This window comes from Semicossyphus pulcher, unplaced genomic scaffold (assembly GCF_022749685.1).
Source record: "Semicossyphus pulcher isolate SPU_LCO1_2020_fin unplaced genomic scaffold, fSemPul1.0.p SCAF_8, whole genome shotgun sequence".
In the NCBI taxonomy this organism is placed as follows: Eukaryota; Metazoa; Chordata; class Actinopteri; order Labriformes; family Labridae; genus Semicossyphus; species Semicossyphus pulcher.
This window is the reverse complement of record NW_027211759.1, coordinates 19,782,612-20,026,404: the sequence shown is the minus strand read 5'-3', so window position 1 is coordinate 20,026,404 and position 243,793 is coordinate 19,782,612. Positions and strand designations below refer to the sequence as shown.

Genomic DNA, 243,793 nt, shown 5'->3' with positions numbered 1-243,793 from the left:
TTGACACTTTTTTTGGACACCATTTTAAAAGATATTAGTCATAAATAAAAAGAAAAAACGTATTCAAAAAAAGATGAAACCTATAGGACGATACTCCGACTGTAAATATGAAAATAGAGCCCAGTTATATCCTGTAGTGCACAGGTTATAAAGTTATATACTGTATATTGTCTTGTATTGGTGAATCTTTGGACATGCATGGATGAAATTGAGAATAAGAATAAAGGGGAACTTTACAGTTAGTTCACATACACACTTAATTATAATGTATGTACAAGAGGGGCAAGTAAACACACATCCATATTTAGATGTATGATAATAATAATAAGGATAATAAAAAACAAAAATACATTAATGGCAGACAACAAATATTTTGAAATAAAGACACTGGAGAGAGGTTCAAGGAAGAGTAAAAAGAAAAGCTTCACTGTCAGAGGAAAAAATAAAAGCTTTTGTGTAAATGAGACGGATGAAGCAGATTGTAAATCAAAAGTGGAAATGTAAGGATGTGGGATTAGTGATATTCAGATTTTCCAGACTGAGAACCATTTCCCCGCCGATCTCTAGACATCAGCGGCCCCTGTGTCCCCCCTCTGAGGCCAGGGAGGTGAGTGGGAACAGACAGGGTAGACGTGGGGATCTAAAGGGGTTCACACACGACACAGTCCTCCCCTCAGATAGACGTCTGGGACTGTCTGGGTTCTGCACTCCCAGACAGGGAGCCCTTCCACCCGTCAGATGCTGCGCACGCCCATCCCCGTCCCCATCCCCCTACTCTTCCCCTTGACCTTGACTCTCTGTCACCGAAGCCCTCCAGACAGCCCGGGGTCAAAGGTTAACACAGCAGCCACACATCAGACACGGTTCAAGTCCCCTGTGTCCATATGAATGCTGAATGGTAAATCACCCTAAAATCAGCCTGTTGGAATGTGGCTTTGAATTCCTGTAGAGATTGACCCAAAGACCTCAGAGAGACAATGACAAATATTGTGAAGAACGTGAAAATAAATGGATGGATTTTATTGCATTTATTGCTTTTATCTGCGTTCTGCAGGTATGGGAATTTAAATATTGTGTTAATATTTAAACTTTGGTTCAAAATTCACACATATATTCAATTGTATATTTTGTTGTTGTGAAGAGAACCACCTTTCAGTCCCCGTATTTCCATGCAGCCATGCTACTTTTTTACCTTTCACCTTTGACTGCGGATTCACAGCCTCCTCAGCCAATCACAGCCGAGCTTCATCAGCGTGTCATGACAGATTTGTGAGCGAAGGGACCGGCTGCATCCTCACGTGGCTTTTTGAAAAATGCCAACCCACACAGTGTGGAGCTCTGCTGATGAGCCCCTCCACGCCTCATGTGAGCATGCGCACGGAGCTGATTGTCTCAATATGGACACTCATCTCTCTTTCTCTCACATTACATCACTTGCTTTAGTCCCTGCTGTCTCTAAATCACCTTTTGTAGCCATGCACCTCTGTTTTCTTTATACACAAATAGTGTTAGATTGTCTCATCAGTCTCCTTCTGCTCATATGTAAATATATGAATCATCTTTTTTCTGTGGAGGGCATTTCTCACATCCTTACAAGCCAATTAATGCTGCGTTCATACGATGGTCCGGATGTAGACCACGTTCTGAGGAGTGAAGAAGGACGGCACAAAACAGGACAGAACCATTAGTCACAACAGAGGGTTTATTTCATATAAAATGCTGTTTCCACGTGTACATTAGACATGGACAGTGATGTGCAGGCATTCAAGATATTCAAACATGAACAAGTCATTTAGAAGCACAGAAAGAATCAGACAAAGCTTCACAGAGAGGGGGCATTATCGATACTACAGACCAAAGACACAACTGCTGTGAATCGCTCAGATACCAAGTTTGTTTTTATGTGCAGCACCTACAGATTATCGCCTGACTCTTAACCCTTTGTTTTACAGTTTATCAGGCCATTTTAATGTATCTGTCACCCACTGTATGCGTTCGTTTTTTATGTAATTGAAGCTATGCGTTGCTGCTATTCTTGGCCAAGTTTTCCTTTGGGAAGGACATCTCTGATCTCAATAGGGAAGACCTGATTAAATAAACGTTAAATAATAATCAATTCTTAAAGGCTACTGTGTTATATTTGGGTGTGTTTTTTTTTTAAACATTTCCAATAAATGTTTTTATTTTCCACATTAGATAAGCAAAAAAGAAACAGATCATAAAGTAAGGCAATAAGCACAAAAGTTCAGCTTTAGTAAGTTATTAAAAATCAAGAAAATAATGTTTTATTCACTTTTATTTTGATTTTAAATTTGGCTTAAACCATTGCCCATTTTTTCCCACAAATTTGAGAGTTAATTGGCTCGTCCTCTATGGGTCATTTGATTTTCTGGGTTTTTAATATTAATAAACATTAAATTTAATCCTGACAGAGTTTGCACTTTACACAGCTACACCAGGTTTAAGCTAATGACGCCTAATTTAGTAAATAAAACACAGATATTTTTTTCCAAACGGATATAACTTAAACAAAAGGGGCTGTAGGCTGCGTGCAGTTCACGGTAGATTTTATTTAAGGCAGATTAATAAATTAGACACAACAAACACATCAGGACAGATACTGTACACGGGCCTGTCTATCATTAAAATCAATCATTGTCATGTTCTGTATCCGTGGATGTCTAGCAGACACAAAAAGGTGTTTTTCGCATTATCATTCATTAACAAACTAATTGTATCCCAACTTCTCCGCAGGAAAAGGCGTAAAATGAAGACTTTAAAATATCATATAACACCTTGTCCCTTTATTTTGAACTCGTGTTATTACCTAACATTTAAAATCCCAGCACACCGTCATTTATGTGCCATGTGGCCTGTAAAGAACATGTACACAGAGCTGCTACGTGTTGGCTCCCAGACGAACTACAGCACATTACACCGGCTGTCCATTAACTGTATTACAGGCCGGGCACGAGGCGCTGCAAGCTGCTGCGCTGACGCTGTTACGCACCAATCAAGGGCCGTAAACACTGATGGCGAGTCGTAATTAAAGGGTGTAAATGTGCATGTCAGCAACGAAAATGTAAGTATGGTTTTCAGGATTAAAAAAACATCATGAGTCGTAATTTCGCCATGCAGAGGAAGAGAAATCCACATTACATTCATTTTAAGCCCTAAACAAAGGGAAACTTAACCTTGACAGGATTATTTAAGGACTATATATCCGTTTTACAGAAGACCTTATTAAACTTTTATTCGTTATGGCTTTTGTGGGATTTTACGTGAAGTTTTACGCACATGAATGAGTGTAAACTGCCTTTTTTGAGATGATGGAAAGAACGAGTTTGTTCATCTGATCCAGAATCAGCTTCTACTTGGCGCTGTCCTTTCAGCACTACACCAGAGATTCCTTATTGGTCTCCACCCCTGAAAAACTATCTGCCCCCAAATGACTACATCTTCAATGAATCCATTAAAAGTAGATGTACACTTTGCAAAATGTAGAACTTGACTTTTCTGTATTTTTTCTGTAGTAATTATTTGTTTCACAATCAGTTTCAGTTAATTTAAAATCTAGATGTTTTCTTTTTACATATTTCCATTCTCTTAATTATTTGTGAAACCCAAAGTGCTGCTGGATTAAGCGTCAGCTCCTTCAGGGAGGAACCAATTGATTAAAAGAGTCCCAGACTGTATGGAGGGACAACGGCCCCCCTGTTGTTTCAAACCAGCTCCCCTAACTTCCCAAAGTGCAGGGGCCCAGAGGCAGAACTGTGTGGAGTGTGTGCGCCTCCAGTCCAGTAAGAGACTCCTCTGAAGCAGCAGTGGTGTGTGTGAGGAGGAGGAAGGACTTGTAGGACACATTAAATCAGCCTGATTAGGAGTTTAGGCGAGGGCAGGGCTCAGGTCCGGACTGAATGGCTGCCGGGCAGCTCTTGAGTGATACTATTCACATCCTGGGAGAAAGGTCAGTGTCAGAGGAGTTCACAGGCCCCATCTCCATTCTTATGCTAAGGGATCATGCACATAGGCCCATTCAGCGGCTGGGAAGGCATAAACAGCTTCCAGCGACTTTCCCTCCAAAAAGTTTGGATTCCTCGACTAGAGCCCTGAGGTCTGCCTCTCTGTTTCTCTCTCTTCTGGGGAGGAAATCCGTTTGGATGCAAGATTATTGAACTGAAAGTCTTCCAATTATGACTATTTACATTTTATAACAAAGTATAAATAAGATAATTATCAAGCTTTAGTATAAAAATAGTTTTTTCTAGATTTGTGCAGATTTCCTCTTTAAATCTGAGTTAAAACAGGATTTGAAAGTGTTTTTTCTCCTTCTCAAAATGGCTCAAAGAAGGTGTCACTGCTGTTGTTTCACCCGTTTATGATCTGTTATTCCAGTCACTAATTTTTACTAGTAACCATGTTTTATGAACCTGCTCTGAATAGACTTCCTCATGCGTTTTCCTGTCCATCTTTGAGTCCAGCGGTCACTGGGGAATAGCAGGAAATAGCCACTTAATTAGCGGCCCTTGACCTCTGCTCTCTGGCTCAGACGGCTCCTGACCTCCGCCTCCCTCCAGCCTGTTTATTGTCCTCTGGGGGACTGTCCACATCGTGACCTCCTGACCTCTGCTGACCTGCAGGGACTTCACCAACAGGTCCCTGACCAGCTGACACTCGTCAAAAAGCAATATTTTAACCTCAGCAGATGATTTGAGCAATTACCTCTGCAGAACAGGATGCTGCAGCTGACGTGTTTACAGACTGAACCTGAAACACACGTGTTCAGAGCGTTTGGGGCAAAGTCAACAGAATATGAAACATTTTTTAATGATGAAAATCACAGCAGTGTAACCAGGTTTTTACAGAATCATTTGGGCTTTGGTTCCAGCCAACTTCTACACAGGCTGATTTCACTAATTGGTTTCCATTCATCCACAGAGGGGAACTAATCACCGAGATCAGCCGCTGCAGTGTTTGGATGGATTGGAAACATGCTGACTCCTGCATGAGACAGATCTCTACTGCTACATGAGTTTGATTTCAGCAAACAACGTGTTTTTAAAAGCTATTTCAGCGATTTATTTAATAGAATTTAACATTATTACAGCTTCTTTCTCCCTTTTGATCATATTTAGTGTCTTTATGATTATTTCTTCATATGTTTGCGGTTTTGTATTAAGAGCATATATACCTTTCAGTTTGTTTTCTAGACCCAGATGCTTTTAATGTATAAATAGTTAAGTTACAAAACGTCATGCACCTGTTCTCCTACTTATGCTGTTCCACTTCCTGTCTCCTGCATGGGATAGAAAATCTCTCTTTTAATTTTAATTTCTCTCTCAAGAGGAGATGGTGATGCTTTTACAGTTTAGTTGCTTTCGAGAGCAACATTCTTATTTTAGGAAGGCATTGAGTTTAAGTTAAGATAAAAGAATACATTACCTAGATCAAACATTCAGCAGCCATGCATGGAGCATGCTTTTGCCGTTTATATTTTAAATATTAGAACATTGAAGCAAATGATATCATATGTTTTAAGAAAATAATTATATAATTAATGATAATAATAATAATACCTTTAAAAACACGTTATTATTAAAATCAAACAAACAAACAAAAAACAACAGCCCTTTAAAATACGGGGCGATCACACGTCATGTTTTTTTCTGACTTCACGCGCTTCCAAATTAAACGTTATTCATTTTCCAAAAAGGAGAAATGACTCCATTTAGGACTTAATTGTAACAAACGGACTTTTCTGATTTTTTTCTGTCACTTTAAAGCGTTTTGTTTGTTTCAACAAAGCCCACAGAGACGGAAATAATCCCCTGTTGACCCTGCGCGTGTCCATCTGTTGTTTGACTCCGGACACAGATCAGGCGGACACTGATTGAGCTCCGACTGACACCAGGACAGCTTGTAATCCCCCAAACCTGATTAATCGTCAAAACTCAGCCCTGCATGGTGGGCACGGATACATTTTGATTTACACTAAACAACCCACGTGCATTTTTTTAATCCAGATTTTTCAATGTAACTTACACTTTTTTATGGCATTAGTTCAGGCCTTTTATTTTGTCATAAAGCAAAGGGAAGAATCCGGATAATGTGATTTTTAATCGATCCGTTTACACTATCTTTGAAAATGAAATATGAGAGGAACGAACAAAAGCTGATTATATATTTTAATGGCGGGCAGGGTCATTTTGTCCGCTGAGTATGGAGGCTGATGAACTTTTTTCCCCCACCCTGATTCAACACACGTTCCTCTGTCTGCTCCTCCTAATTAAAACTTAATGCGGGGTCACTCAAACCCTTTCTCACACGATCCTAACTGACTAACACACACACGCATTAGCATGTGAAGAGAGAGGGAAAGGATCCTGCGAGCTTTGCTCTTAAATACACAAGCCTGTTTTCTATTTTAGACACTAAAATCTATTTATTCATTTTACGTATTTCATTTAAAAGATTAAAGACAAAATGCGGTTGAAAACATTTCTTAAAAAACATAAATCCTTTTGAAGGCTATGTCAGCAATAATGTGTAATGCAGTGTAACAATCTAGTCATCAGTTTCCTGCCTGATTGATTACCAAAATAAAAGACCCCTTTGCTCAAAAACGAGTACATAACACAGAGATGTGAATATTGTTTCCATTCTTTTTATTAAAAAGATGTGTCATTGACAACATTGAAACATTTGTTAACAATAAATAATACATTGGTGTTATTAAAACATGCATATAAATGCATGTGTGCAAAGTAAGTGTGTGAACATTTATATTTTCAATTTAAAAAACAGATTTGTTTAAAAATGTCATCAATGCAGTATCCTAAAATAACAGCATTTTCATGGATAACATCTTAGGTAGAACGTCTCTTTTGTTTCTGGTCCTTTAACATAATGCTTGTCTTGCAGTGCTGACTCAGGCTCTTGAGTTTAAACTCCAATGACAACATTTCCTTTGAGTTTGGTCCACAGTCTCATCGTGCCAAAGCAAGTTCCTGCAGACTGCAGATTCTGTCCCACCCTGAGGAGAAATGATGGAGGGAATCATTAGCATCACAATCAAACTTCCACTTTGCACGAACAGAAATCAGCTAATATTTCTCATTTTTTCATTATGAACACTTTCGTTTTTCATTTTTGACAAAAAATCATAAATGTAAATCATCTTTTGCCAACAATCCGTTCGTACAATGTTCATACTCAAAAGCTGTATTTGCAAAGCAGCTGAAAAGTGCTGAAAAGTTAATAAAACATTTGCAATAAAAAATATTAACACAAAAATAACAGAGCAAAGGGCCACAGGGTAAAACAACACATAAAAGGGAAATAAACTCCCTACATAAAAGTGAGTCTAGGGAGATATGATTAAAAACAGATGTATAAAAGACGACCTGAGCTGTCGGATGAGTCTGTTTTGTTGATACTGAGTTTGTTGTTGTGCCTGATTTTTTACTTTTGCACATCACAAATTGCAGCCAGTGTTTCAGAAAAACAAACTTCCTTTTCATGCCGTGTAAAAAATAGGCCCCTGTGCTCTGCGTGTTGTTCTCCTCTCCCATTTTCAGGCTGTATGCACGGAGGGATCTCAAGGCTTTTATCCCCGCGGGGAACCAGCCCCAACTCTTTCTCTGTCAATTTTCGCCCACTCCCCAATTCAGACGAGCCCTTTTCTCCCACCAAGCCCACAATGAAGGATTTGTCCTCGTTCTCTTTGTGCACCTCTGACATCTTTTTTTGACTGCTCCCTCTCTGCAGACGGCATGCAGCGTATGCAAATACACGCTCTTTTCTTCCTCAGACCCCTCCCCTGAATGAATGCAGCCATGAATGAGGACACACTTGCACACGGTTACAGAGGGGGCATGGAAACATGCATGTATTACAATCGGTGGATTTGCATGCCCTCACTGACACGCAGACGCGCAAACATTAAACACTGAGTATTTTAACATGAGTAGACAGAAATAAATGAATATTGGTTTACAGATGTCACGGATTATTTACGAAAATATATCATTCCTAAAGAAAAGCTGGTGTGCTGATGGCACATAGGAATTTCGATCGCATGCATATTGTCTCATAAAAACAACTTGAGTGAAGAAGCTCATGTGAGGCAGACTTTTAAGAAAATGTGCACAGATACGTCAATTTCCATAGAAACTTCTACTTTTGTTTGAAGAGGAATGGCTTTGTTTTTTATATAATTAGAATCAGAGGGAAGATGAAGCCAATTTTGTGTTTTTTTCCTCTGTAAATGTTGAAAAAACGCCAATAAATGCTGGTAAAATGTTCTTTTTCTCAGCTGACTTTTGGTTGAAAGACTTCAGTGTTTGTTTTAAAGCCTCAATTGTCTCGACTTTTTTTTTTAAACTTAGGGGAGGAAACAAAGACGGAGATTGTCGTGTTAACCACAGTCATGGTATGTGGTGTCGTATAAGCCAATAAGTCTAGACGCACACACACACAATAGGTGTTCATGTGTGCATGATGAGGCTGACACATGAGAACGAAGAGGTCCAACACAGAGGAAGAGGTGCAGAGACGTGATGAATTATAACAGTGTCTGATGAACATAAAGCGGCTAACATTCCCAAGCTGGCCCGTGCCATCTGTGAGTGTGTGTGAATGGGTTAGAGATAGTTTGTGTGTGTGTGTGTGTGTGTGTGTGTGGTGGGGGGTTGACGTCTGCTGGACAGCTCTGACAGTTCGGCCTTTTCAGATGTACATTACTGAGCCGACGGGCCTCTTTCCCATAGCAACCCTAACAGAGGTCAAAGGCTATGTACCCCCCATCTACCCACCCACCCACCACCTCCTCCCCCTCCTGTTGTACACCAGGGTGGCCACAGACTCTCTTCTCTCCGCAGACGGAGCGGCTGCAGCCTAGAACTTGAACTTGACTTGATTTCTGAGTGATGGAGTCGTACATCCATCTGATGCGAGGATATTTGGTGCTCTTTTTTCCTCTTTTTCATGAACATGTCTTCTTTTTCTCTCTTCACTCTCATATCGAATTCATGTACTGTAACAAAACATCTTAAAAAGGAGGTCACACCAAGGATTTCCCCTAATTCTCCTCACCCTAGCACCTCATCTCCTCCTGATATGATTACAAAGGGCCGCTGTATTAAAGGCTCAGTCACCTAATTCTCCTCTACTTTCATTGGAGCATGCAGGACCCCCACTCAGGGACGCCACGGCCAACAGACGTAATCTGCAAAGCACGGGATGTAGAAACTTCTCTCCATCTTCCTCTAAGATACTTAATGTCAGGCTTTGTGCTAGATTAGTCTCGGCCAAAGTTGCATTAAAAAAGCCGCGATGAGCCTCGCTTGACCCACATTGGACCTCGTCCAAGACTCTGGGCGGCCCACAAGCCGGGCTTTATATACCACAGAAGAGCCGTTAAAACATTCATAGTGTCCACACATAGTGAGGAGAATCCAAAGAGGTAACCCAGGAGCTATATGGTATTAACATTTTATCACGACCATGGCTGCGCTGCTTCACACGCACTGGATTGGAGGCGAGTGTCGGCTACTGTCACTTCATCATGTCACACATTATAATCTCCCAGCACTGAAAACCCCACGTAGCAAAAGCAGTACATATTAAATAATGAATAACAGGGGGAAGAAATGAAAGGTAATCATCTATATTCTGCCGTTTTCTGGAGGGGAAATTCATTTTTCTGTCCATTTTTTTTGTCATGTACAAGAAGGAATTGAAGGATGAATATTAAAGTCACTGTATCTCTGCAGCGTGAGGAGGCAGATTCAGGGACGTTCAGCTCCTAAATCCTCCTGACACGGTGTCAAAGCCGCTGACCTCGACGTTCAGCCGCTCTGGTTTCAGATAATCTTGATTGAAAATTGTCTTTGTTTCAGAGAAGATTAAAACCACACTCTTAAGTTTCAGCAAAGTATTCATATCAGATGATGTTAAAATCAAGATTAGCTCACCTTGATAGCACTTTTTTTTTTTTAAATCTACTTACGTTTTGCAATCAGTAAAGAATTACTGACTGAAATCAATACACATGTAAATATTATGTGTGCATTTGTGCAGTTGTGCATGTGTTATAACGTGTGATTGCTCCTTTTGCACGTATAACAAGGATGAAGACACTATCCAGAACGATGTGCTTCAGTCACCACCTCTCTTTGACCACGCTGTCTGTCGACTGCCGCAGCTATCACATACAGCTGCAGGCCCACCTCCTGTCTTACTATTTTCAAACACACACACACACACCCACACTCCTTGCACCTGCATATTGCTTTAGCATAGCCCTACACAAGCTAACACAAGCTAACTTTATCATCAAATGCACAGCTAACACACTGGTGGCTCAAACATGGCCGCCCACGTGCTACACCTGCCTCCTCTGTCGCCTCCTTTACATACATTTGTCTCCACTATCTTTAACCCTTTCCTGGTATGCAAAGCTTAAGCTTTAATTTTGCAACAATTTCGTCATTCCGCCCCTCATCTCCTCTGTTTTCTCGAACGTACCGTGGAGACCGGCTACAGTATCTCCAAGATTAATTCCTCGCCTTCACCTTTCCTTCTCTCTTCTGTCAAATCTGCCTGAAGCAATGCGCTGTATATCACAGATGAGCAGTGCAAATGCAATTACAAAGACAGCTCTGAGTCTTTCATACGAATACGGAGAGGGAATCATCTTTTGACGTGTGGGCTGCACACGCCTTACACATCATGTGGAGGCACACGTACAGTACGAGGGCTCATTAATAATCATTACAGCGGGTTACATCATTCTGCTTGTTAGGCACACCCATCGCCTTAGCTGAGTCATCCTCGGTGCCACTAACTGTCCTGTGAGGTTTTCATGATGTTTAGATGCTGCTTGCATTAAAGACAAATCACATCCAGTGGGTTAACTAAGCAGGAATAAAGCAGGAGGATTGGCAAACTCTATTTCTGAAAGCTAAAATTATTTCAAAATGTGAGAGGAATCATCAGTGCATCACACCTCTAATTTGCTGTGTAGGTCTGAGCGTATGCACCTATATGCATATCATGTATGAATGCATCCCTAATGCCACTGAAATCCTCATTTGGCAGAAAAAAACAGCATCTCCATGCCTCTCAGACATGCAGAGGAGGCTGAATAGACTAATGAACAGTCAGGTGGCACATCATGGCCCAGACTACTACCCCCCATCACACACACATATCAAACACGCATACACTTGCACACACATTAAAACTCAGCGGCTCACCCGACCCCAGTGATCCGCACGACAGTCTAATGTCTCAGGCATCTGCTCATGTCTAGTCTGGAGGCTCTTTCCCACCCTGCCCCCCAAGCCCGGGCCGCCGCAGCACCCGCTTCCACAATGGTGGGAAAGCAGGCCTTTACGGAGGGGTGGGGGGTGGTGGGTGGTGGACTAAACAGCTATTGAGGGGGGAGAGAGAGAGAGAGAGAGCAGGGCTGAATGATAATGTGAAAACGCACGGCACTGTTCATTAACACACAAGCAGTGCAGCTGCACATGTCGGCCCTGAACACACAAGCTCACGTGTCTCACTGCTCTGCCTCAGGTTGCTGCGAGAGAGACCAAGGGGTACAGAGGCGATGCCACGATGAGGAGCGTTCTCAGGATCTGTGTGTGTGTCGGTGTGTGTGTGTGTGTGTGTGTGTGTGAGAGAGAGAGGGAGGTTGCAGGGTTCAACGTGGCAAAGACTTGAAGCTTTAATAAATGGTGTCAGATTTTGGAAAAATTTGACATTTTCATACCAGTCATGGTTTTTGTCTGAAATTTGATGTCTTTGTGTGTCAGATAAAGTTCTTACGCATGTGTGCAGCTTTGTAGTAGCAGTTTATATTGTATATATAGAGAGAGAGTGGTAATACAGTGTAATACAATCATTGGTGCTAAATGCTTAAGAAGACACAAAGTCAAACATGTAGCCAGTCTTTGAAGTGCCATTTGAGACACCTAAAATGTTCTGATATAAAATCATATTTAAGTGTTTTCAAAAGCAAAAACTGTGAATGTTCAGTGTTGATATTATTACACATAAAGAACGCTTTTGTAAGGCAAAGTATCTGTTAATAAATTATATCCAACTTCGACTACAATGGTTCTACGTTTAAAAGAAGGAATTTGATTCCCCAAACAGGAAGCTATACCCATATCATCCTCTGCTCAGCACGATTCACCTGAGCTGTTCCGCACATTAACACAGCTAAGATACTGTAATAAATATCATCATGTGAGTTTCAAAATAAAAGCAGTTTTGCATGAATTCATCTTTGTGGTTTGTCGTGTGGAAACACAACGTGCAGCCCGGCCTGGCGTGCATCAGGGAGTAAAGCAGCACCATGACTAGAGAGGGTGGCAGGTTTCCTTCAACCAGTGCCAGCTCATTAATTTTGTTTGCTACCCAGCCCCCCTTCCTCCTCCTCCCACCACCAACCACAACCTTCCTTCCTCACCCACCTCCCCCCCTCACATCACCCCTTAACTGCTAATTAGCAGGAGCAGCAGATAGAGGAGAGAAGGGAGAGGCCATGTGTGAGTGGAGGAGGAGGAAATGGGAAACTCTTCTTCTTTCTCTCATCCTTTCTCCTGCCCCCATCCCCCAACAAACACACACACACACACACACACATCCTGCCCACCACCACCAACACTGGTACCCAACAGAAAAACCATGATGCAGCTCACCTCGTATGCCAGCCACAGCCATTTTAGGTGTCGCGGCAACATCTCTCCCAAGATGGCTCCTGTGAGCGCGCCCACACTCCGAGGATCCGGCGGGGTCTTTGTCCGCCTCCTGGCACGGGCAGGGCGTCCCCCCGTTGGCAGTACAGATGGCATTAGAGGCTCTTGGGTAGAAAGGGTGAGGATGGGGGGAGGGGAGAAGAGAGGAGGTGGCAAATCCGGACCGAGCGTTTTTCCTTTCTGTCGCCATGTTTTCTTTTAATGATGGTTCAAACCTCTTTTCAGGACTCTCCGATCATTAAGTGTCGTTAATCGGGAGCCTGTAACGAGAGCAGATGGAAGAGAGAAAACAGACGAAGAAAACCGTTTTATTATCAATTTGGTTTCACACAGGCTTTTGATTTAAGGTTTCTATTTCATCATCCTGTCTTTAAACCATCAGCATGTAACATGTGCAGTTAGTTGTGGTCGTAAAGTTATCAAAACTTTTGAATCCCCTGCAAAATGTGCTCATTCAGTCCCTGTTATTGTGTATTTTCTGCGGCAATAAAAGCCATAAAGAAGCCACTGTCTTCATAAACGTACACAATGTAAAACAATGAGGCCCTCAGAACATCCCATGAATAAACCCTCCATCGTTTTTACTCCTATTCATTAAGGAGGCACGCCATGTTGACATGCTACCTCGAACAGGCAAAGCTCGGTTAAAGACTTGGACCTCGGCCTTTTCACATGTCCAATATCTCCCTGTGAAACGCAGCAATTATCCCGGGTTGACAGCGAGCTCTACTGCAGAAGGTATTTAAACGAGTGAATGAAAACTCATCTCTCTTTGGTGCTCTTTAGGCTTTAGTGGCGTTCTCCGGGCTGAGCGTAGAGCTGAAGTACCAAGTTGAAAAGTTCAGCTCCTGTCTTACAGGACGGCGCTGGCCTTCTCTTTGAGGAGAGAAACAATGTTTCCCAAAAGGATTCAAGATTCACTACAGCTTTAAACGCAGACGCCAAGTGTTTTCATTTAACCCTGTGTGTGTGTAGGGTGCTACACCACTCAACTGCATTATTAGCAGACTGGGAGACATTAGAGGCAGGACAAAGCATCTGCCTCCCTTTTCTTTCTTCTATAAACAAAGTCTCACAGGTGAAATCTAAACTGTGTTGTATTTTTTAAAAGCGAGAAAAATAGTCCTTTGAGACGTTGAATTAAAAAGTCTGATGTGCAAAAGATAAAATAAGAGCAGAAATCCTGAAGGACCGACGCTGAACAACCACAAAGCAAAAAAAGTAAAAAGCAAAGTATAAATAATAAAATTAAAGATGGCTGAGTTCCATTTAGGTGCTACTGTTTCAGGGTCCTGGTGTATGTATTTTGCATGCTGGCTCTCTGTCACTATGTCATGGTTTACAGGGACACAAGAATAGAACAGAGACATCATTAATGTTCACTTGTGCGGTTCTACTGTGTAAGGTTAAAATGTCTGATGCAGATCCCTGAATACATTACTTGACTTATATCAGACAATAAATACACAATTCTCCTTCAGTGAAGTTAGTGAAGCCAAGGTCTCTTCAAAATTGAGATCGTTTTCTTGAACAGGTCAATTTTTCCCTGCAGGCCCCACAGAAAACTATATCCTCAAAATAAACCAGATTCAGATTAAAAACAAGAAAATATTTCTGGGCCTATTAAACTCTGCAACGTCAATGAGAAGCATGTTGACCTTAGCACTTTGTTTTTCCTCCATAAGGTATAAATATTATATGGTGTGAAGGTGATTTGTTTTACAGTTATATTCAATTAACATACAAACATTTTTCTGCACAGGAAAATATCTGCATACTATTAATGCTATTACCCAAATGCTAGTTAGGCCTGCTTATTGTGCTGTACCTATCCCACGTTATGAACTCGCCATTTGGGATTATTTGTGCGTTTTCTAAAGAATATCACAAACAGAAAAGGAAAGAAACATGGTCTTACCTTTGTTAACTGAAAGTCAAAAATCCGCCTTCACAGCCTGAGACGTCTCTTGTGAATGAACGTTATGTATGGAAGTCATTTCTACTTTCGGTTATCTAGCTTTATGACAGGGATTTAACACTCATACAGCTAGATAACCAAAGATAAAAACAGACCTCCCTCTCACACACTCGTGCTGTAGTCCGACATGATGCCGGCGTCATCTAAAGAAGGAGGTAAGGACGCGTTAGTAGGCCTGTAACATTGAAACACACACACACACACACACACACACACACAGGTCATTTTCAGTATTATTATTAATTTTTTATTTCTGATAAGAGCACGAGGGATAAAAGCAGTCGAGCACGAAGTGCGCACGAGAAGAGGGCATGGGCCAGGTGTGCTCAATTTGAACATAAAAGCTAACACTTGTATTGTGGGTTTGAGAAACTACAAATTAATGCCGTCATATATTCCTGCCGTGATATAATGTGAGTGGTTCAAGGCCTGCTCAATGTTTAGATTACAGTGAGCTAATTATTATGCTTTGAATTTCCGTTCATTTCATTTTATATCGTGTTTAAAACGCCTCCATAAAATATGGCATCACTATTGGAGGTTTCAGAGGAAAAAGTCATCGTTTTGTGGCATAATTACACACAGGCAAAATGTGTGGGGCCTAGTGCATTAGCATCTCTTGAACGATATTTCAAACAGTAAAAGAAAATATTATAACATCATTTAAAAAGCCAAAAGTGTCATGTTTATTCTTGTCGACTAGAATAAACTAGCTTCAATTGCAAATAAACTATTAGCATATGACCCAGGCCTAAATCACATTTCACGTGTTAGGATGCATTTAAAAATATCAACTTGAACACTCAAACATAAATAAATAAGACACCAACTATTTAATGCAGTTAATTTGTCCCCTTTCCTTCCTATTTTTCATTTAAGGCATATTGCTGAACTGCTATTTTACACAACTAATGTGGTCTTAATAGTTTTAATGAATGACTGGTGGTATTCAACTACGGCATAGATCTGGTATATTGTTTGAAATCTTAAATATCCCAGCTTTTAAACTTCTAGCATGTCTACAAAGAAGCAGATTTTCATAAAAGTCTTTTTTGAATGATGAAGAAACATCAGTGTAACCAAACTAGGACGGCCTAAAAGCAGGACCATGATCATGAACCTGAGGCAGGTTAGAAATAAAGAAATGGCTCTTTTCATGCAGCAGGTTCAGTGATGCTCCGAGATCAACAGATGAGTGTAAAAAAATCTACTAAATGTGATCTGAGCTGGGTTTTAAAGAGTCTTTAATTTGGCTCTTGGCTCTTTGGTCCTCCCTGGGGGGCAACGAATCCCCACTTTTAATTTGAGTTGGCCTACTTCTCCTAAAACTAGACTATTTCACATCAGAGGATTAGCCATATGCTATTAGACAAACCAGTTTATAACAAGTTTATGATAATAATAGACCAAGTAGTGCTTATATTATATTCTGGCACTTAAAAGAACAATGATTTTTGTCTGAATAGAAACCAGGACCTCCCGTTTTGCTTTTCCGTCATTTTAAAATAAATAAAAGGGCGTTTCTGATGGTAATCTGTTACCACGAGTAAAAAAACAACAACTAAAAATTAAACTAAATAACCATTTCCTATGTCCCTAAATTATCTACGTGATACACATGGACATGGCATGAGAACAGAATCAAAGCTGGTAAAATCTCACGCTGCCCTTGCTGATATTGTCTATTTCCAGAAGCGTTTCTTACCTGTTTCAGGAGCAAAGCGGACTCTGAGGAGAAATGCCCACAACTTCAGCTCGTAATCAATTTCCCACATTGATTTTTCTGCGTTAACACCGGGCCCGTGAAGAGCGTCAGCGCTGCTGCTGCCAGGTGAGTCCAGTTTCATCCCCAGTTCTCCAGCTTCTGCCTCTCCTCCAGGCTGCGCGCTTCCTCTACTCGCTCCCGCACTGACGTCATCCCAGAGCTAGGGTGGCACGCTGACCAATCAGAGCGTCCAGCGGCAACAAAGACTGTCCTAAGCAAGACGTCTCACTCCTGACATTTTCCTCTTCCTTTTTGTTGCGTTTGCTGATATGGAATTAACAGATATGTGGAGTTTTCCCAGAAAATCATGTGATAATAAGTTTCAGTTCAGATTTCCAATTTTTACATTTTACCATTTTTTATGGGCACTTAGAGAAATTGTTATGTATGTTTGCATAAAGTTCTTCTTTGGTCAGAAGTAGGCTAAAAAAAACGTCACTTCAAAGTCCATTAGGTAGCTGTGTGGGCTTTTGGTCATTACGTGTCTTCACATAAACTGTATATATCTATTGATGAAGACACTTAAGTTACATAAGTATAAGTTTATATTATATTTCCAAAGCCTTGTTATCCCTTCTGATAGACTTTCAGTCTCAGCCTATGTGAGAATCTGAGAATGTGTTAATTCTTTGTTCACAGGTTGACATCGAGTATAAGTGAGCCCTCTTGATGAATAGAACATCTCTGAGGAGTTTGTATGTGACAAGTGATGGTTAGAGAGCACAGGAGCCATAGTTAAGGGTATGAACGGTAACGGTTCCCTCCAAATCTGTACGACATGGAGATATTTTAATGTGTTTTATATGGCCGGAATCCGAGTTAACTAAGGCAAACACAAAATCTGCCGGTTAGCGAGCCTTAGTAATAGTAATAATACCTAGTCTGTCATTGTAATCAGAATATGTCATTTCAGTTGGGCAAACAGAGGCTGGAGTTAACCTATATCTTTTAAAGTGTATGGCCGGAGTGATTTTTAAAACTCCAACTGCATTCCAGTTAATTGAAGAGGCTGCAACACTTAACATTTTATACTAGCCTTATATTAATATTTCCTGAATTATTAAAAATAGGGAAGCTTATCGTGGCCAGAGTATAGCCAGATCCCCTAAGATTTTGTTTGGAATCGCAGAGCAATAAAAAACACATTTGACTTAGATTGTAACCTGCATACATATACCAATATTTCTGACTCCAGTTCTCATGGAAGAAAATTTCACACAAAGTGATTTATAATACAAAAAAAGTATAACATTACTTGTAAATGTGTGATTTTAATTTAAAAAGCCTAGTTTCGAATGTTATGATAGTCAGAGTTCCTATAATATATATAGGTAGTTTGTGTTCTGTTGCTCATTTTGTCATCATGTGGTAAATTGAGCACCAAAAACCTGCCTGTCAAAACATATAGGCCTTTTACAGAACTTGCTGTCACTGTATTCATCAAACTTCAGTGGTAATTTTTACTGCCAAACACTGTTTATGAGGTGTTATTAGTGTGTCCTGTTGAGATGTAGTGGAACAACTGTAACCAAACAGGGAAGACACTCCAAGTGACTCCATTTCATACACCCGTGCTCCCTGTTCCTCCTTTAATGAAGCCATTATTCTTAATGGGTACAATCGATAGGTTAATGATATAGTTACATTATATTTATCCCTGCATTTTAAAATATGTCCTGCTCTCTTTGCAAGTGGGTTTGCCACAGAAAGTGAGACAAAGAAGATGTATTTCACAGTAAAATCTGGCTTGTGAATAACTTTATATATTGTGTTGAACACCAGTAATTCACTGAGTGGGAAAAGTTGTATATTGCACTTATCTTTTATTAACATATTGACAGACAGATCCATGGGCAGCATGTGAAGTGAACAGTCAGCAGCAGCATAAGGCATGCACGGGGCACACAGCCATTCAAGGAGATCTTCAAAGAATCCCAAAGATGATATCAGGCTGGAAGAGGAGAGATCATTAGTGAGTTTATGTTTGATTTTAATGAATGCTAACACGTTAAGAGGACAACTGCTAAATGCTGCAGTCAGTCACTCACACGCTGCAGGAGGTGCTGTCCCGTTAGAGAGTGAGCATGTGGTGTCTGGCCGTCCTCTCCCACTGCCTTGCAGCGTAGGTAACCATAAAGATTAGCCACTTGGAGGGAAAAACTAGCTACCACAAGTGACTGTGGAATAAAAGGGACATCATGTCATTATGTGATGTACCTCTACTGATATATGGAAAGTATGCGCACAATCTCACCAGCCACTTAATCTTCAGGGCGAAAAGGGAAGTGAAGAAGAAGAATGTCCATATGAGAGGACAGATGATGAGACCCAGCCAGAATATCCTCGCCTCTGCCTCTGTCCCAATGTTATTACCGTGGGAAGTCTGCAGAAACACACACACCCAACAAATACAAACACACGCACACTGCAATAACTCATAATGCTCTTCCGGAGAGAGAGTGGCCGGCAAAATGACAGTGTCTTACTTTTTTGGCCTCAAACACCCAGAGGCTCTTTCCATCGTCGTCGATCTGATTCCACCATCGCAGCCCCACCAGCAGCCTGCCAGTCACATTCTGAATCACAGGACAAATATGAGAAATTAGACCACTTGAAGTGAAAGACACTGTAGGTGACTGTAGGAAGTGCACAAGAGGGAAAGAAAGGGACCAAGGCAAAGGGAAGTAAAGGGAATTAGTAGCTGGTCTCTCACCTTGACAGACCAGAAGTCAAAAGAGAGCAGAGTGATGATGAGGACAAAACATGATGCAAAGTTCTCACTGATCCAGTCACAGAGCAGGTAGGTGACAATGGCAACCACTCTGAAGAACAGGTGGAAAAAGGACGCCAGGGGATGTCTGAAATTAGATGATGGTGAGAATAAAATTTCAATGAAGCACATAGGGGTAATTAAAAAAAGCTAATTTGCACCTTTTAGCACAGAAAATCTTTAATATCATAAAAGAAATCCCATTATACCGATACCCTAATTGATTTTGTATCAAACGCAACATACTCTGTGCAAGACAAGTGATTTTACATGCTAGAAAACATCTTATGCAGCACCTTATGACGGAGCTTGTCCGCGCCCTCTCCTGCTCGTCAGCAGCAAAGTCCAGCTCAACATCCTCCGTGTCATCCGCCATCGCCTGACAAGAAGCAACGACAAAATCAGGATCATTAACCCCAGGATATCAATACCAGAATACAAGCAAACACAAAACATTAAGATGAAGATAAAAAGAAAACCACATTTTATGAATGTACATGTACAAAGCAAAGCGAAGTACCATTTGTGGATTGCAGAGCTGTGCAGGGCTTCAGTAAGGCAGGTGTTGCAGTGAAATAAGACCGACACCGACCCTGCCTCCTCAGTGACCACATTCGCATCCACATAAGGAAACTGGGTTTGGGATTATTTCAAGGTAAAGTAGAGCAGAGTGTTTACTGCTCACATAAAGCCTCGTGTCGCATTGCTGTTTCAGAATTCGTCTTATGGGGATCTGCATGGGTGACAGTGCGGCATAGCATTATTGTCAGGTCGACAATAATCAAAAGAGCGACCGCGGCAGGACTCGAACCTGCAATCTTCTGATCCGAAGTCAGACGCCTTATCCATTAGGCCACGCGGCCGATGATATGGCTCTTAGAGGAACGATACACAATTTCAATCTACTACTTCTGACGATGTCTTTTTGTGGGGTAGTTTGGGATCTGTGAATATGGGGGTTCTACGTCTGTCTACTTTTACAAAATGTAGCTTTTCTATTGAAGTTGGCACCCATTTATATGCAGGAGTTGTAAAAAGATGGTCATCCGGACCGCTAGGGGCCGCCAACGCGTCGTTTTTCTAGAACGCTGCTGGCCATAGAGAGCAACATACTACTATATACAAAGGGAAAACATAATACAGGAAGATGTGAATTTTGTATTATCGAAGAAGATCTTGAACATGTTCCCTTAGTTTTCTAAATATTTAGTATTGAATACAGTAGTTAGACTCCTGATCCATACTCCATACCAGTTGGTGGTGGTAATGCACCATAACGTTGTTTGCCAACCGCCATAAAACACCAAAAAGGAGAAGAAGAAGAAGACGCAGACGCAGAGGCCATCATGCTACTGTGGAGCGATTTTACACGTAGTTTATTTTATTTATTACTATAACGTTATACCTCTTATTACAGATCGGGTGACGTGCCTGTTTTTGCTTTAAGGGACAGTGTAGATCAGAAACTAAGCAAGTGCATGATCAAACAGATATTTATTTGTTTGGTTGCTTAAAAATTAGCTTCGGTTACCTTGGACATGAGCATGTGTGGTATGTTAGTAAACATGCGTTAGCAGGCTGGAGGTCTACCCGGGTATGCACATATAACAAGGTGAATACAGTTCTGCGTGTGTAACTTACCTAGCTAAACTATGCTACAGTACATTAAACCAGCTAAGGATAGTACAGCTCTTGTTTTGAGTAAACGTGTGGCTATTTAAAGTTGGATGATAAGTTTTTGAGCATGTTAACTTTATCAGAGTTAAGTTTCAAAACGTTCTCGACTTCCTTGTCCTTTATTATGTTGTGTGCCAAATCCCCCAAGACTAAGAACATTTAAACCACTTTTGTATGACGGTATTATAATTCTACACTAGCAAAATCACACATCACGAGACAACATAGAACATAGATGTGTCTAGTCCTTGCTTTCATCACATCACATGAGATATAAACTGGGGCTAAACTGCTGTAATGTTAATGATGTATCAATGTTTTCCAGCTCTAGTGTGAAGTCCTCATGAGGTGATGCTGCATGTGTTGCGCTGTCCTCTTCAGAGGACTCTGATTTCTCTACAATGGAAGAGCCTACGCTCCCTCTACTCCACCAAGCCTCACTCTGTCCAGGGCGAGGACTCCACAGAGACCCGCCTGAACCCCCTTAACATTCAGATGCTGTCAAAAAACCTCCACGAGCAGATCTTTCATGGGCTGGAACCAGAGTACAAAGAGGATAATGTGGAGCGCAGCATCAGGCATCTCCAGAAGCACCAGTTGTGGGGGAAGGAAACGTCACTGTTGCCTGATGTGGAGCTGAAGCTTCCTGAAATGTATGGCACAAATATTGATGAGCACTTTCGAATCTTGGCTGAGAAGCAGAGTCTTCCTTACCTTGAAGCTGCCACAGAGCTGCACAATGCGACACTCCCTCCCATGCCACAGGAATGGAGCTGTGAAGTTGGCTGGACTCGCTATGGGCCCAATGGGAAGAGTCAAAGGGTAGATTTCCCAAAGGAATCGGCACTGGTGTTTGATGTGGAGGTGTGCATGACTGAGGGGAAATGTCCAACGCTGGCTGTTGCTGTTTCTCCTACTAACTGGTGAGGAACAAACAGTTTATTTGATTAATTTGATGTGTTTTGTTGTTTGTTTTAATAGTCAGAAAATGTCTTTCCTTGTCACATTAATGCGTAAAAATTGCCCAAAAATATTTCTCCATTTATCCTGTAGGTACTCTTGGTGCAGTAAGCGTCTGATTGAGGAGCGGTACTCCTGGTCAAACCAGCTGACTCTAGCTGACCTCATCCCATTAGAGACACCTATCAACTCTTTCCGTCCATCAGGGGGTCAGTGGAAGAAGAGACTCATAGTTGGCCATAATGTCAGTTTTGACCGATCTTACATTAAGGAGCAATACTTACACAAGGTCAGTATTCAGAGGTCACTGTGTCTTTGTTTCTTTTTTGGTCATTTGCAAACTTAGTTTTCTAGCGCTTTGTCTTTTTAATTCATTTTGTGTGCATCTTTATGGTATGATCCCATCATCCTTGATTTAAATGTGCATAGAAACTTATACCTGCTTGTATATGACATTTTCTTTCCCCAGGGTTCTAAGGTTCGCTTCATGGACACCATGAGCCTCCACATGGCCATTTCCGGGCTGACCGGGTTCCAGCGCATACTGTGGATGGCCAATAAACTGGGGAAAGGGAGGGGTCTTCAGGAGGTCAAGCAACACATCAAGAAAACTGGAAAGAAAAAGGAGGGCCCAATGGTTGGTGTCCTTAATTCACCATGTTGGTGCTGTTGGTGCTGTTCTCATCAGCAAAACTCATTTTGCAGTGATGTTTTTGTGCATAGATTGGCTCCTGGGACTGGGTGAATATTAGCAGTATCAATAACCTGGCTGATGTCCATGCTCTGTATGTGGGAGGACCACCACTGGAGAAAGAGGCCAGGGAGACTTTTGTGAAGGGAAGCATGGTGGATGTCAGGAACAACTTTCAGGTGAGAGGTTCATGACACAATTTGCATTGTCAGTAATCAGCTTAAAAATGTGTTGATATAATGCTGCATCATCATGAAGTACCGACTAATAATTTTGCCTCTGCTGACCTCTTCAGGAGTTAATGCAGTACTGCGCCATGGATGTTCAAGCCACACATGAAGTCTTCACAGAACAGCTCCCGCTCTTCTTGGAGAGGTCAGGAAATCGCAACCTTCAAATATTCTCTCATAGCTCTTATATTTAGGAATAGTCCGGACACCATTTTTTCCCCACAATGCTGTAAATTGACACCATCTTTTTCCTCCCTGTTAGGTGCCCTCACCCCGTCACATTTGCAGGAATGCTAGAGATGGGAGTGAGTTACCTTCCTGTCAATCAAAACTGGGGGCGTTACCTGGAAGATTCTGATGACACTTATGAAGAGCTCCAGAGAGAGATGAAGAAATCTCTGATGGCTCTAGCTGACGATGCTTGCCAGCTGCTGCAGGATGACAGGTGAGAATGGCACCTATTTATAACTATGTTTCTCACTGTAACAAATTATTACATTTTGACCTCATGTGTGTGGAAAGGTAAAAAGGATTAGAGATTTTTATGGTGCTTTGCAAAAAAAAAATGTTTTTAATTTTCACTGAAGATACAAAGAAGACCCCTGGCTCTGGGACCTTGAGTGGGATGTGCAGGAGTTCAAGCAGAAGAAAATAGTAGTGAGCAAGAAGAAAAAGGCCGCTGAAAAAAGAACTGCTACTCCTCTACCAGACTGGGAAGAAGGTATGAGATCAGGTCCTGGGCCACATTTATATAACAAATGCTATAGCTCTTCAATTTTTTGTTGAAATGTTGTAACAACAATGGAAAGGGTGTTAAAACAACAGATGAGATGATTCAGCTGAGTTGTAATATCAGACCCAGGTCCACCCTTAGAAGAGGATATGGCTGGCCCCTCTCCCAGCAGGCTGGTTGTTGAGCAGCTGAAGGAAACGGTGACTCGACTTCCAAAGAGAAGGCAACATCTGCCTGGACATCCAGGGTAAGATCACGCTTAAGTCATTTAATATCTTTCACTTTCCAATTCCATATACCACTGACTGTGTGAGTAAAAGAGTCTTCTCACCTCGATGTGTCCCTCAGGTGGTACCGTAAGCTGTGTGAGAAGATTTCTGCAGATGATAGCTGGACACCTGGAGCCAGCCTCATCACCCTGCAGATGAGACTGACCCCTAAGCTCATGGGTCTGACGTGGGATGGTTTCCCCCTGCATTACACTGAGAAACATGGCTGGGGCTACCTGGTACCTGGACGCAGGGATAACCTGGTGTCTGAGGAGGAAAATACAGGTCCTGTGTGCCCACACAGGTATTAAATACATGATACAAATTAGATCTTTACAGGATATGATGTGTGTGTTAAAGCCTTGTCTTGTTCCACAGAGCCATTGAGAGTGTTCACAGAGAGTACTGTGAGCAGAACAGCAAGAAGCAGCTGGAATACCTGGACGTCAATCCTTCAGAGGAGCACATGTTTATGGACAGCACAGTGTGGTCAAAGGTGCAGACATTCATAAGCCCTATTTACACTGCGGTTCTTCCTCAGCGTCGTAACGAAGCTCCGCCTTCATGCAGCCTTTGTCATTTTACATTAGACCAAGCAATGCCTGCGTAAAGTCGCACCAGTGTGTGCCCACATGCTTCAAATACACACACGGCACTGCCGGCTCCGCTGTTTACAAAGACGCCGTTTCGCCTCCGTTACTACCTTTGATGCTGGCTCAGAGGCGGAACGACTTCGCCCTACCGTTCTGTCTCTGTGTGTTTTGCATAGAACACAAAATGTAATACTCCCGCCTTGAACTGGCAGTGTAAAAAGGGCTATAATGTAACTTTTTACAGTTTACAAGAAGCTGTCTTTTTTTGTACCCGAAAATCTACTGTTTTGAAAGTTGGGACATGTAGACTTACACTCACCGGCCACTTCATTAGGTCCACCTGAAAAATCGGATGTAATCCAATACACCAGCTCAGCCATAGGATTTGCTTTTATGTTGCCTGTAATGTACCTGTCATAGAGGTGTTAATACGATGATATTTCAGTGTCAAGGTTATAATTGGTTCGTGGGGCTGCTCTGAGCTGCATTATATTCAGAGGTGTTTTTAATACTCTGGCTCCCTCATGTATGTAAATAGAGAGGACACAAAATTAGAGACACATCTCAATATAACGTAGTTCAGGACAACACCACCTTTAACTGTAGCCTCAGAATAAACATAATTTAATTTACACACTTCCGACTCTAAACTTCATAAAAGCAGAGTCCATGGCAGTGCTGTTGTATTGAACTGCGTTAGATTGTTCAGGTGTACCTCATGAAGTGGCCGGTTAGTGTATACACTTGTGCAAACAGGAGCAGCCAGAAGCTCAATCCGAATGACTTTCATTGGTGCAGATTCCTCAAAATACATAATTTGTTTATGTTTTTTTTGTTTTAAAAAGTGTTGGAGTGCTGAAATGTGGACCTGGCCCTACTATGGATCATTAATTTGGATCATTAAATGACTGATATTGTTTCATGGCTAAGATTTGTTTTTTAATTTTATTCTAGGTGGAGGAGCTAAGTTCCAAGGAGAGTCTGATGGAGGAAAACGCAGTTATGATGAAAAATGGGGAGGGAAAGAAAAACGTGAGTGGATGAAATTATGGTTGTAATTTATGACATTGTATAATGAACACATTCGTAACTCTGTATGGTTATATTAAAGATATAATCTTGAAGATTTCAGTTTTGTTCTCTTTGGTGGCACGTAATGGCGATAAACGGTAATTGCGGGAATGTCGCAGTTGTAACTGTTGATTTTCCTCGCTGACGGTCGCTTCTCTTTTCAGACTGTTTGCCTTCATCTGAGTGCGAATTTGTTTCTTTTTCTTTGGATTTTCACTTATTTTTGAAGTTGTATCTGTAGTCATCGATCTTTTCTTTGTTTGTTCAGCCATAGTAGATTACTGTTTACTCGCAACACTTGCAGAGACCGGAAAAGCAGCCGCTTAGCTCCGCCTACCCTCTCTGACAGACCAACCACTGCTGGCTGATGGAAAACGCATCACTAACTGGGCACCGCTTGTTGTTAAAGTCGCCACAGACACCCAGTCTGTAATAATACTTTTTAATACAAATGTAAAAGCTTTCATCAGTGGGCCATAGGCCCAATCACCATTGTGTTACCTCATTCGGCGATAGATAGTGACTCAACAGACATTTATTTAAATGAAAATCTTCAAGATTATATCTTTAAATAAACCTTGCTAGGATGGATCAAACTATTTATTTATATCTATTAACCAACCAATGTTTATTATTTAAGACCAAATAAACACAAAAGTTATCTCATGACACACTATGTACAGATCAGGTCTGGTCCCTAATCTTTGCTGTATATATGTATTACAGAGACCCAACTAAATCCATCTCTCTGGTCCAAGGTGCAATTAAAGTGTTGTTTTTCTAGTGTTTTTTTGTATCACTGCTCTGATATAAAACCTAAGCTGTTCCGATCTGCTTGCATTCTGTATCAACAACAGTCCAAAGATCCACATAACGCAAGAGGGGACGATCACTATCACGATGACCACTATCATCACGGAAACGGTCCCTACGACGATGTAGACATACCAGGGTGCTGGTTCTTCAAACTGCCTCATAAGGTGAAGTTTCAGTGTTTACCAAGAGTGTCCTGAACAAGGAGAGTGTAAGGATTGTCACTTCATTAAGTTACTTTCATCCTCTCACTGTATTTGTGTGTTTCAGGATGGAAATCACAACAACGTCGGCAGTCCTTTTTCTAAAGACTTCCTGTCCAAGATGGAGGACGGTACTCTGCGGGCAGGACGGGGTGGAACCAACGCTACACGGGGTCTGGAGATCAACAAAATGATGTCCTTCTGGAGGAATGCCCATAAACGTATAAGGTACTCGTCATTCATCTTTTTTGGATGATCACAATCGACTCTGTCACTTACAAAGGAGGTGAAAACATGATTTTCCTGTCTGTGCTCATAGCTCTCAGATGGTGCTGTGGCTGCGGAAGGGAGAGCTTCCTCTTACTGTCAGCAGGTTTGTCTGTTGTATCGATCAGTCTTCTGTGTTTGTCGATGGGGTATTGCTGTATATAATAACCTTTCTGTCTCCCAAAGACACAAGGAGTTTGATGAAGAGGGTCAGTATGGCGCCATATTACCTCAGGTCGTCACGGCTGGAACGGTGACACGGAGGGCTGTGGAGCCAACTTGGCTGACTGCGAGTAATGCTCGGGTGCGAGGCAGAGCTGATTAAGATTAACTGCACTTCCAACTTACACATCCAAGTCTGGCTCAGCTGCAAGTTTGGATCAGCCTGTAGAGAAATCTTGTTTGTGTGCTTTTTGTGTCTACAGAAGGATCGGGTAGGCAGTGAGCTGAAAGCCATGGTGCAGGTTCCTCCTGGATATCACCTGGTGGGAGCAGATGTCGACTCTCAAGAGTTGTGGATCGCTGCTGTGCTGGGAGAGGCTCACTTTGCCGGCATGCACGGTGAGATTTGGCCATATTCAAACCTTGTATTAAAAAGTGGAGGATGAGAATAAAGCATTTGTGAGAAATTACAAAAATATAGTAGATTATAGTGTACAATTAAAAAAAATAAATAAAAAGAAGAAGAACCCAGACATAACCTTTCTAACAATTATACAGCATCCTTGTTTATCTTACGTGTCTGCTGCGTTCAGGTTGTACTGCGTTTGGCTGGATGACCCTTCAGGGAAAGAAGAGTCAGGGCACCGACCTGCACAGCCGCACTGCTGACACTGTGGGCATCAGCCGAGAGCACGCCAAGGTGTTCAACTATGGACGCATTTATGGTGCAGGACAACCCTTCGCTGAGCGGCTGCTGATGCAGTTCAACCACCGGCTGGATCAGAAGAAAGCTGCCAGAAAGGCCAGGCAGATGTACGCCTCAACAAAGGGCGTACGCAGGTGATTTATTACATTATATGGAAAGATTTTAGTTGTAGTTGCAAAGGTAATTCAGTCGAGCTTTATTGCTGCATCTTTTTGTGTTTATATGTTTTGTCAGATATCTTCTCACAGAAGAAGCTGAGTGGCTGGTTGATGAACTGGATATACAGGTAGAGAGGGAGGAAAATGGGAGTGTTTCCCTTGAAGAATTGCGGAGGATCACTAGACTGGTTTCACAGAGGTGAAGGAGCGAGTAAAACATCACACTAACATCCACAACTATGTTTAAACAGTGCAAAACTTACTTCTGTTCCGTCATTCCTCTTTGTGCATCTGCTACCCTTCAGCTCTCGCCGTAAGAGATGGGAAATGGTCGACAAACGTCAGTGGTCTGGAGGTACAGAGTCGGACATGTTCAACAAGCTGGAGAGCATTGCTCATTCAGCCCAGCCGGCCACTCCGGTTCTAGGCTGCAGGATTAGCAGAGCGCTGGAGCCCAGTGCAGTAAAGGATGAGGTGAGGAAGTGCTGTTCAGACATACCAACTCCATTACTGTTCAATATGAGCATGAACAGTCCACGTCATGAGCCTTATGTGTGTATAATTTTGAAGATTATTGTTAGAGATGCTCAGAGCCTTTGGCTTAGTTCATTACTGAAGAGCCCAGACTGGATGAGGTTCATTGTTCTAGAGGAGGTCTCTGTCTTTAAAGTAAACCGTTCCCATATTTCTTTTGTCAGTTTATCACAAGCAGGGTGAACTGGGTGGTCCAGAGCTCGGCGGTTGACTACCTACATCTGATGCTGGTGGCCATGAAGTGGCTCTTCGAGGAGTACGACATCGATGGCCGTTTCTGCATCAGCATCCACGATGAGGTGCGGTACCTCGTCTGCAGCGAGGACCGTCACAGAGCAGCGCTGGCACTTCAGATCACAAACCTGCTCACGAGGTCTGCTCTCACATCATTGTTTATGCTTCCCTGTCAAAACATCCACTGCAAAATAGACAATAAACCTGAAGGCTACTCTGATTGTGTGCGTCCGTCTCCTGCAGGAGCGTGTTCGCCCACGCGTTAGGCATGCAGGACCTACCTCAGTCAGTAGCGTTCTTCAGCTCTGTGGACATTGACCAGTGTCTGAGGAAGGAGGTATACATGGACTGTGTGACCCCCTCGAACCCTACAGGCCTGGAGCGAAGATATGGCCTACCATCAGGTGAGTTGTGCACACCTGTATCAGCTTTTCTTTTTCTGTTGGAAGAGACATATTATATGCATTTATACAAATTGAATGCAAAAAGAACAGAGAAGGGGAATTTACTGATCTTTAAAAGTGATGCAGTGCACATGAAGTGTCCCATACATCCTGCAAGAATCCCAGTTGATTTGCTTATTTAAGAAGGGAAAAGGGAGTACTGAAATAACAAAGCAGTTTTTAATTTGAGGGAATTAATTACAGCTACTCTTGTCTAACTGCCCATGCATGGTAAGACCCCATTCCAGACTCAATAAAAGAAAAGAAATGACAAAAACCGTGTAATTAGACCTAATAACAAGTAAATAACATTTATTTTAAAATGAAACAGCACTTAACAAATCTTGAACATCTCTTCAATATACATTTATGTGTATTGGAAACCATAGAGCCATCTTTTGACCTAGCCCAACAAAGAACTGATAAATTAGGACCCTCTTAAATGCTGCTGTATGCAGTCACAACTGAACCATCTTTAAAATAAGAGCCGAGTGCATTGGGAGAAAAGTCAAATAAGTCAACAAATCTTAAAATAATATAAAATAGAAATTACAGTCACAAAGAAAAACTCCAATCTGCATGTCAACACATACATTTCATAAACAAAATACATATACATTTTAATTTACGTGGATTATTATAGCAACACAAGCAGACTGTTAATGCTGAACTTTCCACAGGTGAGGCCTTGGACATCTACCAAATCATCGACATCACTAAAGGCTCTCTGAACAAAGGCAGATAGCGCTTTGTCGGCCAAACTGCTGTTATTCAGGACAAAGTGCCAGCGCACTGCTCATGTTCCACACCGGTGAAGGATCTGGAGTCGTGTCCATCAAACAGAGTGTCACTGTTTTCTCTTCTTCTGTTTGGGTTCTTGTGTCTCCTCTACGTCCTGTGACTCTGTCGGCTGAAAGGACAGACAAGGACACACACTGAGATTTCAGGCAGGAGCAAACTACTGAAATAGAGATTGTTCAAGGGAGTTAAATGTTCACAAATGCACTGTGGATGTGTAAGGAAAGACAGTGAGAGATGGGTGCAGTGATTTACCTCCTCAGTGTCGTCCTGCTCCTGCAGGGCTGCGTCCAGAGTCGCAGCGTTGATGCGGAAATCTCTCGAGGTGCTCAGCTTCATGTACTGCATCAGATTTACCTGGACAAACATGTTTGGTTTTTTTTACAATGTTTTTGCTCTCCAAGTTTCACAATGTGTTCTGAGAATCATATTCTCCAAGAAAACCTGTTCACAAATGCATACCTTTGATTTCTTTGAAAGTGTGATGAGGAATTTCTCATACTGCTCAATGCTGAAGATCAAGTTAGGGATGGCTTTGGTCTCACGCAGAAGCTTTGCCTACAAAGAGAAAAATAGAGGTTGACAAATTCTTAAAGGTTTCATGTCAGGTTGATTTGTTTGAGGCTTTAAATTGTGTGAATGTACAGTTTATCTAAGCATGTTTATGATATAAGAAAGATAAACAGAACATAAAAATATTGTCTTATTTTTGTTCCTGTAAGATTTCATAATAAATGTCCTCACAGAGGCAGCAGGGTTGGCTTCATTCCTTTTCTTTTTCTTCTTGTCATCAGCACCTCCACCACTTAATTCTCCACTCTAACAGATAAGGAACACATAGTTTTCATAATCTTAACACTATCTTGAGGATGAAGTCACCTGTGTCAAATCCATGACTGAAAAACAGATGTTTTTTGTCAACTTTTGCAAAGCCGGCCTGAGCTTTACCTGTGCGTATGTGATGAAAGAGTAGCACTGAGGTGTTAGGTGGGAGCCTGAAAGTTTGACCTGCACAGAAAACACTTTGTTAACATGACATAAGTTGTACGAGAAGATTCAAACAGAGAAACATCCCCTCAGACTTACCAGCTTCTCAAAGCGAGCCGGCAGTGCACCGTGCTGGCTGGCACACACCTGGATGTACTAAAAAGAGACGGAGAAGAGCAATGTTAAACCAGACAAACTTCACAATCTCTACATTCATATTGAGATCACAGAGCAGACGAATACGCACATATTTGACCAGGGTGGTGAGGATGGTGTAGGTGCGGCTCAGCTCTCTCAGCAGTGTGATGGTACAGGTGCCTGGCAGCAGGGCCGTCTGGACCAGCTCGTTTAACGCTGTCAGAAGAGTCCCGAGCTGCAGTGTCACCGCTTTCTCTATCGGATCCTGCTGGCCTGCGTTCTGAGTGGCCTCACCTTCACACCGTAAGTGTAACGCCAAAGAAGTTTAGTTCCATTGTGTGGCAGTTATGCATCTCTTACCCCCTTTACTCTAGCATATGATCCAACTCAGTTTGAAACTCTTCTTACCCGAGCCTGATTTGTCAGAGGGCGTCTGGCTCTTCTTTCTGGCAATCAGCCAGTCCACTTCATCGAGCACTTTGTCAACCTGAGACAGGACCAGCAGCTGGAGCAAGAGATTCAAATGAAGTTAATGAGCACAAAGAGCAAACAGAGTCTGAGAAATGGTGGTCACAACAGATGAGAAGAAATGTAAACACTCACTGCTGCTGTGGTTGCAGTTTTCATGTTGATAATGGCAAAGTGAGACTGTTTTTCCACTTCCACATCCTGATCATACAGAATAAAATGTGACTGTTATAACCAAGGCTGAATTGGTTCGGTTATGATCATCAAGCTACAGTCATAAATGTGTTATTAGCACAGCAAAACGTGGACCAATTGGTTGTAGGTTGTTTGATTTTGAGAAAATTCCAAAATCTAGCACTTATTGCACCTTACATCAACGATGTTAGCTGTTGCCTACAACAGCAAGCATTGTTTTTGTTTAATGCAATAGTTTAACATGGCCATAGTCAGCTAATCATTTTATAATGGGAGAATTACGATGACGTGAGGCCATGTTCAAAGGTTGGATTTTAAACACAAGCACATAAATATTACCATTTTAAACAAAATATAATAACTTAATAAATATAACAAAAACTTTAAAGTATTTTAGCGATGCAATCAATTTTCTATCATTCTAATGTGTTTTTGAGTCATGTTGGTAAAGTTTGTTTCATTTGAAAAATTGTATCCATATTTTAATTTCATTATTTTTCTGAGTTTCTCCTTCCTCCTGAAACGAACAAGCCGTTTTGCCATTCAAAGGTCAGACCTCAGCCACGATTGGCTGACAGTCTTTGGAGTGACCGTGTACCGATCCCAAAGCAGCCATGTTTTCTACAACTTTGGAGTGACGGTGCGGCCCCTCCCCCACGTGGGATCGCTCAGCTGGGCCTTATATGTACGAGCCAGAATCACCAGGAGGTGTCAGAATGGTAGAAATCTTGACAGTAACTTGACTACAAGCTAGCGCGAGAAGGCAGCCTGAGGTGAATGACGGTGAATGACGATTGGTCGATTTCAGCGAGAGCAAGGTTCTACATAGAAACCTGCAGCTGTTCGTAACGGCCCATTTCAGAGGCGACCTTTATAAAAATGTGACTCTGGAAAAACACAGAATTATAAAGTTTTCACTTTTTAAACACTTAAAAAAAGTGAAACCCATCAAAATATGATTATAAGTAATAGTTTGCCATCATTAAACCCCTTCTTAGTACCAATTAATGACATGTTCTGTCCGGCAATTGTTTTCAAGATATGATACCATATTTCTTGTGTGTACCTGATCGATATCTCCCAGTTGGCTGTGGATGTCTTGGCAGAGCTCGAGCAGCAGGCTCACAGGACTCTTATAGAGAACATGCAGGCTGAAGAGGAGAGAGAGCAGGCCCTTGGAGAAAGCTGAATCCTCTACAAGAGAGAGAAGCATCTTAGAACAAACCTTACAACACAGACCCAAAGATTCAATTGTCAATTAAACTTTCACTCACCAAAGCTGGTCTCTTTGCAGACTTTCACAGTCCATGTAATCATCTGAACGAACTGTGGATGTAGAATGGGTTTTAGTGCAACAAGTACTACAGATTTTTCTCCTATGAAGTGCATTTAGGATGACACCTACCTGTTGGGAGGACGGCTTGAGCTGGCGCGAGAGCACACTCAGGATGCTTACAAGCAGCTGAGCCTCTTTGCTGTTGAATTCATCCTCACCTCCACTTAACTGAGTGAACAGCGCCCTCTGGTGGCAGGCAAAGAAAACTGGATTTTAGTGTCGGTGTTCAGATAGGGTGAAACTGTAGTTGCTACATTCAAAAGCTGTCTGTAAAAGTCAAGTAGAAGACAGGCGTCTGAAGCAGAAGCAGTGTTAAAGAAAAGAAATGTTTGTTTTTGGCACCTGAAACTGCCGGATGTAAAAGAAGTTCATCTCTGTAACACTGCCGTCGTCTGGCTCTTCGTTGTCCTCTGAGACGTCTGCAAGAAACACAAAATGAAATGATTTTCCACTCAGGAGTAAAACCTTAAATTCCCTGCTTTTACAGTTTTAAACGTGTGCCTGTCTGACCCATGGTGGAGAGGAGCTGTGGCATCCTGTCTGGATAGCGCTGCTGGCAGGTTGTGAAGATCCTGAGCAGACCTTCCAGACACAGCAGGGACAGGCTGGAGCGCTTCTCCTTCTTCCCTGCATCCTCCACAACGCCGGGGATGTTGGTGTAACGCCACATCAGCACACTGGGATGATAATAAAATACAGATGGATCTCTCATTATCAACCAAACTAGGAACACATTCCTATTAAATTGTGTTATTGAGGCCAAGGGATCAAACCTCGTCATGTCGCAGAGGAAGCGAAACGTTCTGTCTGTGTTCTGTCCGTCTGGGCCGTCTGTGTGTCCCGTTTCCTCCAGCTGCTGGATCTTCTGCACGGCCACACTGACTGCATAACGCACAAACTCTGCACTAGAGCGGAGCACTGAGAGAGCCTCATCTCTGCTCTGAGTACTGTCTCTGAAAAAAAGGGAAATGCAAGATTTTTTGTAGCAATTATCTGACATATAACATTTTGTTTTTCATACTACAAATACTTTTTGTTTTGGTGTTGTCAGTAGAACTCTTCATTCAATATATTTTTCACTTTCAGCTCTTCCAGTTTGCTTTGTACCTGTAACTGTCTTGTTAAACTGGCTACAAATTGCTGCTAACACCCTACACCCAGACTCATACGAGTGCATGGCCGATGAGTACTTAAAGGAGCGATTCTCCCCTGGAAAAAGCCACTGTCAGTCAAAGCTGGTGTTCTCTGTAATCGATAGAAGCAATAATATTTGAAATTGGCGCCATAGCTGTGGAGAAAGTTCTACAAACAGCTCGTGGTTTCGCCCATTCTACATTCCTACAACACCCAGCGTGCATTGCGCCCCTCCCTCTGAAGGGAACGGCCCAGCGAGAGACGCTGGAGTGAAATACTACCGTTCTCCAGTCAAGGACATTGATCGCTGCAGGCGATGGCTCAGAGCAATACAGAATCTGAAATACGTATATACCGGTGGATCGTCTAAAAAATCTTCATGTCTGCAGTCTACATTTCAAATCTGATGATTTTGAACGAGACATGACATCGGAGACGTCCTAGATTGAGGAAATGTAGTTTAGCGAGCTCCCTGGCCTTCGCCAGATGATGTGTATTACATAGACTGGCGGAGGTTTTCCAGCAGCCATTGGAGAAGTGGATAGCGTCATCCAAAGGCACAGAGCGACATTGCATTTTGTTTCTACCATAATGGCATTAGCTCCCCATAATAGCATGATAGGACTGAGGTTGGAACTCAGCGAACTGGCCCTTTAATGTATAAAAGCCATTTCAAGTGTAATAACGTACATATTAATTAAATTCATTAAATATGATCTTTTATTAAGATAGAGCCAGCAATTGTTACAGCTCGCCATGTTAAGATTTCCATCTAAAGCATTTACCTGAAGAGCACAGTGAGGAGAGTTGATACAAAACCCAAAGACAGCAAACTGCGAGGAGTCTTGTTCAAGGGAACTCGACCCTTTCCAGATTTCTCCTTCAGGATCTCGGCCAGCTTGTGGTAGCGGTTGAACAACTCCAGGAGGTCCTCAAAGTGGCTTTTACTGCAACACACACACATAAAAATTGTTCACTTTAAAAAGATGTATGCAAGGCAACATCCTGTCCATACAAAGAGTAAGCAAGTAGGTAAAGCTTTATGTATAAAGCACTTTGAAAACACCAGGTTACAAAGTGCTTCATAAACACAGGAATAAAAAACATACAAACAAGGCAAAAAAGCAAAATGAAAACAAACTTAAACACAAGACAGGGATGGAGAGCTACAAGAAGGCTTGTCAATACAAATCAGATTTTAGCAACTTCTTGAAACCGTCCAAAGATTGAGCAGATCTGATGGATTGTGGAAAGTGATTCCAGAGAGTCGGGGCTAAAGCAGCAAATGTGCGATCGCCTTTTGTTTGGGTATTAGAACATGTGTTTGATAGAAGGCCGAGGTTAGATGATCGGAGTGGACGAGAAGTAGAATATGGAAGGAGGAGGTCTGAAATGTAACTAGGGGCAAGGTCATGCACTGTTTTATATAGCCCCTTTCCCACTAATCAAAAAAACAGCTAACACCCGGCTTTTTTGCTTTGTAGGAAAGGCTACAATCGGCATCCAGACCCGGGTCAAATGACTCTGCTGTAGACCCTGTAGGGTAATTATCGCCTCGGGTCCGATCTGCATTGATGGGAACTCAAAACCTAGGTCGACACGCTAATCTCCGCCCCCTTTCCAGCACGGTGCTATGACGACATAAAACAGCAAATTTGTTCTTTGTTTCGTGCAAGATGCAGCAACACTGGCAAGACAGCGAGGTGAGAGACGCTTCTTCTGATCCGAATGGAAGTTTGTTGTTCGCCTGTTTCCAGTGCGTTTGTGACCTCAGACGGTGACGCAGCATAAAAGAGACCCAAAGGAGTATACTCCACTGGCAATGGGAATAGAGACAATTGGCATATGTCATAAACAGGATCTTGTAGTTTATTCTGAATTTCACAGGAAGCCACTGGAGGGATGCAAGAACAGGGGAGATATGGGGCCGACGTCTTGTTCAAATTAATAATCTAAAGAGAGTGTGCCGTTACCTGTAGTTTGCTTTGATGAAGCTGAACTCCATCAGGACCTCATACACTCCCATCACCAGCACAGCGTAGATATTATTCTTCACCCCAACGCTGGATCCCATGGAGAACTCAGCTGACTTGTCCTACTCAAAACAAAGACAGTTTATGGTTTAAAATGATGATTCCATTGCCACAACACTGACTGGCAAGCGTTGGGACAAGAATGGGGGCTGTAAGTGAAGCATTCTGGCAATAGAGTACAACTGATTTACATTTTAAAATGGAAATTTCTGAAGTAATTCCTCAGTATTTGCATTTATTTGCTTCCTTGCACACGCTTACAGCGTCGTGAAAATTACTAAGACACAGAATTTGTGAGTCGATTTTATATCACTGATGCTGATCATGGGAACAGAGAGCAGACACGCAATTTAATGTAGTTCAGTGAGCGTTATTTTTTACAGTATATTCAACTTTTATACCAGTTCAAAGTCCTCCAGTTCACTCTTGATCATGCGTCTTGTCATGCTCTCCAGGATTGTCTGCAGTTCAGACTGGTAACCCCCCTCTTCCTCCTCGTCCTCATCATTATCGCTGTCCCCAGCGTTGGGGTTGGCTGAGTGACGCATGTTCTGCAGCCACAACAAGCAGTGTACAGTACAGCTCCCCAGATGGGCCTGAAAGGGAACAAAATGTATTTATTGCAGACATTAACATAGAGGAAAAACAAGGTCATAAAAGTTCACCACAGCAGATAAGAGTACCAGAGGCTCCTGCAGGTAGACTTGGTCTCCGAGGGCTGTGATGCACGGTTCCAGTTTAACCGGGGGCAGGAGGTCCTGTTCAGGCTCGTAGTAACGCCTCAGCTACAGTTAAAAGACCAGAAAAACAGCTTTACATGTTGAAGATAAAATGACAAACGGGCCGTTATACCTGTCACAGTATGAACTGGATAGCAATGCATACCTGTGAGAAGAGGGTCTGCATGATGGAGCTTGCAAGTTGAGAGTTACGACGAAGGACATCATAGAAACCCTGAAAATTGAGATTTTGCTGTCTTAGTAAAAGAGGTGTCTCTCTCTCTCTACGACAATCATACGAACATGTTTAAGGGCTTCTTTTAGAAGTTTCTCTGTAGTTGCTAAAAAGGTTTCTGGTTAGTAACTGTTACAGCAACATGTCGCTAAATTCATGTCTATAAATTATCAGCCTGATAGACCAGGGTAGACATGACTAACCTCGTAGAGCATGAGGCGAACATCAGCCTGCTGGCCGAGGCAGCGACGCAGGCTGCTGAGGATCTCCAAACAGAACGCTTCATTGGCAGCTGAGTTGTAACGAGAATGAACATCCACTTGGACCTGTTCGGGCAGACGGTTACCGTGTTAAAACGTATGCACATATTTTTCACAATCTTTGCAAGGACAACATTTATTCTAAGTGGAACTGTACCTGGCTAGAAGAGATTGCCTGGCTACATTGGCTGGAGGCCAGGCTGCCCAACACTTTGAAGTTCTTTAACAGCAACAAGAAGCCAGTCACTGCAGACTTCCTGCCATCCAGCTGGCTAAAATGATGGGAGAACAACAGGGGAAACCTTGATTCATTTCTTTCTGAAACTTTTAAGCCATAAAATGTGTTGAGCAAAGTATGATGCGTTCACTCTGCTAATAAACCTCATCTGATTAAGAGCAAAGCAGTACACACCTGGAAAACATGGCCTTCCGGAGAACAAGAATCAAAGCATCTTTCAAGGACATGCTGACTTTGAGGAGGGGCTGAAGATAAAAAATGAGAAGAATGAGTAAACAAACAACAGAAAGTTTAACATGTGTATATGTGTGTGTTTTAAGGTACCTGGACTGCTTTAAGAAGACCCTGCACAGTGGCCAAGGGCAGGTATGACAGGTGGTCAAATGTCTCTGTCACCTTGGAGGATGACTCCAGGAGGATCATGGGAGCAGAGACGACAATGTCAGAGAAAAGGTCTGGTGATAAAGAACAAAGAAAAGTATAAATGTAGTCTCTAACTGGACTGATAGCACAGTGTGGTAGATCTTGAGGTTGCATTACCTAAGTAATGACTGACAGGTGAGGCCGTCTTTGTGACCAATCGATTCAAAACTTGCTCCAGTATCTCTCCTCTGATTGGCTCGTGCATCTGTAGAAAAAGAAACATGTTCTCGGTGAGAATATACTATTCAAACATTTAGTTAAATATGTATGTCTATTACACTGAGATAATTCTGTTAGATAAAAAAACAATGTCACCTTAAATCCCTGCAGGAGCACCTGTCCTCCCAGCTTACATGCCTGCTGAGCGGGGGTCCGGGCTATGGTAGCAGAGCCTTCTGTGGTCTTGCCAAAAGGTCCAGGTTTGGGTCCAAATGTGTCCATAAGGAAGAAGCCCAGCTGCACCAGCCCCTGGGTCACATGATCCCAACCGAACACACTGCACAGGTGGGAAAGTAGAATTCATGGGAAGAACATTAACTGCAAATGTTTTGTGTTCATGATAGATGTGAGCTGATAATCTAGCTGTGTATCCTCACGTTATACATCTCACTGGAGAAACTTGACATGATTTGATCAAATATTGTTATAATTTAAACCGGGAAAAGTCATTCATCTGTGAATCTTAGGTGGTCTTTTGATCACCTTTACTGGCCATCACAGATAATAGCTGTTGTCTAGTTCTTCTATTAAAAGATGTTAATGCTTTTGATGCTCTGACCTGTTGCTGACTGTGTCCAGTATCATCTGTGCCACACCGAAGTGTCCTGGCAGGAGGTCCTGCAGGAACTTTGACCCCTGCTGCAGCTGCTCATCCTTATAGCTTCTGATGATTGCCCCCTTCAAAAGGTCAAACACCTACCATACCCAGGGACAGGAGAGAAGGACACAAGATTTAGTCAAATAAAACTGAAATATTGTATGTATTTTTATATTTGCAGAAAAGGGTCAAAATGTATAGACTTCCTCACCTGCTCTTCATAACGCTGGATGCGTGCCACAGAGAGCAGCAGGGCAACACTAAAAGGGCAAAGGTCCCCATAAGATGTCTGTAGAAATACAAGTGAAGATTTATGGCACACTCTACATTACAAATGCAGTCAAAAATAACTTAAATTACAGAGAGATTTATACATAACCTTAATGCTTTTAAGGAATTCTCTGCCGAGTTCATGATCAAGCCGTATAGCAAAGACTATGTGGAGGATAGCAGTGCCTTCCACATGCCTTAACTGGTCCTGTGGGATGGACTGAACCTCCAGATCCAGGCTCCTGAGCAATAAAACAGTGAAAAACAATCATTATGTGGATATAGGCCTTGAAAATTAGAGTAATAACGTATGTTGCAGAGTTGGGGCCACCCACTCTCCATGTTTCTTCTCTTCTTCCTGGCGAACGTCTTGCTCCTTAAAATAACCGATGATTCCATCCAGGACCTGTTTCTTACAACCCTAACAGACGTGATTGCACAGCGCAGACACATACATTTAGATTATTAGAAGAAAGAGGAAGCCATGGCGACCTGTAGTTGAAAATGAACATGTCTCACACACACACACTTACCTTCGCAGACAAAAGCAGCAGCTGATAAACCAGCGGTGGGATCTCCTGCAGATCCAGTTTGGTGAACATCCTCAATACTTTCTCCACCACAAAGTGCAGCTCCTCTGATGACAAGGGCACATCTCTGAAATGGAGTGGACACAAAAAACTGACTAATGTTGTATGCCTTGACAGAAGCATGGGGAGTAAATAGTAGCAGATATAACAATGTGATATCCTTGTAAAAGCAATACGATAGGAAAAGTCCTATTCTTAGGCAGAAAACGGAACAGTTTAAAGTCTGATAAGTGTTACCTGAACATGGTTGTAAGGTGGATAACACATTCTGGGTCCCATCTGCATTAAAAAACAGGAATACATAAATAAGGACATACTGTTTGTTAATGATCCATCTCTAATCGTTTGAGCTTAAATATGTCATCTCAGTGAGAAGAGTGGATGTGCTGTCAATATGCAAGATGCTATTTTAAAAAAACATCTCCTTAAAAACTCCAAGTGAAATAGCCCATGTACATATGATTTAAAATCAGAGACAGGCTGACCTGCTGGAGCAGAGGCTGTTGATCAGCTGTTTCTTGTATTCCTCACCATTAAGTTCACCTGAAGTTATAAAAAAATAACAAGGAGACAGAGGCCATAATTAGCTTCAACGTTATCTCTAACACCTCGCATATGTTGTGTTATGACATAATAATAAAGTAAGCAAGGCTTCAATTGTGGACTAACCTTTGCCATAAGACAAGGCTTCACAGGCTGAGAGGGCAGTAAGCACAGTAGGGAAAAGCTCCAGTGATTTCCCACTGCCCATTTTCCCAACCTTAATGGCTTCGACAAAAAGTGACGCCAGTTGTGCAAGACAGGATCCGGGAAGTGTATGAGTCTGTGTATAACATTCAGAAAGCAAAGCGGTACTTAGACACTCAAGTTAATAGAGGCCACTTAGTGTACTGTCTCTTAAAAGTCAGCGCTCTAGAAAAGCTTAATAATCTCATTTTTTACCTCCAGCATCAGCAGTCCAATGATATCAGCTGCCACCTCAGTCTGAAGATCCCCAGACTCACACAGAGGGATGCAGTGTTGATAAACAAGAAGTCTGCGGTTTGATCCTTCAGTGGAATTTGCGGGTGAGCCTACACATTAGAGCACACATTTTACCTTTACTGCACTGGATATTGTGTGACATTAAAAACAATGCAGGTCATTTAATTTTTTTCTCAATCATTCAGAATGGGGATATGAGAGTCTAACCCTTACAGGTGTACCAGGTCCCCAAGGACCCCAATGATGTAGCTAACGTACACTAACTGACACTGTAGACTTACCTTTAAATATGCCTTTAATCATGGAACCGACTTTTTTACCCTTTAAGGCACCATTGGTAATCACAGTGATTAGCTACAAAACAGATATTAAAGAGGGACGTATGTCATTGTCGGACATTAGACAGTGCAAGATATTTTACAAGCTATGACATGTAAAAATGTATTGGAATAACTACCTGGTCATCAGAAATGGAGGATAGGTAGTTCTGAAGTTCGGCGGTGCTATCTCCATCTGACAGAGTAACTATTTTATCCATCTCAGCCCTCATAATTAACCTGCAAAGAGAAACAAGTGGCTGGTTAAAGTAAGGACAGCAACAAATCCCTGTTTGTGGTTAACCTCAGTAAGCTAGTTGGTTCTGTAGCTAAATGTTAAACGAAATGCACAAATTGATGTTTACCTCTGCTCGTCGATAGATTGTCCTTAGCTAAATTTGATATTGGACATTAGTATTTTTACCCACCGAACTGGTATGTGAACAGCCAAAGTCAAGCCTTCGGTATCTTTGGTAACACTTTCATAATACGTAATGAATTTCCCGCCAGCGTTTACTTCCTGTTTTTTTTTTATGGTTGCCATGTTCGATCCAAGGCGTCCCATAATTACATAATTTGATTGTCCTGTCAACATAATATTCCATTCTAAATTTTACAGTATATGTAAACATATTTGTATTGAATTCAAAACTATTGAGAAAAATAACATAACAGCAGTATAATTACCGGTGAAAACATTAAGTAGAAACCTTGATTTCTACAGATCTGGCAACCCCATTGACAACACACGCCTCCAAGCGTAACGCCAGTTCTCTGTCGTTTCCTTGTTTGTTTGATTCTTTTTCATTTATATCACACACACAAAAAAAGTTCTCTGTTGGGTTGCCAGGTAGAAAATGTATCTGACTCTTACGTATCACTACTTTCGGCCTTTTTAAAATGTTCATTTGTTTAAGCGTGATTGTATTCCGAAATGTAAGCATATTTTCTTGTTAATACCTCAACAGATTATCCATCATCTATGTCATTTAGTTATGAACGTTGTTTTATTGTGCTAAAGTCGCCAGTCTTATTCAAGGGTCATAGTTTCTGAAAATTGTCACATCTCGGAACTTGTTAGTCAAAAATAATCATTATTACAGTTGTGTCTTGCGTTTTTTGCGGAATTATCTAGGGTTAATTATGCAGAGAAATCCACATTAAATATAGGAATTGATCCTTTATATTACATCCCGTGATATTTTGCGCTTATAACGGGCCAGTGGCGCAATGGATAACGCGTCTGACTACGGATCAGAAGATTCTAGGTTCGACTCCTGGCTGGCTCGGTGCTTTTTCGTGCAGGCACAGAATAGAGGAAACACTTACAGGAAAGGTATGATCAATATCTCAATTAAACTCAATTGAATATATTACTTTTAAAAAATATATTTTTTATTAACGTAAGTTTTTACCACATAGCGTGTGGCTGCGGACAGTTGCTGGCGATAAAGAGACCGTTAACTTAAGGCTATCGTTGAGACTGGTGCGTGTCAGTCGAGATAAAGCTATCATAAATTGCGTGAAATACAGCCTGAGATCACCAATCGAATCCTGCTCGTTCCGAACGTGTTATGATCATATTATGACTACTGTACATTTATATTGTCACACAAATATCCAAATCCTATTAAAGATAGAAACCGAAAGTTTAAGAAGCTGGAGGACTGTCATTTCAGGGCTTTTTTGGCCCTGGCATACACATCTTTGTGTATTTGTGGTATCAAACGGAAACGTGATTGGCTGTGGATACCAAGAATAAGCTCGATTTGCAGGTGGCAGAGAGTTGAAAGAAATCGAAGACACGAGGTCAATGGAGTGCCGATACCGCTGTAGCTAGAGTTTGAACGGGGCCTACAGTCTATATGTCGACGTCTCATAGCAGTAAGTTTATGTGCACATACAACTAAATAATATTCCGATGTGCAGCCTGGCTCTTTGCATTGAAACGTCTGCCAGTAGTGTGTTAAACAAAAACCGAAAATAAGTGCAGTCATTTACGGGAAATGGAAGCTGCTTACGGTAAGAGTGTGGGGGGGGGTTTGAAAACATATATAAACTTTATTGAACGATGATACAAAACAGTACAGACAGTGCTTATAAAATGCTAAATGTATTATACATCTTCAAATTTAAATTGCATAAATAATTAAAGGACAAGCAAAAATTCAGATCTGGGACAGTTATAAGTTATAAAATACATGAGGAACAAAATGCTGTGCTGGACACGTCACTCCTCTACAAGAATCTCACCAAAAAGCTCCACTAAGTTGTTACGCTCTCTACGTACACTCTGCGTACAGCGATATGACGTCAGAACAAACGTTTCTCTCCATGCTCGCGAGGACAGTAGATGAGCCACTGCAGCTGATAGATGTGTTTTAGTGATGTAATGTTGCCTGTTTGGTGACTACGGATGGCTGTTTGTGCCAGGCTCTGCGGAGTGGGTCAGTCGCGGAGGTGCAGGAGGCGACAGCGGCAAAATCAACAGGATCAGGGAAGCGATTCCGACATGGACGAGGAGGAAGAAGAGCGGATCGTTGGACAGAGGCAAGCCGACGTTGGAGTCGTCGGCGGCGGCTGCGGAGGCCTGGAGAGCGGCGTCGCCACTGCAGGGCCGAGTGACGCTTGTGAATATGGCAGCGGTCATGTCAACAGAAAAAGCCTTCTGGATCACACAAACACGGGACCTCCACACCCGCAGTCATTATCGGAGTTACCACCAGAGCTTTTAGTGGAAATACTGTCTCTGCTCCCCGGAACAGCGCTGCCAAATGTTGCACTCGTCTGCAAGAAATTTAGGCAAATCGTAAACACTGAAACCATCTGGAGGAGGCGGTGCACGGAAGGTAAATATAGCGATTGCTAAATATAAAGGTTGTTTAAACTTCAAACGTTAGACTGCTATAGCAGTCATATATTCATATGAGAATGTACGAGATTGCTTCTTGTCGACAGGTTATTTGTGTCAGACTCAGTGCTCAGCTCTGGCTTCTTGGAAATGTATCACCCTAAAAGCATTTCTATTGATCTGTACGGGATCCATTGAGCAAATTATCGTCAACCCTGCGTCCTTAGTCGCTCCTTTAAAGAAATAGACCACCAAGGCCTCTCATTGTTATTAGGCCCATGTCAGCCATTCTGTGCAGCTGATAAGACTGTTGATGCAGGGTCGGACCTAGCCTTTGGGAGGCCTTGAGCATTATTTTGATCACCACCAGAAGCCCGTGTTGTTAGTCAGATGAATGCACTATGGCAGGTCTCAGGGCATATACATAATTAAGTACTACGTACAAGTACACACTAAGAGATATCCTCCCTGTTCACAGGAAGTACTTCCCAAGTGTTGCTGTTGTAGTCAATTAGGCAATTTTAGAAAAAATAAATTATTTTTTATTAGCCAATTAATTATTAAAGGGTGAGATATAAAATATAATCGTCTAACAGGGCACATATACTTTTATATCATTAATAAGTAATTAGTTGGTAATTGATAAAATAACTGACAAATATTCAGTATTGTCACAAAGCAGTTTCGCACATTGATATTTTCAATTGAATACTGCCTACAATAGCTCTCTACATCCAGAGATATTACGGAGATGCATATTGCAATATTTATTAACATTTTTGTAAGTAGACACATTTATAGTCATATCACTCAGCTAAAATAAGAAGCTTCTACATGCTGAGGATTACTCTTGTCTTTTTTAATCATTTTCCTATTTTTGAACTTACTTATCTGAATATTAAACAAAAATAATAAACTTCAAAACTACCATAAAAAAATAAACACTATTATCAAAATATACGTCAGTTGCCGCGTGAGCATTGTATTTCAATGCTCGGGCGAAATGTTGGAGATTTGTGGGAAACTATTTTGCAAGGAGTGAAGGAGTGAGGGAACTGCAGAGATAACAGTGAGATAAAAGTAGGGGCCTCAGGACTGTTGCATACTGAAAAATTACATAATTTACAGTAAGCTCAGGAGCTTTCAAATGTGTACAGTGCTGTTAAAATCACTGAAGAATTTAACATGTTATTCTTTATGTAAACCTTTTATACACAAAGGTAAGCCGTCATTTCCAAAACATTTATATAGAAGAAAGCAGTTCTTGTGGTGATGGCAGGACCCTAAATGGTTGCTCATCTTACTTATACCTTAGTCCATCTGTGTGTTTTAAAAAATCATGTGAATCGGACAGGATCTGGACATGCCTGTGCCTGCTACACGTTTGGACTGGACATCTTGTATGCAAATTTCCCCTTAAGATGCCCTCAGTTTAGAGTGTCAGAATCAGTCAGACTTTTGCAACGGTTTAGTGTTTAAATTCACCTGTGGAGCTGCCTTAATGTTTATTGCATGATTCACATAACGAACTAGATACTGCAGAACAGTTTTCATTACTGTACTCATGTTTGGCATGCATAACCTTAATGCATCAAAAAAATGCTAATCCTTCTCCTATTTTCTTCATGTCTTTCTCTCTGCAGAGTTTGGTATGAAGGATGATCTGCGAAAAATGGAAGTGGGAGGAGTATCCAGCCGGGACCTCTATGTTAAACGTGAGTTTGGCTGCTCTCATGTCACTTATAAATTGATCCAGTAAAGTATGTTGTTCATTCGTATGTCGCAACCTCATGTTTGCACACTGTTTTCTTTTGTGTATACGGGGGGTAAGTGTCCAGAAAAATCGCTCTAATGTAGACTGTAATTTGCAGCAGATGGGATGGGATCGCATTAAGATATTCCAGCTGCCATAAAACATGCCAGGCAAAGTGGCAGCATCTGTTGGTACTTAGAGTAGCTGTAGTCTGTGGCTGCCCTACACATGCCTGTGTTGTGTCCAGGTGTCAACCCACGGGTGAAGTCTGGGCGCTTTATGAAGCTCCTCCCGGACTACGAGCACATGGACTATAGAGACATTTACACACACTGTATGTACATGGCTAAAGCATGAGGGCTTGTGCGAGTGGGACTCTTATTGATTGCAGTCTTATGCATCATGTTAATCAAAAATGTCTCCTCAGTTCTGTTTGCTGTGTGTGAAACGGGAGGAAGGAAAACTTGGTGTGCTGTGTGTGTTATTTAGACCAGCTGAAAGGGACGTGGTCAGTTTACACTTTCTTGTCTTTGTGTTTACATCCCATAGATTCCTTTCTAACGGACACTAAACAAAGGATTCCCTCTGTGGGGTTTAACATCTCCTCTTGTGTTTCTAACCATGCACAGTGCAGCTCATAGTAAAACCTAATTGTAGCACTGCAGAAACTGATCCGTTTGGTGTCAAATTGTGCTTTTGTGTTGCAGTGCTTCACCCCTACAGGCATATCTTGGGCTTATGGCAGCCTGACATTGGGCCTTATGGTGGATTGCTCAACGTTGTGGTGAGTGTTGTGTCTCAGTTTGCATTAAGATAAGGAAGAATTACAGTGTGTTGGGCATGAAAACCTTGCGTAAAACAAGAAAAAAAATCAGTTCAGTTATCAGCAATTGATGCTTTGGCAGGAAACCTTCCATTCACTGGGTTATAAACTAATAAATGTGTGTATCTTTCAGGTGGACGGGCTGTTCATCATTGGCTGGATGTATTTGCCACCTCATGACCCCCGTGTGGAGGATCCCATGAGAAGACGGCCGCTCTTCCGTATCCACATGTGGGAGAGCAAAAAGGCCACGGTGGAGTGCATGTATGGACACAAGGGTCCCCACAAAGGAGACATACAGGTGACAGCTTCCACTGCTCAAAAGCTAGAGGAAATTAGCCCTACATAATTGGGATCTTTGTTAACACAGATCACTTTAATTTGAGGTTAGAAGCTATTGAAAGTAGGTCATCCTTTAATATGTGTCATATTGTGTTATTTTTAGACTGTTAAGAAGGACGAATTTTCCACAAAATGTAACCAGACGGATCATCATCGAATGCCAGGAGGCAGACAAGAGGTGGGTCAAATGACATAACTGTAACTAGGTTTGACCTGTTCTATATATTCAGTTATCTCGATTGATTCTGTTTTTATAGCGTGTGTACTTTGATAAGTGTTGAAATTCAAAGACTGTTATCAGCATTCTATAATTGGGTCTGTCTGTCTGTCTGTCTGTCTGTGTGTGTGTGTGTGTGTGTGTGTGTGTGTGTGGGTGTGGGTGTGGGTGTGGGTGTGGGTGTGTGTGTGTGTTCAGGAGTTCAGGACGTGGTTGGAGGAGGAATGGGGCCGAACACTTGAAGAGATTTTCCATGAGCACATGCAGGAGCTCATCCTGATGAAGTTCATTTATACAAGTCAATATGAGTATGAGTCTCTTTAAACTACATCACACTTTTCTCTGTGTGTAATGCCCACAGTAGCTCTGAAAGGTTAAACAGTTATAACAAGAATGCTTTGTTTTCTTAAGAGATGGTTCTTATTTCTCTTAATAAATGTTTTTAACACCTCTCCTGCTTTTTTTTCTGACAGCAACTGCTTGACGTACCGGAGGATCTACCTTCCTCCTACGATGCCCACTGACCTGCTGCAGCCAGGTCTTTTCAAAGGCACCTATGGCAGTCATGGCTTGGAGATCGTCATGCTCAGTTTCCACGAGGCTTCTGCAAGGGCAACCAAGCTCACTGTAAGTCAGTGAATTATCGGTTTAGTTGGTTTTTCTCTAGGAGGACTGCTTTCCTGTCATTTGTGTAATATCCTCCTAATGTCCTGTATGCCATAATCTCCCTGTCTGACAACTCTTCAGCCAAATACTCTGATGTTATCTCACATGAATTTCTGTTGAATGGAATATTCTCACATTTTTTATCTGTTTTCTGGTGGTGCAGACTTTAACCTTACTCCTTCCCACAGGGAGACCCCAATGTCCCTGCAGGGCAGCTCACTCTGGATGTTGACCTGACACGGCCTGTGGTCCTCCCAGACCTGGAGCAACAGCGCAACATAGAAGAGCTGTCCCGGCTGGTACTTGGGGTACACGAGCAAGTACAGAGGGAGGCAGAACAACAGGCCAAGGTTGCCTCAGTCAAAGGTGCAGCTGAGGGAGCCTGCGGTGGTGCCAACGCAGCAGAAGGGGCAGAGGCAGACTGTGGTGCCTGTTCAGACAGCTGCCAGCCTGGTCCCAGTAGCAGCACCAACCCTCCTGAAGCCCAGCCCTTCGTCCTGCCCCTGGGGGTCATGGCTCGCAACGAGGTGTACCCTCGCTCCTGCACGAAATGGTAAGAATAAATTCCACAGTGGAGAAGTGGATTGATAGTAGCTGTGTTTGACCTGGTCACATAGGGAGACACAGTGTGCTTGTTGATCCTGAGTTGTTTCAAGGTGCTACACTGGTGAAAGTTCAGAGCCAACAGGCTGAAATCATATCAGTTAGTCTGTTTGTTGCTGTGATAAAGCTGGATTTATAAGGAAATTGAATTTACCCTATAATCTCATATAAAGAGAATCCCTTTCACCGTAGTGCTGCGTCTTGGCTGCTTTTCTCTTGCACCCTGCAACAGGAAACTGCACAAAGCAGTGTTATTTTGCTGCAGGCTCTGGTGAAACTCCTATAACCCTAATACCAGTTAATCAATCTGCAGTAAAAAATTATTGAGAATACTATTTATTATGGAATGATTTGTTAAAGGAAAATACTGCAGTAGTAACTTTTATTTGTTATTATTTTCTGAAGCCATTAGAATGGATATACATTTATTCATGAATTGATGTTCCTTCTTTTCAGCTTCTACGGGACAGGCCTGATCGCTGGTCACGGCTTCACAAGTCCAGAGCGCACTCCGGGGCTCTTTGTTTTGTTCGATGAGGACCGCTTTGGTTTCATCTGGCTGGAATTAAAGTCTTTCAGTCTGTACAGTCGCCTGACGGACCACCTAGCTCACGCTCACGCCCCAAACATGGAGCGATTTGAGGCTATGCTGCGCAACATGCAGTCCTGGACATCCTGATGCACCACGCTTTAAGTCTCCTCCCACAATACAATGCATAGAAACATACCATTACACACGAATCACCTCTGCCCTCCACTGACAGCGTTGCTATCACGATAGCTCATGACCTTAACTCTCTCTGTTCTGTCCATATCTGTTTCAGAAACATTGGGTTTTATGGTCTAATATAGCTAGTTATGTCACCCTGATCCAGCACACTCGCGCTCCTGTACAAGCACTTTGAAAGGCCTCCTAAGTCACTGTTTATCACCTCACCTCAGTATGACCTTAATCCTCCAGTGCAGCATGATAACAGGTCTCTTAAAATTGTATTATTTATTTATTTATTCCCTGCAGGAGAAAAAGAATGATATTTCATACCACTTGTAATGGATCAAACTGTACGTGCCTCTGATTCTAAAACCATGTGTGTACTTGGTAGTGCTTGAAGAAGACAAAGGTGTCCAATGTATTCTACTATATAGTATTATACTGATTTTAGTGCCCAACATATTGAACTGCATGCTGCGTTTTATTTAGATCTAATCGAATTACAATCGTAATTATCTGAACATGGTGTTTTATTGTTCTTTACTTTTTTCTTGCTTTAGACATTGGAATTTAAAAAAAGGACAGCATCTCAGGTGTTTTACTCTTTTCCACAAGACAGCGAAAACGAGGACAAAAGTATTATGTGTACAACAACAATGTAGGAAGTTACATCTATGTTATTAATTTGTCCCTTGGTCATACTGAGCGAGTTTTACAACTGGGCAATTTTTCAACCATTGACAAGAAAGAATTTGCTGTCTTATCAAACTGCACTAACTGATGTTTTTTGCCCTTTGATCTTAGGAGATAACTTTTACAGCTATTTGCTTTGGCTCATGGTCCTGCATCTAACATACTTTTCATAATGTTATGTAAGCTGGAAAGATGTATTGTACCGCAATAGATTAATATAACTTATACACACCGGTAAACTGGATTTTATCAAAACTATACAGTTTATGTGCTTATAAAATTATGGTCTGTAACAAAAGCTTCTCTTACCTTTGAAATGTATTTTTTTGTTTTAATGGCTGACTTAATGTTTGCCTGGCTTTATTCCTGCAATTGCTACTTCCTCCAGTTTTCTCATTTATTTTGAACCTGAGACCAGGCTAGCTGAATATTATCCAAGCTAACAGCTTAAAGTGCATCTCAAAGTACCAAGTAAGTGTCTGTATGTGTCATCACGGCCTGATGGTGAAGCCCAGTAGCTTTCCTACTCCAAGTGCACTTTTCTGGGCAGTATAGTGAATCAGTACGAACCACTGGCCAGCACTTTTCTATCAGACTGCAGCTTTACTAACATTTGCAAAAAAAATAAATTGTCTGCTAAAGCATCTTCAATTTAATTTCCGACCCATTTTATTTAATTTCCTCTCAAATTTGATACATTTATATTTTTCATTATCCTCTCTGTAAGCCCTCTGTATCCTGCTATTTGAATGATTTGCCTTTGAAATGTGTTGCTTTGTACTATTTTCAATGCCATGCGCAGGATTTTATGAAAAACAAACAAAGTTTGACCTATTGAACTGCTCACTTCGGACTTCAGGGAGCGTTTCAGCTTAACAGCTCTTCTCAGTAATAAAAAAAAATACAAAACTGGAAAAAAGTTTTTTTGTCAAATCTGTTTATTTTTTTATTATTTGTATCCCATTCTTTAATGCAAGGACACAGTTCTCAACTGTTACCTTAAGTGATTATGTCCTTTCAATGGTCTGAGAGGCCTGTGAGATATGAAACCCAAGATAGCAACAACCAAACTTCTGTTATCAGTGTAGGCTATTATCTGAAATGACCCATGTTCACCTTTAATACCAGCCAAGGGCCTATAAAAAACCCTGCTTATAAGTTGGACTGTACACCTGTAATGTAAAGAAGTATTACCTAAAGCTATATGCCTTGGGTTTAAATTGATGTTCATACACACAGTGACTTCCTCTTGCCATTACAGATAACCCAATTTAAATTTGATAGTGTTTGAATTAAACCGTGGGGACACATTTTTGGAAAGAACCCCTTCCCCAAAATCCACACAATGTATGTAATTTGTATTGGCAACAAAACTACTTTAATTTGTTAAAATGTTATCGCGATTCATGTACATGTCTCAGAATGCATTTTCAACGGATTTGTTTGTGATTCAAACTGGAATCAATAAAAAAATGAATGGAGAGGAGACTGTTCTACAGCTCGCTGTGATCCGTCTTTCCTTTGAGTTGTTGCATCTTCTCTGGGAGGGTCTGAGTCAGGAAGACAAACTGGTCCTTCTTCAGGTGCTGAAAAGGTACCTGCTCCTTCAAATCAAGTATCATGTAGAGTTCTTCTGCTCCATACTTTGGCCAGTAAAAAAGGCCTTTCCCATTAGGAGACCTACACACACACATGCAAACACTATAAACAAGTTTGTCTTCTCTAAATGTGTATAATAATCTATCATGTGGGTTGATTCCTACCCTGTGTGAGCAAAGTTGCCCCAGTAGCTCATCATGGTTCTGCTCAACTGTTCCTCCTCTTCAGTGCATACAACTAAAACAGTGACAGTCTGGTAAAACTCTGCACAATAAAAAAAACAGATTTCAGGTGCTCCATTGAAAAAGTGATATTTATATTGCACTTACTGTCTATTGTGAGATGTTTAGTTGTGAAGCAGTATCCAAATACTGTAAAGATTTCATCTCCGTGGTCAGCCTTAACAAAGCTCGGCCTTTTTGCCTGCAGGAATTGGGGAGGATGCCGGTACTGATACAGGTATACAGGTGCGCCTGCATCTAGTAGTAGACAAATGGTTGTGATACATGTTATAACTTGTTAATGAAAGTGTGTGACAGTAAATATTAAACAACGTAATATGAAACATATACCTGTGTGGGCATTAGCAGCCTTGATGGCTGGAATGGTGAATATCGCATCTCCAAGCAGCTCGGTGTACCCGTTTCTATTTTTCACACGATCTTCGCCGGTTCCAATGTATTCATTTAACAACAAATCTGCAAGGACTGGATCAGGGTAGAACACAGAGAGTAGGTTCTTGACCTGCTCCCGATCCATTCCCTCTGTCCAGTTTTGAGGAGCAAAGAACTAAAGGAAGACATAGCTGACATTTCAGACACATAAAAGCAAAACAAAAACATTTGTTTACCTGGAAATCACATAAATCATTGCGCTTTTCAATCACACACATTTTAGAAAGAATTTAGTATTAACACTCACACTAGCAAGTAACCAGCCCCCTTCATCATTAGTAACGCCCGTCATGAACGGTACAGTAAGAAGTTCAAGTTTATTGAACAGCTCATCCACAGGTTTTGTCAGGAAGTGTCCATCAACATTTATAGGAAATCTCAATCTTTCATCCTTGAGCGAATAAAGAGAGTAAAAGAAAAAAGACAGCATTAAAAAAGCTACATAATTATAATCCTATCAAGCCTGTCTATAACAGAATTGTATATAACAACTCACCTGTCCAACAGTCAGAATAGTATTAAGATCAATGTTTCTCATGCAATCAGCGATCTTCTCTGAGCTGTCGAGGCTACAGCCGGACACATTTGCTACGATCTGAGGAGAGAGCATGAAAGTAAACTCAGCAATTCAGAAAAATAAAATGTATATTGAGTTGTGATATACTGAGTAGTGGACAATGAAAAAGCTTATACAAATCAACCTGTGTTACTGGTAGAGGATCATTTGCTACCAGTAAATCCATTGCAGCAGTGCCACTCTCAGCAATGGCATGGTGGAGCAGTCCATCAGTCAATGGGGAAAGAAGCTGTTGATTAAAGCCACATGAAAAATAAACGTTCTCTGGATAGAAAGAGTGATAAAACTGTAAAATACTTGCAAAAAAAGTGAGATCTATGTTTGTTGTTTATCCTTAAAATTGATCCTTACCAGAAGGGACACGCTCACTCCACCAGCAGACTCCCCAAATACGGTAACTAAATCTGGGTTTCCTCCAAAGTTGTGAATGTGCTGCTGGATCCACCTCAGAGCTTCTACCTGGTCCAGGAGGCCAAAGTTCCCTGACAGGTGTTCATCTCCAGTGCTGGACAGAGCAAACAATTATAGTCAACCAGGCTGCATTAACATCATCTTGTAAAATTGACCTAATTTTTAACAGAGTATAGTGGCGGTCTTCCAGAATTTATAGAACTGTAGTTACGTACTTAACTCTTGTACCATTTCATTCGTCCTTACCACCAGAGGAAGTACTTTACACTTGATGACTATAACCAACATGGTCATTAGGAAACCCATGTTACCAGGGGCGGTTTTAATGTTCCTGAAAGACTGCCACCACAGCATGAGGAGCAGCGACATGGACCCTGTAGAAACAGGCAAGGGTGCATTTTGTGCCTGCACCCCAAATCGCACTTACAAGGTGCTTTGAAGCGCTGCCCAGAAAGTAGAGACACTCCTGGTTAACTGGCCCCAAATATTGAGGGGCGAAGGCAGTTCCTTTGACCTGTATGCCTGATCAATTACACCAACAATCCAGCTGGAAAATCTCTGTTTGGACAGGGCATGACCTCTGCTATGGCACCCATAGCAGACTTACAGGCTAGCAGAGGGGTGACAGCTGAAGTTGCCTGGATATAATGCTTAAAGGCCCTCACTGGGCGGAGCAATTCTGCTAAAATTAGCCTTATCCTGCAGGCATTGGGGGCATAAACTGCCAGCTGAATTACCTTATTAGACTGGGTAGGAGCCAACCCCTTTTGGAAGAACAATTAGTTAGGCCAAAGTGGAAGGAACATCAGCGCATTCATATTTCAGGTGCCAGATCAATAGCTGCAATGCCGCTATGGCAATAGCCTTTCTGGGCTCAGACACAAGATGAGGCCCGCTAGCTGTAACAGGAGGTTTTGCCTCCTGGGAAGTATCCTGCCTCCTGTATTGTTGGGAAACACGGCCTAGCTGGCCAGTTTGGGGCAACCAGACAGGGTTTTTTGTTGCTTTGCCTGACCCTGTGTACTGTATTCACTATCTTTGTAAATGGTAGGAAGGCATAAACAAGGCGATAAAGCCATGGGTGTGCCTGGGCATTCCGTCCCTATGGACAAGAGCGGACTCACCCCTCTGTGCTGCCTGATGAGATGAGAAGCCTCAGCAAGATATGCCATGTCTCTCCATGGCTGCAATGCAGGGAGGCATTGGAGGGACAATGCAATTCTTTGACCACTGAGACCTTGAATATTAACAAGGCCATTGGTCTTTACTTGGAGTGGCCGCCAAAACAGTAGGCCCAGTGGCAATACTGATGTTACTTATGTCAGCATATCCAACAGCTTGAGATGTAGGCTGTATTTCAACCTCCTGTTCTTGTGAAATAGAGAGGCTGGATTTTGGTATCACTCACCACGGAATTGGGGAGGCCAGCTTTTAACCAGAGTCCAAGAATAAGCCAAAAAACACTTCCCTTGGGTTGTATGTGAAGCAACTTTTGTCATGATTGACCTAAGACCAAGAGTTGTCATGTGACCGGCAATGGTTGAACTGTCCTGCTTCATTTATTCGTGTTGAAGCACAGATCAGCCGGCTGTCTACAGTAGGATTTGCATTGGGGTCAGTACTACCCGCACACACCTTATAAAGACCTTTGGGGCAAGGGAAAGACCAAATGGGAGAACCTTGGACTGATAGGCCTTGCTTTTGAAAGCTAAGTGCAGGTACTACCTGTGTTGTAGCGCTACATGAACATGAAAATATGCGTCCTTGAAATCCATGTAAATCGACCGCATTTGCAGTGTGACAGCTTGGAGCCCATTTCCTGTTCGTAATATTTGGAATGGTAACTCTTTTAGAAATGTGTTTTGTTCTTGCAAGTCCAGGATAGGGCCACCCAACTCTCTTTTAAGGATCAAAAAATAAACTGAGTAGAACCCACCTTGCGGCTTCTGAGATCTACTCCTTGGATCACACCACTCTTTAGGGGGTTGGATATTTTAGCTTTGTCGGATCGCTGACTGTAGTCAGCCTGATCCAACAATTTTAGGGGCATGCATGTTGGAATTGAATGTGACAGCGACTTTATCGATCAAATCACTTCCTGGAAAAGTTACAAACCAAGTAGAAAAATAACAACAACTGCCCAGGAAACACTTCAAAATAAAAGCATTGTATACAAACGAGTCAAATTCCAGATCGGGCTTTTGCTTTGAAATGATAGCAAGATTTAAACAAATATTTATGTTACCCATTCAATCAAATTAAAGAGATGTTTTCTGTTCACTTACTTTAGCTGCACTCTTCCTACCTCCTCCTGAATATCAACAAATATCTATAATTCAATGGATTCATCAATACTTGAGACTGAACTGAGTATACGCATAGTGTAGAACTCACAAACCTTATATAAAAGCAAACTAAAAAATCTACCTATAGTTATCTATTAGACCCGGATCAGATTATTACATTATTATTACATTACGCTGTTTAATGTAACTGCACTCTGTGATTTGAGTCTTTTTACCTGAGAAAGCCCAGAATTCCCAAGCGATATTGGATCAGAACCACAACCACATCCTCGTAAGCAGCCAAGGCGGAGCCATCAGACATTGAGGCTGACCCCATAACAAACCCTCCACCATGGATCCAGACCATAACCTGATAAAATAAAAGCTTTTGTTCTTTTCCACAAAGCATAAAAGACATGTTTATTTAATCTAAAACGATCTCTTTGCCTAAATATGAGCATCATTATTCAAGTTGCTATTCCATAGATTCTACAAAAGCATTTAAGAAAACTCCCCTACAAATGCTATCCAACTCTTAATCTCAGTAACTGAGCAGCAAAGGGTTCTTACCGGAAGCTTGGCATTGTCAGCTCTGTTTGCTGGAGTGTAAATGTTGAGGTAAAGGCAATCCTCTGAGACGTCCGGGAAATCTGCCTTCATGTCACCCAGTTTTTGAAGCAATTCATCAAGAAGCTGTTTATTCTGAACACACCTAAAAAAAGATGTTTTACAGTAAATATTTAACATGGTCAGTCCAAGCGTGGCATGCATGAACTGACAACACATGACTGCCTTACATGGGTGGCTGCTGGGTGGCGTCTCTCACTCCTTTCCATCCCTCTACAGGCTGAGGTGCAGCCAGCCTTAGAGCAGGGCCTACAGGTGGCTTGGCGAATGGGATACCAAGGTAGGCATGGACCCCAGTCTCCTTCCCCTTTACACTCACATACTCGCCTCTCAGACTCCCGAGCGCTGTGTGGACCTCAGGTGCTGTCAGGATATGAAGTCTGAGTCAGAATCGGGCTTAAAACTTCACAACTCATTAATTAATTGTGTATTATAGCTTAGTGACATATATAATCCTCCAACTTCTGGTTGGTTGTAACTTATGTTGCACCTGCAAGTGTTGGATTGTACAACAACTTTTCATTAGATTTCAGCTTTGAAGAGCCATGTGATAGGGTACAGTATATATATATATTTTTAATTATTATATTAATTATTGATACAGACCATTTGGTTGAACAATTAGTACAGTCATGGAAAACGCCCAGTCATCTATTCAGACTAAGATCTGTGCTGGTCCGGTTAAGAGACACAACCTTGCTCAACTCTGGCACACAGAATGCTGCAATCAATGATTTTATGTATCAGTGTGAACAATTTTTTTTGAAAAGGTTCAAATATTTGGTTGGTATCTAATTAACCCACTGAAGCACAAACCCTTTCATGCAAACATGGGTCAAAAGTGACCTTTGTTCAATGTTAATTAAAAAGTTAATTAAATAGCTTTATTAGCTGAATCTTTCTTTGTGATAAAATGATGTAATCACCAGGGATTTAAAGAAACATTGATCAGTTTTCTTTTCATTATTATAAGTCATGATATAAATTTGTCTGTCTTGCTATCTATTGAAATATGCAGACATGGGTCAAGAAGGACCCACCAGGATGAAAGTCAGCTGTATCTTAAATGATAATACATAGTCACACTTGTGTCAAGTTAATTGCTTCTGAAGAAATTCTGACTTCACAAAAAGCATTTAATACTTTACTTTTTAAGTATTCATTAGTGACTCCAAAGGCCGCCTCTTTAATCCCATGTTTGAAATAAACACAGAAGTGCCATCGCCATCAGGACTGTTGTGAACAGTACTGAAAAGTTGTCACAGTCTTTTTTATAATCATGTACAATCATAATCATTAACCATGGTGTGTCGGTTGATATGATTGGACAGGTGTCTTTTGCACCAATTGTTGACTGTTTGACTTGCATCAGATTGTGTGGACAGCTGATTAAGGTTTTATGGCAAAAGGCAAACAGGAATTATGGGGGTGGCCTATTCACGGATGAATATGAAAATTGATGAAAATTTTTAGAACAAACACTACACAAAACACATACAATGAAATTTTGTGTATGTGTGAAAATGGCAAATTCACACTTGTTAACATATAACTATTCTGATTTCACAACTCTCTAATCATATACAAATTTACTGAATGATTTACAAGCACATGACATCAAAATCCTGTCAATTCTATGAAGAACACAACATGGGTAATTTATTTAAAGATATAAAACTGTTTTTTATGCAAGACTTATATAAAATAGTGGTTCGTGATTATTTGAGGATATCGAAATATCCAACTCCCTGCAAAAGGTATAAAGCAAAATAATTCGCTCCTCATGACTCCTCTGAGTTGTGTTCTACAATTGAACTGGGAGTAAAATTTTCTGACATAAGAAGAGATTGCTGAAACCATGAACACCATGGTTAAAAAAAAAAAAAAAAAGACTTATGTCATTTTTTTAACAGTCATTCCCATATTACAGTTATCTGGCATCTGCTTGAGGCAATGGCATTGTATTTTAACCTTTGTACACTATCAAGAGTGCCGGTATCAACAGTAGGTAAAAGGTAAGCTAAGCCTAAGTGGCTTGAGGTGCGCAAGTACCTGGAGTAGGTAAAAGGTAAGCCAAGGTGGAAGAAGGCGCATTGAAATAACGTTACCTAAATACTATAACAAGAGTGCTTCTTAAAAATTAACAGTGCAGTCATACATTTTTCTACTTTAAAAGAAACGCTTGTTTTACTCTTACCGTGTGAGTCTGCAGCAACAGAGAGAAACAAAACAGCTGTCAGAAAGAAGAAAGTTTGCTGTGCAGGGAACTTCATGGTGGTCGTCTCTCTGTGTGAGGATTTCAAAACTGCTGGATTCTGCCAAAAGAAAGCGAGGACAGGACGCTGTCTGCGACAAAGCTCTCCCTTAATGACTTAGACCAAAGTACTACTGATTTTAATATTACGCCCATGATATTATAATGAGTGACGCTTCGTGCAGGGGAGGAGGGGAGAGTAGAGTGAGTGGTAAATCTGAGCTGATTATGTAACCAATGCTTAGCATATCATAAAATAATTGCAGAGACCATATGTAAAAAACAAGTAGAGTTAAATCAGGGTCTGGTAGCAGCAACTATACTGCAGATAATCAAAGCACTCTTACCCTATATCCTTATGTACCCTATGAAACTTACCTGTGTAAAGGTATTCTTTTATACGGAAGCCCTTAGCGGACATGCATCCATACATTATATTTACTCACGAGATAACGACGCGGCACCACCATAACGTCAGATGATCGTAACTCCTAGCCCCAGAGTTGTAAAAGCACAAAATGTACATAGAAACAGACTTCACTTCTACTTCAGTGTGGGCAATGTCAGTATGGCATGTCCTGGTCTGTAATATCACAGTGACCAGCCTGTTGTTTTGTTAGATTTTTTGTTTTGTTGTTTTTAGATCGCCGGAAAATTATCCCGTCATCACGAAAAAACAAGCTTTGTTATCTCAAGATAATGGGCCAAATTAATCCATTATAATGGGGAAACATGCTTTGTTATCTCGTGATAATGGGCCAAGTTAATCAGTTATAATGGGAAAACCAGCTTTGTTTTCCTGAGATAACAAGAAAAATAAATCTAGATCTCAAGAAAACAACTAGAAATAACTTGTTATCACTGGGAAACCAGCTTGTTATCCCGAGATAAGGAGATAAATAAGTCGAGATCTCGAGAAAACGATTATCACGGGAAATTGGGGTACATAAAATGTATGGATGCATGTCCGCTAAGGGCTTCCGTAGATAAGGGCTTCCTTTATAATGGAAATACAGTACAGATATGTAGTTGAGCTCGACTTAAAACAATGTGGATGTTGGTATTTTGGTGAAAAAGTACTGCAAGCGGTCCAGGAGGTTGGTTAGCAGCAGTGGTTAGCTCCTCTCCAGCTGCCACCAAGCAGAAGCAGCAGTCACTCCTCATCAAAAGTCCATCTCAAAGCTAGCAGGAGAATATCACATTAACAGATGACTCAAAGCTAGTGAGTGCAGAGAGTGGGTAACTGGCTCACACAGGTTTACACATCCATAGTTACAACCATCTGAGCATGCAGTCCCTCTTACCAGTATGTGTACAAACTTGGCCGTGATAAAGCGGCTGTAAAGCAGTACTGTCATATTACGTATAAAACGAAATGACAATATAACACAGACTGGGTAATATTACACCTGGGTTACAGCTACAGCATTGACTTCACCTGTGAGATGTTGGAGGCTGAGAGTGTGGGAGTACTGAAAGGGGCAGATTGAGCTCAGTGAACGTTTAAGGTTGAAGCCCAGCTGAGCGACCTGTTTGCACTCGGCGGTCAATATAGGTGGGCAGGTGTGAGATGATCCTTCTACATCCGTTTATCGGGACTGGACCAGCACTAAAGCTTAGACCCTGGGGGAGGGTAGAATGTCTGTGTTGTGATTAAACTGGCAAGCATTCACACACTTGTGTTCAGCCCATAGTCCTGAGGGGCAAGTGTTATCTTTGGGTTTTACTCATTCTTTGATTGTGCACACATTAGAAACTGTGGGCAGGCTCTCTACCTCATCACAAACGAGACAAGGTTTATTACACTGGTGGCAGCATGGGATCTTGTATCTCTCAAATTAAATCTTGGTAGAGTTAGTCCTTCAAAATATCTGAGGCAGAAAGTTATTGTTTGCTGCAGGTGTGGAGTAATGAGGAAGGTAATGAGGACACACCTTCTACCAGTTTTGGGCACCGGGTGACCAACCCCATGTGTTGGACCAACTCCCCACCCAATCTTCATGCCAGAGACATTTACAGGAGTAGGTTGAGTGGTTCGATTGGTTGTAACGGTTTGTTATGGCAGCTGAGGTGAATTGTTGGGGTGAGGCACTTAAACAAAAGTTCATGTACCTTTTGCTGGCCGACCATGCTAGAGACATGTAGAGTTGCCCAGTGAGGCTAAAAACAGTTATACATTGTTGAAAGCAGCCATGGCGAGGTGAGCCATGCAACAGTGGTAATTGGAGAAGGGCTAGCATTTCTGCTTGTAGCTGGCGGCCTAATGAGACAGCTAGAGAGTTTGGTAATTCTTTGAGGAGATTGGCCACGAGAGCGTACTTTGCAGCTGAAGATTGCACCTGTGATATGTTGGCAAGAGATCAGTTTATCCTACATTTTGGAATGGGTGATTTTTGGGTCAGCTTGCAGGGAGCCAAGCCCAAAACGCAAGAAGAGGCCATAGATCTTTCTTCAGAAATCGAGTTGCTGGGATACCAAGAGCAGACTCATTTGACTACAGAGGAAGAAGTTATGGGAGTGTCAGTGGCTAAGTCCAGCAGTGATGAGCAGATGGGAGTGTTGTTGGGGGTGGTTGAGGAGTTGAGACAGAAAGTGAGTTCTCTACAATCCACAGTTAAAAGCCCCAAAGGAAAAAAAGCCGTTTAAGCCTATTGAGCACCCAGATGAGGATCTCAGGGGTAGAATAAATTGGGCATCAGGCGGCAAATGGTAGGGGGATGGCAATCCTAGAAAAGTGGCACAGTGTGGCAGTTTGATTCTCTGGCACTGGTTGCAGAGATTTTGGTGGCTGATGTGCCATTGCAAGAGATTTTACTAGGATTGGACTTTCACAGCAAGTATGGGGTTGTGCTGGCCTTTGAGAAAATGAATGTTGAATAATGGGTAAACTATTTCCCCTTATTGTGCTTGCAGATGTGAAGAAGCCTGTCACACTCTCAGTAATGGGTTGTACACCTGTAATCCCATGTTATCACTTTCACACCAGTATGTTTGTGTGCTTCCCCAAGTTTGTGTGTTTGTCTTTGCAACTGTAGGATTATGGATTGAGGAATACAAACAAAACATTACTGAACAGTAGTCACACAACAACTTTAGAAAAAATGTGCAATTTCATATTCAAATCCAGATCTATACAGAGATGTTATATATGTAGGCAAACATAGTAGGGGTAACACATGACACACAGGCATGTAGCCTATATGTATGTAGGTTTTTAGATAAGTATTACCTTAAGTTACATGCCTTGGGCTTAAATTGATCTTCATTACACACAGTAGCTATACATTCATTACACTTCCCCTTGTCAGTAAACACAAATCAAGTCTTAAAGTCTTTGGAGGTACATTTGAAAAATGACCCCTTTCTGTAATTCCACACAATGTATCATTATTTGGCTACAAAACTACTTTAATTTGTTAAAATTTAAAAACACAGTAGGTAAACATGTCTCATAGTATGTCTAATGAATTTTCAGTGGATCTGTTCGTGATTCAAACTGGAATCAATAAAAAAAAGTGACAAAACAGTTAAACAGAGAAAGTTCTACAGCTCGTTGTGATCCATCTTCTCTTTGTTTTGTTGCATCTTCTCTGGGAGGGTCTGAGTCAGGAAGACAAACCGGTTCTTCTTCAGGTGCTGACCAGATGCCTGCTCCTTCAAATCAAGTATCATGTAGTGTTCTTCTGCTCCATACTTTGGCCAGTAAACAAGGCCTTTCCCATTAGGAGACCTACACACACAAACACACACATGCAGACACTATAAACAAGTTTGTCTTCTCTAAATGTGTATAATAATCTATCATGCGGGTTGAGTCCTACCCTGTGTGAGCAAAGTTGCCCCAGTAGCTCATCATGGTTCTGCTCAACTGTTCCTCCTCTTCAGGGCATACAACTAAAACAGTGACAGTCTGGTAAAACTCTGCACAATAAAAAAAACAGATTTCAGGTGCTCCATTGAAAAAGTGATATTTATATTGCACTTACTGTCTAATATGACATGTTTAGTTGTGAAGCAGGATCCAAACACTGTAAAGATTTCATCTCCGTGGTCAGCCTTAACAAAGCTCGGCCTTTTTGCCTGCAGGAATTGGGGAGGATGCCGGTACTGATACAGGTATACAGGTGCGCCTGCATCTAGTAGTAGACAAATGGTTGATATATGTTATAACTTTTTTATGAAAGTGTGTGACAGTAAATATTAAACAATGTAATATGAAACATATACCTGTGTGGGTATTAGCAGTCTTGATGGCTGGAATGGTGAATATCGCATCTCCAAGCAGCTCGGTGTACCCGTTTCTATTTTTCACACGATCTTCGCCGGTTCCAATGTATTCATTTAACAACAAATCTGCAAGGACTGGATCAGGGTAGAACACCGAGAGTATGTTCTTGACCTGCTCCCGATCCATTCCCTCTGTCCAGTTTTGAGGAGCAAAGAACTAAGGGAAGATGTAGCTGGAATTAACATTTCAGACACACACAGAAGTGAAACAAATATTTTTTTCACCTAGAAATTACACAAATCATTAATTAATCATTTTTAGTCACACAAATTTCAATAACAATTCAGCGTTCAGACTTACATCAGTAAGTAACCAGCCCCCTTCATCATTAGTAATGCCCGTCATGAAGGGTACAGTGAGAAGTTCATGTTTGTGGAGCAGCTCATCCGCAGGTTTTGTCAGGAAGTGTCCATCAACATTTATAGGATATCTCAATCTTTCATCCTTGAGCGAATAAAGAGAGTAAAAGAAAAAAGACAACATAAAAAGCTACATAATTATAATCCTATCAAGCCTGTCGATAACAGTATTGTATATAACAACTCACCTGTCCAAGAGTGACAATAGTATTAAGATCAATGTTTCTCATGCAATCAGCGATCTTCTCTGAGCTGTCGAGGCTACAGCCGGACACATTTGCTACGATCTGAGGAGAGAGCATGAAAGTAAACTCAGCAATTCAGAAAAATAAAATGTATATTGAGTTGTGATATACTGAGTAGTGGACAATGAAAAAGCTTATACAAATAAAAAATAAAAAACTTTTAATCGACCTGTGTGACTGGTCGAGGATCATTTGCCATGAGTATATCCATTGCAGCAGTGCCACTCTCAGCAATGGCATGGTGGAGCAGTCCATCAGCCATGGGGGAAAGAAGCTGTTGATTCAAGCCACATAAAAAATGAATGGTTGCGTGGATAGAAGTATCTTTGCACAGCAGTGCTATCACTGTGAAATACTTGCCAAAAGATAATTATATTCTTTTTATGTGCTGAATCCGGAAATGTATCCTTACCAGAAGGGACACGCTCACTCCACCAGCAGACTCCCCAAATACGGTAACTAAATCTGGGTTTCCTCCAAAGTTGTGAATGTGCTGCTTGATCCACCTCAGAGCTTCTACCTGGTCCAAGAGGCCAAAGTTCCCTGACATGTGTTCATCTCCAGTGCTGCACAGAGCATACAATTATAGTCAACCAGGCTGTGGTACTTTTATGACATGATGAGTACAACGCTAGAAAAGTTGAAACTGCTTATAGTGGTCATGGCTAAACTGATCAAACTTTTAAATGAATCAAAAAATTCAAGTACTCTTTAAATTATTAACTTAAAGCCTCTGGAAATTTGAGATGAAACAGTAAAAATGCCTATATGATATCAAAGTTGAAAGTTTCATCAAGCAGCCACAAAGAAATAAACCCTATGACTTAAGATGATGCAGGGCGTAGGAATCTTCTCGCCAAAATTCTGAGTAATAGAGGATTGTGGTGGTCATCCAGAATTCATAGAACTGTAGTTACATAACTCTTGTTCTATTTATTTATTTCTCCCCAGAGGCAGTGCTTTACACTGGATGACTAATCAACATAGTCACGAGGAAACCCATGTTACCTGGAGCAGTGTTAGTGTTCCTGAAAGACAAGGGATATTAACCCTGTACAAACAGGCCAAGGTACATGGTTTACCTGCAGCACAAATAACCCTAATAGTGTGCCTTGTTGCGCTGCTCAGGAAGTTGAGATACTCGAGATTTACTAGCCCCAAAAATTGAGGGGTGACAAGCCAACCGAAAAGTCTCTGTTTGGACAGGGCATGCCCCTCTGCAAAGGCCCCCAGAGCAGACTTACCAGCTATCAGAGAGACGAAAGCTAAATTAGATTTATCCTGCAGGCATGAGGGGTATATGCTTCCAGCTCATTGACCTGATTAGAGTGGGTAGAGTCAAACTCTTTTGGAAGAATGATTAGTTAGACCAAATTGCAAAGAATTTCAGTGCATTCATGTTTCAGGTGCCATAACAATAACTGCAGGCACCCTGGGCTCAAAAGCCCCTACTTCCCTCTGTCCAGGCATGTTCTCACAGAACTAGCCCTTGTAGACAGGGCATCTTTATGCCACTCCCACACTTATACACTGATCAACCATAACATTATGACCACCTGCCTAATATTGTGTAGGTCCCCTTTTGTTGCCAAAACAGCCCTGACCCATCGAGCCATGGACTCCACTGGACCTCTGAAGGTTTGCGGAGGTATGTGGCACCAAGACGTCAGCAGCAGATCCTGTAAGTCTTGTAAGTTGCGAGGTGGGGCCTCCATGAATCCGACTTGTTTGTCCAGCACATCCCACAGATGCTTGATTGGATTGAGATCTGGGGAATTTAGAGGCTAAGTCAACACCTTGAACTCGTTGTTGTGTTCCTCAAACCATAACTGAACCATTTCTGCAGTGTGGCAGGGCGCATCATCCTGCTGAAAGCGGCCATAGCCATTAAGGAATACCGTCTGGGGTGTCTTTGGTCTGCAACAATGATAAGGTAGGTGGTACGTGTCAAAGTAACATCCACATGAATGGCAGGACCCAAGGTTTCCCCAGCAGAACATCGCCCAAAGCATCACACTGCCTCCACTAGTTTGACTTCTTCCCACAGTACATCCTGGTGCCATGTCTTCCCCAGGTGAGCGATGCACATGCACCTGGCCATCCACATGATTTAAGAGAAAATGTGATTCATCAGACCAGGCCAGCTCTGATGCTCTCGTGCCCATTGTAAATGTTTTCTGTGGTGGACAGGGGTCAGCATGGGCACCCTGTCCGGTTTATGACTATGCATCCCCATACACAAAAAACTGCAATGCACTGTGTGTTCTGACACCTTTCTATCAGAAGCAGCCTTAACTTTTCCAGCAGTTTGAGCTACAGTAGCTCCTCTGTTAGATCAGACCACATGGGCCAGCCTTCGCCCCCCCCATGCACATCAATGAGCCTTGGCCACCCATGACCCTGACCACTTTTGGTAGGTACTGACCACTGCAGACCGAGAACACCCCACAAGAGCTGCAATTTTGGAGATGCTCTGACCCAGTCGTCTAGCCATCACAATTTGGCCTATGTCAAGGTCGCTCACATCCTTAAACTTGCCCATTTTTCCTGCTTCTAACACATCAACTTCGAGGACAAAATGTTCACTTGCTGCCGAACAGATCCCACCCTCTGACAGGAGTCGTTGTAACGAGATAATCAATGTTATTCACTCGACTCATCAGTGGTCATAATGTCATGGCTGATAGGTGTATATCGTATGTCCTGCGCCTTATGTCATCTCAGGTCACACATGGTTTTGTTGATATTAAATACCTGACCTACAGTTGCAAGTGTCAGATAATATCCAGTGTTAAGCACTGTCTCTGGTGGACAGGAAGAATAAAATAGAAGAATGGCATTAGTAAGCTCACATATGACAGCAGAGGTTGCACTATTATCATTTAACAACGCAAAACGCATGGGAGTGTCTTTACTCATAAGAGAAAAACACATAATTAGTTGAAATAATAAATGAATTGAACTTCCTGCAGGAGGTTCATATTATAGAAAGATTTAAACTACCATAATTTACATGGTAATTTTATGTTATCCAAGCACAAATAAAATAAAAACATAGAAATCTGTTTACACTCTTCCTGCCTCCTGAATAAATTGAAAGGAATTACCTATTAAAATCTAATACCATACATGAACCTATTTTCTTATCCAAGATATGTGTTTCTTTTATTTTTCAATACCATCCCAAGGCCCCAGAAACAAATGTCAGGCTGTTTCTAATCTGTTTGTCTACCACTCCCTTTCTGCATTTTGTTCCTTTACTTTCTCTTCATGTTATTTATATACAAATGCAATTACAATATAATCTACATTAAACAAAAAAAACTACCTATAGTGATTAATTAGACATGGATAGACATTATCACATTATAGACATTATCACTACAGTTGTTTTCCACTGTTATTCATTGTGCTTAGTGACTTGTCTTTATACCTGAGAAAGCCCAGAAGTCCCATGCGGTACTGGATCAGAACCACAACCACATCCTCATAAGCAGCCAAGGCGGAGCCATCATACATTGAGGCTGACCCGATAGTAAACCCTCCACCATGGATCCAGACCATAACCTGATAAAATAATACAAATCCCTTGATCTTTTCCACAAATCATAAATCTAAGACAATCTCTTTGCAGTCTTAAATACGAGCATCATTATTGAAACTGACACTGTGGATTCTACAAAAGCGATCAAGGAAACTCTCCCAAGAACACTATCCAACTCTTAATCTCAGTAACTGAGCAGCAAGGGGTTCTTACCGGAAGCTTGGCATTGTCAGCTCTGTTTGCAGGAGTGTAAATGTTGAGGTAAAGGCAATCCTCTGAGACGTCCGGGATTTCTACCTTCATGTCACTCACTTTTTGAAGCAATTGAAGAAGAAACTGTTTATTCTGAACACACCTAAAAAAAGGAAAGAAAAAGGAGGTTTTATCAATAAATATTGAACATGATCAGTCCAAGTGTGGAACTGACAACACATGACTGCCTTACATGGGTGGCTGCTGGGTGGCGTCTCTCATTCCTTTCCATCCCTCTACAGGCTGAGGTGCAGCCAGCCTCAGAGCAGGGCCTACAGGTGGCTTGGCGAATGGGATACCAAGGTAGGCATGGACCCCAGTCTCCTTCCCCTTTACACTCACATACTCGCCTCTCAGACTCCCGAGCGCTGTGTGGACCTCAGGTGCTGTCAGGATATGAAGTCTGAGTCAGAATCGGGCTTAAAACTTCACAACTCATTAATTAATTGTGTATTATAGCTTAGTGACACATATAATCCTCCAAAGTGTTGAATTGTACAACAACTTTTCCTTAGATTTCAGCAATGAAGAGCCAAGTGACAGATACATTTCTGTCCTCCAATGTTTGACATACTGCTTGTATGACCAACTCAAATACATGTAACTAACAAGTACTGAAACAAATAGGTAAAGTTAGTTGTTGGACATGAATTTAGCCAACAAAGACTTCATCCCCAGATTAAAGAAAACTGTCACTTTTTTAAAATATGACAACCTGTGTTTTTTGAATCAGTTTTATCGTACAAAACTGAATATCACTAGTTTTAAAAGTTGGTTGGAAAAAAAAAGCAATCTATGTATCACTTTGTGCTCTGAGACAGTTTCCTTCAAAATGTAGTTTGTCACTACTGTAAAATAAGTTAATAATTAATCTAAACGATTTTGACATATTTATCATGAATATGTCAACAGTACTTGTTTGTTTTTTATTAAAAAGATTATTGCTGCAGACTATTTGGTGGAACAATTAATACAGTCATGGAAAACACGCCCAGTCATCTATTCAGACTAAGATCTGTGCTGGTCAGGTTAAGAGTCACAACCTGGTTCAACTCTGGCACACAGAATGCTGCACCCTCTTAATGCTGTTGTGCAATACAGTCAATGACTTGATTGCATTTATAAATCATTGTGAAGTTTTATTCTTTAAGAGGTTAAATTAATTTAGTTGGTATTTAATTAACCCACTGAAGCACAGCATATTCAAAACCCTTTGATGCAAAAGGTGACCTGTGTTCAATGTTAATATGATTTAATAGCTAAATCTCTTTTTGTGATATCTGTTCAATAAAATTATGTAATCACCAGGGGTTTTAAGAAACAATTATCTACTACAATAGATATTCTACTAATCTGCTATTTTCTTTGATACTCACTATATAAATGTGTCTGTCCTGTTATCTATTGAAGAAATTACGTTTACTAAACATGTGAAAAATGGGTCAAAATTTACCCACCAGTCAACCTTATTTGTCAAAAAGAGACAATATATAGCCATACTTATGTATAATTAATTGCTTCTGAGCAAATTCAGACATCACAAAAAGCAATTAATACTTTACTTTTTAAGTATTCATTAGAGACTTAACAGAGGGCCCCTCTTGATCAAAGTGCACCCATTTGAAACAACACTGCAGGAGTGACCTATGCATAACACATCATAAACTGCTAGCGTGATTTTGGGCCCTGTTGAGGTCCCCTTTCAGTACATTCGTCATTTTTGTGTTAATTAAAAATGTTTTTTTATGCAAAAACAAAGTAACACTAATGTAATGGTTTGTGATTATTTGAGGATATCAAAATATTCAGTAATTAAACGCATACCCTGCAAATTAAAGCAAAATCATTCAGTCCAGTCACCTTTGATCCATGATGTGCATCAAGGGGTGAAGACAGGATGCCATGATGGAACCTTTGAAAAGTTGTGTTGATCTAAGGCTAAGTTATAGCCTACAACTGACCTCGGGATTAAGATCTTACGACATAAGAAGTGATAACTGAAAACACTCCAAGGTTGCAAAGAAGAAAAAACACTTCTCTTTTAAAAACAGGATGTAGCCACTCACATTGCTCCATTCTGGCAATCTTCCACAACATTATGATGTGTTTATCAGTCAGTCTCATATTAAACGTTGCACCCTTCTTGGGTCCATGGCATTGTCTTTTCACCTTTGAACACTTTGAGGTCTGCCAGTATCTGCAGTAGGTAAAAGGTAAGCTAAGGTGACAGAAGGCGTATTAAAATACCAGCAGGTAACGTAACGGTGACTCCCGAGTTCAGTGCTATGACAGACATGAAAGTTACCTAAATACTGTAGCAAGAGTTATACAAATTAACAGTGCAGCCATACGTTTTTCCACTTTTAAAAGTAACGCTTGACATTGTTTTACTCCTACTTACCGCGTGAGTCTGCAGCAACAGAGAGAAATAAAAGAGCCGCCAGAAAGAAGAAAGAAGGGAACTTCATGGTGGTCGTTTCAGAGGATTGCGAGACAGCTGTATTATGCAAAGAGAAAGAGAGGTAAATGCTGCCTCCTGAAAAGCCTTCCCCGACTGACTGAGAACTAAGTACTGCTGCTTTTATATAATATTACGCCCAAGCTGTGACGTAGACCTCAGTCGCCACAACAGCAGATGATCAACACTTCCCTCGTTTCTCTGGCCGCTCCAATGCATTTTTCTCATTTAAGGGAAGCTAAAGCATGATGTTGGAATCGCATCTGTCCATATGCTGGGCAACATAGGCTATGTCCCGAATTATTGAAGTTTAACAATGAAAATTGTACAGCTATCTCTTTTGCACTAAAGAACAACAACTCCCATGAGCCACACAGACAGGAGCCTCACTGCATCTTGGGATTGACACAGGATCCTCACGGCATCTTGGGAATATTGTAGTTGGTTACAGTATAAATAGTATAGCTGTTGTACCTGCAGTGTGCATGTCGGGGCGGAGTTTGGGAGAAGTTACACAAATTACTAAATGCCCTCAGTTGCACCATAATGTATTGCAAAATTTGGTGACTGGGTTAAGAGGTTCATTGCTCAAATCTCAACAGAAAACTGAACTTGAGGGCTTGGTTGATAATTGTAAAAGTGAAAAAGTACAGCTCTAAAATGTGCTCATAGTGTAAAAGTTTATATAGATATGTATGTAGACTTAATATTCTAAATGAAGAAACTTGGGTTTTTAAATATTACATATGAAATGTACAGACTGACCATATGTGTAGCTTAAAGGTGAGAATGCTATTTGTTACTGACCTCTGGCTTTGGGCAGTTCAATCATTGCATTCCCATTTCTCTAGATATAAGCTGTACACACAGTGTTCCCTACAACCACAGACATAAACACAAGGTGTTTTCTTGTAGGTGTAATAGAGCTATGTGTACATGTGCAACTGTCCTGTGTTTCCTGTGCAGCTGTTGGACGATGTGAACTCCTTTCTCTTCCTAACAAATGACTGGTTATGCAGGGGTTTTGAAGAAACATGTCAGAAGACCATTTCTTCTGTAAAATTGTGGAACTTGCGTAGCTCGCATGGTCCATTGTCACTGTAGATACCTCAGGGATTTATTTGCAAAGAGATTTAATGATAAATACAGGGCCAGCAGACTTGTCAGATCACAAGCACAGAATTCTTTTCATCCAAGTTAAACTGGTCAGGGCCAACTTCTTGACATGGCTAGTCAATGGCTAATCTTGATGGCTCAGACAGGTGTAACAGCTTAATATCATCCTTTCTGAATTTACACCAGACCATTAAACTCATGTTCAGGCTGTCCTGTCTTACATACTTCAATATCAAGCTGCTCCTCATGCTGCTTTTTAGCACCTCTGGTCCCAGTGACTGAGAAATAACTTTTAGCCCTGTTTTAATGTTGTAATACAGTGTACATTCACCTCTATGCCAACCCTGATTCAGCTCCTTGGTGATTCCTATAGTCCTTTCTCTTTCTCTGTTTCTGCTGCAATTTGCTGGGATTTCATTTTAGACTAAAGCAGTGATTCAGTAATCAGTTTAACTTGCAGATTCACATCAGTCTCTGCAGAGCTCTCACTGTGTGCTGTGTGAGCTCCATTGTCAGTCCTTAAATCTGCGCTGACATCATGCAGAGGTTTTTTATTGATTATGGCTATAAATGGTTTGTCTGCCACACACATTGGTCCACCATAGACACATCTGTGTAAATAATGAATTCCTAGTTGCAAACAATTTCTGTATTGCAGCACTTGGCTTTGGTCAGATGACTGGCCTCCAATCCTCTCCATTAGCTTGTAGTAATTCAGCTCCAATCCAATTTTCAGTGGATATCTTTGTCTTTCATTCAGCTTGAAGAATGTCTGCACCAGCTCTGTTGTGAGAGTGGCTTTCAGTATTGCCCATTCTTCTTTGTGACTGTCTGTCCACTTGAACTCATCTGCCACCCAGCAGCAGCTTCAGGTGTTTGAAGTTTGAAGGAGTTTGCCAATGAATAATTAACTCACTTCTGTTTAACTTGTTTTTATGTTTTCATTTGTTCTGTTTTCATTTCCTAGTGCTCGTGTAGAATGTCTAGTATTACTTCCTGCCATTGTTCAGTTTCCCGCCAGTTTTTTCCCCAAACCTGTGTCTGATTTGTAATTAGTCTGGCCTGTATAAATACTCCTGTGTTTCCACCCTCTGCCAGGTTATTATTGTCACCTTGGTGTGTTCATACTCTCAAGCCTTGATTTCCTTGTGTTGCTTGCCTGGTTTTTGAACTCTGTTTGGATGTTTTTGTTCAACTTGGGACAATTAACACATGCACACACATCTCTGTGACTTAAGGGAGACACATATGCAGAAGTAGAAGGGATTGCTGGTGGGTGGTAACACCCAAAGTAACACCTGGACCCTCTGCTCAGAAATATAGATATCAGACCTCTTACACCAGTCCGAGTTCATTCTTTCTCTTTCTTTAGCTTGTAAGTGGAAGACTTGGAAAAACTACTCTGGAATCACTGACAAATATTTAACGAAAATATATCGAGGCTCTACCGCATGGAAGTTAGCTTAGAAGTGGAAGACTTGGGAAAACTGCTCTGGAATCATTACCAATACCGTAAAAGGAAGTAGGGCAAGGCCTTGCTTTCACCGGAAATTATTTTAGAAATCATATAGGCACAATTTCTTTGAATAGAAAGAAAATTAACTGAGAAATAGAAAATCTCTCTTCTCTTCATTTCTCTGAGTGGTGAACAAAGAATCACTATTGAGGTTGTTTATAAGAACCTGTGATTCAGTGAGTTTATCATGAGTTTCTAGTTTAGTTCTGGTTTTGTCTTGTGTTTCGGTGTTCAGTTATTATCATATCAAATATCATTATTTCTTGTTTTACATTGTCACTTTGTCCCTTGTCATGAGTTCTATTTCATCCCTGCTGACCGCCAGAGGCAGTGCTTAAAGCACTGAATATTCCCTTTGCGCATGCGCAGTTTGAGTATGTATACCAACAATGTCACTAGTGACCACTGGATGACCCGAGAAAGGCTATATTTTCCGGTGACGTCCAGGGTTCTGTTCCTTTTTTTCTTCTCGCGTGCAGTTTGCATGTACTCCAGAGCATTAGCCGAAGCTAATCGTATGGAACTTACTAAGAAAAGGAATAACAACTTGGATTACTCAATAACAGTCGCTAGTAGCCTTGGGACCGTGTCGGTCGGAGCAGCTAAGTTTTTCGCCCTCCAAGGGCTACGGCCGCCTTCTAGTCCTCTTCGGGAAACGGTTTGTTTGTTTTCTTTGTTTATACCCAACACCGGTGTGGTAAACCTACACTCCCCTCCATGGATGTAAGGTACGTGTGTTTGCTTTAATGAAATTCCTGGCAAATTAGTGGCTGTGTTTCGCCGAAGCTAATTAGCCAAAGTTAAGTTGTGTTACAACCCTCAACGATGAAGTCAGCTTTGTGCTTCCCGCTCCCGGTAACGGTGGGTATTTTGTTTATACTCTATAAGCCTCTGCGGGCATAGGCGGTGTGCTCGTCTCTTCCTCCCGCTGAAGGTACGTATTATTACCCTAGCCGGCCGTGGCTTCACAGTGCTGAGTGAACAGGTGCATTAATTTTGTTCTTGCTTAATTCACGGCAATCTCCGCCGGTGTAGGCGGCGTACGCGCCCTCTTCTCCCGGCTAACGGTGCCGAAATTGTTTGGTTAGCCGCAGCTAGCCGGTTACAGTGTACCGTTGAATGCAGCATTAATCATATCACTCCAAGTCTCCTCCAGACTGGGCTTGGGACATTATAAACAAAATCGTGGCTTAACGCAGGCCTACATCAAAATTAAATTTTTTTCTCCAAAACAGAGCGGTCAACTGCACGCACATTGCAAAAATGACACTTTGGCAGGAGGGATTTTGGTACGGGATGTGGTCTGGTTTCCGTTTGTAGTGCATTTAGACCAAGTAGTTTTGACAAACGACATATCATGCATGAAAAACTGTCTGATTGGAAGAGCAAAAGGGGCAAAACACAATCCGTTAGAATGGCATTCCGCTCCCGTAAGTGGCCATCTGACGAAGATTTAGCTTTTGATTGAACACTAATAACAGATATCTGTATGTAAGTATAATCACTCTTGTGTCTCTAAAACTCAAACTCCATTCCCACTTCTTAACTTGCTAGACCAACCATAAACAGTGCAGGTCACCGGCAATATACTCTTTGCTATATGTCCTTTAGCGCTTACCTCAGCCTACACTGAAAGCCCACAAAGTTGGACGTCAGTCACAGAGAATATATTGTTGCCGATGTGTTCCAAGATTTGATATGATTTTATCATAAAAAAACAAAACAAAACAAGAATATTGTTTGAAGAAGATTCTGTCGACATTTTGCAGCAATGATACATGGCCAAGGTAGGAAGTCGAGACATTTTCTGGTATCTTTACTTTAAATTTTTATCTTTCTAAATAACTTTTTACTCTTACTCCCTACATTTGAAGACAAATATCTGTACTTTCTACTCCTACATGTTTCAAACAGGCTCATTACTTTAGTTTTATTGCATTCAATGGGATATTGTTTTTGTTTTGCAGGCAGCCTTTCCAATATTATGACTCACTCACAAAACAGTGACAGTGATATTAGTTGGGACAGTGATGCATAAAAAAAGACTCCCCATCAGTGCATAACAAAAACGTGAAGAAAACACGTGAAAGACTTTCCAAAAATAAAAAACAGACATGGTGAAAAGGTTTCCTGTGAAGCAAACTTTTTCTTTCGGATATCTGTTGTATTTCTCTCTGTCGCTGCAGACCCACACGGTAAGTGAAATGATTAATCTAATTGCAAAGTGACATTGATGAAAATAGTAAGCACGCATTGCTCTTAGATTTAAAAAAGATGTGACTGCACTGTTAATTTTTATAATGCACTCTAGCTACAGTATTTCAGTTCATGTCCTATCTTAAGAACAGAACTCTTTCAGTAAACAAAGGCAATTTGACCTCCTCTCCAGGCAATCTAACAGCTGGGATCCCACAGGGCACCATACTAGGCCCAATCTTCTTCTTTATACACATGTTCCCATTAGGTAAAATTTTTGAGAAGCAAAACATTTTCTTTTGCTGTTTGACCACGCTCAGCTCTATCCCCCCGTAAAACCAAACATAAAACCAATCAGTTGCAGTAGGAAAAGCCAGTCTCTGTCAGCTTTGAACCATCGCAAAAATAGTACTACTAGTAGTGTTTCTCTCTTCCTGTTTAATTATTTCTCGACATTGTTTCCATTCTTATGTATTGTTTCTTTGTGCCTTGTTCAGCATTTTGGTTAAGCTACTGCTGTATTAATATGTGCTTCATAAATAAATTAGATGTTTTTTCATGTGGTTTGAATCAACAGCTTTTTTCCCCATTGACTAATGGATTGCTCCACCATGCTATTGCAGAGAGTGGCACTGCTGCAACGGATTTATTCTCAGCAAATGATCCTGTACCAATGGCACATGTTAGTCAGTATTCCTTTTGTGTTGGAACGCTGATTGTATGAGAAACACTGATGTTAACACTATTCTGACTATTGGGCAGGTGAGTTATTGAATGCAGTACTGATATAGGCTTAATTGCTAAGATTATTATTATGTAGCTTTTTTATGTTGTCTTTATCTCAATATTTTTTGCTTTTACACAATTTTTTTTTTCAAGGATGAAAGATTTAAGTTTCCTGTAAATGTTGATGGACACTTCCTGACATAACCTGTGGATGAGCTGTTCAATAAACATAACTTCTGAATGTGTGTAGGTCTCCGAAAGGGCCTCATGCACTGGCCAAAGTATGCAGTAGAGGAGCACTACTTAAGAATTGATTTGAAGGAACAGGTACCTGTTCAGCACTTAAAGAAGGACCAGTTTGTCTTTCTGACTCAGTCCCAGAGAAGATGCAAAAACTTGAAGAGAAGACGGATCAAAACGAGCCTCCTCTTCTTTCTCTTTTTTATTATTTTTTAGTGATTACATTTTTAATGACAAACAAGTCTGCTGAAAATGCATTAGATTTGTAAGACATTTGCAAAACTAATGTTATAAAACAAAAATTTAACAAATGGAAGAGGTAGTTTTTTAACCTCTACAAATCATTATACAATGTGTGGAATTTTGGTTCCTTCACTTTCAAAACTTTCATTTTTTACATTTAAACTAAAAGTGATAGGAAGAAGTTAAAACAAAGTGGGATGAATACTTTTTGAGCCTCTGTGTATATTTAACAAATATTTAAGGCATATTAATTTCGGAAAAACTTATGCCTGTCTAGAACAATGTAGTCGAAGGACTTTTTAGGTCATGGGCTATCTCCTACTTACAGGTGGTAAGCCCAACTTGTATCCAATGTGTGTTTTTTATAGGTCCTATGTTATAGTCAGTACCAAGATAAATACTAGTAACTGCCCTTTAATTGATCACGTGGTGCTTTGGGTTGCCAGATTGGGCCAGTGGCGCAATGGATAACGCGTCTGACTACGGATCAGAAGATTCTAGGTTCGACTCCTGGCTGGCTCGTTCGTGTTTTTCTTCTAATTTGTGTCATTGTTTCACCCGATCAGGCAACATATACACCCAGATAAGGCATGTAGCTTCAGATTAGGAATTAAACATGGACAAGTGCATGCATTTGGGTGACAGTGTTAAAAGAAATTGTCGATTTGGAAAATCCACAAGACTGTAAGCAAGCTGTGCATTTATAATCACCAGTATGTAGCACAACAAAAGTAACCGCCTAAAGATAAGTCATATCCCTTTAGTGGTAATAACGTTACATTTGACGTAAGTTAGGCCGTCTAAAAATGTAAATTAGCACAATGATCATAGTGCGTAATTATTATATATATATATATATATATATGCTTGTATTTTGCATGCTACTTCCACTAAGCGGGAGAAAGACAGTTTCGAGCAGTCAGAGCTGCCTTGAATGACTGAGTGAGTGACCCTCCACGTGAGAAACACACGAAGGCAGAGGCTCATCTCTCGCGAGGAACGGCGCCGTTATCGGAATCTCTACAAACAACACGAGAATTCATCATTCACATGGTAATATAACCCAATCTTACACGGTACATGTGTTGTGTGCCAGCAATGGGGAGAAGGAGCTGGCTCAAATTCATATTTTATTGTTATTTCTTGCAACAGTTTACAATTTTTGAATTACGTTTCGTCGGCCTTCAGGCCCAACTAGCATGCTAACCGGAACGCTAGCTTAAATAGCGTCTCATTTTCACTGCTGTAGCTTTTCCGTTAGCACGCGAGCTTCCAAATCCGATTAGCACGACGAGCTAACATTAGCTTGTATGCGTTTATGTTCAGAATCGTTAACTGGCGCCAATGTTAAATTGAGTATTTTGGGTAAACGTAAGCACGAACTTATTTAAGTAAATAACTTGAATGCATGGAAAAATTACACGTAAAATTTAAATATTTGTTTGGTTTTGCTTGTTCTTTGAATCGAGACCCCCGCCCAGTTAGCTAGCCGTTAGCCATCATGCTAACTGGGGTATAACATAATTCAGCATCAATCTAACCGTCAACAGCCAGGCTAACAAGCGAACCGGCGCATAGTTATATTTTCATGGTCGTAACAAAAAACAAGCATTATGGGAACTGTTGTTCTGCCAATACAGCTGTACTTAACCCAGTTTAGCCATATCATAAGGGCTAACTCAATGCATATAAAATGCTATCCGACTTTGCGGTTTCAAGTCTATTCCTGTCATTAATATTGATATGATTTGCATTGTCATTACGACAATACCAATGTGCATTTAAAAATGGAAAACTGCCCTGCTCATGTAACTCTAAGAAACAATTGATATGCTGAAAGGCTGCCATATCATATGGCTGGATATCTCATCTCCCATTTCTCCCCATTCACACACAAACACGTTACTCGCACTTTAAATCAGTCTTGATAGTGGTTCTCTCTATTGAGGAGAAATGTCCCTGTATTTTCATCCTGTACAAATACACAGTTAACGCATTCCATATTTGACCTAGAGTTTAAGTGAATATTAAACTTGTAAAATTCATCCTTATGTTCATTCTATTAAATGTAATGTAGTTTGTTTGGCATGGTGTGTGTATATTTCTATAACATGACTGTCCTTGCAGTTATCAGTGTGAGTTTTCTTTAAAAAAACAACAACAAGGCAATGGGTACATTTTATTTGATTAAGGTGGTCTAAAATGTAACACACTCTTCATATACTTTATCATAACATGCAAATCTTTTCAGATGAAAGCTTTTAGAGGACAAATTCAAGAAGTCTACAGTTGTCATCACACCTCAAAATCAATTGCATAATCTTATCCAAATAACAATTTAAGTTATTGGTCAAGTTGTAGTGCAATAAGACTGAAAGATGGTCAGAGCAAGATAAATTAATTGGGAATTATATTGGCTCAGTGGTCCGTATAATAGCCACTTTTACCTCTCCAATAAGTTAAAAGAACATTTACGTATTCTATAGTTTACATAGAAAGAAAAAGGCTTAGTGGGAAATTAACTTATTGGCATACCTCAGCCTTTCTGTCAGTATGGAAGAAAAATAATTCATTATCAAATAGTTCATGTGCATATGTAGGCTTGAGGATGTTTTCACATGTCATTGAAACAGCTTTGCTGCCTCTGTAATTACACTGTTTCCCACATCCTGTCAACTCAGGCGGTGTAGCACAAGAAGCACCTCATCAACAATGCAGCTTTATTCTTTCATTATTAACCACAAATAATTGGTACATTCACGTTGCTGCTATGTGGTCACCTGCGTTTTGCAGTGTTCAGTCCAATACACAATCCCTTTCGTTATGCACATAAAGCAGATGAAAAATGGACTCCAGGTCTTAAAAGGTGCCCAGGGTCGTTGTTGTTTGACCATGTAGTCAAATATTGGGTGCATAATATACATAAATGCAGAGGCAGCAACGGACACAGCAGGAAAATATTGTGTCTTATAGTAGAATGTACGTTAATCAAGTTTTCCCTTTATTATATTTCAGTTGTGAACAATGTCTGAACAAGAGTTGGATGAAATTGTTCAAATCACAGTGGAGGATTTTAACCAGGATGACCATACAGGTAAGATTCCTTTGACACAATATGAAAACTTAGTACTTACTTTACTTTATTATTTTATATGTATTGTTATTAGTGTACGGTGCATTGCTGGATACAGACATCCACTGCTGCTCTTCTTTTATTTAGAAATGCTGGACAATCATGAAGATGACGAAGACAAGCCTCATAAGAAAAGGAGGAAATTAAGCAACAGCCAGGAGAACAACAACAATAACCAAGACATATCTTTTATTAAGGTACCAGCTCTCACAAATGGACGCCGTCTAAAGCTGATACATTTTTATGTCGTTATAATAAGCGAAAAGGATTTTATTCTTGGGTTGAATTAAAATGACTGCATATTTATATTTGTGTTTCCAGAACCTCTTGGTCTCCTTTACTGCATCAATCACCCAGCGATTGGAGGGAATTGAGTCAAAGTTACAGGCTCTGGACGCAACATGCAAAGCTCTTGGACGCAAACTGGACAGCATGATGCCCTGTGCAAAAAGTCCTATCCAGGTTCCTATGGTGGCAGGGTCTCCTCAGGGGGCCACTCAAACTTGGAACAAAGTGCGATGGTAAGATGCAAGTGTTTGCCCATCAGCATTATTTTTGCACTCATCAAAACGCTCTACGGTCTACATTCAGGCTTAGAGTTGAAAAAGGACATAGATTAGAACTCTCTTCCAAAGCAGGTGCAGACTTTATTACATGTACTTAAACATATGTTAGGCTGGTCAAAGCATGCATACATGTGCTTGTTAACAAATGTGTTTGAAACTACTCCTTCAGTGTTGTTCCACAAACAAATGTGATAGTGAGCAGTGAACACCCAAAGGGCACTGGCCAAGAAGACACCCCTCTGGAAAACCTGCTCAGCAAGTAAGTGGCGCATATTTACACTTCAAGCTGACTGTGGACTACAGTTTGAAATGCACAAATCCTTCCCAAGACTATGCCTCATAAACAATGGCTGAGTTATCAGCAGTTATCAAATGTTCCTCCCTCCTACAGAGACTCTGCATTACTCAAACAATTTGACCACTGCCATCATCTGTGTGGATGTTGGACCTGATATCTTATTTTTCTGTTTCATTTCAGCACGGTGGCCAGGAAGAGGCAGAACACAATCTTAGTGAAGGTGCCGGGCCCGGAGGAGAGCCAGGAAGAACAAGAGAGCGGCTCGGAGGCCAGTGACTCAGTTTCTAATGGGGGCAATTCGAGCAACACGCCTAATGTCACACTCATCACACTGAATTCAGAAGGTATGTTGTCATACAGCTGATGTAGAGACAGAAAAACACAGATGTATGTAATTATTCCTGTTTTCTTACTGTCTGTCATTTGGAATCAACGTATTGGCTGCACTGGCTATTTCCACAACAACAACAACAACAACAACAAACAGCCCTTTGTTGGATTTTGGCCATGATCAAGACTTTTCATTCTATGTGACTCCTCAGCACCACCAGGGTCAAGTCACCCATCTCCCTTATAACAAGCCAGTGTTTAAAATGAATATGTTGTAGAGGAAATCCATCAATGTCCCATCTACAATGTTGTAATGTATGGTGTTAGGCCCTGAACACACCTGGGGGGTAAACTACGAAGCAGGATTTGCGGTTATCGAGGTTACTTCAGGGTTAACTCTGAGTTTTCAGTACTACGAAGGTGGTTCACTTCTTAACGGGGTAGATCACCATGGTAACTTTTGCTGCTCCGGAGCAGGTTATGTCGGAGACAAGAGATCAACCTGAACTAAGCACCACCTACTGACCCATCAGGTCTCTTGATTTAGGAGCTCTGTGAGCAGATCGTTAGTGGTAGGAGGGAGAGAGAGCGGTGAAACACTTCCTCTTTACAGTATGATTTCATGAAATATATTCATGAAATATATTTATTGTGCTTTACTTATAAATCCACAGCAGACACTGATAAAAAAAATGAAGCCTGAAGTACTTTTGTACTCATAAGATATAAAGTAAGTATTCGTACTACCACTTAAATTGTGGTTTTATAGGCTGTTTATTTTTTATTTGCTTCATGGGTCCCTTTGATATGGCTGGGCTGAGAGAATCTGTCATTAACGCAACGAAAATACATCTGTGCAACGTATTAACCCTAATGTAATAGGCTATACGAGTGTTATAATAAATGGTGCTCTAATGATGGAGCAGTGATAGCTACTATTATATTTGCGCATTTACACAGACTGCTTTTTTTTTGCTATTTGTCCTTCCTGCATTCAGCAGCTGAAGCTGAGTGGATTTTAGTCTGGATTATGTGCAACGTCTTCATATCTTTCTAAAATCAAAGTTTGCTCTGAGTTTGTAAAATATGCCGATCAGCTGACGGAAGACTTGCCCGTGTTTAGATTGACGATTTGCTCCAAACAACGCCACTTTAATGTGAATGCGCTCATAGAAACCCTGGGTTGACTTATCGCGTTGATAACCAGCATCGTGTGACAGTTTAGCGCGATCTCCTTTGTCAGGTCAAGTGAAGCCAGATCAGGAAAAGAGACCCTGGGTATGTTGAACTCGCTTCGTAGTATAGGCCCCTGGTATTAACATGTGTCCTGTGTGATCCGCTCACAAGTGGTCAGCTCTAAGTTCTAGCATTCACACTTTGTACTTCAATGCGTCTCCAAATGTGTCTTCAGTGACCACTTGTGATCGGATCCCACTTGCTCTGTATGCAAATGAACACGCCTCATTCACCTTAATAAGACTTTAAAAGACATCATATAATACAATAACACTGATGCAGACTCACAGCACAGAGAGGGGGAGAGCTGCACATGAGCACAGAGGGAGGGAGCGGGTATAGGTGATAACTGCAAGTGGATCACTTTTTTTTTAAACTGCTTGTGGACCATATCTCCGACCCGCGCCATCTCTCCCCCTCGTCGGTTCGGGATCGTCCCGTATTAAAAACTTAGATGCAGTAATAAACACAGACAGGATCTGTCTGGATTTCTGTGCACACTGTGTAAATCTATATTTACATGTGCTGGAGTGACATGAGAAATTGATAAAATAAGATGTTTAAGAGAAACAGCAGAGAAATGTTAAATCACATAGGAATGAGAGGCGATTGGTCTCCCACATGATCGTTGCCATGGATACGGAGAGAGTGGGCGGTGCTTAGTGTGGCCCAGGACAGATGTGCGCACACACTGCCAGACGTATGTGGATAAATGCGTCCCTGACCACCTCCATATGTGGCCTGATAGATCGGATGTGAATGCTTCCTCAATCCATCCAGGGAGAGTTCACACCTGTAGTTAAGGCTGCCAACTTGTGATCCGATCACGAAAACCACATGTTAATACCAGGTGTGTTGAGGGGCCTTAGACACTGTGTGTTCACGTCTCTTGCCCGAGGACACGTTGATATGTGTACAAGAGGAATTGAGGATTGCACTGCAAGCCCTTTAAACAGTGGACGACCCACTCGACCCCCTACTGACATCCCAAATAATTGCTTTTGACATTTTTTTGAGAATGGCTTTAGTTATATTGACTAACATTCCTCCTTCAGCTGGTTTCCATTTTGAACAGAAAGCAAATTGTGCTGATGTGTCAAGTTCATGTCCTTGTGGTTCGGTCTCAGGCTGTGTTGATAGGTATTTTTAACTCTTCTGTGAATTTCCTCAGTAGTCTGGCTGAGCCTGAGAGAGAATAGTTCATTTCTAAGTCCACATTGTTGTTAATTTAACTGATTTTTGGTTATTTTCATTAGATTTGGGAAGTTGTTGGTTATCTTCAAAGGCAACTATTCATTTATGTGCAGCTGTGGTTACCATGATAAAACTTCTTTAGTCGGCATTAGCTAGGTGGTACCATATGGTGATCAGAGCATTGTGTCTCATGCTTTGTTTGTGTGTTTGTCTGTTTGGTACACTTAACATCGAACATACGTTGTGAGAAAACAGCTTAAACCACATATTCTGCTTTATAATAACAGGTTTTCCCAAAATGCTCCTACTTCTCCTTTACTGCCACATGGGGGTGCTATTGTATCATATGAAGTATCTCAGTTTTTTTGTGCCAGTGTGTTCTATGTCAACCTGTGTATAAATGCATGTAGATATTTTAGTGTGGATCAAGGTTTATGTTAGTTAATTATTGAAGGCATGTTAGAATGAACATACTGCCAAAGATATGAGTATTTTTACAGATTGCAGGTTTGCTAAAAGAGAGCTGTGTAGATTTGTATGATTCCCTCTTTTGTTTACTCTAGAGGATTACCCAGCTGGCACCTGGTTGGGATGTGAGAACAACCCAGAGATGCGAGTCCGTTGCCCAGTGTCTCCAGCTGACATGCTCCACATCACAACAAACTGCCGCACTGCAGAGAAAATGGCACTGACGCTGTTGGACTACCTGTTTCATCGGGAGATCCAGGCCATGTCGAACCTCTCTGGCCAGGGCAAACACGGCAAGAAGCAGCTGGACCCGCTCATGATCTACGGCATTCGCTGTGAGTCCTCCTGTGTTGACGTCATAAGCACTTTGTATTGCAAAGTGTTTCATGCCAGCTGCTTCACTTTGTGAGCGTTTTTTCACAAAGTGGAGGGAGACCTGATGGTACACATTATTCCATGTCAGGACAGTTTCCTAAAAGGAGCATCTTTTAAAGAACCAGCTGCTAGCACTGAAGGACCCCATTAAGCTTTGGAATTGAATGTAGCACATTTTTTTGTCAACTTCCACTTCAGTTTAAAAAATACAGTTTGTCTTATTATTATTACATGAACTACATAGTTTAAAGTAATGAATTTCACTCATCCATGGTTTAAATCCATGCCTCCTCGCAGCAACAAATGAACTCTCTGAGACCTTCCCACATTTCATCCCTGTTTCATTACGAAGCGGCATCAAATTGAACACAGAAATAGACTGCAGTCTGTATTCCCAAAGCGGGTTACAACAACATGCATTCATCATTGCGCACACGCATAAATGTGCAACACATTTTATAACATACCAGACTCTAAATGACAAGCACATGTCTGGTTGAAAGATCCTAACCGAGTCACCCTCAATCCAGCAAACTCTTTGATTCCTGATTAAGCAGAGTCAGGTTTATGACGGCAGACAGACGGATATTTATGACATTTCTCTGGCTATAAGTTATATGTACGAGGTTTATGTTACAGTGTAAGGAGAGGCTGTGTTAGCTGCAGCCTTTCCATCAGAGTGCAGTTTGTGCCCCCTGCAGGAGGTTTCAGTAAATGTCCCCCCTGGCATACGTAACTGTTTGGGTACTTGGTTACCTGTATTTCCTCCCAGCAGTCTGGGTGTGTGTGGTTACATGCAGATTTGCCCTGACATAGAGGTATGCAGAGGCTTGGAGCAGGGCCAGGTGACTTTTGGGTGACTCATTCTACCTTTCCAAAGAAAAAAGAAAAAAAGAGGAGGAATGAAGGAGCAACGTGCCTGCCTGTACAGGACTGATCAGGTGTGAAAGGGCTGCCGTTCACTGCCATCCCCAGATACCCCTGAGCTACACCCCTGTCTCTTTTTCTGTCCTGAGGCTGGAGCTGCATTTTTAATTTATGTAGAAATGAGCTGTCAAGCGGCTCAACAACTTTACAGAGTTCATTACAGTGAGGAAGACAGCAAGCCAATACAGCTGCATCAAGTCCCACCTGCACGTAACCGAAGGAGGACTGAGGCGCAGTCACAAACCAGTATTTACACTGCTTGTCAAAGGATGTGGAGTAGAAGTAAACAGAATCATAACAGTTGTTTCCTTCAGAGTACATGGACTGCAGATGAAAGAAAGCCAATTTCTATTGGGACCTACCTAGCTTTATTTTGCTATGACTGCTGCAATCTCCTTTAACTATTGGACCTTTTGTGAAAGCTGTTTGTCGGCTATAGGACTGTATGCTGACATTGTTAAAGGGGCCGTATCTTTTGAATGGATATTCTCATACTCTGCATGGGTTTTTGGGTGTTTATTGTTAACAGTGAAAACGTGAAAACTGCATAATTCTGTGTTTTTCCAGAGTTACATTTTTAAAAAGGTAGCGTCTGAAATTCAAAACATTCAGATCAAGTTCAGAACAGCTGCAGGTTTCAACGTAGAGCCTTGCTTTGCCTGAAATTGACCAATCGTCATTCACCGTCATTCACCACAGGCTGCCTTCTTGCACTAGCTTGTAGTCAAGTCAGATTTCAACTTACCGTTCTGATACCTCCTGGCGATTCCGGCTCGTACATATAAGGCCGAATAACCGATCCCAGAGCAGCCATGTTTTCTACAACTTTTAATGACAGTGTAGCGTGGCCGCTCCCCCACGTGGGAGTGGTCACTCTAAATATTGGCAGCCAATCGAGGTCTGACCTTTGAATGGCAAAACGGCTTGTTCGTTTCAGGAGGAAGGAGAGGCTCTGAAAAATAATTGAATTAAAATATGTATATAATTTTTAAAACAAAGCAAACTTTACCAACGTGATTCAAAAACACATTAGAATAATAGAAAATTGATGCATCGCATTGAATATTAGGCATACTAACGTGACTACTACATACATATGTTTAATGCTTAGACACAGCATTAAAAAAATTAATTGTAAAACAATATTTCACCTTTAAAACCTGCAGCTGACATTGTCAGACTGTCGTATCTTAGCTAGTGACTTGTGTATTGTTCAAAACAGACTTGGTAGTTTCCCGCGATACTGAAACTGACAGGAGCAGGCAAATCAAAGCAGGGAGCATTTCCAGTTCAAAAGGGCACATTGAAACACTGAAAAGAAGTTAACCTTTGGACTAACAATACGCACATTCATGATGAAGCCAACAATATTTGAATTTTTATACAATATGTGATGACCTTTGGCCTCTCTGTGTCCCCACAGGCCACTTGTTCCATAAATTTGGCATCAGTGAGTCAGACTGGTACCGCATTAAGCAAAGTATCGACTCAAAGTGTCGCACCGCCTGGAGACGTAAGCAGCGAGGTCAGAGTCTGGCCGTGAAGAGCTTCTCCAAACGCACACCCCGAGGTACATCTTCAGGTAAAGTAGAGATCATTGCCAGGTGACTTAAAAGCATGTTTTTGTCTATGCTGTTTAAATCTTGCAGAGGAAAAGGCAAGTACTTATAAGACTTAGAAGACATTTCCAAATCTGTATAACTTTCTGTGTGTCACTGTTTGTCCAGGATAACTGATTTTTTAAAACTACCTTAAAGTAAAAAAACAGTAACTAAAGGGACAGAGAAATCGTTTTAGAGAGTTAGGGAGAAAAAGAGGTCGTTAAATCTTTAAAAAAAGATTTATAATTCTGAATTCAAAGACAACCTCCTTTTTTGAAGGTACTTTCCAGGAAACAAACATTTGATCCAGGACTATATTTAGCATGTATGTATGCACTCTAAATGTCAGCATATCTGAAACAGAAAACAAGCCAGGAACTATTGCGAGGCAATACACTCAAAGTGAAAGTAAACAAAGATTAAAAAAGGCAAAAAACAATATATATCACTGGAGTGAATTCCAAAAAGTTGAACACAACATCACAATGTAAATCACATTTAAGTGAACCGTTAAGCTTGGGAATATTTGTATTTTAGAAGTCATAGGATTTTGAACCCTTTGACACATTCCTTGTGAAATCCTCTGGGAGTGAGAAGATAAAAATTTATCTCCATGGTCTGAGAAAACCATTACTTTCCCTCGCACCGCTCTCATAAGACTTATCAGCTGATAACGTTGCTACGTTTCTGCCGCTGTTTTTCTAATCAAACGACGTGTTCAGTTGTGAGAATTGAGAGAAATCTGCTGCAGTCTTGTTGCTGACGGGCCAGTGACACCGGCACTGTTTATTTCGTTCTTCTGTTTGTATTGGTATCAGTGGAGCAGCGTGTAATAGTGGTTATCTCGTAGTTATGGAACTTAATAACTTTGTGACGTCAGCAAAAAAAACAGAATTTTTCAGCACTGAGCTGAGAACTTGAAGTGGTGCTAAACCAAATCAAAACTTGGAAAAAGTTCTTGGTAAAGTTGTTTTGCCCTCTTAACATTTTCATCGTAACAGCCGAAGCATTCCTTTGTTTCTGAACGAAGTTTAGTTTGGAAATCTACCAGAAAATTTGCTGTTTCTTTAGTCCACATAAAGTCCATTAGTATTACGCTGATGCAAACTGATTGATGCTAGTTTTGCACGAGTATTGAACTTCTTAGTAGACCCACGGGATTCTTGAGATGGAGACTGAGAGTGATGAATTCACCGCTTATCTCTTCACCAATATGGTCTTTTTTTTTCTTGAATGAAATAGACATAATATGCTGATAGTGATATATCTTTGATATATCTCACATTGGCATGATAGCATCAGCAGATAGATGTGAGTCAGGCTGTACTACCAAGTTATTTCTCTTTCAGTTTCTCTCCCTTATCTTTATAAAGGAAAATGAACAAGCACATGGTCACCAAACACACTCATGCAGTCAAAGCAGACATTTCTTACTTCAGCAGCTCTATGACAGCTATATTAAGACCTGAGCCTAAACTCAGACACAGTGTGTATTGCTGCAGATGGTTGTAATCTGCACACAATGCCTGCTGTCCTTCTCTCCCTGTGAGCCATCACCTCTCACCTCTGACCAGGGAAAAGTTAAACTGTGGGGGAAACCCAAATATCCTGTGTGCACACACTAGGGGTGGATTGTCAGGCCCTGCCTTCTCAGGCCACACACACCCCAGAGTGTACAACACAAATACAAGTTCAGATGGTCCGTGCACAGACGTGCAAAGACACACACCAAACAATCCTTCCTTCCTTAATCAGATTACATGTTAATGGACCGGAAAGAGACAATTCTTCTACTTTAAAAACCTTTCTTTGTCAATGAACCAGCAAGTACAGCTCAAACTAAAAGTTTACTTCTCACAGGCCACCTGGCCTCATTTGGCAAACAAAAGTAGAGAGGATAGTTTTCATAATGGTACGTAGGGTTAATAACAAAAGATGGGAGGCAGGCTTACTTTTCAAAGAAACACAAAACAGAACTTTTGAGGTGCATTTGATGTGTTTTGTAAGTTTTATGCTCTTAAAAGTGGTCTGACTTTAACTGCTGGAAGTTCTGTTACGAAAAATGACCTCAAATTCTTGAAGCCCTCACTTCTCCCAAATGGCCTTTTTTATTGCTGCACATTTTCAAGTCTTTCAATAGAAGGTGTGATTTTGTTTATTTTGTTGCCTGTGAAGTGCAGACTGCGCTTTTAGTGAGCACTCTGCTGTCTTTGCTGTGCTGACATGGTATTTTGGTGTCTGGATGTCTTTGGGTAGTTGGAGCTGCGATGGGTGATACGTCATTTTTCTTAATTTGAACCGTCCTTTTATAGCGACTGTTCATTAATCAACATTAAAACAAATGTAAATACACTCTTCTCCTGAGTTAGCTGTAAGCATGGCTTTCATCTATAGTCCCTTTGCCTGTAGTTGTGAAGCATCCCAGAATGATAGAAATTGAACTAAATTGTACAATAGTTAAAAACATACATCATTGTGGTAAAAGACAAATGCAATACAGCTTTAGATTGCTGGTACGATAGCGGGTGTTTTGACTGAGGTCTGTAGTTTGTGTTTGGCTGCTGAACCGAGAGTGTGTTTGGATGAGTCGTTGTTGTGTTTTTAGGCATTTGATAAAGTGTAAACACAGCATCATCCAGCAGATGGCCTGGGAATTATCCAGTTTTTTTTCTTTTACAAGAGGTTGCTAAGGCCGCTTACATGATCATGCGTGGGTGTATGTTGGTTTGTGTGTCTGTGTCTTAGAGACATAATTTCTATTTCTTATGTGTGTTGGAACCATTTGAACTGTATCCCTGACCTACTTCCATTATGCACACACATGACCATACTGCTTGTCCTCTTAACCAGAGGGAGGCGGTGCAGAGGAAACAGCCCACATTGAGACGGCCACCCCGCAGACTTTGCACTACACGCTGGCCAACCAGCAGGTCCAGTTCCACCGTATTGGCGAGGACGGACAAGTTCAGGTGGTGAGTGTCAGACGTTTCATCACTCTAAATTTACAGCAAACATTTTCAGTAACAGGCACGCAACAAATGTTCTTCATCAGGTCTTTATAATCCTTTCAAACAATATTTATCAGATGTTTATGTGTAATCAGTTCTCTTTTCTGAGGACTGGGTGACCTCCTACAGCTGCTGTGGCCAAAGGCCCAATACAATTTTATGGTCATCTATCAAAGAGGAGCGCTGGACCTCTTATATCTGTCTTCTCTGTGCTCTGAAATCAACCAAAATAACTCGCTTTAAGGGACATGTGAGGGAACAACTACCGTAAAATCTGAAATATAAGTCGCCCCGGAATATAAAACGCATTCTGTTTTGGGGTGTATCCCAGAGGGAATAATGTTTTCTAAAGCTATGTATTAATAAAAACGTGTATACAAGTTATTTTCAACACTATTTCAGTTTGTTTTCATTTATAACACATACTAATTACAGCCTACCATCTGTTTTCGCCATGTCTAGTTTGCAATCCTGCTAGCCACTAGCTGTAGCTAGCGGTAGCTGGCAGCCTACTGTAACGTTGATTGTTGTGAGGGTGGCGGCTGCAAAGGTGATCATGACGGTGCATGTCCGAGACGAAGGCGTTAGCTACAATCAAGTTAGCACTGCGACATATTGTAAATAGGAGACGTTGAAGCGACTTGGACCCGTAAACAGTTTAATAAAGGGATGTCACCACTTAACAACCGGATAGCGCCATCATCTGGGTAAAATAACACAATAACATACCTCTCTCTGCATTGTATACTGGTATATTGGTCGCACCAGTATATAGGATGCAGCCCACTTTTTCGATACAAAAAAAAGTATTAAAAGTGCGTCTAGTACACCGAATTTTACGTTAATTCTAAGGGACATGTGAGGGACCAACTACTTTTTTAAGGTCTTAAAGATGAGAGAGAAAAGAGTAATTCTTGGCCTACTGAAATGATCAAATAGAGAAAGTGCCAGGTATTATTTCAGGGTTTATAATCAAGGTAAACAGTGTTTAACTGAGTAAGAACAGCTTGGCCCAGTCTTGCTCAGATGTTGTGTATTCCAACAGCCAATGAAAGACAGACACAAGCTGTGAGACAATTAATGGTTTTTCATTAGCAAAGTAAATTAGATTTTCTTTTTTTACTGCTACAAATGCTTGTGTGTGAATTGCAATGTGTTTGTAAACAACTTTAAATATGTGATTGTAATTATAACACATGATTTGATTATACTAAGTGAGCATTAGAGAAGTAATTTCCATTCTGCTGGGAGGTACACCCACTGTATGTAATGACAGTGCTGCAAGTGACCTCATAATTTACAGTGTAGAGTAGTTCTGCTGTTAATAGGCTGCTACATGATGCATGGGTTTGGCGGTACTGATGATAGGTGACTGGAAGGAACAGGGTAAAAAAGAGAGGGTGGACAGGCAGGAAGAGAAGTTAGGGAGCAGGTGGAGGAGTGGGAGAGACTGATGATTGTCAGGAGCTCGCTGTGCAGTTATTACCCTCCCGACACTGTGCAGACTATTAGAGGGTGCAGCTGAGCCTGAAATTTATGAGTGCTGCTAATACTGCAAAAGAAATCAAGTATCATACTGGCTGTGATTCAGCGCTAAAGGCAGCAATATTTACTTTAGATTGTGTTGTTTTCTTGCTTGATTGAAAGTACCACACAAGGCACTAACAAAACAAACATAATTTATAATTGTATGATCGATATATGTAGACTTCATTTCACTAGAAATAGCTTTTAGGATTACAGGAAACCTGCTTTGCAAATTTCATGATTCTTTAAAGCAATAGTCTGTTAAGTCACTATCTATCGCTAAATGAGGTAACACGATGGTGATTACACCTATGGCCCACTGATGAAAGCCTTTGCATTTGCAGTATTATGGACTGGGTGTCGTTGGCAACATTCGCGGAAAAAATCACAAGCAGTGCCCAGTTAGTGACGCGTTTTCCATCACCCAGCAGTGGTTGGTCTGCCAGAGAGGGTAGGCGGAGCTAAGCGGCTGCCTTTCCAGCCCCTCAAGTGTTGCGAGTAAACAGTAATCTACTATGGCTGAACAAACAAAGAAAAGATCATTGACTACAGATACAACTTCAAAAATAAGTGAAAATACAAAGAAAAACAAAAACAAATTTGACGCTCAGATGAAGGCAAACAGTCTAAAAAGGAAAGCGACCGTCAGCTAGGAAAATCAAGAGTTACAATCAGGAGCCAACCGTGGACGTCACACACTGTCTGGATTTCTGGGAACTGTGCTCCCGCAATTACCGTTTATCGCCATAGGTGCCGCCAAAGAAAACGACACTAAGATCTTCAAGATTAACACTTTAATATCATATTTGTCTAACTGTCCCAGCTGTCTCTCATCCTTCATCTGTGCCTCTCAGATTCCTCAGGGTCAGCTGCACATCGCCCAGGTGCCACAAGGAGAGGAGGTGCAGATCACACAGGACAGTGAGGCAAGTGTGTGTGTGTGTGTGTGTGTGTGTGTCTGTGCGTGTGTGAGAGAGAAACGAGCCACTCCTTTTATCTTGACTCATTCTCCTTGGTCTATTAAATTTCTTTGCAAACACGTCAGTCAAGAGAATTAGAGTCTCCAAACAAGAATATAACTGTTACAGTGAACTCATGCCTGAGAAAGAAGTGGTTTGCTGGGAAGAAAAACAAATACTTTAGTGTGGGAACGTCCGTTTGTTGTGTTGGAAGTCTGGTTTGTAATTTGGTCAACCTCTTGCCAGCTTGTGACTTGCATTATTTGACTTGCCATAAGAAATATTATTCTTGTGTATAAATTCTGCAAACCTTAGATCACGCTAAGGCAGGAAGTCAATGCTACATGACTACAAGTTTCTCATGTATTATTTAAATCAGTATTTAGAACTGCTATCAAGCTACGGTATCAGTTAAGCTCAGTTAAGCACGATTAAATCTCAAGAAGTGGGTCATCTAAAAAACTAGGGTTGATCTTTCTACAGCTGTGCGGAAAAAGTATCCTTATAATTTTTGGCTTCACCTATTTCGCTGTGATTTATTCAAAGTTGCAGTCGACTGACTCCCGTTTTGGAGACTATAAGATCTCTATATCTGCATTTAAAAGAAACAAAAGGAAGAACCATTTCAAAGAGCAAACTATAATTTCTCATCTGTCAAATCAACTTTAAACATTTATGTGTCCTTTGAGCTCTGTGTGTTTGTGTTGGTCCATAAAAATAGCCATCCCAGTGAAGCGTAAAGCACCCGAGTAATACCTGACAACATTGAAGTCCTTATTGAGTTTTAGCAAAAACAGATGTTCCGTGTAGATCTTTATGTTTATATATCTGCGTGCATATGCACAGGGTTCTGATTTCTGTTAGCACATAATGCCCAGATGTCTGATGTCCCTCAGCAGCCATGCACTCTGCATGCACACTCAGCGTTCGCCTGCCAGTTGAAATCAAAATGTGACTTCACACCACACCGACTGCTGAAGAGGAATTTCCGCATCAGCATGATTGTTAGTGATTTTTCAAGGATGTGGGAGAAAGATTTATTTCAGGGCGCCAGTCTGTGTACACACATACACATGTAATCACATACTGTAAATGATACGTTCCACACATGCATGACATTTGTGCAAAAGCAATTGACACCTTGACCAAGTGTTTTTCTCATTTCCTATTTAGTTGTGCTAAACGACACTCAGAAGAAGAAATGCACGATTGAGTGAGAGAGACAGGGCTCATTGGAGGCAGAAAAGCTTTAAAGCCTTTCCTGCTCTTTGTGGCTGAGCCCAGATTTTCTTCTCCTCTCTCCTTCCTATTCCATGATATTGTTTGTTTTTTGGAGTTCAAAGCTTAGCAACAAAATCCCAAATCTCCCAACTGCCACTCATGGAATATGTTTTCATTAGGAAAGGGCCCCTTTCTTCAAAGACGTTGGTTTTTGCGTGCTTAAAGAGGAAATGAGCTGTTTGAGAGATTACACTGCTCTCTGGCCATATGGCAGCTCAGACGGCGCTTGATATATACATGAAATACAATTAGCAAGAGAACACAGCTCAGACTCGGGGCTTGCTAATTATGGCTTATATGATGTCCCCTCTCTTGTGGTCTTGTTAACATCACTGTGGGTGTTCAGATACTTTATGACGGTCATTTTATCTTGATGAGACAGTGATTGGGCTCGTTCCTGCCTGAATGGGGTTCTGTTTTTGTTTACAGCAGCGTCAGTGCAGCCAGAACTGACAGAAAAGCTGACTTAGATACAAGGACATTGCATCCCATTTGCACGCTTATGTCATCGTGTACAAACACGGCTCTGCCAAACCCCACATGTTCACAATCCTGTGTCAACAGTTTCAACACTGTGATATCCACACTGACACTGTCATGTTGTGCTTAGCTTGTTGATCACACTGATTATTAGAGTTCAGTGTAGCCACAGAGGTTTTAGCCTTATGTAGATATATCTTGCAAAAATGTATGTGTGTATAAGTGTATAATGCGGCATTGGGTTTTTGACTTGACATATCTCTTCTCTATTACAGGGAAACCTTCAGATCCACCAGGTGCATGTTGGTCAGGATGGACAGGTAAGAACACATTCTCAGTATTCTAAATAGGAGTTATACTACGCTAATTAATCCATGCTGTACATTCTAAATGGCATATATGCATCACTTCTTACTTTGTGTGTTACCGTAAAATCCGGAATATAAGTTGCACCAGAATATGAGACGCAGTCTGTTTTTGGGGTATCCCAGAGGGAAAAGGGTTTTCTATAGCTATTTATTAATAAAAACGACTATACAAGTTGTTTCAACACTATTTCAATGTATTTTCATTGAAAACACATTGAAAACAAACAAAGTTACAGCCTACCATTTGTTTTCGCCATTTTTTAAGTTTGCAATCTTGCTAGCTACCGGTGCGATAGCCGCCTACGCTAACGTTGATTGTAGTGAGGGTGCCAGCTGCAATGGCGATCATGACGGTGCATGTCCGTGACGAAGCGTTAGCAACAATCAAGTTCGTTCTCCTCGCTTAAAACCGCAAAGAACCCGGCTTGGACCCGGAAACAGTTTAATGCAGAGATGTGACATCACCTCTTAACAACCTGATAGCGCCATAGTCTGGGTTAAATACCTCTCTGCATTTTATGCTTGTAAATTGGTTGCACCAGTATGAAGGATGCAGCCCACTTTTAGATGAAAAAAAACGTATTAAAAGTCTTATACACAGAATTTTACAGTAAATACAAATCCTTGAAAAAAAAAGTCTGGATAACAGTAAAGGTGGATTTGTGTGGTTTTATGCGATATATAAAAGGCACCAATCTTCAACCAGCTTTATATAGAAATCATCACAATTGATTCTGATGTCTTAAAGCTCCAAAATGTTAAGGACTTATTTGTTGTCTGTGCTGAAACAGTGATTACACGATGACTCAACATTCCCAAGTGACTTTAGTGTACAGTGATGACACATTCATACCCTTCATTGTGCTGTTGCTGTGAGTGTGGGGACCACTTAAGCGGATGTGTTGTAAAATACTTAACTAAACATTTCCATGTCTGACCAATGCAGCAAACATCACTGCAACATTCACCGCAAAAACATTCGACTGATGTCAGTGTTTTCCTTTTTTAAAGGACCCCTACATAGGATGAACAGCAAGAGACGAACAAAACAAGTCAAACCATTCAAATGCTTGTATTGCTCTGATGTTTATAAGAAATATAAGCTCACTGTCTAGTGAGGCAGAAAATCTAACTGAGTTCTGGTACAATCAGGTATTTAAAGCCTCTGGGGTCTTCTTGTAAACAAACAGAAGTTATGTTTACATTCAGCGTTACTCAACACAACACGTGTATCCTCGAGCTCCAACATATGTGTTGAATTCATTTCCATCCTTCCTCATAATGCATGTTCAAAGCAATTTTTTTTTTAGGTATTTTAAATAATCCAGACTTGTTTACATCTATGTTTAATAGCTAGCAGTCTTCATGTTGGCTTTGCTGGATATCTGCGTTGTTACCAAACAGCCCCATAGTGCTACTAGAGATCTAAATCTCTACAGGGAGATTTTCTTTTACTTATTAATATGTGACACTGATATAAACGAAAGACAAGGAAAGACATTAGCTTAATAAAGCAAGTTAGTCTGCTTTTATGTCGTCAATTTTGCTGTGTTGTATGAAGATATACTATATCCTGTGACGATAGAAAAACGTATATCGTTTCATATTTTGCTCTATGGTTGTTTTATTGATGTTGTTGATGTCTTAATGGCAATTTTTTTCTTAATTTGCAAGACGGTTCGTCTTCGTCTGCACAGCATGGATGCTGTCGGGAAATTAGCATGAGAGAAACACAAAGAAACATGTAGCAGAACAGGTTAATTCTTAAGTTACTAAACTCTAAAATTACTCATACATACTTCTGCCATTGAAAAAATCACAATCTACAGTACATTTGGGTGCAATAATGATATAGTAATTAGAAACATACACCGACCCAGCCCTCAAACAAACGCGCACGCACACGCACACACACACACGCACACGCACACACACACACATATGGATTTTTTGTCCGCCCAGTGTCCATGTCTTTGTTTATCCCTCTCCTTCCTCCATCTCTGTCTTGGATGTTTTGGACCGAGAGCCCTTCCTGTTTCTCCTTTCTTTTCTCTGATATCCAAGCGAGAGTGGATCAAAGCAGAGCCGGCGTGTGTATGACCATGGAAGGTCACATATGGACGCCTGAAGACCAACACATAATTTCACGTTCATGAGTTCATCGTGTTTGTCTTGCAGCGAGGCTTTAGGGAAGGAAGTTCTGTCTCACGCTGTCCGTCTGGAGGCTAAACTTTCGCTTTGTGTTGTTTTCTTAGGACAGGTGTTTTTATGTGACAGCCAATAGAGGGTTTTTTTTTTGGGTCCTAAAATGTGACCCAGTGCACATGCACACAGACATAAGCACTGCATGAACAAACCTCTTCTTATTTGTTGAGGTTGTTCTCTGCTGCACCTGGTGCCATGCAGCCCATGTGTTGGCACAGTGGGGTTGCTAACACAGTGTTCTCCATGTGAAAAATGCAGGGCTGTCAGCAAAAAAGTTTGACTTTGCTCAACTTGCAAAACAATGCAACACCCCCAACATGCAAGGCCAATTAAAAATCCTGGTAGATAACTTAGGAACATGATCAGCGCAATTTTTCTGTCCACCGAGCAACACTGGGGGGAGAAATGAGGGGAAAGAAATTATCACCGTGACACCTTTCCAGAAGTATAACATTATTTCTCATAGTAGTACAAACCGCTGTGCAGTGTTTTGGCATCTGATAAGCTTCCAAATTTATGGAACTACTACTCAGACCAATCTTATGAATCATATTACAACGCCTCGTCGGCACCTTTGATGACGCGTTCTGACCAACCCCGCCCCTTCTTTTTAAAGGCCCGGTAAACTTACTCGAAGACATTGCATCTAACTTCCAAGGTTTGTAGTAAAAATAGTCAAAAATGTAGTCTGCAGCTATAAATTCAAACGTTCTGAGTTGTATTTGCCACTTTGTTGGCTCAGTCATATGCTCCCTGCTCATAATTCATACATTTCTGGCATGAACTGATGGCTGAATACAGCGAAGTAGATTTTTCCGTCGATAATATGCCAATGAAGAGACTTAAGAGGATTGAATGTAATGGAAGTAAGAACGTATTTGTTCACTCAGTAAAGCAAAGTCTGTCTGTCCAATGCAGCAGGGAGTAATGTATTTACAATCATATTACTTTCTAAGGAGTAACTGGAAAGCTATACCTTAAAACTAAGATAGTCATCACCCCTTATATGTAGCGCATATGTTAAAATTTGGGGTGAAGAGTAAGTTACAAGCCACCCACAGCCTGGAACCACGTACTTTCAGCTGCTCAGTTCTCCGTTTTATGGTCTGATTAAGACCTCAGTCATCCAATTCGCTCATACGTTAAAGGCGCCATTGGCTATGTATGTGCTTTTTTGTATTTCTAATGTGTGAATGCATCTGCTTCGTATAAGGGCCTTTTTTGTTGTTTGTATTGTTTTATGGGCTGCTTGGCTCTGTGTGTGTTTCCAATTGATTGAGGTAGTCACCACACATCCTCGTGCTTCTTCTCTCTCACACTCGTAAACACACACTCGTGCTCGTGTCCTCGGATGACCTGCTCGCTGAGCCTGACTGCAGCACTTCTCTCTGTCTCTCTCTAGGATCTTGGAACTGGTTTTGGCCAGCTTTTGGTTTAGATTTTGCACCACAACACACATTCGCAGCATTTATTCAAAGCAGTCCATAGAGCTGCTTTGCAGATTTCCATCAGCATTGTTATGTCTATAGAGTATATGTCATGGCGCATACAACATGCATTAAGAAAAGCAGTCATTTGTGTGATGTGTATAGGCGCTGGTTCTTTGCAGAAAGCCACCAAAGCACCCCAGTATGCGAGAACAAAGAGCTGCACAAAGGCCTCTATTCCCTCGGCAGTGTCTGGGAGCCTAGTCCAATAAAAAGGCTTTTTATTTTCCCTTTCTTTTTAGCTCATGCTTTGATTGGGTCTGTAAAGTGATATAAGTGCAGCGCCAAAACAAACACACAGTGACTTATTCTTTAACCATCATGTTGCAGGTCAAGCTTTTCACACACATGCAGTTGTGCACTGCAGTGGCAGCATCTCCCCTCTTGTATGTTCTCATATTCTCTTTGAGAGGGCGACTGCTAGGTCAGCTCTTAAATCTGATGAATCCCAGAATGAACATTGGGACACTGAGAGCAGACTCTGGAAGCAGAGCCCAAACAAGTACCACATTAGAGATAGCCCTTAGTGAACGAGATAAATCATTATGAGCAGATATGGTTGCATAGAAGTGAAATATTGTGTCTTTATCATGATAAGGGTAATGTATCTTGGACCAGGGTTTAGGCACATTGGACAAAGACAATACAGATCAGACCCTGATGAGTGCTTTTTTAAATGTGTAATTTATGTGTTTACAGAGAGGCTTAGATCAAATAGGATTTGTATGATGTCACTGTTTTTGTAATCTGGCAGAATAGAGCTGAGGCTGTGTTGCTGTAACCTAGTATATGCAATCCATCACATAAGAGCTAACTTTTTTCCTTACCCTCAGGCTGTTTTCCTCTCCTCCCCATTTCACTCTCTCTTTTTTATCTTCCCTGTGCTATGTAGCCGAGCTTACACCTGTCTTTTTAAGGCCACCTGCCTCATCCAATCACTCAAGGTCACATTAACCGTCAGATGTTTTCCTCTCTCAGGTGGAATCTTGGCTGCTTTGAGATCCCCTACTTCAGTCAGGAGAAGTTGTCACACCCTCAGGCTCCATCAGGATCTCTTTAAGTTATGCGCACATATTCTGCGGCTCTCTCTTTTTATGTCTCTGCAGTACCTTTCCCACCGAGATTCATTATCAAAATCCTGGTTCTTAAGTAGCCTGGCTCACAATTTTCCTTTTTGGATCTCACTTTATATGGAGCTTGTCTGGCCACAATGTGAATGCAGGACTTATCACGACATAAGTTTGTTCTTAGTTTTGTCGGTTCTGTTTGTAAGGCTTCTTACTGTTTCCACCGTTTATTTCTGCTAGAGCCTGTTCCATGCTGCTGTTGAGATGCTCGTCTTTGTTGTCAGAAGTTTGGTATTTTCTCATGGATCTCATTTCTAACCTGAGAACAAAATTTAATTGCATTTATTGAAAAAACACTAAGCATTAAGACTGTATTATGATGGGAACAATAAGTGCTGGGTGGACAAAACCAAGGAGAATTTTTTTAGGGAGGGGGGTTGGGGGGGATCGGCCGGGATGATCGGGTCAGGGCAATTTGAGGTGATACACAGAATTCTGATGTGGTTTGGAGCCTTCTAGGAATGTAAACCCTGAGAACCATCTTTAAGGGCGTCTCGTGCCTGACGCTGGGGACACACAGCGCCCCGTAGCACTGCCTGCTCCCTTTCGGCGTACATGTTAACCAATTGGTCTGTTCGCAGAGAGAGCGCCCTGGCGCTCCGCGGCCAGCTCGCGATCTGCAGCGATGGTTTCGGCATTTGTTCTTTTTCTTTTTCGCTCACTGCGAGTGAATCTGGCAAGAAAACACACCGATAAATGTAAACATGGTCTTATGGCCACAGACCTAACTGCACAACACTGGTAACAAACACTGTCTACACTGTGGTCATTCATTTGCTCTAGAAGTGGACATACAGTACATGTACAGTGTTATAGCATAAAGCTTTTTACGTGTTCCTGGATAAGTTCATGAGGTTATTTTATCAGCTCTACCTGGAATTACAAAAGAGCAGAGGAGCACGCCCCCGGACCCCTCTAGTTGTAGCAGGTTTCCTCTACCCACGCAATGTAAACAACTTTTTTACTCCTTACCTGTTTGCATCCCTGAAAATGGATTTAATCAGTTACTAAGTCTGCAAATCATTTTTCAATCACTCTTGCAGGAAAAAAGTGTTACAGGCAAATTTTGCTCTCCAGTACATTTACTCGCAGTAAGCATGCTTTGCTTTCTGTTGCACAAGAGAAGTAAGTGCAGAAGGACGAGTATTTAAGTGAGACATGGGTGACAGGATTTGAGTCCTTGTTAAACTAAAGGGGGTCAAACCTCTGCTCCAGCTTTACTGACAGAGAAGTTGAGGTGTCTTTGTAGTTTAGCAGACCTGCTGTTAAAATGTTGAAAGGGCTGCTGACTGACCCCTCTGTCTGCCCTCTGTTCACTCATCATACTCTTTATTGACACCTGATATTCGCTGCGTGCAAACTCTACACAATGTGCTTCACACATCTCACTATTGGCTCATTCACATTGTTTGTCTCGCTGCTCATGCACACATTAAATCTGTATATTAAGCTGCAGATGTTTCTGTATCCGCTTCCATGCCAGTCTGTGCCAGCTCAGCCCTAAATCCAGCACAACTGTGCCAGCTGAAAGTCTGAACAAAAGTGGAACAAAAGCGGATCCAACGTTCTCGGCCGGCCTATAAAATCCCTCTTACACAGTCGGAAGAGAAGGCAGACCCATGGAACTATAAAATAACTATTCTTTTACTGCACGCCCTGTCTGTCATTGCCTCTTATCTAGTGCCCTTCTCTCTCCGTGCTGTGATCTTACCCAGCACTGATGCAGACCAAATGGAGAAGTGAAAGATGAAAGGAGCGACTGATGAGGAGGAGGGGAGAAGGAAAAAGATGGGGAGAGGAGAGCCAAAAAAATAGGGAGACCGTCTGGAAAAGATGTTCGGTTCCATTTATGATTGAAAACTGAGACCGGTTGAGCTGTGAAAAGGACAAAAATACTCTGTTAAACACTTGAATTGCACCAGGTTGCACAGGGAAAAGTTAAAGGGGTAGGTGCCCTCAGCTACCTCTTAATGGCTAAAGCAATCGCATGACCTCGATAGCCCCGCTTTTCCCACACCCATCTTTGCTCTCACAAAACAAAATAATGCAATAATAAAACCTAGAGAGGAGCAGAGAGTCCACTGTTGGGTGAGCTCACAGTTTTTCAAGGATTCTTTTAATCCAGAATTTACCGATCCTGTCATCTCCCTGCGTCACTGACAGATGAGGGACCTGAATGCCGCCCCATCGGGAGCTATAGATGTGATTGTCAAGAGTCTGCACGCAGTCCCCCACCTCGTTTCCTCCCTAGTTGAACCTCTGCCATCCCTTTCTGTCAGCACATGTTGCGGTGCATCTGTTGGACTGTCCCGAGTGGCATGATTCATGCGGTGTGGGAACTGGGTCACAGAACAGAGTCCGGCTTGACACGCTGGTCCCGCCGTCCGAGCTGCTGAACCTGTAAACAAAGACCCAGGAAAAGTACATGCTGTACATTTTATTGTAAATGGTGGAGGCGGGCCAAGCGAGGAAACGTGTGGGAATAAAGTGAGGTCATAAAGAAGAGATGAAGAGGAAACCGATGGATTAATGTATTTTGACCTCAACTCCTCCTCCTCCTCATCTGAACTCGTGTTGCACTGCTGCAGTGCCGATGTCACGGTTGTGTGTGTGTCTGTGGGTTTGCGCCAAAGACAACAGATATGCCGTTCTAGTACAGCATCAATTGACTTGTCATTCCTACACACAAAGCAGATGCCTAAACAATCTGTAGGCTTGATCTCACAGAATCAGGGTGTGATTTGTGCTGGAATCAAACAGCTGGCTCGCGGCCCGAGTTTCTCGGTTGTCCTTTTTCTCGCTCGGCTCAAGAATGCTGCTTCTTGTGTGCGAGGGGATGTTGAGATTCCTGTGATTCAGTGTTGGAGGGGAGGGTTAAAGGAGATGAAAAGATACAAACAAGATGTTTTATGACCGATGTTTAGTGTAAGTGGGATGTACGTAAGCAGTGTAGGATTTAGAGGTCTAGCGGTGGATTGTGTTTCAAAGGAGTAGTGGTCTGCTTTGTGTCCTTGTGGCATTTTGGCCAGGAGATAAAGGGCCACAGTTTGGGGAATCCGTAGTTTTGACCCGGCCTGTGTGTGTGTGTGTTACTCAGCATTTCGGAGCAGTGCAGAGGAGGGTACCCCCAGTGGTGTTGTCTTTGTCTTTGTGGGCAGAGTAAGAGGGACCAGATGTTTGAGAAGCATTTTCAGTGTGACTCAACATGAGCACAGGCCCGGTGCAGCCCTTCCTCAGCAGTCCCAGGCCGACAGCGATTATCATCATCGGTTTTAACAGAGTTCTGACACTGACCACAACTCACATGGGCTTAGTTTGTGCGTCAACTTGGACTGTAGGTTAATTTAAAGCAGGCTAAAGTCATATTTGTGTCATGTAAACAGCTTTATCAGGGTATCTGACAACTATTAGAGTCCGAGACTGAACAAGTGTCTTCTGATTAGATTACTCATCAGTCTTTTGATTTATCTTGGCATGCAGACTGGATGGTCTGATTTCGGTCTGATTTTTTTTTTTTTTCTGCACCAGCACCACAAAAATGGACGAAAAGTAAAAAAACAAAGTTGTATGACTAGTCGTGTGGGAACAGTAAAACTTGTTTTTTCCTTGGGAATGATCGCAAAACAGCTTACACAACTTAGACTCCGTCTGAGCTGTTTTGTAAAATATAACAATGTGGAAAGCGAAGCATAAAATATAGTATTTTCTGGACATTAATGTGACTATTCAATAATTATGATAGAGAAAGGACAAGACAAACCGTTTGGATTGCATGACAGACATTTTTCTTCTGTATACAGGCAACGTCAAAAACGACTGTATCTGATAGATGTGATAAATAACTGTGTGACTTCAATAAGATAAACACTCCAGTTTGCTAAATGCTGATGTAAACCAACAGATGACTTGAAACTCGAAAAGTAGGACTGTAGGGCTGCGGTCAAGTCCAAAATGCACGTCCTATGTCTTTACCTGACGTCTTTTCCTTGACCTCGATGTAAACCATCACAAGGTCAAGGAGAAGTGTGAAGGTCAGTTCAGAAGAAGATAGGAAAAGACGAGGTGCTCAGAGAATCCGCCTGCAGATGTTACTGATATCACTTGGGTCTGCTATGTAAAACTGCAATCTAAGAACGACTACATCTATCAGCCATAGTAGATTACTGTTTACTCGCAACACTTGCAGAGACTGGAAAAGCAGCCGCTTAGCTCCGCCTACCCTCTCTGGCAGACCAACCACTGCTGGGTGATGGAAAACATGTCGCCAACTGGGCGTCACTTGTGATTTTTTTCCACGAAAGTCGCCACAGACACCGAGTGCGTAACACTGCAAATGCTAAGGCTTCCATCAGTGGGCCATAGGCTCAATCACCATTGTGTTACCTCATTCGGCGATAGATAGTGACTAAACAGACATTTATTTACATGAAAATCTTTTCTAAAAATGTCAGTTATATTCTATTCTTATTTATCTTATTTATTTATCTTGTATCTTATTTGTATTAATATAATTACAGTCTACACTTAAGCACTCTTAACTAAAAACAAACAATAAATGTAACCAACAACAGAACCTGCCTGAGCAAAATGGTCTACTCGCCTGCAGCCTTGGATTCCTTGGCTGCTGTGTTTCAGAGGTGCTGATGGCCTCTACATTCAGAACTCATTAAGTCTTCTTCTTCGAGAGCGATGGTTTGAAGGTTTGGCTGCTCTGCTTTAAAGGTCAGTCTGAGGTCACATGCTGAGTCTTAAAATCTAGTTGCCAAAGCAATTATGTTTGTTTTTAATATTCAAAATGAAGTGGCGGATCTAAAAACAGAACGCGATGTATCACTTCATTTAAGATGGAAAACTACATGAGATTAAAGAAACTGCTTTGCATTCTGGCACCATACTAGATTAAATGACTTGTTTGGCTGGGTGTTTTTGTTAGTTGAGTTTTACAACCTGTGTATATCATCTCCTCTGGCTCCTTTGAATAAAACCGGATAATTAAAAACACGATAAAGTAATCATCTTAAATCGTTAAAATTCACAGACACCGTAAAAATGCCTGCGTCAATTAAGCAGGCCAAGTTTGGATTTGCTTTAGAGAGAGCAGAGAAAACCTTCAATTGGATTTTCTTCCATTTCGTTTTTTTTTAAAAGGGCCTGACTTTTAATTACGGCTGTTATTTTTGTCATCAGTCCCCCTTTGATTTGCTGGTTCTGGATCAGGATTCAAGTCAAGCTGGTTTTGCCATAAAACCTCTCAGAGCCGTGTCTGAATTTGACTCGCAGTCTGCTGGTGGGAGTTTTGGAGCAGAGGATGCAAGGGAGGGTTTGATTGGATGCAGGTGCTGAGCTCTGGTGGAGAAACATTATCAGGGTGTGGGTGGAGATGGGAAGCAGAGGGGCCAGGTTACAGGGTCAGAGGTCATATGTAACTAAGGGTTATGCAGGCCAGTGTCTTTTTTCCATTATCCCAGTCTGTACTCAACAAGCAGTTACAGCACCACAATGTGTTTGGGCATCTTCACTGCCAAGTCCAGCCAGGCCTCATCCCCCCCTCTTCCACTCCCTTCCACCCCACCTACCCACCCGGAGATATTGTTTCTGCCTGGACATCTGTCCAGCGTTGGCAGTTGCAGATGTTTTTGACGGCTGTAAAGCCGGGAGGAAGTTCCAGCCACTCCAAAGTCCAAATGTTTCTTTTTTCATTTCCCTGATCTGTTTTCTTTTGTCACATCTGAAAAAAGAGGAGGTATTCCTTTGAGAATGATAGGAAACACATTTGTCTTTAACCACAGTGCAAAAAAAACTTGTCGTATGTGTTGATTTTTGTTCCTTTATAAAAGGAGGATCTTATTTAATTGGTGATTCCAGTGTTCTAGATTTCAGCGAGGGTGTAGCAGAGTCTTACAAAACATCCTCAGACACAAACACACACATGCACATCAAGCGGGTGACTCATAGCATCGTCCGATGAACAGCTGAGTTTAACTGAGACCTCCTGTGAGCCTGGGAATCAATGCCAGCCTGCGCAAAATATGTGCTTTGTGGAAGCACATGATGAACGATGAAATGTCATAGGCATTGTTGTATTTCTGAACGACCCATAAACACTAGGTCCATAGGTCATTTGTATTCATGTTTAAAAAGTTTCATATGAAATAAAAGGAGGAAAAGAACATTTCATAATCCTCAGACGAGCACAGAACAGGGCTTTGTAGAAAAGTCACATTTATCTAGTCGGTTATTGTCTTGCAGTCTTACAGTCATGAATGCTTTTTGCATTAAGCTGCTGTTGTTGTTCGTTTTCCTGTCTTTCCTCTCCATGTCCTGGATCCATTACTGAAAGCATTACAGCATCAGCAAAAGATTTATTTTTTCTTCTCCTTTTCTCTCAAGGCCATGGCAGCAAGCAAAGCCTGCGGAGAATTTAAGATGCTCTTTATTGTTCAGTGCTCTTCTCTTCAGGGCTGTCAAAGCCCTTTAATCCTGCTTTTCTGCCGTACTCTTTGGACCTCCAGCGTGGTGGTGGGCAGCCAGTCAGCGCTGATTATTTAAAGGGTCGCTATTCATCAAACTCTGAGGTCAGCAGTAGTTAATGCACTTAAGATCGGCTGATGGCCCCTGTTGCTGACATATTGATCTCACTATGTCAAAACTAATATACTGCGCCACATTTTAAGTGAGTCAGCCCGGCTCTCAGTCGAACACTGATGCGTTGAGGCATTGGAGGCAAAACTGTGATGTTTCTTAGTGTCGTGGGATTTCTCTGCTCCAACAAAACCTCCTCCAAACTTTCCCATCTTGTTTTATAATGTTTTTTATTTGTTGATTCAACCCTTTCCGTGAAGCAATTTTGTAATTATTTTAGTTTTTGCATCATTGCCGTGGCTTGATGATGATTATAACCTATTAGTTGAATGAGAGGTAATTATCATCAGTGCTCACAGAATCACTTACTGTTGCTCAATAGGGTTTTTGTTCTTCCGTCTTGTGGTAATCATAAACAGCAAATCAATGATTGATGCTACTAGAGGATACATATCGGTCCTGTTTTTCTGAGTACATTTTCTGTGCACTGGGTGGGTGTACATCACTTGGGTGTAGATTTAGCTTTTGATTGTTTTTGACTGAGTCTGTCTTTAAAGCCCAGCGTGACACAAGTACACCCAAACAGCAGAGACGAGATGTTCTGACGAACCGAGTCGTGGGACAGGATGTGGACCCGAGAAGTTCCTGTGTAATCGCCGCAGAGATCTCACACACCGTTCCAACTCTGTAAATGCTTTTATGAGCCTCTGTGTACGGCTCCTCGCAGCTGAGAATGCAAACTGCTCTCAAATGGAGGTTAGGAACCTAATTGAATAAGACAAGGGTTTACGATATCGAGTATCAACCGTAGCATCTCTTGAACTCCGGTAATTATACACTTAGATACACAAGTTAGACAGCACAGACACATAATCATGTTTGAGTTTACACACGCACTTACAGAGACGAGTGGATGCAGACAGATGAGCACTTGGCAGAAGCTGTATTTGATTCCCAATAAGAAAAGAAACAGTGTGATGAAGTATGTATACAAGGATGGATGTCTATAGGGGTCGACCATGAAGACACACTTCAGCAGCTGGTTGTGTGTTTGGCTTCTCATCGTTCAATGAGCTGATTGATTTAGCTTTGTCGACATGAATTTGGCTTCTGTGGGATGATGCGTATTTCAAGGATGTATATGCGACATTTTGGGAAATATGTTATGCTGGGAGATTATTAGCTTATCTCAGCTAGAACTAAATCTTATGCTAAGCTAAGCTTACTGATCACAGTTAGCCCCAAAAAATGAGGATGTTTTCGATTTCCCCTTCAGACTCTCCTCAAAAGCAAATACGTGTTTTTTCCAACACTGTTATTTTAACCGTCTGATTAGCCATAAAACCAACCCGTCTGGCTAATGCTCTAATCGATCAGGAATGTTTTATGAGTGATCTCTGTGATTCATCTGACCGAGCGTTAACAGTCTTCTGTTTTACTAAGAGTCTACTCACTTAGTCCCGCTCTACGTCTGTGCTTCTAGCGTCTCGGTCGTCTGATCGGGTGAGTCAGGCAGACTTCTTACACTAATAGCTTCCATCGTGTCGGCCGGGGCCTGGCGCAGTCTGGCGATGAGACGGCAGATTCTGTGGTGAAACCGGCAAAGTGTCTTAGATGATGAGGCGAGGCGGTGGGTTTTGGAGGGGGGTGGTTAACTGAACCTTTTGGTGCCTGTCGCTAACTCAGAACTTCAAAGCAAAGGTCGGGCTGGGGGCTGGGAGGCAGTTTGGGACTCTGGGATTGAAAGGGTTAGGGGGCAACAAACATCATCTGTAATTGTGGTTCGTGAGGTTTGGGTTTTTCCTGCAGGCTTGCATATTCTGCTTTAAATTTTTAATGTGTGTCGAGCATGCCCTTGCCAGTCCCTGCACCAAATGCAGCTGGAGACCTCACATAACATCGCAGAGAAAGCACACAAAGACAACATACATATGAAACCTGCCAGACAGGAGACGCTGAAAGAGGCCTGTTTTCATTTCAAGGCCACGAAACTGGGAGAAATTAAAATAAGACCATGCTGTCAATTCATGTCAGAATGCCTTTTATTTCAAAGAAGTAACCCCCCTCTTCCTCTCAGAGTTATTGTTGGAACGCTGAGGGCCACACTGGAGGATAGTAGTGTTGTCTCTGACCTCTTTCCTGATTAAAACAAACATTAACAAACACAGAACTGAGTGAATGTTTCCCTCCATCCGTCTCTCTCCGGGTCTGTGTTGACAGGATGATTGTATGTTAATTTGCGTGTCTGTTGTCACGTGGGAGTTATGCTGTTCAAATTAACAACAGTGCTCTGCTAATCCCACAGCATATGTGAATGAGCCACTCGAACACACACGTTATCCTCTCTGTGTTTGTGGTTGAAGTCTATCTATAGGAATAGCCTCAACAAACTATAGGAATAACCAGCAACACTCCAGCTGCCCCACGCTGCTCTGTAATTAGCGCGCCGACACCGCAGAGCTCTGATGTCGCCTGGCTGGCTTTCAGCGCTGTGGGGAGATTAGGATCCCCCCGTGATGACTCGCTCTCCAACCTCCGCCAATTCTGTCGAAATCTGACTTAAATGAAACAAACCGAGATAAAAATGAATCTTAACAAGCACATTATGTTATGGAGCCCAGGAAAAGCAAACTTGTAAAAAATATAATTGAATTGAACGGACCATAAAGTTTCTCTCCAACGTGATGTAAAAACAGAAAACGGATGAGAGGGAGTGAGAACAGCGGGACTGAAATGTTTATTTACTTCACTCAGATACCACCGCATGACTCTTTCTGTGCTGCAAAGTTTCTTCTTGGTGTGTTTGTTTTACAGTGTACTTGCACACACTGATGGCTGTGATCAATGAAGGCACATAAACACATCAGATAGGACATAAATGGGGCTTTCTGCTGTTTGCTTTTATTTGGTTCTTGTTTCCAGTGTTTGCTGTAGATCGTTGCAGAGCAGATTGTTGTTTTTTAAGCTGGATGAAGCTGATTGTGGGATTTTTTTTCAGATCATTTACACTATTTATTTAAGTGAGGAAAGATTGATTGACTGGAAATGTTGCAAATGGGCCGGAAATTTCGGATTTGTTGACTTTTTTTTCTGAATTCGCCTTCCTCGTCTGTTCCAGGTGCTGCGTGGGGCTCAGCTCATAGCGGTGGCGTCAGCTGATGGCGGGGCCACAGCAGTCGAGGGCTCCCCCCTCCCACCCGACATCCAAGTGCAGTACGTCCAACTGGCCCCCGTCGCAGATCACACAGCTGCAGTACAGGTAAAACAACACACACACACACACACACACCTCTCAGGCTCTTTTACACATGTACACAAACACAGATCGTTTGTTACTGGGTAACAATCCAAGTGCTTGAGTATTCTGCTATTGTATGAGACGAAACAGACCCTAGTATTAATCTTAATCACTACAGCTACACATGTTTCAACCAATGACTGTATATATAGATGGGCGACGCGTCTCCATCTGCGCTCGTTGTACAAAATTGAAGCCAAAACACCTCTGTGATGGGTGCTGCCATCTTGTGCTGGTGACATCATTTGGAGCCAGAATTGCACAGCAGAGATCGGCGGGTGGAGCCGCTGTAGCCACTTCTGCTAACCAAATCACACACTTAACTTGCAGGAAAACACCGAAGTGATCCTGCATCCATGCTCCTGCGCAGGAGCCATATTTGTCAATCATCCTTTATACAGCATCAAATATATTATTAAATCTAAACTTGAGAAAAATTGGGCATAAATCAGCATGATAAGAACTAACTATAATGACAGAAACCATGTCTGAGAAACATTTATTTGTCGTGTATTTTGATTTTATAGTTTGACTCATGTCCCATCTGTTAACATGGAGGAGGCGGGCTTTATGAGCTATACTGCAGCCAGTCAGCAGGGGGCGCTAGAAATGTTTTGGCTTCACTTTTAGGGAGCTGTTATGTCGTCCATCTTTTTATACAGTCTATGGTTTCAACTTGTTCCCCACCTCTTAATTCCTGTTATCAGTCCTTTACTAATGCTGTTAATCTGTACTCAATGCCAGCAGACATTTTAAGCTGAGGATTTTAAATGCATGTAAATAACCGATAAACTGAAATGTACAGTCAGTACTTCTGTTCCTGACAAGGAAAATCTCCCTTTTCTAAATGTATTATATTCATAGACAGTCAATGTAAAGTCAGCTCAGACGGAGCCTTGGAAGTTGGAGCACTTACTTTGGAAACTGGCATTTCTGACATAGATTTGGAAGTTAACTCTTAAAAGCAGCTTCAGTATAACTCAAATACATTTGTCTTCTGCATGATGTCATGATGTCATCAGGTTTTATTATATCAAACATTTCAGCATTCACTTTTTTGTTATTCCATTCGGTCAAATGAACCTCCCTGTTTATGGTCACGATGCGAGTCAAAGCCACACAATAACATTTACATATTCTTGTGATTCCAAACACTTTGTCATACCAAACAAACAACTAAACACTGCACAACCTCAAGTCATTACCAATAATACAAAAGGAATTCTGTTCAACTTGAAAACTATTCAAAGGTCCTCTGACATCAGCCTGCTACACAGGAAACTGAATTCTAAACTTTGTCCTCGTATTTTTCTAACTGCTAGCCCAATAAAATGTGTAGTTATTACCTAAAGAGCTGTACACAGCCTTGTGCTTTTGAAGTTTTTTTTTGTGAACCGTAATCATTTCACAAGAGTTGCTTTTTGTTTGTAGTCATGAATCAGAATAATATCATGTCTGTCCCCTTGTTAGAAATGTTTCAGTGAGTCACCTCAGACTTTGTAGACATCCAGACACAACAGTCCATCAATTAACATGTGGCGAGGCCCAAAACCCCCTTTTGACCAACAAAAACCTGATCGTAAGTCGAAAAAGTATTTTCCCTCTATTTAAAGGGCAAATTATTTAGATAGCACGATCTGGTGATGCCAGAAGACAATGACACACTCCCACTACCTCTTAAAGGGCCAGTTCACCAATTTTCAACCTCAGTCCTATCATACTATTATGGGGAGCTAATGCCATTATGGTAGGAAAAAAATGTGCTCTGTGCCTTCAGAGGACGCTATCTGCTTCTCCAATGGGCCCTGGAAAACTTCAGCCAGGCTATGTAAAACGTGTCATCTGGCGAAGGCCAGGGAGCTTGCTAAACTACACTTCCTCAATCTAGGACGCCCGCCTCCGATGTCATGTCTCGTTCAAAATCGTCAGGTTTGAAATTTAGACTGCAGACCTGAAGATTTTTTAGATGGTCCACCAGTATATTCTCGTCGTATTTCAGATTCTGTACCGCTCTGAGCCATTGCCTGCAGCGATCAATGTCCTTGACTGACAAGAGTAGTATTTCACTCCAGCATCTCTCCAGCCGTTCCTTTCAGAGGGAGGGGCGAAATGCACGCTGGGTGTTGTAGGAATGTAGAATGGGCGAAACCACGATCTGTTTGTACAACTCTCTCCACAGCTATGGTGCCAATTTTAAATATTATTGCTTCTATCGATTACAGAGAACACCAGCTTTGACTGACAGTGGCTTTTTCCAGGGGCAAATTGCTCCTTTAAGCCTGCTTTACCACGGGGGGCTTTTGCTAGAGCCCTCTGCAGGCCACAAACTCCAACCTGACTCAGAGACTGAGACAGACCCACGCACTCTATCTGATGTGCACTCTCTACTAAACACACAATCAAACTCATAAACACACAAATAAAATACTTTTAAATTACTTTTTCCCCTTACTTTTCTAAATAACATTAGATGTAATATTTGTTCATAATTATTGTAATTTCTGCAATTTAGCTGAACTACTTACAGGTACATCGGGTCTGCTTTTCTCCATGTTCATTTTTCTGTGTTAAAATGCACGTAGCTTTTGGTCATTATGACAGCTGTTTGGACAAACAGTAATTAAACATAACGACTTGGAGTGGATGAAGTGTTAGAAGGAGATGAGTTACCAGAAGATATGCCTAAAACCCTGTGATGGTTGAGCTTGTTAGGAAACGGCCACATGTGGATTCAGGATGGTGCACAGGCAGCGACACAGTGGCCTTTGAAGTGGTCAGGTTTACTCTGCACACAACATAACAGAACAGCACGTTACCATTGTTCTTTCTGCTTTTTGTTGAATATTTTGTCCTTTTTATCCTTTAAACCCCTTTCCCTCAAGTCTGAATTTTCTACACTCCAGCCCTGACGTGAGACAAGTCTTTGTTGTGTTGTTATTGTACAAACAAAAGAGAACTTTAAATGAATAATGGCTGTGTAAAAAATACCAGTCCTATCCTGCTATAGATCTCCCTGTAGACTCTGCAGTGTTATTGATCATATTCGCCTCCTTTAAAACAAGTGGAGAGCAAATGTGATGAGCAGCCATGCATCAGGTTTTGGGACTTGCCGGTTCATTCAGACCTGGTTTGTTGTTTGTTTGTTGTCTCGGTTGTTGGTCTCTTTCCCCTGCAAGCATGGAGTTGATTAATGTACCCTACATTAATTAATTTGGATGCACACTCATTGACAGTAAAACTCTTTATTTATGTTTTCACAAGCTAACAAAATGGTTTCCACACCATGCAGTGTGATTCAAAGGCCTGTGCTCCATGTTGCTTGGCACAGCCAGCAATCAAACTGTTTGTTTACTTAACTGATTTGTTTGAAGTGATTTTTAGGTCTAAAAAGAGGTCATTTTTTCCTATTGTTTGATTGTATACAGATTTGAACACAACTCAACAAAGTTGGCCAGCAGTCTGATAAGTCATCAGCTTTGGGTTCAGTCAGGGCGAAATGACAGGACAACAGTTGGTTGTTCAATGTGCTGTCTATTTATGAAATCAAAAGTTATTAAGGCTCCAAAAAAAGCAGATTTTTGTCAGAATTCAGTCCAAAAAAAAGAGGTTGGTGTTAAGGTCCAACAAATGTGTTAATATATTTTGATCTTTCTTGCTTTTACTTGCTTTAAACCACCTGTGAGGAGTTTTTTGCTGGTTATGAAACAGACTGAAACTAATTATGATTACTCTGTATGACCTACAAAAGCAAACCATCAGCGACATGATTGATTATTTCTATGTAGTTATTTTTAATGCCTGAAACTGCTGGCGGAGGGTAAACGGCACACTGCCTTTGTTTACACTTTCCAGGGCAAACTTTTAAAGTGAGTGATACAGATGACTGTTAAAGAAAGCAGGATGAGATTCTTTGTTAAAAACCACCACTAACACATGTACAGGACAAAATCAGATAAGAGGTACAGGTTTGTCCACAGGGGGTGCCAAAAGTTCCTCACAGGAGCTTTAAAGGAAGTAATAACCTACCTAGATCTCTCAACCAATATTCTGAGCATAAGAAAAACATTTGTAATGCCTTCAATTTAAACACTAAAAAGTAGAGGACACATAAAACTGAAAATATATTGTAAAGACACATTGCAGTCATTGTATAAAGTAGCCTGTGTCTGGTACAGGGTGGGTTATTATCACAGTTGGGTTTTGATGTCCCAGCGTGTAAACATTGCTGACTCTGAGTTCAAAGTTGACAGGAAGGTTAGCACTGTTCTTTTTCCCTCGCTCTGAAATGTGTTGAATGGAGTGCATTGCTCTCATCCGTCTCCAGACATGTGGAAGCATTTATACAAATTCTTGAAAAATTACTTAGGCTGTTGTATTTATTTATCTCCATGCATTTTTCCTCTCTCTTTATATAATGGTTTCCATTACACAAACTAGATAAAGTAGAGGGGCAACACATTTTTCTTTGTTGCTTTTCAAAGAGCATTTGTACTTGTTTGTGATAAACTGTGGCTGCATTTTTATGTTGCATGGTATATGTCCAGCTCTGGTCTGAAATCTGGACCAACAGCCTGGTTTAAAACACACTTGTTAGAAAAATACCACAGCAGTTTTGAATACGTATAATTCAAAGCAATGGAACAATTATTTATCAGTATTTACAAATGGAGAGCAAGGCCGGTTCAGCTTGTCCTGTTGTTTAAATTCTCTGTGAAAACATGGATCAGACTTTTATTTGGCACTTTTCTACCGCCAGTGGTTACAGTGTGTCAGCCTCATGTGTTGTTACATTGTGTTTTTGTGCTGCTGTGGTGCAGCTGCGCTCCACTCACTGCTGTTGTCTAGTGACAGCATGCTGGGCTGGAGGGAGGATTAAATGCTGCAGGTGTGTTTGAGGGAACCTTTGGCGCACATTCGAGGAAGGAGTGAGTCACACTTCATGGTCATCATCCAGACTGAGTCATGAACCTCTCTCATCTTTTAAGGGTTTTTTTAGCCACACAAAACCTCGCTCTGACTGACACTGAACATAGAAACAGTCAGAGGGCATTCAAATACAGAAAGCTCATCACTTGACACGTCTCTTTACACCCGTCATTCTGCTTCTTTTACTCAGCCCTTCGAACTTCTGATACGTGTCTTCTCTAATCTCTCAGTTCACAGTTCACTGCTGCTTCTTTCTTTGGTTTATTCACTGTGATTGTAAAGGGGGCGGGGCTTAAGTATGGCCTGGTCTCTATATGTTAGTTCACAGGAATCATCTTTGTTACCCATGCTACATTATTAGGGAACATTTCACCACAAGATCACTCTTTCTTTATTTTGTCGTTCAAGATTTTATTATCATATACGACATACACAAATACAAATACAAAACACAAAAAAAATAGCAAAACAAAACAAGACTAGGTCAAAACCTAGTATGTGGGCAATGTGTTACAAGGACTGTCCTTATGAGGCCGATGACAACGTGTTTGAAAGCAGGCGCACGCTGCGGATGTAGGTGAGGACAGCGGATGAGCAGCAGAGGAGCAGCCCCGCCTACTCCCCGAACAAAGTATCCAGAGCCGTATGGACAGAGAGTCGTTGTGTAGTCACGAAGTCTGCAGCTGTAGGCAGCAAAATAGCCTCGGTCTTGAGTTGTATTATCCACGAATATTTGGATATTCGTTCAAGGTGTGAAAAACCTTTAAAAGGAGATGAGTGAAGTGGAGGCACTGTCCTTAGGAGGCCGATGACAACGTGTTTGAAAGCAGGTGTGTGCTGCCGATGTAGGTGAGGACAGCGGACGAGCAGCAGAGGAGCAGCCCCGCCTACTCCCTGAACAAAGTATCCAGAGCCGTACAGACAGAGAGTTGCGCCAGTGGAGGTCCAATATGCTCCATGATCCACCATTGCGATGTCGCAACTCTTTCTCTCTACGGCTGTGAAAGTACCCTCACTCACTCGCTCAGTCACTCGCTCAGTCACATACAGACCCATGTGTAGGGCTGACCCCGGCGTTCAGCCAAAAAAAAAAACACACTCCGGCCAGCTATAGTTCATACATCTACAAATGCATTGCACACACAAGCACCTACAGTTACAGTATGCACACACACACACACACACATACACACACACATATGATCTTACCGTCTTTCATATGTTTCAGGCTGCTGAGCTGACCCCGGCCTTGCAGGCGGACATGGAGGTGAAAGAGGCCATCCAGGGTGCCATCCAGGGAGAGAATGGCGAAGTGGTACAAATTGTCACGTCTGTGGCCACATGAAGACCCCGTCTGGTTCAACACAGCCCAACACTCTGCGCTACAGCAAAGCCCGACATGTCCTGATGGAACATCAAAAGGCTGACAACTGATTCCAGTCTGCAAAGCAATCAAGTCTGAAAGAGTTTTTCACAAACACTGATGAAACACAGGGAGGAAGCTTTTTTCAGTTTTTTTGTTTTCCCCTGCAAACTGCTCAATTTATTGCCAACCAGATGTCACCATGTGGAAATGTTCACAGAGAACTTGAAAAGGCTGTGATGCTCCAAAATCAGCTGTGGTCTTTCTGTTGTTTTCATCACCAGAAGGACCTGGCCCACCGCAGAATACACAGTGGGATTATAGTCTATCCAGGGAGGATGCTGCTTATGCAGACCATCACCCTGCCACTTCATCAGCAGAGATGCTTGTTTACATCAACCTTGGAAAAGAGTGGAGTTATTTGGAGTTAAGCTTCTTGGCTAACCTTCGAAAACCCACAAGGGTTTCTAAAACCCCTGAATCCCACCTCAAACAGCCAATACTGTGCTCCTTACTTCCCGTTGTTGTTGTCACGTTGGACTGCAGTGGAAAGTAGATTTAGTTGAGGACAGCTACTCTTGTTTGTGATTAATTTGGTTCCCTGTCACTCTTTAGATCCAGTCCATATTTTGTCTCCCGGCTGTGAACCCTGCTTTCCTTTACTTCACTCAGCTTGTTTTCATGTTGCTTTTTTCCGCACAGCTTTGTTTGTTTGTTTGATTTATGTAATTGTATCATAGTAAAATGTTTGGAGGGCTTTAATTTTGGAGGTAGAAGACCATGAAATAGAAGAGATGGAGCCAGTGGTAGACAGTACAAGTTCCTTGTAGAATACCAGGGAAACCCTGAAGTTGTTTATTTCCCTCTGTTTTGTGTCTGTGAAAGATACATTCATGTGAATAAAACATGTTTGTGGTTGCCATAAAAGTTTGTTTTCTTTCTACATTTCCTCTTTATTTCCTTCAGACGTGGTCGCCCATATGGCTTCAAAGATTCCCAAGACATGACTTTGCTTTCATCCATGACAAGACAGACAATTGAAGAGAGCGTGAAATGCTAGTTTGGTTTCGGGGTCTTGTTTTATCACGAGTTAATTTACTCACTGTTCCTGAACTAAATATGTGTCATGTCAACTCCACTTACCATTGGATTAAGCTACTGTATTGTCAGCAGTACTAACAAAATGCACAGGAAAAAAATCATCTTTTACTGGTTCTCAACAAAGTTTTTATCATAATACTGTAATGAACTCGTTGGTCTCGTTCTAACAGTTTGTCTCCACTGCACGGTGATTTTCTGTCAGTAAAGAGAGAATGCGTGTTGTTTTGTGTTGGACTTAATATCAACTAATGATGAATTTCTCTGCAGTCGGCAATAAAAGAGATAAGCGAGACACTGGCTGTGTGTTGGTTTGGAGAAGTTTCCCATGCTCTGTGTGATGTAATCGTGTATTTTGGAGTGCGGGGAAAGAACCAGGCGACAAAATGAACTTGATAAAACAACATCCACGGTCTTGGCTGCTTCCTCTTGTTTCCTTTTCGTCTGTTTTTTTCTGTCTCTGACCCACTTTATATCCACCTCAATGTGCGTTTTCTCCTCGAAAGCTGTCTTAAAGCCTGTTTACTCCCCTTGAAAGTTACACACTAAGATACATTTACTGGGATAGACTCGTTTATACATCCCTTTTGTGATAATCTCGATGTAGTTCAGTTCAAATGTTGGCTTGGACGACTGTCTCCCCCCTGTGACCCCGTCCATTAAATCTTGGACTTGGAAGGAAACAGACTTCACTTGTTACGGTCTCTTTCTCTTCACTTTTACAACCCTGGGCTCCGTCCAGGAGCTGGAGTGGTTACCATAGCATTAGACCCTCTCTCAGGCTGCCCCGAAGATAACCTGCTGAAAACACAAATGAATGATAGATTGAGGGATGAGACTGTTTGGAAGCAGGATGCAAGTTTTGGGGAGAAGGAGTGGAGTGATGGACAGAGAGCAAGCGGTGTATCTTTCTCTTCTCTCAGCAGTTCTGTGTTCTCCTGCAGCGATGGCGGATCTGCTGGCGTCTGCTACATCATGCAAGCACCAACCTCTCCTGGCTGCACATCTTCCCCTGCTCCAACTTTTTACAAGCATGGAGGAGTTATATCAGGATGTAAAAAAGATGAGTGAACAGATTTGTTGGAGCAGAAATGTCCAAACACGATGTGTCTCCAGGATCGTAAATCAGAAACTGTTAATCTTGGGGAAACAAAGCTCCACACAGCCGGGATTTATCTGTCTAGCACCCATGGATAGACTTTACCAGAGCAGCGATGTCACAGTTTACAGCACATACACATTTTTTTTATTCCTCACTTGCTGCATATTTTGAAAGGTTAAAAACAAGGCATGCAAAACCTGCCTATGGAAACATCTCTGTCTCTGACTGTTTCCTGTTGCATGTGAGCGGAGTATTTATCTCTCCTGTCTCTAAATTACGCAGATTCTGGACGTATGTGTTTCATTTTCTTAAATTAGATGGTAGAACTGTCAAGAATTTAACTACATTTCTGCCCTTTTGGTTGCTCAATAAAAATGAAAAGCTGATAATCCATCTTTTTTTGGCTGACATTTCTTTTTTTTTTTTTGCTTCTTTTAGTTGAGTATCAGGTATCAAAGAATGAACCCCATGTCCCTTAGCGAAAACTTAACATGGTCGATCAAGTAGCCTTGTAATTACTGTATACTGTGGTCAAGCAGCACACAGATGTTAACACACTTGTGGAGTACAAGCTACATACATAACCATTTATACCTAAGGCTACTTAACAATAACCTCATACTTACTTACTTTCAGTATTAATCCACATTTTTAACAACTACTTCTCATATGTTAAGATTTGATTGCAGTTACATCTATTCCAACTACAGACCTTGAACAGCCAAGGTCTTGCTGACTAATGTGCACATTTGCAGCACTTCTACTGACGTCATTACGTCTAAGTGCTCCGTAATGACCAAATAAATTGTACAATTACCTCCATATTTTTCCCAGTAGTGTATGTTTCCTTTATCGTCTGCATATCAATACCTATTTGTCTTTATGCATTATATTTTTTTCCCTTTCGACCTTTTTCCCATGACCTTATTTAACCTTGCATTCACAAGCACGACGCTTTAAGAGAGCTCGCGCTGAATGACGCGGTCTTGTATAGAAGAATAGCTTCATCCATGTTTGTACTGAAGCTTCAAAGATATGAATTAGGCTCCAACTCAATAAGAACCAGCAGGGAATTCCTTTGACTCATGAAAAGCGGTAAACACAGTGAGGAGTGGGTGCGCTGAGGACAGCTGAAGCTGCGTGGATGGGAGGAACTCCCTGAGTTTAGGGACCAGATGTGAGGAAGAGGAGGGGTACAAACTCAGAACAGTTACAAAATACTTCCCGTTAAAACGTTGGTTAAAAACACTCTGCAAAAGATGACAGCGCAGACGTCGGGCTCGATTGAATGCTGCCAATTTTAGCGTCGAAGGTAAGTTAACATTTACTGAATGTCGGTATTTTTGATTGAAGTGCGTGTTACGTTGATGAACTGAAGGTGAACCTCGGCGTGATGACGTGAGGGGGGTAACTTCTTTTGACGGGCTCACGCGGGGCTTTCTGATCTGCATTTCTGCTGCACTCCCTTCGTGATTGCGTTTTTTTGACTGTCGATGTTACATAAAAGCCACACCATGATGTTGTAGGGTGTTTTTACAGTACAGTGGCTCACAATGTGTTTCAGCTCACACAAGTTACACATGTCTTAATGTGATTATTTCAGCAGGTGCAACATGCCAAAAACGCCCCAAACTATTTTAGATTTAATACATTAAATATTTTAGTGATTTATTTGTGTAATTTTTAGAGGGAATTTATTAAAGGCAGAAAAGGTTTTTTTCCCCCCAGTTATTTCCAACCAAGTAATCTGATTGGACAAGAGACATTCCACGAGTGCAGATGTAGAGTACAACAGCACTGGGACTTTTTATTATGTGTATCAGTCAAACTCAGCCAAGTGTTTTGAACACTACTATATAACTTTACAGCAAAAAATATGAATTATTTATTATGACTGAATCACAGCCATGCTGATATTCAGTACAATGGCCCTCCCTCTTGTGTGACATTGTTTAATTACTACCTGAGACTGTGCATAGCTTATTAGATATAGTTGGGGATATGCATCGTCTCTAAAAAAAATGTTTCATAACTTTAAAGACATACTGTACGTTTTATTTATAGAAGATATTATCATGGGTGGATGTGTGTTGTGGTGAAAATAGGGATGAGTGGGTGGGTTGGAAGAACTCATATCTTGGATAACTGAGAGGCCAGGCTTGTTTTTATGAGCCTCAGTGCCATAAACATCAAATCTAACTCGCTGATATTAAGTGTCTGAACTAGAGGCGTTTACACAATGAACATGTGGTCTGTTTGAGCAAGTGACTGTAAGCCATTTCATTAGCATCTAATCCTACTATGAGCCAATATCATTTGCAGCTTATTGAGGGAATGCTGTTTACTGTTGGCTGCAGTGAAGTTATTAACAACACTGTCTCTGTCCCTACAACATGATACCGGGAAGACTATCCTACAATGCAACACTTTTGCAGGTTAATAAGGAATGATAAGCAACATGTACTCTGACCTTGCGGTTAAAACTTGTAGTACAGTACCATACATTGTGCATCTTCTGCCTCAGCTTTTTCTCTTTCCTTCTTGTGGAATGCTTTTTGGCAAACGGCAGATGACAACTCACTGAAACATCCAGATTGATAACGTCTGTGAAAATATGCATCAGGGTTAGGATAACCTCAGTTTGAAAGACATGTATTGTTCTTATAATATAAGTCAGGGACGGAAATGACTGCATCCTGGAGTGTATTTTTGTTCACACTTATTGAGTTATACCATGCTAGAATGGTTCTTTGTTTTCAGACGCATTTGGGACCGAGAGAGGCGGTCCTGTTTGGACTCTGATTGCGTTGGAGAACGAGTGCTTGTTTGTTAACGCCAGAAAGCTCTCACGTGATGAAAGGAAACTCAGAGTTTCTGTACACTGAGCAGCAGGGAAAGTGCTCTGAGAGAGGCTGTGTTTGATTTACCTCCTCTTATCTTTGTTATGGTTAAAATATGATTATGCCAGATGTGGCATGCAGTACTTTTCTTTGTCTGGAGCCGTAAATGGTTGATAAGGCAGAGCATGTTTTCCTCCAATAGTACCAAGAGGTCAGCCCAGAAAAACAGGGACTCAGAGGTCTCTGGATGTGTTGAACACTTGTGTCTGACACTGCATCCCACCATCTCTGGTTATAGTCACACATTAACCCATCAAGATTCAAGGGTGTCACTCTGTGTGTGTTTGTGTGCTGCTGACAGATTCACATTTATTTACAATGTGAATGTAGGGGAGGGAGAAGTGTTTTATTGTGTTTGGGAGGCTTCATGAAGTCAGCTTCTTGCCTTCTTTTGGTGTATTAGCACACGGCCGAGGTTAGCTCAACCCCAAACCTAAGACATCCTGCCACCATAGTCACTAGAGAACGAAAGACAGAAAAGCCTTGTTCTGCCTTTCAACATGTATCTAGGCTCAAAAATGATAGCAGTGTAGACATATAATGAGTTTTCACACTCTAAAATGACAGGACATGGAGAGATGATTGGACTGATTCAGCATGTATGACTCAACCTAAGTGTTAGGTGGAGATAAAGACCCTCTCTGACATTGCAGTGGGCTGGGAACAAGAGGATCTTTGGCAGGAAGATAGATTGAGGAAGATTTTAATAGGATGGAAGAATTACACAGGGAGATAGGGAAGAGGAGGAGGTCGGCTAAAGATCAACAACATGATTTTCAGCTGGGCTAAAGAGAAAAGCAAGGCCCACCAACCATCACAAAACCTGCATGTATTCCAGCAATGACAGGTGTTTACTTAACAACTGGCAGATGTTTAGCAGAGACATACTTTTGTGCCAGCCAGTTAATGTAGGTAGTCATTGTAAGCTAACTAACCTTTCAAATACAAGCTGGAAAGTAATTTATATATCCACTATGTTTTTTTTTTTCATATTGGGCAACTTCCTGATACAGTTTGTCTTTTTATACTTTAAAAAAGTATGGTCTAAATATCTCAAGAGCAAGGCCTTTTCCTTTTTTCTTTAAATGCTGTGAGAACTGGCCCCTGTGTTTCAGGGTGATCCTGTCTCTTTAAGAGTGTGTTGCACTGTGGGTTGTTTGTAGCATAAACGTTGCTAGGCTAGCAAATTTCTCTCTGGCTGTCTTCAGTGAAGTCTACAGTAAACCCAGTTTATTCTTCAGGAATGACTTGCTGGTTCATGCTGTTTGTTTGGCAGCCACAGAGGACATTGGAGAGAGGAGCCACAGAATATTTAGTTTAAAAGAATGAGACAGAAAAAGATAGTGAGAATGCTTCTGTGCTACAAAGTCCACCTGCTTTTAACAGCAGAGCATGTGAGTGTCTTATTTCTATATTTTTTTAATACAAAGAGACAAAGTTAAATGAAATATTTCTGCTTCTGTACCAAAAGTAAGAAACATCAAAATACAGCCCTTAAACATATTTAATCGACCATTTCCATGCAGACATTTTGACTTGTCATCAAAGGAAAAGCACAGGTGAAACACATTTTGTTAACGATGGCTCAGTACTATCAAGTGTCCAAGTATGTTATGGCAGTAAGCTAGCCTACACGATACTATCACCCTGACAACAGCCCACTGATATACAGTGCAGTCATAGTATTTGATGTTCCCAGTTACACCTGTGCTTTTCCTGCTGTCATGTCCCAAAATGTCTGCTGTGAAACTACTCCATAGTCCATACTCACTATATGGCGAGTTCATGCAGAGGACAGATTACTACTCAGGCAATTTTCTCTACGTCATTGCTGTGTTTTTTTTCTTTCAACGTTTTTTTTCTTTCAACTAATGATTTAGTGACCATTAGTTGTAAACAACTTTTCTGAAGGGGTCGAGTTTGCATGTTCTCCCATTGCATGCATGGTACTCTGGCTTCCTCCGACAGTCCACAGACATGCTCGTTTCTTCTTTTTTTGAGCAGGGATAATGCACAAATAACATTAACCTTATACAAAACAAGGAGAGATGTATTGTACCGGGTTTTAGCAAATTGCTATTTTCTGCCCGTAGTCCCTGGGTAGATTAGTCCCTGAATTCCCCGTAGGTGTGAATGTGAGCGTGAAGGGTTGTCTGTCTCTATGCATCAGCACTGTGATTGACTGGTTGGTGATCAGTCCAGGGTGTACTCCACCTCTCAACCAATGATAGCTGGGATAGGCTATTGCGTGTACCCCGCATGAATAGGATAAGCAGTATAGATAATGGATGGATGGATTTTCTTGAGGAACCAAAAGCTTTGCAGTGGGTTTAATGCAGTCTGGGTGATTAACAGGTGTTATGTTAGGTTTAATTTTGCTGGTAGCAGTCTGTAGTGTGTGGTACAGGTCTTAAGTAGCGCTGAATGTAAGTGGAAGCTGGGCGCAGCAGGTATGCTGTAATGACCTGAAAACACCTGAAAGGATAAACTGTTATGATGATGTTTGTCTGAACAGAGATGATAGATTGATCTGAGTACTGAAAGCCATCCCTGAAGTATCATTACAGGTGTAATCTGTTTTAATGTCCTTTGAAATCCTGCTTGTATGATATTGCAAAATCCTTGATACATAGCCCGAACTGAGACAGTTTAACAGACCAAACTAGCAATGTTTTTTCCGCAGGTTTTACTGTTGATAAAGCCTTTGGTGATTGGCATTGTTTACAATCCGGCTAGCAACTTGAGGCACAAGAATGGAGTTGGAGTTAAGATACGACGTGTATCGGATTATTAGCTGCTCTTGCATGCAGATGTCTGATTAATAAAAAGCTAAATCGTCGTCAGATGACTGTAAAAGCGGCGCCGGGATGCCATTACGGCGGATTGTGTTCCGCCTGCTTTTGCTCTGCAGATGAACTGTAGTCCTGCATTCACCAAAGCCTGCTGATACGTGATTGATCAATACTACTCAGACTACAAACACACTACAAATGGAAACCAGACTTAATAAAGTTGTGTCCTTTTTTAAACCTAAATTACTTGACATAGGATGTTCAAACATCACATTTTAAAGCTGTCAGCAACCAATTAAAACATTTTTTTTAATCTTTATTTAAAACACATCCGTCACGAGTGGGTGTCTTTGACTTGCAGGCCTCTCTCTGCACATACTGTCAGTTTTCTAGCACCTTCATGCCTCTCCTGCAGCCGGGAACACCATGTCGCTCTCTTTGTTTTCCTTAATGACATCCAGAACGTGTTTGGCGAAACGGAGAGAGGAGAAAACTAGAAGCAGATCCTCATTAAATCTTTCACACTGAAACAAATCACATGCGGGGTTTTAGTTTGAAAACACAGGAAACGGAGAGCAGGATGTGATGCGAATCTCTCAGTTCAGGCTGTCTTTTCAAGCTCGGGTCTAATCAGGGTCCCCAGCTGTAAGAGGGACAGCGGTTCAGAGTTGTGCTGTGGTTGTGATGCAAGTGAAGACAGAGGAGAATAAGCAGGAGCCCTCTCTGCCTTCCAGGTCTGATAATTATCTCTGCAATCAGCACTGAACAAGAACCTTTTCATTTGTCTGATCCGCCCTGCCTGCACCACTCAGCTCCACCGTACTCAGCCCAAGAAAATGAGGTGAATGCTGTTGTACCCAGCTGCGTCTTGGCTCAGCAATAGTTCAGTGCAATTAGAGAGTAAGAGACAAGATCAGGAAACACCCAAAGGCCGTGTTGTCACCGGCTCAGTAACATGATGAAGTGAGTGTGCCTGGCAGAGGAGCCTCAGGAAGCCTATAGAGAAATATGATGTAAACTTCAAGGATTAGCCTGCACCGAGTGATCTCACAAAGGCAAACACAACATCAAAGAGAGCCAGTTTGTTGTTAGGACGGGACTGAATCAGTGAGATAGTGTAATAAGAATGTGCACTGGTCACAGACGGCTGTTGTCGACCTGAAGCTGTGAGAAGAACACATCTGATTGGGCAACCATAAAGATAATCCATTGTTTAATGCCAAATATAAGAGTGCTGATCCATGAGTGTGGTGTTTAATCTCTGCAGTAAATGGTTTAAGTGATCTGTTGTGTGTGTGTGTGTGTGTGTGTGTGTGTGTGTGTGTGTGTGTGTGTGTGTGTGTGTGTGTGTGTGTGTATGTGCGTGCGCGCGCGCGGGAGACTCCAGATAAAGCATTCATTTTTTGGTCTTAATTCAGCATCTGGTTCAGCTCTTCTTGATCACATGTTCAGTGGGTAGAGGAGTTGGGTTACAATACACACACATACACACACACACACACACACACACACACACACACAGACACGTTTAAGAGTTCCTGTTTTTATATTCGTGTTATTTTCTAACTTGGGATCAGGCCAAACTTATTTACATATATCCTTTATAGAAATATTGCTTCAGGCACTTTCTCACTATCTTATCCCCTCCATAAAATAACCCCTTCATAAATTTTCACTTCCATTCTTGTTTTCACTCATATACAGGAAGTCATTAACCTGCAGGACCGGTTTAATAACACCAGAGATGTATGAATGACTTTGATTTATCACGTCAAAGACCGACAATATTTATGTCCTCCAACGCTGGAGAAGCTTTAGTCATATCAAATGTATTAAACATCCTCTCAACTGAACCTCATATATATGAGACAAATACCTTTATGAAGCTATATTTCTAACATATGCACAAAAACTTCAGTGATTAACATCCTGCTATTAAAGTAATGATGGATTTATCGCAGGGTGGTAAATAAGGCTTTTAATCAGGTTGTAATTGCTGAACTCGTTTCTAAAAATTGGGTCACAAAGCTGTCATTGGTGTCGCGGAAGGATCAATCACTGTCGAAGAGATGATGAGAGAGATTAATGAGGAGAGAGGATTTCTGACTGGCTCTCTCTTTGTCTTTTTGCTCAGAAACATTCCTACTTTATGATGCAGCGAGCGCTACCTGAAGATATATTGACAGAAACATGACAGTGGATTCCTGAGAATGTGTGTGCACTCCACTGTGTGACTGTGTGTATTGGAGCTATTGACAGTCTTTCTTTATGACTTGTCTTTTTTTGCCTGGACATGAACTATTGCATTTTGGGGGAAAAGAGAGCAAAAGGAACCCTTTAGCCCGAGGCCTCGACAGGTAGAGACGTTCGCTTCACCACTCAAAATGATCAGTTATTGTTGAGACAATGGGTCCTTGATTTCAGACAGAAGTAAACAAAAGCAGACATTTCCTTTGTAGTAACAGGTGATAGATATTGTCGGCTATAAAGACGTTTATCACTTACAGATTTGATCAGTGAGGTGGTGGTTGTCTGGTTAGCTAACTTTGTGAGTTGAAAACGTGTCTCAAACAGACAATAGCTGTGTAGGCTACATGATATAATTAATTTAACACAATGGTTGGATTTAAACTTAGTTCTTCATAAGATTTTCTTCATAAGATTCTCTTTATAAGATCGATAGTGCGACATGCATTTGCTTGTGTTTTGGTTTTAAGCAGGTCCACAAACAAACACCCACACCAAACTCTTTGTATTTGGAGCACTGCGCTTTTTACAGATCAATGCACACAGCTTTAACATGTGGAGAAATCCATATTAGCTCAGCAGGCTGCTGTTTCTGTTAGTGTTGCTAAACTGTGAGGGGACAAGTGCCTTTTTGGAGCGAGGTTTAAAGATATAATCGACGATATTCATTTAAATAAATGTCTGTTAAGTCACTATCTATCGCCGAACGAGGTAACACAATGGCGATTGAGTCTATGGCCCACTGATGAAAGCCTTTGCATTTCCAGTATGTAGTATTATTACGGACTGGGTGTCTGTGGCGACTTTCGCGTTGAAATGACACGTTTCCATCAGCCAGCAGTGGTTGGTCTGTCAGAGAGGGTAGGCGGAGCTATGCGGCTGCTTCTCCAGACTCTGCAAGTGTTGCAAGTAAACAGTAATCTACTATGGCTGAACAAACAAAGAAAAGATCAATGACTACAGATACAACTTCAAAAATAAGTGAAAATCCAAAGAAAAAGAAACAAATTTGACGCTCAGATGAAGCAAACAGTCTAAAAAGCAAAGCAGCCGTCAGCGAGGAAAATGAAGAGTTACAACTGTAACAAAGGGAGCCAACCAGAGACGTCGGGTTTTCTGGGACGTATGCGCCCGCAGTTGCCAATTATCGCCATAGGTGCCACCAAATAGAACGGGACTGAAATCTTCAGGATTATCACTTTAACTAATTGTCAGTTGTTTAACACACCCAGTTTAAAGCTTTGCAGAACTGCGGGTACTATACACAAAGCACTGGCAATGTACCTGATGACCCTCTTATTACCGTGCATAACTGCAAAAATGCATAAATACAGATGATAAATGAGATACAATCGATCAAACAATTCAGAAAATTAGATTGCTCAGAAACCTTGTATTTTCACAGCTGTACTTAGTGCCAAGTTGCTCCTGAGTATTGCATACTGTGTACAGATGGGAACAAAGCCTGGGATTGTTGCAATGTGTTTCTCAGAGCAATCAAACACACATGAGGCAATGTGCAGACTGTGGTAAATACTGTGAAAGCACATACAGAGTATTCTTTACCACTAGAGAAAGCACATTTTGTACAATCACAAGATGGTGTAGACATGCTGTAGGCTAAGGATGCACATGTGTGCAGAATCAGAAACCTCCTAAAGATTGCAAAAGGACGGTAAGAAAGTTTAAGTAAACCCTTTAACAGGCCATGAGGATATTCTCTTACACTCATATTGAAAATAAAGTGTGACCAAATGTGTGTCTAACATTTGCGGTCATGGATTCCTGATTTTCATTTTGATATCATAGTTTATTATTCTAAATAGAGACATGTCAAACGAGTGCAGATTACACAAATAGAGTTATACTTGAATGAAGAGATTACAGTAACTGACATTTTTGAAGTTGTATCTGTAGTCATCGATCTTTTCTTTGTTTGTTCAGCCATAGTAGATTACTGTTTACTCACAACACTTGCAGAGACCGGAAAAGCAGCCGCTTAGCTCCGCCTACCCTCTCTGGCAGACCAACCTCTGCTGGGTGGTGGAAAACGCGTCACTAACTGGGCGCCGCTTGTGATTTTTTCAGCTAAAGTCGCACCAGACACCCAGTCTGTAATCCTGCGAATGCAAAGGCTTTCAACAGTGGGCCATAGGCTCAATCACCATTGTGTTACCTGATTCAGTGATAGATAGCGACTTAACAGGCGTATTTGCTCTTTTGCTAAGACAACAACTGTTATGTCAGCTAGCAAGCTAAGGACAGTTAGCTTACCTTAGCATAAAGATTTGCAGTGTCCTATTTATCCTACTGCCCTAAGAGTTGTATTGATCCTCACATTTAACAACATTTCCTTTAGCTCTTGATGGTTTTAGTAACGTGTGTTTGGTCCAGTATTGCTCTGCTCCCCCAAAAAAGAGTAAGAACATAAAGGTTTGCTTGACACAGAGCTTAAAAACTCTGCATATTTTATCAATCTGGAACCAGCTATTACAAACCAACCCTGTGTACCTCAGTATAATGATGTGTAATTTGAGCATCTGACTCAGCTAAACACAACTCCAACCAAAGAGTCATTCTGAAGAGCATGCCAGACATGAGAGTGGGCCTGCTGGCCCGGTTCACATGTTGTGATTTAACTGAGAGCGACTCAGATATTAAAGATGGTTTTAGTGGGTAGAAAAAGGAAGCATTATTCCAATTATTCCTATTTAACCTCTTTAAAATGCTTTATGTTGTTATAAAGGGCAGCAGGATTAAATCACTGTGTTGGTGGCAGATTCTGTGTGAACAGTAGTTTTGGTAAATATTTATAATGGAGGCACTCGCATCTCTGTGTTATGATAAGACATGTGATCCAGGACATTACTGACCGGGGGCCTCCTCTGTGAGACAGACACACGGCCCTATGAAGTCACTGCTGCTGCTGAGTGAACGTATTTTGATTAGACATTAGATCCTGGTCATTACTGATCCATCTCTCTATTAGGTCTATGTATCATTTCATCTCTCTCTGCTGTGATTGCTTCCACATGTCCGGCCTCAGGCTGCGCAGGCCCACACAGGGCTCCAGTACGGGGCTTCAGGAGCCCCTATAATGGGGCTTGGAGTCCCCCTGGATGCATGAGTAGAGGGGACACAGAAGCCTGCTGATGAGGAGGTGGGTGGTGGGATAATATGAGGGTAGATTAAGGATTTAGGGAGACACATCCTTAGGCCTGCTTGGTGATGAAAGAAATTTGGATCATGGGGATGCAGACACAGATGCTAGCAGCTCGATGTTTATGTATACATCTATACACAGGAGGTATTGTATGTGTGTGTGTTTACAGTTAACAGTGTATATATTTGTGCTCAGCCTCTGGGAAAGGTGGATTACCAAGCGATCAGGGCGTATCTGAAGCCACACATTCATTCGAGTCAATTCACCTGAAAGTTCTTAAAGACAGGATATGTTTCATACTTCCATAATATACACAGGGGAGTCTTGGTTGTCAGTTCTACCCCAGGTGGAGTGTACATCTGCCCAAATGATCCGTGTCAGGAAAAGCACAGCAGAAATGGGGAAAACATCTGCGGGCGTCCGTGAAAACACAAAAACAGTCTCACCCCCATTTTCCGCAGAAAACGTCTCGCCCGCACGATCAAATGACAGACAAACTGTTTAGTAATTTATTCGGCTCGTCCCTCTGGCTAGCTGTCGTGGTGGTGGTGGGAAGCCAGAGGCGTCAGTGGTGAAGGAGAACCCGAAGTTTGGGAGAAGGAGGAGAAGAGTCCTAAAAAGGAAATCAATGTGAAGCGCCAAATTTTGATTTGTGGCACCCTTTTATTTATTTTTTTTCCAAAACTCCAGCCGACTGTTTTAAATCAGGGCTCTCAGCCAGTTTGACATTTTCCTGTTGTTTATCAGTTAAATATAATCCTACACGGGTTTATGGTTTGTCTCAGAGAGGTGCAAAAAACTCTCCTAGAGAAGTGCTTTTCTTTGCTGTAACCATTTTTTCTTTTATCGTTCAGGACGTCTGTTGGCACCGTTTTGATGTTTTGCCTGTTTTGTCAGGTTACATTGTTAGCTCTGAGAATATCAGATATATTTTTGATTGCAGTCCTGAAGATTTCGCTCGGAGAACTTTCCGCCCAGTGAACAGCTCCATTCTCAGATAACAATGCTCAGCAATTACCCCGCCAGCTGAGACAAGCGTGTGAACACCGTCAGCCACACTGACTGAAGGAGGCTAAAGATATTTGGTTTCTTGTGCAGGAAAAAACACAAGTGCGAGGACTATTTCTTCCTGCCTCCACAGTTCATGGTAACCAGAGAATTAAACCCACAGTGATTTTGATAAGAGCGGATTGTAACATAGGCTTTGGCAGCAGTTGTTTGGCTTGAGTGTCACTTTTCTGCACTGACGTGGTGCTAGAGAGCCGGAGTGCATCCCCATGTGCAGGCAGTGTTTGTGCTGAACCAAATCCACACTGTCTGTTGCACAGAAACATCCCCATGTTTGCTCAGGGAAGTTACACTGTGCAGTACATGAACCCTGAAAAAGGAGGCCCGTGGGCCTTTGAAAATAACAGCTTTCCACTACTACACACAGTGCAGCCAATCCACCTTGATTCAAAACATGTGCCTGCAACAAGATAATGCTTTTTATAGAGCACACGCTGTAAAGAAGAGTGTTTGTGCCGTCTTGTCATTATGAATTTAGAGTCAGTCAGGGGGCCTTGAGGGCTCACTGGAAAGCTGTCATTTTGTGGAGGGGGACACATTTACCTCTATGAATATTTAGACAGCAGGACCACAGTGGTTAGAAACAAACTGCGCCTGCTTGTTTCAGAGCACAAACATGTTGTTGACAATCACATGAAGATCATACATGACTGTGTGTTTATTACACTACACATTAGGGATGCACGATGTTTGATTTTTTGCCGATATTTTCCAACCCTTTTTTACCGATTTCGATACCGATATATTTGGCGCATGTTTTTTTCCACCTAATTGCAGAGAACATCAAGTCTACCCTGTAGTGGAATTGATATCATGCCTATTCTTATTGTAGTGGCCCGCTGGCAGATTCTTGAGATTGCACATAGGAACCTTGCTGTTTCGGAAACTTTGAAAAACTGCCGCACCGCAGACATCTCGCAGCCTTCTTCACGCTTGAAGGAAGAGGTGTGGTGCACGCAGTCGCCCAGTTAAGTTTTTTAGGGAGTCACCGAGCATTTAGGCAAAATTAAAGCAGCAGAAAAATGACATATCTGTCATTTTCAAGCCATAATCTGCAGATACCAATAACGTGTGCTGATACACATCTAGAAGAATGAAGCATTCAACCATGACACTTTCAATCCTCTACACACGACTCATTGGTTAAACTCTTATTAGCTATAAAGCCCTCAGCAACAAATCTGTAAGACCGTGGTTCTCAACTGGTGGGTCGGGACCCAAAAGTGAGTCGCCGAGCTGTTTTCAGTGGGTCGCGGATTTGCGCTTGGAAAAAAAATGTCAAAAAGTTGATGCTGCCCTTTTATTTTGAAGGACCTTTCCTTTGACGTGTGTGCAGTAGTAGTGTAGTTTAGTTACACTCCATGTATTCACTGAGTGGGTAATCCCAGCTACAGTTACATTCTTGAAACGTGATGAGCCCTGCAGTCGTTGCAGTTTTTAGCTTATTTAAAGCTAAAAACTTATGCACTCATTCCACCATTTTGCTCGACTATTATACTGGTGTCTTTTGTGATGCTGACATACTGTGATGTTTCATTCTCACCATGTTTCATTAAATATACTCGAGTGGTTGTAAAAACCTGAAATCTGGGTGGCAATTTGTCATTAAGGAGGTGGTGGGTCCTGAGGCTGTAAGATGCTGATTTTTAACTACTGAAAACCTGGAAACTATACTTTTAATGTTTGCTTGTTTGTTTTCCACCTGTTAGTGATTTATTTTATGTCCTCCCAGCTAATCAGTTATGGCTATTGGCACTTAAAATTATGTTTGACTCAAACCCTTGTTTGCCTGCACACATGCGCCCCTGTGCTCTGTCAGGCCCAGATGCACGCTGTGGTTTTTCCTGTGTACATATTGCATAGCTTGTCTGAGTGTCTCAACTACTGTATTGTAATTGCCCGCAATGTCTTCCACATGTGGTTGTTGTCTTTACCGTGGTAGCTTTAAGAGCTGGAGAAACTGAGATGACCCAGAGAGAGAGGGAGAGGGAGAGAGTCCCCTTGTGAACTTGAGTATCATGATTACTGGGTAGGGTCCTCAGGTATTTTAAAATGAGGTAGTTCCTCCGTGAAAACTAATCATCACACATGAGAAAAGTGCAAACAGATGATATTCTTTCTAAAGCAGGAAGTTTAATGTTTTCAGTTGTTGGAGTTATAAAGACATGCCAACCCTGGCCTTTGACCTTTAACTTCATTTGCTTTATTACCCAAACAAAATGCAGCTCAGAGTCACGCCGCATGTTGAATCCAGTTTAATCAAGTCCCCTGTGGAAAAGCTAATTACTGCTCCACAAGCCACAGCACGTCGTCAGGCGATTGAGATTCAGATCTACCATCGAAAATCCATTTAAAAGAAGTGAGAGTTTCAAACTTTCCTTTCAAGGTTCGAGTTTCTTTCTCTTCTAGTTTATGGCTCTTTTGTCAAACTCCAGCAGAGATAAATCACAGTCTGTCACTCTCCAGCTGGACTGACTTCTGTTGGAGTAAAGATAGTTTTGAGTCATTGTCAGCATTTCCACTAATACATTACTTCTTGCTGCAGGCGAGGAAGGATTACTTTTTATGTTCCTCAACCCAAGGCGCGTTCAAAGGACGCGTGCTGTCACAAGTCACACCCTGTCTGCACAAGAGGCGCAGCACGAGCAGCATCAGGGCTCTGTGGGTGCCTGTCTTCAAATCAGCATTACGGTTATGCTCTATAATTTCCATGCACGTCTCCAAATCTCAGAATCCTGCTGCCTTAATATTTAGCTGGCATATGATATGATATAGCTTTCCTTGCTCTGCATTGTCTTACATTGAACACAGTTCTTAAGAACACATGTCCCTCAGTCTATAGAGCGGGCACACATTCAGAACAAACACCGAGAATTGAGCGAACATGTTTTCATTGGCTCCCTCTGACTTTGTGGATCTCTGAAGTTTGACTGACAGTTCGTGCTTGCCTCCGCTTTAAGCATCAATCCAAAACATTCCGATCTTGTGCCTTTAAATCCGAGCTGCAACATGGGAATCATATTTATCTCATTAGCTCTTGCTGTGTATCTTGTATGTTTTGACCCGAGTGACAGGGATCCAGTGTTTGACGCAGTGCGATGGATGGCTCGGGCTGCTCCGTTGTCATTCTCCTGATTGATTGTTTTGAATTGTAACATTGTTTATCTTGCCAGAGATATTCAGGGTCGTCATGTGACCTCTGAAGTGTGTCCAAGAGGCACTGAAACAATCGTACTGTTTCATGGTTCGCTTTCTCATGGAGTGGGATGAGATGCTGGGATTAGGAGAGTCGCTTTGTTGGGATCATCTAAGAGATGATCTATTAGTGATTCCCCTGGTGGCCTTTAGTTGTGTTAGTCTTTCATTCATATACAGTGTGTGTGAACACTTCTTATCTAGCTGCACTGAGCGTGTAAGAAATGTTTGTACTCTTCTCTGACAGGAGCGTGTGAGCAAGCAGCAGAGAGCGGCGGCAGAGGGACATACATCCTGCAGGAACTCAGACGGTAAGTAATCACCAATTATTATTACCTCCATGTGTATGTGTCCTTGTTGCTGTTTGTGCTTCACGCATGCATCACCGCTGTATGGAGGGTAAGAAGCCACAACACAAACAGCAAATGTGTCATGATGCAGAACTACCACATTTTATTTATCACAAAGATTCAAACTAATACTAACTAGATTTCATTAATGTCCGACCGTTTTGCAAATAATAATAATTTAAACAAGTCTAGCGAGCGAAAGATGTCTTATAGGAACACTAAAAAAATCGTTTGCGTATACAATACAAACCCCATGTGCCAGGAAAGGTGACTCAGTAAAGTCTGTTGCTCGCTCCTTCGTGGGGAAAGCAGCTGTAGTCAGTTTCTGATTCTGATTCAAATCAGAGACATGGAAAAAAAGTTTAATGATCTATAAAAGCAACATCTCCCCGTTTCATCCTGGTGATTTATGATGTTTTTTAGAGAAACTCTGAGCGTTTGGAACATTTTTTGTTGTGAATCCAGTGTGGAGAAGTGGATTACACTGCTTGATGTTTGATGCACACCACACAAATTACACGCAATTGTCTGCAAGTTTATCATGCAAAATATATCAAAACTTATTGATGATTCATAGTTTGGTTTTGACTTACAGTTTTGCGATTTTAATTCGGTACAGGTCCGAGATATTGATCAAATAAATAAAAAAAATTGAGTGCGCCATCATTTTAAATTACTTCGATCGTAATACGTTTGAGTGTAGCTGACTGTCTGGTTCCTGGCTACAGAGACCAACCAAAATACATGAGTGATCTCAAAGCGTTAACGCACAAACTCGTATGTATTGGTTTGAGGTTCATTTAAGCAAGCTGGGTTGTACTTTATGTGAAATCGTTTTATATTTCTAAAAGATATTTGTGAGCAGGAAAATGAATTTCTGATCTCCGTGATTTATTTACAAGTCATCATGTGCCATGAGGTAAGAGAGAGAGAGAGGATATCTTGAAAGAGTTCATCCTGAGCAGAGAATGTCAGATTTATTGCCCTGAAGCTGACGTGACTCTTCTTGGACAGATGAATTTTCCGCCTGTGATGGGGAGCATGATGTCCGCCTGTCACAGTACTGTGATGTTCTCGGTCCAAGTCACCAAAAAATCATTGCTCAAAATGTTCCACTGGCATATTTTCACTCTCTTTTACCAGCAGGCCGCTCCACACACTGTCTGCACAGCCACACGGATCTCTATACATGTCTGTAAAGCATCAACTGGAGGAGAGCAGTGCAGTTTACCCACAGTGGTGTTCTGGGATGCCAGGCCCAGCCACTAGGGGGCAGTCAGTGGTATAGTAAAGGTGATGTGGTGAAACAGGAGGGTGATGAAATACCTACAGGTGTGATTTAAAAACACAGCTGACATGCTGATGCTGTATTCCTCCAATCACTTGTACTTGGAAGCTCTTATTTAGATGCTGTCATGTGTGACTGATCCCTTGTTGGTTTTCACCACTGAATTGGATTTTATGATTAGCCCTCAAAGAGCGGTTTGTTTGCTAATCAATGTGAATCTTTAAATTGCTCCCAGGTAGGATGTGCCCCTCTTCTGCCTGCAGATTGCAGGTAAATACATAATTGATTGAATTAACGAGGGGGAAATCCGCAGAATATGAACACCAGGTTTCAGATCAGTTTCAGGATCGACTTCCTCCAGGCCTCAAGGTCTCTCTCTCACACAGCGTGCAGTATTAATAACAGCAGCCAGCGTAATATAAAACATGTTATCAAAACATTTTCCTCACTGGTTATCAAGATTTATTCAAAAGGAGTGGCACAAAGTTTTTCTCAAAAATGAATATTGACTCATTTTTGATTTTTTCTGGTTTAATATTCATTGCAGGAATGTCCTTAACATCAAAGTAAGGGAAAGTACTCTAAGTCCCATAAACAGTGTCTGAAATCAGAGATGCTTAAACTCTTCCATTATTTGAACCCTTTGACCACACTTTAAGAGCACATTTGATTGCAAAATAAGTAAAATGTTATGCCAAAGTTTACCTTTGGCATAACAATGCAACTTGCAATGGCAAGATTTGATTAAGCCAGTAATGTCATTTTTCTCAAGTCCCAAGCAAGTCTCGAGTCATTTTTTCTTGGGCAAGTCAAGTCAAGTCAAGTCCTGAGTCAAGCCACTTTTTTTCCACCCAAGATCCAGCACTCTTACCTGTAGTATCCGGTCTTTATAAAGAGAAAAGACAAGGTGTTAGTAGCCCGTCTAATAATGATATTATTGGCCAATTTATATAACCTGTTCAAAAGGTAAGACAGTGAATTGTATCTGTATTATCTTGGCACAGACGCAGCCATGATGATGGTCTGCTCTGAGACCGTATTGAGCAGTAACGAGTACGACTGATGAGGCTTCTCTTTGGGGAAAAACATCAGGTAGCTGGGGGCCTTTGATTTGGGTGTTGCCATAGCGAGGAGTTTGACTGTCATCCAATCATGACAATCACATGCCAGGGAGCTTTTTGAGTCGTCCAATCATGACTCCCAGTTAACTTGATAGTTAGACAGAAACTTGACAACATTGAACTGTATCATCAGCTGACATTCAAACTTATGAACACGCGCAAGTCATCTGAGTCATCAAGCCAAGTCAAGTCTCAAGTCATTAACTTGCATGTCCAAGTCGAGTGTTGAGTCATTTATTTTTTGTCAAGTCGCGAGTCATCAAAACAGTGACTCGAGTTGACTTGAGTCCAAGTCACCAAGTCTCAAGTCCACATCTCTGGATTAAGTTTACCTGAAATTGTAATACCTCTGAAACATTCTGATTTTTCCCCTGTAACTTTTTCTTTCAACACTCAAAAGTACAAAGCTTAGATAAGACACTCTAGTGACAGCTTCCACTCAATGCACACAGCTCCAATATTCGAAGTTTAACAACAGATAACACATCTTCAGCAATGACAACAACGCTGCCACTGTAGCACCTCAAGTATTACAAGCTTTATCCAGCCTGGTGTGTTTGTGCATCGCTTCTGTGTGTTGAGGTTTGGTCAGAGCCGTGCACACTGATAGTCTTGTTAATGATAGCACTGCTGACAGGAGGCAGAGCTTTAAGTGCTGCAGTGTGGTCTCCGAAAAGGGCCCTGTATTACCTCTCCTTCTCAATGGATCATTACCCCAATGTGAGCAGTGATTTATGAGCTACGTTACAAATGCTGGGAGCAGTTCCTGTCTGGGGGCTGACATCCACCCACTGATTGCCACTATTTGTCTGTCTGCATGTGTGTTTGAGTGTGTCACATGTGTGCGTGGGTATGACAAAATGAGAGTGGGACAGCTGTAAAGGTTTGTTAGAGCCAATATGAGCATGTCTCTTTCAGTGTGTGAGAGGGTGTGTGAGTGTTTTCCAGTCTGCATGCGTGAGAGCTGTGTGCCATCAGGGCTGGAGTTTCACTCCTGGTAACTGGATACAGTAATGTTTCACTCTGCTGGGTGCTGATGGATTGTGTTTTAAATAAACCAACATGGACTCCAAAACCAAACAGCTTTGAGTGCATCACTGAAATGCCCCACCCACACTTTACCAAGCTGCTAATGGGCCTGATTTTAGAGATAAAATCTTAAAGAGAAAAGCAACCAAAGACTCAGCACAGACCTGCGAGGAGTAGCACCTTTGTGTTTTCTTAGATTTGTCCTGCTAATGTGCTCGGCTTTGTTTCTTTTGTTTGGAGATTATCTCCATTAGCTCCGTCTTGCTCATCTTGGACGGGGTTGGACATGTTGTTGTTTTGACAGATCTGTGTTGTACTCCAGCCATGATGAATCTCAGCCAGCCTCAGCTCGCATCATCCACCGACAGACTGCTTTGGAAAGCTCTGATGGATGATTATCTCTCTCCATGTGCATGTGTGTGCGTGTTTATAGACACACTGTAAACTTCATGTGGTGTTCATTGATATGTTTGCATGTGCAGATTATTTTATTGTAAATAGCTTGCTTTTTTACACTGGGAAATACATACGTGAGACTAATTTTGTGTATGAGAGTGTGCGTTGGTGAATACACTAGTGTTGGGAATTACGGCTCTTTGAAAGGAGCCGGATCTTGTGGCTCAGTTCCTTTCCGAGAGCCGTTCAAAAGAACGAAACTTACTAAGTTCATCTGCGAAATAATCACCAGACTAACGATAGGGTAAGATTTGGATCAGATTCTTAGACATCCCACCAATATAATTTCAATCCGCATGTGTGGACAAGGTTTAGCAGCACTAAATTCTCAACCTGCATTGTAAACATAATGTTACTCACCGTTGGCACTATGCTGTGGTGACATGATTACACTGCATGTGACCTAGTGAAGGGGAGTGGATCTAGGGCGGGCAGTGAACTATTAGAAGAACGGCTCTCACCTATGACTCGGTTCCCGTCGTTCGCACCAAAGAGCCGCTCAAAAGAATCGGATCGTTTTCGAACGTCACAACACTAGAATACACTACATGTCCTTTTATTCATGTACAACACATCTCTATAATCAAGAGCAGGTAAAAAGGTTATTTTTTAAGTGAAAAGAGAAGCAACACTACTTTCCATAGTAAATACCAAAAGCTTTTTGTAACATAGTCGATACGCTCCTTAAAAATCAAGTGCTTATCAATTAGCCAAAAAGTGTTTTAAAATTAGTTGCTCACTGGTGATTTTACTGTTCTTAAGGTAGTAAAGAACATAAGTTTTCTTTGTTGTTTATAACTTGCTGTTGACAAAGTCAATGTTGCACTCTTTCAAATGCATGCTGACGATTTTTAAAAGCTTGAGCAAGAGTGGTACAAAGCCTTGTCATTAGAATAAAAATGAAAAGCAGAAAAAAGCAAATAACAGTGGGCCCAGAATCGAACCCTGGGGGATCCCCTTGTGGACTTGTACCTCTGAAGGAGCACCCTCTTCGTGAAAAGCCTGGGTTCTTCCAGTCTGATAGTTTAAAACCAGCTAACTGCATGATCTGAAAAAAAAAATCAATAGCTATAAGACATCTTATTAAATGTTATGACCAACAGTATGAAAGGCCTTAGACAAGTCTATTGAAAAAAAAAGAAAGACAGCACTGCTCCCTATCTTAGGCTTCAGTTGTATTGTTTATAACTTCCATGGCAGCAGCAGTCGTACTATGATTGTTGTGGAATCTTGACCGCGTCAGCTCAGAGGAAGCGGCAGGTGTTCAGACGGCTTGTATCAAAGTTTTTTTGTAAATAATATTTGTGTATCCCTGCTGTTTCTTCTCTCTCGCTCTCTCTTCCTATGTGTGTTTGTGTGTCTGAATATGGACCACCCAAAGCCTTTGAGGTCATAACAATAACATGTCCACTTCCTTCCAGTGATATGGCAGTGGTTCTAGTTGAGCGGCTGTAGACGAGATTGACGCTATCAGCCCACATCTCAGTAACAGCAGCCATACTGTTTGGTTGCCTTGTCACAGCTGTGTGGAGGTCATTCCTCCTCCCTGTGCTTTTATCTGCGTGTCCACAATCCCATACATACGGTCGAAGCTCTATATTTAGTATGAGAAGTCTGGAGTTCTTGAAAAGCACCATCATAACTCTGCGTGTTAATCCGTCCTCTAGCAGATGTTCACGCTTGATGTTGCAATTAGTGTTTTTTTTCTGAAGCCTCTCTTGCAAAATGTGGTGTTTTTGAAATATTCTCTGACTTTTTAAGGCTGCTTCTCTTCTTTTTTCCCCTCAGAACTTCTGCATAAACAAATTCCTCTGGTTAGACAGCATTTTCATTTTTGTGATTCTTTATTTTGGGATTCCTTCTCCTCCTGGTGAGCGAAAATACACAGTGGTAATTAATATGATAATATGTGTGGTGGCATAATTTTTTCCAGGCATCACTGTAAGCCATGTTAAATTGAGGTCTGAGTGAGGTTTCAGCTGGAAACACTGAGGAGAGGCCCAGTACAGTGTGTCTCTGTCAGTGCTCGGCCAGTGAAAGGGGGGTTGTATTTGTTTTTTGGAGAGAGGGCCGCCTTACCCACAGTCAGGACTATTCTTATTTGCTCAGATATATGTGAAAATTTAGCTCTGTTTATGTTATGCAATGTTTGGTGGTGTCACATGGTTCAGTTCAACGTCAACTCCGAAACAATTCCTCCTTGTCTCGATTTATCCACGAAAAAAAAGCCCATCGTGCGCTCCTAGTATGGGAGACACAGGAAATATATACTGTAGCTTCAGCTGGATGATTTATTGCACCGCACAGTTTAGCCTCAGGAATCATGTGTGCTAATGTGTTTGATCAAAAGGGAATTCCTTTGCGGATCTTCTTATGCTCAGAGACTTTGTTTTTAGATCGCTCCTCAAATTGGTTTCCCAACATCTAAACCCTTATGGGCTGTTTATGTGCAAGGGGCTGATTTATGGTGTTAAATGACAGTGAAGCTCTCATCTGTGGTTAAACTGGGTGCAATACACCACTCAGATGCCAGTCCCCCAGTCTGTCTAGACGGGGTAAACACCAGGCTTTATAGAGCTGCCGGCTGACAATCACTGATGATTGGGTTTATGGGATACGAGAGGCCGGGTCAGTTAAAATGATTGACAGCTCGTGGCATTCCTTGTGTGTGTTTGTTGGGGTGAATGGGGTGAAAGATCTCAGGCAGTGTCTTCATCATTTCATGGCTGAGGTGAGAATGAGTTGGCGCGAACACAAAATGCTGCCCTTGATTTTTATATGGGGTTACAGTGAAATAAAAGGTATTTATCCTCACTGTACGTCTGGGTTATGAGATGAACCTTTCCCACAGCCAACAAAAACATCCATAACACAGCTGATGAATCATCCTGGTTTGAAGGCAGATAACAAAGGCCCTGGGACGTTCCCGGGAAAGAGAGTGTTGGATTTGATTTGCTTCAAGATCCCCAGATCCCCATGTCTCCTTCGCTGAGCTTGGTGTGGTCGCTGTGCAAACTTACTTTAAACTGGGGCTGGTGATGGGATTATTCTTGTTATTTATGTGTTTTGCTTTCGGAGTTGCTGTGAGCTCTGGCGGGGGAAGGTTCCCCCGGGGCATCATTGGAACCCCATCACAGTACTGGCACTGGATAACAGGTATCTACTGTGTCATCGTAACACCGACACAGATACAGAAACATTCACAAGCATTCACATACATCCATACTGGTTTTTCTCCACAATGCAATCCACAATTAATTTATTAATGATGTCTACATTTTACATCGCAGCTGCGCCCACATTTTTATTCGTCTCAAGTTGCTAATAATTGACACTGGAATGTGATTTGATCTTTAGTACTTACAAGGAGATTTTAACTGCTTATGAAACAGTCTCATTTTACTACTGATGACTTTATATGACCTACTTAAGCAAAAGACTGGTTATGAAAGTTGTTCTTCAGCCTTCTCCTCGGGGTCAGTTCCCTGCAAATCGGACAAAACGATTTACAGCAGGCGGACCTGAAGAGGCGATGTTTACATTTTCCCAGGCATGGTTTGGTAGGGAGTGGTGTGTTTGCTTTTTAAAGGAAGCAGGAGGAGATTATTCAGTTTTAATGCTGAATATAATACCGATACCAACAGCTGTGTACAATCCACGGTGGCCTTGCTGCTGCGCTATAAGTTCCTGTTTGCTTATAATTATAAAGACATAGCAATTGTGCAAAATGCTGTCTTAAACTTTATGTCCAGGCTGCACGGTGGTGCAGTGGTTAGCGCTGTTGCCTCACAGCTAGAAGGTTCCAAGTTCGAACGGATGTAGTGGGCCTTTCTGTGAGGAGTTTGCATGTTCTCCCTGTGCAATTGTGGGTTCCCTCCGAGTACTCCGGCTTCCACAGACCAAAGACATGCTGGGTGGTTCAATGGTGATGCTAAATTGCTAAAGGTTGTCTGTCTATGTGTCAGCCCTGTGATTGACTGACAATCGGTCCAGGGTGTAACCCCGCCTCTCGCCCAATGACAGCTGGGATAGGCTCCAGCCCCTCGCGAGCCGGAACAGGATAAGCGGTATAAAAAATGGATGGAACTCGCCACCAAATCTGCTTGTTAGGCTTAATCGTGACAGATTCTCTGCAAAGCTGTTTTAATAACAAGCTTCTATGGTCATGATGTTGTTTCAGTCCAAGCCTTTGATATTTGTACTTACATATGTACAAGAATATGAAAGGTTTATGCTTTTCACTAATGCATCAGAATAATGTGAAATATTTCAAAATGAAAGAAAAAAAACAGAGCTGAGATGATGATTCTTCAGCGAGGCACAACCATTTTACATATTTGCATGTCATTGTAGACTACACTATTGACCTTGGTGGAGGACTGCGCTCTCTGTGTCCTAACAGTTCGATTCATTTGAGCTATTATTGTATATTTCTCTGTTTGTCTCTTTTCGAACGTCTCTTATGAAACTACTTTTGCATACAGAGACGTTTCATTAAAGTGTCAGCCACAGACGTGATTGTGCAGAGACATCAGCTTTCTAAGAACAACACTATGATTTGCCGTGTGTGCATGATCATGCACGGCACCACTTTTCCTCCTTAGAGAGTCTTAATGGCCAATGATTGTAATCTGTCTGCCTCTAATTAAACAAAGATGCTGAAACGCCACCCAAGACAGTTATGGCTTTGCAATGTGGTGTCTATTTTGTATCATCAGTGTTTCCCATTCCATCTATCACACACTCCTAACCCAAATTAATTAAGGGAAGCTTGTGTAACAATATTTTTACTTCCTGATTTCGGAGTGCATTTGCAATACTTTCACAGCTGTAATTGTACATGTTGCTTGGTTGACAGAAGAAAAAACTGTCTCCCATTGCAAGGGATGAATGAGCAAATGGAATACATCCTGGCAGAGGGAGATATGCCAAGAGAAAGCTCTGGTTATCTGTCCCGACCTGCTAAGTCTGTGCCACAGTGAGTCATAATCTCTATAAACAGATATCTGCACATGAGTGAACAACCTGTAGGCGAGGAACCAGATATTTGATGTTTTGGTTTCCTCTTGCAGACTGTTTGTAGTCTGAGAAATATTGACCAATCCTGGCTGAGCAGACTTTGGTTTTATGGAGGAAAACAGTCGTGCGGAGAGTAAAAAAAGGTGGAACACTTTGGCAGATTGGCAATCTTGGGACTCGTCGGCTATCGTCTGACGGCTTTTACTCTCTGTAAACATAAATCTGTATTTGAACGCAGATAACAATCCAGGCGTCGATGTGGTCTCTACACTCGAACTCCTTTCTTGCGTTTCAAGTTGCCGTTACACCATAATCCGTGACCAGCATTTGGAGTGGAAATCTTGGCCTGGATATCTGCTGGTTACGAAGGAAGTCCCAAAATATTGGCTGTCACCCCAAGAGCTGAAACCTTAGTCAGACGATATCCGATTGGTACCGAGATTGCTGCATAAGCAATAGCTCTGAGATCAGTATCAAAGTCTCACCACATTGCCAAAAGCCAAAACAGTTTTGCAGCTACATACAGCCTGAGAATGCACCAAACTACCTCTGCCTCTCTGCAGTCACAGTTGTGTGCAAAGACCTGATCTGGCTTCAGAGAAATCTCCTCTCCCGTCTCCTTTTCCCTGGTGGAGCTTTGTGCGCCAGCCTCGCTCTCACTCAGGCTGATGGGAAGAGGAAGTGAGAGGAAGTTGAAGAAAACAGAGAGTTGGGACACGTCTGCTATACTTGGACTAGCTGTCTTAAGTTGGCACGTCGTGGTGTCGGAGATATGAGTGTGATTTTCTGCAGCCCAGGGTTAACTGGTTCATCGCGCACTGCGGCTCTGCCTGCTGTTGGGCCTGCAGGGTTTGGCGTTGGCAGCTTTTTTATGTTGCTTGGCATAAACAGGGAAGCCAGAGGGTTTGTCTCAGGTTAATGGAGATTAACCTGACAGTTGTATTCACAAGAACAGTGATGGCAGAAGAAGAGGAGTCGCATACCTTGGCATTCATGTCAGTGCTAAACCATCTGCACTTCTGCGTCTTTCCAGTTTGTATTTATTCAACATCAAATGGGATTATGTTTTAAATCCAATTGAATTTCCCACTAATCCTTTTTTTAAATGATCCTGTCTCAGATTGGAAATTCCTTCTGGTTATTTGCATTTAGTACAAGACTGAGCAATATGTGCTCTGTCCACAAGGGGGTAGACATTCAGTGCACATACGGGGCTTTCTTCTCTGTCAGAGCCGTGGATGACATTCAGAGAGTCACTGAGGTCACTATGCACCTTATCTGACTGTTTTATCTGACTGTGCTGTGTTCCGGTTTCACTCCTGCAGAAACACAAAAAGAAAAGTCCTTATAAAACCAACATGCACGGTCACATCACTCACATCCCTAAACTGCACTTCAGCACAACACATTGTGACAGGGAGGACTTGAAACTCAAGAGGAGCCGGTCATTACCTGTAAGAACCTGGTTATTATCCCATCACTGTCGACTTATCTCGGTCATTTCCTCAATGATTCCTCCTCTAAACCCATAAGTAACGCACAGACGAGCAGTGCTTCTGATTATATATTCATGAGAGCGACAAATGTCCTGCAGGAGAGAGTTTGGAAAATGAATAGCAGAGATAGAAAGGGATCAATTAGTAACAGCTTGCAGGTTCCCTCCGCCAAATGCACTTATGCTGCATGACAGCAGGAAGGGAAGTCTGGATTAAGCTGGAATTTCACTTTGTTTCACTTCCTGAGTGGAGCAGCAGTTCTGGCTCTCAAAACCTTTATTTATTCCTTTACTTCATTTATTAAACACATGCAAGAAAAATGCCTTTATCAGTCAGCGTTACCTTTATCAAAATTGGAAGGGAGGTGAAAATTTCTTCATGTTTTCTGGCAGTTACGCTATAATATTTACACAAGCTGTAACAGGGAAATAACTGTAAATAATGTGAGGTAAACATATGTAGCAGATGATGATAATTTTGCAGTAATATTTATGACTCAGTGATGCCAGCACTATGGGGCTCCTAATCAGTTGTGTTTAATTTCCCTTTTTAATTCCAACCCTGTTACACACACACACACTCGCAGAGCAGAAAATACTTAATAGACTCTCTTTTGGCTGATAAACTTTACTCGCCTGCATTATCTCACTGTTTTAACATTCATATAATTTTCCAAAAAGCTGTTAAAAAAGCTCTTCACGTGCCGTGATATGTCAAATATACGTCACATAAAAGCATGATCTGCTGTAGGTCAAGTCAGTGATACGTTAAATATCCTCTGTGTGTGTGTGTGCATCGTGTGGGTGCAGAGGGACAGCTGGGCTCTCTTTCTGTCTCTCCTCTGGACGTGTGCGTAGATTTACGAGGCTCTGCGCTTCGTCCCGATGCTCACACTCCTCCGACATATCCACACACCGCACAGCTTCCCTCTTTCTCCTCCCTCCGCCGAGAACCCACCGCGCGGCCGCAGTCACATCTCTGCATTGTGTACGTACCCAGAACATTTTTGTCCCATTGTTTCTGGAACCACAGCTCCTCCATTGTCCCCCCGACTGTCAGCTCATTGTCGCACGTTCCAACTTTGACTCTCAAGAGAAAGTTCTTGGCTTGTATTGGCGGGATCGCAGCGTGTGTTGGCGGGGTTGCACTGGCAGTACTCGGGACTAGGAGTTCAAACTGGGGACGTTTCTTGCAGAGCGTTAAGGTGGGCTGTTTCATCTCTGAGAAAATGTAATAAAAATGCTTTTATTCTCCAGGAAGGTCCTGAAACAATACAGTTAAAAGTGATATCTGATGCATTTGCTGCTGTATCCAGTGTCACTCTATAAAGGAGGCGCTGTTGTTTCTCAGTTTTGACCTTTTCGTCATGACGTCATCACACCTTGTAGTCATGACATCATTTCATTAAGTTTGAGGTATGTCCTCACTCAGTATAAAAAACATCATTTCTGCCACCAGGTCCCTCAATGCACAGATTTCATACCCGTGAAGTAAAGGCTTTTACAGACGACGAAAGATGCATAGCAGTGCATCTGCTTGTCTGAGTGTGCGTTCTCACTGTAAAGACACGCCGCCTAATCCGTCTTCATTTGTGTTCGAACTTGCTGAACTCCATTTTCAGATTCAAGCTCCACTAGTTCACACATCAGAACCTGGACCCGTGCCATTTCTTATTAACTCAGCTTTTCCATCCACCGTCCCCATTCGGAGCTGCTTTTACAAGATGATCTCAGTTAGGTACAAAAACAATCCCTTTTCTCCGTTACATCTGGCCTCTTACAGACCCCTCACTACCTGTCACACCGCAGAGTGCTGCAGTGTATATTTTCAGAGATGGGGGTGTGGTGCACTTATCCTGCCACGACTATGTGCTGTTTGCCTGTCAGTGCCGCATCGACACAGATGACCCGGCGTGTGTATTTGCATACAACAGCATGTGTATATGTGGTCTCTTCCTCAGTGGGAGCTGGGGGTTAGGCAGTCAGAGCATCTTTGACCCTGACTGTGTTTGTTAAAGCACTCACATTTGCAGCAGCTGCGAAGGTCACCCAGCCAACACTGGGTGTTGCTTGACCCTGAACGGGGTGTGTTAAACCATTCAAGTTGTTTTTATTATGGAGCCAAAAGGAAGGGAAGATATGAGGGAGTGGGGAAGAGTTCAAAGAAGGGAAAGGGACACCGCATGGAGAAGAGAAAATCAGGAACGGGGAGACTGACCTGCTGGCTGACGGCCAAATTAACTAAAGACTCTGACCTTTTGTGATTATTGGCTATCTAAGGACAAAATATTGGACATATTAGAGAGCGGACTGCTGAGGGTAGATCGCCCACTAAGTTTGCTTTGGAGTGTTAACGGAACAATACGGTCTCTATTCTCCTGCAGATGGAATTTGGCGTCAGGTTGGTGGCTCAGGAAGATCCAATCATTCCATTGTTATCTGGGAGAGCGATGGCGATGCAGTCGTCCTCAAAGGCAGAAGAGGGGACTGAGTGCACCTGGACACCCGCTCATTCCACAGCTACAGTCGTTCAGCGGTTCGCAGTATTCTTAACAAATATTCCTGGAGCGGTATGACAGCGTGTTATGTAAGAGGTAGCCACAAGGGAAGTCAACCTGCCAGTGCAAAACTATTCATGCCATAATGCTGAAGGAGGGTACGCGAGTGAGTGCGGTATTTGTCATCTGTCAAATGTTGGAATAACGATCACTGAGGTAGAAAATTTGGAGCAGATTCATGCCAGGTGTGTTTTTTTCTACATGGAGCAGAGAGAGGGAAAAAGAGAGAAGTATGGACGAAAGAGGACTCGATATGAGAAGCACTACTGTTTGTCATGTAAATGTTGAGAATTAAAGGTGGAAATCAATTTTTCCTGGAGAGCCAGACCTGTCTAGTAAGTTTGGGATAAGTGTCTCGGCACACAGGTGTAAAGTAATGAATGGGAGTCATGGAAAGTGTCATTTAACTCGGCAGCGCTTGCCTCCCGTCGCCAGCTGGCTCACACGCTGATGCATATAAATGTCCATGTATGAAATTAAATAGCAGAATGCCTTTTCTCAATTAAAGTTATTGGGTTTGATCTTCGCTTTAGTCGCGGGTACGACTTGTGCTGTCACGTTGACTTTATGACTGGCGAGGCGTGTTTTGAAGGGGGGGGGGGGGATCAGCTACATTGGAGCTGGATTCCTCCTTCTGTCACAGATGTGGGTTTGGCTGGACAGTGGGTGCTGCAGTCTGAAATTCTGACATCATCTGTTCAGGAAAAATGAAGTGACAACAACAATAAAGTCTCTATTGTTTTGATGGGGCCCTGAAGATTAATAAACCATCTGTAGCGTTGCCCCCCCCTGCTGAGTCCACAACCTATCAACTGGTGCCAGTTCCTGTTCTTGGTGGAACAAAGACAGCCCTTTAAGGAGGCTCTTTGGACATGCATGCAGTCCTCAATCTGCTGACAGTGCAGCCACATGTAAGGTTAAAGAGGTCACGTGGTTGTCATCGAAATATTGAGCTTGATATTCCTAATGAACCCCATCTTGTATCAAATGAAAAACATGCTCAAAAAGGACAAAACACACAGTTGTGTGGCACATGTATTTACTTTGCACAAGTATTTATTCAGCGCAGATAAAGGCAGTGTCTGTTACCAAATGTATTTGTCTGCCTCCAATCCTTTTGCACGATAACAATCAGAACTTAGTCATTCTCAGCTCAGCATCCAACGACCCTGCAGACAAACCTCAGTATGCGTTCGGAGGCGCTTCCCATGCAGGCCTGGCTCGGGCCGGTGTAATCTGGATTACTGTCAGCATGCTCTTTGTTGTTGTGGTCTGTGAAAATCAGCGTGCAGAAATCTCACCGTGCAGAGAGGTGTCCTCAGGGCTCATTCGTTGAGGAAGCAGCGGTGAGCAATCACTGATATTTAATCGAGCACACATGCCCGTGCATAGTTGGAGGTGTTTACCTTGCACTTGTTTCCCCCCTGACTGTGTGTGGAACACGACCAACATCTCAGGTTCCAAGGCCAACATAGTTGTATTCTAAAACATAACGTGTGTGTGTGTGTGTCCTTGGTGAACCTTCTGTTCTCTATGTGTACATACTTGCACAGTCCCCGCTCCATGTACACAATTAATGTCAGCATATGTTCATCAATGTCTCTATCTCTGGCATTAACAGTTGGTAACACTGACATCAACCACAGTAACAGCCTGTGGCAACATAAATAGGTTGGGTGGAAAATGAGGACTTGTAGTATCAAAGTCAGGGTGTGTTTTTATTTTATCTGGATGGATTTCAATTCCATCATATCTGTCACAAGTGAAAAACGTGTTGTATCTGTTATGCTGTACCCATTCCAGCGATCAGCCTGTAATCACAGGCAGCATTATGAGAAGGGCTTATGGACTCACTGTGTTATTACATAGATCAGTGAAGTATGCATATGTAATGTTAGTGGCTCTTTGTGTTGGACTATAGGCCTATGTCAGCCATGATTTAGAGTAATGTCAATTAAATGATCATTAGGCCGTTTAAGGAAGCATCCCATGGAGGAAATGTATATTTTCTTGGGTAGATGTCTCATGCGATGGCTTACATTACAATATACATGTGTGTTATGTGTCTACTAGAGTCCAAGTGTGTGTGTGTGACAGCAGTGATGAACTCTGAGTGACATATCTAAACAGACCTGACATCGGGGCCTCAGTGTTCGTCAGAGCCTCATCTCTCCGACAAGCTGAAGTGTCAGACTTTGAAGATTATGACACACAATGCAATAACATGGATCTTTTTCGATGTTGTTATTACAGGTCTGTATGAATATTGGAGTGTGGGGTATGCGGGCTCTGCACATGGAAGCTATTATCCTGAGGGGCTTAGACGTGCTGTTCCACAGAGAGAAAGGCGGCTGGAGACCATCTCTGCGTTATGCCCAGAGGTTTGTTTTTCCCTGAAGTCCCCGGTCCTCTCTGCGGAGGAGACGACGGCCTGGTTTCCTTTAGAGACTACAAGAAGAAGCCTCAAGAAGTCATGGGACGTCTGAAATGAAAATCCCAGGCTTTGACCTCTGAAATAATCTTTTATCCATTTCATCTATCATTCTCCCCGTGAACTGTTAATGAACCGGGGGTCTTCTGCCAGCCCCCCAATGACGTAGCTTCAACCAATTAATGGAGTGAACATCCAGTGCTTTCTGTCACTTCCTGTGAATCACATCTTTCCATCCCTTGCTGGACTTCACACTACAGTTGATATCCAGCTTTGCCATGATGGAACATCAACCATCTCTCGCCTCCCAATTAAGAACCATCTGTCTTCCTCCTTGCCCGTCCAGATACGATCCGTCCAACTCTGCCCGGCTGCTGGAATCGACGGTCCAACCTCAGCAAGTCTGTAAAGTAGAGGGGAATCATTGGAAGCCCATCTGGACTCCATCAGCACTAGGTAAACAGAGCCAGATCCTACAGCGAGCAATGGAGCCTTGCCTTGGCTCCCACCCACCATCACAGAAGACTCAGGCAATGGCTCAAGCTACAAAATGATACACACATTGTTATTAACTCAAACCGTGTGCAAAAATGCAAATTTGCTCAAAGCTCGCTGTTTGCACTCTCAGCTGTGTGCCATTTTGGTTCAGTCCTTCAGAGGAGTAGTGAAGAAACAGAGGAGCAGTAAATCTTCTCCAAGGCCGGGTCAAGTGTTTTTCTTTCGTTTTTTTTTGTGATCCATTAAAACTGTTTTAATAATGTCTGCTGCTTTACTGGCCTAGATCCTTGTTATCTTCTCCCTGCACCTACCACGCTCTAGCAGGTGCTATCCCCATTCTGCCTCGAGTCATAAAAAGGTTTCTTTTAAGTATTCATCAAAGAGAGAGGACTGAAACTTTGGTCCTAGAAGGAGAGAGAAGGAAGGTCTTTTATGTTGTGTGGCTCTTCAGTCTGTATGTCCACATAAAGGCGATATCTGAGGAGCAGGTTGAAGGGATTTCTTCAAATTTTTATGTGATGATTCAAATTGGTTGTTCAAAGGTCAAAGGTCGATGTTACTGTCACTTTACATCAGGGGTCTCCAACATGTTTAACAGGCCTCAACCCTCGGTAGCTCACAGCCTTGAATTTAGTCGCTCGCCAAGAGGTTCATAGACTCTGTACAAAAAATCTGACGATAATAAACGCACCTTGAAAGCCTCTTTCCACTTCAATTCAACCAAATACACAGATGTCCCTCCCCCTCCATTACAAAATAATAGGATGGGATCAGCTGTCAATAAAAAACGGTGATGCTCCTGGCAAGTTTGTCAACGTCTGAACCTAACCAATCACAGCAATGTTGAAGCAACCTCCATCGTCCGGTCGGGTCAGTTATGCTGAACGCTAGTTGAGCTAAAGTGAGGAGTTCAGTGCTATCAGCCTGTTTAGCCACATTCATGACGGACAATAACAGTGGCAACGCCAAGAAAAAGCAAGAATGTGAATGACAAGTTTGTGTGCCTCATCTGTGGTACCAACGATACAGCAATGACAGCGACGTAATGCAAGTAGCTCTTGGCCACTTTGGAGACCCCTGCTCTACATGCATCCCACTCTTGAGTTTCTCAATAAGCTGACACTGGAATTGTACATGTTTGTAAAGTAGCAGCCTATTCTATACCTTCGATTTAATCTCTTTCATATGATAAAAGTCTTTGCTGCATATGTCACAGAAGTCTGGATGCGCATATGTTAACAGCCCACTTGACAGGTTTGTGGAGGCATACGACTGCGTGTCATTCTAGCTGATAAATGTAGTAATTTTTGTTTGTTTGAATCCAGACTGGAGGATCTAAAATAAGAGATTAATTAAAGACTCCGTGGGATCACAGATTATTTTCTCCCTGCAGATCTGTGAAACATACCTTCTAGAACTTTGCGTGCTCTTACATGACCCCTTAACACCATGGGTGTATGTATGAAGATGTTTGACAGTTGATTTAGTGCTGCTACCTTGGAATTTTTCTTTTGGGTGTCTCCACCTGCATCTCTGTGAAACTTACTTTAAGCTGTAAGCTTATGTAAAAAGGACGCTGAAGGAGAATGAAGTTAACCAGCAAGTTTCCACACGTGTTCGGATTAAAGCACCTCTCTCTCTTCAAGACTGCCGTCACAAAATCAACAGCTTTGTTCCTTCATCACTTCATCTCCCAGCAGCCAGTCAGCACTGTGTCGACCCGTTTTACTCCACGTTCCAGCATCAACGTTTACTGTTGTGGACCTAACCCGGCCTTGTAGTCACACGCGGGAAGTCCAGATTGTTCCACTGACACGCTGTGAACTCTGCACTTCATTACTCGAGTGTTTTATTGACTTGAGATGTTTTTCTGTCTTTCTAATGGACGGATTAACTATCCTGGCCTTGCACTCACTGCATGTTTGATCTTTTGTCCGATGTGGTGATCAGGCTTGGAAAGGGGGCCAGTGACCATAAAGGAGCTAACTGCTCTGCGTCCTGTTTCAGGACAGATTTATTGTAATAATCAGGTTGTAAGTAGTCATGGCCGAGGCAGCTACATATGGAAATGCACGACGGTAATAAGGATAATGGGTCTCCTTCATCAAAACGAATAGAGGCCCCAGTGGTTCGTGTTGCAGACATCATCAGCCCTTCACAGTTGGAGACGGAGCATGGTTTGGATTGTAGAGTAGTATTTTTTAGTGAGGTCTTCCACTGGGATTCTGCTTTCAGACAGTGGAAACTGAGGTTAGCAGCAGACTGAAGCCTAGCTGGCCTCTGCTTCTTCCCCTGCTGCATGTTTCTGAACCTCACGTCAGACTGCTTTAACTTGAAACTTTATGAAAGGCATAACTACTGCATCACTCAATATATTTTATGTATTTGATTACAACTAGACTGAAAGGCTTGGCCAATCCCTCACTACCTTGCTCTACTCTCTCCTGCTTCTGTGCGTTTTAAGCTACCTCCTGATTGGGCTCGACCCAGCTATGAGTCGTGAACTTATCACCAGACATTAAAGTGTTTAATTTTTCCATTTTAACATTTTTCTGAAATCCAAATGCTTTTAAATTCTTACTTTCTATTATATGTCCCCTTGGCCTCTACACCTTAGTTAAGCTTAAGGAAATGAGTAAGGAAAGGCATGCATGTGGAAAATTCAACTTAAGCACTTGGCTACTGTTAGCATTAGCTTAAGGAACAGGTGCATACTTATTGCAAGGTTGTGACAAGATGTACAGTGGTCTCCTGCACGAAATTCAAATGTGAAACCTCAATACGCTTACTATGGGCCGTGCTACATGAAGGGAGAACTGCTTACTGCATTGTATGTGGATGTAATCTACAGGGATACATTGCTGATAGGGCCTTTTAGCCCGATGTTATGAGCTATATAATGGGAAACAGAGCTGCTATCCTGTTTTATGTTAAAACCGGAATTCATAAAGCAGTGCTGACAATCTGCATTATGATTGTTTGAAAGGTGAAAAGTGTAAAGGAGACAAGGAATAGTATAATAATAGTATAAGGTAGATGTTGTCTGGTTGTGGCCTGCTGCATATCTCCATGTGTGCATTTAATTTCTCTGTGCTGTGGGGAGCAGGGAGAGCGTTACGTCGCTTATGAACACCATGTGTCTGTCTTCCCCGTGTACATGGGAAACGTTTATTAGATCTCGCATGTTGAAAGTGAAGACTGCACCACATGTCGCTCTGACATTGTCCGAAACTGGCAAAAAGTGAGTTTGCCAGCTTTACTGTTCATGAGCATGTAAAAGTTAACTCCTGCTGCGCGGCAGTCTGTACTCTACCTGATGCGAAAATATACACGCACACGGCTGGACGGTTTCGCTTTGGTGGGGTTGATTATTGTTTTTTTATCAAGAGCAGATGCATTAGCTGGGAACAGGTCTGGCCCTTCAAGTGGGAGCCGCTTGACTTTGTACACAAGGTGGTATGTTTCCCATGAGGTTAGCACCTTGAGTTAACCCTGCCTCGAATCTGGTCTTTATATGCCCCTTTAGTCCAACTAAATGGTTCCATAAGAAATGGAAGGGACTAAAGAGGCAGTAAAAATTCAGCCTTCAATCTGGGCCTTTTAACCAGCACAAACTAAGTGCGACATTCATGAGTAAATACGGATCAATAGGTCAATGATTATGTTGTGAGAGGGTTGAAAAGTAAAGCCTTTATTACAGAGCAAGAACTAACGGGTTCACATCTAAACAGATCAGGAGAAGGCTTTGTTGATGATTTACATTTAACCCATTTTAAATAATTACTTGCTTCATTCTAGCAGCAGGTAAACCTCTGTATATGTGAAAAGTGATAAGTGGAGGAAACCCACCCCATAATTTAGCACCTAAGTCATCTTAAGTGCACCATAAGCCCCCGTCCCTCACCACATTCCTGTGCCACCCAGACTCCAAATTACTGTAAGCTAAACCAAAGCCACACCGTGGCAACGGAAGGGTGTCAATTTGGACAGGAAAGAATTTATTTGAACGTGACTAGAGTTTCTGTGGCTCAGCTCCCTGGTGGGGATGTGGAGAGGGTCTGTCTCTGGTTACTCTGTCCCTTGACGTATATGCCACATGCACCCCAAACAATGGCCGATTCATCCATCTGCATGTCTGTCTTCTGTAACAGCAGGGGGGAGGCTGCTGGGAATGAAAAACACCATAACCATCCTTAATGAAGTACAAACAACTATATACAGTACATGCACACATAGCTAAATAATGCAAACATATGTTATTAGTTTGTAAATTAGTGATATTTACATTAAATAAATATACCAATCAATAAATCCAATATACCAGTCAATTTAACGAAGTGCCAAATCACAACCAAAGCGATTTCATGACACGCCACATAACGAGCTTGTCTAGACTGTACTCTTTGTAAAATTATTTACAAAGACCAAACAATCCACCAAGTCGGGCTGTGATGATACTGAATGTTTCGCCCCCTCGTGGTTCGGTGGTGAACCCGCCGCCTCAGCCCGCTGCCAGAGTATGTTTTGTTTATTTAACTACAGCGCAACCCGCAGATGGTAAAACATCATCGACATGAGTGAACACAGCATGACTGGCGAAATTGTGATTTTATTAACCACTACTAAGTTTGTATCCTTGTAATTGTTCAAATGAAATCCATGGTAACTGGCTAGTTATTGTAGCGGGTAAACAAGCATGTCGCGAGACTTCACACGGGCTGGATTAGATGTGCAGAGGGTTGAAACAGCGTCACTCTAACAGCCAGGTTTCTTTTCCTGATTACTGTGTACAATGTATCGATCTGTATGGAAAGATGAGGTTCTCCCCTGGGACTCATGGGTAGTGAGTTTACTGCGTCCTTTTTAGATTTTAATGTGACGTGTACATCACCGAGTCTGTGATATTAAAAAACAATAGCGCTGATGACAATCACTGGGTCCAACCCCTGATTGCCGTCACATAACTGCGGTATTGCGGCCATGCTGGTACTGTCACAGCCTTATCACCAATGAGCAGGTACTTGGCAACAGTGGCAAGGAAACACACAGCAGAACCGGACTCATTGCCGCAAATTGATGGAGTTGAAAATTAACTAGAGACAGAAAGAGAGACATGAACTACAATACCCTTACATCTAGGGAGGCACCCGATCAGCATCTGGGCTGACACTGATCTCATTAATTAGATCGGCTAGATAAAACAAAATGCCCCAAAAGTTACCAACATGTTAGCCGTATGCTAACTGTCACTCTCCATCTCCAACTCATGATTTGAAAAATGAATTCCAATAACTTCCTTGCAGTGAGGTTCATGGGATTTTAAATTGGGAAAATAAAATACTGCAATTTTAATTTATAATTATTGCCATATTCTGCTTTGACGTATGTGAATTTAGTGAGAACAGGTTGGCTTAATGTATCCCCTACTTACATTTATATATGAATAACACCTCCAGCCTCCCTCTGAGTACCTGGTATGACCTTAGCGGACTGATTCTTATCAGTCTCATATTTCTGTCTCTGCTCTCAGAAATATCTGGGAGGCCCTGAGACTGGGCTGTGACCCGAAATGTCATGCCCTTCAAACGAGAGAACCAGCTAGGTTTGTTGTTTCTTCTCCACAACTAGCCTGACACACACATGCTCACTGTGGAGTTGTTTTATACTCGGGCAGCACAGAGAGGTAATTGATTCACAGCATCTTGCTCCGACACATACTGTAGGTTCTGTAGATGCCGCGGCTGCTGGCTCAGGTCACACACACCAGAATAATAAACCCTTAGTGGGGTGATGTGTGTGAACCCTGTTAGACAGCCCCCCCTATTTTTTCTATTCTTCCCACCCCCCAGTTTCTCCCCTCCAGCCTGGACCAGAGAGCCGAGGCGATGACGGACCCCAGAGTTCCCCAGTAGGCCTCTCTTACTGGTCCCACTCTGAATGAGTGTCTGTTCCCTGACATCTCCATCTCTCATCACCACCCCATCAATCCCATGCCTCTGTAACCATCCCTGCAGAGACAGGGCTCCACTTTGTCCCAAAAAACCCACCCCACTTCCCCGCTAGTCCCCCTGCCTCATAGCCCCCTACTGTGCGTGGGGCGTGACAGCTACCTGACAGCAGAGGCCCCTCACCGACAGAAACTTTAGCCAAAGCCCCACTCTATCTCCCAAAGCATCAAAACACCGTTGCTAGAAGCATCCCCCAACTAATCCAAATACCACGTGTCTTTCCAAGAGTGAGAGACCCTCCCCCCGCTCTGTATATCCATAATGGAGCCCCTCTACCTGGCTTTCATCCACATCAAGGTCCCCTGACCCAGTAAACGCCTGCAGGATCAAGGCCTCCTCAGGGAATAGAGGTGGATGTTATCATAGCATTCCAGCCCATGTGAAAGTATGCCAATTAGCATAGCTGGAGAATGTTGTTTTGCTATCCTCTTTCAGCAAGCCCCCAGCCCCACGGCAGGCGGAGCCCATGTGGCAGGCTCCTAGCTGTCACTGGAGTGGCCACTGATGCCGAAAATAGATCTTTTCTGTTGCAGCTTCTTCTTGATCTCTTACAGAATATGGAGGAGATATAACTTTGGCATTATTCTACATCATTCTCTTGGCTCTGTCGTGATGTCGGCTAACTGGTGATGTGCTTTGAGGTTATGGATTCAACTAGCAGCGCTTAATACAGTTCAATGCAGTTTGGCTATTTGTGTGTGTGTGTGTGTGTGTGTGTGTGTGTGTATGAACTTTTTACAAACTCCACTTGTACGTTCCAGACAGGTTTATTGGGTGTTTGCGCTGCAGAGCAAACATCAGCTCTGAAGCCTGTTTGTGTAATTTTCCCACTTTTTCCTCTGGGAAAATCAGGTCGATCACATTTACCGTCCACGATGGTGTCGGTCACCCTGCTAAAATTAGGACACATCCAGAGTCATCCTTATATACATACGGCATGACTGTCCTTTAATCACAAAACCATATATTTAATTAAACTGGCCAGTGTGGTCACATAATAGAGCCCTTTGACTTGGAGTTCTGGTAATAAATGCTTGACCTACTTTACATAACACAGGCCGCACTGTGTAAGAAGAGGATGTGAAGTCCGGATGATGTCACCCTTTGTTTGTTTTGAAGGAGATTTGATGTGTGATTTTGGTTGTAGACTTGGGCATAATGTAATTTTACTTGGAAAGAGAATAAACACAGACTACAGCTGGAGTGATACCTCATTAAGGGGCGGTGTTGTACCTTTGGTGGCTATTTGCGTAGCTGACAATTACCTCCTTGAAAATGTAGCTTGGACCTTGTTACCTAATGGAGACCACAGAGACTGTGACTGGCTGCTTGCATTTCTCCTCCATGTCCATGCTGGTTAAGTGAAGACTGCCATAAGGAAGTTAAAGAAAGACCCTCAGTTGTCTGATTATTTTCAGCAACAACTCGTGTTCCAAAGATATAACGGATAGATACAATCAGACAGTCAAATGTAAATCAAAACTTTTGCCATGAGCAGGCAAGTGGCCAGATAGGACCCAAGGGGGGCTTGAGCCCCTGCCCTTGTGCCACCAGAGTCAAGAAGTGCCCTTAATTAAAAACATTTTTTCCCCCAAATATATCAATACAAAATCAAATATACATTTATATCAAAGACGGAAATGTGAAGTAGTATCCACAATAAATATGCCTTATCAATTTAGGAAGTACTCAGCATTCCACACCCCACCCCCTCCCAAATGATTTTGTCTCAATCAATCAATTAACTTTTCAACGTGTCTTGACTTATCATGAAAACACTGTAACACTGAGCTTGGACCCCCTGTGCCCGCTGAAACAAATATCGATTATAGTCTCCTTTGTTTGGGTTGAATGTGCCCCCCTGACAAAACATCTGGCCCCACCCTGGCCCCCTGAGTGAAATTGGTCTAGAACCGCCACTGGCTACAGTGCTTCCTCTGCGGGACCGTGATGTTGAAGCTACCCAGAAGATCTTTGGTCAAACTTTTTTGGCTTCATGTGCGTCCAAGCAGCAAGAACCAGCAGGGCGTTGCGTCTGCTGCTGTATCCAGTTATCATTGTACATGTACATACATACATACAATGTACATGTACATTATACATTAGAGTTTGTATTCTTAAATGTGCCCTGAACAGTGTACACAAACTGGCAAACAACTTGTGCCATGATCTGAATTCTTTGCTCATCTGTGCAACAATCTAACATACTGCATTTATACTGTTAATTACCAAGTGTTGTGTTACTGTACTTAATCTGGCAATTATATTTAATTCTGACATTCATATTTAAATCACCATAGAGCCCATTTCTCTGCATTTTTATATTTTATATTTTACCTTCATTTCTTATTATTGTACATACACTGTACAACCTTGACATATTTCGTACTTCTATTTATTTTTTCCTATATTCCTATTTTTTTCTTCACCCGAACTGTCTGACGACGATGTAGCCTCTGGGGACACCTGTGAACATGCCGGGGCATGTAGCCGGCGGTCAGCGATAAGCGACTTCCTTTTCCGCGTGCTGCATAAAAAGAACACGTTTTTCTCGTGACTGACTTTAACAGGTCTTACTTTTACCGAAATTCCAACATCATGATGCAGATTTGTAAAAAGTAAAAATGAAGCTGTGTCAGGTCTGTCCTCAAGAGGAGAAGAAAACTACTTAAAATGCTCATTTGTTGAACGGAGGTCGGAGCGATCGTTTCTGATGCATTTGAGGAAGTTGGGAAATCTGAACACTGAACGGCTTTTGTGACACAGCGTCAAGGGAATTTATCTCAAGTTGAATTTTAGATCTAGAACAGATTGTTAGCTGTTAGCATGCAGATGTCTGTTTACAGAGATTAAAAGGAAGCTAAATCATCGTCAGATAGCTGCTGATGGGAGCCGGGATGTCATTACGGTGCATTACGTTCCACCTGCTTATGCTCTCCACACGGACTGTTTTTGCTGCATATACTGCAGCCTGCTGATACGTGATTGGTCAATATTACTCAGACTACAGGCATAGTACAAACGGAAACCAGAAAACTTGCCTTGTAACGCCCGAATCCCCTCCGGGGATAAATAAAGTATTTGTGAGTCTGACATCCATGCTCATGCAGACAGAAAACCATGACTACTTAGTCTAGTAGTTTTTTGAACTAAGAGAGGAAACCCAGACAGATATGGGAAGTAAGCTTTTTGTGTAGATTTGAGTGTATTTGAACCCAGGACCTTCCAGGACCCATCTTGAAACATTACTTTGCTATTTACAGCAGCATCCATGTTTTGATCAGTTGTATGCCTGCTGTAATTTAAGCCCTCTTATACTTTTATAACTCTAACATTTCACCAAATTGTCTTCAGATTTGCACTACTCTAAATCCCAGTACATATATAAACTGAAGTAATGCATGACCAAAGGCCTGACATGACCTGCAGTAGATCTACTTAATTAGGGAATCGCATTCTGCCAAGAAATGTGATTCCTTAAATGCTCTTTGCAGTGCTGCAACATGGAACATTTGAGGATATAGATACAATGGCTGACACACAATGAGAACGAGGAGAGAATACATCATAAACAGATGCACACACAATGTCAGTCCCAATAAACTTTTGGCATCAGAGCCCCCACTTTTTGTTGTTGAGCCTGCAGAGATTTAAATGAAGAGGCACACACAGTGGAGTTCACAATGCGCACTAGACCTCTACTCAACCACAGGGCCTAACCTCAAACAATGCGCTGTAACTCAAAAGCATTGTTTTAGACATGAGGCACACTCTTAACGCTGGCTCCGGATCCAACCTGACCACGATACCAAATGCCTTCAGCTCCCGCCGAGATACAGTAAATGCCTCCGTCCAGTTCCAGCAGACTCTCTTCCTACAGCACAAAACCACTTGAGTACATTTGCAGTGCACTTTGACTCCTAACAGAGCTACTCCTCTCCTACACTTTCCATCGACTACTCCTCCTGTAGGCGGAATAAAAACAGGCATTCCCGTCTCATAGGGCTTTAATGTGTTATTGTAGACAAACCTTCTCATAAATTTAATTTCTTGGCAGAACGAGTCGTAACTAAAAAGGAACCTCCACTTTTAGTGTTGTTTTTCTACATTTCAGTGCCTGACAAACAGTTCTGACTTAGCGGGGGTAGGTCATTATGTCCAGTAGCCAGGAGGGGGCCGGTAGGGTTTAGAAAGAGATGGGTGCGTGCTTGTTTGCCGTTCTAGATTGGAATAGCAGTCTCACTTGCCAAAGAGTGCCGTGGCCCAACAAGAATGTTATACCACTGTTTTGCTCTATAAATCAATGGACGAGCTAGTTCTGACCGCATGTGAGCATTTTGTGAGTCCGCAGACTAATGATTTACTTGTTAAGTAGCACTTGTGCTAAGTACTTCAGAATGAGATCACACACTGTTGTGTCAACAACTCTATTAATCAGTTTTATCTGTTACTTGCGTATGCTAGGATCTTCTGTAGGTAAACATTAGTGTCTGGATTTTCATTCATTCTGCCCCCGATTCCTCAGGGACCTGTGGTTTACTGTAGCGAAGCTTTCCTGGCCTCTCTACTTCTGCCGGTGTAGGGATATACGAGAGGATAGGTTGTGGTGGGGCTGTTGTCTGTGTTTGTGTTCCTGTGCCGACTGCTGCAATGTTTGTGTTCCTGCAAAAGTGTGAGTTGACCTCAGGCTGTCACGGCTACTGGCTTCACGTGGGACGTCGGTTTGGATTACACGATGGTTTTGATTTAGGATCTTGATGCTTCCTGCAGATTTACCGTACACATAAACACTTCATCATACGACTGGATATCTCCTTTGAAAGAATCTATGATTGAGTCTGCTGTATATCAAACTAGGATTACTTTAGATATTTGTTTTGACTTGCACGTCCTCCTAATTTGTGACGTGATCAAACATGATAAGTGCGTTGCTGGAGGATAAACAGTGATGAGGTTATGATCTGTTGAATCAGTGAAGCTTATAGATGAGCCTGTTGAAGAATTGTATGGAAAACATACTTAGAGTAAATTTTCTGTCCTCATTTGCCCCCAACATCTTTCACTCATTCTCAGGATCGTCCTCTAAAAGTCGATGGTTTTTTCAGATAAACTTTAAATCAGCACTGTAATGTAGCCTGTAATGTTTAATGTGTTCAGACTGCTTTTAATGATGTCATATAATGTGAAAACATCATCTGCCTGTGGGATAGATCAGCATGATCTGATAAGCCCGCAGCAGTGTACAGACTGAGTCACCTTTGTGAAAGCTTCCTGACCCCGTGGGTGAACAGTAAGGCCTCTTATCGTAATTAACTCAGATTATTTTGCAAAAAAAATTGCCTTGTGGTTATTATTTAGCAGTTTAATGGATTTATTTTGCTCTTATCGCTTGGAAATCCTACAACCTTCGAGCCCCTTTCTCAACGTGTTTACAATTATGTTTCAGAAATACTTGCATGTTAGTTGTGCAATGGAGCAGTGTTAAATACTTGTGGGTCACTACTCGGTCTTGGAACAAGCGCTCTAGACGCAGGTGGGACTGCAGTACTCCAGTGCCTCATACTCAGATGGATAATAATTCAGAAAAAAACATGGATTCTGACCTAATTAGAAACAGAAATGAAAATATGTCATGCTGGTGTAGTCATGATTTCAGCAAGTTTAAGGACTGGAATCATCCAGTTACATCTCAGTCCAGCCTTGGGACCACTTGAAGGGGATTTGATCTTTATCATGGCTCCTGTTCAGGTCGACACACCTAACGTTTGCTTGTGATTTATAAGGGACAAAAGTACAACCCAATGCCCTGAGTGACTTTAAGGTGCAGACAGTGTTTCAGATTTGTGCACACGCGGTAATCTCTTGTGTAACACCTTGGCTCATAAACCCTGATGACACACTGTGTTTTTGTTGTTACTTTAGTGAGTTCTTTAACCTGACAGGACATTGTTCTCTCTGCTCTGTGTAAGCGTAAAGACAACATGGTGTATTTGTGTGCAAAAGCGAGACGTAGAGGGATAGCAACAGAAGAAAAGAGTATCTGCCAGAAAACAATGTGGAAGTAATCAAGGAAGTTGCTCAGTGAACTATGGTCTGCTTCTCATTGCCCCTTTAAATCCTCTCTCTTTAATCACCTTTCTGTCTTTATACAAACCTGTGACTACAACCAAGCATCACAAGGGTGTCCAGGTTTGCAGGACACATTACAGCCAAAAACCACTTCTTTCCTATTGCGCCATTAAACACCTCAATAGCCCTGTCCTCATAAAGTTTTCTTTCAGTTTGGTCTGAAGATGTGAAACAGACCGAGTACCCAGTCTTTTTTTAGCTACGTTTGGATAGCAAAAAACGTTTCAAAGCCAAGGTGGACTTTTTATTTTAAGTATGGCAATTGGTTAACATTTGGTATCTCCTATGGCAGGGGTACTCAATTAAACTTGAAAGAGGTCCAGTTAAAGATTTTTTTTCTCAAGCAAAGGTCCGGAACATCATAATGTCTGACCTGCGTTATGACTCAGTACCATACATTTATACATTTTAAACGTCTGTCAAATCAAATGAAGAAAATACAATTAGGCTAAATAGTTTTTACAACAATGCTAATAACTTTTACACAAAGCTCTCATAATTTAACAATAATAATAATGAATACTTAATATTGGTAAGGAAATATAGTGTGTGGGGGGTCTCCCCCAGGAAATTTTGAGTGTCAAAACCTTTATTTCCTGTTTTCTTGGTTTATTTTATGCCCCAGTTTGTGATGGAAGTGTCTTTATTTGTAAATGAAAACAATTAATATAATGTCTGGTACTACTGGTAGTATAATGTTGTCCATGCAGAAATCAAATGAAAGAGAGAGACAGCTTTACCTGTTCACTTAAGCTGCTATCTCTCTGCCTCCTGACAGAATTATCAAGATTTGACCATAATAGGGGGATTCACTTTATATTTTATTTCATGTTTGCCAAATTTTATTTTATGTTTTGCCAAAATGCAGTTGCATTAGACTTTTTCTCATTGTGAGTCATAGTGAGTTTTAAAACAGGCAATGACTATGAAATAAATAACATTTAAACGCACATTAAAACGGACACTGACGGACTGCTGGAGAGAGCGAGAGCGAGGGGGAGAGAGAGCGGGCACGTACCGGTACATACAAGAACAGAACTGCGGAAATAAGAGGAAAACTAGTCATGATGATGAAGCCTGATGTAGCTTATGTTTTACATTTTTGACACTGAAGCTTTAACATTCTTTAAAATCCTGATTGTCATTGTCCTTCATTTGTGCTCTCCCTCAGCACATAGAGCACAGTCATCTGCATAGAAGATAACTAAGTTGTTGACGACAGAATGATGTCCTCAGCACATGCAGACATTTGTAACTGTGCAGACTGTGGTTAACGAAGTTAAAATATATAAAAACTGTAAGATTTACTGTAGTCGAATGAGAGAAGGAAGACTTGTGTAGTATGACTCCAAAGACTATAAAACAGCAGGAAATGCTGCCAGGAAAACAAGAACTGCTTGTACCTTCTCAGCTATCATTTAGGGTTCCACATGTCAGCACTGAAGAGAGCCTTGGTTTCGTCCGTCATCAATGCTGTAATGTTTGTGGTCCATGTCCTTGTTGTTGTTGTGGATAAACAACATCACAGAAAATGTAACCATATGAAACCTCAGCATAAACCCGGACAATATGTACACCCTAAACCTCCAGTTCAAGGGTCAGGTTCGTTTAAGCAGCTTAATAAACCCCAGTGGAAATGAGGCAATTGTTTTATTAGTTTTGCTGATGTCATCACGGCATGTACTTTCAGCATACATTAAAAATAGTTAATGAACTGTATATCAGGGTTTATGCACAACTCTAGATGTATTTATTAGCATTGTAAAAACGCTAAACCCGACTTGTGCTTTGTATTTTGCAACTGTTATTTGTTGCTTCTGTAAAAATGCTTTCTACCCGATTTATTGCTTCATGATAGTTTTACAGCAGATCCTGTCATGCATTTATAGTTTACCCAACTTAAAGACAAGATGTCAGCCACTCGGGCTTCAAACTTCAAACTTCCCACACTGTTATGCAGACGCTATTTCATAATAAAGCTTTGGGGCTGCCACTCTACCGAATCGTGTGTAGAAGCAGAAACATAGGTCAGAGGGGAGTTCTTTATCTCATTTCATAGGCTTCCCATACAAATAAGGGAATGCGCTGCTATTTTGGTTCCTCTAAGAGATAATTAAAACTTTCCCAGGGAGTCAGAAGAATGAGATATGATCTGTTGATTATGGCAGTCGGATTGGAGAAAGAGAGTAAAACTGAGAGCTTGTTGACACATATGGTTTATTTCTCTGTGGCCATGGGTTGTAAATCACCGAGACGATGTCAGCCCTTGTCTGGCGTACACATTACCATTTGTTTTTGTTTGTGTGCATGTAGCTGCTGCACCTCTTGTCGCAATACTTATCAGCATGCCGCTCAATCATTTCTCACGGCTGCCTTCGGTTTACATAAGTGTGAATGGCAGCGATAAGGTCCTGGTGGAGGTTGAGAAGCCAAGCAGAGAGATGTGTGTGTGTGTGTGTGTGTGTGTGTGTGTGTGTGTTTGTGGTCGGATAAAACTCTAAAATCAGGAGCATAACACTCGTCCATCTTGGCAGGAGACCTGCGACACTGGAGAGGGAGTGTAGCAGCAGCGGCGCAGCCAGCCAACCGTTCTGCCAATCTCCCTGTCTCCCTCCCTGCTGGAAACAGGTCTTTTCCACTCTATATTAGATCTGATTTATACTTTTTGTAAAGCATTGAACAACACAGGTTCATGACTTTAAGCATGCTCTGGCACAAGGACGATGTAGAGCGAGTACTCAAAGGGGCTAACCAAATAAAAGTGCTGCAAACAGGCAGCAAAAAACTGAAGCCCTTGCCGACCGCATGCTTTTATAACCTTGCCAAAAAACTGTCTCGATCCAGCGAGAGACCGTTTCTCATTCAATTACGTGTTCCATGAGTGTGTTCCAAGGCTTCATGCACAGCGGCTTCTGAGCGGTCCCAATCTTTCACACACATCCTCATCTCCAACACTCAACTCGTTGCCTATCAAAACATGACTGCACAGGATCTCTCTGCCACTTGTGTGCATGAGTGTTTTATATGTGTCTGTACAGTGTCTGTGAGTGATCATTGTATTTCTCCCAGAGTATAAGTCGTGGCACGTGCCATGTTGTTTACCCTTTCTGTAGGTCAGTGCAGTGCTGTACGCACTCGCCATATATCTTGTTGAAATGGAATGTGTACAGGTGTTTTTGGCGTACATGTTTCAATCATCAATCCCCCAATCGGCATGTCGTAGCACGTAATATTACAGTGACCAGCCTGTTGTTTTGTTTTCTAGGTTGCCAGAAAATGATCGCGTTATCATGAGAAAAACCAGCTTTGTTATCTCTAGATAATGGGCCAAATTAATTCGTTATAGTGTTCCCCGAGATACGATACAAATAAGTCGAGATCTCAAGAAAACTTCCAGAAATAACTTGTTATCAAGAGGAATAAGGGGAGTAAATAAAATGAATGGATGCATATCTGCTAAGGGCTTCCGTACCTGACAGCTTAGGTCCGGACTTAACTCTGAAAGTCCGGTTCGTTTGGACAGCTGACAACACGCAATCGAACTCTGGTGCGGACCAAACAACCGGACCATGGTCAGCTAGAAAAGACGGGTCTCTGTCTGTTTCCAAACGCACCAAGGTCCGGCTCGATTCAGGTGTGAACATAAATGAACTTAAAGTAGGACCATATACAGGAAGCAAGCCAAAAACACTGTGCATTTTGGGTTGGTGCTGACACTGGCAGAGACAGACACGCAGCCAGGCAGCAAGATGAGTGGAGGACAGACATGGGGGAGCGACGAGGAAATATATGGGCTGACCAAACGATTTCACAAATGCTTGTGAAAATGCATAAAAACATGGAGGTATTCAAACTGCTGAGTGAAAAACGAAACGACCTGATCGACCTGTGGAACGTCGCTTAAAAACACCAAGTCCATCGTGTTGAGTGCGACTGAGGCGTGCGCTCTCCCTCTCTGTTTACTCTAGGGAGTTTACCCTCATGGAAATTCTGACCAATCAGAGAGCAGTTTCCTCGCTCGTCAAAACTTTTGGTGGTAAAAGCTGCCATCTGAACACAAACCAAACTTAAGGCAAAATCCAACATTATAACAATTTGGTCTTTGATTCAGACCAAACAGACTTTAGGTGTGAATGCACCCTAAGAAAGATTTTCTTCTATTATCAGATACTAGATATAAGATCAAGTGGAGAGGTTCCCTAAGGAGCTTCAGACCTCTAGTGGTGCTATGGAGCTGTTTTCTTAAGAGTTGGTTCTGCACACACATTCATGGATGCTCGCATACGCAGATGGTACTCTACTCTACCCGTTGTGTCACACAGTTCAAATGATCTACAAGCGTTGGTAACACGCCAAGATATGCAACAATGCACCAGCAAAGCCAATGAAGAATCCTGAAAGCAAGTAAACAAAGGAATGTAAACACTTCGGAATTTAAAATACTTAAATGTGTTGGTTTTGCAAACGTTTTCTCAGTTAGGACATGCTCTGTAAAGGATACATATGTTTAGTGGAGTAAAGCTAAATGTAAACATGACTTTTGTTTGTGTAGAAGAATAAGTCCTATCATAAATCCAGACAAATGCGCTCTGTCACATATTACAGGCAGAGAATACAGGCTGGCCTGGATTTAAGCCATGTTTTGCCTGGTTTAAGAATGGAAGGTTAGAGCTCCTGTGAGGAGTTTTTTGCTGGTTATGAAATTAATTCTGTATGTATGTAATTCTGTTACTCTATATGACCTACAAAAGCAAACCAGACCATCAGCGATATTATATATAGTTATTCTTAATGCCTGAAACCGCTGGCGGGGAGTAGGTGTCAGACGAAGTGATTAACTGCACGCAGCCTTTCTTGACATTTTCCAGGGCAAACATTTAAAGTGAGTGATACATGTGACTGTAACAAGAAAGCAGGATGAGATTTTTTGTTAAAACCACCACTTAAACATGTGCGGGACAAACTCAGCAAAGAGATGAGAGGTACGGCTTTACGCCACAATCAAGACAAACTGAAGGTTCCTCACAGCAGCTTTAATACACATTTAAACAGACATAAAATCAGAGGAAATAAATGTCCAATAGTCTGCTTTAGTCTGCATTTTAATCGACCCAAGTTTCCAAATCACCTTGACTTTTGTATTCAGTATTTACTGTTATATTTTATATGACAGTTTATTGCTTTGTACAACATATTCAGTCTCAGTGCTTCTTTTCCTCAACTCTGGATTTCTTGGCTCTCCCTGCTCCACATGAGGTTTTTGAACAGTCACTACTGAACCATACTAATGTCAAATCTTTCATATAATTGAGATATAATTGTCCATTTCTCACATCATTACCATTACCCAGTTTTTCACTAATTATGTTTTCAGGACAAATTAAAATGCTTTCCTAACCGCTCTGATTAGTTATTAATGGCACCTTGTGCACCAGAAAGATTTACCTGTTTGATTTATGATAGCTGTTCCTGCTCAGTCCTGTTCCAAACGATCACTGTTTCCACATTAATAAGCCAATTTTTTAAACATGTTCGTCTCTCCTGCAAAGACCCGTAGACTGTCGAACACTGGAAAAGATTCCAACCTTGTTTTAGAAAAAGACATAAAGTTGCAAGTTGCATTTGGGCGGATGGTTCATCAGCAAACACTTGATCTCACTGATCTTTACAATCTGCTATGAAGACCACTGACACAATCTGCTGAGTGCAATGAAAGGATGCTGCTCCTGCGCTTTGATCTCAGCTCGGTTCACTTTTTTACGTCAGTAATGGATGAGCTAAATCTTATGTTACAGTCGCTCAAATCAGTGCTGTAGATTCTCTGTAAATGGCCCGAGGATGACCCAATTTATTGGCAGCGTCTGTCCACAGCTGCGTAACATATTTTCCTTTTGTGTTCCTCAGCCCCGGTTCTGACCCCCGCTCCAACTGATTCGCCACAGACGCAGGGCCACACAGGTAAGAAGAGAAACTTCCCCTTTAAGAGGCCGCTTTGGTTTTTGCCAAGAAATGTTTAACTTTACCTAAAAGCAAGCAGATATATACCTCCACACACTTTCCTCTCCCTCCTTCAGCCTGTCTGTTAGTGGTTAAAGCATGATTATCATTTTATTGTGTCCCCTTCTCTCCACCTCACACAGCGTGTAAATCTGATGCTGTGAATCTAATTGCTTGGTCTTTGCTTTAATTACATGCAAGAGTGCTTCACTCTATGAGCCACGCCACTGTTTTTCCCCTGCAGGATTTGGCAGCTTGTTTATGTATGGATATGAGTTTTATCGGTCTGGACAGTGCACAAACGATAAGTGTGCAGCCAGTGATCCGCTTTCAGTGCGGCCCAATCAGGCCTGTAAACAGAGCAGGGCCGGGACAGCAAGCTAACGACACAGAGACTTGGTCCATTTTCTGCAGCTTTGATCCACATTACAGGCCCTGCTGGACCGCAGCGTGCTCCCTCACTGTCCCGCCTTCCCCCTCGCTTCACCCTCGGGGCTAATTGGTTCGGGTCTCCTGGCTTTATTTCTGCTGCCTGCAGGACAGTGACCAGAAGATTAGCGAGCAGCACGCTGGATCTCACGCTCTGCAGACTGCTCTGCAAGGAGTACGCTGCTCGTGTTTTGATGTGTGGATGTTTGTGAGCAATATGCTTCTGCTTACAGCACAACTCTGGGCGTGCATGCTTTGTCTCTGCGTGTGTGTAATGGGAAAAGACCTTGTTTAGAAGAGTGAGGGTTGTCAATCCAAAGCATTTTGTATCACAGCAGGTCCATTAAGGAAGCTGGACCACGCTTAGCCGTCCTCTATCCCGTAACTCAGGCTGTGACTCAGAGGAGCTGTTAGTGAGACGGATAAATCAAAGCTCGGGGTTGTTGAGTTTGGTTTACTCTACTCTGCTCAGCGTGATGTCTGGTCATTGGTGAATCACAGGTTGATGTTGGGAAGCAGAAAGGGAGGACAAGAGGGAAAGCAGGCAGTCAGACAGATACATAGACACTTAAACACCTACTGATACGGAGGTTACTCTAAATCTGGCGTGAGTGGTTTTGGCATTTGGACTGGGCCTGAGGAGGAGGATGTGAAGAGGGGCGGGTTGGAGAGCGAGAGAGAGAGAGAGCTGAGAGGGAGGCGTGGAGGCAAGTCTGGGTCTGAGTGGAAACTTGAATGGAGTGGAAACTGGGCTGGAGGCCACTCAGCAGATCCACCTGAACCCTGCCAGAGCAATCAGCTATCAGGCGGTCTGAGAGGGAACCATTTGCCCCCTAAGTGAATTCAGCAGGGGTTTGTAGGGATTTGGCCGTTTTTTTTTTGTTTTTTTCGAGCTCTAATGCGGGGGGATATTTTTGTAAGTGAAGTCCTCTTGTTTTCTGGAGAGAGTGCCAGAGCCTGTCTGCCTTTTAATGGGATCACAGCAGACACCCCAGAAACCACGGCCAGGTGAAGTGATTCCACTCTCTACTTCCAGCTGTGTAAACACTCGCACAAACACACACAATCTCCCCCACTCCACACACACACACACACTCACACGTACTATCACTTCTAATAAAACGCTCTCTGGCTCACGTCGGGGGAAATGCTCCCTTTCCCTTTTGCTCTCAAATGAAAACAAGGCTCATTTTTCTGCTTTTGAGAAACTTCTTGGCCTTGTTAAACACAATGACTTGCTTGAAAGATGTAAACAAATTTAACAAGCGCTCGTGTTGTCCTTTCTCAGGCTGGAAACGTTCAAAGCGGCCTGACTTTGTCCTTCCTCCCTCACCCCCTCGTTTGCTTTTGTATTTCATTCTCTCGTGAGTCTTTTATTTAGCCTTTCCTGTCAACATTAATCCAGTTTGTTACCTTTATTTTCTTGCCTGTAATTTGGTCTGTCCTGCAACCTTATTAGACCTTGATGTAGTGATATTTAGATCTCACATCATCCACATTTTCTGAATTAATTCTGAAATTGTTTATACCTATTGTACATTATGAACCTTTGTGGAATTCTGGCTCTCTGTCATTTTCAGCCCTCCTCAGCCAGCGTGGCCTGTAGGGCACGTCTGTGCAGAGAGGGAGGGGAGGAAACAGTCCTAGTGGCCAGGCAGTAGCCGTACTGTTAAAGGCATCTGGACTTTCAAGCTCCATTGTTTATGTAACCAAGAGAAAGTGGAGACTCCCTGATGGACCTTTTGAAAAGCAGATGCCGGAGATTTTTGCCTCTGCATTTTATGGCTTATTTGCTACCAAGGAGATTCTGAGATTCCTTATGGGACTAAATCTTTCTCCACTTTGCACGTGTCCAGCAGAAGCTATCTGTAGAGAGAGAGAGAGAGCTGTTAGTGCAATCATACTGGTGCACAGCTCGCTCTTTGTTCTTTGGAGTTAACCTGAATGTTATAACACTCTGTCCACTTTAACACCTTTTAACCTTTTATGACGTGCTTTTGACTCCATGATACAGACATACATCAAAGCCTGCTCTGCCTATTAAGCTACCAGGACCTGTCTGTAAAGATGAATAATACTCATTTAACGTGTTTGGCTTCTGCTCTCTCTCTAAACAACTTACAGTGAGGTAAATTAGCAGAGTGCACTTCTTTGTCAGGACATATGGTTCGAGTTTGTGGCAGGTGTGGGAGACAAAGGCTGCCATGCAATCAACAAGAAGATAAAAGGTAATATGCCTCTGCAATGTTATTCATATATTAGAGACAGACCTGCTTTACAGATGTCAAATAGTAACAGAACAGTTACAATCCAAATTGCTGCTCCGGACTAATTTTCCAGCCTCGGTGATGATTGCAGTGTATCAGCTGTTTTCACTTTACCACCAAGGCTGCCCACGCTGCAAAAAACTCCCCTTCTTAACAAGTCGTTTAGTTTCCTATTCAGCCTTGAGGGCTAATTTTTCATTAAACAGGGAAAATACTCTGCTGCAGATTGTTCCACGTGCTAAAACAGATGACTGTGTGCTCATGATTGGTGCAGCTGAAACACTCAAACTCATATATTTGTCACTGACAACACCAGGAGTCCCCGAGCGGCGGAGCTGCTATGCGGCCTGTATCGCTGATTTTGCTCAGTGAGCATATTTTGGCGTCATGTGTGTAACCGAGCGTACAGCCAGCTGGAAAGGGAGATGTTTTTAAGAAGTAGGGAGCCATGCCTTGCGGCTACAAGAGGAAGGTCCAACCTACACTGTCAACCTGACAGAATTATACGCCAGAATGGATAATATGTCATAATATCACATAAACCCGCTGGTTTTTCAGACCCTCGAAGAGCCACTATGCCGATTGTCTCTTTTCCCATTGCCAGTGGAGTATACTCCTTTGGGTCTCTTTTCTGCTGCATCAGACGTCAGAAACGCGCCGGAAACGGGCGAACAACAAACTTCCCCTCGGATCAGAAGAAGCTCTCTCACCTCGTTGTCTTGCCAGTGTTGCTGCATCTCGCACGAAACAAAGAACAAATTTGCCGTTGTGTGTTGTTCTTCTGTATTTACGCGACAGCGGCAGGAGCTTCTATGCGCGTCATAGCATCGCGCCGGAAAGGGGGCGGAGATTAGCGCGTCGGGTTTTGTGTTCCCGCCGAGGCGATAATTACCCGGGTGTACTGCAGAGTCATTTGACCCAGGTCTGAATGCCAATTGTAACCTTCCCGCTAAGCAAAAAAGCCGGGTGTTAGCGTGTTTTTTGGCCTTAAAGTGAGTCTGCATGGTGTGTGGACGTGTAGCACCATCCCCATGGTGTAAGGGATGGTTCTTCTTCAGCCCAAGTATACTCGCATTATAGTTTGGAAGCACATTTTTGCATTTGCAGAAAGTTTATTCCCAAGAAAAATTGTTTTTCCCTGTGGCAGAGTTCTCGGAAAACAAGCAGTAATTTTCTTATAAACGTTCATGTCTTTTCATTTCACCCTCCGTTACAGACTTTGTGCAACAACAGTGAAATTAAATTTCTGTGCAGAACACGACGAACTTTGAACAGTGTGAAGGAATGTGATTCGAGTATTTGGTGTAACCACGACATGCCGCTTGAAGAAAAAAGCATTCTTCACTTTTAATGTTTAGTGGTGAAATAATTTCTGCAATCTTTCCCCTGCTTTTTCTCTACTTGTGTTTGTGCGTTCCTCTTGTGTGCTGCAATACCTGCTAACCTTCCTCAGCGTTTTGAGACAAGTTGCCAAACGCTGCCCTCCTGGCCTGCATTAGCTCCTGTGTTAGCTCAGAGCTCAGCATTATTGAAAGAGTCTGGACTGCAGCCTCGTCTCTTTGCTCAGCTGGATGACTCAGGCCTCCCCCGAGGATCCGTCAGCTGCTGTCCCTCTGGATGTGCCACCAAACACACACTGCTGTTGCGTCCCCGCTCGCTCCACGTACATGAATTATAGTTGAGGTTTATGTGAATATAAACTGGCTGCGTCATGCACAGAGGGATAAATCTGTTTTATGTATGGAAATGAAGGGAGGGACCTCATGTTTCACACAGCTCATAGTGTAGTGTCATTGTGTTTACATTGATATAGTAGGGTTCTAACTAGCATGGTTTATGTTGGGCTGGGAATCAGACCTACTTTATTGGTACTATGGCATTTGGCATTGTGGCATTTAGCATCTCCAGAAACACCTACGTCTTTGCCCTGCCTGCTGACCCTCCCGCAGTGGCATTCAGGGGCTCCGCAGTGACCCCTCGGCTTGCCGGCTCTCTGGATCAGCCGTGCAGCGAGCTGAGCGGCAGCTGAGTGATTCACTGTGTGTGTAAAAGTAAAGGGCGTTATGTGGAACACAAGCCAGCAGCAGTAAAAGCCACAATATATCTGGAAGGACGTGTCTTTTCTACAGCATATCCATCCCAGACCTTAGTGTGTGTGTGTGTGTGTGTCCCAATCCCCCACACTGGAGTCTGGCCTTACAGAGCGACCCCATGAGCTGATTTATGTTTAGATTTCATTCCATTCATTCTGTAATGCTGGGTGGGTTTCAGCAGGAACTGTTAACCAGTAAATCACCCAATGAAATGTGTCGTATGCGGCCGAAAATATAAGCTTCACATTATAAAACCTACATCACTGACTGCTCACAGTCCTGCCTGCATTAAACGGCTGGGGACTGATTGCTCAGGGGTAGAAACATGCATGAACTGAAAACATGCCTGTGACTCCGAGTGAAAGTTTGTTCACCTTTTAGCACACATATCTGACTTTACGTGTGTGTGTGTGTGTGTGTGTGTGTGTGTGTGTGTGTGTGTGTGTGAGGGAGAAAAGCAGCCTCATTTGTGCAGATAGTGGAATCATTAAGCCTTGTCTGAGTAATGGAGACTAATGTGGGATTAGGAAGACGTAATGACACGCACTCGTCTGGAATGCTTCAGCAGCAGCCATCAGCATGGAAAATGGAGTGATACGGAATTTCGTTTGACAGGCTTTCATTCATATTCATAAATGGTGGAAAAGTAGAGATGAGGGGCTTACCTGTGCAGAAAGAGGACATAGTGTAGGAAAATATCTAACTTATAATTGTGTCCGTGATAATAAGGGTGACCTTTATGATCCTAAGCGATGGTTCCTAGGTCCTTTTCAAAGTCACTCTCCAGCCAGTGTTCTGGTTGAAAATAGAGTAGGAGGTGTGGTTAATAGTTGACGTCATCCTTAATGTATGGCAACCAGATTGCTCTTCTACCATACGATCACTCTACCATAAATTGAGATGGAGGGGTTTAACAGGGCCGAGGTGGAGTTTAGCTCCTGACACCAACGTAACCCTGTTGTCTCCATCGTTCCTGCTCTGTTCCCGCTTTGCTGCTAGTCAGTCTCCTGCTATCAGTCCTTCTCCAGCCGTATTCACTGGGTGGTTGTTGATGTGGCTCCACTGTCAGCTTGCTCGGCTCCGTTGCTGCCCCTCCACCAGCATTCCCTTTTGGATCCCCCCCAAATAAGGCTTGAAAACCTCCTCTTCCTGGTGGTCCAAACTTCCTGTTTAATGGGTGTAAACAATTACCATCCCCCCTGTTCTCCACTAACTGAGCTGACTAGCTAACGAGTAAACGATCTGTCAATCAGGAAAATACGTAAGTTACAGACACTTTCAGAGGATCTGAGAGAAAACCAGAAAAAAAGTGTTCTATAAAATAAGATCCGGTTTCACAATCAATGAATAAAGTTTGTTCAGTAATCAGCCCGCAGAGACACTTTGATGAAGTTTGACCTGGACTCACTTGCAACGTAAGGTCATGACAGTTTGATGACTTATGACCTACAGCTTCTACTATAGCCATGCCTGTGATTACATTTCATAAACAGCTTAAATATTCAACTTAATTTCCCAAAAGTATTTGCCAAACGTTGTGGTTTACCAAAGATTCCTGAAAAATGTATAACGTAAATGACAAAACAGTGGGACTTGAAGCTTCCCCCAAACATTAAAAAATAGCTATAAAATGTGGTAAACAAGCAAATGTGTATGTGCTCACAGTTGCTGCCTCTCATACTAAAAACTAAACTGAAAAAAGAAAAAGTAACGAGTGGCATGTTTGCTGGGTTCTGACCTGCCCCGTGAACTCTACTTTATTCATGTTGTGTCCATCAGACACTGAAAAAGGCTGTAAGCTACTGATATTAAGTCGGACTATAACTCTGGATGGAAATACATTTTCCATAGTGACGCCACAGGCGAATGAGAAGTTGAGTCCTGCTCTGCCTTCACTTAAACACCAGTCACTGATCATTTCCTCAGCTGAGTGAGTGAGTGGGGGATGGAGCAGGAAAACACAGGACCAATTTGTGTTTTTCTAGGAACCACAGTTCTGGAAAGGACTCGTGCACCCCCCTATTTACCCCCCTTGACTGCCCCTCCCGTCTGTGGACTGTACCCCCCTGAGCTGGGAGTCTCTCAGTGGTCCGGCTGCTGCGTGCCCCCATGCTGGGATGACTGGATGCGTTTATCAATGGAGCTCTCTTCTGCAGCCTTCAATGACTTCTTACTGTTACATTTCCATATCTGCTTCCTCTTCATTTCGGTTCCCCTGCTCCACCTCCTTCCTGGTTTTCATCCTACCCTCTTCTCCTCCCTCCACCTTTTGTGGGAAAGAACTCAAAGAGGACTGGGTCATTTATCAAACAAGCCATTAAAAAGAACTGCTCTTCTAACAGTAAATCAATGAATCAATTAGTTTCACATTACTGTGGTATACGGGCGATAGATGTGGATAAAGAAAAATACAAGTCTGACAAGGAATTATTTATACATGAGCTCATTCACTGCTTGTTTTATGACTCCTTTCTGAGTGTGTTTTCACTTCAGCTTGATCAAACTGTGACTGGTGTGATTGATCTTTGGATGTGGATCATACTACCAGGCTTGCAACACACTGCCAGGTACATGACACAATAAAAGACGTGGTTAGCAATACACGTTGTGCAATAAACGCCCAATGTACTGCAGTAAAACCATCAATATTAAACACAGCATTTAAATGGCAGCATGTTGATCTGCAGTCGAGCTAAAGCCACTCATAAATCTACATTCACGAACACTCTCAATTTTACCACCTTATCCATTTCCTGCTCTAGATCTGGCTTATGACACTGATATGACTGGAGCTGTTATGTCAACTAATAAAACACCTGAAGGATTTATTTTTGAAGCGATTTCCTACATCGCTCTGGTTATTTCTCCTCTGCTGCCCTGTCTGCTGACATCCTATAGGAATGGAAAACAAACAGTGCTGGTGTGTAGGTGTGGGCGTGTGTGGGAGTGTGTCTGTGGGAGTTTAAATCTGTTGCTCTTTGCTCCAAATATCACAGCTCTGATTTAAAGGTCCGACTGATCCAGAGGAAGAAGACGTACTTTATTAATCCCAGAGGGGAATTTTTATTTTTTCACTCTTTGTACAAACATGCTACACACACAAAGGCCTAAACATGCACAAACAGGACCCTAGAGTGAGGGGGCTGCACCTGGACATATGCCCCGAGCAGTCGGGGGATTCTGTGCCTTGCTCAAGGGCACCTCGACAGTGCCCAAAGGAACTGATACCTCTCCAGCTACCAGCCCTAATTTCCATGTTTCTGTCCTGTGACTTAAACCGGCCATCCTCCATAGAGTCCATAGACTGAGCTACCATCTACACCATCTATCCAGTGCATATAAAAAACACATGAACATAGAAAGCTTTGCATAAAACATAAAATGTTGCTTGTTGATAAATTTGGATTACAGTACCAGGTTATTGCCACAGAGAATTACTTTATGTAATGTTATGAACAGCAGACCAACACTTTTAAAACTACAGTTTAATAATACTACACCTGGTAAGCTAAAGTTTTTCAGGTGTAGCTTTAAAGGAGACCTATATTATAAAAAAAATGATGCAGCCACTGTCAGGTTTGTATTTTTGGCAACCAGAAGTAACCTTATTTGTGTTTTGCTGTGGCAGCCATTTTTCAATCACCAGGTTGCGGCACCCTAAAGAATACCGTCTTAACCTTCGATATAACTCTAAAAGGGGCCTTCATTTACAAAATGAACATCATGTTGTGTTGAAGAAGACTAAAAACCCCCTTTTGCCACCAAAACAGCTCTGACCCATCGAGGCATGGACTAGACGTCTGAAGGTGTGCTGAGGTAACTGGTACCAAGACGTTAGCAGCAGATCCTTTAAGTACTGTAAGTTGCGAGGTGGGGCCTCCATGGATTGGACTTGTTTGTCCAGCACATCCCACAGATGCTCGATTGGATTGAGAACTGGGGAATTCGGAGGCCAAGTCAACACCTTGAACTTGTTGTCGTGTTCCTCAAACCATTCCTGATCCATTTCTGCAGTGTGTCGGGGCGCATTATCCTACTGAATGAGGCCAAGGCTTTAGAGAATACTGTTTCCATGAAGGGGTGTACTTGGTCTGCAACAATGTTTAAGCTAGGTGGTACGTGTCAAAGTAAAATCCACATGAATGGCAGGACCCAAGGTTTCCCAGCAGAACATAGTCCAAAGCTTTATACTGCTTGCCAGGCTTGCCTTCTTCCAATAGTGCATTTTGGTGCCATGTCTTCCCTGGGTAAGCGACGCACATGCACCCGGCCATCCACATGATGTAAAAGTCGACATTATTCATCAGACCAGTCCACCTTCCACCTTCCACACAGGATTGGACCACATGGGCCAGCCTTCGCTCCCCAGGCACATCAGTGAGCTTTGGCCACCCATAACCCCGTCGCCGGCTTTCTGGTTTTCCTCCCTTGGACCACTTTTGGTCGGTACTGACCACTGCAGACCCAGAACAGCCCACAAGAGCTGCAGTTTTGGAGATACTGTGACCCAGTCATCTAACCATCACAATTTGGCCCTTGTCAAAGTCGCTCCGCTTGCCCATTTTTCCTGCGTCCAACACATCAACTTTGAGGACAAAGGGTTTACTTGCTGCCTAACATATCCCACCCACTGACAAGAGATAACCAATGTTATTCACTTTACCTGTCTGTGGTCATAATGTTATGGCTCATCTGTGTATATTCTCAGGCAAACACGTGTCAGGTATGATGCAGGCCATGTGTGTCTATGTTTGGAGCTGAGGGATACTGATCTGATCAGAGCAGTGTCGCATAGATTGTGCTGTCTCGTTTGGACCGTTGGATGGATCGGTCCGGGCAGCCCGAGCTGCTGGCTGATACATTTCTCACTTTCCCCTGCATTGATAAACATGGTTCTGTGTCTGTTTCTGTTTTTCATTTGCATGCAGATTAGGCCAAACACAGACAAGTGGTTTTCTGTTTATTGCACATTTTGTCCAAATCTTATCTGCACATTTCAGCGTTTTCAGCAGAGCTGCTCTGTGTCTTTTTCCAGCTCTTCCCCTCATGTAGGCACAGAAGGACTGATGTTAATAATTTGACTGTTGGATCCTGTCCTGTAGGCACATGTGGTTTCACTGGGGTGGATCAGGATTATTAATCGTGCTCTGCTGCCTGTGAAAAATGAATGTGATACTCCTATTGTGTTACAACACGTTCTGGTGAGTGAAATGTCTTGAACACTTGGTCTGGACAACAGCACCAGGTTATTTCCGGAATTGACAGCGTCATCAGGTGATATTCTTTTCGACCTGTTGTGAGGCCCCTGACACTGAGTGAACACGATACACGATATGAAAGTTTCACTGTTTGTTTTATCTCGTGTCTGATACCACAGAATGCAAGGTTTCATCACGTGTTACGCACTCAAATGACGGCATCGTTCCTAAAACACTGTCAAAGACAAATCGGCCTCTTTTAATTTGTTTTACTTCTGAATTACACGACTGACATTTCTATTGATTAGCTTATTTAAAGTGTGGGCATCCATTTACTTGGCTCCTGATGTGTCTAACTGATTCCAGTCCGGCTCTCGCACCAGCTTTGAGCCGCTCTGTGAGCCAACAGCTCGTATCAAAGGCAGTTGTAAAAATAGATAAAGCTAGGATATCCTCCAGTTATAACACAGAGGCATTTGATTGGCTGTGATAGACTAATTACATCAATGTGATTGGCCGACAGTTTGAGAAGTGTGACTTGAGGCTTGCCAACAGCCTTTACCCATTTCCCCTTCCCTCTGCTTGGCGCGTTCGACTACGTGCAAGTGTGTGTGCTTCTGAAAGGTGCTTCACTACTTTCTCTCACAATTCACTGAACAAAGGGAAAGAAATAACCATATACAAAAACATTTTACCTAAATATGTATTCTATCTGTTGGTATTGATATATATTACATTAGAAATTAGCCTGGAAAACAAATAATGTGTCAGGGACTTAATATATCCTCCATAATGTTTTCTTTGTTTACAAGTAAACTCCACACGGCAGCTTTAAATTATCAGTTCTCTTGTTCCACATACGAGACCTGAAACAGACTAACAGCTGTTCGAGGTAAAAGCAGAAAATCAGCATAAACAATAAATTATGGGGCGCTGGTTTGGCTCGGGTGATGAAGCAGCCGCCCCATATACAGAGGCTGCAGTCCTCGTCCCACTGATCATTTGGTGCATGTTAGCCCCCCCCCCCCCCCCCCCCACATTTCCTGTCTATTTTCAGCGATCCGGTCCAATAAAGGCAAAAGCCAAAAAATAAATTATAGTAGAAGAACATGAAAAGAGCAGATTTAGTTCAGTTTAAAGTTTATTGCACGCTGTTTCTCACTAGTGACAAGCTACAAGTCTAGGGGATTATTCTAATAACTGTATGTGCTGCTGGGTGGGACAAAATATCAATACGGCAATATATCGTTATCCTGACTCGAAGAAGAATGTAATCACATTTCGTGATGTATCATTATACTGTATGATTGTCTTGGAATACAGTTATCGCACAATCGCTGTATCGTGATATTATCGTTATCGTGGGACACGTATCGCTTCTCATATCGTATTGTGACCGACCCTGCGATCCACACCCCTAGTGCCGGCACACTTCATTGATTGTGATGCTTCATTCTTTAAAAATCTGGACCTTTTATTTCCCTGCTTTTCTGCCTAATGCCTGGACCACACTAAAAGATTTTTCAAATCTTAACAGATGTTGAGAATGTGAGCGACCCCACACATGACGATATATAATCATAGATGTAACAGTTTTGCTCCCGTAGTGTGTGGAGAGCAGCGATTACGCCAGAGCAGCACACCACACACTAACAGATTCTATTCATGAACAACCAGAGTCTGACTCTCAACACTGGAAATCTCACAAAACTGTTGCGGTCAAACGAGACGTTGGAGTAAACAAACATGGCAGAAGACGGGCAGGAAGAATTGGCGATGATAGTTTTTGGACTTTTTACAGAAAATTCAGGAAGAAAAAAGATCAAACTGTGGATGACTGTACATGTTACTTTATGCTCCCCGTTTGCTTTTGTCGCCGTGGGCGGCAGTTGTTGTGCTCCCTGGTTCAGTCAGCTTGCTTCCCTATTGCCTATTGTTTCATTCCACGTGACTCGGCTGTCATCGTTCCCCCCACACAACAGGATATCAGATCATAAATATTAAACATGTTTAATATTTGCAATTTGAAATCGGTGCGGCCTTCTGCAGATCGGGGGAAGTAAAACCTCTTAAATCCCTCACACCACAGGAACATCTGGCAAGATCATCTTTAGAACCAACAAAAACTCCGGACTTTGCTTACGATTGTCGATGGGGGGAATCAGGCCCAGAATCTGCCCGATTATCTTGTAGTGTGTATCCTGCTTAAGACAATAAAACTCCAATCTCTTGCATGTAGGGCTTTAAGTAGCCTAGTCAGTAGCTCCATTAGGAACTGTCTCATCCACTCGAGTATCACCTTCCAAACAGACTTCAACATTAAAGTTGCATTGATTTGTTTGGCTGTATTTGTACAGGAATTGTGCTTGATTGGTGATTAAAGTGTCTTATTCTAATAGCAGAGTCATGCCTCTGTCACGATCTCTGTTTATCACGTTGCCTGCCCCACCATGATTTCAAAAGCTGTTTCTCATTTGCCTGCTTAAAGACTCGGTCCACCTCCTGCAGGCGCACAAACATTACCTCCTATGCTGACTACTGTATAGAGGCTGCACAGGTCTTTGAACTCTCTTTCCCCCTGACGTCACCCTTTTGGGTTGTGACAAGTAGCAGTCCCTCTTCCCAGCAGAGCTGTAGAGCACGCTAACCGGAGTGAGGTCACCGCAGTAAAACAACACAGAAAGTTTCCTAAGGTCGTAAAAGCTGGCCGCTGAGTGTTTGGAGCACTACAGGAATACGTCCTGGATAATTGGCGGGGTAATTTCCGTAGCGGCAGCTGAGGTCAGGCCTGGGCCTCCTTCCCCCCGCTGTCCACAGTCCACACAGTCTGAGCCCCTCATCTGCCCTTCCTCCCATCACCATAACATCTCGTCTAATTGCAGTTTTTCCCTTTGACGCCACAATTTGCCCAAAGTTTTGGCCGCACTCACCTCATGTGTAGCCATGCTGGTCTGTAATGGTGTTCTCCCGTGGAGATATGACCCCCTCTGTGAGAAAATGTTTGTCACTGGCTGTTTTTAAGGTGATTTCAGGCCTGACCTCTTGACCTCTTATTACTGTTGACCTGAACTGTTTTAATGAGCAACATGTACACAGGCAGAAGAAACATAAACAGATGGAAAACACGAGCCAGTTTGATAATGATAATGCCCAATCTGTAATATCTGAGCTATGCTTATACCACTTAATGATTATCACTTGGAATAACAGCCTGGATCTACAACAAAGGTTGAGATTTGAACTGCAGTTTGCTCTTATACTTGCAGTTGCTGATGCTAACAAAATGTTTATTTATAAAAAAAAAAGTGTCATTTCCAATAAGCTGGAAGTTAAGCTAAATATTTATGTGCAAAACTTAAAGAGGGGGTATTTCATTTTTCATAACATATAATGTTACAATGTTTGATGTCCACACTAAACGTGTAAAAGTTTCAAATCTGTAGGTAAAAGTATGTTGGAGTAATCCCCAGGCTTCTCAGCTCAGTCTGCAGGCTGCTGTGAACGCCAGGTTTCACGCAGTTTTTTTCTACACGCCTCAGCAGGCTTCGGAGAGCTGGCCAATCAGAAGGAAGTGAGCTTGTAGGGGCGAAATTCTTAAAGGGACGGAGCTGACTGAGTCGTGTCAGGCGGAGGCTGTGTGAGGGCCTGCACAGAGCACCAGTGTGAGAAAAAAGAGCTTTTTAAATTATGCTAAGCTACTGCTTCAAGAATGACCAAAAAGTTAAATAAATTAAAAGCTATGTTTGTTGTATAAAAAGTCAAAACATACAAGAACATCAAAGCTGCATTATTACATTTTTTGTTTTCATGTTTGGTCTCTCGGCATAAAAAACCCCATCATGTACAAGCAAACATTTGTTTATTTACTCGTCTTGCAGACGTGAACCAACAATAGCATGCCTTCAGAGTTGGTAGCTGTCTGAAATCAATGTATTTTAACTTTCCTGTATGACAATGCTTCACTGCCTTCACCAGATAGTCAGTAACTATTGTTTGTCTGTCTGATAATTGATGCTCGGCTGATAGCAAACAGTTAGCTTATCGTAGATTGATCAAAACAAACACCTGAAAGATGCTCAAATTGCTCCCCAGAGCTAAAGGGAAGTTATAACCATCTGTCAGTTTCTCTTAATAAGTCACTTCTTTTACATTAAATCATTTGATCAGTTGTTTATCTAAATAGATTCATCAGTGATTGATTGAATCAGTGCAGCTTTAAAGAGAAGCTAATAACTCTAAGTGGTAATAAAACAGAGCATCGCGTTATCATTAAATGTAGAAGTAGCAGATAAACAGTTTACTCTCTCTCTGCTCGTGGACTTCAGCTCAGCTGTTCGCTCTGTATTGCTCAATTGTTATTCCCCCTCATATGTTTCTGTCTTCTTCACCTTCTTTTTCTCTTAAATCATGACCTCATCCTCCTCACCATGATTACAATGATTACTTTTTATTTATCTCCCCTCCAGTTTGTCTCCTCTTACAGAGTCAGCCTCAGCTCTCTCAGTCCGGGCCCAGCCAGCACAGCGTGTTGGAGACCGGCTCTGTGGGTGGGAGGCCGTTGCATGCGAGGCACACTCTGGGCCGCGTGCTGTTGGCTTTTCTCCCCTTTAAAACCTTCTGTAGCTTTTCTCTTTGCGCTCACTCTATTTTTCTTTTTTCCTGCCCTTTTCTCTCGGTTCCTGCGGTGGGGGAAAATCTTACGGTGCGGTTTATTTGTTCTGGTTTGGTGTCGGTTCTCACATGTCCTTGGCAGGATTTCCTACCTCCATGACAGTAGCCTGGATTGAGAGGGATTATCATGATATCATGTGCACGTGTGCGTCCATCTAGCTGTTCACACTGATGCCATGGTCAGACTGACGGCTCGGGGCACAGAGTATATTCATGCATTATGTGTGTGTGATAGAGCCTGTTATTGTTAATGTTGGAGCAGCGAAGTGCGCGACTGCCAGTGCGTTTCCCTGCAAGAGCGTCTCGGTGTCCAGCATCCAGAGACTCATCTTTCCCCGTCTCCCTCACCTCATGTGTATCTGTCTTGTTTATGTTCCTCCTCGGAGAGAAGCCACGCCGGCCGACAATTCAGCTGGTGATTTGAGGGAAATGAATGAGGGGCTTTAAAATGAGGGGAGGGCTTTGGAGAAGGAGGGGGGGGGTTAAGTGAAAGGCAGAGTGGGAGCCGAGCTGTTTCCATCTACTAATCCTAAATTGCAGCCACTGGAAGACGGCGTCCTCCTCCTCACATGTGTTCACCATTAATCCAGCCGCGGTGAGAGGAGGCCTGTTTTCACCAGGAGAGAAAGATGAGACAGGAGGTGCCCCTCAACCCTCATATTATTCACACCATATTTATGTACATCGTGTGTGTGTGTATGTGTGTATTTCTGAATATGATGCTGCACATTAGTTATTAAAGCGAACACGTCATCTGCGTTTTTGTTCACTCTTTGCCTCGTGAGCACAAATCATTCACTGATATAACCAGATGAGTAATGTTGCATTAAACTGAAATATTGCCGTTAAAGGTCAGGCTTCAAGCAGCACAAAGAAACTGAATTATTGTGATTGCATATGCACCAAAGTTCGCTGAGGACAAACCAAAATGGAGTTCACTTTGCAGAAACAAACTTGAGTGTATTATTGGTAAATAGAGGTGGTTGAGTCATTCTCTTTTCTTTCCAACCACGAGTGAAGATTAGATATTCCATTTCATGTCCACAAATATGCTCTGTTGTTAATTAAAGGGCCAGCCATTTGCTGCTTGGGTCAGCAAAAGCTTTGACACATTGGATCTATTTAGCGCATGACGCTGACCTCTCCTTGCCCCTTTTTCCTTCTTTTTCCTTCTCATTCTCACCAAAAAAAAAAAAGACATAAATGTGAGGATTTATGCTTTTGCCCGTTACTTTTTCTATTCTCCTCTCTACATGCCGCTTCATGTCGTCGTATCTTAGCCACATGACTTGTGCTGTGAGCGGGAGAAAGTGCAGAGGACCCAGGGCGCGTTGACATCCAGCTCCTCCATGTGATGTATGAGATGGATATAGAACAGGGGAGAGAGGGATGCGAGCCCCGTTCCAATGTTCGGGAGGCACATAAAACATATTACAGAGGGGCCGTAAAAAGAGCCAACATTAGCGTCCAAATTTAAAACATGTCCCAGGTCTCAGCTGTCGTTTGCGAGGAGAACAGAAAAGAACAACAGAGGAGAGGAAACTGGCAGCTGTGCGGTCCCAACATGCAGACTTAGTTAGTCTGAGACATTGTGTGCAGGGTTTTTTTTCGGGGTTTTATTGAATGGAATCAAAGCAGGGCAACATGTTGGGGTAACGATTCAACAGGTACCAAACAAAGGCGAAGGAAACAGGCCAATGTGATTATGATAGTGCGTACATTTACTGTTTTTTAAAGGGTCACCAGAAATACAAAGAACATATTTTCCTGCTTAGCTGTGATAGCCATGCAGCAGGTAAATCTAATATCCATATAAGATTTCTGCTGTCTCTCCAGTACATAAGCAGAGAATTACATTTTACATGTGCTGCTCAAATTCAACAGCAGCTCTTTTTCTGTCTTTTCCACAGAGCTCAGTGTCAAGAGTTTTCACTGGAACTATCAGGACAGTGAGGTCTTAGGATTATGAGACATTGCTGGAAAAACACTCTAATGTTGAGTTTTTAAAAGTATCTTTTAAATGATTTAGCTGCACCAGCTATTTTTTTTTATGCGTGATTTAAGGTGGATGCAGTTTTTGAGGTTAACATCCCAGAACCTTAATCTTAATACAGCCAAACATATCTGGTTTGGTTTGTGTGAAGTGAATGTGTGTAGGCATCATGCGGGCAAAATAGACCTCTCAGTTTCACACGTATTTGATGTGTGATGTAGAGTTTCCTGTATGTATATGAGACATATTTGGATTGTGTGTACATGTAAATAAAAACCTGTGTTGATAGAAAACTCTTGCAGCAGCACCACTATTAACATTAATGATGCAAAATGATGTAGAGAACATATAAAATCCATATTTTTACAGGCTAAAAATGCTACACGTTAAGTGTGGGGCATTTTAATTGCCTTCCTGATCATCAAACCCCACATTCAGCCTCACTCTGCCTCATGAAAGACCCATATAGACAGTGAGTATCCAGCAGGGCAGGTAGCTTCAAGTAGCAATCCAAATATACAGAGGTATTCTCAAACAACGCCGGCCTGCCAAATACAACACCCCACTATTTATTTATGTATTTATCTGGATTTCCTGTATACTTGTCGAGATGTCGGCCGCTGTGGGCCGCGCTATCTGAGGCCCGTTTGACACGGGTTTGCTCGGCCTGGCCAGGCTACACCGTGTTGCATTAAGGCTGGGTTATTTATCCTGGGGACTCATAATGATGCTGCTGTCCCCGGTCCCAGAGACGGCTCTGTTCTCTCTGCAGCCTTCAGACCCTCATAGGATGCTGGGCCTGGCAGGTCGCCACTGCTGCTCGCACCAGGAATGTTGCTCTGGAGCTGTGAATGCATAGATTTACTTGTTTGTGTGTACATGAGTATTCTAAGTAGTGTAAAGCACTTGTAATGAGTGTTTTCTATGCATTAATATTTTTGCTCCCGGCACAGGAAAGCTGGTTCGTTCACACTGTAGGATGTTCATCATATCCAATACTCGAAGACACCTCGCTTGTCGCTCAAAGGAAAGCAAGAAGTTTAGAATCATTAGTTAAACTGAATTTGTCTACATGAGCTAATTTTGCCTTTGATATACAGTAAAGAACATCATTAACTTTTACTATAAGGCCCAAATGTTTGGTGGTTTATACAATTCTTTATGTACGCAAATTACACCTTTGTTTGATCGTTTTCAGCCATGCTAGTTCCACGGATGACATTGCAATCTGTCGGTCGGCTAGCTGGCTAAGGCACTGTTAGCTGGTGATGCTATTAGCCACAGTTTAAGAGCAGCAGTCAGCAGCTGAGTTGTTTGTGTGAGGGTAAGACAGTGTACCGATTTGTGTTTGTAACTATAAGTTAAAGGCTGAAAGTTGTGTTCGAAGTTGTGTTAAAGAGAAAGGTCCTTGCCATTGATGGTTTATGGCACCTGTGTTTTAGCTGCAGTGCACAAGCTAGCGAAAAACAAGCATGTAGCTAAATGTATATTATGATCTGCAATTTGCAATAAAACTATTTTTGTAGTCTTGCAAAGCACAAGTGTTGATTTTTTATGTAGACCCATTTTTCTGATTATAGTGATAGGTAACGCTTGATATTAAGGTCCTCGTAATAAGCATTAGTTAATATTTAATAAAACCCATAAGTCCTTATAAGATGCTTATTAACATTAAATATATGTTAATAAGACTATAAGTGTTAAAAATAGTATAATCATGTTTATTGTTAGTTTATAAGACATTTATAAGCACTTCTAAGAAACCATTGTTAAACTAAGATTTACAGTTGCTTTATTAAGATGAATACATACTTGCAGTAATTAGCAATTAATAATGCGCTTATTAACAGTTAATAATGCAGCTGCTGGATCTAAAGTGAGAACAGTGCCTTATTTTGATCAATAAACCCTTTATTATGCACTTATATAGTCTTATTGACATGTATTCATTGTTACTAAGCATCTTGTAAGGACTCATAAGGGTCTTATTACCTATTAACTAACGCTTATTACACGGACGATAATATAAAGCCTTACCTAGTGATATATAATGTTAACTTATGGATTAACTTTATATTATAGAATCAAAACACACTTAACTCTAAATTGTCCTGCTGCTCCTCTACTAAAATGTTCTTCCTGGTCCTCATTACTTAAATATCCGAACATCATTCAGGCTCAAACTCGTAAAGTCTTATCTTTCTCCCAGCCATGTTAAGTGTAGCCTTCTGTCAACATCTGACCCCGGCTCCCCTCGTGCTGACCCACTGAAAGCGTTTGCTGATGCTCTGTTAGTAGTTACTTCCGCCTAGCAGCAAAATCTGCCATGTGTCCCAGGAACAGAAAGACAAGGAGACTCAAATCATACAGGACTTTGAAATAAACAATAGGTCTTTGTCACAGCAGACATTTTCAGTTGTCGAACTCAAGTAGAACTAAATTATTAATAACGGCTTCATACAGTGCCAGTAAGCACTGAGTCAGCATGCATAATATCATGGCCCTGGGACTGGGACACCTGAATGCAATGCAGCTGTTGCTAATGTGATTAGTTCCTCATGTGCTTTTCCTCTGCAGTGACAAGTCCAAATGTTCACTGTGAGAAAAGACTGTGTTATAAGAGAAGTCATAGGAGCGAGCCAGATGAGAAGTTCTTATCAATGTGTGAAATGATTCATATTAAGTTCCACTGTCGCTCAGTAAGTTACAGGGCCTTTCACTTTTAGTTGTTCTTTGTCAGGTTCTGTCTGAATTTAGCAGCAATCTGTTTTTTATTCTGTTTTTTCTCTTCTGAAATGTAGAAATCATCATTTTTTTACACATGTGAAAAATTCTGCACTTCCATTTGAATTAAGCACAGATCCTTTGTACGTCCCTCATGGCTTGAAATTCATACTGCTATATTTCAGATACACTCAGTGTGATGCACAGTGTGTGTGTGTGTGTGTGTGTGTGTGTGTGTGTGTGTGTGTGTGTGTGTCGCTCCAGGAAAATGAAGATCTGACAAGCTTGTTGGTCTCTATGTGGTCTCTATGTGACATCGGCATGTATTGTAGATTTACAATGGGATACTTTAGGACAGGGTCAATCTAGGGGCTCTTTCCTGTCGGTGTGTGTGTGTGTGTGTGTGTGTGTGCATGCTTTTAATTACTGAGTTATATGGAGGAAGTGAAATGTTTCTCTAATTACTTGCAGAAGGTCGCAACAAATACACTACGTCGTTCAGTGCTGTCTCATGGGGGGGATCCTCGGCACATAGAAACCAAACTATCCGCTTGACACCACTAATGATGAGGGAGAAAATGAGCTTTAGTTGATGTGACACATGTGAGAATGGAGGGCAATGATATTTTCTCTCCAAAATGAGCTGTGTAGCATTCCCCTTCAGCATACCTCTCTGTATGCAGCGCCTGTTGTCAGCTGTCACACGGTGACACGGCGGAGGCTTGTGGTATGGTACTTGTTATACTGTTATTCTGAACATATTTGTCGTTGACCTTGTGGATCGCGTCAGCCGGGCCTGTCAGTGGAGACCCGTGTTGCGTCTTGTTGGACCTCTGCCTTGCAAATCTCAGCCGAACGCTGGCTGATTGATGGCGGCAGAAACCGACCTCGTTTTGGCACATAATGTCAGAGGAGTGTTTGACAGATGGTCAAATGGAAAAAGTACATTACTGATTTTTATATCAGTAAATAATGCATTTTTCATGATAGACCTTTAATTTAAACCAGTATTTTTCTAACCTGATAAGTACGCATGTTTATTAATTACGGAAACACCTCACGCCACTGATGCCAGCTGTATTTTGCTACAACAAATATGCTGCTGGAAGAATTTTTACCTTCTGCAAGGCCAAAATAGACAGCAGGATGCATTGCACAAAGACACAGTGTGCTACAAAGACTCCTCCCTCTTTAATTTGCACTGAGAATATTTCCCAAGCAGAGGTTTCTTTCAGGTGTAAAAGCACGGTGAATATAAAACTCTGAATAAACACTCAGACGCAAACGTGACTGCTGTGGCCTACATGACTCTGGGAAAGGGAAGCGTGAGGAATGTAAATAGAGTTATTTTCCTCTGTGAATAATTGTTGCAGCTTTGCCCACATGCTGCCTCAATATGTGCATACGGTTCAGCATTAAGTGCCAACATTCATCTCATACCAGCCTGGCTTCTGCAGCTCTGCCTCGTATTTCAGCTGGCTTTCAGGCTCAGTCTGATGGAAATATGTAGGTGTGGGTTCAACGTGTGACAGCTGGGGTATTATTTCACTTCGCTAAATAATCCTGGTCATGATTGAGGCAAAGGAATAGTAGGGCATGTGAAATGAGCTTACTTGCTTTCTTTCTGACTTTAGCTTCATGCCTGCCTGTTTTATTATTTCTGCAAGAATGCTGTTTAAGTCTGGTGTAAAAAGGATGAACTGTAATGCTATGTGACTGGCAGGACTTTCTTTCATGCTACAATACTACTGCTTATTGCCTTGGTTGGTTGTGTAGCTTCTAGTTGCTATTTAGTCTGAACAAAAGTGGTTACATTTTAGGATGCAGGCAAGAAATATTCGGGTCATGCAGCATTTTGCCGGATGTCCTTTAGCCTGCGTCATGTCTGATGAAGCTGCATGTGCTTTACTAACATAAACAATAAGCATTAGATGAGTAACACGTAGAATCCCACAGTGCAAAAACATGCTTGCAAGGTTAATTGGTGACTCTAAATTGCCCATAGGTGTAGGGTGTGAGTGCGAAAGATTGTCTGTCTCTATGTGTCAGCCCTGTGATTGTCTGGCGACCAGTCCAGGGTGTAGCCCGCCCAATGATAGCTGGGATAGGCTCCAGCCCCCCCGCAACCCTGAACAGGATAAGCGGTATAGATGGATGGGTGGATCGATATATGGCTGTGCGGTGGTTAGCACTGTCTCCTCACTGCTAGAAGGTTCCTGGTTTGAATCCCCGTTAGGATGTAGTGGGCCTTTCTGTGTGGAGTTTGTAAGTTCTCCCCGTGCATGCGTGGGTTCCCCCAGGGTACTCCAATTCTACAGTCTCACTTAAATTGCCGTAGGTGTGAGTGTGTCAGCCCTGTGATTGACTGGCTTCCAGTGTTCCAGGGTGTTCCCTGCCTCTCGCCCAATGACAGCTGAGATAGCCTCCAACCCCTCTGATACCCTGAACAGGATGAGCGGTATAGATAATGGTTGCATGAATGCTACCAACAATGCAAATCATATTTCTGATACAGTTCCAAATAGTTCACAGCTCTTACTCAGCTATACCACTTATCCTGGTCAGGGTCATGGGGGGTTGGAGCTGATCCCAGGACTGGACTGGTCAATCACAGGGCTGAGACAAACAGACAACCTTTCACTCTCACACTCACACCTACGGGCAATCTTAGAGTCACCAATGAACCTAGCGAGCATGTCTTTGGACTGTGGGAGGAAGCCGGTGTACCCGGAGAGAACCCACACATGCACAGGGAGAACTCCACAGAGAAAGGCCCACTTTGTCTGAACCAGGAACCTTCTAGCTGTGAGGCGACAGCGCTTACCACTGAACCACGGTGCAGCCCTTGCCTTAACATATACAGTGTAATTAATTTCCTTTTTTTGTTAATCAATTGGCGTGTTTGCGGTGAGACTTGCTCTTTTTTGCAGTATTTACTTTTCGCTGCTAAATAGCTCTCAGAGCTCTGGTGTCACTGCTTTTGTGCTTTTGTGGTTCTGGCTGAGATACCTCCATGGGTCAATGACTTTAATTGTTAATCCTCATAATTGCATTTGTAATAGTTTGCATATGGTGACATTTTACGGTCATTAGCACTAATAAAAACAGGGTTAACAAAACAACAGGCAATTTCCACCTTAGGCACTCCTGAACGTCAAAATTGGGTTCATGTTAAATAAGTTGCTCCGTATCAGTCATGGTGTTTAATGCCGTTTGTGATTGATGATGCATGTGTGCTGTGTGTACGGTTAGATAAACAGAATCATTTCTACCCGACATACGAGCGTAACTCTCTCAACCGAGCTCACAATTAACGATTGGTCACAGCGCGGTGTATTTATTTTCTCTGGGTGGTACCTTCTTGTAGTGATCAGTGTTTTTACACGGCCTCCGCGGGAGCTCCACTGAGCTGTGAAAACACTCTCACCACATCACAGCGGTTCATCTCATGACTAGCTCACACTTTCAATCGAAACAGGACCGCTGCCCGGTCATTTATTAAAGAGTCTCGTGTTATCTTTCAAACGGACTCTTCCTCGAGGAATTGCTTTAATGTGAGTTCTTGTTTTTTTAGTTACTTCAACATAGTTGGATGGACTTTTAGATATCCCTCAGAAACTGTGTTAAATACAGGGCTTCATGTTTATTCACTTTCTCTGTTGTTCTCTTTTCTTTGTCGACCGATTGCCAAGGCAGACTTCCCAACAGACCAGTGAACTGAAAGAAGAAACTCATGCAGTATGTGTGGGGCTGATATTGTATCAGTAAATCTTTATGTTTACAATTTGTACTGTAACATTTTGTTCAATTACAACAGTTTATGTAAGCCGTAACTAATCCCACACTGGTTGTAAATTGCCTTGTAAATGGCAGCAGGGCACATGCAGCTATCAGTTGTGTCAGCAGAGGGAAAGAAACAGAGAGCAGGCATGAGGGGATGCCAGCTCAGTGATTCAGTGTTTATATAGACATAACTTATGCACATTTACTGTAACAACTTTCCTCTTGTTCGCAGTATATTTTCCCTCCTCTGTGCACCAAGACCAAACCTGGCCCTGGCTTTTGGGGGCACAATATGTTTCATGTGTGCACATACGGCTGAACAGTAGCTTGTTTGTGTTGCTGAATAATCCTTAATCAACAATCCAAACCCAAGCATAGTCTCTCATTATCCCAGGGAGCATGCCAGCTTGGCACACAGCGAGCCCTGCTTGTCTGTTTTAAACAGGAACCTAGTGAAACAGCACAGAGGAGGCCCCCCGATGGCAGCACAGGCAATCTACACACACACACACAGCCACACATTTGCATGAGTGGGATGCACATGGGTGCAGACGTACACAATGGGGCAGCCTGGAGCATTCACACGCTCCCGCTGTCAAGGCAAATAACAGTCATAAAAAGTAAACAAACACATCACGTCTCGCACAACTATCCGCATGCATCATTTGAATATAATAAAGGGTTATTGTGGCAGAGATGAATAATACGCAGACAGATTATTAGCTAAGGACTGAGAGAGTTCTGCAGGGAGCCATCTTTCTTTCATTAGTCCGTACAGTAACTGCAGCTCGGGCCCTCGGGGCATTAATTACCCTGAGAGCGGGGCCTGTGTGGCCCAACAGACAGCACAACACATGGCACTGAGTAACACAAGGCTGCAGCTCCTTATTATGGGGGCTTCCCTTTTTCTAGACCTTTCATCACTTCCCATCATGCAATGGGGAATCCTGAGCTTGGGTAACCACTAACCAACACAAACATACGTGTGTTTTTGTTTTGTAACGACAGCTTTATTCCTGTATCTCTGACTTTTTCCCCTTTTCTCTCCCGGCCTTTCCTGCCCCACTTCCTGCTCATTTGTCTCTATTACAAACACACACGCGCACAGGCACACGCACGCACACGGCTAAATATAACTGAGTGACATGCTTCACAGCTCTCTGACTTCCTGCCAGCCAGCGAGAGGAGCTGTCCATTACGGTGACGGACTTGACTTTTTAAAAATATTATTTAATATCAGGCCAGAGAGGTTAGAGGGAGACAGAAGCTGTCAGGCCGTGATGGATGAGCCTCTTCTCCAAAGGCCATGAGGGAAATAATAGACAGCCCAGCGACCCCTGAATGCAGCGAGCTAAGCCAGGACCATCTTTCCTCCCCTTCTCATCTCCAGAACTGTCAGCGTGAAAAATGTCAGTAATTAGAAAGTATGGTAATGTAAAGGTACTTTCACGTTTGATCTCGCGTGCGCTGAAGTAGCTGTGGCAGTTAAGGTGGTCAGAGAGGGCGGCGAGCGGCAGGAGGGGGAGGTTAGACTCGGGACAGATGGAGCCGGGGCCCGATCCAAAGAGGAGATGGATGGAGTACTTAAGTTATTTAAAGTGCATGACCTCTTTCACAGGAAGATTAGGTAAGCTGTTTACATTCTGTACTGTGCCTTTTAGGGTTTTTCTCCCCATTGTGAAAGTGAGAGCGCCTTTTTTTTCTTCACAGCTGGTACGAAGAAGACTGTAAAAAACAAAGTGTCTATACCACTAATTAGATTTTCATAATTTTCATGTATCTGTCCGGCATCATAAAAAGGAAAAGGCAAATATGATGTCATTGTTGGCAACCCATGATGTCATCATGTCTCCTGTTTGCGCACTCCCATTGAAAGCCTTAATTTGGCCGACCATAAACAACACATTTACATGGTTAAAAGCACACAGACAGATATGATTCGCTCTGCGCTCTTTCTTTTTACTTAAAACTACTCATGAGATCATGCTTTTGTGGAAGATTAAAACCATTCATGCACAAACACATAACAATCGTGCGCAGGCCGCGCTATTAAAAAGACGAGTGGTTGGCTTTCCAGTAGAGGCAGACGTGGTGAAAGTCCAACAGAATAGTAGACCGTGGAGACTCAGAGGCAACTTTTACTTGCTTTAAATGGCTTATTTGATTAAGGAATTTTGACTTGGTGCTTCGTCTGACGCCAGACCTGGGACTCGTAATGGAGAATGAGTCAGAGCTGGAGAGAGAGAGGAAGAAGAAGAAGAAGAAGAAGAGAGAAAACGGGGGCGTCTCAGTCAACACAAACATCGTCAGACATGCAGACCAAAGACTAACCGTATAGTTCTGCTTCTTATTTTCCTGCTGCTCTTACTTTTATGTCCAGGCTGCAATTTGCTGAAGATCATTTTCATATATAAGAGTTGGTGAGTGTGCATGTGTGAGTAAGTGCCTGGTTTGGGTTGGTATTTCTCAACACAAACACAATGACAGAAAAACCATCGACCGACCGACCGAAGTGCTCTGCTTTGTATTTATTCATTACCCATGGTTTCAGTTCCACATTTTGAATAAGTTTATTTCAGTAAACGTCCCTCTGATTGTGTAGAGAGCAGAGCGGAGCAACAAAGACGAGATGAGAGGATCCCAGAAGAAGAGATTCAGCAAAACGCGTGCTATTAAACGGTGACATCAGTGCGGTAAAAAGCATAATGGACTGGTTTAGAAAACATCGAGCTGGAATCTGTGGCTGCTTTTCTCGTGGTTATTAAAGAGAGACAAATAGCAGAGCCGTGCTGTCCGCGCACGGACGGAGAAAAGCGGCGTTATAGAGCCTCTGTAGGGCCCACTGTTTATTTTCACTTCTTTAAAATTGCTCCGCGGTGGAAACTGTGCTGCAAAAACACTCTGTGCAGGCGACAGTGTGCGCAGTGAGCCGGTAAAGCTTTAGAATCACCGCAGCATGCAGATGGGGTCTGTAAATATAATCATTACTGGATCTACTTTATCTCTAATGGCAAAGTGTGTGAGAGAGTGAGGTGGAAGGGGGGGTTATGATTTACCATGGGCCTCCTTGGCAGGGATGTGTCTCAGGCGATGTTAACGGTCGGGGCTGAGTCTGTTTGTGGCTGCGAGAGTGTTTTTAACTGCAGTGTGATTCTCTGATCTCAACGCTGGCAGATCTGATTTAGTGCGTCCATAAGCCAGACCTTTCTCACTTGGCTGACGGTTTTCAACACCCTAACATGAAAACCTCCTCAGCTCCGGCTCTGCGCGCTATACCGGGCGGGGAAAACAACCTTGTGAAGCCATTAAAGCATAAACATAGTCCTCATCACAGAAGAAATATCTATAACTGAGGATTCAGATCTGTCCTCTCAGGAAGCAGAAGGAAAACAAGGTTCTGGATGGATCCTGCGGTGTCTCGCGCGTTGCCAGTCGCCTCGACCGCTGGCATGTGTGTCTCTGTCCCTTTGCCCAGAACAGCCATGTTAGTTTGTTCATCTCTCCAAACGAACAGTCGGCACCACTGACTCGACGAGAGGTGGGGAAGGAGGGGGGGGAGAACATAGGGGCGCCTTGTGTAGCGGGTGTGGGGGATTTTTTCCCTTCAGCTCCATTTTCCTCCAGCACCACAGCTGATTGCTACCACATTGATGATGGTTTAGTTAGTGGGAGAGTTTGTGTATACTCGAGAGCCCGCCGGCCAGACTGGCTTTCTTCCCCCTGGCACCCGCCGCTGTCCTTCCTCCTCTAAACCATCTCTGTCTCATCCATCTCCCATCCCTCCTCGGGGCTTTATCCACGTCCCCACCAGAGGCTTGGAAGGAACCTCAAGTTTGTTTTTGTGTTTTTGATCTGCGATTGTGTTTTCAAGTCAGCGTTTGACACTAAAGGAATGCAACTAATAATCTTTTGGATAAATCCATAGAGCTTCCTTTGTTTGAGCGATCCAAATCAACAGTTTTCTCCTTTCCAACTCCCGATCAGCCGCTCTTCCCTCTCCTCCTCGTTATGACACGAGCTGCTCGCTATCAAAACTCCAGCAATATGTTTGCCTGGTTTTCCAGCCTCAGCCCTCCGCGCCTGTGCTTTGTAAGAGCAACAACATTATACCGCTGTCTCCTGCAATTTAATCCAGAAATTGCAAGCTGTAAAGTTAAGTGTGTGAGTCCAGCTTTATGATGGAACTAATTTTTAAAGTGTGCAGTAAACCAAACCAGATTCAACTTCTCTGCCCCGTCTCCTTTTGTTTCTGTGCAACCATGCACCCTCTTCTCTCACGGAAACCTACTCTTATACATAAACACTGTAACAATATTACAACAATCCCCTGACAGTTTGACACACTCGAGAAGCCACGTGGACGTCTGATCATGGCATCTTTGGAGGAAGACATCTGCATCTGCTTTTATATCCGTACACGAAGGGTTGAATCTAAAGCTCTGCTTTGATAACTCATTGTTTCACTATGGCGAGAAAACGAGCAGTTTTCTGAATGAGGTTCTGAATGAGGACGTGGGAAACCTGCCGCCTGGAGGTGTGGCTCCTGTGTTCAGATATATACCATCCTGCTTTGTGACATTTATGAGAAGGTTTACTGCAACAACAATCAGGGAACATTGTTAGCACCCCATTAGCACCGTAAAAGCACTTGGACCTGCTCTTTTTTTTCCTCCTCTGAACCTTCCTTTAGAAAAAAGGCAAAGCTTTCATTATCATTCCTTCAAAAATAACTGTAATTATCTGCGAGGAAACAGGCCCCAGTTATTCAGCTTGAGTTAATTGATCATGAGTTTTAATAAAAGGAAAACCTCATGAGTGAATGTATTTGCAATAAAGGCCGCATCCGTCCAACATGAGGGAAGCCTGGTACAAAAACAGCTTTTCCTCCTGGAAATGAAAACACAGGCGAGTATTTATGGGCCACGGTTGAAGAACAAGATCGGAGTTTCTGGCTTGAGTAGCGAACACTGCCAGCGACCGCTCTCTCTCTCTCTCTCCACTTCCACCTCGCTGCAGACATAGTTCACTTATATTAAAAACAATGGTGGCGATGAGTAGTGCGAAGAGAATAGTGGTGAGATCAGCGACTGTAATATATACAGAGATGTTTGCCAGGAGTTGATGTAACACAGACTGCGTGTTTGAAGATGTGAACTTTAATCGGGAGATCTGCCATAAATCTACCCGACGCTGGCCGATATTTCTCTGACACTGAAGCGCGGCGCTTGTCTTAGAATATATTTTTCTGCGGTTTTCAATGCAAAGCGTCTCTTAATGTGTCTGGGAGCTCGTCCAACTCCTGCTGAGACGCTCGAGCGCTGAAGAACTTTGGAAGTTCCTCTTTCTAATGGAGGATGTTGGGACTGTTGAGCTGCTGCATTTGTTTCCTTTAACCAGAGATTTATCCTTGTTCCTCACACACACAGTTATTATTAAAAATGAGGAGCTGTGCGGACCAGTTCTGCTGGGACTTTGCGGGAAGGAAACTCTGATGAAAGCAGGTCCAAGCTGGCCGCAGATTGGACACTTTATTAAACGGACAAGTCCAGTGGATGTCCCGTAATGGAGAGCTGTAAGGAGGTATTTCCTGCAGGCGGACAGACTGTTTGCAGTGAGTGATGTGGACGGCTTTAAAGGCCCTGACAGGCTTCTCCTCTCTGCTGTGTCTTAAGACCGCTAAAGCCTGCAGTTATCTCGCTGTTTTCCATGCACTCAACAGACTGGAGCGGCTGCCAGCTTAAACCGCACTATACTTCAATTTACAGCCCTCATTAAGGAGCAGGCCTTTTTCTCCCACATTAATATTTCTAAATCCCCTCTGGTGCTGCAGCTTTCCTTGTTTTCCCACTCAGCCCCTGCTATAAAAGTGCAACTACCTATTATTTCTCCTGTCAATTAAGGTGTTTAGTATTTTTCTTATTACATGATTGATCGCTCAGTCTATAAAATGTCAGGAAACACCAGCTGGAGTTTGCAAGTAAACAAGACAAAGCCTTCAGATTTATATTTAATCCAACTAGTGGTCCAAAACCGCAAAGAAAGTGTTTATGATGATGGACAGACACGGCTTGGACCCTCCTCCTTTTCCACTCTTCTTCTTTTGCTGCGTGTTTTTGTCCGTCTGCCCTCCATAACTTCTTCTTCTGCTCTGCTACACAGTCATCAGACAACGTCAGGTCTTATTTTAGGCTCTGACGCTTCTTCCTCTCCTTCATCCCGCTGTCTTAAATCTGCAGAATGGAGCGTCCGTGAGAATTGCCTCCACTGATTGACGGATGTCGCTCCACACACGTTTGTCTGCATTAGTGACCGTATAAGAGCAGATTGTGAGTGAGAGATAGGAGCGAGGAAGGAGAAGTGCTCCTGCTGCGTTGTATGCGTGCGCACACACATGGTTCGATAGATGCGAGTGGTCCCGGTGCGGCCCGAGCGAGGACATGATTGATGACTTGTGTACTCCAGCGAAAGTCTTTTAAATGGAGTTCAGAACGTATGACTTCATCAGACCTGCTCGGCTCAGTGTGAGCTTAATGAAATGTGGCACGCTCTTCTCTCTCGGCTCAGACCGGGCATTTTATCCCACAATAAGGTCTCTGCTCGACCGTGTCAGTGCACTTAGCTGCCATCATGGTGAGTGAGCAGACCCCGGGACGATGCGCTCCAACTGAACTCATTGCAGCGCCGTTAATAGTGTGGTCATGCTTTATCTGCATGCAGAGCTCTGCAGAGACGTCAGTGTGGTGTCAGAGACGTCTGCACTGACGGAAGACTCTTTCAGGAGAGGGAGGGCAGATATAAAGATGTATTTAATCGTTTTGAAAAGCACAAAGGTATTAGGGTTTGGAAAACACAAAGCAGGCGTTCACTGTTGTAAACATGCATGACACATTCTTTCCAGGGCTCAGGGCAACAATTACTCTCATTATTTCATTACAGTTTATTTATCTATGAAAAAAAGGAAAATATTTTCATCACAGCTTTCCAAAACCAAAAATGTCATCTTCAAATATGTTGTTTTGTACAAAAACATTTACCATGTTAAGTTTGTTTGTTTTAATAGTTGCAATAGGAGTTAGAAAAGAAGGAAATCCACACTTTGGAGAAGCTGCAAACAGAGAACATGCTGCATTTGTGAACTATTTATGGTGGGAAATGACAAAAATTCTAATTCCAATCACAAATTACCACCAGACCACCACAAAATACGCCTTCAACTAATTACCCATGAAGGGGGGGTGAAGAAAAATCTGCCTTTCTCTTTAGTTTGGTTTCTACAGACGGTCCCTCCGGGATTTCACTGCTGTTTACTAAAATGCCTGATTTCACGGCACCTTTTTTAGTTGTAATGAAAGTTGCAGTGTTTTGTAACTTTTTTCTTCTGTGCAACACATTACATATCCACTGTAAGTGTCAGGGAACAAATGCTCCAATAAAGCCATCTATTGGCTGAGCGAGCTGTTTGCACTTCCGGTCCATTTCTGTGATTCCAAATAAAAAGTGTAAAAGCTGAACGACACAAAGTCAATAACCGTGAAACACTCATTTCTCACTGCACCTGCACATTCAATGCTATTCATATGCACAAGGGAGACTCTACATGTTGTTTATTATGTTTACGCTGTTCTTCTCTTTATCTTGGCGGCTGCGGTAGTATAAAACATCGATAAGAGACAGGGGGATTACTACGTCACTGTACTATGACTATTTAAAATCAGTGATGGCACAAACATCAGTAACAAGTCAATCTCAGATCGCATCGGCTGCAGTCTGAGATGATATAGCCTCTGGGTACAGCGGTCATGATGCAGATTAGTAAAAAGTAAAAATGAAGCTTTGTCAGGTCTGTCCTCAAGAGGAGAAGAAAACGTTTCAAATGCTCGTTTGTTGAATGGAGGTCTGATCGAGCTGATGCATTCGAGGAAGTCGGGAAACAGCTTTCGTGACACAGCGTCTAGGGAATTTATCTCAAGTTGAATTTTCGATCTAGAACAGATTGTGAGCTGTTATGCAGATGTCTGTTTATAGAGATTAATAAGAAAATAAATCATCATCAGATCACGCTGATGGGATGGCGAATTACATCCCGCCTGCTTTTGCTCTCCTCATACATACGCCGCAGCCTGCTGATACGTGATTGGGCAATATAACTCGGACTACAAGCGTAGTACAAACAGAACACTTGCCTCCCCAGAAATCCACATCCCTGCCTACAGATTCTACATTTCTATGTAGAGTCTGTAAAAAGACATTAGGGACAAGTAAGTAAAATTGCAAGGTTGAGAAACAGTTGCGGCAGATGGTTGAAATTGCATGAATTAGCAGGAACGCCACTTTGCAACTTCCCTGTAGGGACTGTACAGAGCTACAGACGAGGATCAGAGCGTGGATAATCAAACTCTTTAAGGATTTGAAAACAAGAATCACAACATCACGACCTCGGGGACATGAGGTCATTCCTGATCGTTCACACACTGCTTGTTTTCTGTCCTCCAGCTGTAAATCATCCTGTATTTGTTACAGAGAAATAAGACCGGCAGGTCTGTAGGGCTACATTTGAGAGCTGTAACTTTGTTTGTCACCAACACCTGCAGTTTGCTGTTGTAACTTTCACAAACACCACCACTGTAATCAACATACCACAGATATGGCCTCCACAGACTCTTCCTGCTTATCTGAACTCCTGAGGAACGCAGAGACCTCGCTGCAGCGTTACTCTGCATCTTTCCTCGAATCACTCACTGCTGAAAACACTTTATCACATTACACTTAGCTGAATTCTTTCAGTCTGTTCTTTTATGACCTCTTTTACTATTTCTGCGCCCTGTAAAGTAAATGACATGTTTAGGCACTGATGAGTATCTGTCCCAGTTTCCTAAACCATATGTAGGACACGCTGCGTGCCAGCCTGTCTGCTAACGCGCTAATTGTGTGCATTCATGTGCACCATTTGTGTCTATATGCTCTCTCAGGTGTCTTATAATGCGTTAATGGTTCTCTTACCCCTATCAGGGAGGGAGTGATGAAGTCAATCAGGTGTGTGTAACACCAGCCGCCCACCTGCTCTCAACCTGCTGGGACAGGGGCTCGAGGAACGCGCAGGAAGCCGGCTGAACTTTAAGGGTCCTCATCGAGTATTCAGGTCTTCCTGAAGAGCCTCAGGTGAGCACACTGTCACTGCTGGACTCGACTCACACTGCTTCTATAAGAGGAAGAACAACTGTAGGAGAGTTTGTGTCTGTGAGCATGCATATGCATCTTTGCGGGTGCTCACGCTGGAAGAGTCTGCACGATTTTCCTCGACAGAGTGAGGAAAGAGATTTGAAGGCAGCAGTTTCTCACCCGACTGTTGAATGCACATAGATGTGTCATGCATCTGTGGTTTCCAATGCTCCCTGTATGTTAGGAAGTATGTGTGTGTGTGTTATATCAGAGCCTCGGCTTGAGAGGAGAAGCTGACGGAGGCCGGTCTGTGTATCATCAATGGCCGCTGCTGTCTTAGGCCTCACTTCTTCTCTTAAATCCAAGGACTATGCAGACTACAGTGTGCCTGTGTGTGTTTGTATATCATATTACATATGCTTCCCCAGAGTTCTTTTGGGGACATTGTTGGCTCAGAAAGAGAAATCAAACTGAGTCGAATAATCGAGTCGGGGGGATTACATGCTGATGTAAAACAGAGCAAATAACAATCAGTGATAAGTCCCTCTGAGAGTCGGAGAGAGACCCTCAGACGGATCCTCTGTCACCGTCTCCAGCTCCGGTTAGACGTAACTGTACGCGTCTTTCTCTGTCTGAAGCCGGCCACAATGAGGAGACTGTATGTGTCCGGAGGGTGTGAAAACATTCCTGTTATCACTGTGGAAAACTCTCCCAGCTGTCATCAGATGGGGGGAAATATTATGAGTCCGTCTGCCGGCGAGTGTGCGTTACTCTGGGACAATCCCGCCATGTTTATTTTCTGAAACAGTAGACGTTCAGCTTCCACATCACACAGACCAGGATCCCTCTGCCGCTGCGTCGAGCTCACTACTGTTTCTGTGTGTGTGTGATACAGAGAGAGAGAGAGGAGGAGGAGAAAGTGGAGGTTTTGTTTTCACTGGGGTGTGTATGAAGCAGAGGGGGAATGACTTTTGGGATTAGCTGGGGATCAGCGTAGGATGAATAAAATTACAACAACATGGAAAAGTTAATGTTAAAACCACAGAATTGACAGATTGCTGTTGTTTGTTTAGTCTAAAGCTGCGGAGGAATCAGATAGCGTATGCGCTGCACGTTCTGGCCTGGCAGGCAGCACACTGCATTCATAAAGAAGCTATAAAATAAGTCAAACAGCCATATATTTTACGGCGTACGAAGATTTATCTACTCGCCACTTTTTACATTAAAAGTTCCACCAGCCTGTAACGTTTCCACGATCAGCAGACAACTTATCTGATGAATTAAAACGTAGACAAAGTGATCTATAGACACAGCAATTTGACTTTTTATGTGCTCATCTGTTGTCATGGAATTTTCCTTTGTTAGGCTCAATCTCACAGATCAAAGCGGCTGCACTGGAGCCAGGCCAGCCTCAGTATTTAGAAGATGAATAGTAGACAGAGGGAAAGTGGTTGTGGAAATGCTCTGTAATTGTTAAATGATGATTTGTAAGGGGGAAAAAAAGGGAAAGATAGTGGAAAATCAAATGTCAAAAACACAGGCCGTCTTGGTTTCTGTCCCTGCTTTGTTGATATTGGTCTTTGTGGTGAAGGATGGCGTCAGCACTGAGCTGAGCTGCCGCTCTCTGGCCCGCCGTACGGGTGATCTATCAGGTCCCATCAAAACAAAACGACACTGCTGACTTCCCCCGTGCACACATGGAAAGCATTGGGTCGCACTCAGGAGCGACACACACACACACACACACACACACACACACACATATGGGGACATACACATAAAAACAGAGAGGAAAAGGTAAACGGAGCTTCCAGATGCTTCTCCACCCAAAGCTCTCAGGTTGCAAGAAATTTTCCAAAGCAGAATTTTCATCCTGGTTTTTCCTCTTTACGGCTTATTCGCTCTTCGCTGTAGCGGTGATGTTTCCATTAGGCTGCGGAGTTACTGTCGGTCAGTCAACATTTTCAACACGTGATGCTTTCGAGTTGCTTTTCACTCGTGCACTCCCTTCAAGGCCTCAGATATTAGTCTGACCTTACAGATAATTACCTCCAGAATGTGCTGATCACACTCAGACGTGCTCTCTGTTTATTGCTTTCTGCTCATTACTTTGGTTGAAATTCTTCTGCTTTAAAACTGGCAGCTTATCAATCATTGTCAAGTAGTGACATCCAGGAATATGCACTCGTGGACAAAACAGCTCATATTAGACATTGAATAGGTAAGCCATTAGTACACATTTTTATGCACATGCGTGATCAGAAGTGTGAAAGTGAATCCAGAAGTTTGAGAGAGTTTCTTTTTTTTTAATACAATTTTTTAGGCCATTTTTAACTTTATGGATCCGATAGCTGAGGAGAGGCAGCAAATGTGGGGACTAGAGACGTGCAGCAAAGGGCCGAGGACGGGAGTCAAACCTGCATGCCACCTGTGAGTCGAGGACTGTAGCCTCTACACACGGGGCGCCTGCTCTACCAACTGAGCTAAACCAGCGCCCCATGTGTGACTTTTAGAGTGTCTAACTTCTGATTGCCTTTTGTAGGTGACATGTCAATGCTGTGATAACTCAATATTTTGTGTTAATGTCAACTAATGTCAAGTTTTCCTACTTTCAACAGTGATTCAATTGAAGGATATACCTTATGATAAAGATGACCCAAATATAGATATATAATTAAAGCTCCTGTGAAGAGTTTTTCACATGTTATGAAACAGAATGAAAATAATACTGATGCCTCTATATGACCTACAAAAGCATCAGCGGCTGTAGTTATTTGTAACGCCTGTAACCACTGCCGGGGGGGTAGGTGTCAGACAAGGGGATCAACATTGTGCTGCCAAATCAGCCTTTTTTCTGTATTTTCTACGGCAAAGATTCACAGCAAGTGACAAGTTTGAAAGTTAAAAAACAAAAGGAGGAGTTTTTTGTTAAAAAGCACTTCTTACACATGAAAAGGACGAGATCAGCGAAGAGATAAGAGGGACCACTTTGTCCACAGGGGTCACCAAAATCAACACAAACTGAGAGTTCCTCATAGTTAGTTATTTTATTGACACACAAATATAAAACATTGGGTCAAAACAATATACAAAAAATATTATATATACAATAAACCCATTAACTAAAAATAAAAAGGCCCTATAATGAATACCATATAGGAGCTTTAAGGTGATGTCACATGAAGTGGCTACACAGTGCGTTGCTTAGCACTGTCGCCTCACAGCTAAAGCTCCCTGCTAGCATCCCCGTTTGGCTATGAATGAACTTGAAAGTCTGTGTTGACAAAACATCAAAATTAGCAACTAAATTGTAATTAAACATTTAGTAAATTAAAGGGATATACAGTAAGTACAGCTGACTTAAATGAATACAAATTTATCTCAACTCATCTTTTCATATTTAGTCAACTTAAATTCTTAAAGCAGCCTGGACACTATCTTTATTTATTTAAAAAACAACTTGTAAGTTCGTATTAATTTTAGTCTCTAACCATCAAACCACCAAGTGTTTCAGTGGCATTGATAATGTAGATCTTGAACCTTTATAAGAGTGCAGAAAGGCCCGCTGGTGCAGGCTTACACATGGACGGTGGTCAGTAGAGGTGACTGGGCAGATGACAGCAGGCCTTCCTGCAGGGAGCGATGAGCAATAATGTGAGCTACTGACGGTGGGACTTTGAAGAGAGAGGGCGTGACCCCGCTGCGTGAGCTGACAGCTGCCATTAAAAGCACTACAGTCATTCATATCCCGGGGAGTGCCTCACCTATTACAGCTACTTTCTTCTTCATATCTTATTTCTGTCAGTTTGTGTCATGTTTTCTTTTTTTACTTTTTTACTTCAAGCATTCGTCTCATCCTCACCCTCTCTGACTCATGCACTAGCTTGCTGTCTCATTCTACGCATAAAGTGCCTGTAATTTGTCAGCGTGCACTCACAGTGACCCTGACAAACAAACACACATATCACTCCTTAAATGACCTCCAGCCATGACTCGAACACAGTCAAGTTCACCTGGATTGGAGAGAGAAGACTAACTGCTGGCTTTGACCTATTCATCATATTCTGAACGACACGACGCCTCACGGACACAAAATTAGCCTGCTGCTGCGTCTGATCTCACCGAGGTCAGAACTGATAAAGAGTTAGTTAAAACTTCTCCCCTCCGTCTGACATCTCATTTATCTCCTTTATCTCTTTTTAATGTGACCCCGGCAGAAAAATTCTAGACATATGTAAACTTCTTGATATTCAGCTCCTTGTAATTGTTCCACTATTCGTTCTTGTCTACTCCAAATCAAGCAACTCTTCCAGTGATCAAAGCCAGCGTCTTAACAGTAGCCATGTGTCCTCAGGTGCACTCTGCGGCTGCATGTTCATATACACTGTACACACACACACACACACACACACACACACACACACACACACTTGGAGTCATTAGGAGAGAATCACCGCAGGCCTTTAAAAAGTTGGCTTCCGACGCAGCAACAGGAAAAGTGCCCAGAGTGCACAAAAGTCCTGTTAACTGCACGTCGAAAACCTGCTCATTCATCTTCATGAGACTCAATAATACACACGTAATGTTGATTGATTTTATTCATTAAAAAACATTTATTTTGAAAAATCAGTAATGCTGAAATACAGAAGCAATCAGAGTACAATGTAACCTTGTGTTTCTTTTAATAGAGAGTTTGTGATACAGAAATTATTTTTTTTACAGTGTATGTGTCGGGGGGGCATTAGTAGTAGTACGATGAAATCGGGTAAAGCTAAAAATGATTGGCTTTTCAGGAAAAATGGAGAAAAAAACACAAAAAAGGCTTAACCAAGTTGAAAAAATGCTCTCACAGTGTTTGCCAATTAATCAGTGAATGGATATCTCATTCAACGATGTGTTTAAAGGGACAGATCACCACGATTAATAGCCGAGAGCAATAATTGTCCAGACTCATTGCAGAGAGTTTGTGTCTCTTTCCCCCTGTCCTTGGCGCTTACTGTGCCCATATGTTGTGGATTAGATTCCTGGGGGGGGTGGGCTTTAAGAGGTTGACACTGGAGCACCATTTACCTGACTTTAACAGCCTCTTTTACATGCCCGCCTTAAGAAACTGTTTGTTTAATCTATTGTAATTGCCCCTAACTTTTCCTGCCAGAGTGTGAGAGAAGTCTGTGTGGGACATAAACCCGGAGCTTGGACCGTCTCTGACTGGGCTCCCTGGATGTTTGAGAGGGGATGAAATATTTAAAGGCCTCAGTGTCTTTTAATGTAGCTTGAAATAAAGTTCTGAAAACTTCAAACACTGACATAATTAAATTCCAGCAAAGAGAAAAGGTAACCCTATCCTAATTTTCTACCACTTATTACTAAAAACTACCAAAATGTTATTCAAGTATCACTGATCAGATATGAGTATGTGTTAGTGTATTTTTGAACACCAACATGTGAATACAGTGTTTTTACAAATGCAGAAATTACGTCGGTACATTATTTTGGTAAATTACATTTTGACAATATTTAATTTAATTCTTACTTTTTTCGGACAACACTGTAGCTGTATCCCAATCCAGGGGCTGCATCCCTCAAAGGCCGTATTTGAAGGGCGATTGCGTCACAGTGGTGCGTCGAAGACTGTTCCAATTCAAAGGCTCCTTCAGATGCGGCCGACAAATGCATCTTTCTTTTCCTGGGCGGCAAAGGATCCATTGGGTGCTTCCTTCGCGGTCCAATGGATCCGGAGATATACTGGATGCCAATACAAATGAGAGCAAGCCGAGGAATACACTTTTAACTTCAGCGTTACACATTTCAGATAACAAAAGGGCCCTTGAAACAAATAAACTTTAGAATAATAGGTTAAGTTACGTGATGTTAGTTATGCTAGCTAGTTAGCTACCTGTTGCTAGGCGACATGAGCGGCGTTTGGTGACGCAATGGTAAGGCCGGGAACAGCTGGTGACGCAAACAGGAAATCCTCCGTAGACCAGACCGTCTCATTTCAGTTTAGCTTTGACGGCCTACGCAGGCTATGCATGGTGCATCCTACCGCCTCCTTCAAAGGCTGCCGCTCCTGGATTGGGACACAGCTTGTGTATACGTGCCCTGCACTCACAGACACTCACAAACACACACACACAGCTGCACACGCACTAACTTATTCATACTTCCTTAATTCCAGGAAATTCATGTTATTCATCCTTTCTCGTCTCATTAATTTCACTAACATTTTTGGCAATTAGCGCCTTTGAATGTCGATCTGATTTTATCACATGTGATAAAATATGCAGGACTCAGCTCTGTGTGGGAGCCTGACCGCTCGGACACCGAGCCACAAAAAACAGTGAATATCAATGGAAACACACTCTGTCTTGTTTCCTTTCATGTCTCTCTCTCTTTTTATTCCTCTTTTACTCCATTGCTTTTAAGCTATTGGTTTTTGAACATGTTTCTGGCAGCGGCGCACTCTCTGACTGGAACAGATGTTGTGCTTGGATTGTAGTGGCATTGTTCTGGTGTGACTGTAACAGTATGTGTTCGTACATTCAGCGGCTTTTTGGGGAAAGTGAGTGTTCGCTCTTCTGGTTTCTCCTCCTCCCGATTAGGACCAAAAAGGGGCAGAGGTGGGATCCAGCCCACCCTGTCTGTGGACTGTGGACTGTGCCATGCGTGGGTGTGGATGTGCCTGCCTTGGTAAACACGCTTTGGCCAAATCACATGGTGTAGTACGGTCAGGAGGTGACGGTCAGCTGACTCTTTGATCATCGACTTATCTGGGATGCAGATGTTGAAGAAATGTATCTCATCTGTTTCCTTTTAAAACTCCATCGGACTAAATAAAAACAGTTCTTACTGTTACTGTAAGCGTGAGCGATCACTCTGTGTCACTGGGATCCACAGGCTGCACATTTCTCTAGTCTTACTTTGAAGGTGATTTTTGTTACCATTGAGCAGAACCAGGCTAGCTTTCATCCACTGTTTCTTCTTGCTAAGCTAAGCTAGGCTAACCGGCAGATGACTTTTGAATCATATAGGCTGGTATTAATCTTTCCGTTTGACTCTCTGACTCTTGAATTATTCCTTTAAAACATGATGAAATACGACAGGTAGCAGAGAAAGACATTACACTAAGGCAAATGAGGAATAACATGTTTGCTATGGCAGAGTGTTAAACACCCGCAGCCCTTCATAGACAGCGACTGTGATGGTGAAATAATTGTATATAATCCATCATTCTGTATTTCTCTCTTTGTGCTTTATTATTGTAGGGAGGCTGTCAGTCTATCCCTGATTAGAGCGAACGCCATGCAGCGTCCTCTGTACTTTGGCTGCAGTCAGATAGGCAGCAGACTATACACTGAGCTGTATGTGGTTTACAGAGATGTGATTTTACTGTAAACGACGGAAATCAAAAGCTCCGAGGCCTCTTCTGCTCAGATACGAGCGCTGCTGTGACTCAGCTGTGAGAGCTTAAAAAAAACGACGTATTTAGATGTCAAAACTGTGAAGGTTAGGTTACCGGCAGGGTGCTCGTTGGTGTGTTGGGCGACAGAGATGGGTCAAAGGGCACCGAGTTTAGCCAGAGCACAGGATCCTTTTGTGAGATTTATTAGCAGCAGATAAGGCTGATAGCCATCTGCAGCCACGCTCACTGCGCCGAGCGTGCCAGCGCTGATCTGCTGCCAAAGCATACAGAATGATACATTCCTTAATGTGTCTGGCAGGACGGAGAGAGTGAGAGAGAGAGAGGGAAGGAGCAAGACAGAGAGAGAGGGAGGGAGGGAGCATGTGAGAGAGATCTGCGGGGGTCAACCCATGAATCTTTTTATAAATCTGTTTCTGCTTCGTGTTCTTAAAACAACTTTTATTACTTTTCTTCCACATCACATCTCTATTTTCAGGTTAAAAAGTGAGACTTTTACTACCGTTGTGTGTGTGTGTGTGTGTGTGTGTGTGTGTGTGTGTGTGCAGACAGACAAATAAACTACCTCATTATCCAGCAGGCCTGCACCTTTATGAGGAGAGGATGATCTGAGAGAGAGGAAGAGAGCCATGATAGCATTTTAATCACAGCTAATAGTGGAGCTACTAATGAGGCTGTGAGCCTGTGAAAACAGCTCCTTGGAGGGAAACACACACACACACACACACACACGCACGCACACACACTACACTTTGCATCACCAGAAAATAGCAATTCTTCTAGTTAATTAGAATAAAAATGTTTCACCTGCAAACATCTGACACTATGCACAACCACGCTCACATACGCACGTCCCAACACACTTCTGACAAACACACACACACACACACACACACACACATCTTGAAGTAATTGTTTGAGTGCAAACCACCGGGGCGATGATGTGTGTAGCTGTGAGTCTGCTCTCTGCTGGACAGATCTGCCATGATGTGAAGTGTGCAGAGCAGGTAGTGGTAATAGTCTCTGCTCGCTCCTTCACTCCCAGCTCCTTTATATTTTCTAAATTGAGCCAGAGACGATTATAAATGTCAGCATGGTTCTCGTCTCGGCAAATGTGCTGGAAAAAGTCGACACAGTGAGCGACTCGCTCTCTTGTGTCTCTGCAGGTTTGGTTAGGGATTCCTACCGCTGAAGGCCTTCCCCGTCCAGCGGGGACATGAGACTCAGATTTAAACAGTGATGCTCACATCAAACAGCAGGGTGAACTTTCCACCCCAGTAAACTTTCTCCCACATTTACAGTAAGCTTTTTTTCCCCCAACATCTGCGTTGCAAATTGTGTTCTTCTTATTCCAACAAAACGCTGTGCAGTTAATTTCATGTGATAGTTAGTGGCACAGAAACCACTCAGACCATTGTGCTGTTAATCCCTGCTGGGCTCACTGTCTCCTCTGCATGTTGTCTGAGAGGAGTGAGTAACGTGATACGGGAATGAAAGAACACTGCGGATGTTTTTTGATACACTTTTATTTTTTCTGAATGATCTCTGTTGCTGCTTTTTGGAGCGAAATTTGATTAAAATTATACCATGTTTATTTGTTGGCGACTTCGCTCACAGGCAAGCGGGCGGACTGTTCAAACTGTGGGAAAGGATTAAAATTCATCCATTTATATTTGCAAACCAATTAATAAAACTTTAATAAGTAGCTTGTGTATAAATGTAGTTTATTATAGTTTATTTTATTGCTCCTTGACTTAAAAGCTCCATCTTAAACCCCCCGCTGGCGCAGTGTTCCTGTCTATGTGTGTTGATGTGGTAGAGAGGGAAACAATAAGGAGGATGGTGGGAAAGTGGATTATCATTGATAGGGATAAACCACCACTTTCATCTGTCCTCCCTTTCAGTCTGGGCTGCGACAAAGTTTCCACCCACACAAACTTTTTGATGCTATGTTTGCGGCGAGGCTGGAATCCGGGGCCGTATAATCTCAACATTGGGTATTAGATTCACATAAAACAATACAAGTTGGAGCCCTTGAGGTTTTTTTTTCTATGGTTGGCAGTGCGACAGAGCACAGCTGGGAGGGCTTTAAAAGTGGGCACTTAACAATACAGCCTTAGACACTTTCTCTGCTCTGCTGCAAAAAGGCTTTCATTAGGCTGCTTTGGAAAAACATGGTACAATGTTTTTGACCGATTTGCCAGGTCAGGATGTCGGTGGTTTTGTTTAGTCCACAGAAAACCAACAGGCTCTCAACTATAGGAAGTTTAATATCTATAATCTTTTCTTAAAGTTTGTCTGTTGGAAGCTTCAAAGTGAAAGCGATGATTATGGATCGCTGCGGGCCTCATTAGCACCGCTCCTCTGCGAGCTTTCTCTTCAAATGTGTCGCTTCATTTACAAAAACCTCCAAAAGTGTTTAATCCTGCGTCTGAAGGCCTTTAAAATGCGATTAACTCGACGGCTCCGACGTGATGAGTGACCATTAAACATACAGCACATTTACAGTACAGCTTTTTCCTCATGCAGTCAGACGGCTGTGATGACAAGCTCCCCCCAAATCCACTCAACAGGGGAGTGGGTTTATAAGGGTTAATTGGCCTTGCTAATGGCCACACTACATGTGATGCACATAATGTTGAGGATGTGGGCCTCTCAGGCAGTAAGGAAGACCTACCACTGATACACAACCTCCCAGGATGACACTGCTTTCACTTCCTGTGAGAATAGTAACACAACTAAGGCACGATCCCAACCTCCACCCTGAAGCCTGAGCACTGAGCCCTCACAGACTTTAATGGCGTCAGGCGTGCCGTGTGTGAGGGCTTGAGAACTGCATAAAACATGTTGCCTGGAAACAAGATGCGCCATTAAATCTAATAAGCCGACATCCAGCACGTATTTGTGTGACTTACATTACAGTGTTTACATATTCAGAGTCAGAAAGGCCTTGATGTTAATCCTTTGTGAATATTTAACTGTTGTCACTTACTGATGTATTTGTGGTTCCCGATACCATCCGAGCTCGCATTGTTTACATTTAGGTGTTTTTGTTCAAACTTTATTAATTACTACTTCTCTGAACAAAAATGTAGTGGGGGGCTGTACAATAGTGTAACGTCGCTATGGGTATATTTCACAGGAAAGTCTGCAAATATGCACACTTACAGAAAGTGCGTAATTTGGCGTTAAAAAGTCTGCATCGGAGCCGTCATGCACTTGTTGATTTGACAGTGGGACAGCACTAAGAACTCACACACTTACCAGGAAAGTGCCTCAAAGTCCAGTAATGTCAGTCGACCATCTTATTGATTAATCGATTAATCATGCTCCAACAAACAAGCAAACTTTTCATACCCGTTTCAAATGATACTTACGCAACCATGTAATCAGATGCACGCATGCTTTTAGCACTGGAGGTGCTGCCAGTGCCCCACGACCTCAATTTCAGAGCGCTTCTCACCGGCTCTTACTGTTGCTAGGCTACAAAAGTTGTCTAATGGCACTTCTGCTTCCCTCAGTAGTGTTTGATAAGTCTGTTTTAATTTGCTCTTTATGCATTATATTTGATTTTATTCTAGGAAAAAAGTATGATTGGGCTGAAAACGCTGAACTGCATTAGTTTTGTAAAGAAAAACAGTGTTAGTGGACACAGGCCCTAAACTGATGTTTCTTCCTCTCTTGGTGAGTAAAGCAGTAAAGGCTACAGGAAAACACACACACACACACACATGCACACACACACACTACACTTCACTGAACTCTGCCCCACAAAAATGCCACCAGTTAAGTTATATCAGCCCCAATAATCCCTCTAATTTCTAATGTTATATTCACATCATTCATCACTGCGTTCTGTGATACCGTGTATATCCATCACATAACACAGGCAGGGGTCCAGACAGGGGAGACCTGGGGGAGGAGAGGCTCGAGGATGGGTTAGAAACAGACAGTAGCAAACATGACGTTGTTTCTTTTGGCTGAAATTAAAGTCAGATACCGAGAATCCCTCGTTAGCCAGCTCCCAGCTAAATGTGAACTCCTTCATGAGTCTTATTTAATCATTAGGGTCATTCATTTTATCACTGTGTCTTTAAGTAAAGGGTAACTTCTCGTATTTCCACACATAAACACACACTTTAGGATTGATTCACCTCTTACCTTTCATACACACATATTTCCTAAATGTTTTTGCAATTAAATAAAACGTCTTGAGACGACCTGGAGCCGCACAGATGTCTCATACATAACAGAGGATGTGGAAACAGCGTGGTTGCATATTTTTGTGTAGGGTTGAGAAAAAAAAAGAGAGCAGAGACGTGAAAAGGAGCTGTAAACGACACGATCTTTAATCACACAATGAGACATTTAATTCAGTAGAAGCTTTGGGATTAACAGGTCTGATATCTAAGTCAGCAGTGAAAGTTTAGGAGCAGCAGCAGATCTCAAACAGGTGCTTAAACAGCTGCTTATACATTTACAGCATTGGACAGTGAAGTTATGAAGCACTGTGGTTAAAACAGTCATACCTGCAGGACATCACTGTTTGCATGTTAATATCATCCCAACAATGTGTGTGCGTGAGAGCACGGGGACTTATTAATATCCAGCAGACCCTGAAGTCGACAGGAGCGAGCGAGGGGCAGAGAGGAATTCAGGGCTGCAGAGATAGACCGGAGGGGCTCTGCTTTGTGGACAGGTGGACAGGTAGCAACAGAGGCCTCTTTGTCCACGGCTTAATCAGGCAGGCAGGTGTGCAGCGCAGCACCCGCCTCACCCCGGCAGAGCAGCACACTCCTTGCCTTCCCCTGGCCTTTGTGAAGCCTTATTACTGCAGCTCAGTGTGCCTGCAGTCATGGCGAGTAATATTAACTTTGCTTTAATATTGATGGATTAGAAAACAATAGTTGATGTTATTGGAAAGCTTGCTCGTATGAGGTATAACTTGGATATGAGATGTGCCATTGACTCATACTGTCACGGGAATTAATGGACTGGTGTTGAGTGCATAATTATTTGCATACACGACTGCGACCCCGAGTACTTTGTGAAATATATACTTATGAAAGTAAGGGAGTGGGAACAACTGCTTTGAACGGCAAACAAAAAAATAAATACAAAGGAGGAAAGAGAAAAGAGATGCAGGGAATGAGTGAGATATAGTCGGAGATATATTGCAGTTTAAGCAGCGATTCTGCCCGGCCAGGTCCAGCTTGATAAATCTGTCAGCGGAGCGGCCAGGCTACACAGATCCAGGTTACTGTAGGACTTGACTCTGCTGCTCCCCAGCTGGCTTGGACGTCTTCCAGAACCTCATACTATATCCTGGACCAGCTCCAAGTCTCTGGTCTGCACTTACCCAGCTTTAGCCTGCACCCCTGACACAACCAGCCGGACGTCGGAGCTTCTTAACTTAAGTGATTGTTGAGTATTTCCTAGTTATATAAATATTTCCCCTCTTGTGATTTTTCAGGGGATTGAGGGGATTGCTACTTTGTCTGCTGGTTTTAGTTTCTACAAATCTTTACTTCCAGTAGGCAAGCTCATTCCTAAGTAGTTTTGAAAAGAAGGACCAGGGAAACAACTGTAGGTGTTGCCCTCCTTGGTTGAGTTTGAGGACAGTGAACAGTTAAATGCTGTCGTCTGTAGCTCGGCCTTGACATCCTTTTTAGAGCCAAAGCAGCATCGTGTCTCGGGGACGCTAAAACTCGAGTCTGGTCACACTTTTATTTAACCTGTGGTGAGGATCTGGACCTATTACTGTCCAAGTGGTCAGGAGGCCGCTCTGTGGTCCTGCTCATTGTGTTCTGGTGGTTTGCAGACCTAAGCCCTCAAAAGGGGGGACGCAGGCCATGCTGTTGTTTGTCTGACCGGGGCTGCATGCATGCCTTCAATCTGCAGGCTGTGTTTTGGAACAGTTAATGCTCAGTGGTGATTTGCATTTTCTGTTTCCAAACTTATCCAACAGTGATGCAATGGAGATGCAATGCTGCTATCACAGCCCATCAGCGCAGCGCTGTGTGTAAGTAGATGTTACAGGCGTACGGCTCATTTGCCGCGCAGAAAGGGCCTCCTGTGTGGAGAATTATCTGAGAGAAAAGACAGCGCTGTAAGAGGGTGTGAAATTGAAAGGAGGCAGGCAACTCTCGACATGTTTATCTTACGTTTAATAGATGTTAAACAGTTTCATCAGAACTGAACGCTGCGGTTTGAGTTTCTCTTGTTGGTTGATTTTGATTTCATCTCATGTCACCTTGTTAACCATCATATTTTTTAAATCTCTAGCTGGAAGATTTAAATCCTTCTTTATCTTTAACTGGGTTCTTAAATCATACTGCTGACATTCTGATTCAAACAGCCATATTAAATTATAATTGCAAAGCTTTCCTCACTGTCAGCAGGAAATAATCTCAGACCAGGCATCCCCCGGCTTGTGAGAGTCAGTGACTGAGACGAGGACAAATTGCTTGTTTTTTTAAAGGATTTCCACATTAGTCTGCGTCAAACACAAACACAACATTGTGCAGTAGGATAATACATACGCACCCCAGCGGCCTGATCAGCAAATGAAACACTAATACTGTGGGATTAACTCTGAACTCTCTCACATGTCACACCTGCAGAGAGTTTTTCTGTCGCCTCTTGAATCAAACTTAGATTTATCTTCATCTTTATTATAGACAAAAAGACTGCAACTCAGAAGTCAGCATGAGATGTTCGCTTTGTTTAAACACACTACATTCGTTTGTAGAAAAGATGAAACAAACATTTTGCACATGAGATAATTTTTAAAGCCTGTAAAATGTTATCCAGCTGTGATGTCTTAAATCTTTACTATAGATAGCCTAAAGGTCAAAGGGTCTCATATCAACTAATCAAGTATCAACAGAAGGATTTATAACAGTTCTATGGCTAATATGATTTAGCAAATATTTCCCTACTAGCAATACTCAAGAGAGAACAGCTCCATTCTAATTTTCCTCGGTACTTATTCTAAATCTAGTATTTGCTGGCGCTTAAAGGGCCAGTTCGCCGATTTTCAACCTCAGTCCTATCATGCTATTATGAGGAGCTAATGCCATTATGGTAGGAAAAAATGCAATTTCTCTCTGTGCCTTTGGAGGACTAAGGTTCTAAATCGTCAGGTTTTAAACGTACACTGCAGACCTGAAGATTTTTTAGACGATCCATCAGTATATTCTCGTCATACTTCGGATTCTGTACCGCTCTGTGCCATCGCCTGTAGCGATCAATGTCCTTGACTGGAAAACAGTAGTATTTCACTCCAGCGTCTCTCGCTGGGCCGTTCCTTTCAGAGGGAGGGGTGCAATGCATCCTGGGTGTTGTAGGAATGTAGAATGGGCAAGCTGTTTGTACAACTTTCTCCACAGCTATGGCGCCAATTTAAAATATTATTGCTTCTTTCGATTACAGAGAACACCAACTTTGACTGACAGTGGCTTTTTCCTGGGGAGAATTGCTCCTTTCACCTTGATTTGGTTGAAAAACTACTAAAACTGGTAACTGAGGCTCTTAAGATTCCTAAATGCTTGACTTTCTTGTCAGGATATGTAGCACAGAGTGGGCTTGTGGTAGCCACTGGGACTAAACCGAATTGGCCACTGATTTAAAACATGCCTGGAGTTTCTTTAATGTCTATGTTTAATGTTAAAATGAACTAGAAGTTCACGCAGAGAACGCAGACCTCTTCCAATGCCAACGTGCAACTGCACGTGCAACCACTATACGTCTGGATATAGTTCCAAAACTATAAGAATTAATTTCGTCATTTCAAAAATAATTGCCTGTTTCTGAGCTGGATCAGGATCAGCCACAGAATTTAATGGGTTCTTTCTTGGCCCTTGCGGCACCCTTCCACCTGGAAATAGGGCCAGCAGTTTTATTGTAACCCTCCTGACAAACAGGCAAAAATGTTGAGCCACAGAGGCCAAAGACATTCTGTCTTAAATACTCGTCTGTTGTCATGAACAGGCTCCAAACATTATCATAAGGACTATTCTTTTTCTAACGTAGGAAAGTGTCATCGAGTATCTGTGTGCATGTAAAAAGCAGGTTGCATCCACTGATCGAGAATGACATGTAACAAGGCCTCCTTGTCTTTCTTACTCTCTTTAACCTGAATTGTACATGAGCCACGATTTCACGTGCAATTAACTTCCCCAACAGTGAAATATGTTTCTGAGGGGAGGACTGATGGGAGGCAGTAATTGAATGGGTGAGTAAAAACGGGTAAGGAAAAGATAGAGTCGGTGAGTGAGGGAAACAAAGAAGCGGGTCAGAGAGAGTCAGCGAATGTCAGCACATCCAAATCAGATGCGGGGCCCTCACCCGTGACCTTGGCACAGTTGGGTTTTCAGTTCTGAAAACAGAAAGTATGTTGGTGCAGAGAAGAGAAATGGTCCGTCCTGACAGCAGCACTATGACTCACTGCGAGTTACCTTGTTGATCTTTGTTTTTCAGTGCAAATAATCCTCAATAAGCTTAAACTTTCACCTTCTGTTGAACTACAAAACAAATATAGATGTTAGATTTGTGCACATTTAAAGCAACGTGCAACTGGATCTTTAAATGAGCTACATTTCAGTTAGCTTCTTTTCCTCACTCTGTGCGGTGTGTGACTTTGTTGTTCCTCTTCAGTCGTCTTCCCTGTGGTTTAAGTTTGAAGTATTTATTGATGCTGTTGTTTGTAATGTGTTTTTTTTAGATTTAAACCTGTCACAGAGTAAAATGTTTCTGTTGATATTTCTAGATTTTCATTATTATTGTCAGTTGTAAGTGTTTTCAGCTTGGAGGACGTTTTTTCAAGAAGCTGGATAACGACTTCCATGTAAAGCTCTCAGCTGATCCTGCTCCACCAGGCCTCGTCTTTATAGAGCTTTAAAGTCACAGTGAGACAAACAAAAGTGTTTCACCATGTCACCAAGTTTTCATTCTCATAAAATATACTAATTTAAGCTTTAAACTCCTCAAAACAAACAATGGATCTGTAAAGAGTGCTTGTTGTGCTGCCCAGCATTGTTCAAACCCACACAACTTTATTTTTAAACCTTTAACTTTTAATGGATTCTGATGTAGTTTTTAGTGTGAGCTATTTTAACTTTACTCTATTGTATACTGTGCTGCACAGTATGTATGAAATGCTTTCTTTATCTAATATGTTCAGGCGCATATTTTAATTACAGATCTTTTTATTCAACATTTTATAATTGTCATTAAAGAGACTAAAAGAGACAAGAGTGTGTTTAACCACACCCTAAATCATTACAACCTGAGATGCATCGATTTATTCTGCACTGTGATGGTGATGTACTTTAACTTAATGACACCCTTTATGCTAACAGTTGTAATGGAGCTGGACAGATTGAAACATCTATTAATCTGCATGTGCCTCCAATAGAGGAATAGTTTGACAGTAAGGTAAATTTGCCTTTTTCAAAGACCAATACATCTCTCGTGTTGTAAGTTAAATATGAAAATGGAGCGAGCAGATGGTTAGCTTAGTTTAGCACAAAGACAGCAGGGGTAGCTAGCTTGGCTCCATTTTAATCAGCAAAAACTTCACAGGGTTTCACATAACTTCAACGTCACTCGACAATTTGTACATAAAACAAGGATTAGGGACAATGTTTAATAATGACAGTGCTGGTAGTTTAAATTTCTTATTGTTGAACAGAGCCAAGCTAGCTGTTTGTCCCTGTTTTCTGTCTTGATGCTAACTGGCTAACTGGCTGCTGGCTCCAGAGTTCATACTGAACAAAGTAAAAGTGGTGTTGATCATCTTAACTAACTCTTAACAGAAGTTAAAACAGCATATAAGTTGATTTAACCAACATTATATTTAACTGCTGTTAACTGATTTAAATGTAACACAATCATACCACTTCCTTGTAGCATACAGCTTCATGTCTAACACAGTAAGTGTTCTACATACATGAAAACTTGTGTTCACGTTACATTCATCATAGGCTCTGGAAACGGTTTGAGCAAAGCTTGGGTACTTTTCCATTTTGATTTCAAAGTGGTTAAGCACTGATTATAATCATATCCTTCAAGCCCAGTGATATTGCCAGTTGGTAATGGTGTGAATATCCAGGCGATACTTAGAAAAGCAAATATTGTTACAATACTGAGGTTTCTGCTGAATAAATAGATATTATTCTAGATTACAGATAGATTTTAAATTGTGATGCCAATTTAGCATCTTTGTAAACATTTTGATGAAATAATTAGAAGTTAAGTGTCTCTAATCAAAATATGGTACCAATCAGTCTGATTAAACAATGCAGCAGCAAACCATGGACCTTTTGAGATCATAAAATCAAATATACAGTTGAATTAAAGCAATCAGGCAAACATTAGAGGCCTCAAATGTTGTTCATTTTGGCTTTGTCGTATTTTGGGCGTTAAATTCCCAAATACCATCAGATCCAGCCAATCCACTTCATGTTGGCAACATTATGTTACTGGATAATGTTGAAGCTGGTTATCCACCACCACTGCTCACCTTCCACGCTTACAGAGAAGAGCCCATGTACCCAAAAATTCCAATCTATGGTGAACGTTTAACGTCCTTATTGAAGCCCTTGGAGAGGTATATTCATGGTTCCGTGCAGAGGTCAGGTTGCACCCTATATTGCCGAGGTAAAGAAAACACAGTGAAGAATGTTTCAGGCCTGAATGATTGTCAGCTCTTACAGCGGCTTCAAGACAAAACAGGAAGGCCCCTGATGTTTTTTTATTAGCAGGAATCACTAACAGTGCCAGAGACTTTCTCTTATAAAACATACTGTATAACCCGGCTGGATCCTCTGCTCCCATTGGTTGGATTGTTGTCATTACCAATCTAATACTCTGTGGTTTAACTCTTCATATGAAGGGGCCCCATGCTACTGTTCATATGACACGCTGAGAGAGACTCTGATCATATCCCTTGTGTGGGAGTCTGAGGTGATGTGATCTGGAAACTATTTTGCCAGAGTGTGCTGCTGTTTTTTTTGGCAAGAGTCTACAGGTGATTCACCGTGCAGGATGCTGCCTGTTTGACAATGTTTGGCATTAGATTCTGTTCATTTGACAAACAAGCTAAAAAAAAAAAAAGGAAGCTCAACAAGGCAAACACGGGCGGCTTTCCAACGCACAGTTCTCTGTATTGACATGGTCCACAGCACAGCCTGGCACTAATGATGAGGTAACAGGAACATTACAGAGATGCTCAAGCCAAATGATGGGATATTAAGCAGGCGATTAGCTCAAGTTGCCGGTATGTCTCCGTTTCCCCTTCATTTTCCAGTGGTAAAGAAAATCCAGACTTAATAGGAGGTATTGAAAGGCTAATGGCTCCGTCTGTGCAGCCATAATGTAATGATTCTCTGCGGCAACTTTAGACGGCAGCATGTAATTCTGTCATCACAAAAGATTCCTTTTATAAATGTTTACCGTGTCTTGTATGCATTTCTTGAACTAATATACACAAATTATTGACAGTGCCAATTTTTCCTGTCGTGTGCAGCAGGAAAGTTACAAAAAGCAGGCACAAAATCTCTTGAAGTTTGTGACGTCCTACTCAAAGCCAGATGTGTCTTAATCTAGAGAGAAGTGCTAAATCCCATATTTCCTCTGATAAGTATTGTTACATCTGTGCAGCACTTATCTGGGGCAATGACAGGAATTTTCAAGAAGTATGGAATTCATAAAGCAACATGTTTTAATTATTGTCAATAATTCAAAGTGGTTCACATTAGTCATAATGTATGAAGTATAGCGCTTTGACCACTCTGCGACTGGTGAGCTGTATAAAGATCATCATCTCTGAAGAGAGATTGATTTAAATTACATTAGCTGCATTTAATCTAATTTGCAGTCATTTGTTGAAGTTTAACGTCGGGTATGTGGAAAGAAAATATTTAAAGTGATAACAGGTAGCCTGCTGTCTCTGCTCATTTTTCATCTCGATTTCACTGCGGGTAGAGCCAAGACACACACATCAGCCAGTCAGTGCCTGACTTCATAAGAAATAGACTCAGACCTGATTGTACTAGCAGAGCTGTCACCCCTGGTAGATGAATAGAGACATTTAAGGGAAGCCCTAACATGTTATTATATTCTCTATTTTAATGCTGCTCAATTCCACAGAAACATTTCGCTGATGACCCACACACACTCACACACTCACACACACGCACACACACACACACACACTCACACACAGATCAAGGCCTTCTTACCAACGCTATCCTACCAGCGAGCCTTGAGTAGGTGGTGAAATCCCATATTAGAAGGCAGGAGGTCATGCTTGTTATTTCTAAGAGATCAGTCCCGGTGTTGCTGAGGCCTCACTCTTGTCTTTTATATAGGGGTCATTATACGAAAACGTGCCATTTACCATTCTTAATGTTTGATTTTCAAAATACTGTTTTAAAAGTCTTTAAGCCCTTTTTTGGATGAAGTATATCCTTACCTTTCAGAAAAATGTGCCGTGCCAACTCAGGCCATCTTATTTTTTTATTTTTTTTCACATATAATCAACATACATGTGTGTTTTGTCAACCCTGTTACTGACATATCAGTTACTGTTTGAAAAGGTTTTAAATCCAAATTTAAAACAAATCTGATATACAGTGAAAGATACAACCCCCCTTGTTACACTAAGTGTGTTTATAAAGCGAGAATATTGAGGATTTGACTTTTTTCCATGAATGAATATGCTCATTTACAATTGACTCTTTCACAGCATCTTCTGTTTTAAGAAAATGTTATGAAAACAAAATAATAATACCCCAATTTCTTTGACTGGATTACTGGTCTCTTTTACTTAACATATAAAATGAGTTGATTTTACATTTGTCTTTTCATTTTTAACATTATATTAGAATATTATACAAGTAACAGGGCTGACACCTCAGTAACAGAGTTGACAACAGTTACCGTATTGGTTATACTGCTTGTTTAAGTTGCAGTTATGGCTATAATCAAGTTATAATGGGACATTCCTTAATCTTTCATTCAACATGACTAATCTGAATATTTTGGAAACAGATTTTTTGAGAGGAATTAGCATAGAAGATGATGAAAAATTATGATGATACTCTGTATGTAAATGTATTCCAATTGTTTTATTCAAAACAGGATATTGAAATTACATCACAAATAAATGATGTATTGAACATGTTTGGCCTCAACAGAAGAAATAAAAGCCTAATATTATATCTGCTGTGCCTCTTAACACAATCAGTGGTACCCAGTTAAAGCAGTGAACCTCTGCAACAAGCGACAGCGGAACAACCTCCCTGTCAACAATCTCGGGAACTGAACTGTAGCGGAATGCAGTGACAAACGGCAGAGGAATCCACACCTTTTCTAGATGGATATGAGATTTTCAGAACTTTCTCACACCTGTGTAACTCAAACCCTAACCCTCACCCGATCACTTCCTGTTTGCCTACCCAACAAGTTTTGACCAGATGTCTCTCTGTATTTCTACGTGCCGTGCTGTCACTCTAACAGGAGCAGGAATCAGTCTCAAAATGTCATCAAACATGTACCAGATACTGTCATCGCGGGCTGGCCAGAAAAATCTATTCTGGCCAACACGGTGCATGCACTTCACTTGGGCATATCCTTCATCTTTTGCCATGATGATTCCTGGGTAGAGCTCCTTATCATATGTCAGGACACACCATTCGCCGATGATTTCATCATTATTCCAGTCGATCTCCTGGGGTCCCTGAGGTTCTTCTGTCAGATGCTCCTCTGACTGGGTTGGTTGAGGTCTGACTGGGTTGGTTGCTTCAGGTTCCTCAGCCTGGATCATTTGAGGGTCCTCTGACAGTGGAGGGAAGATGAAGTGCTGAGTGCTGAAACATGTGCAGGACAGGTTCTTCATTGTGGCACACAGACAGCTCACATCCCTGGAGATCAAGTGGCCTTTTCTGTTGGTAACCACCTGATGTATTCGCATTGTCCCTGGGACTGATGGGATGTTTACTGGCATGTTGCGGTATGCATCCACAATGTCATCAGTTTCCACATAGAAGAGCTTCACTGTTGTGCCAGTTGTCAGTAGTGCTCGGTAGAGTGTGGCGGCATCAGGGATGTCATGCCCTTGACTCACAAGCTGATCTGCCAGTCTTTTTAACACCCCCCCAACACCATCAGGAGCTCCCTTGCCGTGGCTAGCCTCAAAAAAATTCCAGGTGCCACTCTCAAAGCCTCTCTTGCTCAATTCAGTGCTGAACAGGAAGAAATTACCCTTCTGCCTGTATTGAGTACAAGGGCCATCGCTGAAGAAGTGGACCACAGACACAGATGGATGATGAGCTTTTACGTAGTCCAGTACTGGGTCAAGATGTTGCCAGATTGCCGGGGGACCTTTTTGCTTGGACTGTGAGATGGTGCAGAAGCAGCGAGGGTTCGCATCTTCACCAGCATACAACACACCTGTGTGCATTGTTGCCTGTTGATGTGAGGCACCGAAATGCACAGCCTGGATCTCTGCACTGTACTTACACAAGTAGTTTTCTGAGAAGTCCACATGTATGATGCATTCGTGCGAGGACAGACTTCTCTTTAGTTCTCTGGAGAATGAGAACTGCTGCTTAATGTTGAACACATGCTTCTTGAACTTATGCAGCAGACAAGTGAAATGCTCAATGAGCTCCTCTAAAGAACTTTCAATTTGTTTTTTGGCTGTCACTTTGAATGACATAGCCTCATTTGCTTGTGGCATGGTCTTCTCTTTCTCCTCCATTACCCACTGTGTGTATGTAACATGTGTTGATGCATCATGAACAGCAGCCAGTGGGAAGCTTTTCAGTTTGCATGTGGGACACTCTCCATACATGCACTCTTTACTGTTGGTGCTGCAAGAGACCTCCTCTGTTAGCCTCTCAAGGTTTGAGTTGGTAAGCAAACTTAGTTGCTTTAGCTTGTCAACCACAAAGCTGAGGTTCTCATGGATTTTACACATGCAAGTATGTCTGTCCTGAATGGTCGGATGTACAACCCAGAAGGGACGAAGTCTGCAAAAGAGACTGTAGGACAAAGATCTGTTTGGATTTTCAGATTGGAACTTCCTGTGAAGGTTTAATAATGAATCAACAAGAAATCTCTTTTGTTTTTTAACTTTGTGTCGCGTTATGGTCTGTTTCCTTCCAGTTGTGACCCGGCTGACATCATCTCGGTCATAGAAGGCTCTGACACTTGATTTGAACTGTGTTGGGATGCGGAGCTTTTCTTTACGAGTGAAAGAAAGTGCATTTCTATCTAAAGTCTTCCACCTTCTTCTTGGAAGACCAGTGGCACTCTGTCCATATTTCTGCAAGCGGTACTTTTTGATTATCTGCCCAGATACCAATTGGGAGATAATCTGCCTCTCTCGCTCATCACGTGAATCTTTATATTTGCTTTTTAAGTCCCTCAACAGTGCAGTATGGAATTTGAGGGTTTTTCGTGCTTGAGACCGCGCAGCTGGGGTGCTGAGATGATGCTTGACTTTAGAAGCTGGGGATGTTGTTTTATTCTTGAGGCGGAAGAACCTTTTTTTGTACTTATTTGCCTTTTGTTTTTCTTTTTCCAGGCTTTGCCTCAATTTCCCCAGTTCATGGTAGAGCTTCTTTCTCTCCCTTTTTGACCTTAAACGCCCCTGATCCCGTTGCCTGCAACACAATGAAGCGCTGATTAATCAAACACTTGTACTGACAATCAAATTATCATTAATATATAGGGAGATGCATGTAAAACACTCAAATGCCCGGTTTCATACATGTATGAACACACATGAGCTCACACACACACACACACACACACTCATCCTATTAAATCTAAATTTACAAAGTGCTAAAAGACACCATATACTGCAACCACATTGAACATAAGCCATAACCTCTCTTTCCTCTAACTCTAACCTTGATGGCCCTGGTGCTGGCTCTGGATCTGGCTCTGGTTCTGGACTTAGAGGGGGCGTGATGCACTGAGCTATGGTTGCTGCACTTGCTGCTTTGGCTGTTCTGCATTTCTCTTGTGCTGCTCTCCATTTCAATCGCTTGGCTCTCCTTTCTCTTTCATTTAGTTCTCTAACAGACAGCTTCTTCCCTGTGTCTCTGTCCTTTCTCCACTTTTCCTTCTCTTTCCCTAAATATGCTTTGCGTCTCTCAGGATCAGCATCTCTACGTTCTCTGTATCTGCGTTGTTTTTCAGCTGCAGAAAGAGGCATCCTAACAAAATCATATAAAACACATAAATCACTTTATTGTTAACACTAACCTATTTCATGTAGTAAGTTATAATAATAAAAATAATAATCAATTTGATTTATAAAGCACATTCCTAAAATAAAAAGATCTAGATCTATCTAAAAAGATAGATCAGTATAGGTCAGTAACCTCTACAAATTGTAGCCCGCCTATTAGTAGAATAGATAGAAAAACATGATATTTAGGTATGAAAACTGCAAAAACATGTAAATTATGTAAATACTATTGGAAAGAAAAGTATATTTTCATGTACACACAGAAGCATATACTTTCGTCAACCCTGTTACCCTAGAATGGTAACAGGGTTGACGGTAACAGGGTTGACAAAAAATGTTATTGGCAGCCATTACTAGCCATGTGCTAAATGTCATGACACCACATGGTGTGCATTCATGAGAGGCTTAAATGTTGTTATATATGTACATTTAAAATTTCAAACAAGTAACTTTTTAAAGTATGCTTTTGTGGTAACAGGGCTGATACAATGAGCTTGTCCCCCCCTGTCAGACATTACATAACTCAAAGAAAAATCATTAAAGAAAGAGGACACTCACTTGTCTTTTCACCATCAACTTCATAAAAGGCAGATGATGCAACTTCCTGGAATGATGCAACTTCCGGAACAGTCAATTATCTCTGAAGGGGTGTTTTCATTGAAAGTAACAGGGTTGACAACAACCCAGGGACCCGAGTAAATTGTTGTTTTTTTCAACATTTAACACATATTAAGAATAAAACCCATTCATTAGTAATGAAACAACACTTGAGGCTTTATATAAGTTTAAGTTTTTATATGATAGTTTGACTTTTTTGGCCTTAATAGCTAGTAAAGATAGAAAAATCATACTGTGGGACAGGCCATTTTTACATTTCTTGCAAGATGCTTTGCACAAAAAAGGGTTTAAAACTCTAAAAACAAAAGAAAAAAACTTTTAATTAGTTTTTATGTTACTAGACTTATCAAGGAAACTAAACTATATATATATATATATATATATATTATTTATTGTTTATTCAGATTTACATAGCAGTTTTGTTGGAGGGACACAAAATGGCAAGTTTTCGTATAACCACCCATAGTGCAGACAGGTCCCCCTGGTTTTACAAGAGCCCCACGCACCAACACTGCAGTTGTCAGCTCAGACCCTCCAGAGCGCAGGGCCTCTGTGATGGGCCTCACAGGTCTGTGACATTTTGTTTTTCAAATAGTTGGAATTATTAATGTCTCTGCGTTGTGTTTGATGGGGTGATTGACAAGGACAAGATCAGATGTTAACAAAAACGAAGCGCCCACTTCCTGTTTGCATAAGTCCAGAGCCATGCTGGTGGAATGTAGTTGACTTTTTTTTTTTTTTCATTATTATTATTATTATTATTATTATTATTATTACATGGCTGTGTAAAATACTTGATTCTGATTCTGGTTAATTACGGCACCCAGGAGGTCGATATTTCTCAATAACAGACCATTGTTATGAAGATCAGACCGTCGCTAGGCATGTGGCTCTCATCACACAATCCGGAGGACAAAACACCCGAGAGAAAGGTTATGAAGGTTAAATGATGCAAAAACTGAAGGCTGCGACAGAGAGATCTGCAAAACTGAAGACAGCACATGAAGTAAACATTAAACAGAATACAGTACGGGATACGATGGTGTTTAAAGACGGTGAATGGAAAAGAAAATGTCAACAGACTCTGACAGTGACGAAACAGAAAACCTCAATCAGGTGCTGCGGTCCCGTTCACCGTGTCTTCCTTCACCGTCAGTGGAAATGTTTCCATTAATGTTAGCAATAACAGGTTAGCTAATTTTAAACAGCTAGGTCAGCTCATTTTAAACAGCTAGGTTAGCTAATTTTAATGTGAGTAAAAACAGCTAGGTTAGCAAATTTTAAACAGCTAGGTTAGCTCATTTTAAACAGCTAGGTTAGCTCATTTTAATGTGAGTAAAAACAGCTAGGTTAGCAAATTTTAAACAGCTAGGTTAGCTCATTTTAAACAGCTAGGTTAGCTCGTTTTAATGTGAGTAAAAACAGCTAGGTTAGTTCATTTTAAACAGCTAGGTTAGCTCATTTTAATGTGAGTACAAACAGCTAGGTTAGCTCATTTTAAACAGCTAGGTTAGCTCATTTTAATGTGAGTAAAAACAGCTAGGTTAGTTCATTTTAAACAGCTAGGTTAGCTCATTTCAATGTGAGTAAAAACAGCTGGGTAAGCTCATTTTAAACAGCTAGGTTAGCTCATTTCAATGTGAGTAAAAACAGCTAGGTTAGCTCATTTTAAACAGCTAGGTTAGCTCATTTTAATGTGAGTAAAAACAGCTAGGTTAGTTCATTTTAAACAGCTAGGTTAGCTCATTTCAATGTGAGTAAAAACAGCTGGGTAAGCTCATTTTAAACAGCTAGGTTAGCTCATTTCAATGTGAGTAAAAACAGCTAGGTTAGTTCATTTTAAACAGCTAGGTTAGCTCATTTAAATGTGAGTAAAAACAGCTGGGTAAGCTCATTTTAAACAGCTAGGTTAGCTCATTTAAATGTGAGTAAAAACAGCTGGGTAAGCTCATTTTAAACAGCTAGGTTAGCTCATTTCAATGTGAGTAAAAACAGCTGGGTAAGCTCATTTTAAGAAGGCTACATAGTTAACCGATGCTATGGAAACAGCTCTCACTGAGAGTGTAACAGACTATTTTTAAATGAAAAACAGAAATATAATATTTTTTTTAATTAATAAAATCATTTCCAAATTAATATATTGTGTCAAATAATTGATTTCGTAAGTAATTGTCATAAGTTGAGCAGTTTGTTATTGCGGAGGAACCCCGCTCACCCTGTTGGGGTTTCATTCCACGATAACCTGCTCGCTGTACATTATCCCTTACATAGTGAGTGTACTATGTAAAGAAGATGACAGTCAGCACAGCCCCTGTTCGGAGAAGCCGGCCGGAGTACATTTAGGTTGCTGGCCTTCAAAGTTGTTACAGATAGCAGAAAGGGAAAAAAAATGTGAGTCACTCTATGGAGCAACAGATGACTTATACAGTATACAATGCAGCAGCAATTTGTTTTCACTGTGAACAGATCTGTGCATATAAACCTTTGAATGACTGCTCACCCAGCTCTGCCCTGACAGTATGCCATGATACAGAGCAAGCATGTTATTAGCACTTTGACTATTCATAGTGTTATTTCACCTGTGTTATTCCACTGTGTCATGTCCTTATGTCTTCTGTAAAGGAGCTGTGCCAGCTTATTTTCTGCACAAGTGACATCAGAAATAATCCCTCTCTTCATGCACCTGTGTTTCACTCTCTATATCATGATCTGTTTTTGGCAGCCTTTACATTTCTCCAGCTTCATCTTCCACTCTTCCACAAGTATCATTTCCTCCTATAAGTTTTCAGCAGCAGAAACAACACTGAAAGTCGACACCGCACAGTAAGCCGTTTACTTTGGAGTTTGATGCTATAAATGTCTCTAAATGTGACGCCCAACAACCTGACCTGCGGTTAACGTTACAGTAAATGTCAGTGCTGCTGTATGTTTTGCTTTTTATATTAACATGACTCAAAAGATAAACAGTGAATTTATTGAATGGAATGAATCACCTGCTTTAATCAAACGGGACATGTTCAGCTGGAAGCGAAGCAAAAGAAAATAAAGCTGCAACGCTCCCTCTCAACAGTTCCAGGAATAAATCTGACAATCTGCCGTTATTAGTTTGCTACTTTACATCCCAGCCGCTCTGCTGCCAAGCTCTTGTCCTGGAGGGCCGAGGTTATGACAATGATGACATCACTAATGACAACAATAATGATATCACAGTAATGTAATCCAGTCAGATGCGCTATTAAGATGCCTGGCTTGTCCTGCTGTGACCCATCACACGCTGGCATCCCGCTCAGACAGACTGTTTGTGTTTAACAGCCCTTAAATCATCTTAATTATTGTTTCACAGCCGCAATTTCCACTTCGGTTCCTCTTCTTTAATTTCTCACTTCACATACCTCACAACAAATTCAAACAAGGGAAGATAAGATCGTGTATCCTCTGTAGCATCACTCGAGTGCGCTTGATAGTGTAACCAGAGGCGGCGATGCTATCGGCCGCTGCGGTGGAGACGACTCGATACTTTGGCAAAGGTTGAGAGGAATTGTGGTGTGCCGACAAGCAACATAACCTGTCTCTCTCTCTCTCTTTCTCTGTCTGTGTCTGTCACACACACACCTGCTCATCAGATATTTTAATCCCTACAGTTTCTTAAAATGAACACACGCCATGCACGTTCTTATGCGGACGCACACAGAGGCACACACACACACAATAATCGCCTGAGTCCTGATTACAGTGCTGGATGTGGCAGAGGTGGTAGTTGTCGGTCTTTGTCCTGCTTTTAAGTAGCGGCACTGCTGGATTTGTGGGTGGGCTCGCAAGATTGTCGTGCTTGGCAGATGGTAATTTGGGGCTGAGTGTGTGGTTAGTATCGGGGTGAGGATATAAGTTATGGCTGCTGTTGGTTTGAATGGGCGGAAGTCGGCAGCTCAGGCCATCTCTCTGACTGTCTACTGCAGATTAGAAGCGCTGCGGTTTCCTTCTCTTGTCACTTTTTCCTTTATTCATTCTTCCTGCTTTAGTTTGTGTTCTATAGAGGAAATAAGACGGACATAGAAGAAATAATAGGGGATACTAGGAGACAGACAGAGAGTGAGACAGCAGGCTGGAGAAGGAGGGAACAGGACAGGGCAGGATCCAGGGAGAGGCCGTGTTTGAAGTTAAACAAAACTGGTCCATATCCTGAGGAAGCGACTGCTGCCAAACACAGGGATAAAGACGGGACTGTTCCTCATGGTCTGCCAGTGCACATGATTACATGTGTACTTTATGTCTGTGCCTGTGCACGCTCACACGCATTGCAGTGTTTGTGTTTGATAATACAACCGCCCTGCGACACCAACCCATATTTCAGCCTGCTGCCGCGGCTCCTTCACAACTTCTCATGCCTCCCGTCGCACCGTGCCCTCTGCCCGGCCCTGCTCTGAGCCCTGAAGGTAATACATTAAGCTCTCTAAAGGTTGCATTCACTGCTCGTCTGCTCAAAGCCCCGAGGGCTGTTTTTCTTTTCCCCGGGTCTATAAATGAGGAGTTGATTGGGTGCTAACAAGGAGCACTTTATGGATTTCAGATAACATCGCTGTGCCTGAGTAATAGTGCTTCAAGGTCTCCAGGGTCATATTAGTTAGTTGAATAATTTGAGATGGTGTGTGAGAGAGAGAGAGTTCTCTTTTTCCTCTATATCTGTGAGGACCATTTTTAGGTCTTAAGAGGGAGTGATTCCTTCGTTCTTGGAGGCTGTTTTCGCTGATGTTTAGAGTAAGTAAAGGGCAAAAGTTTGGGTTAGGGATGCACTTGTTGGATTAATATTAAGATGGGTTCTGTTGAAAAGAGTCCTCACAAGTACAGCAATATGTGCGTTGGTGTCATAGGGCCATTCAGTTCAATGTTTGCCTCTCCTGTGCACGCTATCAAGACAGATGAGCCTAAATGTACATGCTTGTGGTTTGAGGTGTGTTTGCATGCATGTGTATGTATACAAATACTTACGGTGGGGCACTGAGCGCGTGCAGAGTGGTATTAGCTCTGCAGTCGGTGGAATACCACCGCTTCCCAGACAAAACTTGCCCAGTGTAGCTGCTCGGTGCACAGCACACTCAGAGATTACACGTCAGTACGAGTGTGTTTGCACTCCCACCTCAGTCTGCAGGAGTCTAGACTCTCTAGCAGCACCGCTGTGGAACGGCTAATCAACGCAGCTGATGAAGCGACGGGAATAAAAGAGGGCAGGGAGGATAAAGGTCAAGCAGGAGATTGAACAATGAGGGACAGAAAGAAAACAGCAGAGAAAGAGAGAGAGAAAGCTGCGGCGAGGCCAATGAGGCGTGTAGCGACTGGCCACATTACGTATGCGCTAAAGATTATCTGTCTTGGAATGATTATCGACTTCCCTGTAGATATTCAAATAGGGATCAGTGCGGTTTGGGTATGATGTGAGTGGTGAAACCAGCGAGACGGCGATCCAAAAAGACGTGCCTTTCAAGCAACAAGCAGAAACGTTTTACAACTGAATTAAAGGGCTTTGGCCCTCTCAGAGGACGGCATGATGAATACGCCGCAGGCCAACTGCCAGTCACTACTGACTCCTCTCCCTCTTGTTGTGGAAAGTCCTTTGTTTTCTGGGAGATGTCAGGCCGCCTTCATGCAGGTCTGGAAAGCTTTCAAACCTTGGCCCACATGCCTGACAGGCTGGATAAGAGAATAACGATTTCTCCAAACCACATCTGATAACTGAGTGCACATCTGTTAAATAGCAGGAATATTGCATGTGTAATGGGCTTGTGTATATGGATACTATATGTTTGAGTGTCTGTATGTACAAATCTACTGTATATGAGCTATCTCTGGTTTCCCTCTCTGAAGAGGCCGCCTGTTGTGACTCTTGGAGAGGATGATCGATAACGTCCTGTGTGTTTAGTGTTTACGCAGTCCGGCCAAACTGTTGCTCATTCATAGAAAAGCTGCTTTCCGGCCCACTTTCGGGTACATATTTATGGGCACTGACATTTTCTTTGGCTCTGGATTTCTATGCTGTGATGTTTTTAGTGTGTGTGTGTGTTTTTGTTCAGGAAATAACTCTCTCATGTGCCCTTAGAGATTCATCTGTTTTGTTATTCGTCTGACAGACACAAGATCTCTGCTTAATTCTCTGGCTTATACGGCCAGCTCAGCTCAGCTGTTAAGAAGATGAGTGTAAAGCGGTCGCACACACCTGTTTGGAAGCATGGATTTCTACTTGGGTCTTGTGGAATAGTTAGCACAGAGATCGATGGACACTGACATCCAGGGACTGACCGGTGACGAATAGTCAACATCAGTGCTTTTGTTCTGGTCTGTTTCAGGCTGGAGCAGCAATGCAGTCTGGTTTCGACTCTGTGTTTATGATTTGGCTATGTGGGTTATGTGTTTGTGTGTCTGGACAACAGCAGGGCCTTGAGGCTTTGAGCGTGATAGAGAGGTTAACCAAAGCACAGCCAGAGGGCTGCAGTCTGGGTTTGTGGACTGGAGTGTTTTCATGGTTTGTGTTATCTGGACTTAAAGCCCGAAAGCTCACGGGATGCAGCCGGGGCCCTCGAGGGGGGTTGGAGATGTGTGTGATGTAAGGCCTGTTTGCCCATGTGTATGAAGGGGAAGACTCCTGGACAGTTCAAAGATATTTGGGAGCTCCATAAGGACTTAAAAAACGAAACAAATGCCATGCTGGAGCTGTAAAGACCTTGGTCTGTTTTCGCTTTGCACTGTAAGCCGAAACAAACAGAAACAGACATGCTGTGGTGTGAATCTGTGCAGGAAGGGCATCAGACTGTCTGAATTGAAAGTATAATGAGAGTGTGTGTGAAGCTTCCCAGAGAGGATATTGGAACAAAGCGAGAACGCAATCAGTGGTCTATGCATATTAGTCTTCATGGGGTGCTAATGCCACAGAGAGGTCACGGCTGGATCATGCTGAGGAAACACCTTTAGGCCATTAAAAGCCTTTAATTCTCCAGACAGCTGTGAGTCACTGCTGCTTGATTTGAAGGATAACAGTTACCAGTCAGGATGAGTCAAACATATCTGAGTCAAGCATTGCCTGGGTGAGATTTCTATGAATAGTCTGATGAGGTTGTTTGGGAAAGTCTGTAAAATGTGTGCTAGTTTTTGCCTTTTGATATCTTCCCATACTGTGTTACTCAGCTCTGTATAACTGCATTGATTATAGAGGTTCTGCTTGGTGCGCGGGATCAGAGAACAGAGGGAGGGTGGGACTGAGGAGCTGGCGGGGTGGATGAGGAGTGGGGACATCTGGTGTGGTTGTGTATTTACCCAGTGAGGAAGTGACAAAACGGTTTTCTTTCATCTGTTGGCTTTACTGGTTTATTTACCCAATCAATACTTTAATCCCCGTCCTCGTTCTTTGTACCAATGTTTTCTTTTTTCCATTCCAGTTTGTTGTTGTAATCACAGATGCTGCAACATCTGTAAATGTCAGTGTATATTAACTTGATGCACATACACGTAAGACAGTCTTTTGGGACAATGTAGTAAAGGTAGATCATTTCAGTGAATTGTCAATTAAAAAATCTACTGTTTAAGTTATGATAAGATTTACCCATTATCTATACCTCTTATCCTGTTCAGGGTCGCAAGGGGGCTGGTGCTGAGAGGCGGAGTACACACTGGACTGACCGACAGTCAATCACAGGGCTGACACCTATGGGCAATATTAGAGTCACCAATGTACCTAACGAGCATGTTTCTTTGGACTGTGGGAGGAAGCCGGAGTACCCTGGGAGAACATGCAAACTAAGGGTGGGAATCGCAGGGTAACTCACGATACCATACACGATACTCTGCCCACGCTAATATCACGATACAAGCCACTGTGTGATAATGAATCATACAATGCGTCACAATATCACAAGCCTATTGATAATTGTATCGTACAAGTCAGGACGATGATATATTACCGTATCAATATTTTGTTCCACCTCTAATGCAAACTCCACACAGAAAGGCCGGCTGGAAGATTCGAACCAGGAACTCCCTCAGCGCTACAGCGCTAACCACCACACCACCGTGCCGCCCTCCTTATATCATTGGCAAACATAATTAAGCCCTCAAAAGGGAAACACTGTTGCAAATGTCTTTTGTTGAGCGTAGTGTCTAACAGACAGAGCTGCTTTTAATGAGTCATTTCAGATAACAGATGAGTCATGAACCTCAAACATCCTGCAGCTTAATTATGATAAAGAGGTATGATTATTAACCACAGGTTGACAGTGAAATAAAGCAGTGAAGGTGTTCACACTGGTTGTTGGGAATGCCTTTTATCTTTAATGACTGTAATTCATTTGCTCGACCACGTTGAGTAAAAGTTTAAACATCTGGAGAAACATGCCTTTGAACTTTAAATTTAATTAAATCACAAGACTTGATATCATTCTAATGTCTGTATGAGAAAGGTAGAGGCCAGCCTGCACTGAGGGGTCACACATAGACACTGTCATGGCTGTGAAAGGTCATAAGGCAGAGAGGTTAATAACTGACCTGATCTTTTAGGCTCTGACATGGATGTCTGCAGCAGCACCGACAGCGGACACACACGTGGTTCTGTTTAGACCGCTTGATGCGTCTTGTAGGCGGACATGTCCACACATGGGCACATACATGATATATTTTGGGTTGTACGTGGACATCTGCTCAGACGCTGTTTAAACTGGGAATGACAGAATCTTCTCCCTAACTTTAAATGGTTTCCTGCTGTAATCTGAGCCTGGTTTCAGACTTCTGAATCGTCGTCCACAAAGGTCAGATTCAGAGTTACTTCACAGCCCTGTCTCCAAGTCCGAGTAGTGTCGTTCAAAGGGTTCCTGCAGGCTTTGGTTGTATGCAGAAAAACTGTCCCTGCGAAGCAAAAAATGGCTTTGTATCAGTCGTAATGCCAATCCCAGAACCCAACGGCTCTGATTTGACAACGATTTCACTGCTGTACACAAATATGTGCATGCAAGCACAGCTAACAATCCGCTCTTAGACGTCATCCGTCGCCTCCGACTCCATTCTCACTTCTCGGGTTTCTGATCGGACTGTAAACAAAGCAGCGCACGGAAAAGAAAGTCTTGACCAGACGTCCTTTATCGCTAACAGCTGGCTTCACCGGAAGTCCCGGAGAGTTGGCCGTCACTCCGACAGGCTGTATCATAGTCAGATGTTAGCCCATTTGACAGTTCAAGCTGGTACATTTATCCGTGTGAAAAATAAGACTTCATTTGGACGTGTCTGCCTCATGCTACTGGGTGGTAAGAGCATAATGAAGAGAAGCAACTTCTAACAGGAACACAGGGTCCAGATGAGTGTATATATTAACTTTCATTAGTCCAGGATTATAAGTTTATAAATAAGTAGATAACATAGTGTTTTCACTGGACAAAGAGAGGTAAGCTGCATGTTCAGCTTTTGCTAAAGGCTCTTTTTCGCTGCAGGCACTCTCAGTTGTCTTGTCGGAGAAGCGCAGGTGGAATTAATAACACAACCGATGGCCCTGCTCCATCCTTGTGTCCCAGTTAGTCGTGTCAGTGAGCCAGCGCGCACCGAGCCAGGAGCCTGACACCGACACACCCAGATGAAGTAGTGCCATTATTAATGCTGTTTTCTACACCTGCTCTCATCCCGCTACGCTACGTCAGAGTGACTGCTGTAAGACGGTCGCATAATCCTGTTGTGGTGGAAAAACATGAAGTTGGCATGATCTGCGCACAACATGATATATGAGTTTCAGAGTTCATGCTCTCTCTCCGTAATGAGAGTGTTTGTGTTTCCTCACACAGTCGTAAATCTGGTACAACAAATGAGACAAAGAGACAAGAGTAATTAGACTCTTCTGAATAGAGCGGTTATCCAAATCTTCTTCGCATGATATCAGCCCAGTGAAAAACGTGTGCAGCTGTTACCCAGCCTGTTGATCAGTTCTTGTCTTTCTCTTTTTCCCCTGCCTGGGTTGCACATATCCGTGCTGAAGCGTGACCCCTGAGAGTCCCACGGCACCCACACTGACTGTTTAGATTGACTACAGCACTATTTGGCCTTGAAAATGCAGCCACACTCATGCAGGGCTTTCCCCTGCCGGATTCACTGAGAAATGTTTACCTTCACACTCTAACAGGCTGGGGTGGTCCCAGAGCACGGGGTTAATGGGAATGAGGCAGTGCTCAGCTGTGTGTACGGGCACATGTCAACTGAAAAACACAAAGAGCAGAGTGTGATGTCGGATTTATACACCAGATTATACACGTGCAGAAAACAATACTCGTAAAAATAGGCAAGCAAAAGTTAAAATGAAGTTCTGGCTATCACTGCACACTTTCTATCTTTCTGCCCAAAGGTAGTTATAATTCATATGGAAACTTTGGTATGTGACACAATATGTGGCACAGATGTTGGAGATCTCCTTTCGAACATGATCTAAACTGAGTGCTGGCTTGTATTTCAGAGACGGTATTTGAGTCTACTTCACAGAATATTCCGATGTACTTTTGTGACTACCCTTCATACAGCATGATCATTTTATTCATGATCAATCCACGTATGATTTCATCCTGGAATCAAAAGAACATTGTTTTTGCACTTGAATAAAGGGGGGCTTTTTAAAGTGCCTTCTTGTTAGATTTTTTGCTCATATCTAAAGCAAAAACAGATACGACCTCGCAGAGGATCAGAATTTTTTTAAGTGACAATTAAACAGGACACAAAGTGTAGCTTGGGAACATTGGAATGTGTACATGTTGTGGTCCAACTTAGGGTACATGTGCTGTTGAAGACAACGGGAATGATCATAAAAAGTCTTAAAGTAATAATCTAGAAGATTTTCATTTAAATAAATGTCTGTTAAGTCACTATCTATCGCCAAATGAGGTAACACAATGGTGATTGGGCCTATGGCCCACTGATGAAAGCTTTTGCATTTGCAGTATTACAGACCGGGTGTCCGTGGCGACTTTCATGGAAAAAATCACAAGCGGCGCCCAGTTAGTGACGCGTTTTCCATCAGCCAGCAGTGGCTGGTCTGCCAGAGAGGGTAGGCGGAGCTAAGCGGCTGCTTTTCCGGTCTCTACAAGTGTTGTGAGTAAACAGTAATCTACTATGGCTGAACAAACAAAGAAAAGATCGATGACTACAGATACAACTTCAACAATAAGTGAAAATCCAAAGAAAAAGAAAGAAATTCGATGCTCAGATGAAGGCAAACAGTCAGAAAAGGAAAGCGACCGTCAGCGAGGAAAATCAAGAGTTCCAACCGGAGCCAGCCTTGGACGTCACACATGCGACACTGTATGGATATTTGGGAAGTGTGCTCCCGCAATTACCGTTTATCGCCATAGGTGCCGCCAAAGAGAACGCAACTGAAATCTTCGAGATTGAATCTTTAAAGACCAGCTCTAGTCATGTTTTCAGACATATAAAATGCTCTGCTTGAAATAATAAATTATGTCTGTTGTGTTTTTTCTGCAATTACCATGTAAAAATCCTCCCGAGGCATCTCCTCCTTCTCCCTCATTAAAAATTCCTGAATCTGCATAAGCCCCGCCCACTATGTGCTACGTCTCAGCCGTACAGCCGAAAACAAATGTCTCTGCCATCGTTTAGTGGCAACTTGTTGAAACTTAGCTAGCTTGAAATGTAGTAATAAGTAGTAGTAACATTAACGTTAGTAGTCAGCAGTGAGTTTGCACAAATTATGATGACTGTTACAGCTGGCTCGTGCATTGCCGATGTGGTTGCCATAGGTTACACATAATGATATGCGCAGCATCACCCCGTCCATTAACGGGATTGGCTCCTTAGGTTTGTGATATCTCAAACCTGCCAATCTGAAAACATGTTGTTCAGCCTGTCCTTGGTACTCTGCAGTTTAAAAGCAATCAGGCCCAGCCATGGAGATGACTGCTTATGTTTTCTCTGATATGTCTTGTAGCACATGAAGAACACCACATGGAGATGTTTACAAGGTGAAACACTTGATTTACACTGGAGGGGGTCTTTAAGTTGCACTCTCATGTCTAGTTTAGGCTCACATGGTGCATTTAATGGACAGATAGGGTTGGGCTTTTGCTTTTCTTTAGGAGTTAAATACCTTGTGACTCCTCAGAAGCAGTGGGTTTGCTTAATTCATGCCTGAGATCAATAAAGAGTGTGGCTTTGTGTGTCTGCACATTGCATGTCTGGCTCTGACCTTTGCATAAATCTGTGGGAATGCCTACTCATTGACTGTTTGGACTGAGTACGTGTCCTACACTGGTGGATGATAAACTCTTTGTTGAGTCTCATGGGGGGGTTGTGTTGTCGCTTTGTGAGTCATGGGAACAAATGTGGTGTGAATCCCAGTGTTACTAACCAAACAGAGTCTGTTACTCTCTGCAGAGTTGCTGAGCTCACCTACACCCCACAGTGACATGTGAAGTATATTACAAACACTGCATACACACGCATACATACACGCACATGGGGCTGTTTAAAATAAGCAGTTGTGCAAGTATCCAAAGACACAACACAAATCAGTCCACTACTCACAGTGCTCTCTGTACTCACTCCTTTTGTTCTTTGGGTCTTTTTCTCTGATTCTCTGTTACTCTGCTCAGGTTGAGGCCACATGTGCTCTGGCGGAGCTTTGAACCTGTGTAGGATTAAACGTGTCTGTCTGGCTGGTTTCATCTAAAAACAGGGCACGGCTCTGCTCGGGCATCTGACTCTTTTTGCTCTGTAGTGAAAAAAGGTTTTTCCATTCAGAATGTTCAAGGAAACCAAATATATTTAGTAAAAACAAAACATGAATGGAGGCAAAACATTTTGATTACGTTTGCACACAGTGGAAGAACTCAAGCAACTCTTAAGGTTTTGCTGCTAACCGTTGGTCATATAAAAACAGTGGTGAAGGTAAAACTTTATGAGTACACTCACTGCCCCTCTCAGGTCCTCCGGCAGGCTTCAGGTCATAGTGGCTAGAAGTGGCCTGCTGTGGGTCATAGACTGAACCCAAGGAGCAACCCAGAGGCTATTACAAGAGGCCTGAGGGATTGTGTTTGTACATATCTTAAGACGATGTCAGACAAGATGTTTGGAACAGTATCTTTAAGCAATTCAAAGACGAATTAAAAAAATCTTAAATCAGGTAGTCATTTGAAGTTCCTCTGTGGCTTTTTTCTTTTGATCGACCAGCATGGAAGCATTACAATATGGGAGAGAATTGAAGGCAATCCTGAAATATGTCCAAGTCATAAAATACAGATGTGGTTGTGCTCTCAATATACTGTATAAGCATCCAATATCTAACCAATCTAAGCTGTCCCAAAGGTTTTTATCCTGGTGTCTGGGAACAGGGACATTGGGCACTTCTGCAGGCTATCAAACCTATTCCTAAGAACCGAATCGACAAATGCAAAGCTTCATACAACTTTCTTGTAGTCCAACACTTACTGTGTGACTTACTGCGACTGTTACTGACAATAAGCTGTTGGAATACAACACTGTGAAGACATGCATGCAACATTCTGAACTGTAGAAGTCACTTTTTGGTGCAAGGCTGACCATCTATGTCCTCTGTCAGAAATGGGCTGAAGGCCATCTTTGAAAATTGATTTATTTAAATGGTAAAATTGTAATCAGAAAATCCTCTTATCATTAATAACTAGCTTAAAGAGGGGGTATTATGCTGCTGACATATACACTACCAGTCAAAAGTTTGGACACATTTTCTCATACGAGTGAATGGGAAAGTGTGTCCAAACTTTTGACTGGTAGTGTATATAAAGTTACAATGTTGGATGTACACACTAAACGTGGGTGAAGTTTCAGATCTGTAGGTAAAAGTATGTTGGGGTAATCCCCAGGTTTCTCAGCTCAGTCTGCAGGCTGCTGTGAACGCCAGGTTTCACACAATCTTTTCTACATGCTGCACTTTGTGACGTCACAAGCAGGCTTCGGAAAGCTGGCCAGTCAGGAGAAAGCAGGCTCGTAGGGGCGGGGTTTCTTAAAGGGACAGAGCTGACTGCGTAGTTTCAGGCAGAGGCTGTATGAGGGCCGGCACAATGCACCAGTGTGAGAAAAATGATTCTTTTGTAACTGTAAATTATGCTAAGCTACTCCACAGGTATCACAGAGTGAAATATGAAGCTTTAAAATATATTTAACTGTAGTATACAGTATACACTTAAAACATATAGAATATATGACATAACATATAGATATAAGATCAACTAGAGAATAACTTGCATTTCACTGCTATCCAGAAACCTGTTGGGGGGCAGGACTGAACCATTTCATGTAATCAGAAGGGTGGTGGATGATGGATGGTGGATGTGTACTTTTTTTCAAACAAGAAAAAACAAAACAGTTTTTAGCACATTTAAAAAGATGTTTTCCATAATTTATTATAAGTGAACAAATTTGTGTCCTACGGTAGTCACAGGCCTAAATATGGCATTACTGTTGTCTCCTGTGGAAATGTGGCTCATTATGAGGCACTGGTGTGTATTAATTTGAACAATGCAATATTTCTAAAAAGTGTTGATCTGTTTTTGTCTTCATACCACATGAACTGTGATTAATAACATCTGCAATAAGAGGAGAATCCCAAGTCGCCCATGACGAACCAAATCTGAGAGACTTTCTGTTTTAATTAGCAAAGTGATTTCTGTTTATGTAAGAGGCCACAGTTTATTCATTTCAACAGATATGATGAAAAAATTGTGGTGTATTTGTTACAGCAACTTAAAATTTAAAAACTGTAGATCCCTGCTTGTCTCTCTCGTACATACTCCATAGATGCAAATAGAGGAGGAAGATGCACCATTTGTATTCGCTTTGTGTTATTGATTGTGTTGCCAGATTCAGCCAAACACAGTGAGAAATGTAGTTAAATCTTAGCTTCTCTGTTTAATTCTTTCCAGGAGGTGAAAGAAGGCCTTTAGTGCAGAGCCTCTCCTAGTTTTAGAAAGATTAAACAGTAAACATTATTAAGAAGAAATAAATAAAAGTGCAATAAAAGCTCGATAGAGGAAGTTTTAACCATGATCCCCTTTGTTATTTTTTATTTCCATCTGAAAGTGGAAAACAACCCTGAAATCAAAGGCAATCACAAAGAAAACAAAAATATAGAGTTCGCAAAAGAGCCTCAGAAATACCCGATTCCCTTTTCCAAAACCACAGATTGACATTTTTTTACGAAGCGTATTTACTATAATCTGCTCTCTCTCTCTGTTTACAGGGGGAATATTTGCTTCACACGGAGGCTGAGCGACAGATGACGCCACCGGCCGTGAGTATGAAACACACCTGGTTTGATCCTTGTGTTTATATCTGCTGCTGACTCACAAAGAAACAGGGGGAACAGTGTGACGGAGCCTCATATGGAAAATGTTTGCTTTACATTTTTTCACTCAGCATGTGTTGTCTGGTTGTGAGATTCAGTGTTTGGTATAAAAAATCTTTTTGTCCACCTCTCCCACACGTTAACGCCCGTCCCCGGCCGCAGCCGATAGGGGATAATGCATGGTTGACTCTTTGCCCCGCCCTGTGAGATGTAAATCCTGTTTTTCTCTGCTGACCACCACGCTCCCAGGAAAAGACAACATTCTTCCAAATGACACGGTTGTAGACTTCCGATTACAGCCCTGTCACTTACTCTACCGACGTGTAAACACATGATGGAGAAACAGAGCGAGGGAGACAGGGAGAGAGAGAGAGAGAGAGAGTGGGGCTGTCGTGCATGGGCTTCTTCTATTAAACTGACATGATGCCTTTAGTTAAGACGTCTCACGGCACAGGCACTTTGGCTTTCAGAGGACTGAACACACTTTAAACAATAAAGTCATGCCATTGTCAAGATGTCACTAGATTGTCTCTACAGTTCTTTATGCTCAGTCTGTTAAAAGCAGCAGCATCTGGAGCTGGAACCTTTAAACATCTTTAGACAGATACACTGCGTTTTCCCCTCAAAATGGTGTTTTAAACAATGCATTTCTTAATCATGGCAATCCAAATGATCATTACAATAGTCCCAGCCATCCCCCAGCATCTCTGTGATCCCGTGGCCTGTGAGAAGACAGTCCTAGTGCTGGCTCCGTCTTGGCCTCCTGACCAAAAGTGTGATAATTTTAGACTCGAGTCTCTCACATGGTCTGGAGCAGGGACGGCATTTGGAAATAAACTTGGAATTTAGCTTAATTGCAGTTTACAGATTTAGGAGGGGCAGCGTTCTCTTCTTTATTTTCTTGCATAAATAGAGAGTGACTGCAGGCCAAAGACATGAGGTTTGAAAGCCACAAAAGAGGTTAAAGAACGTCAGAGGCAGTGAGGACACTTTTGCTCCTTAGCTCTCCCTAAAGCTTCACGGTGCTCTAACGTGCTCTCCCACTAAATCCATCACATTTATTATTATCCACCCAGGCTCCCCAGTTAAACTCCACGGTAGGTTGTTAACCGGTTTTTGCACAGACAAGTTACGAGGTTTGCTTTTTCAGATGCTAATTTCTGTTGCAGGAGGTTTCAGCTGGGAATTTTCCCCCATGTTGGTCAGCTGGATCTCTTAGCAGCAAATGATTCTTCCTCTGAGGTCCTCAATCTCTGACAGCTTCTCCGCAAACACGGCTTGAGTTCAGACTTTTCCCATTACCTCATTACTATTATGTGTAATTCCTCCCAGTCAGGTCTTCTTTATCTTTTCTTTAATCCTTTCCACTTGACAAAAACTGCCTCCCTTACCTGATAGAGTTATTTTCCTCTTTGTTCATATCTGTGTTGTGAAACGGTGACGACCATAAGCAACATTCGAGGCTTGTGTTGAATAATGTGACAGCGAGATGTGATTTATACCTATGAAAACAATATAATGGAATAGTTGCCGGGATTTAGCAAACAGGCGGAAAGAGGAGAAGTAATGGATGAGTTTCAGGTGGGGTATCAGGGGACAGGACATAAACTGTGAACCATTTCAGCAGAATTAAGAGTCCGCTCGCTGCCTCTCTTGCTGCGTGGTCTCCGGGTGTGAATGATGAAGTGTCCGGGCCTCCCTCATGGTCAAGGTTGCGGAGATGACAGAGATTATATCACGATAAATCTGACATTAAAACACACACCAAAAACCTGCTTTTTCAGATATAACACACACACACACACGCACAATTGAATGTGTGCAAACGCATAAGCAGAGCATTCAGGAAGGAGTGCCCTGTGCAGCTAAGATAAAAGACATACTTAGGAGACATATGATGAGAAAAATGGTCGTTTATAATGTGCACGGTTGGAAAGTAGGCCATTCAAACTGCAGTATGTCCACATTAGCCAGAAGCCATCTCTGCCCCAGACCTGGAAACATTGCCTATTCAAAGAGGCGCTGCGTCAAACTCAAGAAAACAAGACCTGGACGCGGGGCATAGATCACTGCCGTTAGACGGGTACGAGCGTGATGAAAAGGCTCTTTGGGAAGAATAAGTAAGATTCAAGGAATGAGCCCACCGCTCATCTTGAGATAGGATGAGTGTGTAAGCTCCTGAATAGTCCCGCAGGAAAAAGTGTAAGACGGTGTGTGATTTGGGGGCTGAGTGATTCAGGGAGGAAATGGTGAGTGACTGGGGCCCGTGGAAAAATGTGTTTATTAGAAAAACAGGAAGAAAGGGAGGAAGGATGGAAAGAATGAAGAGTCAGTAGAAATTATTCATTCGCTGGTGGCATTTTCAGGTCAGCTGATAAAGGGATGGTGTAAAAGTTCACAGCGGGATTTATAGAGTTGTTTTAATGCTTTAATGAAACATCAAACAAGAAATATTGCACAAACGCTGGTGTGAATGAGTCATAACGGTTGTATCCATCAGCTTATCCTGCTCTTTGTGTAACACCAATTTATTTGTTAAATGGACTTATACTTAACCCTTCCTTTGAGAAACCATATTAATGTTCAATGACGTGGAGATTTACATTCAAGGCCTTTCTGGAAAGGTTAAGGTAGTGTCTCAAATCCACTTGACCTTTTCACAATTTAACCCTGATCTTTCCTTGTTCTTAGTCACAGCTTTCAAACCTAAACCACCTAACCAATAGCATTCTGCTAAATGTAGCCAGAACAAGACATAAACTGTATCTCAAATCAGGGGCTGCAAAGGACGAGTTCTACGGGGGATGAGTCATTCGTAGCCTGCGTAGACCGCTAAGGCCGAACTAACATGAGACGGTCTGGTCTACAGAGGATTTCCTGTTTGCATCACCAGCTGTTCCCACCCTTAACCTTGTGTCCCCCAGAAACAGGGAGCTAGCAGGCTAACTAGCTAGCATAACTAATGTCACGTAACTTGACCTAATCTATTACTTAAAAATAATTTATTTTAAGGCCCCTTTCGTTATTTTTTAACATGTGTAATGCTAGCGATTCGTTTGAGTTGAAACTAAAAACTTTTAAAAGTGTGTTCCTCTGCCGCTTGAGTAGGATCCATTGAATGATGCACCCAATGGATCCTTGGTGGCCCGGGAAAACGAGGAGGCATTTGTCAGCTGCATCTGAAGGAGCCTTTGAAATGGCACAGCCTGCGACACGCCCCTGTGATGCAATCAGCCTTCAAATGCGTCCTTCAAAGGACGCAGCCCCTGAATTGGGACACAGCTTAAGAGTCCAAACCCAACTAGCACTTAGTGTCAGCATGCTAACACACTCTCAAATGTCACTGCTAACATGCTGCTGATTTTCAGATATGTTAACCATGTCCAGCAGCTAAGTTTAGCATGTTAAGACTAGCTAATTAAAAATAAACTAAACATACAGTCAAAGTAGATGGGACTGCCATTTGTTTTACGGGTATTTGGTCATAATTTAGAAAAGCTAAAAGTTAGCCAAAGTGCTCCTTTCCCCCAGTAGGGAGCACAGGTCTCTGTACCAAATTTCATGGCTGTCCAAAGATATTTCACTCAAAACTAGAAGTGTTAGCGATTGTGGCAGGAAAAGGAAAGTCAGAGGATCACCAAAGTCAGCAGGATTCATCCCCTGAGGACCACAGATGTTTGTGCATTGAAATCCATCCAAAAGTGGCTTTGTTGTTGGTGTCAGTGAACAATTACACTGTTTGCCATCAAAAGCCTCACTGCATGTGATAAAAAGAGAAAACTGCAATGGAACATCTTTTGATTAAACCAGATGTTTTAGGAAAAACAAATTAGAAGCGAACTGATACTGTGGACATTTTTCAGTAGAACTCAATCTGAGCATTTTGTCAGTTTTGTTATAAGAATTTAATCCAGGCACTATTACATCCTAATTTGTCTGAAACATGACACTCTGCTCCTCGCTACCTGCACCTCTCATTAGGCCTGTGTATCACTTTGTTCTGGCAGTTAACACTCTAATCCTAACCTCTCTCCTGACATGTGTGACTGCACTCTAAGCATCTGTCAGTCCAACATTTCATCTGTGGTATTTAAAGTTTACCGTGCAGAGGTGGCCGTCTCTAGAGGATTCTGTTTAAGCTGTCAGTGTGAATGGGTTGGAGAACACCTCGCAGAAGGATGCGTGTGAGCCCGGTTTGATACTGTGTTTGTTCTTCCTGTTAGCCAACCCTCACGCTGCTCGGAAGCATGCTGGCTGATTGACAGGCGAGAGTGATTCTCGGGGTCACCAGGCGTGCAGACCTGAGGGGCAGGACCACTTTCGTGACCGGACATGCAGGCTGACTCCCCAGTCTAATGTTTGCTGGTGACGGACAAGTGGTTTATTAGTGTAGGAAGGGTGCGGATCTGTGACCCAGATCACATAAGAATTCATGACTAATCAATCAGTCACACATTGGCCTTTCTGAACCGAAGCACTGAGATGAATATCAGATCTATTTCATCATAAAACAAATCAGGGATTTTATTTAATACCACTTATCTTCAAAATATTCCCAGACTAATCCACTTTTGTGGAAATTGGATTAAATAATTAAACTGTATTTATTCTCATTTATTGTGATACAGTGTTTGCTTTTGCCCATTGGACATTTTCGTTGCTAAAGCGTGACTTAGTGGTTTGAATATTTCCAGTCATTCGAAATTCAACACAACACTGGCATGAATATTTAATATGATACTGCAGCTGCTCTGCAAACTCTGTGTTCCTTCAAGTCTAACAATAGAACTTATTAAATCAAGAGTTAAGGCCTGTTTAAGAGCATCTGTTATCTAAATACCCTTAATTTGACACACCAGTTCCTCTTGCTGAAAGTTTTTTTTGCCATGCATCTTTAAGATCTGACAATCTGCTGACACTAGCAGGTTTCAACAGAGCTCCGGCATCTAATCCATCCCACCAGGTTCTTCCTCAAGTCCCACTCAGGCAGAAAGCTGACAAGAGCTCTCTTGCTTTGCAGAGATCCTGCAGAAATACAGACGCACATGAGCATGATTAACAATGTCCAGGTGAAGCTCACTGAATGCAAGAATTTGAATTATTTCAGCTTTAGAGGAACAAAGCCGGTGGTTTTCATTACCTTCTTGAAATATACCTTTATGAGGTTATTATTCAGCCATATGTGAACATAAATCTAGCTGCTTTGTGTTTGCAAAAGCCTCACAGGCTGTTTGTTTCAAAGGAAACCCAGCCCATGTTTTAAACACAGTTGTAGGTTAATTAAGGAGTGTGTATCCCAGAGGTGACTCTGCCCTCACCCTCACCCTCGCTGAAATCCCAACAATGTCCAAAATACTACCAACGCATTACTGAGAGCAGGAGGTTAACTCATGCATGGTTTTACACCAAGGGTTAAGCTTTAGCTATAAACTTAAACAGGTAAATTATACGTCTCCAAATTACAGCCTTGACACAGCTTTGATTTTACGAACTGGAAGATGACCACAGTGAGTAATACAACAATGAGAGCTGTGTCCTACTGAGCTGAATGTAGCTCTGGATTCACAGTCTGGATTATATTTAAAGATGAATATAAATATGAATATAATGAGGATGAATATAATGACAACCTCGACATATATTAATCACTGCAAAGTGACGTAGCTTATGATGTAGCACCTTCATTGTAATGGTTGACCATTGAAAATAATGTAGCACATATACAGAGCAGCACCTTCTGCCTGCGGTTTTCCGAGTCATTAGTGACCAGAAAGTAGAAAACAGTATCATGGCTCTATAGAATAACTGTGTTAAAACAGCTCTGCTTTCCTGTGTGTATTTGGTCACATTTTCTTAGTAAAGTATCAGTCGGCTGAAGTTTTGACAAAGATTTTAAAGAGATTAATTTT

At 42.2% G+C, this 243,793-nt stretch overlaps 7 protein-coding genes, 1 long non-coding RNA gene and 3 other non-coding genes across 15 annotated transcripts; 5 read left to right on the top strand and 6 right to left on the bottom strand.

The window, feature by feature from the left end:
* Window positions 1-6,727: 6,727 nt before the first annotated feature.
* LOC138613281 (uncharacterized) lies at window positions 6,728-16,541 on the bottom strand. The gene is made up of 4 exons (XR_011309722.1): window positions 16,451-16,541; window positions 14,686-14,888; window positions 12,711-13,027; window positions 6,728-7,033 (listed from the first exon to the last, which is right to left on the bottom strand). It is a non-coding gene; the product is annotated as an uncharacterized lncRNA (long non-coding RNA).
* A 1,787-nt stretch (window positions 16,542-18,328) lies between these two features.
* LOC138613190 (Golgi apparatus membrane protein TVP23 homolog A-like) lies at window positions 18,329-19,883 on the bottom strand. The gene is made up of 7 exons (XM_069686806.1): window positions 19,801-19,883; window positions 19,577-19,659; window positions 19,224-19,368; window positions 18,997-19,086; window positions 18,765-18,893; window positions 18,559-18,687; window positions 18,329-18,461 (listed from the first exon to the last, which is right to left on the bottom strand). Exons 1-7 carry the CDS (start codon window positions 19,801-19,803, stop codon window positions 18,435-18,437), a joined length of 606 nt encoding a protein of 201 aa, XP_069542907.1. The 5' UTR covers window positions 19,804-19,883; the 3' UTR covers window positions 18,329-18,434.
* A 187-nt stretch (window positions 19,884-20,070) lies between these two features.
* Window positions 20,071-20,143, bottom strand: trnar-ucg (transfer RNA arginine (anticodon UCG)). The gene has a single exon. It is a non-coding gene; the product is annotated as a tRNA-Arg (tRNA).
* A 479-nt stretch (window positions 20,144-20,622) lies between these two features.
* Window positions 20,623-30,569, top strand: polg (polymerase (DNA directed), gamma). Of its 2 annotated transcripts, none has more exons than XM_069686419.1 (23): window positions 20,623-20,651; window positions 21,283-21,880; window positions 22,011-22,206; window positions 22,387-22,554; window positions 22,641-22,787; window positions 22,904-22,983; window positions 23,101-23,283; window positions 23,426-23,559; window positions 23,695-23,818; window positions 23,920-24,144; window positions 24,219-24,336; window positions 25,388-25,465; window positions 26,362-26,484; window positions 26,588-26,748; window positions 26,840-26,893; window positions 26,974-27,091; window positions 27,213-27,348; window positions 27,543-27,789; window positions 27,890-28,012; window positions 28,119-28,287; window positions 28,512-28,720; window positions 28,825-28,985; window positions 29,705-30,569. In XM_069686419.1, the coding sequence occupies exons 2-23, from the start codon at window positions 21,309-21,311 to the stop codon at window positions 29,767-29,769; spliced, it is 3,591 nt and encodes a 1,196-aa protein (XP_069542520.1). In that variant the 5' UTR covers window positions 20,623-20,651; window positions 21,283-21,308; the 3' UTR covers window positions 29,770-30,569. The 2 variants fall into 2 exon arrangements, with proteins under 2 accessions (XP_069542520.1, XP_069542519.1); XM_069686418.1 differs by lacking the exon at window positions 20,623-20,651 and adding an exon at window positions 20,741-20,892.
* On the bottom strand, window positions 29,361-41,199 carry fanci (FA complementation group I). Its single transcript, XM_069686420.1, has 37 exons — window positions 41,107-41,199; window positions 40,931-41,003; window positions 40,608-40,738; window positions 40,335-40,488; window positions 40,151-40,208; window positions 39,903-39,944; window positions 39,609-39,732; window positions 39,411-39,496; window positions 39,185-39,317; window positions 39,017-39,094; window positions 38,767-38,903; window positions 38,304-38,484; window positions 38,106-38,193; window positions 37,890-38,020; window positions 37,740-37,810; window positions 37,485-37,599; window positions 37,271-37,393; window positions 36,999-37,067; window positions 36,797-36,898; window positions 36,515-36,709; window positions 36,054-36,175; window positions 34,866-35,027; window positions 33,720-33,899; window positions 33,457-33,623; window positions 33,289-33,365; window positions 33,016-33,132; window positions 32,885-32,936; window positions 32,677-32,804; window positions 31,551-31,616; window positions 31,356-31,452; window positions 31,057-31,241; window positions 30,909-30,965; window positions 30,771-30,830; window positions 30,567-30,641; window positions 30,285-30,380; window positions 30,078-30,179; window positions 29,361-29,925 (listed from the first exon to the last, which is right to left on the bottom strand). Exons 1-37 carry the CDS (start codon window positions 41,197-41,199, stop codon window positions 29,872-29,874), a joined length of 3,981 nt encoding a protein of 1,326 aa, XP_069542521.1. The 3' UTR covers window positions 29,361-29,871.
* A 983-nt stretch (window positions 41,200-42,182) lies between these two features.
* trnar-acg (transfer RNA arginine (anticodon ACG)) lies at window positions 42,183-42,255 on the top strand. Its single transcript has one exon. It is a non-coding gene; the product is annotated as a tRNA-Arg (tRNA).
* fbxo31 (F-box protein 31) lies at window positions 42,205-51,109 on the top strand. 3 transcript variants are annotated; one of them, XM_069685774.1, is made up of 10 exons: window positions 42,205-42,302; window positions 43,400-43,815; window positions 45,461-45,532; window positions 46,278-46,354; window positions 46,527-46,694; window positions 46,839-46,913; window positions 47,151-47,260; window positions 47,426-47,579; window positions 47,807-48,171; window positions 48,678-51,109. In XM_069685774.1, the coding sequence occupies exons 2-10, from the start codon at window positions 43,479-43,481 to the stop codon at window positions 48,898-48,900; spliced, it is 1,581 nt and encodes a 526-aa protein (XP_069541875.1). In that variant the 5' UTR covers window positions 42,205-42,302; window positions 43,400-43,478; the 3' UTR covers window positions 48,901-51,109. The 3 variants fall into 3 exon arrangements, with proteins under 3 accessions (XP_069541875.1, XP_069541876.1, XP_069541874.1); XM_069685775.1 differs by lacking the exon at window positions 42,205-42,302 and adding an exon at window positions 45,818-45,904 and having other exon boundaries at window positions 43,285-43,815; XM_069685773.1 differs by lacking the exon at window positions 42,205-42,302 and having other exon boundaries at window positions 43,285-43,815.
* On the bottom strand, window positions 50,560-62,491 carry ces2b (carboxylesterase 2b). The gene is made up of 15 exons (XM_069685772.1): window positions 62,281-62,491; window positions 62,040-62,189; window positions 61,875-61,947; window positions 61,622-61,783; window positions 55,970-56,164; window positions 55,743-55,884; window positions 55,409-55,542; window positions 52,828-52,981; window positions 52,601-52,705; window positions 52,396-52,494; window positions 52,147-52,290; window positions 51,798-52,014; window positions 51,555-51,704; window positions 51,390-51,462; window positions 50,560-51,306 (listed from the first exon to the last, which is right to left on the bottom strand). The coding sequence occupies exons 1-15, from the start codon at window positions 62,465-62,467 to the stop codon at window positions 51,120-51,122; spliced, it is 2,172 nt and encodes a 723-aa protein (XP_069541873.1). The 5' UTR covers window positions 62,468-62,491; the 3' UTR covers window positions 50,560-51,119.
* A 111-nt stretch (window positions 62,492-62,602) lies between these two features.
* LOC138612706 (pyrethroid hydrolase Ces2e-like) lies at window positions 62,603-69,281 on the bottom strand. Its single transcript, XM_069686108.1, has 8 exons — window positions 69,143-69,281; window positions 66,935-67,127; window positions 66,703-66,844; window positions 66,379-66,512; window positions 63,358-63,511; window positions 63,115-63,219; window positions 62,889-62,987; window positions 62,603-62,785 (listed from the first exon to the last, which is right to left on the bottom strand). The coding sequence occupies exons 1-8, from the start codon at window positions 69,207-69,209 to the stop codon at window positions 62,603-62,605; spliced, it is 1,077 nt and encodes a 358-aa protein (XP_069542209.1). The 5' UTR covers window positions 69,210-69,281.
* A 6,404-nt stretch (window positions 69,282-75,685) lies between these two features.
* Window positions 75,686-75,758, top strand: trnar-acg (transfer RNA arginine (anticodon ACG)). The gene has a single exon. It is a non-coding gene; the product is annotated as a tRNA-Arg (tRNA).
* A 443-nt stretch (window positions 75,759-76,201) lies between these two features.
* banp (BTG3 associated nuclear protein) lies at window positions 76,202-116,460 on the top strand. Of its 2 annotated transcripts, none has more exons than XM_069686156.1 (13): window positions 76,202-76,289; window positions 78,252-78,330; window positions 78,457-78,566; window positions 78,691-78,890; window positions 79,105-79,194; window positions 79,414-79,577; window positions 82,557-82,796; window positions 85,187-85,333; window positions 88,215-88,336; window positions 90,754-90,825; window positions 92,895-92,939; window positions 107,507-107,647; window positions 113,841-116,460. In XM_069686156.1, the coding sequence occupies exons 2-13, from the start codon at window positions 78,261-78,263 to the stop codon at window positions 113,955-113,957; spliced, it is 1,518 nt and encodes a 505-aa protein (XP_069542257.1). In that variant the 5' UTR covers window positions 76,202-76,289; window positions 78,252-78,260; the 3' UTR covers window positions 113,958-116,460. The 2 variants fall into 2 exon arrangements, with proteins under 2 accessions (XP_069542257.1, XP_069542256.1); XM_069686155.1 differs by having other exon boundaries at window positions 85,187-85,345.
* Window positions 116,461-243,793: the final 127,333 nt, after the last annotated feature.

Coding starts and splice junctions, on each gene's coding strand:
- fanci (XM_069686420.1), bottom strand. CDS start 41,199: ATGAGGGCTGAGATGGATAAAATAGTTACTCTGTCAGATGGAGATAGC. Junction 40,739..40,930: donor GATTAAAGGCATATTTAAAG/GTAAGTCTACAG, acceptor TCTAATGTGTAG/GCTCACCCGCAAATTCCACT. Junction 39,318..39,410: donor GAAGAGAAGAAACATGGAGA/GTGGGTGGCCCC, acceptor TTTATTGCTCAG/GAGCCTGGATCTGGAGGTTC.
- LOC138613190 (XM_069686806.1), bottom strand. Junction 19,369..19,576: donor CGGACAAGCTCCGTCATAAG/GTGCTGCATAAG, acceptor ATCTAATTTCAG/ACATCCCCTGGCGTCCTTTT. Junction 18,462..18,558: donor GACAGCACCTCCTGCAGCGT/GTGAGTGACTGA, acceptor CTCCTCTTCCAG/CCTGATATCATCTTTGGGAT.
- ces2b (XM_069685772.1), bottom strand. CDS start 62,467: ATGGATCGGGAGCAGGTCAAGAACATACTCTCGGTGTTCTACCCTGAT. Junction 51,463..51,554: donor TAAACATCTCACAATAGACA/GTAAGTGCAATA, acceptor TCACTGTTTTAG/TTGTATGCACTGAAGAGGAG. Junction 51,307..51,389: donor GGCAACTTTGCTCACACAGG/GTAGGAATCAAC, acceptor GTGTGTGTGTAG/GTCTCCTAATGGGAAAGGCC.
- fbxo31 (XM_069685775.1), top strand. CDS start 43,383: ATGGCTGTTTGTGCCAGGCTCTGCGGAGTGGGTCAGTCGCGGAGGTGC. Junction 46,914..47,150: donor TGCCAGGAGGCAGACAAGAG/GTGGGTCAAATG, acceptor GTGTGTGTTCAG/GAGTTCAGGACGTGGTTGGA. Junction 48,172..48,677: donor CCTCGCTCCTGCACGAAATG/GTAAGAATAAAT, acceptor CCTTCTTTTCAG/CTTCTACGGGACAGGCCTGA.
- banp (XM_069686155.1), top strand. CDS start 78,261: ATGTCTGAACAAGAGTTGGATGAAATTGTTCAAATCACAGTGGAGGAT. Junction 82,797..85,186: donor CATGATCTACGGCATTCGCT/GTGAGTCCTCCT, acceptor GTGTCCCCACAG/GCCACTTGTTCCATAAATTT. Junction 107,648..113,840: donor ATCACACAGCTGCAGTACAG/GTAAAACAACAC, acceptor CATATGTTTCAG/GCTGCTGAGCTGACCCCGGC.
- polg (XM_069686419.1), top strand. CDS start 21,309: ATGCTGCATGTGTTGCGCTGTCCTCTTCAGAGGACTCTGATTTCTCTA. Junction 27,349..27,542: donor TCACTTTGCCGGCATGCACG/GTGAGATTTGGC, acceptor TGCTGCGTTCAG/GTTGTACTGCGTTTGGCTGG. Junction 27,790..27,889: donor TCAACAAAGGGCGTACGCAG/GTGATTTATTAC, acceptor ATGTTTTGTCAG/ATATCTTCTCACAGAAGAAG.
- LOC138612706 (XM_069686108.1), bottom strand. CDS start 69,209: ATGAAGTTCCCTTCTTTCTTCTTTCTGGCGGCTCTTTTATTTCTCTCT. Junction 63,220..63,357: donor GAGTGAGCGTGTCCCTTCTG/GTAAGGATACAT, acceptor TTGAATCAACAG/CTTCTTTCCCCCATGGCTGA. Junction 62,988..63,114: donor ATCCTCGACCAGTCACACAG/GTCGATTAAAAG, acceptor CTCTCTCCTCAG/ATCGTAGCAAATGTGTCCGG.